This window comes from Ceratotherium simum, chromosome 1 (assembly GCF_057802395.1).
Source record: "Ceratotherium simum simum isolate JZ-2026a chromosome 1, ASM5780239v1, whole genome shotgun sequence".
Lineage (NCBI taxonomy): Eukaryota > Metazoa > Chordata > Mammalia > Perissodactyla > Rhinocerotidae > Ceratotherium > Ceratotherium simum.
Genome location: NC_141900.1, coordinates 102,408,972 through 102,697,329, shown reverse-complemented (window position 1 = coordinate 102,697,329; position 288,358 = coordinate 102,408,972). Strand labels below are relative to the sequence as shown.

Sequence of the window (288,358 nt, the reverse complement as noted above, 5' to 3'; positions counted from 1 at the left end):
TCCTTCCTTTGTAAGGCTGAATATTATTCCATTATATGTGTATATCACCTTTTGTTTATCCATTCATCTGTTGATGGACATTTGAGGGTTTCCACTATTGGCTGTTGTGAATAATGTTATGAACATAGGTGTGCAAATATCTGTTAGTGTCCCTGCTTTTAATTCTTTTGGGTATGTACCCAGAAGTGGAATTGCTGGATCACATGGTAGTTCTATTTTTAATTTTTTAAGGAAACGCCACCCTGTTTTCCACAGCATCTGCACATTTTACCTTCCCACTAGCAGTGCACCGGGGTTCCAACTTCTCCACGTTGATCCATTATCTTTAATCATTTCTCCCTTTTTCCTCTTAGCCATACCCCTTTCCTTACCAGCCGTTTCAGTCCTCTCACTGCTTTTGCATAAATCAAACGTGGTGGGATAAACAGTCTACCTAAAAGACTTCCAAACAAGGGCAGTGGCAGCAATCAGTGGTGGACTGGCAGGGTGAGATGGAATGACCGCTTGACCTCTAGCGCCATCTGTTGGAAGTGGACAGAGTAACAAGCTTTGGCTCTAACACGGAAAGCCTGCAGGAGGCGAGTCAGCCCAGCCAAGATATGGGCTGGCCTGCCTGTGCAACACCTGCCTCTCTCAGAGACCCTGCGAAAGTCCTAGGAGAGGGTCCCGGGTCCCAGGAAGCTTTGGATGGAGAATTGAAGAAAGCCCCAGCTGACCGATGCCCACAAAAGTAGGGTCAGAGTCAAGTGGGGAGAGGTGGACAGAGGCAGAGGAATGTTCCTCTGGGGCATTTCCAAAGAAGTTGGGATGCAAGATGTTTATTAGGGATCAATACCTGTGAAAGAAAGGAGGAGAGCGGGACTGGGTGGAAGGAGAAGTTGAACTACGACGCAAATCCAGCAATCAGCAATCCAGTGCTGAGCTCTGGAGCAAATCGTGCCCATTAGAGTCGAACTAATTTTCAATATTTAAAAGTAAAGTGATACCCGGACAGACATTTGTACACCATGTTCGTAGCAGCATTGTTCACAACAGCCAAAGGGTGGAAAATCCCATGTGTCCATCAACGGACGAATGGATAAACAAAGTGTGGTATACATACACTGGAATATCATTCAGCTTTAAAAAGGAAGGAAATTCTGACATATATTACATACATGAACTTGAAGACATCATGCTAAGAATAAGCCAATCACAAAAGGACAGATACATACGAGTATTTGATTCCACTTATACAAGGTCCCTAGAGTGGTCGAATTCAGAGATAGAGAAAATAGAATGGTGGGTGCCAGGGTCTGGGGGAGCGGGGAGTGGGGAGTTGTTGTTTGATGGGTATGGAGTTTTAGTTTTGCAACATGAAGAGTTCAGGAGATGGGTAGCACAACAATGTGAATACACTTAACAGTATTCAACTGTACACTTAAAAATGGTTAAGACGGTAAATTTTGAGTTATGTATATTTTACCGCAATTTAAAAAAAAACAACAAAAAAGTAAAGAAATGTATCGTGCACGTGGCAGGTCGTCTAGAGTACAATGGGCCCCAGGTATGGTCCAGGCAGGGCCCTGGCTCGGTTTCTCTGGAACTCCTGGTCCTGCTTCACCTGCTCATCTCGTCCTCTGGCGGGCTTCCCTCTTCAGCAACTGGGATGACAGGCTTACTTGTTCACATCCAGCCGGAGATAGGTGCCTCCTCCTGCTGTGGAACAAAAATCTTTCCCATCAATAGGATGGGACCATGTGCCAGCTCACAATCAATACCAGACCCAGGTCAAGGCCATGCACTGATGGGCTGAGAGCCTGAAACGATTCCTGGCAAGGGAGTTGGAATTCCATATTGGAGTGCTAAATAAGATCATCCCTAAAGCTGGGAAAGGGCTTCTGTTAGGGAGAAGAGGGGGGTAACCCGTAGGAACCAGCGGCATCCACTACACCTTCATCACAATCCTAACAACAACAACTCCTCTTCCCTACACCCCACCCTTATGCCAGCCTTTTGTTTATTCATATATTTTGAAATCAGTGTAAATAATTCATCCTTGACCCACAGCAGGAGCCCAATATAGACTCCTGGATTATTTGACTCAAATTTCATGGCCTTCAGGGGATAAAATTTAGGAGAATTATCCAATTTGTTTGTTCACATGAATTCAATAGATAACTGCCAAATCTCCACTTTAGAAAAATCCACAGTTTTAGTCTTTTACAAATTTTGTTTAATAAATCAGCACAGTCAACGCTGACAAAGTGCAAACCTAAATCTCCAGTCTTACTGCCAGGCGCATTCTCTGTGAGTTCAGGTCGGTCAAATGGCACATCAAGATAGCCACTCTGGGTGACAAGTTGAATCGATTGCGGGGAGTGTGCGTAGGGTAGAGCTTTATTAAAGTCCACTCATTCTAAAGGCCTCAGAATAGTTGCCTGATAGCTTTGTCACAGTACATTGCACTTCTGAACAGGCAGTCATCGTGCATGCCTGAGCAGGACCGTACTGAGTGTGCGCAGCTCCCCTGCAACTCCGTTCCTCTCTTCCCTCATCTCTCCATTGGGTCTTAAGGAGCTTCGAAATTTTACCTAACCCACAGCAAATTTTCTTAAATAGAGTGTTGGTCTGCTCTTTCCTTCCACTATTAAGATTCTGGATGAAAGGAATTTTAGAACTGGGAAGGTCTTGGAGAATGTTACCTCCAAGGTTAACAAAGTCAGTGCCATTTACTCTGGAAGAGAATTCTCTCGATAAATCCCAATTTCCCATGTTAATTTCCCTGGTACTCCAGCTCAGCGTCCTGTGCTCCCAGCAGCAAGAGTAGAGAAATCACCAACGGCGTAGCTCCTGGCCCTGGGTCTGGAGATGGGGATTGGTCAAGGCGGCCTTGGGCTAGACCGCCGAGGGTCGTGAGGGGAGCAGAGGACCACTGTGGGGGGTTCTAAGCTATCGTTTCTTCAACACCAGCAGAAGCAGGGAGGCAATTTTGAGTGGAGGAGACCCTATTCTTTCTCCCCATCTTGGTGCTCTCTCTTGTCTCCTCATTTCCCTTCTTCAATCTCTCCTTTCTTCTGTAACTTTGTCTTTACTGGCCTAGAAATGGGATTAAAGTATCCTTTAAAATGTTAATTGTATTGATTAATTTAATATAGTTCTGTGTTTCTGTTGGTTTATTCTTTTTCAAGTGCATGAGCTGAAGGTATTACATTTATCTCTAACCAGGGAGATGGCACAGTTACCGTGGAGAGAATACCATGATGTTTTCAAGGTTCTGCCATGTTGTAGCAGTTATGGCAGGATAATATTCCACTGTACCGCATTTTATTTACGCATTCAGCAGTTGATAGACATTTGGGTTTGACTGTTATGACTCATGCTGCTATAAACATCCATGTACAAGTTTCTAGTATGAATTTAGGTCGTTCTCTATTTAGACAGGTCTTGATACGATTTTTATCACTGTAGGTCAGTGGATTACAGGAGATAAAAGATTCTCTACGCCTGCTCTTCAAAATAAGAGAAGGATAGCCCACAGGGAGGCATAGACAAAAATACTGATACTTATTTGTTGAGTGATTGAAAACAAAGATATAGTGCAAAAGAATCAAATGACGGTAAATGGTCAGACTGCCCTCCCCACGTGTTGATGGTAGATCCAAATAGATTAAATACAAGATGTGCAAATCATTTAATATTAATATCCTATGAGCATTATGGATCAAAAAAAAGGAAGAAAGAAATGAGGAAAGTGTTCAGAAAACCTCCCTGTGACGTACGTAATTCATGGGTGATCCAGAGCCACATAGTACAGCTCCAGGAGCATCTCAGTACAGCCACACAATAGACTCTGCATGAATGGTGCCCTGGGAGTTGTGCAGTGCACAGCCTGCCCAGCCAAACACAGTGGCACTGGGGAGGTCATCGTCTGATAGTGCCCAGAGCATCACGTTTGTAACAGGCTCTGCCTGTGTCGGGACCCGTGCTTCCCACGTCCACGCAGCAGGAGCCTAAAAAAGCATAAGGCCAATACTACGGGTTAACTTTTCTATTTAAATTGAAACACGACCCCTTGTAGCCCAATTTCTTTCACATCCTCTGCACCTTTGCTACTTCGCAGAGTGTGATCTAACCTCGCTCTGAAAGGGCATCTTGCCATTCACCACTTTTGAAATTTCAACCAAGAGGAAATTTGATACACACATGCATATACAGATCTTCTAATAAGAATATATAATAGAATATAGAATGTAATGATAGATTATATATAATATAGAATATTTATAATAGAATATAGACTATATATCTGTAACAGAGTATTACATTCTATATATTATATTTATCTATAAATAAATAAAGGTATTTATAACATATAAACATATTATATGTTATAAATATATAAATATATTATGTATAAATATATTATGTTATATATTATATAATAATTAGAATCAAATATATTCTAATAAGAAGCAAGATGTAATTGCTTTAGTTAATCACACACATAAGTCCACCTGAGTGCTACAAGGACAGAATGATCCTTTACTTCGAGTACGTTGTGCATCTTCCTGTCCAATAGGAGGAAATCGCTAATTACAGCATGAAACTAATCTTTCTATGAGTTCATTTTAAAAATTCAAATATTGTAATTAGAACATTGCCCAGGGATCCAATTTAAACTTAATGATACTTGCTAGCAGGCTCTGCTGTTTTAACTGGGACGATAATTATGCTACACATGATTGATGTGGTGATTAACTGCTACACGTGTCACAGCTGATAGCATTAGACAAAACAAACAAACCTTCCTCCGGAACTCACAGCCTCGTCATCCGAGGTCACAGAAACTGTCTCCTGCGCTCTAGTGACACCCACTTGCGGAGTTCTTGCTTCATGAGGATATTTGTTCAAAGTACAAACTCACTGGCAAGACTCAAGAGCGAGCCATGCACAAGGAAGGGGAAAGACAATACGGAAAAGGTGTTTGCGGCAGCTAATGTAGGAAGGGTGTGTGTGTGCACAGACGTGGGTGTCGCTGGGACGAGGGAAGTCAGGCCGCCAGAGGAACGCAGAGTACAATGTAAATAGCATTAAAAAACTGGCCCACTCAACTTTCCACCCAAGAGGACAGTATGGAAAGAGAGAGAAAAAAGTAACTTTCCAGTGGAGAAACCTGACAAACCTGCCTCAATCAAGTGATGCAGCTTAGGTCACAGTGAAACGTCACAGTGACAGTATGTGACTTTGATTCAATATGGTGAGAATGGTACTTCACGTCGGAGGTCTTCCTCTCAAAAACCCATAACCCCGGTCTAATCATGAGAAAAACATCAGAGGAATCCCAATTAGGAGACATTCTACAAAATACCTGATCAGCGAGGTCATCAAAAACACAGAAACTCAGAGAATCTGTTATAGCCAAGAGGAGCCTAAGGAGACCTAACTACTAACTGTGATGTGGTGTCCCACGTGAGATCCTGGATCAAAAAAAGGACCTTAAGGGGAAACAGGAGATCTGACTAAAGTGTGGGCTTTAGTCAATAATAACGTGTCAATATTGGCTTGTCGATTGTGGCAGATGTACTGTACTAATGTGAGATGTTAACAGTAGGGGAAACTGGGTGTGGGGTATATGAAACTCCCTGTACTATCTTCAAAATAGTTCTCTAAATCTAAAACTGTTCTAAAAAATTTATCTTTTTATTAAAACAAAAAACAGGCCTGCTCGAAGTTAACCAACGTCTAGCTACTTCCTTGGGAAGTGATCTATATGAGTGTCCACAAGCCGTCCTCTTGCAGTTGGGAAACCAGGGCACTCAGAGCAAGGGGTTTTCTCAGAGTTTTAACAGGAGGCCAAGACTGTAAGGCACGCTCTCTGTGGGGTCCTGGCTGGGAAGCAGTTTTCCCTCATAAAGCCAGCTGTTCACCGTGCTGGTGACATTGATGCTAGATCGTCCACCTTTCAACTGTATTCTTGAATTATGGATGTCAGTGGTACATAGGGGTAAACATGTGGTGTCTTCTAAATTCTTGGAAGGAGGGAAATAAGAATAAAGGTACCCAATTAGAAGTTAACCCATCAATTAGAGTAAACTAAGGAACTGTCTAATGATATGATGGAAGAATTGTAGTGTCAACTTAGGGAAGAAGAGCCAGGCTGTGGTTACATGAACTGAGTGGAACCTTATGCCTCTGTCCTGTTCCTTGTTTGGGGAAAGACTGTGATCAGACTGAAGATGGGTAAAGCAGCCTAAGGAACCCAGAGAGGGCCATGAGTGTCCAAGAGCTGGCCAGCAGAGGATACCCAGCCACCAGACCTGGGCTCTCTATATTCTGCACTCCAGTGTGTGTCATTCAGCAACTTCGCGTTGCTTAGGACTCGCTAACTGGCTCCCCATTATGGGTTGAAATGTGTCCCCCAAAAGATACGTTGAAGTCCTAACCTGGTACCTGTGAGTGTGACCTTATTTGCAAACAGGGCCATTGCAGATGTAATTAGCCAAGTTCAGATGAGGTCATACTGGAGTAGGATGGGCCCTTAATCCGCTATGGCTGGTGTCCTCATAAGAAGAGGAGAAGAGACACGTGGGGATAACGCCACGTGAAGATGTAGACACACAGGGGAGAGGGCCATGTGATGTCAGAGGCAGGCATCAGAGGGATGCAGCTGCAAGCCAAGGAAAGCCAAGGATTGCTGACAAACACTAGAAGCCGGGGAGGGGCAAGGAAGGATTCTCCTCTGCAGGTTCCAGAGGGAGCACGGCCCTGCTGACGTCTTCATTTTGGACTTCCAAGCTCCAGAACTTGGAGACAGTAAATTTCTGCTGTTTTAAGCCCCCCAGTTTGTGTTACTTTGTTTGGCAGCCCTCAGAGACTAATGTATTCACCCTCTTTTATTTTGGTATTAATTTGATAGTGCCAGCATTCTGGTCTGACCGGCTACTGTATGCCCATCTCAGTGAACTATTGCTTTACTCTCCGTGGACTGACACAACTGTTTCTGAACCTACAAGGATGAAGATCAGCCCCTGGACTGTGGCGCACTCAAGAGGAAAACATGGCCCTCTCCATCAACACGGGAGTCTCACCAAGTGCTTTTTATTCCACCCCCCACCCCCCGACTAAGAGAAAAGTGCAAAGAAAAGAGACCGGGAAGAAAGATGCCAAAGACTTTGAGTGGGATTGTGCAAGACTTTTTTTCTGCTTAAAACTAGAAAGTTTTTTTTCTATAATGTGCATGTATTGTCTTTATGGTTAGATAAAAACCAAATCTCTTATTTCTTGGTGGGAGGTAGGAGTCTCAAGTTCATTTTCATTGCATTCTGCGAGGTGGTCCCTGACTCCAGCGGGCCCTCACACTTAACTCCCACCTCGAGTGTATCCTCAGCCTCCCCCTTCCCCCACCAGAAAACATGCATGGTCTTCACCACCTTGAAAAACTGTGGTTGCCTATCGTCGTCCCAACACCACGGGCTCATTCCTTTCCTTCCACTCGCTGCCTAACCTATGACGTTTATTCTGGATCACAAGGGCTTGGTCAGGGAAACAGAGGCTACTCTACGAATTTCAAGCAGAAGGACATTTAACGAGGGTATTTGTTGCTTACATCACAGGAAGGGCTGGAGCAGCACAAGAGGGTAGTGGGGCCACTGCTACCTGCCCGAGGTGGCATATGCCACCATATTTCCACCATCACAGAAGGAAAAAGAGCTTCTACCCCCTGAATGACTTCCAGATTCCATTCAAGTCCATCTCAGGCAAAAGCCAAACTATATCTGGAAGCTTACTGGCACAGGAGTCTGTGAAGTGCGCTTCTCGGGTGTCCAGCCCCCACAGTACTGGAGTGAGATGGAAGAGGGAGGGAAATGTGTACTGTCACTAGATAATATCCATATTTCCTCTTTAATTTTCTCCAAATCCCCCTCCTCTCTCCAGGGTCACCAGTTCTTTCTATCTTGACAAATCCAAAGGCTGTCTCAATTCTTGTTCTCTTTAACCCAACTCTGATTATGTGGCCACTTTAAGTGGGTCTCCTCCCTCATCCTCCCTGACTCTGGTCTGGCCTGCCTTATCTCACTCTCCACCCTCTCCTGTTCCCTCCTCCAACGCTTTGAGTAGTCAAATTTGTCTGTCCCTTGACACATCTCTTCATGCCTATCTCTTCACACTCATGGCTTCAGCTATCACCAGTGTGCAAGAGCTGGATATTTCCACAGGAATGTCTCATTCTAACCTCAAACAACATTTCCAATACCAATTTTGTTGTCTTGTTCTGTCCTTCTGAACTGTCTCTCTCACCCAACTTCCCTGTTTTCATCCCTTTCCCTGGTATGAAACTCTGGAGTCTTCATTGATTTCCCCACACCTTGTCAATCACTTGCAATGTCTGAGTCCTTCACAATGTTTCTTCTGTGTGTTCTTTACTCTCCATTTCTAATCTTGTTCTGCTGCTTCTCTCTCATTAAACTATAGCAACAGATCCTTTCTGATCTGTGTGACGCTTGCTTATTACTCCCCTGCGGTGCCCTCACCGCAGTCTGTCCTGACATTCTCCTGCCTTTTCCAATCTTCCTTCAACACCATTTTCACCAAATAATACCTCAGTCAGAAATTAACAATGTTCCCCAACTGCCACAATTTACGTCCTTTTGCCAGATTTTAAGGTCCTCCAGAATCTGGACCCATTCTACCTTTCCCACGTTTACAATGGGTTTTGTAATGCATGGTTTATAATGATACTATCAAAAAAAAAAAAAAAAAGCCCTCACTGATCAGTTTTGGAGAACGCTTGGGAACCAACTCATTATTTTCATAACTGTAAATAGAGAAAAAGACGCAAACATTTATCCTGGCTTTATTCAACACACTGTACCTCAGAGTAACCTAATAGTTGCTGAAGGAAAGGTTCTCTTTGTAGCGGTACGCCAACTAATAAATGGGAAGGGATGCTAGAATTAAAACATCATCATTGTGTGACTGCTGATGAATGAATGGATCTAGACTGTCGACACCACGAAAAGAAATAATCTGACATCAAGTGTGTCTTTATAGACGTTTACAATACCGCTTATAACATAATGAGAAAAAAGCCAACTTGAGTCTGATCAGGACTCCAGATTTAACTACCCATTTACAGGACATATGGAGCAAAAGGAACCCTACAAACCACACCCAGGGAGTCAATCGTGAAATCCAACCTGTGAAAACTTTGCACGTCAAATGACCCAGTTTCCTCATCCAGTAAATTTCATAAGAGAAAGAGGAAAAGCCTATAGATGAAAAGAGAATTAAGAGACAGAACGTAGATTAGGGGTTGCCAGGGACTAGGGTGGCAGGAGAGAAATGGAAGTGTTTGCTAATGGATTTGGGGGTTACTTTTTGGCGTGAAGAAAATGTTCTGGAATTTGATAGTGGTGATGGTTGCATAACCTTGTGACTATGCTGAAAATAACTGTCTGCTTTAAAAAGTATACAGTTACTTTATATGGATATACACACACACACACGCATATATACAGAACTGTAGACTTTAAAAAGGTGAATTTTATGATATGTGAATTATATCACAGTTAAAAAAAATTTTTACAAGGGCCGGCCCGGTGGCATAGTGGTTGAGTTCAGGCACTCCCCTTTGGCAGCCTCGGGTTCGAGGATTCGGATCCCAGGCGTGGACCTACACACCGCTCATCAGGCCGTGCTGTGGCAGCATCCCACATACAAAAAATAGAGGAGGATTGGCACAGATGTTAGCTCAGGGCCAATCTTCCTCACAAAAAAAAAATTTTTTTTACAGAGAATTAAGAAACATGCTAACCAATTACAGTGTATGTGTCTTATTTGGATCCAAATTCAAGATACAAGCTGGAAAAAAATTTTATGAGACAATCAGAGAAATATAAAGGCTGCATATTTGATGACATTAAGGAATTAGTGTTAAATTTTTAGGTAGGTGATAGTATTGCAGTTATGTTTTTTTTTTTTTTTTAAAGATTTTATTTATTCATTTTTTTCCCCCCAAAGCCCCAGTAGATAGTTGCATGTCATAGGTTCACATCCTTCTAGTTGCTGTACGTGGGACTCAGCCTCGCGTTGGACAGAGAAGTGGTGCCTCGGGGCGCGCCCGGGATCCGAACCCGGGCCGCCAGCATCAGAGTGCGCGCACTTAACCGCTAAGCCACGGAGCCGGCCCATGCAGTTATGTTTTTAAAAAGTTTTCAAAAGGGTTATTTTCCTCTGTAATTATATGTTGAAATATTTTCAGTTGAAGAAAATGTAATGTCTGGGATTTGCTTCAAAATAATCTGGGTAGGGAATGGATGAGAAAGGATTGGATGAAATCCTGGGATGGATGAGTGGATGAGACAGGACTGGATGAAATCCTGGGATGGATGAATGGATGAGAAAAGATTGGATGAAATCCTGGGATGGATGAATGGATAAGACAGGACTGGATGAAATCCTGGAATGGATGAATGGATGAAACAGGGTTGAATGAAATCCTGGGATGGATGAATGGATGAAACAGGGTTGGCCTGCTGTGGGGCTGGTAGCTGCTACAGAAAATCAATCAAATATTCTTCAAGCTACTGTCTCAGGGTACTTTTTACAAGGGACGGTATTGACCATGACTGGGCCTACCCGCAGCTGCTGGGGGTACCCTCTGTCCCCTGGGGTCTGGGGCTCGCTGAGAAATGATAAGTGTGCCACACAAGGCAGCAATGCTCAGAAACCACCCAGACTTTCTTCAGAAGCATCCCTCACCAACAGCAAGGAGATATTGCCACTAAGGCAGTGGCAATCTGGCTCTCTTTATCCCTTTCCCAGTGCAGCCTCTGTTGTTAACTCCTTGGTGCATTAGGAAGTTAACAGTTCCATTCTGTAGAGATGGAAGCAAAGAAGGAGAGGAAAAAGAACTGACTCTGAAACAGTGCTCATGAGAGCTTAATTGGTAAGCTTATTGGAAAGTCTCCATGGCTCAGCAGAGCTGAAAATTGGAACACACACCAACACTTTCTATTTTTGAGTGGTTTTTAATCTGGAGATAAAGTACAGCGAGTTATTGGGAATAAATATGAGAACAGGGGGACATAGGGCTGTTCAATTAGCCCTTCTGTGGAAAGGCGCAGCTTGCAAAGACGATAACCGGGACCCACTTGATTTCTGGAGCGACCCCTGGCTGAGGCTCCGGGCTGAGAGAAAACAGTTTCAGGCCCTGCGTGCCACGTCCAGATGTTGGGAAGAAGTGAAGGCGCTTCTGAGCTGCTTCTGATCAGAGTGGGGTCAGGAGGAGAGCCTCATCAACATACATCTGACCGCCACAGCCCTGAGCCCAGGGAGAGGCATAATCAAAGTGTTCTGAGAGAGCTGTTCAGCACTGTTAGTTTCCATTCAGTCCTTCTTTCCTCCCCATTCCCTTAATCCCGCCATCTACCAGCACCTTCTACCACCTGCTCCAGCTCCCAGAAGGGCCCTCCGGCTTAACCTATTCATTAGGAATAAACTGACTTCAGGACCAAGGCCTTGAAAATGTTGTATATCACAGTCAGTGAATTTTATTAAATGCTTATTCACTCAATTGTTCATTCACTCCAAAAGCCCTCACTGAGTACCTATGAAGTGAGAGTTTGGGTGCTTGGCACGAGGAAGGCATGGATGAAAGAACTCAGGAACCACTTATTCTCTAGTTGGGAAGCCAGAAAAGTGGGTGGATAATGAGAACGGGAGGCTCTAGCCGCAGGATAAAGGCAGCACAAGGGACTCTGCCTGGATGGGGTAGGGGGTCAGGAGGAATATACAGTGTTTTCTGCCAAAGGGAGTGGCTGGGAGCTCAGAGATGTGGTGAGAGAATCAGAGAGGTGGGCCCTGGAAGCAGTCCAAGGGATTAATTTCCATTCTGGCCCCTGGAGAACAAGACATTTGATATCCAGGTCAACACAGTTATTCATCCTCAAGGGTCCATCAGAGGAGAAGCAGCATGGCTGCTACGACCACACCTGGGTGCAGGGCCCTGAGGTATGCACACTGCTTTTGCTGGGCTGGGCTCTGGAACACTCGTCTCACACACACACACACACACACACACACACACACAGACGGGAGCAGAGGCCACGGTCCAGGCAATTGAGCAAACACTACTCAGATATAAGAGGCAAAGGGGTACGGGGAGCAATGGGAAGGCTGCCTCAATTATACAGATATTTACTTTAATTCTCCATTTTCTGTAACCATGTCTATCAGTTGAAATTATGATGAGATTTGGACTAGAGATCATCTAAAGAGGTATTTCTGGGGACTCAGACTATTTCTATTTCAGTAACTCAGCTACCAACTACCACTGTAGGAAAAAGAAAAAGAAAAGGAATATACGTATATATGATTTCCTCCATAATCAGGAGCTTCTGGGAGTGATATTACCTTGTTATTTTCTTCGCTTTGCTTGGACGGCCAGTCTCATTCTCTAAGAAAGAAAGATTATGCTGGCTTTATTATTATTTGTATTATCATTACTGTTTTAAACTAAAGCAAATATGATAGAACAGGGTGGAGGAAAGACTTGTGGACTTGCTCCTTTTTGCCCCGCACCTCATTCCTAAACTCCTCTAAGCAAAGTGGTTAGGCCTGAGCTCCTGAGAGATGCTTACAGAGACAGACGATTGACAATTATTTGCAGCTCAATAATAGATAACCAAGACGGCAAGGAGAGCTTTGATACTCAGAAGAGACAAACTGCGAGATTGTACCTGGTGCCCTGAAAACTCCCCTCCCTTCTGAGCAAGCAGGTACCCTGGCAGCCTCCCCTTCCCAGGCTGCAGCCTCCAGGCTCAACCATTGAGAGTGACACTGTACTGGCCCCATTTCAGAGGGCTGCTACCGGGCAGGTGTGCTTCAATCCCAAAAGCCAGAGGAAACCGGACTTCAGTCCTAAAAGTCTGGCATTTAGGCTAAGTACTAATGAAAGGATCAAACCTGCAAAAGACCATTTCTGGTGAAAAAAAGATTATGCAGTTGTTCTTAAACTTAGCAAAAGAACGATGTTGTTCCTAGTTGTTGTAAGTGCATGTATTTAAGAATATCCCAGCCCCCCTTGAGCTTGCTTTGGCAGCACATATACTAAAATTGTAACGATACAGAGATTAGCACGGCCCCTGCGCAAGGATGTCACGCAAAATCGTGGTGTTCCATTTAAAAAAAAAAAAATCTTCCCCCCAAGTGAATATTTTGCAAAGTTATCTTTTTAATTGGATACCCCCAAGTGAATATTTTGCAAAGTTATCTATTTAATCAGATACAAAATCAAATGGTAAAAAGCCAGTCAAATTTAGCAGTGGGGGGTTGTATACCAACTTTAGTGACACTAATGTTAATAAGTTCTGATAACCCACTACCATCGGACCAGCCAAAAAACCTGCTTTCACTTTCATTATATAAATCTCTACAGTAGCTACTCCAAATAACTTAGGATGAGCTGTTTTAATAATTTTCACAAAGGATTTAATGTTATAGGAACCATATGATACAATGCTACAAAAAGCAATACATTTCCTGATTGTTTTCCTTGGATTTTAAATGGCTTAACACAAGCTGATATTCAAAATGAATGTAGTTGCATGATGGGAAATAGAAACAAATTACCAGATGGAAGCCTCTCCTCCTTCACAAATATTTTAAGATGTGCAGGGATCACAGGAAAAAATAATGAACACACTTGTGCCAAATGTTTAGCAATAAAAATATAAAACATTTAATGTCAACAAAATAAGCTTTGATTTTTGTATCACCTTCTTCTCTGTGATTCGCAAAATGCCTTCCTGATTCAAGGCAGCAGCAGATGGCAGTAATACACAGATGATTCACTTTCTACATAAAGCTTTGGTTGGAGAACTTCTCAACCAAGAATACACTCAGGGTTCACACTTGTTATTTTCCAGACTTTTTCCTCTTTTCCTAATAACCCCTAATAGTTATAATAAGTCAAATAGTTATGCCAAGCTTAATATGACCATATCCTTTACCTTTAAGAAAGACTGCTGCTGCTATGTAGAAGTTGCCTTAAAATGCTGAAAATATTCTTTTACCAATGGTTTTGTTGTTGGAGGTGAAATCCCACTCAATGATAAGATACAAGCACCCTCACCAAATTCCAGGTAAGAAATCCCACATTAACCAGAAGAAAAGCAATGAGAAGGATTAGAAAATGATCAATAAATAGTTATTATCTTTGCCTGTAAATCTTAATTTTCCTGTTTTAAGTCATTCATATTTTAAAACACTAAACGTTAAAGTGAATTGAAGGTTTCAAGGACAGAAGAAAATGTGTGTTCAAGATTATGACTAACTTGAATACTTAGGAAATACCACTTTCTAAGGCATAACGTTTGTAGACTTTGTATGCATCGAGCTTGGCCAGTAACAGGAAGTTTTTTTAAGTAATTAGGAGAAGAATCATGATAGTTTCCTGGGATCTGAGGCTTAGAGAAGTGAAGGGCTCAGCCTTTTGGAAAATGAAGAATAGAGAGACGATAGAGTCTCTACCCTCATCTTTGTAATCTCTCAGGTGGTGATTAGGACCACTCGTCAAAGTAGACTAGCTGGGATTTCCCAGAAGCCTGACCAGTCCAAAATTACTTCACATCTCCCACATTTGAGAGGTTCTTCCATTCATTTGGAAGGAAAGCCATTCTGGTCTCAGACAACTCTTATCAAAATGTAAGTAATCAATTTCTGTTTAACATGATAACATGAACACATGCATTTGTCTGAATTTCTTCTCTAGCCCCACTAACTCTAGAGTGAAATAATAAAAAAGGGGCAAAAAGAAGAGAAAGAAGACACACTTGCAGCCCTTCCTCCTGCCTGGAATGGGGATTGGTGCCTAGAGCTGGAAAAGCCGTCCTGAGACCTTGACAACAGAAGTCCTCACTTGGTGTAAAGATAAAGAGAAAAGATCTTGGAGTATTGATGACACAGTGGGACATTGCTCCAGCCCTGGACACTGCCTAGCTCCACACTTCTTGTGACATGAGGACAATAAGTCTGCATGGGTTCAAGCGCCTGTTACAGGGGCTTCCTGTTACATGCAGCTCGACACATTCCTAACCAGTAGAAAGAGTGTAACCAAAGCACGGGATACGTATCACCAGATCACGGGTAGGGTATGAGAAATTTTAGGTAGCACTGTACATGGACTTAAATAACACTGATTCCTATTATGAGAAAGTTATTTCTTTCTGACTTTATTTCAGATTTTCTGATTACATCAAGCAGTGAAAATCTTAGTCTGATGATACTATATCATTAATACCTCCCATTTGCTAAACTGACCTTTTTAAGAAAAGAGAAAGTACCTTTTGCTGCAACAGTATCTTGCTAGAAGTTAATAACATTATTTTGTTTTCACAGTATCCATATTTATTTACTTATGGTAATTGATATTGATTTTCTAATTTTGGTAGAGATAGAAAGTTTTCTGGAAAAATAAATATATTTTTGGAAAATTACTTGGGAATAAAAAGAACAAACAGTACAGTGATAGATGTAACAATGTGAATGAATCTCAAGAACAAGAAATGAACAAAAGAAGCCAGACACAACAATGTACATAGAGTATGATTTCATTCATATGCGATTCTAGAAAAGGGAAAACTAATCTATGATAACAGAAGCAGATCTGTGGTTGCCTAGGATGCGGGTTGAGGTTGGGGACTGTGCAAAGGGCCATGAAGGAACCTTTTTCTGGTGATGGAAACGTTCTACATCTTGATTGTGGTTTCATGTACGAATACATTTTTCAAAACTTGTCTAACTACACAGTTAAAGTGGGTGCAACTTACTGTAAACAAATTATACCTCAAAAAGATAAAAAAATCAAAAAGAAGTATCTAAGTAAAACAAACTAATTTGTTTAAGGAAACTATTGTGTAAATAACCATTCAAGTGAGACTTGGATTTCACAAAGCCCATGAGGTGAGTTTCAAATGGCTGAGACTGGGACTATATATCACTTCAGTAGGAGTTTAACAGATGCTGAGATCAACGTCCTAAAACTGTATCCAGGAGACACTGCTGGGGCTGGAGATGAGCACCGCTGAGAACTAGAGGTCAGCCCGAGGAAGGAGGTCTGAAGAGGAGGCAGAAGGATAGATGTCGTAATTAGCCTGCTTTACAGTGGGCTTTGGCCTACCAGGAAAAATAGCAGTTCCTTAGGAAGTCAGGCCATTTGGTCACAGGGCTGAATACTTTTATCTGCTAACCTGTGCTTTTCTTCACAATCTGCTGGAAACCCTTCCATGGCCTCTTGCTGCCTTCAGATGAGGTTTAAATGCTGTAATTTCTCTGGGTCCTGTCTTCCACTGGCTCATCTCTGCAGGCTGTGCCCACCCTGCCCATGACCTCTGCTCTCCAGCCAGACCCAAGAACTGCTCATAGCTCCATGCTGTTCCCTCTCCCATCCACCCTGATTGTAACAATCGCTGCCTACTGGCAGGGCAGGGAAGGAAATGACTATTAAGGGGAATCAGCAGACAAGAGCATCTTCAGCCAGCTCTGTCTAGGAAGTTCTCCGATAAGATTTCTCCCTTTAAAAATCTCTGTGCATGGGCTATAACAGATGCCTCTTCTAGAACGCACCAGGAGAATGTAACTACGTGAACAACAACAACATGTTGCCTTTGGGCAAAGATTGCAAAGGAATATGAAAAAGAAATGGCAATGGTTGTGCTATGGTGATAGAATGCCAGGTAGTTTTCTTTCTTTTAAAAATTTACTTGTAGGGGCCAGCCAGGTGGCCTAGTGCTTAAGTTCACACGCTCTGCTTCTGTGGCCCAGGGTTTGCAGCTTCGGATCCCGAGTGCAGACCTACACACTGCTCGTCAAGCCACACTGTGGTGGTGTTCCACATACAACATAGAGGAAGATAGGCACAGATGTCAGCTTAGGGCTACTCTTCCTCAAAAAAAAAAAAAAATTACTTGTATGAGGCATTTTGGGGGTGATACAAATGTCCTAAAACTGGATTGTGGTGATGGCTGTGCAACTCTATGAATTTACTAAAAATCATTAAATTTTATGGTGCACAAATTCTACCTCAATAAAGTTCTTTATAGGGGCTGGTCCTATGGCTTAGCAGTTAAGTGTGCGCACTCTGATACTGGCGGCACCGGTTTGGATCCCGGGTGCGCACCAGCCCACCGCTTGTCCGGCCATGCTGAGGCGGCATCCCACATACAGCAACTAGACGGATGTGCAGCTATGACATACAACTATCTACTGGGGCTTTGGGGGAAAAAAGGAGGAGGATTGGCAATAGATGTTAGCTCAGAGCCGGTCTTCCTCAGCAAAAAGAGGAGGATTAGCATGGATGTTAGCTCAGGGCTGATCTTCCTCACAAAAAAAAAAAGTTCTTTACAAACTTTTACTTGGCTCTTGTATGGTTTTAGCAACGAGCGAAAAATTAGAAATTCAAAAACAAACCTCTAATGGGATTTCAGTGCTTCATCATTTTAGCCATCATACAAACATTTCTTGAGGCCCAGCCAGGTGCTGGGCCCCACGTGGTATGTGCTTGGAAGATGTTGAGATGATTGAGGAAGCGCGCCTTGAGGAGTTTAATTGAATTCACAGACTGGGGTGCTCGACTGTATTTAGGGCCAGACTGTTCAAGTTTCATCACTCGGATCCTGTATTTTGCTTACCAGGCTCTTCCAGGTGAGTAATCACTAAGTTCTGTGTCAGCAAGAGAGGAAGACCCCAGGGCGGGGCCAGCCTTGGGGAGTAGGGAGGAGGGGCCACCTGCCCAGCAGCTGGAGAGGTGGCAAAGCTGCATGGGGGCTGGGGACATGGGCAGGCCATCCGAGGCCCTCAGAGCTTTGACTGAAACTAGGGAAATGGGAGAAGAGTCATCTTGTGTTCTGCCACATGAGTCACTCAGGAGGTGACGATACATGGGGGTTTGTTTCTAAGTGATCCATCTTAGAACCCCCGGCCCCGGCCCCCCTCTCCCTCCTGATTCCACACTCCACCATTCACGCAGCCTACATTCCAGCCTTGCCACGTCAAACTACCCCTCCCACTCCTCCCTGAAAGCGTCTTTGAGATTCGTCTGTTCCGGCAAGCCTGCCTCCCCTGTTTCTCTTTTCCCCTCAACCGGAAGGACTCCTTTCTCCTCTGAACTCCACTATAATTGATGGCCCTGTAACTGCACTTGGCAGTTCCTTAGACGTGTCATAACTATGGAAGAATCTTCTTGCAAGTTGCTTGTGACGGCCATTGTGTCCAGCTCCATGGCAACACCAGTGTGTGACCCCCAGACGCTCTCCTTCAGGGGCATCTTTGGGGGTGGCAGAGGCTTAGTGACCTTAAAGGCTCGGCCCTTTGAAGTTTTTCTCTCAAAATCAATAGTTCTTAAAATCTCTTAAAAATCATTACATTATTTGGGACTCTGATGAAAGTTATGCATCTATGTCCACAAAATTGCACACATCTGCAGACGTACAAACATTCTGTGTCCAACGTCAGGGTGTTCATGGACCCCCCAGCCTGACCATGAACCTAGGTTAAGAAAATCTGATCTAAACCTGAGGAACACAAAATAGGACAAGTATGTCACTTCTTCCATCCGTTTCTCTACCCTATTCTCTGTCCCTTTGTCCCATCCAGAACCACCCTTGGGAGGCAGTGCCCAGCTGCCCAAATTACCCCTCCCCCAGTCATAAAAACCCTTATTCCCCCAGAGCACATCCAACAATAGGAAACGTATTAAGCATATTTTATACTTCTATTCGAGAGACAGAAAGTTATGCAAATTTAAACCTGAGAATTGTTAAGACAGGGTGGTACAAAGGGACATCTTACCGGTAAAGTTCAATAGGAAAACAAAACAAAATCATACCGTGCTCCAAATACGGGAGAATTATACGGGAAGAAGAGCAAAGGAAACTGAAAATCTAAAGTTTGATATACTGGGAGAGTGTCTGCTTTTCTTTTGTATTATATGTATATCCCAATACTAGATAATATTATTGTGCTGTCTGAGTAACAATAAGAAATCTCCTTCCTTCATTGTAGCCAGCTCGGCCAGTTAGAACAACAGAAGTAGAGTAAACAAATCCCCACACGGTGTAAATAACCCCCCACAAACACCTCTATCTGATTGAAATGGGATTCCCAACTCAGAATCAACGTGAAACCGGAGTTTAAGCAACCAGTGTCATGCGCCTTTGCAAAGCTAAACTTTGGGCTTCTTACGATTACTTTCCACCCTAAAAAAGGAAAAAATCAGACTGAAACATTTTCCCAGTGGTCCTTCCAAGTTAATCAGCCCCCCTCTTGGGGACGCTTGGTTTTTGAAGACGAGCACTTGTTATTCACAGGAGAGGATCCTGAAGGATGTGGGCACGGGAACATCAGGCTGGGGAATCCTCCAGAGAGCCCGCGGGTGGGTGAGGCGGGCTGTGGGACAGGCAGTGCAGGCTCTGCAGCCCTGGGGAAGGGCCTTGCAGGGTGCGCCTGCGGTGCAGACACCACCCCTCCCCGGGGAGATCAGCGGTCTCAGCGTTTAGCGGGCTCTCTTTCCATAGGTTCCACCTGGAACTTCCTACGCCGCTGTGAGGGCAGGCGCCGGCCCCGACAGAGGGGGCGGCGGGCGAGCAGAGCCACAGGCCTCAGGGAACAGCAGCCTTTATGCTGGGCCCTCGGCTCATCCCGGCCCGGGGTGGGGTGAGGGCAGTCCTGCGGACTCCCCTGGGGTCAGGTGAGGCGGCAAACAGCGCTGCATGTGTTCTGGTTTGGGCAGGTTGACCCGGCAGAGCTTCCTTTCCATTTTTAAATCTTACCTCTTTCCCCTCTGTACTTGTCTCCTTTCTGCCCCAAACCTGTTGGAGACACGTCCCTTTTGGTAGGTTCCCACTTCAGGCACCCGCCGTGGGGTGGGAAGGGCCTGGCCCGGCCTCGGCATCTGGTTTGTCCCCACTCGGCCACTTCCTACTGTGCGCAAGCGTCTCCCGGGGTCCCACCTTCCTCCTCTGTAAATGGGAACGAGGGCGCCTCACAGGCCCGAGTGAGCGGCAGTGTGAGCGAGTGAGGGGCCTGCGGGGAGCGTGTGACCACCACTATGCTATGCTCGGTCCTGACTCGCCAGGCCACCATACTTACTCATCCTTCGCCTTTGCGCTTCAAAGCCAGCACGGAAATTGCCTTGTTCCAAGGCGGTCAGTGAGTACTGTATTATTAAGTCACCGCTGGAGGTTTTATTGCCTTTTTTTAAATTTTGCGTCTACGTGGAAACTGCGTTCCAAGGCCAATCCTCTACTGCAATCCTCTGGTGCTCTGGGGGCAGCTGTTGCTCACTGAGGGTGTTCACTAAGCTGAGGCCTCAGGCCGCATGGTGGAACCGGGAGCTTAGGGCCTAGTCCCAGGCCCAGAGCTGGGAGGGAGAAACAGAGTTGGTGGAGGAGACACCAAGATTGGACAGGGGTGGAGGAACTGACCTGAGAATGAACTTGAGAAATCAGGAGGGGGTCGCTGGAGTCAGGCAGAGGCATCAGGCCAGCCCACCTGTGCCTGGGGGCTCAGATTAGGTACAAGTTCCATCTCTGTCCCTAGAATCGTCAAAGCAGAGCCAAATAACATTGCTTAAAAGCATTTAGTTTATAGCAAAACAATGTTCACCTATGCAATATAGAAAATATGGTATCTGTGAATCAAAGAGCAGATAATAATCATCCTGATAGTAAACAGCGTGAACTTGAGCCCTGGCTGATGGAGACTGTGCTGAGTGCAGGCCTTTTCCCTCATCAGTCTGTGAGGTGGTGCTGTGGTTATACCATTTTTAAAAATTGAGATACAATTGACATATCACATTATATTGGTTTCAGGTGTACCACATGATTTGCTATTTGTATATATTGTGAAATGATCACCGCTATAAGTCTAGTTAACATCCACCACCACACATAATTTTTTTTTCCTTATGAGAACTTTTAAGATCTGCTCTCTTAGCAACTTTCAAATTTACAATACAGTGTTATTAACTATAGTCCCCGTGCTGTACATTACCTCTCCAGGACTTATTTATTTATTTTTTGGTGAGGAAGATTGGCCCTGAGCTAACATCCATTGCCAATCCTCCTCTTTTTCCTGAGGAAGATTGGCCCTGAACTAACATCTCTGCCCATCTTCCTCTATTTTGTATGTGGGATGCCACCTTGGCTTGATGAGTGGTGCGTGTGTCTGCGCCCTGGATCTGAACCCGCGACACCCCGGCCACCGAAGCTGAGCGTGTGAACTTAACCACTATGCCACCAGGCTGGCCCCAGGACTTATTTATTTTATAACTGGAAGTTTGTACCTTGACCCCCCCCCACTCACTTTGTACCCCCCTGCCCCCCCCTCTGGTTGCCTCTGGCAACCACCAACCTGTCCTCTGTCCTCTGTCTGTATCTGTGAGTTCATTTTTTTTTCTCCCCACATATAAGTGAGATCATACAGTATTTGTCTTTCTCTATCTGATTTATTTCACTTAGCATGATGCCTTCAGGGTCCATCCATGTTGTTACAAATGGCAAGATTTCCGTCTTTTTTAAGGCCGAATAATATTCCATTGTACATATATACCACATTTTCTTTATCCATTTATCCATCGATGGATACTTAGGTTGCTTCTGTGTCTTGGCTATTGTAAATAATGCTGCAGTGAACATGAGGGTGCATATATCTTTTTGAGTTAGTATTTTCATTTCCTTCGGATAAATACTCAGAGGTGGAATTGAGGGATCATATGGTAGATCTATTTTTAATTTTTTGAGGAACCTCCATACTGTTTTCCGTAGTGGCTGCACCAATTTACATTCCCACCAACAGTGTACAAGGACTCTCTTTTCTCCACATCCTCTCCAACATTTGTCATCTCTTGTCTTTTTGATGATAGCCATTCTGACAGGTGAGAGGTGATATCTCACTGTGGTTCTAATGTTGAGCACCTTTTCATGTACCTGTTGGCCATCTGTATGTCTTCTTTGGAAAATATCTATTCAGGTTCTCTGCCCATTTTTAAATTGGATTGTTTGTTTTTTTGCTATTGAGTTGCAAGAGTTCTTTATGTTTTGGATATTAACCTCTTATCAGATGTATGATTTACAAATATTTTCTCCCATTCCACAAGTTGCTCTTTCATTTTGTTGATGGTTTCCTTTGCTGTGCAGAAGCTTTTTAGTGTGATGTAGTCCCACTTGTTTATTTTTGCTTTTGTTACCTTTGCTTTTGGCGTCAAATCCAAAAAATCATCACCAAGACTGATGTCAAGTAGCTTACCCCTATGTTACCATCTGTGAGCCTCGAAAGATTAACTTGTGCGTGTAAGTGGCAGAAATGGAATCAGATGAGGTGTGTCTTAGCTCAGGCTGCAATAACAAATCACCATGGACTGGTGGCTGAGACAACAAACATTTATTTCTCACAGTTCTGGAGGCTGGAAGTCCAAGATCAGGGTACAGGCAGATTTGCTTCCTGGTGAGACCTCTCTTCCTGGTTTGCAGGTGCCCTTTCTCACTGTGTCCTCACATGGTGGAAAGAGAGATCATCTCTCCTGTCTCTTCTTAGAAGGGCACTAACCATCTGGTGCTCGCATGACTTCTGAAGCCAGCCTAGATCCTGTCTATAGCTGATAACATGGGTCCTTGGAAATGGAAACCGTTCATTCATTTCTTTAAAGAAGCAATATGTATTTTTAAAAATAAGCAATGCCTATGGACAAGGCGTTGTGAGGCTAATGAAACTAATGTAATTGTATAACCACCACTAAAGAGGTTTTAATCTACCTGGGGACATAAAATACACTTAGAATTATGATAAAACAACAAAGGATATGCTAAGTGGCAACATACAATAAGGTATAAATAAGGGTCTTTGGTGGTTCCCAGGAGGAAGGAGCAGAGTGAAGGGAGAGAATGGTCCCAGGACACCGAATCAGCAAGGACCTTTCTCTTGGTTAAGCCAGAGGGGATATACTCAGCTGGCAACCCTCACAGACAAAAGAAGGAAATGAAAGGAGAGGTTTATCAGTAAAGGAACCCTCTGAAGTAACTCAGTAGTTCTTCTCAGGTCTCTGACAGGGTGGCTGCCATAAAGCCCTCTTCCCAGGAGCCAGACTCCAAATCTGGCATGAGCTTCGCTAGCCTTGCAGTCGCACACATCAGACCTGGGTTAGCGGAATGAGTGGAAAGTTCTGCTCAAAGTCTGATAAGTTACTAATTAAAAAAAAGTCATCAGATTTTACATAAACACCGAAATCTTAATTTGCGCTTTTGAGCTTGTACCTTCCTAAATTTGACCAAAGACAGATGCTCTGACTTCTTTTCCCTTCTCTTATAGGAGAATGTATGAAGCAACATCAGTTTGAAATTTTGCATATTTTCTAAACCCATCAAATTGAAATATTATCTGAGTAGAGATGAAATTTTATTACAATGACTAAGAAACTAACTATGCTTTGTTACTCTCGTGCACCTGTTATTGTATGAGATACAACTAGAAAACCAAGCCAACAAACAGGAGCAAGATAGCGTTGTAGTAAAGAGCGAAGACTGGAAGGAGAATGGATTAGATTCCTGCTCTGCCACTTACTCTCTGTGTGCCCTGAGCCAGCCCTCTCTGCCTCAGTTTCCCCACCTATAAAACAGGGATAATAGCACCTACCACACACAGTAATCATCAGTAGGACGTGTCATATGTTTGTTAGATACTAAATAAATAAACACAGCACAAGTCATTCATTGAGTGACCTGTGCAGTAAATATCCAAAGTATCCCTTTTAAAGGAATCACCTTGGAAGAATCATTCCAATCATGCAGCCATTGGTCAAAACAGATCTGAAACCAAGTGCAACTGTCTTCAGAAGCCGTGGCGTATTATTTTTTAGTATTCCTTGTAGCAGTGAATCTTCCGCTTTGGAAGGCAGATTTGCTGTTTAAAACAGCTCAAAGTCCGTCAAAGTCACGGATGGTGAATATGATGAGAACAAGCTGGGAAGTATGTTCTCGGCATGAACGAGGTGTGATTAAAGTGACATAGTCCATTTTCTTGCCTGGCTCACACTTTGACTCTGAAGGAGACTTTCAGAACAGAAGGGTTCCGAATATGCTTAAGCAATGGCAGTACTTTTTGATAAAGAGCATCTATTAGTTATCTATTGCTGCATACCAAATTAACCCCAAATGTAGGAACTTAAGACAACAAACATTTATTTTCTCACAATATCCATGGGTCGGGGATCCTGGCAGGGTTAGCCGGGTGCTCGGGCTCAGGGTCTCTCACCAGGTGAAATGAAGGTGTTGTCCAGGGCTATGGGCGTCTCAAGGCTCCGCTGGGGAGAGATCTGCTTCCAGGCTGACTCCCAGGGCTCAGGCCTGACTGGAGGTTGGCTGCCTACACGGTTCTCTGCCTCTCCATGGTTTGTTCTCTCCATAGCAGCCGGCTTCCCTCAGAGCAAAGAGGGGAGGAATGGGAGGATCCCAGTAGAATCTACAGTCCTTTTTCAACCTAATCTTGGAGGCGACACCCCATTACTTTTGCCTTATTTTCCTTAGAAATAAGTCAATAAGTTCAGGCCTCACTTAAGGAAAGATGATTACAGAAGGACATGAACACCAGGAGGCAGGATCATTGCATAATTCCCTGGAGTGACAAGCTTGAATGATAACACTCATTTCAATAAGCTCTCTCTTTTTGTGTATTATGTGTATATATCCAATTGTTTTTAAAATTTTCATTATTTTGTAAGGATCATTTTTTCTATGATATAGATATTTTTGTGGAAAAATTATCTGACACTAAGAACATGATCTTAATCATTGTCATCTTGGGCCTGGATCATGGGTTGAAATTACATAAGCAAAAGCTTAGTTCTAGCCCATTTCCTTCACAGTGGACCTCATTTCTGATAGATTTTTTTTTAGTCATCTGAAACAGATATTGAAGTGCCTATCATGTTTAAAACCCTGAACAAGATTCTGGTATTCCAATGTTTCTAGAATACCACTCGCCTAGAATTTGGGGACTTTGTATCTTAATGCTTTTTAATTCAGTATTTAACTTAAGTATTAAGCTCAACAAGGCTGATTGACACAAAGCACCCGTTTTCAAAGAGCTCCAACCAGCCCGTGGAGGTGAGCTATATCTAGGAGCTCTCCACTCAAGAACAGTCTTTACTGACAAATGAAGGATGCCCTTTTTGTCTATCAAGATTTAGTAAACATAGAGCCTTCCCTCCAATGTTTTCAAGGGTTTTTTTCTTTCTTTCTTTCTTTTAGCACATTTACAATAGTGGGTGCATATTTCTCAACAAAGTGGTCAAGTTTGTTAGTGAAGAAAGCCAATGTGTTGGAACCTGTTGATTGAATCTTGGTATAAACTCTAACTAATTACAGCAGTTGACCCAAAGAGACAACAGCTGCTGGCTGACGACTGCAGACAGGAAGGATAGATGAATGTGGAGTCAGGAAGCCTTGCCACACAGCAGAAATTGGCTTACACCTTCTTTCCTACCTGGTTCTAAATTGGATATCGATTGGGATCTGTGAACCTATGTACTTTATATGTGAAACAAATAAGCTAATGCAAAAAATGTACATTATCTACTCATTCACAGACACCTACAAAATTATTAAATTTATAGCAACAAACTTTCTGTATCTTTTTTCTATTTTGAAAGTTTCTTTAAATGCCCTTGTCTGAAATCCCACTCCCTAGAGTTATGTAAACACTCTTAATAATTTGATGTATTTTTTCTATCCATCTATAAACACACATGTACACATGTATTTATAATACATACATAAGATACATGAGATCTTGGCTATGTCTATCTTGGAAAGAAAGCTTCTTCAATCGGTTTTTCCCTCCTTCCTTCTCATTTATAATGAGAAATGCATTGCTGTTTAACCACGAATTGACAGTCTTCATTATAAGATTTCTAAAAGCCGCATACACTCTTTAATAAGTTTAAAGCTAATTTAAAAATTGTTTTTTTCCATGTATTTTGAAGATGAATGCATAAATGCTGCTTGAAAGTTAACTTTACTATAAAAAAATTGTAACCAAGTATGCTATTTTGAAAATCCTCTATTCGAATCATACACTAAAATCACTTTCGTATGCATTTTGATTAATTTATATGAACACTACCAATTACCGTCGTTAAGGCAAAACACATAGCCAGTCAAGCTCGGTTGTGGAGGGAGACAATGTTCAATCAAATGAAACAATAACCCACAACCCTCGGACCGGCTATGAACACTGGCGAGTCTCTGATTATTTATAGTTCCTATCCAGCGTCTTTTCTAAGTAAGGAGACTTTTTATTGGCCTACCTCACAACTGTGAAAAATAAGATGCTTACAACTTCCAGATAAAATACAATGTCACAAAACTAAATCACTCTTTTTAGAGTAGAGTTTGTAAGAATTATGTTAATCATAACCTCTTTTGCATTTCATTTTTACAAATGCATTGTGGGTAGCGCCTAGCTCAATATGAAAGTAACCCGCGCGGGTGGTTGGCAGCCACGAGGGCGCAGAGAGGGCGGGTTGGGCAGGGTGAGGACAGCCGGGCTGGGAGCCCACGCCCTGCCCGGCCCGGCGCGGCCGCGCTGACAGACCGAGGGAACCGAGTCACGTGCTTGCCGCCGGCCGAACTGCTGGCCGGCCGCCCCGTGTCGTGTCGGTGTCAGGAGCGCGTGGCCGTGTGCACTGTGCGCACGCGGAGGCGCGGAAGCCGGGCGGGGGGCGCCCGCCCGCCGGTCCCTCTCCCGGGACTGGCAGGCCCCACCTTCCATCTCCGTTTCATCGTTCGGATCCCCTTCCCCAGAAATCCCGATCGTCTACACACAGGTCTCTACTGGTTGGGGATTAAGAGTGAGTCAGCAGGAGTCAAACAGGTGGCTCCGGCAAGACTCCCTCTTTCCCTGCAGTAATTGTAGACAACACCTAGGAACCCCCGTGGGTGCTAAAAACCCTATTCTGGGAGTTCTTCCGCAGTTTAAATCACGCATAAGTTACTCATCTTTTCTCAACCCACCGTGGGGGCTGGGGCATTTCTTTTCAAGAACTGACTGGGAAAAAGCAAATCATTGGTGACCTTTGGAAGTTTTAAATATTTATAGTGAAAGCTAAGGACAAACTGAGAGGTGATTGCCCACGAAGTATTTTGCACATAAAAAACATTGCCAAGGAAAACATGAAGTTATTTTCCTTAACGGAGAGGGTTTCGGCTGAGGACGCGGTGCTGAACCTCGGTTTTGTATGAATTACGCCCCAGAAACCAAAACATGAAATAGATTCAATAAATAAGCCCTTCAAAATATTGTCCCGATGTGAATTTTTTCTAAGGATAGTTTTGCTTTTTTTTTTAAATTAAAATATTCCTTTTGGGGAAATTTTGATAGATTTCCTGCACTTAGTCAAATAAAGCTCTTATTCAACATACTTCTTAGGGTTTTCCTAGTAACTTACTGTTCTTTCTTCCTGTAAAGACAAAACCAGGAAATTGTTCAGAAAAAGGCCTGAGCTGACTTCCTAATTACATATTGTGATGAATGAGAAAAACTTTGGAAATTGGGAATATTGGAGCTGGGTTGAGAATTTCGGAAAAATGGAGAAAACCTCAAATTTAAGATATTAAGATACTTTAAAATTGTCCCCAGGGAAAATAGTGGTACAAAAATCTTAGAGATTTCTGAAGGCTAAGCTAGCTGACTCAGTGATTTTTAAAAATACATATAATCTAGGAAAGGCAGCAGATTAAGAAAGATATTAGGAATGTTGTCAAATGCTGTATTTTAAAGGTGGATAATTGCTCTAGTGACATTCTTATAAATTTGGGGGTTTTGTCTTTTGACTAAGGTGGGAATTTATATAATAGTAAGCATTGTAGTTTGTATAATAATTTACACATTTCTTTATATTATCTCATTTATATTACTTTACTGGTATCTTTATCTTTAGAAATTGGTAGTACACATCAGCTTTTTCCCTCCTTTGTAATACTTATTGGACCTGAAGGGAATCAGGATATGCCATCCCCAAATATGCCACTTTGGCATAAAACTATTTTGAGCTAAAGGCAATTGAGAATCAACAGATGAAGAAAGAAGCCTTCTTGGAGTTTCCCTTATCTGACTAAAAGTAGCAACTTCTGGGAAATAAGGCTGCCATAAATTCCCTCTTTCAGGGGGGTCTACTCATAAATGCCCCCTCTGGGGGAGTTTTATGGCCCTTGAGGAAGACAGAAAGACTACTCAAACCTGTGTAGACAAATATTATCACAAACATTCTTACGTCTGGTTTGTTCTCCTGAAAACCTATTTTTGTCTTTCCTAAAGAAACTCTTTTGTTCCTCCCACAGTAGCCTGTTCCCTCCCCTCCTTTTTCCCTACTAAGTTAGGTGTATGAGCTCCCAATTTCAGCTACTCCTTTGAGTTTCTCATCATTGAACACGCCCACAGGTATGAGCACCACACACATAAATAACCTCTGCTCTGTTCTCTTCCTGGAGAGAGAAGGCTTAATTCACAGGCCCCAGACACTGAACATGAAAGGGTAGAAGAAAGATTTTTTTCCTCCCCTACTGACCTAAAGGAAATAATTTGAAAATATTGGAACAAATGCTGATCAAAGGGGTTAATGGAGTATGTGGGGGGAGAGGAGTTTAGCCCGTTTGATAGAAATGGTCTTGGTCCTAGATCTGCAGTACCCAAGTTAAGTTGGCTCACTTTAAGATTTTATTGAGTTTTACCTCCCTGCCAAGCACTGTGCTGAGAGCTGTACCAGCATTATCTCACTTCACCCTCAAAACAGCTTCATCAGATAGATAAATCTGAGAAAGTAAATAACTTCCCCCAGGGCCACGTCCTGTAACAGGTGGAACAGGTACCTTCTCTGAGCGTAAAACACTAAATGCTAACGCACGAAAATGCTGCTGCTTACCCCGTGCATCTTTCTCTCCTTCAGAGAGAGAGTCAAAGGCATGTGATCTGATGCCTGGCACATGTCATGCACGCTCAATAAAGGTTCGTTTGAACTCATTAATTAATGACCATTGAGTGTGATTCTCCAGAGTTTTAATTTTAATAACCAATCAACATTGCATCTATGTCCTCTTTTCCTTTCCTGTTATCCAAAGAATTTCTTTCTTTCTTTTTGTTGCTGAGGAAGATTCACCCTGAGCTAACATCTATTGCAAGTCTTCCTCTATTTCGTATGTGGGCCACTGAAGTGGAGTGCACCAAACTTAACCACTAGGCCACCGGGGCTTGCCCTGTCCAAAGCATTTCTATTTTCCTGGACTTATGCTAATGATGCCTTCTTTTCTTTGTCAGCTGTCTAGCTGAATATAGCCAGCTCTGTTTACGGGGCTAGAGAAGGAGGGACTATCTGGGCCAGGCTGGCCACACAGAGGAGTGAGATAACTCAGGCTGAGTTTTAGTTGTCACGTCTTTTCCCATCTGGTTTCTTCCATTGCTTTTGTGTTTAAAATTCTTCCTGGTGATAATTCAGTTAAATATTCACCTACATTTTCTTGTAGCGTTTGCTCTTACTTTTCTTTTAGCTCTTTAATAAATCAATTTTATTTCACGTGAATGATGAGAAACCAGCTTCTCATTTTCCTTGCTTGGCTCTTCCCTCTTATCTTAATTAGGATTTCTAATTTCTGTGGTGTTTCGTAGCTTTAAAACACCTCCAGGTAGTGTTAAAATTAGTTAAATTTTACTACACTGTACGTTATTTTCTGAGAACAAACTGCACTCTTTCAAGAACTAACGTGCTCAGTGACTTTGGGTCATTCTTTTCACCTCTCTGGGCCTCAGAATCTTCTGTGAAATGAGAGACCTGGGCTGGATCTGCTTTTCCCCTGAGGATTCTGAGGAGCACAAGCTTGATGGGCTAAATGAGAAAGGAATTCTGTGGACAATTTTGTTGAGGAAATTCTGAGTTATATAAAGTGTAAAAGCGTTTTTTATTTTATTTTAACTTTAATATTCTTATTTATTTAGAAGCGTTTATGGGGGGCCGGCCCCGTGGCTTAGCGGTTAAGTGCGTGCGCTCTGCTGCTGGCGGCCCACGTTTGGTCCCGGGCGCGCACTGACGCACCGCTTTTCCAGCCGTGCTGAGGCAGTGTCCCACAGGCAGCAACTAGAAGGATGTGCAACTGTGACATGCAACTATCTACTGGAGCTTTTAGGGGTGGGGGGAGAAGCGTTTATGGAATGCCCCCTAAGCCAGGCATCACAAGAGGTGGAGCCCCCAGGACATAGCCTCTGCCCAGTGGAGTCCATCCTGCGCAGAAGACAAACGCTGAGTGGGCTGTGGCCACTTCCAAGGGAGTTGCGGGGGAATCAGGAGCGCATGGCATGGGCAGCCCTCAAAGAGGTTGAGAGCTGAGGGGTGAGCATGGGCTGCCCAGGTGAGGGTGGGAGGGGCAGAGAGAAGAGGAAATGCCCCTGAGTGAGGGAGCATGGAAGTTCAGAGAAACTGGGGAAAGTCTAGCCTGACACCAGATCATTATGGAACTTAGAAGCAAGCCTTTTGGGGGATGTTGGACCTTATCCTAAGGGAGACAAAAAGCTATTGAAGATTTTAATCAGGGATGTGATGTGTACATTGTGCAGAGATCCTTCTGCTGCTTTGTAGAGAACAGGTTCATGGAGGCAGAACTGTTAGGAGAACTGTAGTGTTTTGGAAGAGAGATGCTGGTGATGGCAGTGAAAATGGGGCAAAAGTGGACAGATTTGAGAACAGATTTGGAGGTTTAATTTCTCCCAGGTCCTGGCTTGTCCCATTGGGTGGCTGATGGTACCAGTTCCTGGAATCTGGAACAAGTGATGTTGCCGTGGAGAATATTGATGAGGTGGTGGTGACAGGGATGTGTTGAGACCAATGAGCTCAGTTTTGAAGCTCCATTTGTGGATCCTTAAAATAAATAGTATGCAGCATTTGTCAAATTTATTTGACCCATAATCCATTTCTTCTTGGCAGAACATCTCTTGGGGCCAAGGTTCCACGGAACACACTTTGGTAAATGCTGGACTAGCTGCTCTCAGAGGTCCTTTCCGGCTCAAATATGATCTTTTCCCATAATGCTAATGATAACCAGAAAGCAAACTGCGTTGCCTGATGTTTTAAATAAACTTTTAAATTCAAGTGTAAGAAAGATATGGAAGGTGCACAATGGATGCATTTTTACATAGTAAGCACACCCCTGTAACCACTATCTAGAACAACAGAGAATACATTATCACAGAAGCCTCCCATGTGGTCTGACTTTTAAGTCTGTAAATCAAACCCTGGGCAGTCACAGGGAGACTGGAGGGTGGGCTGCTTGGCTGAACCATCCCTTCCATCTGTCCCCTGGGATAGCTTCCTCCCCAGAACTCAGCTGTATAGAGTGGCTTAGACGTCGGCTCGCCCATCACTCTGCACTCTGCGTGCACCAGGAGTCAGGAGCACTTGGCCTCTTTCCTTGGAGAGGATATTAGTGACCAGTAAATCAAGTGAAGGACCTTCATCCAGAGTTGACCTCACCTGCCAGGTGACCATCGTGTGAAGATCCCGGGAAGGAAGGGAAGAGTTCGCATCCACCTGCCAAACAACTGCTAGCAACTCTTGATTCCCTAGGTTAACCATGCACAGCATAGGGGTCAATTAATATTTATAGGGTTACGATTGGGGCCGGCCCGGTGACGCAAGTGGTTAAGTGCGCGCACTCCGCTGCGGTGGCTCGGGGTTCACTGGTTCGGATCCTGGGCATGCACCAATGCAGCACTTGTCAAGCCATGCTGTGGCAGCGTCCCATGTAAAAAAGTGGAGGAAGATGGGCATGGATGTTAGCTCAGGGCCAGTCTTTCTTAGCAAAAAGAGGAGGATTGGCAGATGTTAGCTCAGGGCCTATCTTCCTCACACACACAAAAAATATTTATAGGGTTATGATCAAAAAATGGGCAGAGGATATGAATACATATTTTTCCAAAGAAGATATACAGATGGCCAACAGGCACATGAAAAGATATTCAACATTGCTAATCATTAGGGAAATGCAAATCAAAACTACAATGAGATATCCCTTTACACCTGTTAGAATGGCTATAATCACCAAGACAAAAAACAACAAATGTTGGAGAGGACGTGGAGAAAAGGGAACCTCATATACTGCTGGCATGAATGCAAACTGGTGCAGCCACTATGGAAAACAATATGGAGATTTCTCAAAAACTTAAAAATAGAAATACCATATGACTCAGCTATTCCATTATGGGTATTTATCCAAAGAACTTGAAATCAACAATTCGAAGAGGCTTATGCACCCCTATGTTCACTACAGCATTATTCACAATAGCCAAGACGTGTAAGCAACAACTGATGAATGGATAAAGAAGATGTGGTGTATATATACAATGGAATACTACTCAGCTATAAAAAAAGACAAAATCGTCCCATTTGCAACAACATGGATGGACTTTGAGGATATGATGTTAAGCAAAATAAGCCAGACAGAGAAAGACAAACACCACATGATTTCACTCATATGTGGCAGATAAACTAACACATGGACAGAGAGAACAGATTAGTGGTTACCGGAGGGGAGGGGGGTAGGAGGGGTGGGCATAAGGGGTAAAGTCACATTTATATGGTGACTGACAAATAAAAATGTACAACTGAAATTTCACAATGTTATAAACTATTATGACCTCAATAAAAATATATATATATTTATAGGGTTAACGGGTGCATGAATAGTGATCTCTGCTTCCTGCCCAGGGAATAGGCTAAAGATGCCAACGCCTCTGAGAAAGCAGCATTCACTGGCAGTTGGGCATCACACCGTGAATGAATGAACGGATGAATGCATTTCCTGGGTTGAAATGTCCCTCCCTACTTCTTCTATGGCTGACTCTCCTATGTGCTGGCCTTAATTTCAATGTCTCGCCCTCTGAGAAGCTGTTCCCGACCCCCAGGCTAGGTCAGCCCTCTCCTTACAGCCCCTTCTCCCTCTTCCTGACACTTAGCACCACTGGCATCAGCAACAAGGAGACCCAGGCCTGTGAGGGGCTGAATGAGGCAGCCTAAGAGCATGGCTGCTGAAGCTGGACTTCCTGGGTTCAAGTCTCGGCTTTATCTATTCCTTACTAGCTGTGGGACAGTGGGCAAGTTACTTAACTTCTCTTTGCCTCAGTTCCTTTATCAGCTGAATGAGGACCGTCATAGTGCCCACACCAGAGTCACGCTGTGAAGATTAGAGGAGAGAATATCCTTGTAAAATGCCCAGTGCGGCGAGGTGCTCAAAAACACACACTGAATGAATGCACGTGGAAAGCATCTACCCTGCTGTTCTGACTGAGGGGTGGTGGAAGATTCTATGAGGTCTGGCTGTCCAAGGAGAGAGGTAGAAAAGCAAGCATAGGGGGTGGGAAGAGTGGTGGCAACAAAGGTGAGACTGGGACTTCTAACATACATTTCCCTTCAGGATAGGGCCTGACCTGCTTTCGCCCGATAAAAAAAGGCTTCTTAGCGTTTGCCCAAGTTGGAATCAGTCTGGCCTTGGTGATAAGAAGCCATTGTTTTAATATAAGTGCACAAAGTCTGTCTCTTCTTCCTGGTAGCTTCTGTCATGGGAACTTGGGTGGGGGTCAACTCAGTTGACTAGACTTGGCTCCGGGTGGCTAACACTGTCTGATAACCTAGCGACGAGAGGAGCAGAAAGGGTGGGGCTGGCTTCAGAGTATTTTCTCATGGTTCCTACAGATGTGCACAGTAAGGGAAAAAATCAGGGATCCCAGCACTGGAAAGTTCCTCCCTAATTCCCTTTTTAAATTTAAATGTTTATGGATTTGGTCTCATTCTACATGAAAATATTTTTATGACTTGGGGAGGTGGAGCAGGAAGTGATTTTGGAACAAATACGTTTGGTCCTTTATTTTCTGGCCTAGCTAAGATGTGGTTTTGAAGACAGTGGGGATCTGTCAGATCTATGATCTGTCACTTCTCTCGATCACTTCCAGCCCTGTAATTCTATGACCTAATAGAATTTATAACATTATGTATTCCAGTAGTGACTTGCAAAGATTGCTCTGAAGGGATTACAGATGATTCTGTACGGATATACTTTTAGAAGAACATAATGCAATTTGCTTTCTAGCCCAAAGCCCTAAAGCTAATTCGGTAGGAGTTCAGACACGTGTTAAAAGGCAGTTGTTTCTGGTGACTCCAAATGGCTCTAAAAAATCAATTTCATTTATCATCGGAGGAGAGCTTGCATTTTAGATTTCTTATGGTTTATTGAGCAGTAAAGCACAATGACCGTGCGGGCATTAAAAAGTGAACGATGAGAAAAATCAGTACAACGTTTCAAATTCAAATGAGTTCTACCAGAGTGTGGAGATGGAATTTCAGAAGGCCGGGGTGAGGAATGGGACTGAGGCCCTGTGTTGCCTTTGGGGATCCTTGCCTGGTCAGGTTTGCGACTCTTTTTTTTTTTAAAGATTTTATTTATTTATTTATTTTCCCCCCAAAGCCCCAGTAGATAGTTGTGTGTCATAGCTGCACACCCCCCTAATTGCTGTATGTGGGACGCAGCCTCAGCATGGCCGGAGAAGCAGCGCATCAATGCGCGCCCGGGATCCGAACCCAGGCCGCCAGCAGCAGAGCGCGCGCACTTAACCGCTAAACCACAGGGCCAGCCCAGGTTTGCAACTCTAACATATGTCCTCCATCTGGCTGCGTCTGTGGCCCCTCATGCCTCGGGACGGCATTGGCCCATCTGGTTTCCTTTCATGGGATCTGGGGGAGACTTGCTTGCTGAAGTTCAGGTCAGAGTTCAGCCTCATCTGTGCTTAGAGGAATGGAGATGGTTCAGAGGGGGAGAGAGGAATGGAGGACAACCACACTGTAGAGGGCCTCTGTGTAGGCAAGAGGGAACCATTTAGCAGTTTCATCTTCCATAACTTGTTATCATAAAAAGAGTATATCTTTAATGTAGAAAAATTAGAAAAAACAGAAAACTATAAAGAGGAAGATAAACATCACTCATGATCTCATCTTTCAGAGCCTTTGTGTTTTTTTTTCCTTTTTTTTTGGTTGGGGAGAGACATCATCAAAGTGATATTTTTAGGAACATTAGCATGACAATTTAGGATGTGGGGAGGGGAGGGCCAAGGAAGGGAGACTATTTAGGAAGCTAATTCATGGGTCACTGGGCAAAATGGTGGTGGTAGCTGTGACCAAAAGGAGGAAGGGATTGATCAGAAGCAATGGGAAATGAGGGATCAGTAAGTCTGAATGAATTTATGTGTGGGAGTGAGTCTTGAGGTGGAGGAGTTAAAGGTGATGTAGAGTTCCACTGGATGATGGGAGAATACATCATTCATTCATTCATCCATTCATTCATTCAAAGATATGTATTGAGTACTGACTACCCTCATGGAACTTACAACCTAATTGGCAGGTGGGTGGGTAGGGAGAGAGACAGACAAAAAAGTAAAATAAATGATTACAAGACATACTATGTTAGATGGTAGTAGGTTTTATGGGGAAAGATTAAACAAGGAGACAGCTAGGGAATGTGGCAGGTGTAGTATTAAACAGCGTGGTCAGGGGAGATCTCAGAGAGGGGGTTTCAATAAAGAACAGAAGGGGGTGAGGAAATGAACCCTGTGGTTACCTGGAGGTGGGAGCTCACCCTGCTAAGGAGGAGGGAGTGATGGGGAGGGTACCAGGAGAGGAGGGGAGCCACGGGGGCTTCCAGCAGAAGGATGACTTCTGACTCTGGCTGTTATGTTGACAAAAGAGCGAAGAGGGACAAAGCAGAAGCGAGGAGAGTAACGTCACATCCACATAAATAGAGAGATGTGTTCGTTTGCTGGGACTGCCGTGACAAATTACCCCAGACTGGGTGGCTTATGAGAACAGAAATGTATTCTCTCATAGCTCTGGAGGCTAGAAGTCTGAAATCAAGGCATTTGCAGGGTTGGTTCCTTCTGGAGGCTCTGAGGGAGAATCTGTTTCCTGTCTCTCTTCCAGCTCCTGGTGGCTTCTCCTGGCTTCTGGTGGCTGCCAGCAACTCTTGGCGTTCCTTGACTTGTAGTCACATCTCTCCAATCTATGCTTCCGTCCTCCCCTTGCCTCTCCTCTCTTAAAAGGATATTTGTCTTTTAGGGGCCACCATTTGACCACTCCAGGTCAGGAGGAGGAGCTGGTGTTTGGAGAAAGGTGTTATGTTGCCAACTGCCTGTGACCCAGGGAAACCCAGGGATTCTCCAACAGTCTCACAGGCAGGTGCTCTCTCATTCTCCCAAAAACCTGTATGAGTCACCTTTGCTTCTCGCAGCAATGTGGTCCTGGAGAAACCTGATGATGCAAAGCCACGGTTATAACCCTGAACCACAGTTCAACCAAGGCATTTCCTCAGGAAGCCTCGGCTGTGCGGGTGCATTCTCATCCTGTTATCTACCCTGATAAAGGATTGACCCTGGAGGACAGTTCATGGCCCTGTCACCCTTATTCAAATGAATGAATGAATGAATGAATGAATAGCCAATTTAAATCTCACCTCTGGCCAGTGTTGAAATTCAGAAGAGATTCTAATATTTAAAGCCAGTGGTTCTCATGCTTTTTTGTGGAGTCAAGGATGCCCTTAAGAATACAGTAGACAATCATGGCTCTGCCTCCCCATAAAACTATACTGGTTCTCATTATATGCAGTTCCCAGGGATTCGCTGGGGGAGAGTCAGCCAGCCCATGAGGAGGGGGCCCACAGAGCTCCTGGAGGCATGGCCACACTTTCCTTATGAGAGGATGGTACCTCAAATCTTCACCCCAGAAAAGTGCCTAGCCCACTTCATCTCATGTGGCATGACAAAAAAGATTTGGGCCTGGAAGTTTTCGAGGGCACCAGGCTGCCAGAGAGCTTACAGCAGGGACGGGTCCGTGCCAGAGGGCCTGGTCAGGCGATGCAGAGACAATCCAGGGAGAGGCCATGAAGGCTCCACCACTGGCTCTGGAGAAGGAGAAAAGGTGAAAGTGAGCACAAATCCAGGGAGTGCATCGGTGAGGGGCTGTGTGCAGAGAGCAAGGGAAAGAGGGCGTAAAAAGGACCCCAGGCTCATAAGCCTAGAGACAGGCAAGAGAGGCACGGTAACCTAAAGTGAAGAAGGGAGCGATTTTCATGACAAGTTCAGTTTGTAGCTTATAGAATCTTCATCAAGTCAATACTCAGTTTAGAAACTTTGAACTCTAATCGCTGAACTTGTAGACATGATAGATATGGTTTATATAAACAGCATTCGTGAGCATTTAGGACTTTCCTCTCATAGCAAATATGGACTTTAATTGCTATTAGCTTTAGAGGTACAGCTTACCTCTTTCTCTACGACATCCATTTTCATTTGTCATAGGACCTGTATTATATTATATATAATTGTGTAATGAAAGTGTCCTAAACTTGAATAAAAAAATTGCTTTTAAAAGGTAGTTACAAATAGTTTCTATGGAACCCCCAACTTAAATGCTAAAAGGGGAAAATTCCACAAGCATGATATGAGGATCTTATACTGTGAAAAAGTTCAGATTGTATATCTAGGACGTGTCTAAGAGGAGAAGGAAGGGATTATGGGGGTTTAAGGTTAGAAAGGGAATGACATTTATCTGAAAAAAATACTCTCTGTGCACTTATGTACATGTAACTGTACGTGTGTGGAAATGCGTAGGAAAACCGATCACCAGGGCAGGAATGCTATTAACATGGTTACCTCTGAGGAGGACGGGGGAACGGGGTGAAGGGAGGGAACTTGCACCTTTTTTTTTTACTGTATTCTCTAGTATCATTTGAATCTTTTAAGTGGAGAATATATTCACAAATTACATGTGGAATTTAAAAGAATTAATAGAAGATGGAGGCAAAACGTCTCTTAGGACTGCTGTAACAAAGTACCACAACATGAGGGGCTTAAAACAAGAGACATTGATGCTCTCACATTTCTGGAGGCTGGAAGTCCAAAAACAAGATGTCAGCAAGGCCACGTTCTCTCTGAGAGTCTGGGTGGAATCCTTCCTTGCCTCTTCCAGCTTCTGGTGTTGCCAGTGTGGGGGGAGAGAGAGAATCCCCCTCGGCCCTTTCCCTTAAGGTTCTTATGGCTGGCCAAATAATTAACAAGACAGGTTAGCAGGAGAAAATAATACCAAGTTTAATAACATGTATACATGGGAGAAACCAGGAACACTTGAGTTTCTCAACACAATAGCAGAGATTCTCGTCTTAAATACCATCTTCACCTAATGACAAAGGAGGATGTTGGGAGTGGGGGCAGTCAGTTACAGGAGATTACCACTAAAGCACAGTAAACAAGAGTAAGGTTATTATGCAGATTTAAGGCCTCGCCTTCCACACTGATAAGAAATGAGGTCATCCCCCCTCTTCCCAATGCAGAGAGGGAGATACCTTTACAAATGGAGATTTCCCTTATAAATGTAAATGTTTGTCTGGCAACTCCTTGCAGGGCCATCTAGAGAATGTGGCCAGAGAGACAGAACTTCTGATAAGATGGGCTTGTTGGTGCCTTTCCTATTGTAACATCTATTTTACATTATATTATAGCCATCAGATGGTAACTCCTTCCTGGAACAGATCTTCTATGTCAAATTCTTTAGGCAGTTAGTGGGGGAGGTCAAATGTCCGTCAGAGGAAACAATCAAGGTAAAGAGATAGATTTCAGGGTGGCCAAATCTTCGTCTCCCACACCAGCAGCCCTGGCAGTCCTTGGCTGGCAGCTGCATCCTTCCATCTCTGCCTCCTCTGGTCTCTGCCTCCGTCATCACATGGCATTCCTGTGTGTCTGTCTTCACATGGCCATCTTCCCTCTTCTTGTAAGGACACCAGTCACACTGGATTAAGGGCCCACCCTACTTCCGTATGACCTCGTCTTAACTGATGACACCTGCAAAGACCCTGTTTCCAAATAAGGTCACATTCTGAGGTATTGGGGGTTAGGACTTTGACATATCTTTTGGGGGGACACAGTTCAACCCATAACAATATGCCAAAGCTGGTACTGGAGTTCTTATCTTTCCTTCCCACCAAACCAAATTTGTAATGCTTTACTATCCCTCCCCCTTTTAAAAAACATCATATGTAGATCTTGATAAGTGATAGTATTGAGTGCACCAGGAAAATTCTGGAGGGAGGACCTCGTATCTGCTGGGGACCAATCCTGGACACTTACAGAGGAAAGAGACAGCCCAGGGAATTTCCCAGTGGGGTGACATCCCGGCAGGAAATTGCAGTACTAACCTGCTGGCTACCGTTAAAACACTTTAGACTCTCCATCTTCGGATTTAGCCCATAAGGTTGTAGTAGCCATGGATGACGTCATCTGAAGTTCCAAAGGCTTGAAACCTCTTAAGTTGAGTGAATGTGTGTGTGAGTGTGTGTATATGTGTGAAAGTGTGAGTGTGTTTGTGTATATATGTATGTGAGCATGTATGTATGTGTCAGTGTGTTTGTGTGTGTGTGTGCTGAGTGTGTGAGGTTGGGATTTAGGTGTGATGATGGTGTCAGTTAACTGTCAGGATTTCTACAGATGTCCCTTGCTAAAGGAAGCCTTGTAACCTAAAGCCTGTAAATTTGGGTATTACAGCAAATTATATGGCAGTGGGTCAAGTGATTTTCTTCTTTTAGTGACTAGTGGGACTCAGGATTTTGTCTTCCCCACAGGCTTCTGATGTACCCACTGGACACAGGCTTATGGCTATAAAATTTGAGTGCAGAAAGCACAACAGAGAAAGCTGGAGAAATACTAGCCTATCAGTGCCATCTGGAGCTAGAAGCAGGAAGAAAAGGCTTCCTAAGTGGAGGGGAGGGAGGGAGAAGAGATGGAAAGAGAGGGAGACAGACAGACAGTCTGTTCACCAACCTGAGTCAGAAAGCACGTGGGCCAGTGTTGCCCAGGGGCCTGACATCAAAAGTAGAGTTTGGGTGACTTATGAAGATTATCTTTTCAATAAAGGTCTGGGATAAGAGTAGAGCTAGCGTAACAGCTGTTATGGGAAAATTAAGAACTAGTAGAGAGTTTCAGTTATGTATTATAGAATTAATATTAATTTCAAAATTTGCTCAAAAGATGCGTCATCTTAAATTCAGCACTTCCAGTAGTTCCAAATGTATCTGTACATATAAGGAAGCATCTCCAATCAGACTGTGTGCAATCATGGTGTCTCTAATCACCTGGTGGTGACATCAGCAGTGACATTGTCGGATCTTGGAGCTGCCTCCCCAGTGACAGCAGTGGTGGTGTTTGTGGGGTCAGGTTCACTGGATTAGTAAGCAGACGTGTGTTTTTAGAAATCAGACCACTGATATCAAGGCTTGCATATTAGATTCTGTCTCTTAGGAAACTAATCAACTATCTGTTACCGAACCAAGTGGGCTCACCTCCTGGTGAGTTAAATAAGACTCCACACCAGTGGAAGTTGTCTCACAAAGTAAAGTGTATTTGCAGCAAATAGGAGGCCATGAAGAATCATTTCCAAAGTCATGGCGTCCTGGAACAAAGGGAAGCAGGAACTTTGATTTCAGTTGGGGAATGAATATTCAAAGGGGAGAGGCAGGTATTAGCCTGCACAGGCTCAGTTGGAAAACATGCTTCTGCATAATGAGGACTAAGCTCCTCCTGGAGAGATCTTTGCATTTAAAATCAGGCAAAGGTCATGGGCATAGCTCTTGTGGTGAGGCTTGGTCAGTTTCAGGATGGCTGGTGGTTACATCTCCCTTGAGTTTCTCACTTGGTCAGTTTCAGGATGGCTTGTGGTTACATCTCCTTAACATACAAAAGGAAAAGAAAGAACTTGGAAAAACAGTTAATTGCTTCCAAACCCACCTTGGAGTTTCTTAAGGCACCTAGTCGGTGACATATCCACTTACCTCTTTACCTAAAAAATTGGTAAGATGTGGGGCTGGCCTGGTGGTGTAGTGGTTAAGTCCGTGTGCTCTGCTTCAGTGGCCTGTGGTACACAGGTCCTGATCTCGGGCGTGGAGGTAAGCACCGCTCATTAAGCCACGCCATGGCCGTATCCTACATACAAAATAGAGGAAGATGGGCACCGGTGTTAGCTCAGGGCTAATCTTCCTCAGCAAAAAGAAAAGGATTGGTAATGGATGTCAGCTCAGAGCTAGTCTTCCTCACACACACATAAAAAATTGGTAAGATGAAAGTGAATTCTAGAAGTGGAATTAAAACAAAACCTATAAAAAATTGCTTTAGAGATACAGCTAGATATGTACGGAGGTTTCAGGGTAAAGTAGAACTTAACCAAATCCTAAAGCTCCAGGAACTACAATATCTACGGGTGGATGAGGATGTGAAATAGTGAGACATAATTACTGTCAGGGTTTCTGGATAAATTTAGATATGTTTCCTTTTGCAGATATAGTCGTGTTGGCATTTTCTGAGTCAGATTTAGTAAGCAGATAAGCCTTTTATGGACAAAGGAGAATTTAAAAAATATGGCCAATATTAATATTATTAATACGTTAATTCAACAATGAAAATGTATAGAGTACTTGCTAAATGCTGTACACTGTTAAGCATGCATTTTCAGTAGATATGATTTTTAGATGCTTACATTTTTAATTATAGTTTTCTTACATTCACAGATAGTGCTTTTTTTTGGTTTTGTTTTGTTTTGCAGAAAGCCTGTCTGATTTTATAATGGAAGGATTCATTTAGCAGAAATTCACTTTAAGGAAACTTAAAACAATTCTCTTCTGTGTTAGGTAAGAGATGTCTACACTGAGAAGGGGATATTAATATGCACCTAAGCAGCAAAAATGCTTGCCTGTAAGCAAATAATTTTGCTTGATATCCAGTTCATGAGCTTAAATCACCAAATAGTAGAATGTTTTAAGGTATATTCTTTCTTAAAGAGAGAAAACGTCTCCTAAGAAATCTCTGGCAGGGCAGAGACTGTTTTAACTGTCTTTGTATCACGCACAGCACCCAACTCAAAGCTTGGAATATAAAACATGCTCAAAACATATTCTTTGAAGGAATGTTTGATTTGGGTATCCAAACCTGAAAGTGCCATTTCCTTACCTAAGATTGTCAATGGTGGTTTTTTTAAAATGACATTTTCCCTGCTCTCGGTGATAATTAATGCTCAGTTCAGACTGCAGGGTTTGGATGAAGAAATCTGAACAATAGCTAGACAAGACAAAGCCTGTTAAATCTTATGCAGGCTTCTCTGTCTACTAATGTGGTTTAGAATTATATGTTAGGAGCATTGTATACCAGAAGAATATTGATTGCATTTCAGATAATGCAATTTACAGTTAATAAGATGGTTAGGCTGGTCCAGGGAAATATTTGTTTTGTTCAATAATGTTAGACAGAAAACATACATTTTAATAAATACTGCATGAGAACAATCCTTTTGGGTGAACTTCAAGGAAATAAACATACTACCATATGGCTACACATCAGTGGATTTTCACATTTCTAAAATCTGGAGAGATGTATTCTCAGTAATTCTTTGCTTTACAAACACATTCTTTCGAATTGTTCTTGTTTAAATATCAGAAACCTCTGGCTGGCATTTTGTATGTAACCTTTAATATCTAAGGGTGATAGTTATAGGACAGAATATACAATATGATCCCATTTATTTAAATATGTATACATTTATGAATACCCACACACATATGTAAAACTCTGGAAGACTAAATCTCTAAGTTCACAGTGGTTATGGTGAGAATCAGGGCGGAGTGAGATTATAAGATATTTTTACATTTAGAGTTACATGTTTCTGTGATATTTGAATTTTTACAATAAGCATATATTGCTTTTGTAATCAGAAAAAGATATATTAATATACAGAGCTGAAGTTGATGACATTGACAATAAATTAGTATTGCAAAGAGCTTGAAAGTAATCTAGTTGCAGACTCATCTATCAACACTGCTCCCCGCTTCCGTGTACACGGATAAATGCTGCAGCACGGCCTGAAATGGCAAAACATCTGCCACTCCTCGAAAGTCCATCACCGGAGAGAGGGAAAGCGGACGTGTGAATGTGTCCATCTGCACACACTAGGAAAATCTTGTAGGGGACACACGACGAGAAGCTGGTAACCCTAAGGGAGACCATGGCGCTGGGAGTGGGCTTTTTCAATTTTGTACCATAAGCTGAGCCACATGTTAAAAAAATACATTAAAATGTTAAAAGGCTCTGTTAGGTCCACAAACCACAACTACCGGTCAAGAAAGGACAGGAATCTGACGATGGTTTCTCTCTCTTCCCAGCTGCCTTCTCACACTTGGGTGTCTGTCGTATTCCCCCCTAACAGGGCTTCTCAAACCATCGATGGTGAAAGACCAGCTTTGTTTTGCTTTTTATTTCCCCAATGCCTTGCAGACCAATACTTTAATAAAATCAATAAAAATGGATTACTGGAAAAATGAAATTAAAAAACAACAAAGACATACAAAATTCAAGGTCCAATATTTTTATTATTAGATCGAACAGATGTAAAATTCCTCTGTCAAATTGCTTTTAAGCAGTGATTCTCAGCTGGGGTGGGGAGGCCGTGACTTTGCCTCCCTAGGTGACATCTGGCAATGTCTGGAGACATTTTTGGTTGTCACAACGGGGGAGGGTGGTGTTTCCTGGCATCTGGTGGGTAGAGGCCAGGGATGCTGCTAAAATCCTACAATGCCTACGACAGCCCCCCACGCTAAGGAATTGTCGGGCTCAGAATATCAACAATGCGAGGTTGAAACACCCTACCTTAAAAGTTGTTAAGTGCTTCATCTCAGTATTTGTATTTGTCTCTTGGCAGAGTGGTAACATTTTTGGACCCCAGTCCACAGACTACACTTTGAGAAGTCTGCCCTAATATACTTGCTTTGAGCTCTGACCCAGTGAGGTTGTCAGACAAATCACAACCAGAATTCTCTAATCCTTGAACTTTGTGAGGCTTCTGCATAAACAATATACTAGAACCAGCACAGGAAAATGGAGCTTAGTGATGTAATCAAATGAAACGTCAACAAATTATTTTCTGCAGACAGGGGGACCGGGCGCTTAAAGTCCAGCTTGTTACTTCCTAGCTGTATGAGCCTGGGAAGGCTAGTTATTTTTTTTTTTTTTTTTCTTTTTTGAGGAGATCAGCCCTGTGCTAACATCTGCCAATCCTCCTCTTTTTTTGCTAAGGAAGACTGGCCCTGGGCTAACATCCATGCCCATCTTCCTCCACTCTATATGGGACACTGCCACAGCATGGCTTGACAAGCAGTGCGTTGGTGCATGCCCAGGATCCGAACCTGTGAACCCCGGGCTGCCGCAGTGGAGGATGTGCTCTTAATCGCTTGCGCCACCGAGCAGGCCCTGGGAAGGCTAGTTATTATCTCCGGGCCACCACTTTCCCACCTGTGAAATGGGAATACCGCCCTCTTCACAAGGCTCTTGTGAGGATTAAGTGTAAATAATTAGTTTTGAAAGTGCCTAACCCACAGTGGCACCCAATACATATCCTTAGGTTAGTTCTCTCTCGAATTCTTCTGTCAAAGGACCTGCCCCACGTCACTGAAAACACCAGAGCATTGCTCCTTCTTCTGAGTCTTTTATTTCTGTGGTGGGGCTTGAGACAACACTCCTCGTGTTTTCTCCTCCTCCTTGGAGAAGAGCGGGCCCACCAGAAGCTTTCAGATGCCAGACCTGTGCATGAGTGAGGGGAGGGGCCTAACTCTCCGGAGAAGATTAAGTGAAACTACTTTGTAAACTGGAAAGTGCTATGCAAATGAGCAATCGCTCGCTGGTTCAGCCAGTATTTATTGGGTCCTTCATTACGAGATGTCCTTAATATAAAGCCGTTGGAAAGGAAACTAAGGAAAAAAAGGAGCCCCCACACAGCTTGCCATCTGGTAGCAAGCCACGCATTTTGTGAGACCTAAACCTGTTTGAAGAGCAAAACCAGGCTCCCATGTGTTCGCTGGCAAAACGACCAGGGAGGAAGAGAAAAGACAATTTGTGAAGAAGCTTCTAGTATAACTTATGAGGCAGCCACAGTGCAGCCGGCTCAGTCTTTGGCAGGAAACAATTCCAGCTCCACCTTAAAAAGTGACTGGCCAGCTGGCTCTTGTCCTCCCGTCCAATTCTGGAGCGGCAGGGCCACACACCTGGCACCTGGCATCGCTGACCTGGCTCCAGGGAAGCAGAGCACAGACCCTCGCGTGTTCCTGTTCTAGGAACAGAGAGGGGGCGGAGGGTGGCTGTGGGCCCGATGTGGAAACACACTCCCGGGTTGGGCTGATCAGGAATTGCAGCTCTTAGAGGAGATGTGGTGGAGCAGGGGCAAAGCTGGGGCCCACCCGCCTGTCACAGCAAAAAGACCCTGGTCAGGTGACACCTGAGGTCTGCCCACCGGAGGCCCAATAAGACCTCTGCTTCCAAAACTCTTTTTCTTGAGAATCCTTCCCCCTCTTTCATAATTGCTGTATGAGTCATGCACTGGATGTCGCTGAGGTGACTGTGAGGGAGGACCTGTCAGAGGCTGCTCTCAGGTCGTGTTCTGAGTAAGCGGCAGGTGCCTGAGAGCCAGCTGCTCTTCAGGCTGCGGGTCAGCGGCGATGGGTAACAAGAGCCTCATTGAGCAGTCCAGAGGCTAGAAGTCACCACGCCGAAGACTGGATGGATGGGGAAAGGTATGACTGAATAACAAATGTGTTAACTACCCGCAGCTGCCTGGGAGGAAAAATCTGTTCTGTTCCAAATGCACATTATTTCAGCTACCTCATCACGTCTGCATCACCCACAGCATCTTTGCTGCTGTCAGTGGAGGGACTGGAGAAAGATGGTTCGTTGATCATCTTCTGTACCCGAGGCACAAGCAGACTCTGGGTACACCAAGAGAGCTGAGACGTAATTTCTCTCCCACAGACACTCACAGCCTAGCTGGGGACGTGAACTATAAACTAATAATGACCACACATGGGTCAAGTGCCATAAAAACGCGTTTGACAAGGATTTGGGAACAGACAGGTAGAAGCCGAGGAGGACCCAGGAACAAAGAAATGGTCCTTATGCTTCCCTGCAGGCTCCTCACACAGGCTCTTAACATTCGAAGCCGACAACAGCTGATATCATGTCCTGACTATGTACAAACACTTCCTCGTTTTACAACTTTTTCATTTTAATTCATATTATCAGGTTTCACTACTGTGGCAGAATATACAGTCTTAAACTATGTTAATCTTACTCACTCAGGTCTTCTCATGATACATTATAAAAATACCTTTTCACCCAGCACATGCTTTGTGTCATTATCTGACTTATATCTTATACAAGGTGTCTTTCATTTCCAAAAGCAATTCATTCATATAAATGTTCCTTCAGATCTTTAAGCCAATATACTCTGGTCCCAGGCATAATTGGAAGATGAATCCATGAACAATCCCTGCACAAATCCATACAACATTTGAGATTCCTTCCTATTTTCAAAGAAAATGATATGTGAGTTTACTTGGATATAAATATAATAAATATAAATACTCATATAGAGAACCAGCCCTGATGGCCTAGTGGTTAAAGTTCCACACTCTCACCGCTTCAGTGGAACCACACCACTCCTCTGTCAGTAGCCATGCTGTGGCGGTGGCTCACACAGAAGAACTAGAAGGACCTACAACTAGAATACACGACTACGTACTGGGCCTTTGGGGAGGAAAAAAAGAGAGGAAGATTAGCAACAGATGTTAACTCAGGGCGAATCTTTCCCAGCAAAAACAAAACCCTCATATATAAATGTATACATACATGAGTATATATGATATATATAAATAACATAAATGATATATGAGTATACTCATCTTTTTTTTTTTTGCATGTTAGCCTCATATTATTATTTTTTCTATTAAATCAGGCAATCAGTGCACTTTAAGGCTGAGCTCTTTGCAGACGAACCTGTGACTCAACTTTGCCAAGATGAGGTATTCTGGGGGCTTTTAAAAGTCTGGAGACATTATTAAGATTAGTAAAAACAGGATCGTTGAAGTCATGCAAACTGAAAGTACAAAAAAAATCATTTTCGCTTTTGATGGTTTGATGAAACTTTCTATTCTCTGGCTTCATAATTCATAAGCATCAAAGTCAAGGAAATTGTGGTGACATAATTTTGCAGTCACAATTTCTGAGGCTCAGAAGTGCTTTCAGCTGAATTGAATGTAGTATTTTTTTAAATTTAAAATGGGTAAAATATAGATTCATGGTTTTAGAGTCAGAATTAGTTTAATGACTGGAAAGAGCCTTTGAGAAAATTTGTTGCAAACCCATCATTTTACGGATGAATACTATCAGAATACAGCTAGTTTATGACTAGCAGATCCCTTAACCTCCCCGGGCTCAGCTTCCTGGTCTGTGAAATGAGAGGCTGGGTTGTATGAACTCTTGATCCCCTTCCACCACCAATACATTATAGGATCCTAATAAACGGTTGTTGAGTGAATGAAACTTAACGCCCAGAGGGGCTGGTTGATTTGCCTGAGATCATCAGTTAGACAGGGACAGACACAAGTCTTCTGACTCACAGCCATTGCTCTTTATATAGAATAGGCTTAGAAAAAAGACCTTGAATTTTGTAAAAGTATATAGAGATTAATGAAGAAAACACCATGAGAAGAGAAAAAAATAAAAACTTAACTCCATACTAAAACCAAATCAAACAAACTTCTAATCACATTTCAGTTATCTGCATGTCCACTTTTTAATCACAGGCTGGCTTCCCTTAGACATTCAGCTTATGTGCCTGATGTACCAGGATGCACTGAAAAAATGTCACCCAGTGTCCTGATTTCTATTGCTACATGACAAACTTCTCCAAAATGAAGAGGCTTACAACAATTTATTATTACCTCTTGTTATGGGTTAAATGGTGTCCCCCTCAAAAGACATGTTGAAGTCCTAACCCTTGGTACCTGTGCATGTGACCTTATTTGAAAATAGGATCTTTGCAGATGTCATCAGGTTAAGATGAGGCCATCTGGGTGGGCCCAAATCCAATATAACTGGAGTCCCCATAAGAAGAGGGAAATTTGGACACAGAGACACCCAGAGGGAAGAAGCCCAGTGCAGATGGAGGCAGAGACTGGAGTGATGCTGCTACAAGCCAAGAAACACCTGAGACTACCAGAAGCTGGAAGAGACAAGAAAGGACCCTCCTCTAGAGGTTTCAGAGGGAGTGTGACCCTGCTGACACCTTGATTTCAGACTTCTAGCCTCCAGAACTGAGAGAGAATGAATTTCTGTTGTTTTAAGCCTCTCAGTTTGTGGTACTTTCTTAAGGCAGCCCGAGGAAACGAACACTCCTCTCATGTTTCTGTGGGTTGACTGGGCTCTGTTGGGTTCTTCTCTCTCAGGATGTCTCAGATGGTGGCTGAGGCTGGAGTCATCCGAGGGCTCGACTGGGCTGGATGTCAAAGATGGCACACTCACATGGCCACAGTTGATGCTGCCATGGCCTGGAGGCTCAGCTGGGGCTGTGGATTGGAGCTCCTACATGTGGCTTCTCCATGTAGCTCCTGAGCAGCGTGGCAGGGTCTTAAGAATGATCATTCCGAAGAGGCAGGAAGTGGAAACTGCTGGGCCAGTAAGGCCCTGGTCAGACATTGGTGCAGCATCCCCTCTGCTGTATTCTAGTAGTCACATCGAGGGGGTGTAACTCACTTTAAAGCCAAACATTAGTGATTGAGGGACAGTTCTTTGAGATGTTCTGAGCCATTGCTTCCCACTGGTAATACTGATCAACAAGATAAGGTTGTAGAGAACATTATTCCTCCGGATGGTAAATGATACCTTGGGACCTAGAAGAGCTAATGAGGCCCCAAGGGTTCCAAATACAAGGAGAGCTTCATCAAACCAGTCCTCCCCCCCCCCCCTAGAATGTTTCTCACCCCTGGGTCACAGCTTAGGAGGCTGCAGGAGACATTTCCTCTGTCCCTGCTTTGGATCATTTATTGCCCTGTTCAGTGATTTCCCCAGCTGACAGGAAAGGTTCTCCCTGAAGGTCTCATCATTCTTTATTCAACGTGCCTTCCTTAAATGCCTCCTGGGGGTCTGCACTGTGTTGGTTGCTGAGACAAGGAAATAAGTAGGAATTTTAGAAGTTCAAAAGAAAAAAAATGCCTGCAGTCTAGTGAGATGGAGCCAAGAAGTCGTTCTTATCCTTCCTCTTCCGGTTGCCTTTCCGAACTATAGAAGGTGTAGGAGCTCCGGGTTCCGGAGCCATCCCGGCCATGTCTGTCTCCTTACACTCCTTCCTTTCCCACGAGGTGGCCAGTTGGAGATGCTGTCTGGGCCCCCCGGAGGCCGCAGCACTGGGGCAAGCACATTCTAGTAATGTGAGCTCTTTATGACCTGAGTGGTTTCAGGGCGGGTTAGTGCCTGGCAGGGTCACCCCCTGGGAGGTGGATTCCTGCTGTCCGTTCCTGCTATCCAGGAGTGGACCGCAGAGTGGTTAGAAGAGAGAGAGCTGCACCACCCTCTGGTGTGGACTGCAGAAGGCTGCTTCGAGGTTATTCACAGAACGGATTGTTTTCTTGTGGGGGCCTTTTATACTGCTCATGGGGGAGCCCTTGAAGGACCTGTGGTGACATCAGGGTCCATCAAAGAGAGGAGTGAGGTGGGGGTGGGGGAAGAGACTCGAGGCCCTTCATCTTTATTTTTTTAGAGCAGTTTTAGTTTTACAGCAAAATGGAGAGGAAGGTATAGAGGGTTCCCATATACCCCCTGCCCCGACACACGCACAGCCTCCCCCACCATCAACATCCCCCACAGAGTGGGACACTTGTTACAGTCAATGAACCTACATTGACATGTCATAATCACCCAAAGTCCACAGATGACATTAGGGTTCACTCTTGGTATTGTACATTCTACGGCTTGGACAAATGTTGAATGACATGTATCCACCATTATAGTATCATACAGAATAGTTTCACTGCCCTAAAAATCCTCTGTGCTCTGCCTGTTCATCCCCCCAACTCCCCACCACTGGCAACCACTGATCTTTTACTGTCACCATAGTTTTGCCTTTTCTCTCACCCCTTTCTAACCAGAGCTGATCTGTTTTTACATATTGGGCTTTTGTTTAAGATTTTATTTGAAGACGAGGCTATGCTGCTTAAAAAGAAACAAAAGGGGTTTTAGGTTAACTTGACCACATCACTTGTTAGCTGTGTGACCCTGGGCAAGTCATTGCACCTCTCTGAAACTTGATTTCTCATCAATACAATGGGGTAATGAGGGCTGCCTCACATCAATACTGCCATGTATGTGCAGTGCCTGGCACATAGTAGGGCCTCAACCAGGGTGAATTGCCTCCTTCTGCAATCCATGCTCACTTCTCACATTCAATCCTCAAGGTCTGCCTATTTTGCCTCTAGAGTTCTAGAATTTCTTTCTTCTCTCATCTCTACTATAACTCCTTTCTAGTTTAGGCTTGACCTGATTCTGTGTGTTGAAAACAGAGATTAGGCCACACACCTGTGCCAAATGCTCACCTTTAAAGCCATGGCACATGGAGACATTACTTAGCAATAGGAAGATGAACACAAGCAGATTCCCAGGAGTAGGCAGGCGGTTCTTCGGTTGTTTCCTAGAGCAGTTCTCTGGGGTCCTTACCACCCCCCGCCCCCTAACAAACCACCAGGGGCCCTGGTGGTCCCTCTGAGTCTGAGGACCTCTGACGGTGGTGGCAGGCTGTCCTCCTAGAGCCCCACGTCTAAGTTCCTTTCATCCCGAGCTGTCTGTAACTCTTGCTGGCACGAAGCTCACAAGACACGATGGAACAGAAACAACTATGTCCACAGAAACGTGCCAGGCTTCACCAGGCAGCTTTCTGGACTGTCTCTCCTTAAATATGGATCTTCGGGCGTTTTCTGATTAAGATTCTCCAAATACCAGGCCTTCATCACCTCTCTCACCTGGGCTCCTCCCTCCCCTTCCTGAGTGGTCTCGCAGCCTCCTAGATAAACAGAATATGGTGACTGATTAGAAGCTGGAGATGAAAAAAAATTTCATTGAGGAGGAATCTCAAGTCTCAGAATTGGTGATCGTGTCACCAAGTAGAACAGAGACCACAGGAAAACAAGCAGCATTAAGGACTTCGTGTTGGCCAGCTCAGTTTGTGGCCCTTGTGGGACCCACGGGTGTGGGTGAAGGGCAGGAGGCTAGAGACATGCCTCTGAGCTTCAGTGCGTCCTAGGTGGGAGGCTTGTTTTGACCCATCCTCAGCTGGTTTTCCCATCTCCCTCATAGGGGGCGTCTGTTTCCTCTTATTTTCGATGTCTTGGGTGGGGGTAATTAACTGTCACTCACGTCCTGTTTACAAGACAATTCCTGTGTGACTTGGCATCTAGTGTGATATTTTACTGTGGAAATGCCAAATATTTGCATCTGAGTTATTAGCTTATCATTTGGCTGAATTGATTAGTTATTAGTGTTTGGATACTGTGTATGAATACGTATTACAAATATTATAAAAGATTTTACTTTAGATACAAGTGATAAGATCGTAGATTCTTTAGAGAAGGAAAAGTAGAGATCATTTAATCCAATGCTCTCAACATGCATTAATTCAACATGCATTAATTGAGCACCCTCTGTGTGTACATGTATATATACTGCACGAGAGAGAGAGAGAACGTTGTAAAATGTTAACATTTGGGAAATCTCAGTGAAGGATATATGGGAAATCTTTGGACTGTTTTTTCCACTTTTATCTGACTAAAATTTTTTTAAAATTAAAAAGGAAAACAAAAAGGTTAGTTTAATATATGCTATATAATGCCTAAAGACTGGGGTGATGGCAGTGGTGGTGTGTTGGAGGCGGGTAGGAAAGACTACAAACTCAATAGTGTTACCAAGAAGTTGGTAATCATGCAACCTGTCTCTGTGTAATTGCCTCAACTTCTCAAATGTTTTGAGAAACAAATTTTTTGCTTTTTCTAGATGCAAAGAGATATAACTGAATAAATCAGAACACAAAATGAAAAGATTCTCTGCTTGCTGTTATAGTGATTGTGAAATACTATAACTCTCAGCCCAGAAGGAATTAATTTGACTAACGTAGATGTAAAATCAAAATTAATAGGACTATAATCCCTTGGGGGATCTACATTTGTTCTGAAGGCTTTTATCGTATGTTCCTGGGGACACAGAAGACAATATTATTGTTAAGACACCTGGAAGCGGAGGGCAGTAAGTTGAGTGAAGGAAAGATGCTAGAGGTCATGTGCTTGCCTTGCTTGGAGAAACCTCATGAAGAAAGCTCGAGATACCACCTCTAGGGCTTGGACTGCAGAACTGGGAACCTGACACCAGGAGCCTCTTATAGACATGAGTCCCCGGGTGAGACACAGATGCGGCCGGGGCATGTGGTCCTGATTTATATCAGAGAACTGGAGGCTTATGGCTGATCTCCTGCCCCAAAGGAAACAGAGAACACCCTTAATTAGTTAAGGTCTTGTCCGAGTCTAGCAAGATCTGCTCTCAGGGGCGGCCTCACCAGGAAGACAGTCAGGGGAAGGCTGTTGATTCAGCAAGTGTTGAATAAGTGCCTCCTATATATGAGGCACAACGCAAAACAATGGGAAAACACAGAATAAGATTAACAGGATCTATGCCATCAGGTGGCTTATGGAACAAAGACTGCTAGCCAAGGAGTTCCCATAGAACTCAAGTTCCCCTGGATAAGGGGAAACCTCCCTCCCTCATATACAAAACGTGAAGATTAAATGACGCGTGTAAAGCAAGTCATGAACGCTTGGTGGGTATTAGGCACTCAGTCGTAGCTGGTTCCCGCCGCCTCTCTTCTCTGATGCAAGAGCCTGCCTTGTCCCCGGTTACTCTGAATCTTGCCCACTCGGGTCTGACACGAAGATACCATGGACCCGACTCTAGACCTCCTGCTGTTGTCCTAACCCAGACGCCCTACGGATATCTGAACTTGCCCTCACAGCGCACCCCACCCCCACACCAAGACTGCTCCCTGCAGGGCAGACATTTAGGAAAGCCACCTCCTTTTAAAATGTGAATATATTTGGGCTGCAACAGTGATTTCAATTTGTAGATTACACCACGGTTGTGCTATCAAGCAGTGTTCAGGTTTATTAATTTTATATGCATTGGAGTCTTTGAAATTATTTGTTCGTATGTATGGAAATAAATTTTCATGAAATGAACTACAAGCTCTTTTATACAGGACATCTTTAATACTAGAGTAAAACTGCTTTTAAATTACTAGAATGGCAGGTTTCTACTATAAATTTGTGTAGAAAAAGGGGAAAAAGAAATCATAGATGGAACAAAAAAAAGAAGAAAGGAAAGCAGATGTGAAGTCATTGTACCTTTCGTTATGTTCAGAGAGAAATTTTATCCCATTTTCCCTGGAACCCAGACCTTTTTCCACCTTTATGAAGCCCTGTAAAGGTTGGGGTTATTATCTCAGCCCCACTAGTGCTCAGGAGCAGCTTGGGACAGCTGGGGTGGAGCTGTGGCTGAGCCAGAAGGAAATGATACAGGGCCGAAGTAAGGTTGCAAACGCAGGCAGCCTCCGACGAGCATCTGCTTCAGATAACGGGGCTCAGACAGGGAGGAAACAGGATCTCAAGGCCACTGGGCTGAAACTGGAGCCCAGACCCTCCCACGATGGGACCGAGGCTCTGCTGGCTGGCTGATCTGTGGACTAGGGGGAGGAACTGATGTCTCAGCTCACAGGTTCTCCCTGGGATCACATCCACGGCTGTCTGCCTGAGAATAAGGCTGCTCAGAGTGCTCTCCTCTCCTTCGAGTTAATTCGTCCATCTGGCCTGGGCCACAACTCTACGGGAGATACTTCATAACTGCTAACAGAATGATTCAGGTCTTCACAAAATCAAAACTAGTGCAGAGTACAGAATCCCGAGGAGACCAAGAGAAGGAGCCTTGGAGAATGTCTGTTGTTAGAGAGGAAGCGGGATAAGTTGAACCAGAAGCTTAGATTTTTTTTTTTTCAAAAGCTTAAAGTTGCACATGATAGCGCTTTACTGGACTGACAAAGAAGGAAATAAAATTGAAAAGGAAATTCTTCTAATCTAGTCAGAAAAAAAATTTTATTTACATTTCCCCCACAATTTTCTGTTCTAGTCCCTTTGTATGCTCTTTCTCTGCCTAAGAAGGCATTTTGCATCATCATTCTATTATTACCAGAAATTTGTCTCACATTATTACTAGGTGTGACTACGAAGTAAGGATACTAATTCCACCAGCTATGCATGGAAATCAGTGTCCTTATTTCGTATCAAAGCACACACAGTATTCTGTTTTCCTGGAGTAGCAGATGTGATTTGGGATATCATGGGCAATCTCTGATTCTACGTGTTGGAACATGGAGTCAAGACTTAACAACTGATTCCAGAACCTTGCATTTTCAAAATAGTTTACACTTGTAAAAGTAATCACATATTCCTTAATAATTTAACATCATTCTCCTCCCCCTTGATGACTCAGATAGATTATCACCAGATTGTCTGAGATTATAGATTCTTGGCAGCAGAAGCTGGGCCCATGCAGTTCCCTATGTGTAATATTTTGCAATCAGATGCTTGATCATGATAACGCTTTGAAGGAGGAACTCATTTTTTAACTTTTGGTCTTTTTATTTTCAACACAATGGACCACGAAAATACTGAAAACTTAATTTTTGTTGTTACACCGTTTTAGACGTTGTCAAGGTTCCTTCACTGCAAGCCCAGTTACAGAGGGCGAGATCTGCCACATTCAGAATCAGCCAACACACCTGCCTCACAACTGTGCTTGAAGCAGCAGAGTGGACCCCGAGGCTGTGTACCATGGGGACCAGGTTGAAAGACTCAGTTGACTCTGGGTGGATTTCTTAATTTAGTCACCTGTGGATGGATTTCAGGGGCTCTGAGCATTCCCTAAAATGCCTTGTTTGGAAATTTTGGGGGTAGGGCAGTATCTGTTACTTACTCAGATGCTCAAAGAAGTTCACTTTGCCCTGCCAAAAAAAAAAAAAAAAAAGGTAAAGCCACCATCCCACGTCTTCTTTTCCTGCTTCCATCAGGTTGAAACCTTGAGAAGACAAGGTATGTAAAATCAGCTAAGGCAACATGCAGACACTGTTTGCCCAGATTCATTTCCTCTGTTCCTTCTGCTAACAGAACCCTGATTTTGCTGAGGGTGACAGTATGCTCAGCCTGAGAGAATGACTCAATGATATTTCAAAACCAATCATGACAATCTCATCCTCTTTCACTAGACAGTCAATTTCCCAGCCTCTCTTTCAGCAAGGAGTGTCCTGGGCATATGTTCCATTTCTTACCAATGAGTTGCACGAGGAAGTCTGCAGAAAAGCTTCTAGAGAGCTTTTGCTTTCTTGACATATCAGAAAGTAGTGGCTGGAGCTGGCCCTGTGGCCTAATGGTTAACTTCAGTGCATTCCACTTTGGTGGCCCGGGTTTGGCTCCCGGGGGTGGACCTACACCACTTGTCGGCAGCCATGCCATTGCGGTGACCCACATACAAAATAGAGGAAGATTGGCACAGATGTTAGCTTGGGGCAAATCTTCCTCAAGCAAAAAGAGGAAGATTGGCAATGGATGTTAGCTCAGGGCACATCTTCCTCAGGAAAAAAAAAATATATAGTGGCTGACTCAGTCCCTTCCCCCTTCTTTCTGCCCTGAACTTGCATGTGATAGATGGAACTGCAGCAGCCATCTTGCAACCATGAGGTGACATGCATGGGGATGATAGGCCAATATGCAAAATGGAAAGACAGAAAGAGTCCTTAATAACATTGGTAAGCTGACAGACCAATCCTGATGACTGTCTCTGAGTTTCCTATTAAGTAAACAATAAACTTTCTTATGGCTTAGTGGACACTTTCTGCTACTTGCAGCCAAATGTACCCTAGTAGATAAAGTGAATAATCTTTTTCAGCTTAAAATATAGTCAATTGGTTCTGATTTTTCAAAATGTACCACTAGTAGCTAGATGATGTTTTTGTTGGGTGACACTGGCCCTATTATTATGCTCACCTTCTCAGTATACATGCAGGAAACGTATGGGAAAATCAGGAGTGAGAACAGTGATCCTCTGAACAGAAATAGTATTCTTCCTGATATAAAGGGTAGCATATTTTACCTTATTTTTGGTTAGTAATACTTAAATCAATGAACAGAAATAATTATCTAGGCAAAGAGACTGCATCTCTACGTCCAACTGAAGTGGAAATTAATTTTAAGTTTACATGCTTTTCTGCTCCAAACATTCCTATCTTGATAAATTTCTGTGCTATTTCATCGTATTGCTTACTTACTGCTGTAAAAAACTAACCCATTAATTACAGTTTAAGTTTTTTGTTTGTTTTGTTTTTTATACACTCTAATAAAGCCGGTCTGACATATAAGTCACTTGGAAAATTTGAAGAAGGAAAAAGCTATTGAATTAAGTTAGCACATTCTCCTGTAGTAAATTTAGTCATTTATATTTCCATGCAATTTATATAAATTTATATATTACTTCACATATATCTAAATCTATATGTATTTGTGGATTATTTTTTTAAAGCTTTATCTATAGTACACCAAAGGGGAAAGGGTTGGAAGTTTATCAGTTAGCTTTTGCTGTGTAACAAACCCCTCCAATACTCAGTTAACAGTAAGGATGTTATCACTCATGTGCCTGCAGGTTGGTTGGTCTAGCCTGCACTTGACTGGGTTTGGCTCCCAGCTGAAGGTTGGATCCAGGTCTGCTTTACATTTTTTGGGCCAGCAGGCTGGCTGGGACATGTTTTTCTCATGGCAATGACAAAAGTACTGAATGCAAGAGGACAAACCCAAATGCACACTTCAAGCCTTCGCTTGTATCACATCCACTCACATGCCACTGGCCTGACTGAATCATAGGGCCAAGCCCAATATCCACAGTGTAGGAAATGGACTTGGCTGCTGGCTGGGAGGGACTGCAAGTCACATGGCAAAGTTCACAGGAAGAGGGAGCAGAGAAGAATTGAAAACAATAATGCCACATGAGGGAAGAGAGTTGGTAACAAAGGACCAGCCTCTGACATTGTTCTGACACAGTTCTTAGAACCCGAGAGAACTAAGAATTAAAGAAATTATCTTAGGAAAGAGAAATGGCTGGTACTCCTACTGTGAAAGATAAAAGTCCTCATACTGTGCGTGATTATACTATGATGCTTAGAAGAGTGATCTCGACAATGCTTTTAAAAAGATCACCACCCACCATTGTCGTATTCATGTACCTTTCCAGACCTAGCCTAGTATTTCTGTGGAATAAAGACAATTTATTTTGTTATTGTTATTTTCATTGTCTCTCTGTATGCCAGAATTGTACAGAGATTGTATTTAGAAGATTCATAATGTGCTAATGACCAATATCTTTTAACAACAACAGCTAAAATAATAGCCATGTTCTTCACATGCTTTCTTTCATTTTAATGTTCACAGCAAACCCATGAAGTAGGAATTGTTTATTATTCCTATTTGACAGATGAGGAAATTGAGTCCAGGGTAAGTAACTTGCTAAAGGTCACAGCTAACAGAGCCAGGATTTGAACCTGGTTAGTCTCATTTAGCACTCCCACGCATAACAGGATACACGAGACTCCCTGCCTACCCCCACTGCCACCACGAAGACACTGCCATGCTATTGTTCCAGCCCAGTTTGGCATATGAAGCCGCTGTGCCAAATTGATGCCATGAAATACATGTGCTGTAAAATAAAACAAATTATGCATTTATACTACACTTTTGTGTGTGTTGTAATACAGAAAATCGCCTATCTACATTGCTTTGGAGCAATATATCCCGAAGATTCAGGTTGATCGTTAGCAGAAGAATGCATTTTACAAAACAAATGTGGATTTTTGAGCACTCTGAGCTCTCTTATTTACTGGGCCATCATTTTCACTGGCCTCATTGGCTTCTCAAACCAGTGTGGCCCGGGCCAGCCATGCCCACAGTGGACCAGCAGCCTGCAGTCTTGCTCCCGTGACCTTCTGCCATTCCTTTGTGGCAGCTCCCAGCCCCGGGGCCCCTTATTTCCCTGTGGATCGCTGAGGAGCATGCAGGTGGCCCTTCATGTCATTAAACTGCTATTTAAAAATGTTTCATTCTTTTTCTCCTTGATTCTCTGTCACGCTCTGCATACTTTTCTGAGACCCGGTGTTAACTCAGCACATGGAGCAACATTTGAAGAAACTCCCCAGAATTCAAATCCACAAGGAATCTCTTTCTGGATCTGAATTTAACTCTTCCACTTTCAATCTCATCCTTTGCTCATCGATCTGAACAAAAAGAATCTCTGGACTTTTAAATGCGTTCAACAGTCACTTGAGTGATTGACCTTTGCATTTGTTTTAAGCTGTACAAATCAATTTCTTTAAAAAGGGTATTCTTAAGAAAAGTACTTTTGGTGTGAACTGGAACAGTAAAGCACAGCCCTTAAACCCAAGAGTGCTTTTATGTGACACACAAGTCAACAGTTCAACTAGCAGTTGTTTTTTGCTTAATTTTGGCATAATTTTGGGGGTACTTTGGGGATGGCTAATGGAAATGTGAGGGTTATCAAGCCTCATAGGAGGGGTGAGAGTCAAATTATTTTTATAACTGAGATGGCACAAGCACTGACCAGTCAGAATGGACACCGGTCATAAACAGCCTGTGTGGGTGTCACCCCCACGCCTGACGCGCCCGGCTCCCGTTGGCACCAGCACCTGAACTCAGCTCCGTCACCCCAGCTCTGGCTCTAAACTTCTGTTAGGTGCTTTTGTAAACAGAATCTACTGTTGACAGGAAAAGATTTGTTACCATTCAAGAGATTCAGTTTCCAAAGGCAATTTCAAAAGAAGGTTTTCACAGAGATTCTGAGCGATGACTGGAATAAGTTATCCCTTCTTAAAGTGTGCTGCTGGTCAGGAACACATAACTTCTGGTGTGTTTATTCAAAGACGAGTATTGTTATTGTACCATACTTCCTGGTGATTGATATACTTAGCAGTGGCTTCCAAGAAGTGACTATCATTTTGATGAAATGTCAAGTCAGGTGACAGATGGCTGACTTATTTGGAGAACCTTAAACCTAGAGAGAAGAGATTATTGTTAGATTAGAGCCGTACGTGTAGAATTATCACATTACAAAGGAGAAAAGGTCGGATTTGGAAAGAGAAACCAGCTATCCCAGTTTGACAACCAGTGGTAAGCGGACAACCCGTGCTGCCTGCTTTCAATGTGTAGGCTGCAAGGTTGGTGGAGTACATGGGAGGGAAACAAGAGCCCCAAACAGACCTGGGAAGAGCTCAGCTGTAACTCCGTGCTTCTTCTGCTCTCCATGCTTGCAATATCCTTCTCACAGTGGATTTGCAAATAAGAAGTCCTCTGAAAACACAGCCAAGTGAAGAAGACATGGGAAATGTGGGGTTGGCTCTGAGGTCTGTGAGTATAATAGAGTAATTCCACCAAGGAGACTACACCTTTTTGTAGCAACTTATTTTGACTTGACATAAAAAGGAAATGTAAAAATGCTATTTGTTCTAAAATGCCCGAATGATAGGGGACAAGTTGAGTGATTATAGCATATCTATAATATAGAATATTAATCAGGCATTAAAAACTCTGTTTTCAGCAAAGCAATACTATATATTGTTACATACATACATATATTATATGTCAAAGGTCTAAAACCTACAAGGAAATGACAAACACCAAATTCAAACTGAGGTATTACTTCTGGAGAAAGAGGAGGGAAAATGGGGTTGAGGAGCGTCCAAACGGAGGTTATCAATCTGTAATGTTTATTTCTTCAGCTGAGTGGTGGGTCCATGGGTGTTCATATATGAGTTTCTGTACTTTTTGTATGCTTGAATTATTTCAGAATTTAAAAAATCATGTTTTCAAACACTGATTGCATGACCTACCTGGTCTCGATAAAATATTAAATGAAAAAATCAATCAGGATATAAAATATATACACAATATGATCGAAATTTTGTTTTAAAATAATATATATACATACACATATATATGTATATCCACACACACATACAGGTATATGAACAGAAGAAAGTAAAAGAGGTTATCTCTGGTGATTTTTATTTTCTTGATTATGCTTTTTTGCAATATCTGAATGTTTTACAATAATATATCTTTTATAATCTAAAAAGTGGTATGTTAAAACATTATGGTCTCTAACAGTTAATGAAGGAGTGCATTGTACAGTTTCGCTTTTTAAGACTATGTGAGTAAGACACGAAAGCATTCTTACTGTAAGGAGTCGGGGCCAGCCACAGTGCCACGGAGCTGAGCGGCACACTCCCGCCTCGCTGTCCTCCCATGCTCCGCCCCAGAGGTGACACAGTTTTGTGCGCATCCCTCCAGTCCCTTTCTATGCATTTTTGGGGTATATATGTGTATATGGCTCTCTTGTATTTACATAAATGTGATCATACTATACACACTGTCTTATAACTTAGCTTTTTCATTTTACATGGCACCTTCGGAGATTTGTGTGTGTGTGTGTGCGGAAGATCAGCCCTGAGCTCACATCGGATGCCAATCCTCCTCTTTTTTTTTTACTGAGGAAGGTTGGCCCTGAGCTAACATCCGTGCCCATCTTCCTCCACTTTATATGGGACACCGCCACAGCATGGCTTTGGCAAGCGGGGCCTAGGTGCGCGCCCAGGATCCAAACCTGCGAACCCTGGGCCACCGAAGCGGAGCAAATGCACTTCACCACTGGCGACACCAGGCCGGTCCCAGGAGATTTTCTTTTTTAAATATCAGTATATATAAGTTTACCTCATTTTTAATTCAAAAATTTAAGAAATGAATTTAATTTTATTGGGGCCGGCCCAGTGGCATAGTGGTTAAGTTCGAGTGCTCCGCTGCATCGGCCCAGGGTCCGCAGGTTCGGATCCTGGGCGGGGACGGTCGCACTGCTTGTCAAACCATGCTGTGGCAGCGTCGCATATAAAGTAGAGGAAGATGGGCACAGATGTTAGCTCAGGGCCAATCTTCCTCAGCAAAAAGAGGAGGATTGACAATGGATGTTAGCTCAGGGCTAATCTTCCTTACAAAAAAAAAATTTAGTTTTATTTACTTAATCTCATTCATTTTAATAGCTACATAGTATTTATAATATATAAATAAATATATATTTATAATATAGCTGTATCATAATTCATTTAACTATATCCCTAATGATGGATATTAAGCCATTTCCTAATTTTTTATATTATAAACAATGTTTCAGTGACTATCTTTATGTGTACAAACAAGAATTTTTGTGAGAAAGATTCTTAGAAACGGAGTCTCTAGGTTAGAGGGTACACACATATTCAATAAAGACAAATGCTGCCAAACTGCTTTCCCAAGAGATTTTGTCACTTAATACTCCCAGTACCTATGAGTCCTGTTTCCTCAGATCCTTGCATTTCACTAACATCATATCTTGAAAAACACAGCAAGTTTATCAAGAACATTTGACAGATTTCTTGAATGAGCATGTATTCCTTTTATAATGAGAAAAAATGTTTTTAAATTAGATTGAAAAGGTGCTTTTCAAGACTGAAAGCAAACGCTCCCAAATGGTAAAAGTGGTTCTCTTTGGAAGACAGGCTGTGGGCAATTTTCTTTTCTTTTATAATCTGAAAAAAAACCCCAGTTAATTAAAATCTAGAATGTTCACATTCAAACATAAATGGTATAGAAAAAAATACCAAAAAACAAAAGAAAGAAAAGGAGAAAGAAAAAGACATCATAAGTCCTTGTCTAGTTAGCCACTGGGAAGAAAAGAATTGGTTTGTTAATATTGCAAAGCAATCCAGTTTGGGCATTTGACACACGAAAACAGTTATCTGGAATAGACATTAGAGTAAATTCTTTAAAATGTTATTAAAACACATAATTATTAGGTATAAATGACTTAACATCTTAGAAAAAATTTAATAATCTCATCATTTTTTGCTAGAACCCAGCCTACTTTAACAGGACATTGGCTTGTAAAATAACATAAGGTAAGAAAAATAATAAAATCATGGACAAAATGAATGTCTTTTTACAGACAAGTTTCTGCCAGTGTGCAGTGACTATTATACACTATTTTCTTTTGTGTTTATAAGATATAAACTATTGAGCAATTTATCGTTCTTTTAAGATTATCCTAGAATAATCTTTGTATGAAAGTATTCAAAAAGTAACTTACGAGGTCAAATTCCTCGTGCAATGTTCTAAGTTCAGTGATTTGTTTGAAAAAAATTTTCACAGGTGAGATGGGAGTGACAACATTGCAAAATGAATCAGCTCTATCATTGATATATTGCCCTTAGTTTAAAATGGCTGCTTTTTTAAACATATGGTTCCCAGCTGAAGTTTTATCACTGCTACTGTTTTTCTTCCCAAAAGATTTTACACCAGTTTGATAAATTTCATCAGTGGGAAAATATTTTCTCCTCAAGTTACGAATAAATTTCTTCAGTTGGAAACGTTCTTATATTAAAAATATTGAATCGGAACATGCTCTTCTCTTAATGGTAGGAATAAGTCTTTAGGCAACACTCATCAGAACACTGAGAATTGCAAAGCCACATGTCAATAGATTGTCACGGAACTTGTACAAAACCTGAGTTGCAAAAGAAGAGAGGAATTGCCTTCCTTGTCCGTCCTGCCTGGTGTCCTGTGCCAGGAAGGGCACAAATGCCAGCACTGCATGTGAGCAACAGCATGCTGCCCCCTGGTCTGCAGGTGCAGGGGGACACAGCAGCTAGAGAACTTTGTGGCTCAGAACCACTAAGGACATAAAAGAATTTGAGGAGGACACCACCCTGGACTTGAAACAGCAGGAGAAATCAGGTTTTGGACCTTGTTCTCCGAAAGATCTATTATCCGGAGAGACCTTAAAGCTCGCCCAGTCCATCTAGTAACTCAGGAATTCCTCTGTCAGAAACCTCACTGAGCCTGGTCCTGATTTCAGGGTCCTGGTCACACACACCGCCTCCGAGATCCCAGACAATGATGACTCTAGAGGCCAAGGGAATTAACTTCCCGCCACCGCCCCCAACCGCCACCCCATCCCCACCAGTCCTGGGAATGATCTGCTGAAGGGACCCAGTTCACTCTGCTCTTGGGAGCAGGTCTAGATTGCCTCATCGCTGACCTGGCCATCCTCTCACCTTGGCAATGCTCGCTGCACTCTTCTGCTCCAAACCCCACATCCCTTCCATCCTTCCTTTCCTCCCTTCCGTGCTTTCCTCTTGCTTTAAACAAAGAAAAAGGAAGGGCTGATTACTAAGGGGAAGCGGAACAGGAGAGCTGGTTTAGCCGTCCCTCCCACCAAAAGGTCCTGCTTCCAGAGAAATGGTATTGAGGAATCCTGCTATATGTCCCTCTCCTCCCTCCCTATCTAAATTCCTGATCTGGTACAAGCAGGGCATGGACCAAAGCAAGCATTAAGTAAATGCCTTTCGAATGAATAAATGAATGGTTATGTATGGCTCAGACTTTTAAACATTTATGCAAACATTTTAAACTCTTATGTTTGTCTAATTATGTTGTATTTTTAGGTAATGAGTTCCTTAAGCTTGTTACCAAATGAAGTAATTCTTAATTGTTTTCAATATACATTACAAATAACGTGAGCAGTGTTTTTTAATTGAAACATCTTGGGATTCAGTGAAAAAACTTGGATTCACTTTATCCCGATCGCATGTGTTTTCAGAGAATTCGAACACTTGATTTACTTCTCAGCCTTGGCGTTTTCAGCCTAAAGAGTGCGGATCCATTGTCCGTCTTGACTCAGCAGCCTCTCTTCTCTTTTCCCTCCCCAACCCCGACCTCCCTCTCTTAACCCTTTTAGGTGCAGCGATCAAAAATGCTTGTAGTATTTCCTTTTGTGGACACCTGGAAGTTTTTTGTTTTTGTTTCAAGTTTGATGGTAAGACAAGTAAAGTATTGCTACATTTTGGGCCTTAAGACCTTATTTTCAGGCAACTGACTTCCTGGCTAAGGATTTGACCCGTGGCTCAGAGGTCTTCTTTTTTAATGCATAGAAGATGTATTTTATCCCTAAGTAAGTTGTCTTGAACTTTCCTTATGAGCAAATACCACTTCTCTGGAAGCAGGACCTTTTGTTGGGAGGGACGGCTTAACCAGCTCTCCTGTTCCGCTTCCCCTTAGTAATCAGCCCTTCCTTTTTCTTTGTTTAAAATAACTTTGAGATATAATTTACATACCATAAAGTTCACCCTTTTAAACTGTACAATTCAGTGGTTTTTAGTATATTTACAGAGTTGTACAACCATCACCATAATCTAATTTTAGAACATTTCATCGTCCCCCAGAAAACCTTGTGCAATTAGCGGTCACTCTTCCTCCCTCCCCTCTCTCTTCCCCCTCCAGCCTGTCTCTATGGATTTGCACATTCTACACATTTCATCTAAATGGGACTATACTGTTTGTGGCTTTTGTGTCTTGCTTCTTTCCCTTCCCATAATGTTTTTGAGGTTCATCCATGTTGTAGCATGTATTAGTACTTCATTCCTTTTTATTGCTGAATAATATTCTACTGTATGGATATACCACATTTTGTTTATCCATTCATTAGCTGAAGGACATTTGGGTTATTTTTACTTTTTGGCTATTATGAATAATGCTGCTGCTATGAGTATTCATGTACAAGTTTTTGTGTGGATAGATGTTTTTATTTCTCATGGGTATATTCCTAGGAGTGCAATTGCTGGTTCATATGGTAACTCTTTCTGTTTAACAGTTTTTTTTTTTTTTTTGGCGAGGAAGATCAGCCCTGAGCTAATATCCATGCCAATCCTCCTGTTTTTTTTTGCTGAGGAAGACTGGCCCTGCGCTAACATCCGTGCCCACCTTCCTCCACTTATATGGGATGCTGCCACAGCATGGCTTGACAAGTGGTGCGTCAGTGCACGCCCAGGATCCAAACTGGGCCACCAGCAGCAGAGCGCGAGCACTTAACTGCTATGCCACGGGGCTGGCCCCCTGTTTAACATTTTGCAGAACTGCCAGACTGTTTTCCAAAGTGGCTGCACCATTTTACACTTCACCAGTGATGAATGAGGGTTCCAATTTCTCTACATCCTTGCTAACACTTGTTGTCAGTCTTTTGATTACATCCCTTCTAGAGGGCAAGAAGTGGTATCTCATTGTGGTTTTGATTTGCATTTCCTTAATGACTAATGTGTTAAGCATCTTTTCATGTGCCTATTAGCTGTTCACATATCTTCTTTGGAGAAATGTCTATTCAAATCCTTTACCCATTTTTAATGGGATATTTGTCTTTTTATTGTTGAGTTGTTAGAGTTCTTTATACATTCTGGCGATATCTATTCCAATAAACTATTTTCATGTGGCTTTCAGGACATTACACTCTGGTTTTCCTCTTTCTTTATTATTTGCCCTGCTTCAGACTTCTTTGCTGGTTCTTCCTCTTCTCCTTGATCCTTATTTTTTTTTTTTTTAACTTACTGTTGAAGAATAACATACAAATAGAAAGGGCTAGGGGCTGGCCCAGTGGCATAGCGGTTAAGTTCATGAGTTCTGCTTTGGTGGCCCAGGGTTCACCAGTTCAGATCCCAGGCACGGACCTACTCACCGCTCATCAAACCATGCTGAGGCAGTGTCCCACATAGAACTCTACAACTACGATACACAACTATGTACTGGGGCTGTGGGGAGAAAAAAAAAAAAGACAAAGATTGGCAACAGATGTTAGCGCAGGGCCAATCTTCCTCAAAAACAAACAAACAAACAAACAAAATAGAAAGGGCTTAAATAAGTTTTCACAAAGGGAATGCACTAGTTTATCCAGCACACAGATCAACAAATAGAACATTGTCAGCACCCCAGAAATGGGCACCCCAGGCCCTCCTGCTCTCTCTAGTCACAACCCTCACCAAAGATAACCAACTATTCTGACTTCTAACATCATAGATGAGTTTTGCTTGGTAAGGAACTTTAAATAAACAATCCTATGATATATATTCTTTTCTTCTGACTTCTTTCACTCAATGCTGTGTTTATCAGATTCATTCATATTGTTGTATGTGGCTGTAGGTTGTTCATTTGCATTGTTGTAGGATATTCTATTATGTAAATTTACCACAATTTATTCATTTTACCATTGATGGGCATTTGGATAGTTTCCTCGTGGCTGTTAGGAATAGTGCTCTTATGAACATTCTTGTACGTGTGTTTTGGTAAATACACATACACGCACGCATACATTCTTGCTAGATCTATACCTAGGAGTAGAATTGCTAGGTTATAGAGTTTTAAGTTTAATAAGTATTCAAGTTTAGTAGGCACTATCTCTTCTCAATTTTGTATAAGAATTTTGTATAAGTGTATAAGAATTTTGGTTGCTCCACATCCTTGTCAACATTGGTATCTTCTGTATTTTTTTGTTTTAGCCATCTGGTCGGTATGTAGTGGTATTACATTATCATTTTATTTGCATTTCTCTGATAACTAGTGAACTTGAGCACCTCTCTATATGTTTTTTGGACATTTGTATATTTAGTCTTGTGGAGTGCCACTTTAAGGTGGGATTTTTGGGGGGCCATTTCTTAATATTTTGGCTTCTTTTTCAAATTGTTTTGTGGGAGGTCTTTATATAATCCACTGACAAGTCTTTTGTCAGATATGAATATTGTGGATTTCTTTTATTCTTTGGCCTGTCTTTTCCGTATCTTAATGATGTCTTTTGAAGAACAGAAATTCTTAATTTTAATATAGTTCAATTTATCATTTTTTTATTTATGGCGAACACTTTTTGTGCCCTGTTTAAGCACGTTTTGCCTACTCCAAGATCATAAGGATTTTTCTCTGTTTTCTTTCACATTTAGATCAGTAACCCATCTCGTTGAGGTAGAGGCCAAGATTTTTTTCCCCATAAGGATATCTAGTACCAGTTATTGAAAAGACCGTCCTTTCTCACTGCACTGCTGGCTCACCTCTGTTATAAATCAGGTGACTATATAGATATGGGTCTGTTTCTGGATTCTCTATATTTTTTCCCATAGGTCCATTTGTCCATCTTTTTGTCAATATCACTGTCTTAATTACAACAGCTTTTAAAAGTTAGGTTTTGATATCTGGTAGTGGTCTCCCAGCTTCATTCTTCTTCAAGATTGTCTTGGCTCTTTTTGGCCTTTCGTATTTCACACATAGTTTAGAATCAACTTGTCAGTTTACACACACACACACCCACACCCATAAACCTTGCGGGGAGTTTGATTGGCATTGTGTTGAATCGAGGCATCTTCTAAATCATAAAAATGACATTCCCTCTGTTTACCTAGGTCTTTTCACTTTTTCTCGACATCATTTAGTAATATTCAGCATATAGGTCTTGCACATTTTTCATTAGATTTATTATTGGGTATTTGAAGTTTTTCAAAAGGCAAATGGTTTCACTTTAAAAGTTTAATTTCCTCTTTGTTTATTGCTAGTGTATAGAAATTTATTGCTGTAAACCCGCCTTGTATCCAGTGACCTTGCTAACTTCACTCAATTCTAATACTTTGATTGAAGATTGTTTTGGAGTGTCTATGTATATAGTCATGTAATCAGTTTTATTTTTTCCTCTCCAACTCTTATCCCTTGCTAAAACCATGTTTTCTTTCATATATTTCAGTCTTTATTGATCTTCTCTCCTTTTATAGCCCAGGACAATGGTAGAATTCATCAGTGCTCAGCTTCCTCAAATCCTCAGTGGTCCTTTATAAGACAAGCGTCACATTTGTAAAATGATCTGCCCAGGGGTCATTTGTAACCATATTTTGGCCAAGCATTCCTCAATTTCATACTTGGATTCTTTTAAAAATCCCAGATAATTTCTAGATTGCCTAAACGTTTACATCTATTCTAATGTATTCATTTGACTTGATCAAATTTCTTTTTAAAAGTCAAAGTAAAATGGTAACATCTTGATCAATTTAGCTGAATTTGTGTTTGGGAAAGTGAGTAGTGGTACAATATGGCTGGAATTGGGGTGGTGGAGGTGTAAGACAGAAAACTGATGTGATGGCTTGTTTGATCCAGAGCAAGAGGTAAGAGAGAAAAAGACAGAAAGAGGTGGGGGATAGGTTCTAATTTCAGAAGTGACATCTCATTACTCTTGTGGCCATATTCTATTAGAAGCCAATCTCTAGGTCTCGCTCACACTCAAGGGATGAGGATTACATAAGGGTGTGAATACCAGGAGGCAGTAACAATTGGGAGCATTTTAGAGGCTGCCTACCTTACCTCCCTCTGGCTTTCCAGAGGTGACTATTTCAACCTTATTCTTAAAAGGGTCAGGCTCGTTTAAATCACGACCAAATTATGTTACAATTTTTTATTTCCCTACATGGCACCTATTTCCTGGCTCCATCCAGGGGTTTTCCGGCCTGCACTATAATGCTACTCTTGTTCTTTATGAGAGATCATCTCTTCTCAGGCCTTCAACTGATACTCCTCTGTTGACAAGTTCAAATCTCTTACCCAAATTTCATATCCTATGACTTTTCATTTATCCTCCAAAAACTTAGATTTGTCACTTTTGCTCTGTACTCCATATTCCTAAAACCCAAATCATCAGTTTTCTATCTCTATTAGGACTGAGAAATTATTTTAGGACTAAGAAGGGAGAGTTGATATAAAAGCAATGTCAGACCATAATGGGCTAAACATTTTTTCACCCTAACAAACTGCATCCTCATTCAGACACTACCCATTCTCAGTCAGCTAATTCCCAGTGGGTGTTGCAATCAGATGTAAACATCTACCAAATCTATCCATGTACCTGCATTTGTGTCCATATACACTACCTTCTCTCCTGTTCATGCTCCTAGCAGAGGCCACACCCTCCACTCGGGCTGTAGGACCCATCTCCTTTCACCTGTGCAAGGTCTGGAGCACATCCCTTCTAACATACTCAAGGATGTTGCTCCAGTAATATTCCTTGTTTCCTGAACCATCAATTCCCATCTCCGCTGGATCTTTCATCAGAATACCAACATGGTATGTTGTTTCTATTTAAGATCTTAAAATCTTCTCTTGATCCCACTTACTTTTCCTGCTATATTTTTTCTCCTTTCCTTTTTAGCAAAATCCTTGAGAGAGCAGTCTATAATTGGTCTCCAACCTTCTCCTTTAATTTACTGTGGAATCCACTCTAACCAGTCTATTAAACTGTCTTATCAAGCTCACTGGTGACCTTCATGTTGCTAAATCCAAAGGTCAAGTCGCAGACATCTTACTGGACCTGTTAGCAGCATGTTATGCAATGATGACTCTCCTCTTTGAAACACTTTCTTCCCCTGGCTTCCAGGACGCCTCACATTCTTACTTTCACGGGTTGCTCCCTCTGTCTTCATCAGTTTCTCCTCATCTCCACAAACTTCATGTTGGGGTACTTTGAACTTCTTTTCAATCTACACTCATTCTCTTAGTTTTAAATACAATTTATATGCCAATGATTCCCAAACCGATATTCCTAGTCACAACCTCTCCCCTAACTCCAGACTTGTATAAATGAGAGGATTTCTTTATACCAGAAGTGGTATAAAGATTACTTCAAAGTGAAAAGATCTGAGCTACACAGACGCTGGACGAACTTATCTGAACTTCCCTTATCCGACTAAAGCACAGCTTTATGTCGGTCAGCTACCACCCCCCACCCCCAGCACACACACCCCGAAAGTCTCCAGTCAGGGAGGTGACTCACCTTGGGCGCTGGGACATTAAAAAAAAAAACCTTTTAAAAAAGCCTCATCAGGGCCGGCTCCGTGGCTTAGCGGTTAAGTGAGCGCGCTCTGATGCTGGCGGCCCGGGTTCGGATCCCGGGCACGCCCCAAGGCACCACTTCTCCGTCCAACCCGAGGCCGAGTCCCACGTATAGCAACTAGAAGGAGGCGAACCTATGACATACAACTATCTACTGGGGCTTTGGGGGGAAAAAAATGAATAAATAAAATCAAAAAAAAAAAAAAAAAAAAAAAAAGCCTCATCAGAACCTTCCATCATTTGAAGCCTTAACCCTCCCTCTCCCCCTGCCCTTTATTAAGCTGGTATATAAGCCTTTACCTCTAGCTGTTTGGGGAGTAGAGGACTCCTGCATGCATAATCAACTTTTCTCCTGTCAATCTGTTGTCAATTAATTGCAGGCCCTGATAAGTAGGACTTAAACTGGTAGAGGAAAAGTTTTCCTCCCAACAATAACTTACCACCTACTTGACGTCTCCACTTGGTTGAAAAGAGGCATCTCAAACGCACTATGCCCCAAACTAAACCGTGATCTCCAAACCTCCACCCCGGGAGCCTCTCCTGCCTCGACTGCCCCTGCAGCCTCCAACTCAATTATGACTCACTTGCTTATCCACCACCTCTCTTTCGCTTCCTATATCCAATCTGTCGGCAAATCCTATCGCCTATACGTTCAAAATATATCCAGAGCCGGACAACTTCCCACCAGCTCCGTTGGCACCACTTTGGTTCCCAGCCACAGGCCTTTCTTGCCTGGATTATTACAACACACAGATTTAGAACTGTCCTCTCTGATGTGGCCCCTGCTCCACTTCAGGCTACTCTCGTCTCAAACGGCGGCTGGAATGATCTCGTTTAAACCATCAAATCACCTTTCTGCTCGAAATCCTCTCACTTAAGTAAAAAGTGAAGTCCTAACAGTGGCCCACAAGGCCCTAGAAGGCCTGCCTGTGCCCCCTACCCTCCCCTGCCTGTTGCTAGAACACACCAGGCAGCCTCCCCCCGCAGGGCCCAGGCACTTGCTGTGCCCTCCGCCTAGAACACCTCTCTCAGTAAGCGTTCCTCCACCTCCTTCAAGTCTTTCTTCAAATGTCACCTTCTCAGTGAGGCCTGCCCTGACCAAGCTATTTTAAATTATAGCGTTTGCACTCAACACTTCCCTCCTTCCATGCTATGTCTTTCTCCTTTTTATTTACCACCACCTCACATACTGTATAATTTATTTTGTTTGTTGCTTCTCTCCACTCGAATGTCAGCTCCAACAAGGCACGGAGTTTTGTTTCACTCACATCGAATTCCTAGCCCCCAGGACAGTGTCTTGCACTGAGTAAGCTCTCCATAAAAACTTGTTGAATGCTGAGTGAATAAACGAACATGTGAGAAGTAAACCCCATTCATGGGGTTGAAAGGGAAGTTCTGTGAGGCTAACAGCCTCAACTTTGCACTTGACCTTCTCCTGTTCCCCCAGGAAAACCTGAGGATATACTGCGTGCAAGCATTGGTAGGCCTGGGGTACAACAGCAAATAAGGTAGAGAGCTACGTCCTGCCTTCAGAGTTTAACTCTCCATTTTTGGTTTTATCCCATAACTGTAATAGTGAATCTCTGTCTTTCACAGAGGACAGAATGACCTACCAGTAGCAGCATTAATGTAATCTGAGCATCGTTATAGAAATGAAAAATCTTGGTGACTCCCACCCTTCACAACCACTTTTGTGTCCAGCCTTTCAGCTTCATCTAGGCCCCTTTAGTAACTAGCATTCTCAAACATACACTCACACGTATTTTCTTGCTTTCCCTGGTTGGAAATCTTCAGGTAATTTTTCTTAGTATCAAAATGAAATACTTCTTCTCCCTCCCAGCTTTCCTGTATTTGTCAATACACAAAATAGAGTTGCAAGATAAGGTATGCCCTCCATATATAATGCAGTCCTTTTGCAATGCTTTCAAATTTTCCCTTTTTCCTGCCATCACTGTGACCTAAAATATCTTGTTTAACTGAATAATGACATCACTGAATTAAGACAATATTGTGATCCACTGACATCCCTACGTCCTGCAGTCAGCCTTCACATTATACTTAAAAATGTATATTATAAATATTTTATTTAATACAGCCTCACTTAGCTCTCTAGACTCTACTCTCCCATTCTTTCCCAACTGGCGCTCTCAGCTCTAGTTATACTCCACACAATCACTCAGAACAGATGTTCATTTCCATCTCAAGTGCCCTCACTGCCCCATCAATCTAGGTCTTATGCTTTCTTCAGGGTCTAGTTAAAATTTTCTTTTCTGACATTTTTTTTTTGAACATCTTGATCCAATATCATTCCTGATCCTAAATGTCTTAGCAATTCATATGACGTTTCACACTATGCTGGATGTTTATTGCTTTGATTTGCTTTCTGTTCTCTCTGCTAATGTAATTTCCTTGATTTTTCTTCAAAAGATGCCCACATTGTTTTAATATTTAATATAAAGGACAGGTAAAATTAGTAATTTGATAAGGAACTTATGGATAAGTACTTTTAAGGTTTAAATTGCTGGTTAAAAAAGCAATTGTAAATTACTGGTCTAGTTGGAAGCCTTTTACCATGGAATCTGAATGTATTGGTGACTGTTAGGTGTGTGATAGAATTGTTACATTAAGAAATGAGTCACATCTCAGATGCATAACCTACTTACTTTTGCACTCATCATTTATTCATAATTGTGCTTTCATTTGGGCACGATTGTTTTTTCTGTATCTTTTGGCTTCCCTCCACATGTATGTCCAACATTGAGTGGGTTAAGGTGGGAAAATTATGCGTTAAATCATCAAATGAAAAATTAGTCATTAAAAATCTCATCTAAAAATGTAATTAAAAATATAAAGCACGTTTCTTTAGTCTTTTTAACCCTACAGTTCATAGTTGACCCTTTTTTTCCCCCAGTCTGAACTCTCAATATGGAATCCCGGTTTACATGGGTGAGTGGGTATTTTGCCCTATAGCCGTATCCTATTAAAAATACATTTGGAATAATCTTAACTTCATTGCCAGATAAAGCAGAAGGGGAGATTATATCCTCAACGGAACATTCCTAATCCTCTGGGTTGGGACAGGTTTACCCCAAGATCGTTTTTTAATAATGGAAAAATGTTGCAGTCATCCTAACACTTTCCGGAGGCGTTAGCATGAGGCAAGTGAACCGCACTCATCCTTGATCAATGAATTTAACGTTGACACGTGCTTGGAACTACAAACACTGGAAGGGTCTGACAAGGCGCTCTGAGTGAGGAATGTGCAACAACCGTGACGTCGCTCTTCCCCAGGTTTCTAAGGCGATGGGCACTGCGGGCTCGCCCAGCCAAAGTCCAGCGGGCCGGGGCATCGGAGACGGGCCGCCTCGGCCGAGGGCAGCCGCAGACAAAAGTCGCCCGTAGGGCGCTCGGCTCGGCGCGGGCAGCGGCGCGCCGGCCCCACCGAGCGCGGGAAGGTCGCGGCTCCTCGGCGAGGCGAGCCGGGGGCCCCAGAGGGCGTCTCGCCGGCAAACGGGGCACCTCCGGCGCGCCCGCCAGCCGGCTCGGGCCCGGGCTGCGCGCGCGGGGAAAGAGCGCGGCGGTTGAAACCGTTACTACCCCCGAGTTTTGAACTGGTTCAAACTTGGCTCTCGGCCCCGCCCCGCCCCTCCGGCCCGGGAACTCCGAGGCGGCGGTTCCCGCCAAGCGCCGCGAGCGCGCCGTCCCGCCCTCCGGCCGGTTCCCGCCACCCCGCCTTGCCCGCCTCCCGCCCGCGGCCCGGGCTTCGGGCTCCGGAGGCCCCTCGTCCCCACCCGCCGTCCCACCGCCTTCCCGAGAAGCGCCGTGCGTTCACCAAAAGAACAAAGACACGGCGCGGCGCTTCCAGTCCGCGGCAGCGTCCCTCAGCGCCGCCGCGCGCACGCGCCGCCCGCCCGGCCCGGCCGAGTCCCGCGGGCGCCTCTGCGTGGGGCTGGCTCGGCGCCTCCGAGCCCGGCGGGCCCTGTGATTGGACGGGAGCCCGCCTCGCGTCCCGCCAATCGGGGCGGCGCTTGGTTAGACTGGGGGGGCCAAATAAAAGCGATGGCGATTGGGCTGCCGGGTTTGGCGCTCGGTCCGGGAGCGTCCGACACCCACTGGGACGCAGAAGGCGGTGGAGCCCCGGCGGCGTCGGCGGCGGCGGCGGCGTCGGCGGCGGCGGCGGCGCGCGGGAGCGGCGCGGGCTGGGGCGCGGGGCGCAGGTAATGCGGCGCTGTCGGGCCGGCCGGGCGGCGGGGCTCTGGAGCCCGGCGAGGGGCGGCGGCGGGACAGCCCCGCTGCCGCTTTGCCCGTCCGGTGTCGCCCAGAGTGGGCTCTCCCGGGGCGCCGGTTTTGCAGGCGGGCTGAGAGGAGACCCCTCGGAAGGGGGCCGGGGGTCCGGGCTGGCCCCGCGAGCCCGCGGGCGGGCAGTGCCGGACCCCAGAGACTCGAGGCGGGAGCAGTGGCGGGTGCCGGTGGGGGGCGTGCGGAGGGGTCCTCCGGCGCGCCCGCCCCTTCCGAGGCGCCGGGGCTGGGCCGGGGGGGCTCCGGGGTCCGGGGCGGGCTGGCCGCCCGAGCCCAAGTCTCCTTTGTGTGGAGCGCCGTGGCGGGAGCGCCCGGGTGGGACGGGACGCACACAAGTTGGTGGGACCTCGCCGCCGAGTGTTCACTCAGACAAAGGACGGACTGTGTCTCGGGGGAGCTCGGCGTGAGGAAGGGGCAGTGACACTGGGGCCTGACAGCGGGCGGGAGAGGGGCGTGGGGAGCGCGGGCCGCGGGCGCGGGTGGGCGGGCTCGGCCCCACGCCCCCTCCTCGCGAGCGCGCAGGCTCGGCCGGGGCCGTGGTGCCGGGACGGCGTGCGGAGAGCGGACTCCGGGGAGCCGCGCGGCTGACGTTTCCCCCCGAGCAGCCTAAAACCCCTGGTCTCCAGCCGCTCGGACGAGGCAGTCCCGGGCTGCTTTCGCCTTCCCGTCTAGCTTCCGTTAAGTTCGAGAGAAGGGTCGAGCCGTTCTCCCCCTTCTTGGTTTTATTCGTTTTGGAGGGCTTTCCGTCGAGTTCCCGCGAAATCGTGTACCCCCCTCCACCCACCACAAAGTCTGTGCCACAGGGTCACTTTTTGAAAATGGGAGGAATTGGGAAGCACGGGATTTTGGAAAACTTGGTGAACTCACTCCTAGTGAGTTCCCGCTTTCCAGAGAATCATAATCTTAAAAAAAAAAAAAAAGAAATTGCAAGCTGTTTTGGCCAACTTGTCTGATACATCTGAGAATGGCGACAGGTGCTAACGAAATCAACTGTAATTTAGTAAGCGATTATTCCCCAAATCCCTAGAGGTTGAATGAGGATGAGCTGGAAGCAAGAGTTGATCAAAATAAAATGCTTATGACAAATATGTGTTTAGATGATGTGGTTAGCAATGTCTTATTAATTGGTCTTGTTTTCCATGAACAATAGCTTTAGTGAGTCGGAAAAGACTGCAGAAATGTTTGTCGCCTAAGAAATTGAAGGTGTGCTGTCCACAGTTAAGCTAAACTTCCTTTGTTGATCACACAGGATCTGTAAAATTTGAGTTCATTTGAAAATAAAGATCTGTCTTTGGTATTTAAAAATTTTCCTACAAGGTTTACTTTCTAATTTTAAAGTTCATTATCAGTTTAATTTTAAGGCGTTTCTAAAGTCACATAAAACAACATTTAAATAATCTTTAAAGGACACTAATGCTGGCACAGTTGAATGTAATGTGTACTTCCAGAGGGTTTTGGAGTTGATTTTCCATTTCTCCTCGTTCATAAGCATTGGCAACTGTTTCATGTTTAGGAATAATATGTAAGACAAGTGTGTAATCCAAACTAGTTTATTGGTAGTTTTATTTGCAAGAAAATGAAAAGATATATTTTGATTTCCTTTTTGTAGTCTCTAAAGTTAGGAATAGATAGCATTCTCGTCCCAGATATAAAGAATCCTGTTCTTTGTTTATGGAGATGTATTAGGGAATGTAATGTTTAAAGTCCCAGAAACACATAGGAAAATGGCATCTTAAATTCTGATTCTTGTGGAAAGTGAATGTATTGAAAGAAAAGGAATGTAGAAACACACAGGCACTCTTCTGATTTGCATTGTTCTATGATGAAGATCTAATGTGCACCTACTCTTATGGTTTCATAAAGATGGAGACAGAAATGCAATGTAAAGTCTTTATTATATTTTGCACAGTTTTGGACACCAATGAACACATTCCAGGTGCTGCCCTAAGTGTTGCGATTGTTAGTATTCATATTTATCTTAGTTGCCGATATTAAAAAGTCTTACTGATAATCTTGTCAGTTGTTATGAGATGAGCTAGTTATGCAGATTTTGGCAGAAATTTGGATCTTTTAAGATAAGAAATTCTAATTTTTCCCTTCTTTTGTATTCTTTACTTGATAATTACTGTCTTTGTTCTTGCCATAAGATATATTTTTAAGTCTTCTGGGGAATTGGTTTAAAAAGTTTGTTTTAAATTTTTTCTATTTGAATTAAGAATGGAGTCAGTTTAAGTAGCAGTGATTAACAAAAACCAAACACTTGTTGATTTAGTGCAGTTAGGCAAAAGAAAAGTTCTAATACTTTTATAACAGCTTTGCTTTGGATGCATACATATAGGTGATTATTTTTTTGTTGGCCATTTAAAAATTTTGGGCAAATTTCCCCAGGTCACACTGAGGTTTTTCCAGAATATCTTCCATCCTTTGAGCTGGCATGCTCAAGGAGTGTGAATTAATTTCTGTACTGTCCTAAATAAATGGTGATTAAGAAAGTTGATCTGCTTTTTGAAAACCAACAAGGAAAAATCCGCCAACAATCGAATGCATTCTGGGATCAATTACAAATGATTTATGGATTTACCTTGAAGTCTTTATGTTGGTACAAATGATGAAAATGTTTTCTGTGAGTTATGAAGGATTCTATCTGGGCAGGTGAAATCTTTAGTTTGGGGGAGAGCGTGAATGGAGAGGAATGGCTTGTGAAATTCAAAGAAAAGTTCCCAATCAGATGGTCCCTTTACCTTCTAGAGGCCTTCCCTGGCCTGGCAGGCACTCTTGAGTCCCACAGGGCTCTGTTCGCACTTTTATTATAGCATGTATCACATTGTATGTAATCACTTGTTTATGCATCTGTCTCCTTCACCACACTCTAAGTGCCTTGAGGCAGAGGCTCTTATTTTTCTTTGTATACCTGCTAGTTCCTAGAGGATAGGGCTTTAGCAGTTGAATGAATGAAGGAAATATGAAAAATGTAGGGAAATAATTTGACAAAGGAACTTGCAAAGCAAACAGAATATATTAATATTTATGTTGTGAGGAACTTGGGAAGGTATTTTTCTCCCTTTTTGAGAAGCATTGATTACAAAGAAAAATAATCATCTAGGTGAACAAGTCTGGGGTTTCTCCTAGTTACAATAGTCTAAGATATTGAAAAGTGGATATCCCTTAGGTGTGACTCTGGTATTCATGTTGGGTATTTCAGGCAGCTAGAGAGAAGCTTGATAAATCTTCTGGATACCTGCATATAGTATCTGCTTAATTTGGTTTGATGTCAGTATTGATGATCCTTGTACAAAAATGTAAGGAAGCAAAAGTGTTCCAGAGAGTGGTAAATCTTTTAATTGAAACGTTTTTAGTTACAATTAATGAGTTCTTTATTGGAATAATTTGAGGTGGGTTTTGAAGCTAAAACTGAAGGAAGTAGTGCCAGTGTGATTAGGGATCATTTATTGGGATGCTCTTCATCATCCTTTTAAATTCGTTTATTGTGTGTGTGTGTGTGAGTATGTGAGGAAGATCAGCCCTGAGCTAACATCCCTGCCAATCCTCCTCGTTTTGCTGAGGAAGACTGGCCCTGAGCTAACATCCGTACCCATCTTCCTCCACTTTATATGGGACGCTGCCACAGCATGGCCTGACAAGCAGTGTGTCAGTGCACGCCCGGGATCCGAACCCGGGCCGCCAGCAGCGGAGTGTGCGCACTTAACCCCTGCGCCACGGGGCCAGCCCCCAAATCCTTTTAAAATGATATGATAAATGTAGATGAGCAAATCCAGTTCACGTCTCAAAAGGTATAGCTGATAAGTTTCTAAGATGGTTGCACTGCTTCATATCTTGCCACTGCGTCACTACCTGGTGCAAAAATATGACAAAAATGAATTGAAAAAAAGACATTAATATTAAATGTCTATTAATATTATTTGCCAGATGCTTTATTCCTTTATTTGTTTTTTATTGTGGTAACACTCATATTGGATGCTTTATTTTTAATTCTTGTGAAAACCACCCTGCATCCATCAACAGATGAATGGATAAACAAAATGTGGTATACACATACAATGGAGGAATATTTAGCCTTTAAAGGAATGACATTCTGACACATGCTACGACATGGATGAACCTTGAAAACATTATGCTAAGTGAAATAAGCCAGATACAAAAGGAAAAAAATTGTATGATTCCGTTTATAGGAGGTATAAATAGAATGGGCAGATTCAGAGGGACAGAAAGTAGAATAGAGGTTACCAGGGGCTGAGGGAATGGGAGAATGGAGAGTTAGTGTTGAATGGGTACAGAGTTTCTGTTTGGGATAATGACAGAGTTCTGGACATGGATGGTGGTGATGGTTGAACAGCATTTTGAATGTGCTTAATGCCACTGAATGGTACACTTAAAAATGGTAAATTTTATGTTTTGTATATTTTACAATAAAAAAAACTTGAACAACAACACACTCTTCAACTTGGATCTAGAGGGGTTAAGAACTTGCCCAGGATTATCTAGCTGGGAATTTGCAGTTAGGATCCAAACTTAAATTCTTTTTGACTCCATACCATCTCCTCCATGTTATCTAGTGATCTTCTGCATCATTGAAGATGTATCAGTTCCAAGAAGAGTCATTTTATTTGACTCAATCAGAAAGTTATATTTAAAAGTAGATAATTGTAGTCTTATGGGAGGTACAATCTGATGCCCTAGACTAAGAGATTTCTTGGCGGATTTCTTTCTCTGCCAGAGCTGTGCTTGTGTGCGCTCTAGGGGGGCATACAGTAGAATTATAAGTGTGGTCTTTGGAGTCACGTTGCTGGGGTTTCAGTTCCTGAGCTGCCAGTTTGTGCCCTGGGCAAGTTGTCCTTGATGTTCAAGTTCCCTGTCTGTAAATTGGTGATTGTAATGACATTCATTCCATAAGGTTGTTGAGAGGATTAAATGAATTAATACATAATAGTTCTAATGTGAAACTCTTAGAACTACACCTGGCACAAAGTCTTTGATAAATGATTTTTAGTTATTGCGCCAGTATTGTTTTTAAGAGTTGATGTACTTGGTCATTAATGGAAATAAATACTTCTCAAGTTTAAATATGTGCTTAGGACCTGTAAGAAAATGGTGCTACATATGCTTTATTTATTTCTGTCTATTTAGAAATCTCTGTTGATTAAATACAAGTGATAAGTATTCAGTTTAAAATACAGAAACAATTTAGATGGTTATAAAGTAAAATCTTTCTTGATCTCTGTAATTGCATTCCCTACCCTTAACAGTTTGGTGTATATTCTTCCCAAACTTTCCAATATATTCATATGAATATTTATACATATGTTTTACAAAAATGGGATCAAGTTACTTAGTTCTAAATCAGTTTTTTTTAGGTCAGTACAGAGAGATCTATTTCGTTAAAAAATAGCTGATATTTCTTTAGAGCTTGCTTATGTGTGGCACTATTCTAAGTGCTTTCATTTATTTTATATAGATACTGTAATAACAAGAGATGGAGAGATTAGGTAATAACTAGTTAATGGTAGAGTAAGGATTTGATTTTGGGTACTTTGGTTTCAAAGGTCTGATCTCTCAGCCTGGGGTCTTTTTTTTTTTTTATTTTAGTAAGGCCAACAAACTACCAATGATTTTGGCATTTCTTAAAGAGTTGTAAAACAATGACGAAAACCCCAAAAAAGAATATGCAAGGAGACTGGATGTGGCCTGCCAAACTTAAAATACTTACCATGTGGCCCTTTAAAGCAAAAGTTTGCCACTCCTTGCTCTAAGCTATCGGGCTGTTTTGAAAGTAGAATATGTAGTATTCCAGTTTATGGATGTGTCATTATTCAGTCAACCCTCTGTGATGGACGTTATGTTTTCTCCTCAGAAGTGAGCATCCTTATATATCTTTGAACATTTGTGTGACAGCTTTCTGTAAGGAGAATTGCTGTTTCAAGATTATGCACATTTCAAGTTTTAATAGATGTTGTCTGATAGAAAGGTATCAGTTTTTTAGTTTAAAAAATCAACTTTGTTGAAGTATAATTTATATACAATAAAATATACACACATTTGAAGGGTGCAGTTCAAAGAGTTTTGACAGATGTATATATCTGTGTAACCACTGCCTCAGTCAACATATAACATTGCTATCATATCAGACTTCTTTTAGGCTCCTTTATAATCATTCCTTCTCAACTACTGGTCGGATTTTTCCTGTTCAAGAAAATAAATGGAATTATACAGTATACACACACAGACACACACACACACCCTTTTGTGACTGGCTTCTTGCATTTGACATGTTTTTGAGATTTATCTATGTTGTTGCTTTATTTTTGAGTAGTATTCCATTGTATGAATGTACTATTTTTAATTCATTTACCTGTTGAAGGACACATGGGTTGTTGCCAGTTTTGGATTATTATTAATAAAGCTGCTATGACCATTTGTGTAAGTCTTTTGCAGATATATCTTTTAATTTCTCTTGGGTAAATGCCTTGTAGTTGGATAGCTGGGTCATGTGGTAAATATTGATTTCACTTTATGAGAAACTACCAAACTGTTTTCCCAAGAGGTTGTGCCATTTGCGTGACGAGTCACTGTCTCAGCTGTAGCCGTACAGGAGTTAGTTTCTCCCCAACTTCATTGACACTTGATATTGCCAGTCTTTTAAGTTTTGGCCATCTACTGAGTGTTATGTATCTCAATGTGATTTTAATTCATATTTCCCAGATGATCAGTAATGTTAAACCTCTTTTCACATGCTTGTTGGCCATTTGTGTACATTTTTTGGTCAAGCCTTCTGCCCATTTTAAAAATTGTGTTTGTCTCATTGAGTTGTAAGAGATCTTTATATATTCTGGGTACACATTTTCTGTCAGATACATGTATTGCAAATGTTTTCTCCTTAATTTTCTTTTTTTTTTTTTTGTAAGGAAGATCAGCCCTGAGCTAACATCCATGCCAATCCTCCTCTTTTTGCTGAGGAAGACTGGCCCTGGGCTAACATATGTGCCTATCTTCCTCTACTTCATATGGGACGCCGCCATAGCATGGCCTGACAAGGGGTGCATTAGGGCGTGCTCGGGATCCAAACCCGGGCTGCCAGCTGCCGAGTGTGTGCACTTAACCGCTACGCCACGGGGCCGGCCCCTCTCCTTAATTTTCTACTTTGATTTTGTATATTTTTGACAATATACAAATCAAATTAAGTAATGTTAATACTGGAAGCCTGATTGTTTAAATTCACTTAAATTATGTGAAAGCGAATTTGTTAACACACAAGTCGTTTAGTTCTTACTATAACAATATGTGTTTGCAGAAACATGTAAACAAAAAAGATATTATTTATATAGATAGCATTAGGTGTGTGGCATGGGGAATTTTTAAATAAGCTAACTAGCTTTGAAAGTGATAATATTTAGTACTTCTTTAAATTTTCAGTTTTGGGTAATTCAGACCTGTTGATTTATTAGTGAGTTAAACTTTTTCTTAAGTTTTTTTCTTTAAAGGATAAATGAGAATATTAAAACTAAATTAAAAGTAACTTTGATCTTAGAATCTGGTATGTAGAAGTGATGATAAGATTGCCAACCTTGGTTTACCTATTTTGGTAGTTAAGTAAATTTTTTGTTATATGAACAGATGGCTTTTCAGAATATATATACTTGATTTCTGCATACTATTTTATTTCTGCAATGTCAATTCTTTACTCAACACCTAATTTACCCCCACAATAATTTTTAGTTTTTCTTTGTTATACAAGTAATACATGACCTCTCCTCCCTGTTTAATAAAGGAAAAAAAAAAAGCAAGTCTTTGGGCTTCTATGGGTGTCATACACCACTCCAAATGACCCTGTCATTGCCCAGTTCAGTCTTCTCGTGACTTGATTTGAGTAAGAAACCCTTGAAGCTGGCATTCCAGGCAGTCTGCAGAACAGCCCAAGCTCTCTTAACTAGTCTTATCTCCAGTAGCTTTCTTATACCTTTCCCCTACTGAGCTCCGCTGGTTTTTTTTACTAGTCTCCAGGAAGTTTCACATGGAAAGTGTGTGCTCTGTCTTCTCTCTGGAATGTATTCCTTACCATTTTAGCATCTCAAGATGCTGTTTAGCCTGTTTGGCTCGATACACCCTTTCCACACCCCTTCTCCCAACCAAACCAGACAGCTTATCTCCTGCTTAACGAGAAATACCACAACACATCTCTTGTGTGTTTTTCACTCTCCCTCTCCCCTTCATTTTAAGCTGTTTTACTCATCTACATGGTAGAGGTTAGAAAAGAGTTTCGTACATAGTAGATGGAAATAAAATTTTGTGAGATTGATTTAAGACTAGAGCCCTGAAAACTTGGGAGGTCTCCTCTTTAGCAGCAGCTCAACAAATAATTATTTAAATAGCACCCCCATCCCTTAAAGCAGAGCCTTCAAGATTCTGTCAAGTGAGTTTTGCATAGCTATACTGTATCACCCAGTGAACTTTGCTACCTGATGTCAAGTACTAGTATAAAATTTTAATGTGTATCCTTAATATACTGTTGATTAAAGTCAGAAAGGTTGAGAAGCTGTGATGATGGAAAAAAAGGAGCATAAAATAATGATTCTGCAAATTTATCTCAGGATGATCTTTATCCCTTGGTTGCATTCATGTGAGCTAAATTCATACATAGCATATCAAGATATTTCTAGTAAATTTTAAAAAAGTGTCAAGAAGACAAAACATCATGAATTTTATCATTTTTAGTGCCTTGGTTTTTGATACTAAAGACCATTTGAGAAGTAAATGCTTTGTAAACAAAACACAAAAATTTAAGAAAATTAGTTGATGTCTAATTTTAAACAGTGGAAGAATTGTAATCAGCATTAAAGCAGCTTTTGTGTGTTTATGATGCCATAGCCTATGGTGAAGTTTCTCTGTATTGTGTTTGTAGGTACTTGAGTACCTAGCATATACCTACAAATAGAACTAACTACCGTTTATTGAGAACCTGTCCTGTGCTTAATATACAGCAGTCTCTAAACCAAACATTTTACCTTTGAAGTTTGTTGAAAATCATGCATTTTAATTACTTAAAAATAGACACCATATATATTATTTGCTAAATAGGAAAAGTATAATGTGTCCTTTGACTATTATAAAAGATTCTATTAAGATGAACTTGATAATTTTTTGTGTGTGTGTGAGGAAGACTGGCTCTGAGCTAACATCCATTGCCAATCCTCTTTTTGCTGAGGAAGATTGGCTCTGAGCTAACATCTGTGCCCATCTTCCTCTATTTTGTATGTGGGACATCGCCACATCATGGCTTGATAGGCGGTGCGTAGGTCAGCACCTGTGGTCCGAACCTGCAAACCCCAGGCCCCCAAAGCGGAGTGTGAGGACTTAACCACTACGCCACTGGGCCTGCCCCCTATAATTTTTTAACAGTATAATGATCTGTCATATTAGATGGAAAAAAAACTGCAGTTTTATTCTTTTTTATAAAATTCTGATCTCAAATGTTTCTGTATTCAAATTATTTAACAGCACAAGCAAAATTTGCAAAATTATTTTAAAAATCCCTAATGGGTACTATAGATGTGTTACCATGCAAAGTATTTATGGATCAGAAAAGATTGGAGAAATGTCCTTCTAGAGTAATCAGTAGAACACTTTTTTTTTTTTTTTTTGGTGAGGAAGATTAGCCCTGAGTTAAGATCTGTTGTCAATCCTTCTCTTTTTGCTGAGGAAGGTTGGCCGTGGGCTAATATCCGTGCCCATCTTCCTCTATTTTGTATGTGGGATGCCACCACAGTGTGCCCTGATGAGCGGTGAGTAGGTTGGTGCCCGGGATCTGAACCTGCAAACCTTGGGCTGCCAAAGCAGAGCGTGCGAACTTAACCACTACACCACCCAGCCGGCCCCTGAAGAAGATATTTTTAAAGGACGACTTCCCACCAGCAGCTAGATATTGTGCAAAGAACATAGGCACTAGCCTGGCCTCTGCCATTAAACTAGTTGTATTTCCTTGGCAAGTAGCTTTTTGGATCTCATCCTCATTGCAAAATGAACGAGATGAACAACTAACTTAACAACTTGTGGTTACTGAGGATCGACCCTGTGCCTTCAAGAGGATATCTCCATTTTGCAGATAGAGAAATAGGGGCTTGGTGAAGGTAGGTAACTTCCCTAGGTGCACACAGCCAGTAGGACCAAGGTCCTTTAGAGAATTGGCTTTTGCTGCCTCTGGGGTCCTTTTTAGCTCCAATACTGGGATGCTAGGTGCTTGGTTTCTGTTACCCACTTAGAACTATTCCTCGGAAGAGTTTCAGAAATATTGGCCTTCACATTAATCACAGGTAATTGTGATTCTCCCTGGCTGGCATTTAATTGAGTCAGTGTATTATATGCATTTCTGCCAAGTTCTTTTTTATCAATTAAAAAACTCGTAAAACATCTAATGCTGATTATGAGCCTATTTTTTTTCTCTTTGTCTCTGCATTATAGGCATAAAAAGCACCTAAAAGCTTTTTATGATGTATCTGACTAAACTAGCTTTGTAAACAATCAAATTGAGATATTGTGATTTATAATAAGAAGTTTATGGGGCCGGCCTGGTGGCGTGGTGGTTATGGTCGTGTGCTTTGGCGGCTGGGGGTTTTGCAGGTTTGGATCCCAGGCACAGACCTACACACTGCTCGTCAAGCCATGCTGTGGCAGCGTCCCACATACAAAGTAGAGGAGGATTGGCACAGATGTTAGCTCAGGGCCAATCTTCCTCACCAAAAAAAAAAAAAAAAGTTTATATTTGGTCTTTGTCTTGTTTCTGGCACAGAGCTCCTAAAACCCTTGGAATTTCCTAAGTGATAAGAGCGATAAAGGTGTCTTTTGATATTCATAGCAAACCCCTTTCAGCCACACCTGAGTTTATGTTAATGACATAACTTCTGGAATGCATCTAAGGATGGGGGCTGGTTCCCCGGGGAACCAACCTTAAGATCAGAGGGTTGGAACTTTAAGACATGTGCCCCCGCCATTGGAGAGAGGGGCTGGAGATTGAGTTCAGTCACCAGTGGCCAATGATTTAATCAATCATGCCTACCTAACGAAGCCTCCATAAAAACCCAAAAGCACAAGGGTGGGGAGTGCTCCTGGGTTTGTGGACATATGGGGCGAGGGGCGTGCCAGAGAGCACAGAACCCCTGCACCCTTTCCCACGTACCTTGCCCTATGCATCTCTTCCATCTGGCTGTTCCTGAGTTATATACTACTGGTAATCCAGTAAGGAAACTGTTTTCCTGAGTTCTGTGAGCTGTCCTAGCAAATCATTTAATCGAACCCAAGGAGGGGGTCGTGGGAACCTCCAGTCTGTAGCTGGTTGGTCAGAAGCACAGGTGACTAACAGGTGGACTTTCACTTGGTGTCTGAAGTGGAGGTGGCTCAGTCTTTTGGGACTGAGCCCTTAGCCTGTGGGATCCAACACTATCTTCAGGTAGATAGTGTCAGAATTGAGTTGAATTGTAGGACACCCAGCTGGCGTTGCAGAGAATTGCTTGGTGTGGGAAAAGCTACCACTCGTTTGGTGACCAGAAGTGTCAGAAGTGAAGTACTATTCAAAGAGTATTGTGTGTATTGTAGATGAAGACAATAGGGTTTCTCTTTACACCAGTCTACATTGGCAAGTTCAAACTTCTTCTTTCCCAGTTTTTCCTATAGAATTTACTCTTTTAGTTAAAGAAATAAAAGTTTTCCTTTACTGTTTCTCTGGTGTCACTTGTTATTGGCTAACAGCCTGTAACTAAACAGCTAGCTGCACCTTACACATCTTCTAGAAAAGAGCATTTCTTTAGCTGCTTATTGGGTGCCTCAGTCTTCACCCGTTAGGGCTCTTCAGATGAAGGGTGAGATCCTCTCTCCCTTACCCTCTAGAAAGAGACTTTCTATTCTAGGGAAAATACCAACTTTTAAATCTAGACTACCAGCCGATACGTCATGTCTTTTCTAGCCCCAGAGTCTAAAAATCCTCAATGTTAGGCACTCATCCTAGCCCTCTCCTTTTCTTTTCCCACATGGAAGTGCTGGGATAGAAATCTTTTTTTCCTGTCTAAAAACCTTAGTATTAGTCTGGAAATTACAGGGGGATCACTGTAGGGATTATACAACTGGTTTTCCTATAGTTGGTAAATTCTTGATAGCATTTCCATAGGTATTTGGAGCCTGATAAATGTCATTTCATGGGGCTTAAGGATTTGTGATAAGTAATGTTATAGTAATAAAATAATTCAACAGACAATATATTTTGTAAAACAAATACTGAAAAATATCATTCATTGTTGTTAAAAACAAGACAACAGTCCCAAAGTGGAGTCACTTAGGCTAAGCCCCATGTCACCAAACTGAGACTTACTACTAAATTACAGTTTCGGCTCTCCCAGAAATGGAATTTTAAACCAGTCAATCAGGAATCACCTGGTCAAAACTAGTGAGGTGGTCTGCCTGATAGACCCCTGCCCTCCCCTAAAGGAAAGTGACCTTGCTACAGCCAGTCCACTTTTTGCTAGTGTAACTTCCTTGTCCTCACTCCCTTCTACCTATAAAGGTCTTTCATTTTGGACAGCTCCTTGGAGCTTCTTTCTGCCTGCTGGATGGGATGCCACCTGATTCATGAATTGTTGAATAAAGCCAATAATAAGATCTTTAAAATTTACTCAGTTGAATTTTGTTTTTTAACATGGTAAATAATACTTGAAGGGTTTGAAGTTTTCTAGTACCTCAGCAGTATATTTTATTTGTGATAAACGTTATGTTCAGGAAAATCACGAAAAGGCTTATATATTATAGCTCATAACTGCCCCTACCTTTTTTACTTCCATCTTGTCCCCAAACTACTGTTCTTAGTGAGAGAATGAACTTTGGGGCTGTGATGAGCCAAAGGAGTTCTGAAGGGTCTCTGAGGAGTTCTGTCGGTGTCCGTGGACTAAAGAAGGGGCTCTTGCGAGCATCTTTCCCTCCCTGTGGTGTACACCAAACTCAGGTACTGAAACTGCCAGGTAACGCTTACTTGGTTGTAGGATGCTTGGGAATTGTGAGAGTTCTGTAAATGCTTTGGAATTAGTAGTTCGAACCACTCAGTTCATCAGTATGATTTTGTCTTCATATTGTAGAGGGGATTACATATTATTTGAGGGTTAGGACATAAGGTCAGTGTACAAGGCAACAATAGTATGTCAGCAGAATTACCCATGAAAAGTTCCTGGGAAGATGCCATATGATAAATACCTTCTCTTTAGGTCCAAAACCAGCCCATCTTTCCTCTAGTGTGAGAACAGGTCACTGTTCTGTTGAGCAGAGAGTTGTTGGTTTACACTTAGGGGCCAATGCTATGTGAAAAATATGTATCCTTGAGCACCAGAATCACACTGAGTGGCTAAATACAGTGTCGGAGACAAGCAGAGCAGGTTGTGGGAAGAGCAGATTCCTGTCCTTTACCTCATGCTCACTTAGATATACACTTATTTGCTGGAATGATGGGTAGATCCCTTGTATTTACCTAAATTGAGTTTCTCTTAAAATTTTGCTCAGTATATGTTGTTAAATTTGTGTTAGACGTAGGCTTATTTGAGGTTTAAGATTTAAAGTCAACTTCCTAGAAGGAAGAACATTTGTCATCAGACTTACCTACCTTTTCTTTCTGTTTGCTTGTATCAAATGGAGTGTTGAAGAAATAATATGTATCTCATGTCTCCTTTGAATTATAATGAGTTGTATATCATAGTTTTAGTTTCTGGTACATAATTTTTTGTTCCATTTCCCCTTCAGCAGTGTCTCAGTAAACTGAGTACATACCCAACAAAATGAGAGGATTTAGCTTATAAAATAGATTTAGTATAGTTTTTAAAGAAAACTTTACCTTCTAGATGTCAGTTTAGTTAATCTGTTTTATCTGTGGAAGCAAATTCTTTAAAACCTTTGTGATAGTTCTCCAATTGGTTTAAATATGAATGGCTATTTCTTTTTTAAGACATGTCTGTGTAAACTGATAGAACTTTCAGATAAACACAGGAATGCTGGTCTGTAGGATCCATGTTGAATTTATGAGTTTCGTTTATTCTCCTGGAAGTTGGGAAATGATCTTATTTTTGTGGAAAATACATTATTGCCAAGTCTACTCACTTTTGCTGTAACAATCAAATTAATGTTTTCTATCATTGAGCTAAAATTGCCACATTATTGTAATTTTCCTGTGCCTGTTAGCACTACTGTGCCTTTTTAGCACTACTTAAACCAGGGCTACAAATATAATCTGTATTTTTTTTCCTTATTTTTCCCTATCACTAGTCATGGGCACATCTGTTTCCTAAATACATCTTGAATACAAATGCTGTTCGTAATGCTTTCTCATCTGTAGTCACGTGTACAAACGATCCACTCAAGTTTAGGCAGTAAGATTGCCTGTTGTATCTTACATACTTGTGTCTCTCACAGGACTTAGCACTTTCAGAATGTTCTATAAATTCTTATTGACTAGTTGATAATAACCTCTATTCCTGGCTTTCCCAAGTCCTTCAAACTGAAGTTTGAGAAATTTCTTCTACTAGCATTTTGCAGGTCATTTGGGTGGAATGTTTGGGTCCAGCAGTAGTGAGCTTGTATACTTTTGTCATTTTTCTTCTTTTTAAATAAAATTAGAGGCATTCTAGAATTGAAAAGGATCCTGGAACAAGATTTTTATTTTATCTTTCTTTTATGGGTAGGGTGAAGTGTTGGTTGGTAGGACGAAGTTGTTTTAGGTAAATAAGCAGGAGGGTCAGAAGACTGACCGTGACCATTGATATCTCCTCATGGTGGTGATGAGGAGGACAGATGGGTGAAAACAAGCAATTTGTTTAAAACAAATTTTGTTAGACATTAGTCTCTTAATTTGGCACAGATGTATGGCAAACTATCTTTTGGATTCTATAGTTTGACGGAGCAAAGTATCCCTCCTTAAATATTCTTCATATAGATTTTTGTTTGCTTTTTTTTTTCCAGTTGCAAGAACGGTAATTTCTAGGCTTTCATTCTTATAAATATGTCTTTTAGAAATATGTAATTTGATAGACAACGTAACAATTGGGAGAAGATATTTGCAAACCATATATCTGATAAGGGGTTAATATCCAAAATATATAAAGAACTCATACATCTCAACAACAAGAAAAACAACCCAATTAAAAAGTGAGCAAAAGGTCTGAACAGACGTTTTTCCAAAGAAGATATACAGATGGCCAACAGGCACATGAAAAGGTGTTCAACATCACTAATTATTAGGGAAATGCAAATCATAACTACAATGAGATATCACCTTACACCCATCAGAATAGCTACAGTAAACAAGACAAGAAATAACAAGTGTTGGAGAGAGTGTGGAGAAAAGAGAACTCTAATACATTGCTGGTGGGAATGCAAACTGGTGTAGCCACTATAGAAAACAGTATGGAGATTCCTCAAAAAATTAAGAGTAGAACTACCGTACGATCCAGCTATTCCACTGCTGGGTATCTGTCCAAAGAACATGAAGACACTAATGTATAAAGATACACGCACCCCTGTGTTCATTGCAGCGTTATTCACAATAGCTAAGACTTGGAAGCAACCTAAGTGCCCGTCAAGGGACGAATGGATAAAGATGTGGTATATATACACAATGGAATACTATTCAGCTATAAAAAAAGATGAAATCTTGCCATTTGTGACAACATGGATGGAACTTGAGGATATTATGCTAAGTGAAATAAGTCAGATGGAGAAAGTCAAATACCATATGATCTCACTCAAATAGAAGATAAAAACAACAACAAACAAACACATAGATACAGATTAGATTGGTGGTTACCAGAGGAAAGGGGGGAGGGAGGAGGGTGAAAGGGGTGACTGGCACATGTGTATGGTGATGGATAGTAATTAGTCTTTGGGTGGTGAACATGATGTAGTCTACACAGAAATCGAAATATAGTGATGTACACCTGAAATTTATATAATGTTATCAACCAATGTTACCTCAATTAAAAAAAAATATGTAATTTGAATATACTGCCTGTTCTAGGCTCTCTGTTAGGCAAATGAAATGGCAGGGTATTGTTATGATTCCTGATTCATATGGTGTCTGGATATACTTAGGGCAGGTGTTCTCAAAGCGTGGTCTGTGGACCTTGGGTTTGTGAGGTTAAAACTATTTTTTTGTAATAATATTAAGATGTTATTTGCCCTTTTTTCCTGTGTTGACATGTGCCCCAATGGTGGAAAAACAATGGTAGGTAAAAACTACCAGTTAAAAGTATTTGTAGTTAAAAAAAGCGCCAATTTTATTTGAGAATGTTCTTGATGAAGTAATAAAAGTTATTAGTTTTATTAACTCTTGATTTTGAGTGCACACAGTTATATTCTGTGCAACAAGATGGCAGTGTGCATCAGGTGCTTCTCCTGCATACCAGAGGATGATGGGGATCTCGGAAAAGCACTTATGTGATTGAGTTGCCAGCTGCATTAGCTGCTTTTTTCATGGAGAACACCATTTTTACTTGAAAGAGGGGCTGACGGATAAACTATGATTATTCACACTTGGGTATTTGGCAAACGTTTTTCAACGAAGTGAGCCTGTCGCTTGAAGGAAAACCGCTGACCGTATTTGTTGCAGATGATAACATTTGAGCTTTCAGGCAAAAATCAGAATTTTTGGAAAACTTTTATCTGTCACTGTGAGCGTGACAGCTTCCCAGTGACTACTTGAAGACTTCTCTGATGAGATCAGTGGGTTTATTTATTTATTTATTTTTTCTTTTTAGTTTTTTTGTGAGGAAGATCAGCCCTGAGCTAACATCCATGCCAATCCTCCTCTTTTTTTTTTTCCCTTTTTTTCCCTAAAGCCCCAGTAGATAGTTGTATGTCATAGTTGCACATCCTCCTAGTTGCTGTATGTGGGACACGGCCTCAGCATGACCAGACAAGCGGTGCGTCGGTGCGCGCCCGGGATCTGAACCCCGGGCCGCCAGCAGCGGAGCATGTGCACTTACCTGCTAAGCCACGGGGCCAGCCCCAGTGGGTTTAACAAATAAGATTTTTTTGAAATATGTCAACTTCTGGAAAATATGCGTAACTCAGTGGACCAGTATTTTTCAAATGAGGAATGATGTTATAAAATCATGCATGAGTTAAGGATTCAGTCCAAGTAAACAGACCGGGCTGGCCCCGTGGCTTAGTGGTTAAGTGCGCGTGCTCCGCTACTGGCGGCCTAGGTTCGGATCCCGGGTGCGCACCGACGCGCCGCTTCTCCGGCCATGCTGAGGCCGCGTCCCACATACAGCAACTAGAAGAACGTGCAGCTATGACATATAACTGTGTACTGGGGCTTTGGGGGGAAAAATGGTAAATAGACCAATGGATTTTAACATAGCATAGTAGGAAAAGTTTATTGATATAATTTCAGATTCCACATTGCAAGTAATCTTTTTAGAAACTACCACTGCTTGCTGATGAGTGGTGGTTGTCTTGAGGAAAAGCACCTATGAGGTTGAATGGCAAGCTGAACCGGCCACTTTTTTCATAAAACAGTTTTGCAGTAATATCAGAGCATGAGATTCACAGTTACCCTCAAAAGGCTATTCAAATATTCTTCCCTTTTCTAGCTAAATGTCTGTTTGGAATGGATTTTCTTCATATTCTTCAACCAAAACAACATAGTTGAACAGATTGAATGCAGAAGCAGATATGAGAATCCAGCTGTCTTCTATTGATAGATATTAAAGAAATTGGCAAAAATGTAAAACAATGCTACAAACTGAGTTTTTAAAAAGGAAAATAGTTTTTTTTAAATAAAATATGTTATTTATATTAACATGTAATAGGCTTGCTATTATTATTTTTAAATTAATGTTTTAACAGTTTCTCAGTTTTTATTTTCTAATATGCTAAATATCAATCGATATAGCCTACGTAAACTAAAGGGGTCCTGAGATCAAAATGCTCAAGAATGGGGCCGGCCCCGTGGCTTAGTGGTTAAGTGCGCGTGCTCCGCTGCTGGCGACCCGGGTTCGGATCCCGGGCTCACACCGACGCGCTGCTTCTCCGGCCATGCTGAGGCCGCGTCCCACATACAGCAACTAGAAGGATGTGCAGCTATGACACACAACTATCTGCTGGGGCTTTGGGGGGAAAATAAATAAATAAAATCTTTAAAAAAAAAAAAAAATGCTCAAGAAGGGTGTATGGTGTTTTCTTTGAACTTTTTTTTTTTTGAAGATTGACCCTGAGCTAACATCTGCTGTCAGTCTTCCTCCTTTTTTTCCCTTTTTTCTGCCCAAAGCCCCAGTAGATAGTTGTATGTCATAGTTGTACATCCAGTTGTATGTCATAGTTGTACATGCTTCTAGTTACTTTATGTGGGACACTGCCTCAGCATGGCTTGATGAGCAGTGCGTAGGTTTGTGCCCAGGATCCAAACTGGTGAACCCTGGGCTGCTGAAGCTGAACGCATGAACTCAACCGCTATGCCACTGGGCTGGCCCCCTTCTTTGAACTTTCTACCCATTCTGTTTGTCTATGCCAGTAACTACTGTGTAAGTAATTAATATATCAATCTGTATGATAAGTTCTAAATTCTTTGTCATCGCAGTGGCTCACTTACCTTCTTTTGATCTATTCTGATTCCTTCTCATATGATTGCATCTGGCTTTTTAGTTTTAGAGTGTCTCTTGCCATCTTTTTTCTCCATTCTCACTGCCATCAACCCAGTCAGAACCCTTATCACTTTATTCTCGAATTACTTCAGTACTCCAGTTTTTTCTAATATGATGTTTTCCAAACTTGCATGGTAAGTGGAACCCCAGGGTTGACCTGACTTTAGTTTTATTAATATGTTCCCTAAAAATGTGCAGATATAAACTTCTTATGATAAAACCAAAGCAAAGTTACAAATTAAATAAATCAAATCAACATGTATTTAATGATGCTGTTTGTTAAAACTGAATAGCCAACATTAGAGCTTATAATAGAATGACATAGCCTCAGGGCCAGTTTTATAATAAATCTATTTAATTTGGCTTGATAATACTAACACAGAGAATGGCTATTTGCATAAATATGTTTTATAAAATTGTGTTAACTTTTAATCTTTGTTTATTTGTTCAGGATAATCAGACCTACTGGTTAACCTGAACAGTGACACCTAGCCATCCTTGAATGCCAGTTTCAATGCCAATTGAAAACTCTGTAGAGCTGTGTTGATCGCTGGAGCATTGTTGAGTTACTAAAATATGCATTGGATAGATATTTAATCCTATTATTTTTGTAATCTTTACCAGAAAATGTTTCACTGCATTTTTTGCTACTGGATTTGCTGGTTGGTGGGAACAGAGTGCAGTTTTTGGTGAGTCTCTGTGTCTCGCTGGCTCTGCAGCACACAGAGGTGCTTCGGTTTCTGCATGGGCCCCTGTGTTTGCCAGCCTCACCACACCGCCTTTTCCTTACTTACCTGTTTGGTTTTTCCTGGGGCACTCAGCACTGTCTTACGCACTAAACCTTTTACTTTATTTTTGATCATTTCCATCCAAGTAGATTTTAAGTTCTATGAGGTCACAGATTTTTCTGTTTTATTTTATTGCTAAGTCTTCAGTCTCTGTAATAGTACCTAGCATGTATTAGATGTTTAATAAATATTTATTGAATAAATGCAGTGTATTAGCCCTTCTCTCTATTCAAACTCCCAACTCAAATGCTCTTTCTATGTTATGTGCTTAATGCGAGATATCTCCAGTGGGAGTAAGATATATTTCTCTGTCCATTTTGAACACAGCTAGACTGGACCTGAATCATATAGAATCCTTTTGATTTGTCTGATCAGTACATGTATAATCAGTGGCACAATTGTTTTCCGTGGTTCCTATTCTGTATTTCTATTAATATAGCCTAAAAGTGCATTATTTTTTTAAAGTAGACATCATCTTACAAGCCCTTATAAGATCTTATGGAGATCTTTATTTTTTCCCCTTTTAAATTGTTGAAGTAATGTTGTCTCAATTTTAAAATAGTAGAATTATACGTGGGAATTTCCCCCTCAAATTCCTTTGAAGTTAAGTTTTATAAAAGTACCAGCTGTCTTAGTTACTACCTCTTCTCTTTAATGTCATGTTTTTAAATAGTTCTAATCATCTGTGCATATTTTTTGTTTTTTCCTATTTAACATTTTACATAGCATTTTAACTTTTTAAATATTTTTATATATATTACTACCTGTTTTGTTTATCATTTTAAAAAGTGGATGTCATTTTTTAAAATGAATGTCTTTACAGATTAGGTTGTTCTATAAGTTAATTCTCTTTTAAAAAAAAACACTTTACATTGGAATAATTTTAGATTTCTGTAACCATGGTACACTTGTGAAATCAACATTAGTGTATTACTATTAACTAAACTAGAGACTTTATTTGGATTTTATGAGTTTTTCCACAAATGTCCTTTTCTTTTCCAGGTTTCAGTCCAGGACACCACATCACATTTAGTTGTCCCCTTAGTCTCTTCTGATCTGTGACAGTCTTCCTTTGTTTTCATGATCTTGATAGTTTTGAGCAGTATTGGTCAGGTGTTTTGTAGAAATGCCCTTCAGTTTGGGTTGATCTGATGTTTTTGTGCGATTAGACTGAGATTGTGGGTTATGAGGTTTCGGGGAAGAATACCACAGAAGTGGAATGCCCTTCTCATCACATCACATCAGGGGTGCACGACAGCAATGGCTTATCACTGATGTTTTAACCATGATCACTTGGCGAAGGTAGTGTCTTCCAGATTTCTCTACTGTGACGTCACTGGTTCCCTTTCCGGACTCTCTTCTGTTGAAGCGACTCACTGAGTGTAGCCCACGGTCATGGGGAAGGGCATTGAACTCTACCTCTCAAGGTTAGACAAGGATACACATATATTATTTGGAATTCCTTGTAAGGAAGATTTGTCCCCTCTTCCCCCATTTACTTATTTATGTAATCACTTATTTATATCATGGACTCATGGGTGCTTCCTGTATTAATTTGGTTATAATAAGCATTCCCTTACTTTCTGCTACAGATTTTCTTATATTTTCCCTGTCCCAGCCCTAGAACCAGCCATTTCTCCAGAGCTGTGTTTCCTTGTACTGGAGAAGGGTATTTAGAAAAAGAAGATCTGGGTGCTGGGTGTTATACTTCTGGAATGTCACTGCTTCTAGGCCTTCTGTGGACGGAGCTGCGAAATAAGTATATGTCTGCTAACCCATGTGTGCATGCATATCTCTATTTCTGTATTTGTCTTGCATGTATAGTAAAATAAATATGAGTTCACACTGACATCTCTGACTCTAGTCCATCACCCCCTCTTGCATATTTGTAACTGGTACCCTGGGAGAAGATTTACCAGTTAGAATACAGGGTTTATGTACAGTTCTTGTTGTCTTCAGCCTTCCTCTATCCAGTCAAAACATTTCCACAGTTGTGTAGGTCAGCTCCATTTCCCCTCCCCCTTTCCATGGGGTTATTCCATAAAAATTTTTTTTATTTGATTGATTGATTGGTGAGGAAATCAGCCCTGAGCTAACATCCGATGCCAATCCTCCTCTTTTTGCTGAGGAAGATTGGCCCTGAGCTAACATCCGTGCCCATCTTCTACTTTATATGGGACGCCACCACAGCATGGCTTGACAAGCAGTGCGTCGGTGCGCGCCTGGGATCCGAACCTGTGAACCCTGGACCGCCGAAGTGGAGGGCACACACTTAACTGCTGCGCCACCAGGCTGTCCCCCGTAAAGTTTTAATCCAGTTAGATTCATTGTATAATCTGTGTTCCTTCCTGAGATCCCCTGACATCCTATTTTGTTTTTATTTGCATACAGTCTACCATTTTAAAAAATAACTGTTTTCACATTGGGTTGTTGTCTAACTTAACTTTTTTATATGAATGTTGTAATTCCTGATTTCACTCGCCTGCTCTTGTGTGGTTGCTAGCCGATACTCTGGTAGTGCCTGCTATCTGTCGGGCACTGTCCTATGCACCTCACATAAATGTACTTCTCATAACAACTGTGCAAGGTAGAGACTCATGAGTTAACCTCTTTTTCATAAGGAGAGTGAGGCACAAAGATGTTTAGTAACTTGTCCAGGTTCACATACAGCTGGTCCATGGGACACCTGGTTTCTGAACCCAGGTAGGCTGGCTTTGGAGTCTGTGGTCTTGCTTTTGTTTAAGCCTCTGGAAAGGCTTAGAAATGCCATCTTGTTGGTTTATTGTTCAGACTTAGTTTGGAATGGAGAGTGCTGCTGCCCACGTTCGTTGCCCCATTCCCATAACAGGCATTATTAATCACGATGGCACTCTTTCCTGCTGAGCCGGAATGTGGCCTGGCCTCGGAATCCTTAGAACACTCAGAGTGGTTATGTGAGATGAAGTCTCCTGTCTTTCTTGGATCCTGAGTGTAGCGTACAGTGCAATAGCACTGTGCATCTGCCTCTCTGATGCCTTGCTCCTGGTCTTCCTGTTCCTAGGACACTAGTTTGCTCTATTTCCCTCAGGCATAAGACCTACTTTAATTTTTATCTCTTACCAAGAGTTACATCTCTGTGTCTCTCTAAGTTCTCTTTATATTGTTCTCCTTATCCTTACGTACAAAATCTTATTTACCATTAATTTACTTTTGAGTTCATTAAAGCCATGGATTCTAACTTAAAAAATAAATTGTTAAATGAGACTAACAGCTGCCCTCAAAACATTTTAAACATAAAAGCACTGTTGAAGACTGGTGATTTTTCAGAATAGGCAATTTTATGGCAGTCATGCTGTGAAGTAAAAAGACATTTTTTCTTTAGGGAAGGACATCGAGAATATTGCAATCGTATTACTTAAGTTTTGTTGGGTTTGGATTTGACCTTATTCTGGTATTCAGTTAAGAGTCCAAGTTAATGCTATTGATTTAGGTAGGAAGGATAAGTGGTACATGTAGTTGATTACTTAGTTTTCTTCAGACAGGTAGAAATAGACCTGAGCAAGACCAAATAGATAGCTGGTGCCTTATTTGGTAAGTCCTTTAGGAATGAAGAACCTTTAAAGAAGGGCGTCAAGGGCACTGAAAATGCCTAGGGAACTTTTTTTAAATGCCTCAGTCATTGGCACCTGAGTAAGGAAGGGCAGGAGCATCGTCTTGGGTAAAGGCCCCTCACAATTGGAGAGTTGGCCCTGACAGAGAAGAATGCTGACTCTTTGGGCTGCGTGGCTCAGTCACCTGAGTGGTAGAGAGGGGTGTCTTGGCCACATCGCTAGGGCCGTATAAACCTGAGAGGTTGGAGGAAGCTCCTTTCCTGGTGGGGAGCAGAGCCACACCATGTAACTATTCCTTCTGGTGATGCCGATGATGATGAGGAAATAGGTCGTGAGAACCTGTCTTCTGTTCATTCAGGCATTGTACATGTAATATCAACACTAAGAATGTATCTCAGACCCCTTCTGTATTTCATGTGGCAGAAAATCTAATCCAAACTGGTTTAAACCAAAAAAGGGAATTTCTTGGCTCACATAACTGAACAGGTCTAGACTTGGGTTGGCAAAGCATGCCTGGTTCAGGGCTCAGTGATGGGACTAGAGTCCATTTCTTGGCTTTGGGTGTTTTTTCTTTTTCCGTTGTTGACTCTATTCTATGCAGGCTCTTCTCTCGTGGTTGCAAGTTGGCTTCCAGCAATTCTTTGGGCGACATGTTTCTAGGTTCAAATCTAAGTGGAAAAGAGTGAGCCTTCTTGTCCTCACATTGCAGGCAACCTCCTCAGATTTTCCCTGTGATTGGATGGATTCTGGTCATGTATCCAACCCTGTTCTGGTGGCTGTCCGCAGGGAGCGGTGGGCCTCAGCCAGGCCAGGGCCCCAGGCTTCCTCCTTCATAGGGTAGCTCTCAGAGAGGGTTGGTGGGAAGTTCCCAGAGCAGGTGAATTGATGCAGGGTGGCAGAAACAAGACCCTGTCTGTTCTAGTGGGATGCAGCTAGATTATAAGGGCATGGTGTTCAGGACGTTTGAGTTTGGTTTGATTCATAGAATAGACTCTAGACTATGTAATTTCTTTAATTTTATTTAACCTATATATGTATGTAATTCTATAAAGCTTTACTATATTGTATTAAGGTTTTGATGGTCCCCTGCCATAATCCGGTTTGTCTTTTGAATTAAAGCGTAACTGTTATTTTGGTTTCACTGTATATAGGTAGAATCTTGTTTTAATAACTTGAGCTATAATCTGTTTTGAATAAGAGAAACTTTTAATATCCTGGATAAAAATCTTACTGGTGCCATTTCACCTGTGAAACTAAACAAATCTTTTGAATGAGAAATTTAAAAATTGGATGTATTCGCAAATCACCATTTAGTGGTAAGTCATTTTAATAACGGTTTCTTTCTGCTAATATATGAATATTTGGAGCTGTATCTTAATACTTGGCTGTGGGTTAGTGGAAAATGGAGTCAGAAGATCTGATTTGAGCCTGCCGTTTGCGGTGGGAAGGAGCGGGAGGGGAGCTGACATTGGAAGGCTCACTCCAGGGGGAGAGCTGGGTGGTCTGTGTGTGTTTGGTGTTTGTAACCAGCTTTGAGGTCGGTGATGTTACCCTCTTGTTTGGATAAGGTCTTTAAGGCAATATCAACTTCCTTAATAAAAAGAAATTCCAGAAGCTCCAGGTTTTATGCTCAGGATCTCTTGATTAGTAGGGCAGCTGGACCATAGGGTCCTAAGTGTCCCTGAGACTCATCTCATCTCCTCTTGGTTTCTGGGTGAGGGGGTACATCACCCTCATTTTCCGTGCTCAGGCATGGTAGGAATGCCTTCCTTTTCATACCTTGTGGCACAACTAGACTTTATAGATCTGTTTTTTTTTGTTTTTGTTTGTTTTTAAATCTACTGTTTGCCAGGCACAAAGCCAGGCTTTGGTATTTTACAAATGAATAAAAATGGTTCTTGCTTCTTAAGAACTTACCATGGGGTGAAGTGGAGTGAAAACTTGAAAATGTGATTTTAATATGTTGTAAATGCTATGCAAAGGGGAGAGAGTTTGTTTTATGTAACACATCCTTCTAAATGATACCTTAAGTTTTATTATTTTTCCATGGATCTGCCTGTTTATCCCTGTACTTTCAAAGAACAGTCTGGAGACTTTTAGATTTGCTTCTTAAATCATAATTCAAAGGTCATGATCCTTATATTTTGATAATTTCACCTAAATGAATTACTCTAATTTTTCTCATTTCCTCTCTATTGTGTGTGTTTACCAGATCATCCTATAGCTTAAAATCTTCACTTATGTGCTTCTTTATTTGGAAAAACTTTGTGAGATTTATAAACGTGAAAATTTATCCATACGTGTCCTCTTACAGAGAGGTTGATTCCAGAACCAATTTTGAAATGTTCTGTTGTTGATCTTGCAGCTTGTTTAGTTCAGTAACACTTTGGCCAGAGAGACTCTTTTGTTGTAAAGACACATTTACGTTGTTACTGATGGTGGAAACAACATGGAAGGTATTCCAAAGTGTGAGACCAGGAGGGTTCTAGTACAAACATGAAATGCTAACTAATGTCATGATACGTCTTCACCAAGACATAAACTGTGCATTTAAAAAAAAATGCGTTGTCATAATACCCACATTGCACATCAGTGAGAACTAAATGCCAGGTTCCTACTGTCAGTTTATCAGGACAGTGTGCTGCCTCCAAGGACCAAGAATGTGTCAAGGCAGCAGATGGGACTAGTTGGGATTAGTTTAGAAGCTAAGAAGCAATGGATAGGGTGGGCCCCCTGGCTTAGTGGTTAAGTGCGCACGCTCTGCTACTGGCGGCCCGGGTTCGGATCCTGGGCGCGCACCGACGCACCGCTTCTCCGGCCATGCTGAGGTTGCGTCCCACATACAGCAACTGGAAAGATGTGCAACTATGACATACAACTATCTACTGGGGCTTTGGGGAAAAAAAGGAGGAGGATTGGCAATAGATGTTAGCTCAGAGCCAGTCTTCCTCAGCAAAAAGAGGAGGATTAGCATGGATGTTAGCTCAGGGCTGATCTTCCTCACAAAAAAAAAAAAAAAGCAACGGATAATCCCTTTTTGTCTGATTCCTTTTCTTTCTAGTTCTAGGCCTTTGAAATGCTAAATGTCTGAAAATAATTTGCATAGAATTACTTGAGCTCATCTGTTAACTGGTAGATATGAAAGCAAACAGTTGCCACAAAGTTATTTTTTAAATAAAGTTCCAATTTCTTCCTAACTTGGATGTCTTTTTGCCCTACCTCACCTTCTTCCTAACTTCTTTCTTCTTCCTCACTTTCTGCTTTACCTCAGGGGTGGGATGATCTTTTTGAGTTTAATCTTCTCGGTTCTAAAGACTGTTGTATTTGCTCCTCTTCAACCCGCAGGCAGGTCCCACTTTTACGCTTTCCACGAGGAGAAGTAGTCCTATCTCTGTGATCTCATTCAGCTGTCTTTATCACAAGTTCTGAAATCTCCTCATTTTCCTCATTCCCTCAGTCCTTGTAATTTGGGGTCTTCACCTGATTTGGTCCTCACCTTTGTTAGCAGGGTCTACTGGCCAGACTTCTGCCTTTACAGCCCATATCCAGCTGTCTCTTGCTTATACCTTAGAGTCCCTTCCATTCTTTTTTGGCCTTTGGAAATCCAACTCAACTTTTAAGGTTGAGTTGTCACCTTTCCTGCCATCCTTCTGCAGTTCCTTACGTCCCCCCTCCCCAGTACTTTTGCACATACATCTCATATTGTAATGTATTTTCTTCTTTTTGGCCTTCTTAGGTAAGACATAAGTTCCATAAGGGCAGGTTCTGTGTTTCGTTCATCTTTGTGTATTCATTACCTAGTTCATAATAGTCATTTATTTTATGCTTTCTTTGCCTCTCTTTCAGCTCTGAATAATCCACCCTCTGCTTTCTTTATCGTTGTTGAGTGGTTGAATATTCTTACAGAAAGTTACCCACTAACCTCTGGGCTCTTTTTCTTCCTCTAAATCTTGCCTCCTTAGGCAATTTTCTCAATGCTTGAGGGTTTTATGTAAACAGGTAAATGAAGCCCTGCTCAGTTGTTCAAGCCAGAAAGTCATTTTCCCCCATGTTTAAATCATCACCAAGTTTTTTCCTGAGTAGCTCTTGAATTCATTTACTTTTCTCTCTCATCACCAGTGTGGTCGTAGAAGCCCCCTTATCTCTTGCCTAGAGTCTGTACTGCAGTCCGGTCTCGCCTGTCCTCACCTGTGCACCTTCACCCCCCCCCCCCCCCCCACCGCTGCAGTCAGCTGGTCTTTCCAAAACGTGTCTCCCCCCTCCCCTTCTATTGAAAACACTCAGTACTGCATTGCTCTTAGATAAATCAAAGCAAAAATCCTTAACGTGGCACCCTTGCACCATCTGACAGAGAAATGTCCTAATCTTTTGAAGATACAGTGTGATTTTAATACTTTAAGAAGAAAATCCCTCTGTAGTATGAATTAGACTTCTGCTGAACTCTAGGCTGTCCCCACGTTTAAGCATAATTGGTTCCTAGAGCCTTCAGCCAAAGATAAGGCCCAGGGGTTTTCTTTGCATGTGCTGTGTTCCTTTTTCCTCTGCTACCAGAGAAACCCTCATGTGAATCAAGTGGCACAAGAGGCAAAAATACAGACTTTATCACAGTGTTTAAAGTGAGAAGTACGGTTAAAAGTGTGTGTAGGGGGAATACTTTAATTTGTACATTTATTATATATTGTACTATATATTTTCTACTCTTAGTGCTGTATGTAAATTTTACTTCTTTGGATTTATCTTTTTCAATTATATTATTCATTTATGCCTGTAACAGCTAATTTAATGATAAAAAACTTGAGTATGTTTCTATGTGTTTTTCACTTCACAAGTATGGATCTCATAGACCAAAAACTAACTTGTTATATATACTTAATTCCTGAAGTGGGATCACATTTCTGTAAGACAGCTGCTATTTAGGAGTGGAGAATCTTTGTAAATAAAAATATCTTTTAAAAGTTGTATTAAATAAAAATGTATGCTTTGAATGAAATGTTTTAAGGATTTAACCATACAGAACAAAGAGCACCCTTCTGCAAATGTCAACAGTGTAATGATGTATTATTTTCTTTTGTTGATTGTTGGTTTCCTGGGGATTAAAACACAAGTGATCATATTCAGGCTGGTTAGATTAGTGATTTTAATACGAAACCATTGCTTTTAGAATAATCATGGGCCAGACTGGGAAGAAATCTGAGAAGGGACCAGTTTGTTGGCGGAAGCGTGTAAAATCAGAGTACATGCGACTGCGGCAGCTCAAGAGGTTCAGGCGAGCTGATGAAGTAAAGGTATAACTTTGTTTTTTGTGAAAATTCATATACAATTAAGGATAGTTTTGTTTCCCCCCCTGAAGATAAGTTTTAATTCGAAAGGGTATATTTTCAGCCGAGGTCATATTTACGGTAAGATAAATGAAGACTTGGAAGCCAAGGTCCTTGATCTGTCTTAATTAACATAAAAATTTTACCAAATGATAATGGAAAGATTTTAATGTAATGAATTTCTAGATTTCTACTTGGAAATCACTATCTTTTTAGTATGTCTTTGTGTTGCATGTGTAGACTCAGGACCCAAATATAAAGAAATGTGTTTCATGGTTTTATGTTTCGAAAGTCATTGTAATTTTTTTTTATACAAAGTTAACAAAGAAAGGATGGAAATAATTTCCTGTTCCCCTCCCACTCTCAGTAAAATAATAGGTGTGGTGTTTTTGTATTATTTGAATGTGGAAAACTACAGCTTAGTGTAAAATCTATATGTATTTGAGGGAATGTTCCTAATACTTTTGAGAAGTCAGTAGATTTTAATCTGTATTAGAGATATTACAAATTTTCTAACAATGAACAATTTCTTTTCTCCTCTCCTTCATTTTTTTAAAGAGTATGTTTAGTTCCAATCGTCAGAAGATTTTGGAAAGAACGGAAATCTTAAACCAAGAATGGAAACAGCGAAGGATACAGCCTGTGCACATCCTGACTTCTGTGAGCTCATTGCGCGGGACCAGGGAGGTTGGTTAACTCACGCGCTGTAGTAATTATCCGTGCATTCTGGTTTTTGCTGTTTGGAACGTTGATTGGCTATTGAGAGGACGTCACTGACCTCAGGATGTCCATCTTGATTGTTCTTCCCTGTGTGACTGCTCGCGGCTGCCGTAGGTAACACTGCCTGCTGTCCCTGTGACAGAGCTCTAGTGTTCAGAATACGCTTTCACTACTGCCAGGTAGATTCCTAGACTGTGTAAGACTACTGATTGAAAAAAGCTTTTAAATTAAATACTCTTTAGTGTCCTCATCAGATCACTATTTAGAGCAAGGCTTCTGACTCACAGTTATCTTTTTTCTCCCCCTTAATATGTATCAGCCATGCTGTAAGAAATGTTTCCTTTTCATTCCTATTCATGGACTAAGAAGGTGTTTTATTATACATTTTGTTCAAATTCTGAGGCTTTCTCTATAAGAATTTTTAAATTTGGTGTTGAGAGATTGCAATTTCCTTTTCTATAGCATTTTCTGAATAAATGAAGTACATCTTAATCGCTCGAAGAAATCCTACTTTCAAAAGAAGGCTGTAAATCTATGGTAGATTTTATAATTAAATAACACAGTGGCAGCAAGATGAAAATGGCAGAAGCTTAAATAGTATAGAACCAATCAGTAGAGTTTTGGTTAAAGCATTTCTTGTCTACCTGTTTTAATATAGGAAGACGTGGCATAGGATATGGAATGCTATTTGAATGGATCTTGAAGCAAAAAGAGGCAAGAAAGTGTTTTGGGGTTTAGATTACACCATGTAGTAGATGATTGTTATCTGAGTGTCTAAACATGGGAAGCATCTAAACAATGGAATTTGTTCTGAAATAATGTTTTCAGTGAGTAGCCATTTTTTATATAATGTAATAATCAAGCAATAATTTGCTATTGTATGAGACCTTGCTGTTGTTGAGATTGTGTGACACACTAGCTTCAAAGACTTGTCAGAACAATCACAGGAGCCCAGTCTGCTACAGACACGATCCTAGTGGTGATTTCAGTGATGGTACCAGTGGTCTTGATGGTGACACATGACTTGATGGTGACACATGACTTGATGGTGACAAATGACTTAGTCATTTATGCATTTTGTCAGGTGACAACTCTTTCTTGCTTTCAATTGTATAAATATATATTATATGCTACGAAGACCTTCTGCATCATCTGGGAGAGGTCAGGGCCTCCATATTAGAGGTAAATGAGTTTTTATTAATATACTAAGGGTGAAAGGGATTATTTTCTATGCCAGTCAGAATGTTCTCAAAAGTGATAAGGATGGGGTTTCTAAGTAATTCTTTTGAAAGTTTTGTCTGGTGACCTTTTGGAAATTTTGAGGTGAAGACAAACCTTGTTTTTTCTTCCTGGAGGAATAAATTTTAGAAATTTGGAAAGAGAAGGTAGAAACACGTGGTATACTTATTTTTGCTACCCATTACAAATTTCAAAATGCTACCAAAATCCAAACTTAAATTTACAGTAAAAGTTAACAGCGATAATGATTCTGGCACTGTGCTAGATACTCTGCACACATTACTTTATTTAATCTTCGTGATGGTTGTATTTCACCATTTCTTCCGCCAGACAAGGAAACTGAGCCTTAGAAGAGTTAAGTCAGTTTGCTTGCTCTAATGATCTGATGTGGACCCAGAAGAGTACACTTTGCTCGGACACTTAAGAAATTAGTAAAGTTCATTATTTATGTACAGCTTGAATTGCTCATAATATAATTTTTGGCGTTAAACTAAAGAGTACAGTTTATTCAAATGAATATTTACTAATTGAATTTTGCTTTTAATTTTGTCAAATGGAGATAAAAGTCATTGAATGTAAAGATATCTAACTTTCTATTGTGAGTTTATGTGAGAAATCGTTAGAACAAATTAGCATTGTAATCAAACAAAATTGTTTTCTAAACTTAGTGTCGTGTCCCCCCCCCCCCCCCCCGCCCCAGTTGAGAAAAAATCTTTTTCACAAAGTAGAAGAGCAAAGGAGGAAAGTAATCCCAGCCTCAGGAATTCAGTTTTGTTGTGTGGAACTCTGACCCTGTCAAGCACCTTCCTTTCTGAGCTACTCTTGATAGCAGATTCTGCTTCAAGTGATTCATCTTTACTCCCCACCCCCTTTAAAACCATCATCTCTGACTTTTGGAAGCTGAAGGTTTATACAGTTTGTGATAAGCTTTTTGGTGTTATCACAATAAATAATAAAATTTTAGGGCTAGAAAGGACTTCAGTGATCTCCGTCTAATCTCCTTACTTTTCAGATGAGACTATGTCCCCATTTATTTTTTCTTCAGTTTGAGCATTTCCAACTCTATATCAATTTCTTTTATATGCTTTAAAAGTTGGAGTCGGAAGTAGGTCAGAAGCAGGAGGATAAATAAAAGTTAGCCTGTTTTACCAAGACTTTCCTAGTAGTAGGCTTGGCAGAATTTTGGACTGCAGTGTTGATCCAAACACCTAAAGTCTATGGCTTTCAACATTTGGAAGTGCTGTTATAATATTGGTTTAATTAACTGCTTAGTTTTGTAAGCCTATCCTTTTATAAGTGCTGTCTTCAGTTTAAATCCTTTGCTGCATAATGATTCAATGATAGTTTTCAGTTTTCACTCAAGTTTTAATAATTCATTCCCTTCTGTACTTATAGAAGTAGATATACTCAGTTTTAAAATGACTGATTTTTATATGTTATTTTAGATATTTATTATAAAGAATGTCTGACAAGTTTACTTTCTGATCTAATGAAGCGACGGCTATACTGACTTCAGATTAGGGAGCCCTGCAGTGGAACCTGGAGACACATCTTTAATGTATTGTTTTCGTAGTGTGTGTTTTTAAGATACTTTTGGGTACCTGTTTTTTGGTGTTGAGGTTACAGAACCTAAGCAGTGTTGCCCATAGAATTTTAATACAGAATATATGTCTATTTTTTCTTAAAAATACTTACGACTTTATTTCCTTTATTCTTCTGTTAACCTTTTTAAAGAGCATTCCGCTTAAAAATGTCATTAAATGATACATACAGGCTAAGGCATGTACACCTTATTGTCATAGTATGTGGCTGTTTGTCAAAAAATTGTTTCTAGGTGACTTTCATTACTTTGTCTTATCAATCAGTAAAAAACTTATCTTCTGTAAGTGTGCACATTGGTAGTCATATTCTTCAATGTGTCTGTTTTTCCAGTTTTAATAAAGAAATTGGTTTAGGAGTTACTCTTGTAGTTCTTAGTACTGCATTTCTTTTTGTACATTTGTCCATTTCTTGCTAAAAAACACAAGGTACTTTCTCCTTCATTGATTCTTCATATCAAGATTTTTATAACCTTGGTGTATTATGACTGAAAGAGAAGCTTCTCAAATGATGTCTGTCTTCTGGGCATGATTGGTTTAGTAATTTAAAAATATCCTGCCAATATGCATTTTTAGATTCCCAGGAGAATATAATGTTCTTGTAAGAATTCTGTGTCTTGTTTATTAATGAAAAGAGTGAGAATTTTTTATGTATATTTAAATGTGGGGCTTCTTCAGAATGTTTTAACGTACAAGCAGCATCAGAAAGACCTCCTAGTGCTCATGTTCATGAAGAATTAAAAATCTTTTGGACTTTTCAATACATATGGGTTTGCTCTTCCTAGTGATTATCTGAAATGATTTTAAGTTCATTATCACCTATCATTTGATATTTGCAAATGAATTTTTTTTGGAGAGGCTTCTATCAAAATAACATAGAATGTCTAAGTTCTTTCATGTTCAAAATTTGGATTTGGTATTTTTGTTGGAGAGGAAAAACATTGTCTTGTTTACATGTAAACACTTGATTGCATTATTTATTGACTTGGTAATGCGCTGTCCTCAGTTAATTGTAAATAGAAATTTAGTTACTATTTACAAAGAAAAAATAATATGCCAGTGTACCTAATATGTAGTTTAGTGCCCTTTACTTAAATACATCTTAACTTTCAACACAGTAACTGCTTTCTTTCTTTTGTAAATTTCAGGATTATAGGATCAATAGGTCTGGAGTTTCATGAGCTATTTGAGCAGACACGGCAGGGAGCTAGGTCATTTTTCTCAGGTCTGAGAAATAAATGGATGGCTCTCCCAGGTGTCTGTTTTGTCTCTCGGTCTGAACATTTCCATCCTTTCTTGGTTCCTCAAGGGACTGGTTTCTAAGTTGTTTTCTGCTCTTTCCATCTCTTAACCATTTGTTGGTATTTACTTGGAGAGTTGAGTCTCATGTTAACTTTGCCAGTCCTTCCATTCATATAACTTTTGAAATCACTGCAGCTTCGTTTCCTTTCTGGCTTTGTTTTGACTGAAATAGATGGAACATTTCTTAAATGAGCATAAAGGAGGTGTTCCTTTTCTTTTGAAAGGAAACTAATAGAAGCATGTTATGCTTTTCCAGAAGGTCATTTAAGAAAAAGAAAAGTTACTTATGATGTTTGAGTTATTTTAAATTTAAGATTATTTATCTTGAGTTTATATTTTAAATTTAAGATTATGTATCTTAAGTTTAAGAAGTGAACTTTTCAAAAATGTCAAATGTTTATTTTGTGCAACTAATAAACCAGCAGAAGTCGTGTTTAGTTTGTTGTTTTTCTCCTAGAACGCTGTCTATAGTTTGTGTTTTAAAAATTGCTGTTCAACTGACTATTACAAATATCAAGTGTCTTCCCAAAATGCAAACCAAAATTTGACAGCTGTTTTAAAAACAAAGCGAATGAACCAAAACCAGGAGAAATGCTTGGTCTGCAGTGTTAAAAATTGTTTATTACTCTGAAGAAATAAGAAAATTTTATTAGAAATTATGTCACAATTTAGCTTGATTATGTGGATTGACTTAAATTCACTGCTTAGGATTCTGTCTCATCTTTCCCCCAGATTTTATAGAAGAACATTACTTGAGTACCATTTTGGGAGGGTTGGACTGATTTCATCAGCTACCTTGGCAACTGATGAGGCAGTTTTATACCAGCTAATGTGAATATCTGTTGAGTTAATGAAACTCTTTTATTTTTTATTGTTCTCTCCAATTAAAAGGTCCATTGTAAAATGATAATTGTGAAAATTCAAATAACACAGAAATATATAAAACAGAAGGCAAAAGTTCCTGTAGTCCAACCCCTGTGACTTTTATTCTTTCAGATTTTTTTTCTATATATGATAGCATGTTAATAATAATGATAATATATATTTTATTTTAAAAAGTTACTCCCAGATAAAATATGCCTGCCATTTTGAGCCATCACTTTACAGCCTCTCTCTAGGTCTTCAGTCTCCTTAATAATGCATAGTGTTTGATACTTTGGATATACCATAATTAATGGCCCTATTCTTAATTGATGAACATTTAGGCTTTTATTTTCATTTTTTACTTTTGCAATCAGTGTTTCAGTGAATAGCCTTCATACACATCTTTTCATTTTTTGAGTAATTTTGTAGGGAAAGTTCCTAGAAATAGAATTACTAGTTCAAGAGGATATGCATATTTAAAATTTTAGTAGATGTTACCAAATTGCCCCCCAAAGGTTTTACATTTATACTGTCACCAGCTGTTTATGGAAGTGTCTGTCTATTTATATTCCCAATGTAAAGTATTATCAATCTTTTTAATCTTGGTCAGTGTGAGAGGTAAAAAATTATTACAATTTGTTTGCCTTTCTTGACTTATTCAGGGAGGTTAAGTATCTATTGTTTATATTTTTTTATGAATTGGCTATTATAGTCTTGGATCTTTTAAAATTAGGTTGGTCTTTTTCTTGTGATTTTTAAGGACTTTTTGTACATTATAAATATTTTTTTATCATCTGTTTTGCAGATTTTTTTCCCCAGTTTGATGTTAGTTCTGGTATATTTTGGTTATACAAAAGTTTTAAGTGTTTATGTAGTCAATTTAGAACTTCTTTTGATTTCTGTGTTTCTAAGGGCTTAGAAAAGTCTTTCTCCACTTCAAGATTATAAATGATCCATCTTTCCTTTTCTCTGTTTTCTTTATGTTTTAATATCTTTTAATCCATCAGGAAATTCCTTTAGTATAAAGAGTGAGTGGGAGATTTGGTTTTTAATTTTTTTATATTTAGCTTTCTAGTTGTTTCAACTCTGTTTACTAAATAATCAGTCTGTGAACAATTGAGAGCAGTTACAAATCTGTTTTGCAAAGATCAGTAGAATCGGTCTACCTGATTGGTGGTCCCCTGAAGGGGTTTACCACTTGAGCAAGGACTTGGTGCTTCTCCTCAGAGACTGGGGCCTGGTGAGGTCTTGGCTCTTCACTTTGACTGGTGCCTCTCCTGCTCTATAGCATTCACCCCCACAGCCACTCATGGAAGCAAGGCTTCAAATGATATGGAAACCATGGGCTTATGTAACACTCTTTGTTCTGTTTCTTAGTTTTTGTTTTCTATTGTTTTTTTTCAGTGACAGAGATGGGCTTATTTTCCACTCACAGGACTCTTCTTGAATGAGATACTTGATTTTGCATGCAGTAGATGAACATGGCTCTGGTTACCTGCTTCATGTGCTCTGTTGAGTGTTTTTATAGTTTTGCCAATTTATGTCCTGTGACTATTGTTCTGTTTCTGATCTCCAGTATTTAAGCAAACTGTAGATTATGAGGAGATGATTTACCCTAATAGCTCCCTTCAGACCCAGACTGCATTGGGTTTTCTCTGTGCATTGGGTTTTAATATTTAATATATTAACTAGGTTTATATATTTATGACCTCTTTCATTCAGAATCAGCCTTCTGAAGCTGGGATGCAGCTTTAAGGATCTAAACTTCCTGAAATTATATTCCACATGTTACATGTTCTATGTTAAATGCTATATATGGCTTTTTTTCTTTTTCCTGAGAGAAATGTAAGACCGGATGCCTACAGGATGTCATCTTTCTGTGATGCTTAGGTGAACTCAGAAGCAAGAGCCTTGTGTTGCCAGGTAGAGGTTCTTCCCCCAATTCGGATGGTTCTGCAACATAAATATTTTAACAACAAAAACTGAAATAATTTATAGTCTGGTATGAACCACGCTTTTTCATTCCTTGATTAGCTGCTTTTATTAAAGACGTCTGTGTCAAGATCTGATCAGGATGTTTTCTTCCCATTTTCATTTCTGACCCTCTCCTGCCTAGAGGCCCTTGTCTCCTTCAAGTGCCCTTCTCCTAATCATCCTTCTAAACCTGGTATGAACTCACTCCTACTATTGAGCTTCTCTTAAGTTGACTCAAACTTGATATTTACCTTATTCTAGTTTTTTCTTTACTACTTCCTTCACATAAAAGCAGTCTGAAATTAAGTTATATGCACTATCATTTTCACCAGAAGGGCTAGCTAATTTAAAACTCGGGTGTGTTATCTTTTCTCTACTCAAATCTTGAAGAATATGGGTAGTTTCAGAAATCATCCTCAGCTTTTCTCTGGAGTTGTGGGGCAGCTGATGCTTTCTCCTAACCTTTTCTTGCCTACACCTTAGATGTGAGACGGTTCCTTATTGTTTTTACTTGGAAAAGCTAAAGGGTATTAGACAATATCAGCAGTTCATTGTGTCTCTGGCATGAATTAAATGGACCAACCAGTATCCAAAAATATTTTTAACTTGGCTAACTGACTGTATTTTTTCCCCCTACTATACGGAAGTCGTACTTAACCCTTCTTATGTTAAAGATTGTTCAGAGACCGGATGGCTATGGCTATGGTCCTTTGGGATGTCCCACTGGAAGATGGGGAGTCATACCTGCCTCCTAGGGTAGTGGTGAATTTTAAAGAAGTTAACTTTGGTAAAGTCTCTAGCACAGTGCTTGGCACATAGTAGGGTGTGTTAATTTCTTTCCCTTCCCTGCAGGCCATTCACCTGCTCTTCCCTCTACGATTTTCCATAACACAGTTTTTACTTGGAACCAGCCTTCTGCCAAGAGTCTCAGTTTGGTTGTGTACTCCTACAACTACTATTTTTGGCTTGACTTCCCTCTCCAGCTCCCAGTGGTCCAGCCACACAGTCGCCTATTGTACCAGCTGGTTGATGTAAGTCTATCCATCCTCAGAGGAACCTGGTTACTTACCAGTAAGCTGTGTTTCTCTGAAAATGTAGCATCCTTGATAACTAATGTAGTTCTTTTCTTTCTTTACCATCGATGATGAATCATCTATAATAATTTCCTTGTGTAATCCTCAAGTTGGAACTAGTATTAGAGAATTAAATTTGTTGTTATAGGTCTCCTAGTGAGTTCCTGAGTCCAGGACAAATGACTCTGATCAGGTAAAATGCTGTGGAGACCCAGGAGGTCAAAATCCTTTTCAGTACTCTGAGTGATGTGAGACTTAATTATATAAACTGTCAAGGATGATACATTTTCAAAGAAAAAAAGTTACTGGTAAGTAACTGGGATTTTTGAGTAATTTTCCTGTAAGTCAATAAATAAGAATTCCCAAACTTGTTTTATCAACAAATGCTTTTGCATTTGAATATTATTTCATAAAGGAATATGGTTATTAGTTAAGGTTAATAGGTAAAGAATGGGCTAGGTTTCTAGAGATACTGCATAGATAATGAGGTGGGTGTAGGCCTTCAGTTCTCTAAATAGCTGCTCTCTTAACTTAGCTTTAAAGAGAAATTGAAGTTGGAATCTCCATTAGGGAAAATCAGCAAATGCAGTCTGTTCATTCCAGAAACATTTTTTGAGTGCCTACTCTTTTTTGAGACACTGTGCTGAGTATCGTTGTGAGACAGAGTAAAACCACACTCTGCCTCAGCTGCTTTTGCCCTCAGAGAGCTTATTTCCGTCCCCTTGGTGACTCTTGTATGACTCAGTTGAGATGCTGGGTCAGAGGAATATGCCAGAGGGGTGGGGTTGGAGGTGGGACTTAGTGCCTTTGCCATCTTGTTTTCTGTGCTTCTGTAAGTTCTTTCTGTTCACGGGAAAAATCAGCTGACCTCATTCAGTAGACTCTCCATTTTCTACATCGCTAGAGCAAACAGAGAAAGTAAAGGCAGTGTCCCTCCTGTCTAGTAGTTGAATAGAATATTCAGCTGTCTAGCCTTAAGTCTGCCCTTGATTTAGATGTTAAAGCAGGTGAACAAGTCAGAGTTGGAGAGGCAACCCACCCCTCTCACCCCCCAAGGTTTAAAGGGGGCTAATCTTCAGAATTAAAGTCATAGAACTAATTTACCCCTACCAAGTGTAAAACAAAAATCAGAAACTCTGATTTAATGGTTTTGCAAGAAATGAAAATTATTTTGTACTTAAAATCACTGGACAGTGTATAATACTTTATTCAGTAATTATAACCACTCCTTGCCCCAAAGTTACCCAGTTAAGGAGGAAGAAGGAAAGAAGACTTGGTAGTAATAGGAATATGAAGGGGATGCTGGGGAGGAGATGATCCTATAACATTGTCATATGTCTCTCATATGTAGCACCCATTGCATGGCGATAATTGTTCTTTTGCCCTATGAGCATCACCAGGGCAAGAACTATATACAGCACAGTGATGAAGCCCTTGGGTGTTGGAGTCAGACTATCCTGGCCTGGTAATTTACTACCTTTTTGATAGGCAAGTTATTTAACTTCTCTGAACCTCAGTCTCCTCACTGTGAAGTTGTGATGCTAAAGGCCGAGTTGAGGAGTAGTTAGGATAATGTATCTAAAGCACTTAGCACAGTGCCTGCAACATAGTACGTGCTCAATAAATGTTAACTGCTCTTATTATGGGTTGTTGGACGGATAGATGAGAGAGTGTATCAGAGGCCAGAGAGCGGAACAGGGCGAGTGTGGGCTCTGGGGCACGAGTAAACGTCACACCTTCTTATTTACTTGGGCTATGAGCTTTCTAGTATTATTATCTTTATCTTTGCCCTTTTGGAAAGCAAATTAATAGATTAATCCCTGTCACAGTTCTTCTAACTGCTCTGTCTTTAAACCTCCGCTCCTGCTGAGGAAGGAGCTATTTTTGTGCTGCAGTGACTGTGACTCCTGCAAGGTTACTCCCTGGCCTGATGAAGTGCTGAGGGCCAGATGGCACTCTGATTTCACCACATCTAGTCCTGCTGCTTTTAAGACCTCTTAAATAAAAATTAAACGTTTAATAACGTGTGTCTATATATGATGTTTTTTTTCATTTTACTACTTCAATTCTACTTCTTTTTGCTCGATTTTCATTGATTATATATAAAATATATGTCCAGGGTATTTTTGAGAAGGCTCTGGAGACTTGATAATTGGGTAATGGTGCTCTTTAAGAAAAGCTGGATTCCTAGACAGGATGCAAGTGCTATGGGGTACAGATTTTTACCGTATTTCATAGAATTAAAGATGCAAACTTTTTTTAACATTTTAACATCTGAAACTGGCATGCATCTTAGAATTGCTGTGATAAGAAAGCATTAAGTTATGGCTTAACTGACAACGTTATTTTCTTAGTGATATGGAAGATAATGGTATGCATTGAAATTGATGTCATCATAGATTGGATGAAATACGGTATTTCAAGGGAATATATGCACTTAAACATTGTAGAGATACGGTATGGTGGTAGTACCTGTAGTGGGTAAGAGTAGGGGCTCCAGAGTCAGAGTGTCAGGGTTTTAGATCCAGCCCTGTCTATCGTGTGACTTTGGACCACTGCTAAGCCTTTCTTCACCTTAGTTTTCTCACCTGTAAAATGGGGGCTAAGAATAGTCCCCATCTTATAGTGTTGTAATGAGGACTAAATATAATAAGATATGTAATGTGTTTAAAATAGTGCCTAGCACATAGAAAGTGCTTAATAACATTAGCTATTATTATTAATAACTTAGAGATTACACTTTTGCAGAATTGATTTGAATTCATTTTGTGGTGATTGGAACTCAGATCTGTTACCCTTAATATTTGTGTATCATCTGATAATATCAGCAACTGACACTTGGGTTTTTTAAAAGGGAAGATAAAGATAAGAAAGATTAACCTAACAAGTTGCCATATACTTATTAAGTAAGATTTAAGTGGCTAATTTGGCATATATATATTATTATTCCATGTGGTTGAGATGTAAAAGAAATTAAACATTAAGCTAGGAAATTTATAGTGAAAGCAAAGAGCAGTTAATCTGAGGCTAACATAAATACAATTTTTGATTCTTGTTGATATTGGTAAGTATGGGAAGGGTTGGAGGGTTTTGAAAATTTGCAAAATGTGAAGCATTTTTTTTCACCCAAAGTAAAAGAGAAGGAGAGAATCCTTTTTGGTTTTTGTGAACTTGACTGTCTTAGGTAAAGAAACTTTCTTTTCACAATTATGTAAGTAGGCAGCATGCCTTTATAATATGATGGCTGCCGCTTCAGTGTTGTCCTTTTATTCTTATGAGTCAGTTCTATTTGTTCTGTTCTAGTGTTCGGTGACCAGTGACTTGGATTTTCCAACACAAGTCATCCCATTAAAGACTCTGAATGCGGTTGCATCAGTGCCCATCATGTATTCTTGGTCTCCTCTACAGCAGAATTTTATGGTATGTAAATAATGTATCTTCTGCTTATTTGATAATCACTTTAAATCAAAAAACATAATTTTCTTGTCAAGATAGTATAAGTAAAAAAATTATCAAAGCGATAGTGCTTGGAGTGATTTTTTTTAATCGATTAATATATACATATTTTAAGCCTTTGCAGTGTTGCTTTTTTCCTAGTCCTTTCTAGTTAAAACATTCTCCAAAGGAAAAGTGTTAGGCAAAAAACCATACCTGGGATTAAAAATATATTTAAAAGGTGAGATTTATAGTTCTTATCCTTGAAGAGGTCAGTTAGTGTCCTATCATCTCAGTCTGACTTGGAGGCTTTGTTAATTGAGAACTTATTATTTAAAACAGTGTTAGGCAGCATGTTATTAAATGATAATGTACACTCTGAAATATTCTCAGAGTTTATAAAACACAAGTTTAAGCATATTTCCACAGAACACTGGCCCAATAGCTTCTGGAATGAAATACTAGTATTTAATTCTTCATGGAAGTAAGATGAAGGAGGATGGAACAAAAGAAAAATTTGAGTGTGCATTCTTGACTTGTGTTGTTAAATAAAAAATACATAGTTTTATTACTTACTTGATATATAAAATAGCCTAATAAAATGTTGATGGAAGTCCTTGGTGAACCTAGAGAATTGCTTACTAGATTGTTTTAAGAAATAGCTGTTTCTAGCCAAGAATACTCTACCTGGCAAGGTTATCATTCAGAATGGAAGGAGAGATAAAGAGTTTCCAGGACAAGCAAAAATTAAAGGAGTTTATCACCAAGAAACAAGTCCTACAGGAAATGCCAAGGGGACTTACTTAAGAGGGAAAGAGCAGACCACAAATAGCAAAAATTATCTGTTTCCATGATAAGAGTTGGTAACAGATACAAATGCACAAAAAAGAGGTTAGATACGATATCAAAAACATAAAATGTGGGAAGAGGGGAGTAAAAGAGTAGAGCTTTCAGATAGAGGTCAAACTAAAGAGACCATCAACTTAATATAGATTGCTATATACGTAGGTTATTGTATATGAACCTCATGGTAATCTCAAACCAGAAACCTATAATAAATACACAAAAAACTAAGAGAAAGTGACTCAAACATAATACTAAAGAAAGCCATCAAACCACAAGGGAAGAGGCCGGCCCTGTGGCTTAGTGGTTAAGTGCACGCGCTCTGCTACTGGCGGCCTGGGTTTGGATCCTGGGCGCGCACTGACGCACCACTTCTCCGGCCATGCTGAGGCCACGTCCCACATACAGCAACTAGAAGGATGTGCAACTATGATGTACAACTATCTACCGGGGCTTTGGGGGATAAAAAGAGGAGGATTGGCAATAGATGTTAGCTCAGAGCCGGTCTTCCTCAGCAAAAAGAGGAGGATTAGCATGGACGTTAGCTCAGGGCTGATCTTCCTCACAAAACAACAACAACAACAACAACAACAACCCACAAGGGAAGAGAGCAAGAGAAGAAGAAAGGAACAGAGAAGAACTACTAAAACACCCAGAAAAAAAGTAAAAAAATGGCAGTAAGTACATACTTATCAATAGCTACTTGAAATGTCAATGGACTAAATGCTCCAATTAAAAGGAGCATTTAGTCCATTGACATTTCAAGTAGCTATTGATAAAAAGGCTTAGAGTGGCTGATTGGATAAAAAAAGACCCATATATATGCTGCGTACAAGAGACACGCTTCAGACCTAAAGACACTCACAAACTGAAAGTGAAGGGATGGAAAAAGATACTCCATGCAAATGGCAATGAAAAGAAAGCTGGGATAGCAATACTCATATCAGACAAAATAGACTTTAAAACAAAAACTGTAACAAGAGACAAAGAAGGGCACTGCATAATGATCAAGGAACAATCCAACAAGAGGATATAACACTCGTAAATATCTATGCACCCAACGTAGGAGCACCTAAATGTATAATGCAGTTATTAACAGACATAAAAGGAGAAATAGACAGTAACACAATAATAGTAGGGGACTTTAACACTCCACTTACACCAACGGATAGATCATCCAAACAGAAGATCAATAAGGAAACATTGGCCTTAAATGACACACTAGAACAGATGGACTTAGTAGATATATACCAAACATTCCATCCAAAAACCGAAGAATACACGTTCTTTTCAAATGCACATGGAATGTTCTCCAGGATCGATCACATATTAGGCCACAAAACAAGTCTCCATAAATTTAAGATCGAAATAATGCCAAGCGTCTTTTCTCAGCACAATAGTATGAAACTAGAAATCAACTATAGGAAGAAGATCAGAAAAGCCACAAATATGTGGAGATCAAACAAAATGCTACTGAACAACGATTGGGTCAACGAAGAAGTCAAAGGAGAAATAAAAAAAATACCTGGAGACAGATGAAAATGAAAATATGACATGCCAGAATTTATGGGATACAGCAAAAGCAGTTCTAAGAGGGAAGTTTATAGCAATGCAGGCCTATCTCAGCTAACAAGAAAAGTCTCAAATAATCTAACAGTGCACCTAAAGGAACTGGAAAAAGAGGAACAAACAAAGCCCAAAATCAGTAGAAGGGGGGAAATAATAAAAATCAGAGCAGAAATAAATGAAATAGAGACTAAAAAAACAATAGAAAAAATTAATGAAACCAAGAGCTGGTTCTTTGAAAAGATAAACAAAATTGAAAAACCTTTAGCTAGACTCACCGAGAAAAAAAGAGAGAAGGCTCAAATAAGTAAAATCGGAAATGAAAGAGGAGAAATTACAATGGACACTTCAGAAATGCAAAAGATTATAAGAGAATATTAAAAAAGCCATATGCCAACAAATTGGATAATCTAGAAAAAATGGATAAATTCTTAGAATCATACAACCTTCCAAAACTGAATCAAGAAGAAATAGAGAATTTGAATAAACCAGTCACCAGTAAGGAGATTGAAACGGTAATCAAAAACCTCCCCCAAAACAAAAGTCCAGGACCAGACTGCTTCCCTGGTGAATTCTACCAAACATTCAAAGAAGACTTAATACCTATCCTTCTCAAATTCTTCCAGAAAATTGAAGAGGAGGGGAAGTTTCCTGACTCATTCTGTGAAGCCAACATTACCCTGATACCAAAACCAGACAAGGACAACACACAAAAAAGAAAATTACAGGCCAGTATCACTAATGAACATCAATGCAGAAATCCTCAACAAAATACTAGCAAATTGCATACAACAATACATTAAAAAGATAATACACCATGATCAGGTGGGATTTATTTCAGGGATGCAGGGATGGTTCAACACCCGCAAATCAATCAACATGATACACCATGCTGATGAAATGAAAAATGGGGCTGGCCCCCTGGCGTAGTGGTTAAGTGCTTGCGCTCTGCTGCTGGCGGCCTGGGTTCGGATCCGGGGCGTACACTGACGCACCACTTGTCAGGCCATGCTGTGGCGGCGTCCCATATAAAGTGGAGGAAGATAGGCAGAGATGTTAGCCCAGGGCCAGTCTTCCTCAGCAGAAAGAGGAGGATTGGCATACATGTTAGCTCAAGGCTGATCTTCCTCACAAAAATAAATAAATTAATTAAAAAAAAAGAAAAAAATCACATGATCATCTCAATAGATGCAGAGAAAGCATTTGACAAGATACAGCATCTGTTTATGATAAAAACTCTGAATAAAATGGGTATAGAAGGAAAGGACCTCAACTTAATAAAGGCCATATATGACAGACCCACAGCTAATATCATACTCAATGGTGAAAAACTGAAAGCTATCCCTTTTAAGGACAGGAGCCAGACAAGGATGCCCACTCTCACCATTCCAATTTAACATAGTATTGGAAGTTCTAGCCAGAGCAGTCAGGCAAGAAAAAGAAATAAAAGGGATCCAAATTGGAAAGGAAGAAGTGAAACTGTCACTATTTGCAGATGACATGATTTTATATATAGAAAACCCTAAAGAATCCATCAAAAAATTTTTAGAAATTATAAATGAATATGGTCAAGTTGCAGGATACAAAACATACAAAAATCAGTTGCGTTTCCATATACTAACAATGATGCAGCAGAAAGAGAAATTAAGAATACAGTCCCATTTACAATTGCAACAAAAGGAATAAAATACCTAGGAATAAACTTAACCAAAGAGGTGAAAGACCTGTACACTGAAAACTATAAAACGTTGCTGAAAGAAGTTGAAGAAGACACAAAGATAGGCAAAGATATTCCATGCTCTTGGATTGGAAGAATTAACATAGTTAAGATGTCCATACTTCATAGAGCAGTCTATAGATTCAATGCAATCCATATCAAAGTTCCAACAACATTTTTCACAGAAATAGAACAAAGAATCCTAAAATTTATGTGGAACAACAAAAGACCCCGAATAGCCAAAGGAATCCTGAGAGAAAAGAACAAAGCTGGAGGTATCACACTCCCCGATTTCAAAATATACTGCAAAGCTATAGTAACCAAAACAGCATGGTACTGGCACCAAAACAGACACACAGATCAATGAAATAGAATAAAGACCCCAGAAGTAAACCTGTACATCTATAGCCAGCTAATTTTTGACAAAGGAGCGAAGAACATACAATGGAGAAAGGAAAGTCTCTTCAATAAATGGTGTTGGGAAAACTGGACAGCCACCTGCAAAAAAATGAAAGTAGACTATTATCTTACACCATACACAAAAATTAACTCAAAATGGATTAAAGACTTGAATGTCAGACCTGAAACCATGAAAATTCTAGAAGAAGACATAGGAAGTATGCTCTTTGACATCAGTCTTAGTGACATATTTTTAAGCACCTTGTCTGACAAGGTGCTGACAGGCAAGAGAAACAATAGAAAAAATAAATGGGACTACATCAACTAAAAACCTTCCGAACAGTAAAGGAAACCATCAACAAAACGAAAAGACAACCTAAAAACTGGGAGAAGATATTTGCAAACCACATATCTGATAAGGGGTTTATCTCCAAAATATATGAAGAACTCATACATCTCAACAACAAAAAAACTAACAATTAAAAAATGGGCAAATGACCTGAACAGACATTTCTCCACAGGAGACATACAGATGGCTGACAGGCACATGAAACCATGTTCAACATCATTAACTATCAGGGAAATGCAAATCAAAACTAGAATGAGATATCACCTCACTCCCGTCAGAATGGCTATAATTAACAAGACAGGAAACAACAAGTGTTGGAGAAGATGTGGAGAGAAGGGAACTTTCATACACTGCTGGTGGGAGTGCAAACTGGTGCAGCCACTATGGAAAACAGTATGGAGATTCCTCAAAAAATTAAGAATAGAACTACCATACGATCCAGCTATTCCACTGCTGGGTATTTATCCCAAGAACATTAAAACACCAATGCATCAACATACATGCACCCCTGTGTTCATTGCAGCATTATTCACAATAGCCAAGACTTGGAAGCATCCTAAGTGCCCATCAAGGAACGAATGGGTAAAGAAGATGTGATATATATACACGATGGAATACTACTCAGCCATAAGAAATGATGAAATCCAGCCGTTTGTGGCAACATGGGTGGATGTTGAGGGTATTTTTTTTTTTTTTTGGTGAGGAAGATCTGCCCTGAGCTAACGTCCATGCTAATCCTCCTCTTTTTGCTGAGGAAGACTGGCTCTGAGCTAACATCTATTGCCAATCCTCCTCCTTTTTTCCCCCAAAGCCCCCAGTAGATAGTTGTATGTCGTAGTTGCACATCCTTCTAGTTGCTGTATGTGGGACGTGGCCACAGCATGGCTGGAGAAGCGGTGCGTCGGTGCGCGCCTGGGATCCGAACCCGGGCCGCCAGTATTGGAGCGCGCGCACTTAACTGCTAAGCCACAGGGCCGGCCCTGAGGGTATTATGTTAAGCGAAATAAGTCAGAGGGAGAAGGTCAAATATTGTGTGATCTCACCAATAAGTAGAAGATAAAAACAACAACAAACACACACATAGAGAGGTTGGATTGGTGGTTACCAGAGGGGAAGGTGGGAGGGAGGAGGGCAAAAGGGATGATTAGGTACATGTGTGTGGTGATAGACTGTAATGAGTATTTGGGTGGTGAACAAGATGTAATCTATGCAGAAATAGAAGTATAATGATGTACACTTGAAATTGATACATTATAAACCAATGTGACCACAGTAAAAAAAATTATAAAAAACCCCAGCTGTTTCTAATGTCTTTAATAACTTGTCTCTTAAAGATTTTACAGTGGAGGGGTAAAGGCAAACTGCAGATACTCTTCTGCAGTTGCATAAATGTGTGCGTTTAAGGCTTTATTCAAAAACATTTAGTTTGAGAATCGTATGGCAAGAGCTTAATTAAGGGAGGTTTCATATTTTCACAGACTGAAATTCTGTAAGAATATAGTGTTTCAAGTTGTCAAATATTATTTATGAATCATCCCTGGGTTTTGCTGGTCACTGACCAAAGCAATTTAGGCAGACTATCTTTATTATGGCTAGGATATGTTCTAGGGAGCAAAGGTTATATGGATACAGTTGGGAAGACAAAACAGCCAAATGGCACTTAATTTTGCCTTGCATCCGAACAACTAACTCTTCTAGTTTAAATGGGATTAGTGCAAGTGAGATGCCATGATAACTGGACTCTTTAGTTGTATTAAGCTTGAATCTGAATAAATCAATACATTAAAATCTAAATTTTCATTTTATACCCCATATGCACTTTTTCTTCCAATTTTCCTTTTCCCTGTTTGTCTAAGGTACTATTATCTCTATGAACCCTGAAGTTGTTATCTAGGGATTATTTGAAAATAATCCCTTTTCTTCGTATTTCCTGGGTGTGTCTCGTGGCCTTCCCTGGTGTGATCTTCCCTGTGCATCCTGGTCCCAGCCTAAGGCACCTCACACTTGACCCAGCTGCCCTGTCCTCTGTCAGTCTTAGCCAGTCCATTCTGTTTATCAGAATTATCTTTCTAAAATTCTATTTTTAACCAGTACTCGCTTGAAGGCCTTTTAAGACTTAGATCTGTCCTCACTTTAAATTAGTCTCCTTAAAAGTGGACTTCAGAACCCACCAGTCTTTATCTGTAATTACTGTCTTTTTTATTCTTTATTGAAAATTCTCTTCCTCCCATGAATGTCAGTTACCTGTTCCGTGTATGCTTAAGTACTCCATTCTCTCTGAGCTTTTCTTGGTTTGGCTCTTCCCTCCTAAGCTGGCACTTTTTCTTCCCTGTTGTCTTCTAAACCTTGATATAAAGTCATCTGTTATCTTTATTAGCATTAACAATTTTGATATGCATCTTGTTCATCTCAATATTGAAATATTTTATGTTATTGTAGAATATTCTTATTTTATGTATAAGTAAATCCTTTTGGCATAAACTTTAACGGGCCATTGATATACTCTATTTTACATTCCTAGAATGTTATTATGTTCAGTGTCTCTTTTAATGACTACAGATCATCAAGTGAGGTTTAGAAATCCTTACTTAACGTTAATTTTCTTTTCTTTGGTATGGCTATTTATGGTTGATTTTGATAAAACATTTCATTGATCCTAAGACACTTTTTAACATGTGAAATTGGAATGTTTCAAAATTGATGATGGGTCATATCATAAACTGCAACATTTTTTCCTTTCTTAGAGGTACGTAAAACAATGGTAAGTTTTAATGATTGATGATATGTTAGGTTTGGTAAAGAGTATTTTTTCTTAAACTTTTTTTTTCCCCTGTAAACAGTTTTTTTTCTCAGATATGCCTATTGGTGAGAGGGGTCTTTTATTTCTTTATAGCTTTTAGAGTTTGCTGTCTATTATTTTAGATTTGGAGAACTGGGTAAAGACATCTACTTTTGAAAAAAATTATATTTTAATTATATTACATTGATTAAAAAAATATTTTAATGCTTAGGCTAAGCCTGCTTTTTAAATGTGTTTTTTTTACTTTTAGGTAGAAGATGAAACTGTTTTACATAACATTCCTTATATGGGGGATGAAGTTTTAGACCAGGATGGGACTTTCATTGAGGAACTAATAAAAAATTATGATGGAAAAGTCCATGGGGATAGAGGTGAGCCATGTGTTTATTCTCTTGGAAAAGAGGGCCAAAGCATTGAGATATATTTTGATTTTTTTAAAGCATAGGTATGAAAAAGATTTTTTGAATATTAAAATTAAGTTTTATGCTGGACTGGGTTAGGCTCACAGCCCTAAAATTTTCAGTGTTTTTTCTATTTTTAAATTGAAAGATCATGTTTGCCCCTTGAAAATTATGCATAGTTAGTTATAAATTATAATGTCAATAACATGTAAATTAAATAGAATTGTTTGAGTGTGTGTAGATGTTAAGATTCTTTAGCAGTAAAATTAGTTAGGATTAGGGCTCTGTGTATGTGACAGATGGGCTCCAAAAGGCCTTATGCTCAAAAATACCTTCCCCACGAGGCAACTGCAGTACCTGAAATTCTGTTTAGAATTACAGCTTCAGTGTTCTGTGTCCAGGAGACCCTGTTAGAATGTCTGGCCGGAGGGTAATACGTAACATAACTGTCATCCTTTCTCATCCTGAGTGGAAAGCAGGGTCTGTCAGATATCTTGTTTGGGAGGAGGCTAAGACCACAGTTTCTACAGAATTAGGGTATAGTAGCAGGCACTGGAAACTTCTGGGGAGGGATGACTAAAGAGAAAATGACAGGTGTTGAAGATAAATTCTGTTTCCTAACTTTGCCTCAGGCCAGTCTGAAAATGATCTTTTTTCTCTCCTTTTAATAATAATGTTACAGTGCTGATTGATAGGCTCTGGCTGTTTCTTCACAGTTAGAAAAGGAATACATAAACTTTTGTCATTACCACTCTGCTCTGTATAGTTCTGATATTTGACTTAATGAATTTCAGAATGTGGGTTTATAAATGATGAAATTTTTGTGGAGTTGGTGAATGCTCTTGGTCAATACAATGATGATGATGATGATGATGATGGAGATGATCCTGATGAAAGAGAAGAAAAGCAGAAAGATCTAGAGGAGAACCAAGATGGTATGTCTGTTTATTAGGTTTGTGTGTAGCTATTACAACATTTTTCAAGAACAGTAGAATACAAGTAGATCTTAATTTTTTTTCTTTTTTTGTTAAATATCAAATCAATAGTAATATAATTAAAATTAGAATATTTTTTGTAACATTCTATCCTGCGCTTGAGTGTCTTTATTTCCTTTGGCTAGCAAAAGAATATACTTTTTTTGGGTTTTTCTGAGCAATCATTATAATCATCATTATAGTCTATAACATATTGATCATTGAGTCCGTATAAGTAGTGTGCTAATCACTTTTTATGTGCCAGCTCACTTCATCCTCATAATGCTCTGCAAGGTGGACATTATCATAGATCCATTCTGTAGTTGAGAAGATGGGTTTAGTGAGTTTAAGTAACTTATGTAAGATTCCACTATTGGGAAGAAACAGAACCCAGAATGCTGTGCTGGTAGGCACCTCTCACGGACTCTAGAGCCCATGCTTTTAATCCCTGCGCTAGTTTAGCTTTACCACAAAAATAGAGGGTCCCAAGTCAGAGCCGATAGTTGGAGGCTTGGCAAAGCTCATTATTAAGACAGCATAGAAGAATTTGGGGAAAATTGCAGTTTTAAAGAAGCATAATATTTTTGTAACAGGCACCTTAGTGATCATCTAGTTCAGCTCCTTCATTTTACAGATGAGGAAACAGACCCAAGTGGAGAAGTGACCAGCCAAGGTCACAAACTAGTTGGTAGCAGAGCTGGGATTAGAACCGAGGTTTTCTCCCTCCAGTGTGCTTAAAAGTTTCCCTCTTTGTGAACTTTTTGTTCCTCTGACCTACCAGCATTCCCCAGATACTTGTAAAATACGTTAGAAGTAAGTGAAACACAAAGTTGATAATTTCTTAGAAAATCAGCTATGTTAGATATAGTTGTGTGGAGAAAATGAGAGATTGGAAACTTGTTTACTTTCATTCTTCCTTTCATATTTCCCTGTTTAGATAAAGAAAGCTGCCCTCCTCGGAAATTTCCTTCTGATAAAATTTTTGAAGCCATTTCCTCAATGTTTCCAGATAAGGGCACAGCAGAAGAACTAAAGGAAAAGTAAGATTTGTTCTTTTGAGGCGATCTTGCCCTGTATGGTATGTAACTCAGCATTCCAGTTTATTAGAAATGGGACTCCCGTAGCTGATGAGCACTTTGCTCCGTTAGTTCACGATGTGCGCAAGATACTCGCAGCAATTTATGTATCTGTGGTCCTCTGTATGGCAAAACATTTACTGTAAATAGAATAAATACACATGAGTTACAGTAGTACATGTGGAGAAAATTTCTCCGGACACTTGTAGATGTTTAATTAATATAGTAACATTTTGCATGATATATCTGAATCATATCAGTGAAGTTGGTTCTTTTTTTTTTTTTTTTTGTGAGGAAGATCAGCCCTGAGCTAACATCCATGCTAATCCTCCTCTTTTTTTGCTGAGGAAGACTGGCTCTGAGCTAACATCTATTGCCAATCCTCCTTTTTTTCCCCCAAAGCCCCACTAGATATGTCACAGATGCACATCCTTCTAGTTGCTGTATGTGGGACGCAGCCGCAGCATGGCCGGAGAAGCCATGCCAGAGAAGCCGTGCCGGAGAAGCCGTGGGTCGGTGCGCGCCCGGGATCCGAACCCGGGCCACCAGTAGCGGAGCTCGCGCTCTTAACCACTAAGCCACGGGGCTGGCCCTGAAGTTGATTCTTGATATACCGTGCATATTTATTGGCTCTTCATCTAAAGATTGTTTTAGGCTAGACCTTTTCTTTTGTGTTTTAGGCAAGATAAGCATCAAAAATAACACATGGAAACTTTTAGAAACTTTATTTTCAAAAAAGTAATTTTTGTTTCACCTTTACTTACATTTTTCTTGGTTAATGTTAGGTATAAAGAACTCACCGAGCAGCAGCTCCCAGGTGCACTTCCTCCTGAATGTACCCCAAACATAGATGGACCAAATGCTAAATCTGTTCAGAGGGAGCAAAGCTTGCATTCATTTCATACGCTTTTCTGTAGGCGATGTTTTAAATATGACTGCTTCCTACATCGTAAGTGCAATTATTGTACGTTTTCATTTTCTATCTTTGTTGTAGAATTATGTCTTGAAGCAACTTGGAAAGTGTTGTCATTTATTACAACTAGAATTGATCATTTAATCTTGCAGTTAAGATTGAAAAATGTTAGGATCAGAGTACTGTTGTGTTTTACCTTACTGCTTAAGGGTTGCTCTGAGTCTTGTGCGTGTGGTTAATTTGGACTGCAGTCTCCCGCTAACGTGGAATACAGGTCAGTGATCTTTTCATAAATGCTAACCATGCAGTTATTTATAATAAAACTGTTACTGTGAACTAGCTGATAGCCCAGAGCAACGTTGCTGATATTGATGAACAAATTTTGTTGAATAAGAAATTGGCTAAAAAGATGTTTATATATATTTTTCTCTATTTAATGTTAAATTTTCTTTTCTTTTTTTTGGTCCTCTGAGTAAGTTACTTTAAAAAATACCTACATTTGAATTATAGGTAAAGCATAAAATGTTCTTAATGAAATTTAAATATGGCACATACAGTATTACTTTATTTTTCTGACATTGCTGAGGAATGAGGTTTCTTAGTAAATTCTCCATGCAACTGGAACTTATTTCTTTAAGCACAGTTTAAAAAGTACCAGCTACTTCTGAGGCACATGTTTTGAAAATGTTTTTCATATCTCCTAGTTTCCTAAGCAGAGTTTACTTAATATAGGTTAGCTTTTTCCATATTACATTTTAGTGCCATCATCTATGGCGTGGTAACACCTTAGAGCTTTTGGCTTGTGTAAAGCCATTTTCCCCTATAGTAAATGGCCCCACATTGCTTTGCCTTTTTGAGTTCCTATGCCCACCTTTTACAGAATTTATTCCTTCATTATCCAGTGCTACTCCTTAATGTTAATTAGCCTGCCCAAGCAGCTATATCTTGCTTCATTTTGAGTTTCTGCTCTATCTACTTATATTTGCTGTAGCTCATAATTTATTTAGTGATGTGTATCTTGGTCTGGAAATGGTAATTTTTGTGTGTATAAAGTATTAGTGGTTTGGTATTTGGGTGTGTGTAAAGTATTAGTGGTTTAGTTATCTTAAATTAGAAAAACTTCAGGTAGATTTTTAAATTGTCATTATATCTTCCATCTCTTTGCTGCTGTTATCCACAGTCCTAATCTAGTTTAAATTGATGATTTGGTAGTTTTAATAATCTGGAGTAAGTCAGCCGTTTGTTACTTCAGCCATTGGATGATGATCACATATCTTATATGGGCCTGGCAGTGTTGTCTTCACACATTCCTTGAAATAGCTGTCTTGAATTGCATTTAATTACCCTTTACAAATGATCATTTTATAAAATATGTCCAGTTCTTATTAAGAATATTGTAAATTGCATTCAGATATCACTATAGCAAAGAAATTGGGTGGAAGCTCTATTTTGGAGTGAATAAAATGGTCTCTCCGATTTGTTGTTTATAGATGTAGCATTTAATGTACCTTTTTTTGCTGTACAGGTGAACCAAGGAAGTAGGCTACTGCTTTTAAGCATTATTACAAGAGTTATTTTATTGTGCTGTTCAGATTTGAGTACCTTTGATGGACCCTGAACCTGTTAATTGTCCCAGTATTCAGGCTGGGGAGAAGGGAGGGAACTCGCACTGTGATGCAGCTGCTTCTCTGGAGCTGATGGGCTCCTGCCTGTAGTGCTGGGGAGTGGGGGTCCGGCAGCCGCTGTGCCTGCCTTTCCTTCTTTTACACCAGAGCCAATCTCTTCATAATTTAGCCTTAACAATGTCTGTAGGTATTTCATTGCTTTGCACTAACTTTGACAAAATATCACACACTATATATTTTTCTTAGGTAAAATGAGTCATTAAATAAATTATTAAACATATGTTAAATATAGCATTTTGTGCTTTAATTTTGCTTTTTGTCTATATAATGGGAATAATATAGTACTTCATAAGCTGTTGTGAGGGTTAAATTTATTACTATGTGTAAAATACTTAAAATAGTACCTGGCTTATGTTTAGCTATTGTTATTTTTTAAATAGATCATTATTCACATGACTTACATTTCAAAAAAGTATTAAAAGGTGTCCAGTGGGGTCTCCCTACCAGTTCTGTCCCCCATCCATGGAGTTCGTACTTCACTCTCCTGTAGCTAAACCACTTCTGTGAGTTCTTCTGTATCTTTCTATAGTTTCTTCTGGCAGATACAGATATATTCTTCTTTTCCTGACCATCCCATTCAAATGGTGCCATACTATTCAGGCTTTTCCCTTTTTTGACTGACCATTGTAGGTATTATTCCTGTTTGGACAGCTGCGTAGTCTTCTACTGTAGGAGGCACTATAGTTTACAGAACTGGTCCCCTGAAGGTCAACATTTGGATTGTTTCGAGCCTGTTGCTGTGACAGCACTACAGTGAATAACCTTGAGTGTACCTGTACATCATTTCCCACAAGTGCAGGGTAACCTCATCTACTCCACTTAGATACTGCCAAATGACCTGCCATATGGGGATATGACAATTTAAAGACCTACCAGCAAAGTAAGAGTGTCTGTTTCCCCAGGGCCCTGCCAGGAGAGTGTGTGTAATTTTGATTTTTATTGACTGAAGGAGTGAAAAATGGTTTTTAGCATAGTTTAATTTGCATTTTTTTTCCTATATGTTTTAGAGATTGGTATTTTTTTTTTCTTTGAACTATTTTTATCCTTTGTCTTGTTGGTCTTTTTGATATCTTGAAGCTTTCTCTCTCTTTTTTTAATATATATATATATTTTTGTGTGTGTGTGAGGAAGATCAGCCCTGAGCTACCATCCGTGCTAGTCCTCCTCTTTTTGCTGAGGAAGACCAGCTCTGAGCTAACACCTATTGCCAATCCTCCTCCTTTTTTTCCCCCAAAGCCCCAGTAGATAGTTGTATGTCATAGTTGCACATCCTTCTAGTTGCTGTATGTGGGACGCGGCTTCAGCATGGCCAGAGAAGCGGTGGGTTGGTGTGCGCCCGGGATCCGAACCTGGGCCGCTAGTAGCGGAGTGTGCGCACTTAACCGCTAAGCCACAGGGCCTGCCCCTTGACGTTCTTTATATAGTCAGGAAATTAGTTTTTTTGAGATGAATTGCAATTTTTTTTTCCTAGTTTGTTGTTTGGTAAAAATCTCATAAGCAAAGTTTCAAAAAATTTTAAAGGTAGTTGAATTTATCAGTCGGCTCTCCCTACTCCAAGATTATAAAGGGTTTCTCACTTCTTTCTAGTATGTTTTAGGCTTCATTTTTTCACATCTAACTCTGATCAATTTGGAATTCATTCTCATAGAATTTTGGATCCAACTCCTCTTCTCTACCTCCAGGGCTACCTAGTTGGTTTCATACCATGTATCAAAAAGTTCCGCTTTCTCTGCTGTGGCAGCCCGGGGTTCGCTGGTTCAGATCCTGGGCGCGCACTGACGCACTGTTTGGCAAGCCATGCTGTGGCGGCGTCCCATATAAAGTGGAGGAAGATGGGCACAGATGTTAGCCCAGGGCCAGTCTTCCTCAGCAAAAAAAGAGGAGAATTGGCAGATGTTAGCACAGGGCTGATCTCCTCACAAAAAAAAAAAAAAAGTTCTGCTTTCACTGCCATGAGAGGCTTTCTTGCCTATCACCACATACACTTGGGTCTGTTTCTGGTCTTTCTGTTCTCTTCCTTTAGTCTGCCTGTCCAGGAGGCTTTATTCAGAGATTTCCTGGCTATTCTTGTTTGTTTTTCTATATAAATTTTATTTTTATTTTTATTTATTTATTTTTTTAATTTACTTTTATTTGTGTGTGTGGAGGACTAGCCCTGAGCTAACATCCGATACCAACCCTCCTTTTTTTTGCCGAGGAAGATTGCCCCTGGGCTAACATCCGTGCCCATCTTCCTATACTTTATATGGGACGCTGCCACAGCATGGCTTAACAAGCGGTGCATCGGTGCGCACCCGGGATCCAAACCTTCGAACCCTGGGCTGCTGAAGCAGAGCGCACCTGCACTTAACTGCTGCGCCACCAGGTCAGCCCCTCTATATAAATTTTAAAATCAGTTTGTCTAATTAAAAAAAAAGTCTAGGTGATATGTTTATTGGAATCCCATTAAATTTATAAATTACCTAAGGGGAAATAGACATTTTAAAATAAGGATTAAGTCTAACCATATGATCAAGACTCCTTTTGTGTCCTTTAATAACCTCTCAAATATTTCTACATAGCTCTTGTACATTCTTTGGTAAAATGATTTCTAGGTATTGTGTTGTTGCTGCTGTTTGGCTTTTTTCCTTTATATCTTATTTTATACCCTGCTATCTTACTGAATTGTCTTTGTTTATAATAGTTTCTCAGTAGCTTCTTTTGAGTTTTTCAGCTCTGTAATTAAACTGTCTGTAGTTATTGATGGTTTTGCCTTCTTTCCAAGCTTTATAACTTTAATTTTTTTCTCTTATCTAACTACATTGGCTTGTATCTTTAGTACAGTGTTAAATAATAGTGGTAATAGTAGCTAAATTTTCTGTCACTTCTGGATCAGTTTTGGAAAATTATCGGTCATCCAGGTTTTGAAATTTATTTGTATAAAGTTGATCTACATATACTGAAGATTCTTTTAATTTCTGTTATTTCTGTGATTATTCTTTTTTTTTTTAAATATATTTAATTCTCCCCTTTTTCTTGATGAGATTAAGAAGTGGTTTATATATTTTATTTTAAAAAGCCTGTTTTGTATATTTTCCCTCAGAGAATTAGCTACTGTATTAGTTTTACTATTTTTCTGGTTTTTTTTTTTTGATGAGGAAGATTGGCCCCGAGCTAACATCTGTGCCAGTCTTCCTCTACTTTGTATGTGGGACGCCGCCACAGCATGGCTTGATGAGTGGTGTAGGTCCATGCCTGGGATCTGAACCCGTGAACCTGGGCCACTGAAGTGGAGCACACTAAAGTTAACCACAGCGCTACTGGGCTGGCCCCTATTTTTCTGTTTATGAGTCTGATGTTTATGTTGTTTTTATTCTTTCCTCTTTTTTTGGATGTATGTGTTTAACACAATGAATTGTCTCTAGAGCATTGTTGCAACTTCTTTCTTAGGTTCTGATAGTTGGGTATTATTACTATTATTTTTTAAGGAATGTTTTATATTTTCTCTTGAACTCATTGTTAAAGGGAGAATTTTTTTTAACTTCCATGTGAAAGGGCCTTTTTGCATGTTAACTATTTTTATTATGTCTGTGCTAGTAACCTTAATGATGTTAGGCCTTTCCTGTTATTTCAATGTTAGAGGTGTCTACCATTTTTATCTGTAAGGAGGATGTTTTGGTGGTAGGAGGTTGGCAGTTCACCTGGCCCAGAAGCTCAGTGTCTGATCCTGGATCTTTTCTATTAGAGGGACTCGAATGTTCTAATGAACCTTGAAGGATAAATGGTTTTGGTCAGGGAACTAATCCCACTTCATATTCCAAATAACTTTTAGACCACAGTGCATTTTGTAAATTGGAAACTGGTTATTCTGAAAACTTGGAATCATGGTAATTTCTTTATAGCTTCAGCCTAAAATTGGCTGTCTGGTCTCTTTTTGACCCTTGTGTTAGAGAGCTAGAGTCAGCTCCTGAATTACTGTGATGGGTATAAAGGGGTAACACATTTCTGATCGGGAAGGAAAAAAGCATGAAGAGAATTAGCATGAGAAAGTAAGCTTGGGAAATTTAAATGGGTTGTCTGTATGTGCTTAAATAGGACCCAAAGTAGAACTTTTAATGGAATAAATGTTTTGATATGCTTTCTATTATCTGAACGGCCTACAAAAGAGTCCATTTTAAGCATAAAACCCAATTGTATCAGTCTGTCCTTTTTGATGTTATGTGCAAGTCTGTTTGAATGTTCTTTCTGGAATGTCTCTTACATTGTTGATTGTAGAGGTTTAAACATTTTAAATGGTTAGAATTTCAAAGAAGGTATTCCAAAGTTTGTAGTTGATGGTTGACTTTAGTATTTCAGAAGTATAATGGTTAAAAGTTCGGATATACTTGAGTTCATATTTGCCACTTAATTAACATGGTTTTCCTCATCTGTAAGATGGGGATGAGGATCCAGTACCTGGGAGATTTTGTGAGGACTGAATGAGATCATGCCTAAAGCCTCTTAGTGTGTGCATCCAGCAGAGGAGGAGGAGCTGTCAGCTGCTGTCACTGCTGTCTTGTGCTCTGAGTATTGACATTGTTCTTTTGTGAGGTACTTTTTAATACAAGTCTGGTATCTGTCATATACACAGGATTTATATGATTCCAACTGTAAGTACATTCAGTAAGAATCTATTCTTAATACCAAGTTCTAAGCAGAGCAGACAAGATCAGTACTTTGAGTAGAAGTTTATGTATAAAACTGACACTTTGTACTGATCTAGGATCATTTATTATGTTATCACAAGACAACAAGCTGCTGAAGAAGTATTTAAGAGAAGTGGTGTATGCTAAGGATAGTGATTACAGAGACTGATGAGAGAGATGTGAAGTTACTCTCTTCCTCCGTGTTGTGAAGAGTGCTGAATGAGGGTCTGGTCTCTGCTGTGGGTACCTCAGCCAACTAGGTACACAAACGATTCTCCTTATTTCTGTTTCCTCATTTGTAAAATCACCACGGGAAACAGGTGATTGCTAAGGTTTGCTCCAACTCTAATTCTCTGGTTCCCTAGTCCTATATTTGAAGCATCACTTATTTGGTGAAACATTACAAGATTCGAAGGGGGCTAGTCAGCACATTTTAGCCATTTTTTAGAGTTGCCAGTTTAATCGCAAATACAGGTATAGAAATGGCTGGAATTGTATGTGATAATGTATAAGTCTTTTACCTTTGCTTGAAAACCTTTAGATAAGATTTTTCATAAGATTCTATAGGTTGCTTTTGAAAATTAAAAAAAAAAAAAAGTCTTCAATATCCATGTTCACTCCTTTTTGTAAAATTTAAAAGTTTCTTGCTTTAAATTTCCTTCTAATAATTTTCCTGATCCAGGGAATTTTATATAATCTTTTTTTACTATATTATATTTTGTTTGAAATGTGTTTTAATATCTTATTTCAAATATTAGTATTTTAAGATGTCTATTTGAAAAGATTAGGTTCAGTATTCTGGAAATCTAAAATAGTCAAGACATTTCTAGAAGAGGGAATTTTTTATATACTTAGTTTTCCTAAAGAATTGAAGTTTAAAATTCTGCTGAGGGAAATGTAGTCATAAGAATAGTTCTCCTCGTTTAGCTGAATGCAGTGTGAAACTAAGAATGGTACTTTTTAATTTTTTAAAGTACTTTTGATTATTAGTATGTTACATGCGTGCCTTTGTATTTTCACTGAATTGGGGCAAGAATATCAATCTATAAATGGTACGTGCTAAAGGAGACATCCAAAGTAAAAACAAATTTTACCAAAAAATGCGCTGCTCACTCTGGCTGTTGATGACCTTATGTTTGGACTGATGTAACTCCTTGCTGCTGATGTGACCTCAGCCTTCTGTATGCTCCGTCTTTGTGTTTAGGGGTCCTGCCCTGTTCAGGATGCGATCCAGTGCTCAAGTAGTGATACGGTCTTATGAGTCGTTCTGGGAAACACTCACTCACACCCTGGAAACAGAATTTGAGCCTTGAATTTCCACTTGAAGAACATCACTTTGTCCTTTTTTTCCCCTTTCTTCCCTCATCAGTCTCTCTTTGTTTCTCATTTAAGTTCTATGGATACAAGTATGGCTTTTTACAAATATTTTTTTAAATGATTAGTTTCATGAGTATGTCACTTGTTTTTATCCAAATTAAAATAATTTTCATCATGTATAAATCTGAATAGAGCAGTTCTCGTATTTGCCTTTGTACACTGGAAGCAAGCTTTCAGGAGAGATTCTCCAGAGTTCTCAGTGCTGTGCATTCCCTCCGTTAGTAGACCAGGGTACATAATTTGAATCTTTCTGTTATCACATTATTTGGGAATTTTAAGTTTCAAACACTTTATCTTTCTAAAACCTGCTGTATCTGACCACTGTATGTTCCTGTAGAAAGGTGCTGACTCTGTAAGTTCTTACTAGATTCTTGAATGGTGTAGGATTCAAAGAAACTGAATTTTAGTATTCTGAGGCTGTCCTTCTTATCTTTTTTTTTTTTTTTTTTAATTTTTTGTTTATTGCAGTAACATTGGTTTATAACATTGTAAAAATTTCAGGTGTACATCATTGTACTTCTATTTCTGCATAGAGTCCTTCTTATCTTTAAAAACTAGTTTTTAACAAGTGGATCCCTTTCTTCCCCATTTGACAAACTGATTCCTGACCTTTCTTTAGAAATCAAGAAGTTGTAGATGTCAGAATTCTTTTGTAAAAGTAGGAAATCTGATTTCATTGTAGGGGATATGAGTTGTTTCAATGGAGATATTAAAGATTCAGATGTTTATAATCAGAGCTTAGAGTTTATATGCATCAATTATACTTGCAGGGAGAAAAATAAGAAATCACTAGTCATTACAGAATTTTTTGTTTCTTCCCTGGTTAGGAGTTGTGGGGGAGCAGTGGAGGTTCTCCGGGGGGAGAATCGAAGAGAATACATTGTGATAATTCAGTACGAGCTTGGAGGAAAGTTCTGTAATGTAAACCACATTAGCAAGAGTGTAATGTATTAATTGACTTTTTCCATTGAAGCTGGGAAATGAAAGAGTAAATACTTCATAGTTATATATGGATATTTTATGTTTATTTTGCAGCTTTTCATGCAACACCCAATACTTACAAGCGGAAGAACACAGAAACAGCTCTAGACAACAAACCTTGTGGACCACAGTGTTACCAGCACTTGGTAAGCTTGAGTGCTGTATATTCCAGAGGGCATTGGAGAAGTCTAATTTTGAACTTTGGTGAGGTCTATGAAGGCAGCGTTAACAGTACTGTTCCCATACTTTTACTGGCCATATAGTAGCAGAGATTTCTCACCCATGTTGTTTTTTCATAGCTCTTATGTACTGCGCATTCTAGTCTTCCATTAATCTTGTGTTATTCTTTATCTGTGTTAATCTCTTCGGCAACATTTTAAGGTCTTTAGGATCAAGGACTCTCATAGCTTCCACAGAGTTGATGAGAGTGTGAAGCCCCGATAGCCCACTCTGACACCCAAGAAACCGGGAGTCAGGTGCAGTAGCTCCTCAGCCTTTCTCAGAGCCAGAGCCCTTCTTTGAGTTTTAGACCCACTGTAGTTAGAGCTATATTAGAGGTCCCACAGATTTTTTTTTTTTTTTTTTTAAATGATGGAGAAAAGGTAAGGGTTTAGGAAAATATGAGGTAGAAAAGTTGTTTTTTACGGGTACTATCTTATTTTTACCATTTCCCCTCTTTGAACCAAGCCACTCCTACCTAGGAACTAAATGGGTATATATTGCCTGTTGGATTTTGGACAGAAGATTCATTGAATGGCACCTGCAGAAGGTATCCTATTTTTAAGCAATTTGGTTTTTGTAGAATGAAGTATAAAACTGTTGGCTGCTCTCAAACTTCTCCCTTCTATTGCCACTAAAAATGGAATTCTTGAGCACTATTTTATAATATTCTTTACAAGGTAGAATTTTATTTGGCTCATCTAAAATGTGTCTGTGGTCTCTCTATAATCCATGCTCTCACCATTGTTTTATGCTTTCTGAGACTGGATTATTGCCCTTCGTAATGCTGAATGGACTCTCACAGCCTCATTCCTCAGTTCCTTTTGTGTCTTCCTGGGGCTGTGCATGCTCACAGGAAAAAAAGAATCAGATGTTTTCACAGTAAGGCAGGAAGTGACAGTCAAGCATGTGTATGTGTTTTTATTCTTCTTGTATACTTTTAAATATTACCAGGGAGAGGTGTGTGTTATCTTAAGAAACTCTGAAATAGGAAAGTGTGACTCTGGATGCACATTAGGTATACGATTCTTATAAAGATTCACTTTTAAAAAGACTGTATATAACATAAAGTATATTTTATTATATTTTGACTGATTAATTGTAATCAGTTAATATATTTCACAAATTCACAAGAATGGAACTGTCTTACCTGATTTCGTACCACTCTAGCAATATATAGAACCCATATTTATCTTCCTGAAATTTTCAAACTATCAAAAGCAGATAGGAAACAAGTCTATTTAGATATGTAAATAATTTGTGAAAAATGGATATCGTGATAAATTTCTTGACTAATTTGCCTTATGCAGTCGTTTTTTTTCTCCTCCACCAAAATGAGCTGTAGAACTTTACCTTGATGTCTGCATTTTTCACTTCGTAGGAGGGAGCAAAGGAGTTTGCTGCTGCCCTCACTGCTGAGCGGATAAAGACCCCACCGAAACGCCCAGGAGGCCGCAGAAGAGGAAGGCTTCCCAATAACAGCAGCAGACCCAGCACCCCCACCATTAATGTGCTGGAATCAAAGGATACAGACAGTGACAGGGAGGCCGGCACTGAAACAGGAGGAGAGAACAATGATAAGGAAGAAGAAGAGAAAAAAGATGAAACTTCCAGTTCTTCTGGTAAGACCTCTCTAACAACTGGGTTTTACTGTTGCTTTGAAAGTTTCATATTGTGAAAATTAAGAGTGTAATGTATTGAATGATTTTCTTAGTTGGTTAGTTTTCAATATAATGAGAAATCTGGGACCAGAGAACTCTCAAGGATGTGTAGCTGAATTCTTATTGCTGTCTTGGCCCTGCATCCTGACCCCAGCTGGTGGCGTTTGCCTGTCTGGGTTATTTGAAGGTTGATGATTTAGTTTATTTTCGCTCTTGGTGTCATTTTCTTTCTTTCTTTTTTTTTTTTTTTTGTGAGGAAGATCAGCCCTGAGCTATCATCCATGCTAATCCTCCTCTTTTTGCTGAGGAAGACCGGCTCTGAGCTAACATCTATTGCCAATCTTCCTCCTTTTTTTTTCCCCAAAGCCCCAGTAGATAGTTGTATGTCATAGTTGCACATCCTTCTAGTTGCTGTATGTGGGGCGCAGCCTCAGCATGGCCGGAGAAGCGGTGCATCGGTGCACGCCCAGGATCCAAACCCGGGGCGCCAGTAGTGGAGTGTGCGCACTTGACCGCTAAGCCATGGGGCCGGCCCTTGGTGTCCTTTTCTTTTCCATCTTTTTCAGACAGGGCGTAATGAAATTCAGACCATTCAGTTTAATATTCTTGATGCTCTGTGGGTAGTTTTGGTTAGGAGAGAAAATTAGAACTACCCACTAGTACTTCACTGGTTGGGTTTTAGTTGTCCTTTTAGCCCTGTGAATTATACCACGAATAATAAAAGTATAACCCCAGTTGCTTTCATTTTAGAAGGCTGTGTTCAGGGAGCCTAACCTAATGGTTTCCGTAGGAGAAAAGCTACCAATACTGTTTCTGGCCTTAGTTTATTCTCAACTGTGATTCACTTCCTGCTTCTTTTAAGGGCACCCTGAGTTTTACTTTCTAATACTGTTCTCCAGTTGTCATTTCTTGACCAATGCTTCACTTTGGTTTTGTAGAAGCGAATTCTCGGTGTCAAACACCGATAAAGATGAAGCCAAATATCGAGCCTCCCGAGAATGTAGAGTGGAGTGGTGCTGAGGCCTCCATGTTCAGGGTCCTGATCGGCACGTACTATGACAATTTCTGTGCCATCGCCAGGTTAATTGGGACCAAAACATGTAGACAGGTAAGCATCTCTGATAAAGATATTGTTAAAGAGCTTCAGGTAGAGGGAAAATCTGTAGTCATTGTCCAAACATCAAAACATTCTTGGTTATTGCTAAGCTCCTCTTCATCTTCTGAAAAGAAGTAAATTTCTTTTTTTTTCACTGAGAGGGAACTGAAAGAAAATTATTCTTCCGACTTGAGATATTTCAGGCTAGGTGGCAATGGATTTAAAAAGCCAGTAAGAATTTAGATTTAGCCTCGCAACTCTTGATCAGAATGTAATCGCAGCTGCTTTCACTGCGTGAGGGTCAGGGCAGCGTCTGTTTTGCTTCCCCAGCACCTAGCAGCGTCACAGAAGAGACAGAGATGTTTCTGGTATGAATGAGTATCACAAGACTGGTTTGCTTAAATAGACGGTCCTCATGACTCTGTGACTGTGCCTCTTGTCAGGTGTATGAGTTTCGAGTCAAAGAATCCAGTATCATAGCTCCAGCTCCTGCTGAGGATGTCGATACTCCTCCAAGAAAGAAGAAAAGGAAACACCGGTAAGTCTGCCGTGAGGCTGATCAAAGAAGTCACCGAGACGCTGTGGGCTTGGTGCTTCCAAGGGCAGCGGTCAGTCTCCACTCCGCCTATTAAAGAAGACACTTAAAATTGCCTCAAAAATAGACTTGCAGAGTCTTGTTTCCATGGGCAGTTGCTGGTATTTTTCTGTAAGAATACAGCAGCCTTCAGTAGAGTTGGTGTGTTATGAGTCATAAAAATTATGGTTACTATGCTGCATTTTGGTTAAGAAAAACATTTAATAGCTTCTGTAGTAAAGGCTACGTAAACCATTACTTTAGCCTTTGTTCTCAGATGTGTTCCTACAGTGAATCTTGGGAGTGCTCATATGAGCTCTGAGCCGGTTCTTATTCTAGGAGCCTGAATTTTCTACTTGTGTGGCCTTGCATTCTGATATTCTTAATAGTTACCCTACTTGAAGCCGGTGTGAATGTTACCTTTCACAAAGGCTCGTGGTGAGTGAGTGATGAAGTGTGGTGAATGTTTTCAGGCTGACTGGATTTCTAAGTGTAGAGCCAGAAAATCGTAGATGGACCATCTGCTTTAATCCCTCCTTCACTTTTTTTAGAGAGAAGCACAGTTGCATGTTGGGTAAGGGAACATTTAGATGACACTTCAAAAATTGTGTACATGCTCATGTTAGATTTCTTTAAAAAATGTAGGGTCAGGGTCAACTTAATTTGAAACTGAAAGAACTTAGAAGTATTTCCCACAGAAATTTAGGCTTTAGTAGATACTTCTGAATTTGTTGGTTGAATTATTTCTGACCATATAGCTCAACTGAATGATTAAAATGCCTGAAATTAGAGAAAGTATACTGTATCAGTATCATCTGCATCAGAATATAGGAAATACTGGTTAATAGGTAGACACACCCTGCTACATGAAGGCACAGCGGCCCTAAGTCCTGCCAGGTGAGGCTGGAAAGGGCCTGCCACGGGGGCACATGGCAGGGCCAGCTGCCAAGAGGCCCGCAGCCATCAGAACTGGTGGCACATGTAAGCTGGGTGGTGTGCCACTCTTCTTGCACGGTGACCGGGGTTTAAAGCACTGCTGTCTCCCCGGCACAGCCTGACCCAGTGTAGTAGCTTCTGTAGGATCTGTGCTATGACTGCACTCCTAGCTCCTCAAAGAAGACTGTGTTATTTTCTTTGTGTTTTGCAGGTTGTGGGCTGCACACTGCAGAAAGATACAGCTGAAAAAGGGTTAGCATCTTTCCGTTCAACTTCATTATTAACTTAAAAACGTCTACTCATTTGTTTCAGAATAGTAACTGGATTAGAGTTTGGGATATTCTGATATAATTGACTTCTGTACATTAAGCCAATTTAAATGGAGGACGTCTGTTGATTAACAATGAAAGCTGACTGGATGGAGTGAGTCAGCCAGTCGGTTAAAGGAGAAGTACTTTGGGAATCTGGCTGTGGTGTGGGTGACAGTGCTCTGGAGTTCCCAAGCACTTGGGGGTGGGAAGTGATGTCTGCCCTCACTTTGTAAACAAGAGTATGTGGAGAGTTGTAAATAGAGTAAGGAAAACCCGCCAGGCCCCACAGGTAATGGGGAAGATTGTGTGCCTGTGCATTGGGTACGATCATCGCACACCTCTCTGGACTGACCTGCATGCTCTTATCTTTGTGCAGACGGCTCCTCTAACCACGTTTACAACTATCAACCCTGTGACCACCCACGGCAGCCTTGTGACAGTTCGTGCCCTTGTGTGATAGCACAAAATTTTTGTGAAAAGTTTTGTCAGTGTAGTTCAGAGTGTAAGTATCTGTTGCTTTGATGTAATTGCATGAGAACTAAATATGCTTTTGGTCAGCAATTGAAAATAGTAATTTATATCAAACCAGGAACACGGCAGCTCTTGCTTATTGTTTCCTGTAGGAAATCCATTTATTTACGAGGGTTTATGGAGCCCTGTAACTGGCACTGTGCTAGTGTCCAGCCAGTCTCCCGGCTAATGCGTGTAGGCTAGGCAGAATTGGATTAAAGCAGCTTTTTCTTTGATCGTTTAAATCATAATAAAGTTGGCACAGAATGTAAGGGGAATCTAGAAATAGCTACCTAAATACTTTTTGGGCACCAGAAGTTGTCAGAGTTAGGTGGGTTTAGTCTTCAGAGTGAAGGAATATAGCATAAGGGTAAGGACTGTAGTTATTTAACGAGACTGACATGAAGCTGGAATGATACCAAGGATGTACCTAGAACTCTGGACTATAGGAATGGTCGAGAACCATGGATATTATTTAGTCCAAACCCTCCCATCACGCCTATTTTATAAGTCAAAGAACTTGAAGTATACGTACGGTTTAACAAATGAAAATGGGAAGACAAGAACTTAGTGCTGAACTTTTTCAGTGGTGACAGCTGTAACTGTCCTGTTACTTCAGCATCCTAGGCCACACAAGGGGCTAGTAAGGTGGGTGTGAGGTTACAGGCAGTCAGGCCTCGCACGATACTTGCCGTGCACCACCGTGCAGCGTTTTCACAAGACGATGACAACGACCATCTCTCTGAAGGTCAGAACCGCTTTCCTGGCTGCCGCTGCAAAGCACAGTGCAACACCAAGCAGTGCCCGTGCTACCTGGCTGTCCGGGAGTGCGACCCCGACCTCTGTCTCACTTGTGGAGCTGCTGACCACTGGGACAGTAAGAATGTGTCCTGCAAGAACTGTAGCATTCAGCGGGGCTCCAAAAAGGTACGCGCCGGCCCTCCTGGATGACGGGTTTTGGATGGCTCTTGCAGAATGTCAGTGCCGGGGCAGCCTGAGACCACTCAGCAGGGCAAAAAGTAAACATGATTGTTGAATGGTACAGCTGATAGAGGGAAAACGGTTGATTTTTCTTTGGGTAATACATCCTTGGGCAATCTCATACATTTTCTGTAGAACACCTTGCTCTGTTGTAAGATGAACTAATAAGTTCTGAGAAACAGCTGTTAATGGTATCAGATTTGGAATAAGGTATTTTTATAATTGGTTTACTAGATGATTTGAATTTCTTTTTTAGTTAACAGAACTAGTAGTTTATCTAGTCTCCTTAATACAAATAAATGGTGTTCCTATCAGAATATAGAGACCCATTCTTATCCAGGGTTCCTTTTTGTGCAGAGTAAAAGATGAAATTTCCCATGGTATTTTTTGCAGACTTAGTTCCTGTTTCTTTAGTAACCTTGAAAACAACGCAGTCAGGAATCATAACTGAAGCTTGGGAATTGCATGCAGGTGGTTTTAATTGTAGCAACTAGGAAGTCATTACTGAGCAAAAGAAACTAACAGCATATACTGGGGAAGTTCAGTATTCCTTTTTTTAAGGGTAGATGATGGGTTTCTTCTTCAATTAATCATTTTCATAATAATAGCTGACATTTATTACACAGCAGGCACTGGTCTAAGTTCTGTGTGTTAATTCATTCCTCCACGAGTTTGGAACAGTCATGAACCCCAGTTTATAGGTAAGGAAACCCCAAGTTATCAGACTTGTTAAGGACAAGAGCAGGATCTCCCGTCCGGGCATCCTGGCCCCAGACCCCTTCCGTGGGTGCGGCATGTATTCCTGTCTTAGGTTACTGAACTGCTGTATAACGTAGTTGAGATCACACTCCTATAGTAGTCCTCTTCTACCAGAAATTCTGTGTATGGCAATGGCTTCTTTTTTTTGGGCTGTGATGTTTCCAGGTGTTTAGTTGTTTCGCTCTAGGTACTTCCTGTCCACTGAGGTCATCCCATCATAGTGAGGTTGTACAGTCTCCCATGGCACACTCAACCAGCCCTAACAATCTCCTTTCTTCCCCATCCCATACCTGCCATTGTATGATTAGTTTGTCCTTCAATTCATTCAGAAAGTAGGTAATACTATTCATGTCGACATGTCTTCTTTGTAGACATCTTTTAACTCCTAAAATAGAAAATTATGTAGATACTTTTTACCAACTGGGTTTCATTTGCTTAACAATATTCAGCTAATTTAGTTTCTGATCAGGGAGGTATTTGGGAAATTCCCTTGACAGGTGAGTGTAGGCTGGAATAGATTGGGAGCCTCTTTAAAGGTCACAAGGAAATTTGGAATGAAAGCATAATAATGAACCACGATGAAAAGTTAGAGTATGTTTGGGAAGGAATCCCTAACTATAAAATTGACAGCGATGGCATCTTGGCATCTACTAAGAAGAGAATGCTGGACTGATAAGATCACGGTAGTTTCTAATGCTGTCTCAAGGAAGTGCTGTGGAGGAACCACCTCCAAGAGAAACTGCCATGGAAAAATGAGAGGGCCTTGGGAGGCAGAGAAGCCACTGAAGAACCAGGACAATGTCCTGCAGGTGTCTGCTAGTGATAGTGGTCCCTCTGGGGAAGTGGAGGGAGGGATGGAGAGAGACGGTGATTTGATGTTCTTGTATTAAATTCACCTTGAAGGTGGATTAATTCAAGGAAGTCAAAGACTGAGGAAATGATGGGGAAGGGAAAGTGCGGCAGTTCTAGGATACCTCGCTGAAGGATGGCAACTGGAGGGGACCGCTGCCACCAGAGGCGACTTTATTTTTTCTGTAAGATAGAGAATACTTAGCCCAAAACATGGTTTTTTCAGTGTCAGCCCCTTTGGCAATACTTGCGTAGTCGACCCCTCAGTGAGTTCGGGGTCCTTGGCAGCTCTCCTCCTGTCTCTGGGTGATGACTGCTTTAGAACAGGTCTGCGGACTGACAGGGACCATCCCACAGTCTCCTGTGTCAGCAGCCCATCTTCCTTCTTTGATTATACGATTGTGCTTTTCTTTCTCTAGCACTTATTGCTGGCACCATCTGACGTGGCAGGCTGGGGGATTTTCATCAAAGATCCTGTACAGAAAAATGAATTCATCTCTGAATACTGTGGAGAGGTAAGGCAAGAGGAATATCACAGATTCCTGTGGTATTGTAGAGAATAACTTCTTTGTTGAGGATTGATTTCATTGGGCGAGTCCATGGGGTTTGATTAGAAATAAATGAACAAAGAGTGCCTTTTCAGCTTGGACTTACTCACACTGGTGGGTTTGGTTTGCTGGTAACTACACTGCTTCTGTCCGTGTCACATTTAGCATTTATCATCTGGGGACAAGTGGGGGAACAAGAACTTTGTGATGCAGGGTCTGTCCTACTCAGTCCACAGCCTAAAAAGGACCTAGAAACGGCAGTGTCATTAATCATACGCCTTTTTAGTTGTGGTGTTAGGGGAGACCATAGGGTGAACTTTGCTTCAATTTGGAAGTAACCCACCAAGCTTGTATTTGTTCAGTAAGATTTCTGTTAATCACTTTCTCCAAGCATAATTACTATGGATGTGGAAATATTTCTGGGTTGAAGTCCTTAAAATATTGTTCTTTGACATATGAGCACGCAGACTGAATGGGAGAGAGAGAAACTGGCCATGGTGACTTGTTGAGGATCCTCCTCAAGAAGATCCAAAATCCTCTAGATAAGCTTTTGTGTGCTCTCCTGCCAGGCTTAACCACCTAGTCCAAAAACAATCTTACCCTCTTGTCTTTCTTTTTAGATTATTTCTCAAGATGAAGCAGACAGAAGAGGGAAAGTATATGATAAATACATGTGCAGCTTTCTCTTCAACTTGAATAATGGTAAGTTTATGGGCATTTAGTTCCTGAGTTGCATGTGGGAGCCCTTCCACTGGCTGATGTACTCAGAAATGCAGTTTGAGGATCCAAGTGTTGATGAGGGGGTGGAAGGAGCGCCACCTCCATGCCTGAGCGTTTGGTATTTCTTATTACCTGGTATGGGCTTAGGACTTGCGGGGAGGAATTCCTCAGTGGTAGAACGGGGTGTGTATGAAGGAATTCATCTCTGAAGTTCTGAGCCCGCTGTGGATGGGGCCACACCACTCTGGCTGTAGGACACTCTGTGGTTCGCCACTGCTGTTGCCCTCCTCTTGTGTTCTAACGACGTGGGGATTGAGTCAGCATGGCTTTTCCTCCAACAGCACCTGTGACCTGGGAGGGGTGTGGAGACTGAATTTTGAAGCATCTCCAGAACTTCTCTGGGTGTTTTCAAAGGACTGAGAACATAGGAAGCTGATTTTGCAGATGCTGTTCTTGGGTAGAGAACGTAAGGCTGTAGTCTGTCATGGGGGAGGGGGGGGCGGGGGCGGATACGATGCAAACGCAGGTGAGCTTAACACCTTGGATATTCAGAGTAAGTCAGTTGAAACAGTAGGGTCTTTCTGTGAACATGTTCCATAAATAGTATAATGAAAAAAAATCTGTAATTTTAAATGTGATAAATACTTATTCTTGATATTGAGAATTTAGTCAGATTCCATCTCTTGCAATGTTTTGCTCAGTAATATATATTTATAGTTGGTAAGTAACAACATTTGAGAGAGACAACTCTCTTGAATTACTGATTAATTTTAACCTAGAATAGCATTTTCCTCCAAATGTCATTTCATGCTGAAGTTGGCTGAGTGATTTATTTGCTTTTGAAGGCAAACCCTGAAGAACTATAACCAGTTGTATTTCCAGAATTGTCATAACTTTGTGTTTATTGATCTGTAACTGAAATGCTTCAGTGGATCGTGCTTATTTCTTCTCTTTAGATTTTGTGGTGGATGCAACCCGCAAGGGTAACAAAATTCGTTTTGCAAATCATTCGGTAAATCCCAACTGCTATGCAAAAGGCAAGTGCTCGTGGAGTCAGAACTCCCTTTTCGGTCCAGTGCCGGCAGACTGGACGGTCCTGGGACAGATGGGTGGGCAGCATGTGAACAAGTGGGCTCCCTCCCGTGGCCTGTCTTCACTGACGCACTGACGGCGGGATGTGTCTCTTTCCAGTTATGATGGTGAACGGCGATCACAGGATAGGGATTTTTGCTAAGAGAGCCATCCAGACTGGTGAAGAGCTATTTTTTGATTACAGGTGGGTAACAGTACATTTCTAGTGTGATCTAAGGGCTGCTTCTTCCTGGACTCGGAGCTGGGGACAGAGGCTGTCTTGGCTCTGCTGCATCTCCCGTGTTGGAGGACTGAGTTCTGGTCACCAGGTGCCGTGGGAGTTAGGTTCTACTTGCCTGGTTGTGTAGTTTCTGTTATACAAGTAATGTTTATTTTTAAAACATAGTCAAAAGAATGCAGAAGGCCCCATTTTTAACCCTGCTGGGAAGAGCTGCTGTGCCCCCAGACCTCCTGACACCATGCTTGCACAGTGCCGTGTGCACAGCCCTGCCACCTGCGTTACTGCAGGTGTGTCTTCTCAAGTCAGTGTGGTCACACTTGATTCCCATAGTACCTCCCGCAGGACACTGGTTAACTGCTGGAGTACCTCTACATACATCGTTAGTATTTTAACAGTTTAAGGCACAGTTGGCCAATATCCTACCCGGTCACCCTCTGGGTCCTTTGCCAGCTGTCAGGACGCTGAGGACGCACGGGCCCGTGGTGGTGTTGACGCGGTTAAGCATCAGGCTGGTGGTTTACATTGTCAGGTTCTGTAGGATAAATGGACAAGTTATTTAAATGAAATCAGACTGTCTTGTTCAGCAAATCCTGTGGCTAAATACACGGCCCATCCGGAAGCTGTTTCTGAGTATTGAGTTTCTTAAATGAAGGCCCCTGTGTAGCCATCTTCCGTGGCAAACTGCTGCCGGGAGCCCAGCTGCCATCCTTCTTTCGTGGGAGGCCACTGCAGCTACTTGACCAGAAGTGGTGCTCCCTCTTGCCCCAGAGTGAGCAGCGGCTAGGTGGACCTGGGGTTAGGGGGCAAAGCAGCCAGCACACTTCCTCTCAAAGGACCTGTAGGCTTTCCCCCTGTGGTGGTCTCATGCTCTTCTGACTTCTGCGTGCTGTGTCCTGGTTCTTTCTTCACCTGGAAGGGACCAGCTGTGGCCGCTCTTTGGCCCTGTTTACTAGGGGCCTGAGTCATGTCCTGGCCAGATCATTGTGACTTCTGTTTTTCTTTTGCTTTCCCAGTGCTAGGCCCTCAGTACCATGATGTGGATCTGCCTTCGTGGGCAGTGTGTTTCAGGGACATAGGGGGCGGCTGGGGAGAAAGCTGTGGGAAGGGTTGTACTAACAGGTTTGTCCAGTTCAGAAATACTACCAGTGACACAGCTGTGTGCATTGCCTTCTGTCTGCAGCTGTGTAACTGGATGTGTGTGGGCACACACTGAATTAAGCAGGTTTGGTGGTTAGTCTCCGTGCTGGATGGTGGTCATTCCTCTTTCGTGCTGTTTCAGATACAGCCAGGCTGATGCCCTGAAGTATGTGGGCATTGAAAGAGAAATGGAAATCCCTTGACGTCTGCTACCTCCTCCTCCCCCTCCTCCTTCTGGAACAGCTGCCTTAGCTTCAGGAACCTCGAGTACTGTGGGCAAAATTTAGAAAAAGAAAATGCAGTCTGAAATTCTGAATTTGCAAAGTACTGTAAGAATAATTTATAGTAATGAGTTTAAAAATCAACTTTTTATTGCCTTCTCACCAGCTGCAAAGTGTTTTGTACCAGTGAATTTTTGCAATAATGCAGTATGGTACATTTTTCAACTTTGAATAAAGAATACTTGAACTTCTCCTTGTTGTTGAGTCATCTGTCACACGGCTGCATCAGCTGGTTTGAGAAAAGGACCATGTCTCTAACGGGAGAGCAGACTCTCAACTGGAAAACCAAAGGAGTTAGATGATTGGTCAATCCGTGAATCTTGACTTAACTGACGTTGCCTATTAATTTGCCTAATTATAACAAATATATAAACGTAAATATGTAATATGTGAATATATAATATACACATATAATTGATATTGTATAATTTGCCTGATTATAGTAATATTGCCTATTAATGAGTAGATGTCCATAAGTGAATGACACTGCTTGCATCCTCAGAGCAGGGTGGGGCATGTCCATTCAGCTGAGTGGCGGAAGAGCTACTTCACCTCTCGGCCTTGTTCTCCAGGTACACAATCACTGAGTCAGACCAGGTGACTTCTAAGACCCTATCTATCTATCTATCTGGCTATTAATTCCATTAGTCTAGATACAGTCCTTCAGAACTACAGCAGTGTAAGAGATTCCCTACACACCTACGAAAGGTGCTGGTGTAACCAAACTGTAGTTTGTATCTTCCTGAAGCAGTAGGAAATCTCTCCTAAAGTATCAGGGAGCAGGCGCTTGCTCCTGACCCTGCACGGTAGCGGGGTTTCCTCTCAGAGCAGCAGCGAGGGCTTCCAGCACTCTCCCAGCATCCACTGACCAAGGTGACTGGGCAACTCTCAAAACAGTGACTTTTCTTTTCTTTTTTTTTAAAAATACACGTTTTACTAATTTATTTTATTTTATTTTTTTCCCTCAATGCCCCAGTAGATAGTTGTACATCATAGCTGCACATCCTTCTAGTTGCTGCATGTGGGACGCGGCCTCAGCATGGCTGGAGAAGCGGTGCGTCGGTGCGCGCCCAGGATCTGAACCCGGGCCGCCAGCAGTGGAGCGCGCGCACTTAACCGCTAAGCCACGGGGCCGCAAAACAGTGACTTTTCTAGAGTTCGATAACATTTTTATTGATTTATAATGTGACAATACTTAATGTGAAGCTTAATTAAACTACCTTCCTTTCCAATTATGCAGACATTGACAAGACCCTCTGGCTTCTATGGCATCGATGCACAAGCCATGGCAACGGGAGTCCTAAAATAAAGTTAATTTGCTACTTAGTTTTGGCAACAGAAAGACCTGGCCTTGGATACTCATCTCATGTGTACTCTGCCCGCTTGGTTTTGATTGACGCAGCTGCTGTGTCTTGTCTCTAATGACCCCTCTCTCCACCCAGGAAACGGTACCATGCACTTGGTGGGCTGCTGCTGACCGATTCACACAGGTTCACTCCCGTGCTTGCCCAGCGGCTGAGATCCAGCCTTGGCCTTCAACACGAGTGGAGCCCATGTGTTCATTTTCACACGTGGGCTGGTTAGGACACCCCAGTGACTGCTTGCCCCAATAGTATCTTCTGACACGGAGCTCATTCCAGCCACAGCCTTTCTGCTGTTAACAGCTCCCAACCTCGCCCCAGGCGTGAACTGGAAGGTGGGTCCTTGAAGCCAGGGAGGTTCTGCTCACTTAATATACCAGAGACCCAATGCCGCATAAAGACAAAATAAAAATTGCATTGATGGAGAGCAGTAAATTTGAGGACCATCTGGTGTACTTTTTAGTACAGAAATCTTTTTGGACCCTGACCTCTCCAGTGCCCTATTTGCTGACTTCATGAACGAGGATTCTCTGACCAGAAACACTTGACTTGCACCCCTTTGCTAGATTCCATGTGATACAGGGCATCTTTCATCAGATCCGGTCAGATTTACTTTCCTTTAGTTATAATCAGGGGGAGGGGAGCACACAGCTTGATACGTAAGGCATTCAAATACCCAATTAATAAAGACAAAATCTGGGCAAAAGCTAAGTTTAAAGTATGCTTTTTTCTCCTTCCCTCCACCCCCCCCCCCAACGCAATAACTTAGTGTGTGTGTGCCTCTAAGCTTGGCGTTTATTCCCTACCAGAGAAGGTACAGAACTGAGTAGTGTGAGTATCATATCAGGATACGGCTACGTTTCTTACACATAGTTCACTGAGGACGAAGACACCCTGCCAACAGGTTGCCCAGCTGGTCCATTTTTGCGGCCCCTCAGCCTTTTCTCCTGACGGTCATAAAGAACTGCATGAAGACAAGCCACGGCCGAAGCCGAGTCCTGACGTCCAAGCACAGGCAGCACCACGCCCACAGGCCAACTCTGCAGGTGGATTTGAAGGCACCAGGAAATACACTGTTCTGCTTGTCAAAATTCAATCAGTATTTTTCCTTCATAAATTAAAATAACCATCTACCTAGAAACTGCTTATTTTTCATTACTGTCTGGTTCATTTGATCTCTGTATCCATTCACTGACTCCAAGTCCTGATTTCTACCTCTGCCCAAGGTGTTCCAACCACTGCACCATCCCCGCCCAAATCAGTCCTAGTGAACTAACAGCGTATAATTTAAACTGGTAGATAAGGTCATCAAGAAAGGTTCCTAATGTGAACATTTTGAAAGAACCTATTCTGTTGAAAGTCAATGAGCTTTGGGCTTACTAGACTTAGCTGAAATAAATGTTTGCTCCTTGAGCCCTTCCTTATAAACTGCTCACTCCCCGGACGGGTATAGATAGTACCAGGTATTTGAAGTGGTCCAATACATCAACTGTAGACAGCTTTTTCTATGTGAACCACACCTCCACAAAGCGTTTTTTTTTAAAAAAAGGCCACTCACCTGTTATGACGACGTCATTATCTGGTCTGCCACTGGATAGATGTGTGAACTGGAAAGACGAGATCCGGGTATATAAAACCAGATCACCCAGACAGCCAAGCTATTGTGATTAAAAAAAAAGTCTTGATCAGCAGGGGCATTCAATTCAAACAGGTCAGCATGTTTGCTTTTTCATCTGGGTGTGGTCATACCTAAGTTTCTCTCAAAGGAAAATCAGATGCCAGTGTTCAGCGAGGAGGTAGGCCATCTTAAAATGTTCACTCAATACCAGTAAATTCCAGTGCCTCTTGGTCCTGTATTTACTGTCCTCTCCTTACTCATTACTGAGGCCTGTATTTTAGTGTCCCTGGCTGCGTCCTCACAAAGGCACTGACAGGTGACTGGTCAGCAGTCCATGTCTATGCAGGCATGATGTTTGACAACAGAGTCCAACCCAGGAGAACCTGTTATCTTCCGGGCTGTTGAGTGAGGTCCTCCCTTGCCTGGTCTCCTCCCTAGGTGAGAGGAAGTGGTTCCCTCAGGCTGTGGTTCCCACGGTGACATACACTTAGCCCAGAACATGGTTTGCCTTCAACCGACCAACTCCTGTGGGTTGTACCAGTGTCGCAGTCAACAATCCCTCAGGGCACCAAGAGTTTTTAGAACACCCGGGCCTTTGCCTCTAAGCAGCTTCAAAAGACTACTCAAGTTACCCAGAAAAATACACTCCTCAGAGTGCCATTCTCCACTTCTTAGAAGAAAGATGCAGCTGATGGGCACGTAAGGGAACTTGATTCTTCTGGCTTGCCTGTGGAGGCTCCTGACCGTCCTTGGTAGGCTAGGATATGGTCTGGGAATAAAGGCAAAACATCCACTAAACAGGATGTGCACCTAATGTGAAGGGCGCAGGTACAAGGTATGCGGGGTAGCCATCCCTCAGCTCACCTCTGCTGACTCTTCTGAATGTGCTCGGACTTACCCAAGGTACGGATCCAAGGGCACTCTCCATCCTGGAGGAGTTCAGGAGACACCAGCAAAATCTCATTAAAATATTTCCCACCCTTGACGGACTCAAGCACAAGTTGTCCAAGTGGCTCCACGGTGTTGCTCTGCAGCGTGTTTGTCCTGGAGGCAGACGCTGTTGCGAGGAAAAGCAAGCTGTGAGCCCAACTCCAGAGGGTTCGTGGGGGGCCCCAGGGCCCTGCGGGATGGGAGGGGAGGGAGGGTCCCTGAGTGGGACTCCTGCTTTTAGCCTGCTTTATACACTGGGAAGTTTTATAAGATCTTTTGAAAAAGATCATATATTAAAAGGAGTGGAAACCATGACCTAAGTGCTTAGTCTATTACTTTTTATAACCTATTTAACCTTTAACTTTTAAACTAACCTGTTAAGTGCCAGATTGTTCCAAGAAAGCATAAGCACTTCTGCTTATCCCCTTGGCCATGCTGTCTTTTATAACTTGGACTCAGTGGAAGTCTAGTTTGCTAAGTATGTTCTAGTACTCGTATCACTTAAGAAACCTGTGAGGTTGATGAGGAAAAGGGAGCTCGTGAGAAGCAAGCTGCAGAGTGGAGCCTGCCTGGCAAGTCTCTGCTACCACGTCTCCGTTTCTTCTGTCTTTGGGCAGGAAATGACTGCTCCCAGTGCTGGGAGCGGGCGCGGAGCACCAGCACCCCCGGCCTCGGGTCTCTCCCCGGGGGACATGCTGGGGCAGACACTCCATCCTCGCTAGAGGAGCAACTTTCCCAACAGCCAGACCACTGTCCAACCCACCAGTAGGTGCCTGAAAAGCAAAAGCGTCCGGGCTCTCGTCCTGCCTGCCTGCTTCTCACCTCCCAGCATCAGTCAGGGAGGGAGGAGGGAGGTCTTGCCTCCTTCCTCTAATCCAGGGGGTTTTACCAGTAAAAGCTGATGTGATCATCTGAAACTATTGCTTCTTTTATGTTAACTGGTTAGAACCAGACGAAGGAGTGACTAGCCCCATCGCCCCTCCACGTCTGAACACTTGCTCTGTGGACTTACCACACAAGACCGCAGAGCGGGAGAGAGCGTGGTCCCGGAGCCGGCTGCCCACCTCCACTACTTACTAGTGACAGGGTCCTTCCTCTCGCCTCAGTTTCCCCACCTGTGAAAAGGGCACACTGTTGCCTGCACGAGGGCAGAGGATTAACCCATTCAGTTGTTACAAGTGTCAACAGAATCGACACGTAGTCACTGAATCTCACATGACGCATTCAAGTCACTGGAGGAAGTCACAGTAACGAGCATGAACGTTTGAAAAAAAATATTACAAGGGGGCTTAAAATTTTAAGATCTTACAAAAAATGTTCAATCTAAAGAATGCAGCCTTTTAGACTACAGGAAGACAGTGGGAATATAAATTTGCACAATCATTATATCTTTTATTTACAAATAGAAATTAGTAAAACTTAAAACAAAACCAAATGCGACTTGTACAGAAATCCTTTAATTTTCTTTATTTTCACACATTAAAAAATGAAACACACTATACAAATGGTTTCTCATAGCAGATTACACATGGGTCCATTCAGACTTGCTCTCAAAGTGCTGCCAACATTTTAAGTGCTGCCTAAGACGACAGCGGTTAACCATGTAGCCAATGTATTGATTTAAATGCAGTAGCATGCAGCCCTCAGCATGGAAGGTTCGAGTCCCCTCTGTTCTTAAATTAGGTTAAATGGCGTTGGTGTCCATATTTACAGACTTGAAATGTGTCAATCCTGAGCAGTTCTGATGTACATCTGAGACCAGCTGATGGGAGTCTTGGTCTCAGTTTTAAAAAGGGAGGTCCAAATGTCGGCAGGCTGGCTGCTATGAACTTGAGTTTTCATTTTTTCCACCAGGAACTACTGGCTGCAGTTCGCACAGTCAGACCCTTCTAGAAGGGTTAAGCCAAGTAACTGTAGGTGTCCTTTTCACCATCAACTCGCTCCAAATATTCTTTCTCGATCAGAATGTCAATGCATTTCTGAGCATTATTTTTTAAAAAGGAAGAGGTAGTGAAAGGGGAAGAAAAACACATTTATTACCAGAACAGAGACAGGCCACTCCCACCACGATCTCCCCACCCCTGGGAGCTCAGTTGGGAGCAAATCACTCCATATATCCCTCCAGTGTGTGGTTTTGCCTCCCAGGCAGCCAAGACATTGCCTTCCTAAATGGAGTCCCCCCAGTGCCCTTTTCTTTAAGGTCCTCACTAAGGGCACCCGAGTCCTCTTCAGAGCCAGCAGGGAGCGGGGCCTCCCAGCACCCCAGGAACTGGCCAGATGCTGGAGCAGCCATGCGGCCCCGAGTCTCTCTCCACTCTCAGTCTTACCTGAGGACGTCCTTAGCAGGGAAGGGGGCAGTGGGGGACTCCCTGAGCAAACTGGCCCCTGGGCTCCAGGCAACCCCAGGAACTACAGGGACCTCCTGGCTGCCGGGGAGCCCGTCAACTGCCGCCCTCTGGGGCTCCGCACTGGCTGCCATTTACCAAGTGGTTTCCGGAAGGCAAAGAGCTGCTTAGCTTCCACCTTAACCCCACGGGGACCGAGCAGACGCGTCACCAGGAGCCGCGTGTGCTGACACAGGAGTGCCCGCACAGCACTGAAGATGAGCATGGGCCACGGCCACGACAGAGCTGCATCTCCCAAACATGCTGTTAGCAGACACGGGAGAGCGTGGACTCCAGAAGCCACGTACACAGAGTTCAGAGGTAGGTCGAACTGCTTTACGGTGTCAGACATGTGACAGAGGCAATTCTACGGCAAGCACAGGTACTGGCTGGGAGGGAGCAAAAGGGGAGGCTTCTGGAAATGCTGGTCACCTTCTAACTCTTGATCTGGTATTGGCCGTACAGCGTCTTTACTTTGAGAAAATCAGCAAGCTGAATACCTATGACCTGTGCACTTCTCTGTATACATATTTCAACTAAAAGTTTAAAAATTAAGCCTCTTTTCTTTTGCAGAAATCTGTTACATATGAATAAACCATACTGTTCAGGAAACTAATCAACCTACTTTGTGTTACATCTTTTCTCTTCTAAAACAACAAACGGAGTGTTTCTGCTCTGAAAACGCCTGTACCTTAATGACGGGGACCCGAGGCTTGAACCGGGAGGACAGCTGGGTCAGCACCTCTCCCAGCAGCTGCTGGTGCTTCAGGACCTTCCTCATCTTCATGATCCTCACGATGGCCGCCTGAGGGAGCGCGGGAGGAAGACGCGCGTGTCTCAGAGGGTTACAACAACTGCTCCTTGACAACTAAGCCAACTAGCAAACATGCTGAAGTTCTCCACCCACGCCCTGGCTTATGGTTCACTGCAGGGGGGAAGGGACTGGGGCCAGTTCTATCTGCCTATGTTTCAGCTCTAAGACAACAAACGTTAAAATGTTTTGGTCTTATGAGCAATTTTAATAAGTTAACCCAACTACAAAACATTTAAAAAATGAGAAAATAGTCAGTCTTCAAAGCCACAGCAGCTGCCTACCCCCCTTCAGTAGCTCTCCTTCCCCCCATTGTAGTTTAACTCTCACATGTACTTGCCCTAATCTATTTCATCTATTATTTCATCCATTCCATCCAGAACCATCCTTCAGCCTGGCAACCACTTGCAAGTCACAGCCAACACAAGACCCAAACGAAGCACCAGACGGGCTTCCATCACCATCTCCAGCGTGAGGGAACCCACAAGACACCAACAGGGACCCAAAGTCACCTGAATCAGTAGTTTGCGGTCTTCCTCAATATTTTTGTGTGTGGTTTCTTGTTCCTGCTTCTGTTCGGTTTTCATTGGCACATTGATGTTAACCCTTAATTTCTTACTGTCAAGAAAATGGAGGAAACTTATTACTATTGCTTTAAAAGACAACAGAGAAGGCTTCTGTTTTCAGTCTCTCAGCAGCGCTCTGCTCCCTTGTACGGAGGGCGAGTGGGGCCGTCTCTGCCTCTCTGGTGCGGTTTCGGCCATTGGCTGTGTAAATGCCCTCAGACCAAACACTGGCTGGTTCTGTCACCCACAGGGTGGGTGCCTACTTTGCCTGTAACAGGACATCTGTATTACAGGAATTCACTTCCTTAATTGGCTCCCCCAAATTCTGTCAAGTGAAATAAAATCAAAACACTTGGACACAGAGGTCCAAACTTTCTAGGCAAGCCATTTAAGAAGACTTATTTGCCAAATTAAGAAAAAAACCAAAAACTGAAACGGAGTCAAATGGAGAAACACCCAGGAGCGTCAAGCAGAGTCAAGGCCTCCACCGCCCTCCGACCCCCATGCCGGCCCACCCCACAGAGTTCCCAACCTCCCCGTGTGCAGCCACGCTGGGAAGTGCACAGGGGTCAGGGGCGAGTCTGTGCTCTAGGACTTAGAGTTTTCTTACTTTTTATAACCAAGGTATAATTTTATTAAGGTATCTGGCTTCAATTCCACCTCATCAACATTTGCATTTTCGTCTTCCAAGACCTATAAGAAAACAACTGTTACTACATAATCTCAGGAAAAGGCTTCCTTCTAGCTTAACATAAAAACTATACAGGGCCGGCCCCGTGGCTTAGCGGTTAAGTGCGTGCGCTTCGCTGCCGGCGGCCCGGGTTTGGATCCCGGGTGCGCACCGAGGCACCACTCCTCCAGCCATGCTGAGGCCGCATCCCACATACAGCAACTAGAAGGATGTGCAGCTATGACAGACAACTATGTACTGGGGCTTTGGGGGAAAAATAAATAAATAAAATCTTTAAAAAAAAAACAAAAAAAAAAACTATACAAACATACCAATAACTTCGACTTCAATAAAATCTGAAGGACTTGTGCCAAAATGTCCTGCAATTAAAGAGAAAAAGATAAGTTAAAGAGAAACTGCATTTTTCTTTGCAATAAAAACCACAGGCAACCCCATCGTCCATTTTTCCATAGTAAAACAACAGTCACCCAAGTAGAAGAATCTTTCCAGAGGAAAAGAGAGATGGTGCTGCTTAGAGGTTCCTGAAATTCACTACTTCCTCCAGTACTTACTTCTAAAAGTGAAATCAACCCTTTTCTGGCCTTGATCACCCAATAATAAAAACTGACAATTCTGTTACAAATGTCAGAAACCGTGCATAACTGATTTCTTTAACTAAACCTACAGGAACCTCTTCACTTCCTAGATGCCTGACAACTCATCCTGGACGCTGATCACTGCAGAAGAAACACTAGAGAGCTTTACTCAGCAGAACTAGAAAGAACATTCTGTTCACGAACATGACGGGGCTTGGTGGCAGGCGACCCTGTTGTCGACTTGCCTTTGATGAACTTGAAGCACATCATGTGGCCTCTGGGCCATTTCCTCACCCGTAAACAGTGGGTGGTTGACCATTTCTCAGCTCTCCTTTAGTTTCACAGCTTCATGATCCCATGAAATCGGACAGCACCATCAGCCCAACTTGCAGTTACCTGGACTCCTACGTACCTAGGACCCGCCCCCCCATGGATGGACAGAAAGGGCCTGCCCTCATCTGAAATGGATACGCATTCTGACCAGAGGGTGAAAGGTTAAAGCTATAAAAGTGAGAGGCGTCTAGTGGGGTAACTAGCCCAGAACCCCCAAGCAGGATCAGAACACTGCTGGCTAGTCCAGAGCAGGGATGACAGGTTTCACCACAAGCCAAATCTGACTGAGCGACAAATGTCTATCGCTGGGAGGGGACAGCAGCTGCATCCCCACGGGGGAGTCCTGCTACTCAACACTAGCTGAGTGGCTGGCGTAGAGTTCTCATTAGAAAGCCAAGCAGAGGAAACCACTGGACCCGCCAGCTCTGTAGAACAGGTGCCCAGGTGCAGAACCCTCCCCACAGTCTGGGCAACCTCAGCCTCCACCTCCATTTTAGTCTTCTCCTTCTGATGTGAAGAAGGAGGAAGGAGAAAAGACTCTTACATACAAAGGACCGAATTAATTTTATTAGAACTTGAAGATGTATTTTGGACTAACTTGAAGCATGATTAAAAGATAAACGACTTTTCCAGTTCACATTCTATGAGGCTAGTAATTACCCTGACACGAAAACCAGACAAAAACATCACAAGAAAACAACAGATCAATATCCCTTATGCATACAGATGTAAAAGTACTCAAGAAAATTCCAGCAAACAAAACCCAGCAGCACATAAAAAGTACTATATAACATGACCCAGTGGGATTTATCTCAACAATGCAAGGGTGGTTCAACATAAGAAAACCAAACAACGTCACACACCACAACAGACAAAAAGCACAGTCACCTCAATAGAGCAGGAAAGCACTTTAACAACATCCAACACTCTTTCAGGATAAAACACTAAAAAACTAGGAATAGAAGGGAACTTCTTTAATCTAATAAAAGGCACCTAAGAAAAACCCACAGCTAACATGCTTAATAGTGAAAAACGGAAAGCTTTCCCTCAAGATGAGGCACAAGAAAAGGAGGCCACCTCAGCTCCACAGTGTACTGGAAATTCCATCCAGAGCAATCAGGCAAGACACAGAAATGAAAGGCATCCAAATAGGAGAAAGAAGAAGTAAAACTATCTGTATTTGCAGATGACATGATTGTACATAAAAAAACTCTAAAGAATTCACAAAAAAAGTATTAGAACTAATGAGTTTAGCAAGGTTGCAGGATACAAAACATGCAGTAATCAATTTTATTTCTATACATTAATGACAAACAAATAATTCCATTAGAAATAGCATCAAATATAATAAACTACTTAGGAATAAATTTAACCAAAGTGTAAGACTTGTACACTGACAACTATGGAACACAGCTGGAAGAAATCAAAGAACCCAAGTAAATGGAAAGACATCCATATTCCTGGATTAGAAGACTTCATATTGTCAAGATGGTAATATTCCCCAAAGCAATCTATAGATTAAATGTAATCTCAGGGGCTGGCATGGTGGTGTAGTGGTTAAGTTCAGTGCACTCTTCTTTGGCAGTCTGGGACTAGCGGGTTCGGATCCCAGGCGCGGGCCTACACCATTCATCAACCCATGATGTGGCGGTAACCCACATACAAAATAGAGGAGGATGGCACACAGATGTTAGCTCAGGGCCACTCTTCCTCAGCAAAATAAATAAATAAATAAAAATAAATGCAATCTGTATCACAATTCCAACTGCCTTTTTTTTTAAAGAAATGGACAAGCTAATTCTGAAATTTATATGGAAATGCAAGGGAACCAGAATAGCCAACACAATCTTAAAAAAGAACAAAGTTGGAGGTGTCAATTTCAAAACTTACTACAAAACAACAGTAACCAAGACAATGTGGTAATGGCTACGGACAGACATACAGATCAGTGGAAAACAACTGAATTTATCCAGAAATAAACCATACATCTATGGCCAACTGATTTTTGACAAGGTTGCCAGGACCAATCAATTGGGGAAGAATAGTCTTTGACCTTGGACTAGGCAACTGCTCCTTAGATATGACACCAAAAGTACAAGCAACAAAAGAAAAAAATAAAGTGGACTTCAAAATTAAAACTGTGAGATAAAGAAAATGCAAGGACAACCCACAGAACAGGAGAAAATCTTTGTAAATCATGTATCTGATAGCGGTCTACTATGCAGAATACATAATGAATTCTTTCTCCTCAGCAAAAAGAAGGACAAATAACCCAATTAAAAATGGGCAAAGGATATGAATAGACATTTCTCCAAAGAAGATATACAAATGGCCAATAGGTGTATGATAAGATACTCAACATCATTACTCATTAGGGAAATGCAAATCAAAACCACTATGAGATACCACTTCATACCCATTAGAATGGCTATAATCAAAAAAATGGATAATAACAAATGTTGGTGAGGATGTGGAGAAACAAACCCTCATACGCTGCTGGTGAGAATATGATCTGGTGCAGCCACTGTGGAACAGTTTGACAGTTCCTCAAAAAGTTAAATATAGAGTTATCATGACTCAGGAATTCCACACCTAGGTCTATACCAAGAGAACTGAAAATAGGTTCATACAAAAATTTGTACGTCAACATTCACAGCAGTATTATTCATAATAACCAAAAGGTAGAAAAAACCTAAATGTCCATCAGCTGATGAACAGATAATGTGGTCCATCTTTAACTGGAATATATTTCAGCCATAAAAGACAATGAAATACAGATACTTGCTACAACATGGATAAACCTTGAGAACATTACGCTAAGTGAAAGAAGGCAGACACAAAAAGCTACATATTATTCTGTTTACATGAAATGTCCCCCAAGTAGGCAAATCCATGGAGGGACCAGGGAGAAAGGGATAAAGGGTAGTTACTGCTAAAAGGTATTAGGTTTCTTTTTGGGGTGACAGAAAGGTTCTAGAATTGGATAGTGGTGGTGGTTGTACAATCTTGTGAAATACCACTGAATTGTATACTTTAAAATGGTGAATTTTATGTTATGTGAAATATATCTCAATAAAAAATAAGACTGAAAGCAAGAACATTAAAATTAAGTGAAAATTTAAGCTTAATAAAAGCTTAGCTGGACAGAGGGTTAAGAATGGGTTAAATGAGAGAAAAGCATGTCACGTGTATGTGTGTGCACATGGTGTATTGTTACACTGAGTTTAAAAATTAAGTTTTTTTTTAACATGTATTAAAATCCTGGAATAAGAGCACATTCATATTCATAAGGCAAATATCTATTTCAGATCGGAGACCCCCTATCCTCTCCCACACCTTCCCTACACTGTCCACAGAACAGCAGCGTGAGATACCATTTTGATCTGCGTGCTGTCGGTGAGCTGCTGCACGGCGTAGGCGTCCTCCGTGTTGTACTGCAGCAAGATCGCCATCTGGAAGGTCGAGGCCTTCGAGGTCCCCCATATAAAAGAAAGAGAAGCGAAATTTAAATGCATGGAAAACAACTCCAAAAATACATAGCCTGGGTTTGAAGAACTTATTTATGAAATGAATTCTTTGAACAGATGCAAAAAATAAAGCAGATCTACTTAAAAGGGAATACAAAGTGTCGAAATTCCACCACAATGCAACATTTTCCTGAAAGACGTCATTTCCCACCTTCTCAAACATTAAAATGATTTTGAATTTTTTTCTAAATGCTTTGTCTATGTAAATACAAATTATATATGCATCCACACTCACTTTTATATAGATAAATATATACCCATCTGGTATATACAGAAACCTTAAGCATCAATCTTCAAATTTGTTTTCTGCACAAATGCTAAAGAAAATTGTCTCGTGGTACATTACTGACATAAAGTGACCTGCGTATTGAATTATATTTGATTTTTTTTTTATCCTAAGTACTTTACTATGTAAAGTATGAAATGGCTTAAAGCAAATCACAGCTGCTCTAAGGCAGCCTTTAGTAAACAGCGTGCCAGGTAGTGCCCACTGGTTCTTAAGTGTGGGCAGGGAATGGACGCCCACTGAGGGCTCGCTCCTCTTGTGGGGGAGCCTGGCTCCTTTCCCACATTTCCCATGGGAATCCCTTCTCCCTTCTCTTCCATAATCCACAGCAACAAGAACCACGAGCAGCAGACCTTGGTCAATGAAAGAAACAAGCAATGACCTGTAGGCCTGGGTTAGTGCTTCTGAGTGCCAACAGTGCTTCTGGAGACTTAGGATGCCAATCAGAAAAATGACCATGGGAGGGAGAAGGGGTAGAATCTAAGAGGCTGAGAGACCTCTCCCAAGAGGGTGGGGAGGACGCCTCCAATCTCTAAGGGCAGAGACCAACACCAAACTGATCTCAAAGAAACACTCCACAGCTTGGTGTGGTTCCACAGGGGTACACATCTGCCATAACTCACACTGTATACTTAAAACGGTGTCTTTTATTGTATATAAATTATCTCAATAAAGTTGATATAAAAATTATTTAAAGAATCAAAGAAAAAACACAGAAAAGCACCTATTTGTTTGTACCTTAAATAAAAACACAAGGGCTGGGAAAGGGCAGGTCACTGACATATGACATTGTGCCTGCCCTGGGCCACCTTAACTCAGTAAACATACCCCTTGCTAAGCGCCCACCTGGTCAAAAAAGGGGTGCTGACAGTTTAGGGACTAAAGGATAAACTCATGGATTCTTCTATGTATATGTGGGGATAAAGAAAACAAAACTTCAATTGTATAGTAATCTACATTCAAGTTGATAAAGACCTCTGGACCTGGTCTAACAGAATACTATACATTTTGACTATTTTATCAGAGTAGAATTATTGCAAGTTTAAATTAATGAGCAGATCCGAGTCTGAAGAATCCAGTAAGAAGTTTCTTAACACTTAAAAATAGAGTTACAATTATTTTTATAAGCTCACCAGTGAAACCTTCTTGGAAATTAAAACAAAGCAATTACTTGTGAAGCCCATCCTGCACAAAAGTTCAAGTAGAAAGAACCTGGACTCTTTAAGGGAAAAGACCTTAGCCGAAATTCTGGCTCTGCCACGTATAAGCTAGAATCCAGAGAAAGTCACTTAAATTAACCTGAGCCTCAGTTTCTCATCTATAAAATGGAAACATTAGTCACACAGTTATTATTATTTAGTATTCAGTACTATTGTAAGCAGTGAAGGTTATTATTAATATGAAACTTTGTCAAAGGAAAAGAGCTATTATCATAATTAAATATATGAAACCAGCTTTTCAAGCTACCACCTGAACACTTAATGTGTGTCAGGCGGGAGCTGAGCCACACAGTTATTAAATGCAGTATTTCATTGAATTCTCACACCACTTCCAGTGTATAAGCAGTAACATCCCCATGTTATGGAAAAGAAAACTGAGGCTTAGCATCATTAAGTAACTTGTCCCTTCGCCAGAAAGAATGAGAATTCAGCTCATGTGACTCTTTGGATTCTGCGGCATGAATCACTGGATTCTGATTTCTACATTGCCTTAACTTCATTTAGACTTAAAAAAATTCCAAAATAAAAAGGTGATCTTACCTGCAAAGTATATCTGTTTTTGAAGCAGTTTGTTACCAATTCTCCTTTAGACAGTTGATATAACCATGTCAATTTCCTGCCACTGTGACGGCTGGCATAAAAAGCTGTGAACCGCTGATAACTACGTTCCAGCTGGATAAAAGGAGAACATTATGTGAAATATATATCTCACTATATTCTATATTCAGCATTTCTAAATAAAGTACACTGCTCCAAATTTACAGTACAAAATGCTTAATAAAATACTTCTACTTTTAGATGTTTGACTCTCTTGCAAAGCACATTAAACATTTGAAGGTACCATCAAAAAAGGTTAAGTAGGTATCCTCATATGTTCATCACAGAACTAATTAGGTTCTATCTTCTAAGGGGAAATAAACATGAAATGGACATGCTCTGTTGAGCTGCGACAGAAGTAGCCAACCTTTAGATGTCCTATCGTGCCCCACTGCACATGACCCTGCCACAGCACTGCCAGTTGAATGTCACATGGCCAACCAGCAGGAAGGCCGTCTGCAGACACCATCTGGGTTAGTGGTGAAGGCTGTCCCTTCTCATCTCTACTCAACACTCACGGAGCAGAAGACAAACTGCCCTTACCTCTGACGGCAAAGCAAACGTGCAGGACTGCTGGAACGGCCACGATCCGGAGCTCAGGACTTGAATACTAAAATCCACTGCGGGAGCGGAGGAATGAGAATCCAGGAATACATTTAATTAGTCTTATAAACTGAAAAATGCCACCATTTCAGATAAATGTGGATTGCTTTTTATTAAGAGAAAACATATTAAATGAAAAATCTTGCTTCAATATAAAACTAAGGATTGAACATATTTAATTTCAATTAAATTATTTTATTCAATTAAAATTAGTAAAGGGTAAAAGAGCCAGAAACTGTTTTCCTCCAAAGAATGCCAGTTTTTCACTCCACTTCTAACTCAGAATTATGACATCAGATGCCTGTTCTGCTTCCTTTACTTTAGTTTTCTGCCATGAATAACTTGTCCCCCGAGGCACCTAAGCTCACCAGGCACAACAGCATTAGAGCCCCAAGCCAAGAAGACGAACATGCCCAGAGTAAACGACTTCAGGATGCTTTGTGTAGCAGTTACTACTATGAGCAGACACACACACTATACACATACACGTGGTATACATATAACCTACACATTCTAACAACAACTTCGTCATCATAGATAGATGATTGTAAGTCCACTGGCACAAGTGTCAAGTTTGACTACAGAACAGTTCTTTCAATTTGGGAAAAATGCAATTTCCATCTTTCATATAAAAAGACCATATTACCATATGATGCTATCAGCAGAATCTGCCATCCCACTACTGCAGCAAGACCTTACAACAGGAGCCCAGCTGCCCTCCTGCAAATGAGTCCCAGCCCCCAGCCTGTCCCAATCCCCAACACCAATCTGAAGCCAGGAGGCCTTTAGTTAGTTTCACTCTGTTATCTACACAGCCAAGTCAGTTTCTTATCATTACAAAAACTGCTAGAATGGCTCCAAACTAAGGTTAAAAAAATTAAAAACTACACTGTGTGTGGAGCCCCGAGTTGGCAGATGCCCAGGGTGGGGCGGCCACTCAGCAAGCAGAAAAAGTCAGGGTTCAGAACCTGGATGCAAGCCACCGGCTCGGCCCCTCCAACTCCCACCCGGCTGTGCTCAGCAGCGGGTCCCCCGGCAAAGGCTGACATGCTTCTGCGGCTGCCACCTCCAACCGGGGTTCAGGAGGAGCTTCTGTTTGTCCGTCCTTGAACTCCTGATAGAGCATGCACCACCCTTAATATTCTGTTACCTTTCTCACTTGCTACCCAGCGCTGACTTCTCCAAGAATGTGCCTGTAAAAATGACTTGTCAACACGTGGGTACTCACGGTCCAGCGGCTCTGAATTTGTCAGGTGCTTTTTGAACTGTTCATTCAAATCTTTGCTCACACCAATGTCTTGAAACATCCGCTGAAGTTTAGAGGTATACTCAAAACCACAAGCTTGCTGAAATGAACCCAGAAAACTGTCTTAGGAATTTCTACGGAAATATAAATGTATATAAGAGAATCTGATAGAAATCACAGTACATGACACATGCTTAATTAATTGTATGAAACACCTACTAAAGGTAGTAACATTTAACTGGATCGCATGGTTTAACTGTGCAAGGATTAAAATTATCAAAAATAATACAGCTATAAACTAAACAGTTAAGTCTTTATACCCACAATAACTATCATTCAAACATCTAAGAACAAGGATTTCTGACACCATGGTAGAATACAAAAGTGACATAATTTTTTTGTCTCTTATCCGCTACTATAGACTGAACTACGTCCCCCAAACTCATATGTTGATGCTCTAACCCCCAACGTGATGTTGCGTGGAGGTGGGGCCTCCGGGAGATGAAGTCATGAGGGTGGCCCTCCTGGGATTAGTGCTGTCGTAAGAAGAGACCAGAGAGTTTGTTCTCTTTCCCCACCACGTGAGGACACAGCAAAAAGGCAGCCATGGGTGAGTGGAGAAGAGAGCGCACCAGAGACTGAACTGGCTGGCACCTTGGACTTGGCCTGCCCGCCTCCAGAACTGTGAGAATAAAGTTCTGCTGTTTAAGCTGCCCAGTCTATGGTGTCTTGTTATGGCAGCCTGAGCAGAATAAAACACCCACATAACTATAGTTTCAGGTCAAACTGAAATGCTCTAAGACATATAACAGCACTCGAAGGGCCAGCAAGCACTGAAACGAATGCAGGCTAAGTGCAGAGGTGGCTGAATAGAGAAAGAACAACTCAGCAGCAAAGCAACCCGGATGCTTCCTGCCCTCCTGTAGATACAGGGCTATAGACAGCTAACCAAACCCAGAGCAAAACAACACACCCAACCAACTCTAGGCCAACAAAATGTGAGTACGGGCCGAGCCACTCTGAGCAATTCTGATGGGTGAAGACAGAGCTGAGGCCAAAGGTGTGGGAGCCAGGAGAGGATGCTCGGATGGTGAGCACAGCACAGCCAGGCCTAGATGGAACAGGAGGGCCCCACAGAGTGGTGCGGACGGGTGGGGAAAGCACTTGAGGCCGGAGGAGGGAAGACCTGGACTGTCACAACACCTGTGGCAGGTTCTCAGTGGCGGAGCAGCAGAGCCCACGCCATACAAACTCCTTGTTATCTACTGACGAACAGCTTTGTCCAACTGATGACCTGGAGAAGCTAAGAACTTGAATCACGACTTAAAAATTGAATTTTCCAGGAAAAGATTAAATTTACCTTTAATTTAGAGATCATGCTTGCTTCGGCATCGTCACTGGCACTGTTCTGATGTACGAGTCTTTTGGCCAGCATCTTGGCGTAGAACTTCTGAAACACGTCTTTATCCTCTATGTACTTGAAGACAACCATCTAGCAAAGGCACCAAGGGAGCACGCATAAAGCACTTACAAGCCGATTGTCACTGAACACACACCAGAAACCAACATGTGTGCTTTGTTTCACTGGCCCTGTATGCCAACATATATAATGGCAAGAAACACCACCCCATAGTCTTTAAAGTAAATATTTTCATTAATCCTTTAAATCACATTAAGTTAGTGCAGACTTAGAACTAATGAGGCAGGTACAAATGCTAAAATTAGTGACTCAATTTAGGGAGTAAAATCATAGATTCGAAATAAAATAAATGATCCTACTACTTCTCATTTTTCGGATGCCTTATATAAATAACCTTAAAACAACTTGTCAGATACAAGGCTACGGAAAACTGATGTGATTACTAAGCACCTTACCACTTGATTGAGCGTATCTTCTAGTTCTGCTTCTTCTGGGTTCTTGGAACTGAAATTTTTAAAAAAGAAATAGTGTTTTAAAACAAATCAGCAAAAATTTAACCAACAAGCACCGTTTAGCCAAACTATCATATCAGAACGTGGTTCTGAACATTCAAATGATCAGTTCTCTTTAGATTAGTAAGTATGTGGGAAGAGGGAAGGTTAACTTTTCTTACTACGGCAGTTTGGCAATCTTATACTACGACTACCACGGAAGAAGAGACCATGAAATAATCACGTAGACTATCCAAGATGAAACGCAACAGCAGATATTTATTAAAAGTTCCCCAAAACATTCCAAATCAAGTTTTCCTTTAAGAGAATCTATTTAAATATATGTAAATGAGCTTCACTTTTCTAATAGCTTTCTACAATATGCTTTAACTTTGAAAAAATAAAAAGGCATATAGTTTCCTTTTAATGGCTTAATAATTAAGGATAATAAGAGGGTTTACACTACTACTACAGTGTTGCCTTCTGTGTAGCTTATGTCTACAATCAGATGGCTGTCGTTCAACAACGGATTCATTCATTCTGTTCTGTGAACAAACATTAATTGAAAGGTGATTTCAGGGTAAACGAATTTCTTAAGGAATATTTACTGCAAGAGTCCTTCACAAGTAAGACCCCTATAAAGTCCTATCAAATGACCCAGCCACCAAACAAGCTCTGAAGAGGTGCTTCTACTCAAGAATAGTTGGCTCGCGAAACCCAATCCTGCTCTCCACACCGCTAGGTCAGGGTAGTTTCTCCTTCCTGACCCAGTTTAACTTGGTGCCTGCTCGACTCCAGCCACTAACACGTGCTCGTGAAGCAACGCTTTAGAGCTGTCTGCCATTCAGTCTGCTTCAGCAGCCTTACTTGAGCAATGATATATCAAGAGACTTGATGAGGGCCATTTATGAAAAGCCAATGGATAAAAAAGACACTACGTGTTCTGCCAAACAAACTGAAGCCCTACTAGAGTACCTCCATATTTAAAATACTGAAAATTTTCATATTACAGAGCGTAAAAAACTGAAAACAGGCCAGAAGAGGTATTCCAATTGAAAGTCCATTTTCATTCCTGGAATGAATACATTAGAGGATCTGAGTGGCATCGCTAAATTACACGTTAGACCAGCATTGCAATAAATAGAAAAAAACACTCAACTCCCACTGGCCTTGGGCAAATGGCTTTCTGGCAAAGTTAAGAGAGATGGCTATCGACCTTTGATCAAATGTTTTCCCATGTCCATCAAGAAGACCACATCGTGTTCATATAGTTCTCTGTTAATACAATAAATTACAAGCCATCCTTACATTCCTAGAAAGGTAAACTCTGTTCTGGAGAATTATTCTTTAGTTCACTGATAAATTTAGTTTCCTAACATTCTACTTAAGATTTCCACAACTCTATTCTAACTCAAGGATTTCTTTTTTTTTTTTTTTTCTGTGAGGAAGATTAGCCTTGAGCTAACATCTGTTGCCAATCCTCCTCTTTTTGCTGAGGAAGATTGACCCTGGGCTAACATCCATGCCCATCTTCCTCTATTTTATATGTGGGATGCCTGCCACAGCGTGGCTTGATAAATGGTGAGTAGGTCCGTGCCTGGGATCCGAACCCGTGAACCCCAGGCTGCCAAAGCAGAGCATGTGAACTTAACCATTATACCACCGGGCCAGCCCCCACAGCTCTATTCTAAGTGAGACTTGTCTGTAGTCTTTTTCTTGGTATGTGTAGGTCTTCTTGGTCGTTTTCATAATGGGGTTATGCAAGCCTTAGAGAACTGTGTAAAATATAATTTATTATTATTAAAGCCAGTGTAATTTGGGGGCGTGGAAACCACTGCAACAACGTTTGCTGATGTGACATCTGGAATAGTACAGTAAGCCCTGAGCATTTCTCAACTGAGAGAAGCTGTTCAAGGAGAGAAGGCGAGGAAAACCACAACAAACACACAAACAAAAAACTACAACTTCAAAAAACACGACCCAGAGGAGAGACCCATATCAGATGATGCTGCCTCTAGCTCTTAACACACACATGTTTATTAGGAAAAATTTGTTGAGAAATAAGATGTTTAAAGATATAAAGAACAGGGGCCGGCCCCGTGGCTTAGCGGTTAAGTGCGCGCGCTCTGCTGCTGGCGGCCCGGGTTTGGATCCCGGGCGCGCACCGACGCACTGCTTGTCCGGCCATGCTGAGGCCGCATCCCACTTACAGCAACTAGAAGGATGTGCAGCTATGACATACAACTATCTACTGGGGCTTTGGGGCAAAAAAAGAGGAGGAGGATTGGCAATAGATGTTAGCTCAGAGCCGGTCTTCCTCAGCAAAAAGAGGAGGATCAGCACGGATGTTAGCTCAGGGCTGATCTTCCTCACAAAAAAAAAAAAAAAAGATATAAAGAGTATGAAATAGCAATAAAACAAACTCATCAAATGAAGATAAAGGTCAAAAGTACACAGAATAATGAAAGTACTGTAGTACATGGAGAGTCAGTGAAAGACACAGCCAGTGGGAGCTACTGCAGCAGATTTTCAGCTGGAAAAAAAATTAGGGTAGGCCAGTAGACAAGGGCAACCAGAGCAGAAGAGAAAAGATCACTTTCTGCTGGCGTCTCCACCTCGTGACAAGCAGTCTGACCCATCCAACGGAACTTTTTTTAGCTAACTAAAAGAGTCACGCTGCCTGCAGTTCTTAAAGACATTAGTAACGTAAGAAAACAATGAACTGGGCATATAACATGAAGTATCTTTTAGGAAGAAAAAGAAGGTATATTATATTTAAAGCATTTTCTCAAAAGGCACAAAAATTACAATTTAATGTATGTAACATGCAATTAATTTCTCATATAAGAACTGAGATTTTAAACAGGTTTACTATAAAAAAACACGAAGTCACTAATACCTCTTCTTCAACAAGGAGTCACAGTATCGAGCCAGCAACTCAGGGGATTTACTGGACGACTGAGCCATTTTGGTAACTGCATTGTTGTTTATGAAGCGACCACAAGCCTGTGGATCACATAAAATACAGTCAGAGGACAACGAGCTCTCCAAGGATCCCACAGGAAAGCCACGGTGCTAACACACCCACCTTGTCAAGCGCAGCCACGAAGCCAGCATCATTGTTGAACGCTGACATTACCAGCGCATTGTATTTCTTATGAACATCCAACACTGTCTGTACATACATTTTGGGGTCCTTAAGTAGGGGAAGAACAGAAACAAAAGATGGTTACTGTGGATTAAATTGTATATTAATGTTACTATAAAATATTCCAGAAGGTTTAGATACTTCTTCAAAGAAGTTAATGAATGAGATCAAGAAATAGTTTTGGTTTCATCATCAAAACACAAAGGACATTTTGTTTATAGATATAATAAAATACATTCTCCGCACTCAAAATTAAATAATGATTTCAAGGTTGTATGAAAAAAAGTGATTTTTCAAATTATTTGAAAACTCAAAGGGCTCATAGAAAACAATTTTCAAAGTGACAGCTTTGCTTAGCCAACTTTTGTTACTGTTAAAAATTCAAATTCTAGATTTTGTTTTGTCTGGGAAAACCAATCAGCTGGTAAGATCAGTAATCAGTCAGTTATCTAGAACTTAACTGGGCAGGCAATGCAAGAAAAACCTAGGGTTTAGGCCCGAGGAGACTCGGGCAAGGGGCAGGGGTGGGTCACACACGGCTGTGAGGGTCTGATCAGCCCACCTGAGCAAGTCAGAAGACTCGTGTGGACAACAAAGGGAGCTAACACGGGAAAGGCCAGGGTCTGGGGCACAGCAGAGCACTGGGGCAGGCAACTGGGAGCTGCTGGATAAAGGAACAACATAACGGAGTGAGACATAAACATCAGCCACAGGAGAGGCTTCCAGAGCGATGCAGAGGAAGACAGTAAGGACGGCGGACAAAGGAGACAGACCTGAGGACTAATAAGAAAAGAATGGCTGCTGCAGAGGACTCACTGCACCCCAGACGGCGCTGAGCCCTGCACGAGGGCTGTCACCATCACACTGTGAGGTCGGTGCTGCTGCCATTCCCATTGTACAGGTGAAGAAACTAAGTTAGAGGCCAAGGGCTGAAGTGGTGGCAGAGTCAGGCCTGAACCCAGGCAGCCCGAGTCCCAGTTCAGCATCTCCTCTACAGCTTTGAAAAGGGAAAAGCCTCAGGTGACAGGTCAGGAAGACACACGTGAGGCAAGCTGACCCACTGAGCCCGTGAGCGCTGGCTCTATGACAGACACAGCACCAGCGGGAGGGTGTCACTTCACAAATGGCAGCCTGAGTGCAGGGAGCTGAAATGGTTTGCCCAATGTTTCCAAATTCTTGATGGATATTAAGCCCCAGGATTCCGGAATGAGAAACCAGAATTCTCCAAATTCTAATTATTCTGCATTTTGGTAACACTTTATTTACTTGTTTTTAAATAATAACGAGTAACCATTAAGAGTGAACCATTTTTCTATGATAGAGTTATACTAAGAGTTTCAGAGGTTTTCTGTAAAAAACAAATATATATATATAAAAAAAATGCAAAATTTATTATTATTAAGAACAAATATATTGTGACAAGGTTACAATTTAGTAACATGTGAAGTGGCCTCTACCTGACACAGACACTTGATAACAGCAACATTAACAGGAAACCTAACACAAAATAAATGCCAAATAAAAATCACTTAAAACATTGAAAGCTAATACCACATATATTTAATATTTAAAAATTATCTATCTTAAAATGTTACACACAGCATGAACTGCCCCATCAGATAATTTTGCTCTGTTTCACGACAACTATTCCAGATGAAGAAAAATGCCTTCCATCTTGCATTGAAATGGTCTCGTTCCTCAGAGCACATCCAAAAGCATCTTCCAGTCGGCATACATCTACTTCATAGAAACTCGTTTTTTTTTAAATAATGAAAACATTGTCTGCTTGGCTTAATTTTGATTTTGCCATTGAAATCAACAGTGCTTTTGCCAACTGAGATTTCAGATCGCTTTCTGATATCATGTCAAATTATTTCACAATATATTTTTCTCTTTGCATTTCTTTTGTTAAAGTATTTACAAACAACTTTAGCCTACAGCGAGAATCCAAACACTGGAAAATGACAGCAAACATTATTGGGTAGTATTTGAATAAGGTAACTTTCAACATTAACTGCATTACAAAGAATCACATGTCAAAATTGCCAATTTAAGGACTGGCTTTGCTTCCAAAACTTGCTATTTTTTGGAACACCACTATTCACAGGATTTATATAAAGTATATTATCTATATAAACATATCAGTATTTATTTTATCTGCAAGAATGACTCACCCCGAGCAGCAGAGAGTTAACTTGGCATCACCTACAAAGGGACTGATAAGATTGCACTTTCTCTACCACCTGCTCTGGTCCTGGTTCCAGAGACAACGACCTTAACCTTGGACTCCCAGCGTCAGCACCTCCTGCCCTTGCTTTGGACTGTCATCAGTGGATTCCTTTGAACCAAGAATGTCGGTGTTGACTATTAGGCTTGCTTATAATGCTTTTCCCTGTTTTTTTTTGATTTCTTGACCGATTTTTCTCAGATTCAGAATTTGGAAAAACATAAAAGTCCCAAGAAATGCCAGGAAGGAATTCCCCACAGAAAGACAAATCTTCCCTAAGGCCACAGAAGTCTTCAGATTCCAATTCCAAAATTCTTTCTACTACAGGAAAAGACCCAACCAGGAGTCCGGCTGGTAAGAAGTGAGGGTCTGAATGAAACCCACTAAAGGAAGAGTGTGCTAAAGCACTAAGCCTTGGAAATCTGAATTTAGCATTTCACATCCAGAGAGAAACCACTTAGGAACCTGGCAAGGGCAGACGGAGACAGGCACACACCGGAATAATACAGAGGAGAGAATTTTAAGGAAGGAGTAGCCAGCAGTGCCAAATAGAAAAAAGATGTTCAAAAGATGAGAAGCAATCAGAAGGTAAATGATGATCTTGAGGAGGTATTTCAGAGGGCACCAGACTGCAGGGTTATAAACGCAAAAGACGTAAGGAGACAGAAAAGATCAGCTGGATAAAATGCATGTTTTTTAAGAAAACGAAGATCTGTGAATCTTTGACATTTAAAAAAAACGAAGAGTAGTAATTGGTTTGATTCATGACCATCTGTTTTATTCAACAGTACAGGAGAACTCTTTGCATGTAAGAAACCCGACACCTCTCAGGGCTTGTCCCTGAGGGATCTCATCCAACTCCTACATGACTTCGGTCATCGTTATGATGTCAATGACTGTCACATTTATCTCTGGACCAGACCAGACTTCTCCTAACTTAGCTCACACAACCTGCCCTTGGATGCTCATGGGATCCCTAAACTCTGTATGTCAGGGCTGACCTGTTCTCCTCCAGGACCCTGCTTCTCTTCTGATCACTCTTTCTCCTTTTCTTTCCATGTTTTATTGTAAAAAAAAGAAATTCAAATATTACAAAGAACAGTAAAATCCAGCCCATGAAGTCATCATCCAGCTTCAACAATTATCAAATACAAAACCTGTCCGTTACCGAGTCTAACTCTCTAATGCTTTTTTTTCCTCCATCCCAGCCACAATCAAGCCCACGACATTTCCCATCTGAACCACTATAACAAACCCAACTGGAATACTCACAACAACTCTTCTTCTTTTCAATACAATTTCCACACCGTAGCAATTTCTTAAAAAATAAAAACCTGATCTTGTCAGTTTCATGCTCATTGTAACCTTGCCTGGTTTCCTCTTGCCCTCAGGACTAAGGCAATATCATTAACATGGCTCCCAAGGTCTCCCATGGTCTGGCCAGCCCAGTCCTACCCTTTCAGTTTGACCTTGTGCCACTTCCCCTCTTCTCAAGTCACACCAGACTTCTTGTTTCTTAGAATGGGTCGTGTTGACACCCCAAGGGTCTTTGCTCTGTCTAGGATCCCCCTTTGCCTAGTTAGCTCTAACTCTTCTATCGGTCTCAAATATCTTCTCAGGGAACGTCCCTGAACTTCCAGGACAGGCTAGGCCTCCCTGCCTCTACAACGCCCAAACCCCACTGGAGTGCTAATCACACTGGCAGTTAGCCTTTCTTCTGGACCTAAGCTCAAAGAAGCCTGCTGGGGCTGTGTCTACCTTGCTCACTACTGCTGTACTTCTTAGCACCCAGTGTAGCAGCATTCATCAACTATTTCTTAAATCGCTAAATCAGAAACGTAATCATAATCATAACTGAATTATTCCCTTTTATTCCATACATTTCCACTAAAAGGATAATTCTAAAGACCAATTTCACAAAGAGAAACTACCCGTTAGGAGCCTCACCTAACTCCCACTTTATGTCATCCTAACTTAAAACAGTAAAGCACATACAGCAGATGAAAGGTCTGAGGATACTAACTCATGGAGAGCTAGTATATACTAGATACAATTTCTCAGGATCACTTGTGGCCTGAAGTGGTATTGTAACATTGTCAAAAGAGGCTCGAGGGAGCACCTTCACTATTTCATGAATATAAGTTAGTGACTCTCCAAGCCAGTAACAGATCCGACCAGTCCTTGGAACCCTGCTCTCATCTAGAAAAACCTCTGAGGCACATTCAGCACCCATATCTTTCGTCCAGCCAGGACGAAAGAAAGCAGCTCCATTACAGGAGCTTTAACAGAGTTCTTTGAAGACAGCCAGTCACCATCACAGGGCACACAGGCCCTTGCTTGATACTGTCGATGTCCTTACCCTGAGATAATTTTTCTTTGAGAAGAAGGAAAGGGAAAGATACGAAGTCTCATTAATTAACAAAAACACACCATGCAATTATTTGGGGGCAGTATATAATTCTTCTTCCCCATAAACATTAGCACTTGGTCTTTGGTGTAACATTATCTATAACCACAGAAGACACGGAGAAGCAAAAGTTTCAGAAAAAGAACAATCACAAACCACTAACTACAGAGAGAATCACGTAACACTTGGTCAGCATACAGACTACCCCCTTGACAATTACCTGGGGAAATCTGGACCCTAGACTGGCTCCCCAGCACTCAGCTCGTTTCTGAAGGCCTCCCTCCACTGCCTGAATGTGTGTGCTCAGGGAGTAAAATTAATCTTGATAATAACTAATGGGCAAAAAAAAAAAAAAGGAGAGCACCCAAAAGCTGAGGGACGAATGGGAGGCCTCAAAAATCTTTTAGTAAAATAGTCTCGCATTTTCTTAATGGGCTTTTTCTACTCCATCATCTAACCTCTTTAGAGGTTCTCAGTTCTTCTGAGAGTGGTTTCAAGCTTAAAATACCAAGACAAAAAAGCCTAGCGGTTTAACCAGTGCTCTCTACTCTCATCACTGTAACCTCTGTCCACCTGCCACTTTTTGCTTCATTTATATTTATCTGTGATCCTGACTCTGAGTCCAGATCGTAATCAATAAATCTCTCATCTCACCATTACCTTTGGATTCTAAAAACTCTACAAATTCCTGGTCTCGGTTATGTAACTGTGGGCTTTCACCTTTGACCCTGGCCCTCATCACCCTTGGCTTTCCCCTTGTTCTGGCTCACACCTACATTTTCCTTCAGTCCAAGGTGGGGCTGGAGTCCCTGTATCAGCCCCTTGGTATTACTCTGTCACTGCTGAGGCTCTAAGTTGACTAGATTCAGGCACAGAGTGATCAGAGGTGAAAATATTAAATTTTGGAAGTGGAACTAAGACTTGTCAGGAAAAAATGTGTCTCTAAGAGGAAGAATGATGTTTCAGAAAGTAACAATTACCTGAGTTCAGAAACAGGAGCAGTGTAGAGAGAAGATAAGAGCTGGGTGGGACTGCGTATCAAGAAGGCATGGGGGGCGAGAGGGAAGTTCAGGGGCAGTCTCTAACTGGTCTGGAACCAAGCAGGGGCCACCTCAGGACTTATAAATATATGGCAAACATTAACCCAAAATTTAGTTTGATGTGGGGTATCAAGTCAGATTTGGGTAGAGAGAGGCTTCTATAACTGGTCTGCTTGTGAAAAGACAAGTCTTCCCCACAGCTGAAAGAAAGAAGGCAATATCCGGGATATAGAAATGAAACAAGGAGTCTTTTCACAGCCTGGTTACCCTAGACTAAAAACGGACAACTGGGTATTTCTTCTTTTAGAGAAAATGTTTATTCTCTTCATCCTATGGCAAGACAAAAAATAAATTCACGAATTTAGCTATATGCTTTTAGATATAAATTTAAAATGTAAAACCAATTTACATTGTATATATCAGTTCTTTATGTAGTTAAATTTGTTAGTTAGATTTACTGTATAAAACTGCTTCCTTTTGTCCTAAAAGACCTTCTGGATCCCTCCTCTTTCCTTCCCACATCAACTGCATCAAAACAGGTATATTTTTTTCCTTTTGTTTTTTAAAAACATGTTTTATTATGAAAAATTTTTGAACATATTCTCAATAAGAATAGTAAAATCAACCCCCATAATCAACCACCCAGTTTCAAGGGCTAGCCTATAGCCATAATAGTCTACGATTTTCTTATCCTACCCTCCTGGTATTTAAGATTTTATGGATGTGTGTTCTATCTCCTTTGACCAAACAAAGCCAGGTTAGACTCCAAATGAAAGGTCCCTAGCTGATTTTATCACTGCGTGGATAATTTTCCTCTATCACCATCAACCACAGAATGGTGGAGTCAGGAGTAAGTTATCTAAGCATTTCACTCCAGAAGAAAAAGGGAATCTGAGATGTATATAAACTAAACCTAAATCTGCCAGAAGCACCCAGCACTGCGTTACACTGTTCATTCTGGTGTAAGTTCATATAAAATTGAGTTCTTATAATTATTACTAACTCCACTTCTCAATTCAAACCATAGAACTTTTTCATAATTCTGAGAAGGTCCTAGATTCAACCTTTAGTCTTATACCAAATAATATGTTTGTCAGTTACTTGATTTTATTTCTGCCTATAAAATCCTCCATTTTAAGTGCTCCCTTTTATAAGCACTATCATGCCCAATCCTGAGCCAGTAGCCCCTGAAAATGCCTCCTCCTGTTTGAGTCCACGATTTCTCTCAAAGCCGCAATGCACTTGCACAACTTTGTTCCCCAGTCCATCTCCGCAGCCCAACACCCCCGTTAGACCAACAGCACTGCTGGACATCAAAGTACCCAGAAGCCCACTCCTGTTGGATTACATTTCAGCTCCAGTCAGACTGCGGTTACTAAATCCAGATATGGTTTCAAAGAGGACTCTGTGTTTATCTGTTGCCATGTCTGCCCTGAAGACAGAGAGTAATAGGACATTCTCTTATAACCTGATTTATGTTCATTTATGAAGCCCTCTCTGTAGAGAAGCACAATAGCACCCAGATTGTTGTGGAATCACGTGTTAATTAGAAATTCAACATGGAACGAACTGTATCGTCAAGCATTCATTAGCAAGTACTTACAAGTCTGCAGTGACTCTTTTCCTCAACTTTATTTTGACATTTTGCTATAAGCTGGTGTCAAGGGAAACGATAAAACCACCCAATGACTTGATATTGTATTTACTTGTAAGTGGAGCATTGATGACTATCCACATTACCGATGTTCTCTTTAGAATGGGTCACCAGGGAAAGTAGTTCCAGTTCCGAATGCCAATAAAGGTATTCTTCTGAGTTACAGGCTTACTCTTTGTGATCACTATGAATCAAGGAGCTGACTGTCTTTATTGGCAAGCTCTCTGCGCTGACTGGGAAAAATTGGAGGCAAATTTGTGACTCACTTCTAACAAGAGCACTAAGCTTCACTGCCGGCACTTGGAGCACTATCTTACACTTGGCTTCGTTTGTGTCTCCTGCCCTTATTTTGCTACTCTCTGTTTTATTTCATTCATCCTATTGTCTTTTACATATTGTGTAAGCAGCTCCAAATCCTGCTGGGAACAATGAGGAGTATATTAAAACATAGGCGTACTGAGACCCTATTCTGTACAGGGCATTGTGCTAAGCTCTGAGGGAACAAAGATGGATCAAGCCATCCTTGCAGAAGACATTTATTTCAAAGGGGTGATTAGAAAGGCTTCATGGAAGAAATGGCATTTGAACTGGGTTTTGAAAGATAAACAGGTGTTTATTATGTAGAAAAAAGAAGGAACGTATCTGAGCAGAGAGAAGAACTAGGAAGGTACAGCAAGACATATTTAAGGAACAGTGAGCATCCCAGTTTAGATGATGGATAAAATGAGGACAAAGAGGAATGGAAGACACAACTGGAAAGGAGATGGCGGCCACTGAGCAGATGGCTCTTCCTCTTCACCATCATAATTACCGTCACCATCATCAATGAATAACTGTAGTTGCCTAAGATGCTAGCACTAAAACTATAAAGAATATAAAACTATAATGAGGTGTTAGCTTTACTCTCAAGGGATTTACAATCGACAGTGGAGTGACAGGACACACAGAAGTTATACACAAATATAAAGTGGCATATGAAAGATTTTTATAAATGCCATAGGGTTTAGGACGGGAGTACAATCACTGAGGGCTGGAATAGTTAGTGGAGAGCTCTCTTGAGGAAAGAGGATTTGAGCTGGCCTTAAACACAGGTCAAAGCAGCAGAAAGCAGGGAGGACTGCATCACAGGCAGAGATGAGGCATGAATATAAGCAAGGACATGTATTTGGGACGAAGGAGGATAGCACAATTTCACTAGAAGACGAGGCTCATGAAAATGGGGACAAATCAGAAGAGGATTTTGATACAATATTGGAGATTTATTATCGTAGGGAAGAGGTTTTATTTTGCTTTCTTTAAAACAGAGAATAAAGAATGTGGAGTAAAATTGTTAATGCATTAAGTAGTATTTTTGAAAGACTAAACTGCTAAGCATTATGAAGGATGAACAGGAATGGGAGAGTCAGAAGACCGTTTGGGAAACAAAGTGATGGGGCGCGGATTAAGATGGCAGCACTGGGACTGGACAGAAAAGGCTTGGAGAATGAAGGAAAGTGGCATGTCCACAGTCTACTCATCAGAGGGGACACAGTGGAGACAACACGCTGCTGAGGCGGGGCTCACAGGCGGGCTGCCTGCTGGTCCGAGAGGACTCGGGCTGCATCCAGACTCAGCAGGTTACACCACACTAGATTACTAATGTTGCCATGGGCAAGGGATGAAGGCAGGGTCACATACTAGACAGCTGCCAACTCTGTGCTAAGGAACGGAGGAGGGAAGATGTGAGTTTTAAAATGGACCTGCAATACAGTCACTAAACTAGGCAGACGAGGTCATGGAGATGTGATGAGAAGACAAAGGTGAGGCATTCCAATTCGGAATGCTTGACATCAAGTCCATCACAGGAATGCCATAAACGCTTGCTGACTGAATGAAAACGATGATTCCAATTTCATCTGCACATTTGTTGGCCCTTTGAGTTATAACACCAGCCAGCATCCTGCGGCTAGTTGCTTTGGTAGGTTAAAACATACTGAGAACCTAGCACAAGGCCAGCCACACCATGGGCTTCAATCTTTTTAAACGAACACCTGAAGGTAAGGGCTCTGCTTTCAAGATGCTGCTCCCTAAGACCTAAGTGGATGGGGCCCATCCTCCTCCTATATTTTAATACAGATTATTTTTCTACAAAACAGTTACTATATTGCCAATGACTGAACACATTTATAGTGCTTTGGCCCATCTATGTAAGCACAAAAGATCTTTCAAATTTTTGACTTCCAAAAGAATTTTAATGCCATGTAGAACGTGACAATTTACCACGCTGCCCCCACTCTCTCTTTTCAGTCCAGAAGCCGTGTATGAGGTAACTTGCCTATGAAACAAACTTGCCTATTAAAAACTATTTATCTGATCCTTCCCTCAGCTCTAAACCAGTTTTAAATCCATCCTTGAGTATTTCTTTGTGTACAAGGTTCCTGAAGTCCTTCTGGTGCCCCAGCGCAATCCTGCAGCACATTAGTTAAGCATGAATGTCCTAAAGGCTGGGGAGATCTCTTCCGAACACGCTGGAATCCTGCACCACGGTGGGGAGGATGGACCCACACTGAGCCACTTCAGCGCATTCAGCCTGACACCTTCCAGGATTCTGAGAGGAGTCCTGATCCCGACTCCATCCCTGGGGTGTTCACTGGCCTGCGTGTCGGGGCAGGTACAAGAAACAGCACACCTGAAAACAGCACGTGTGTGAAGGGCTCTCTTTCAGTTACACCTCACGGAGGAGGACTGCCAATTCTTATTCAGGGAAACAGAAGGAGACACCACGAGGGGGATTCCCCTTGCTCCAGCTATAGAAGCCTTTAATTCCTCCAGGAATAGCCTTTAATTTTAAAATCTGTTTTAATTACAAAAAAAAGTCTTAAGAAAATTCTTAAATAGATTTTGAAGTTTCTAACACAAAAAATATTACTAGAATCACATTATAGGCCTGGCCCTGCGGCTTAGCGGTTAAGCGCATGTGCTCCGCTACTGGAGGCCCAGGTTCGGACCCTGGCACGCACCGACGCACCACTTCTCCGGCTATGCTGAGGCCGCGTCCCACGTACAGCAACTAGAAGGAGGTGCAGTTACGATGTACTATCTACCGGGGCTTTGGGGAAAAAAAAAAGGAGGAAGATTGGCAATAGATCTTAGCTTAGGGCCAGTCTTCCTCAGCAAAAAGAGGAGGATTGGCATGGATGTTAGCTCAGGGCTGATCTTCCTCACACACACACACAAAAAAATCACATTATAAATTTGAAACGTAATAATTTCAGTCTAGGCCAGAGTAATTAGCAATAAAACTGGTTTTCTAACCAAACTGATGGTATAAAATGGAATCATAGGACTAGATAACTTAAGAAATTTTCAGTCCTTAAAAAATCAGTTAAGCAGTGCCTTCCGTGGCATTTAATATGCTAATTATAAATGATTCTAATACACTATGATTCAACTCAATTAGGCAAAAATTTTCAAACTTTAAAAATTGTGTTCTCTTGGGCTGGCCCCGTGGCTTAGCGGTTAAGTGAGCGCTCTCCACTGCTGGCGACCCGGGTTCGGATTCCGGGCCTGCACCGACGCACCGCTTCTCCGGCCATGCTGAGGCCGCGTCCCACATACAGCAACTAGAAGGATGTGCAGCTATGACATACAACTATCTACTGGGGCTTTGGGGGGAAAAAAAATAAATAAATAAAATCTTTAAAAAAAAAAAAAAAAATTGTGTTCTCAAAATCATTCCACTTACAATTATGTGTAATAATTGTAATTTTTTTACTAATTCAAGCAATCTCTTTTCTCTGCTTTTTTCCCAATATTAGTGGGTTATGGAAAACCATCATGGTTTGGGTTACAATTTATCTTTTACATTTACCACATATGTGATAAAAGTTAATACCTGTTTAAAATTATTTATGTTTTAGCAGCTGTATTTATTCTTTCTTACAACAGGTATTTAAGCACCTACTGTGTGCCAGACTAAGAACTGGGGACACATGCTCGCTCTTGAGCTTCTTCAAGTTTCGTGTGCTTTCCCATCACTGGCGAATAGAGGTAGCAGGTAAAACCAGATCGGGAAAGGTTGTGCAAGACACCCACGAGTCAGATGGCACTGCAAACTTGTGAGTCAATTGAAACTTCAGAAATAAGAGAATAAACTGGAAATTCAGGAAAAAACTCCTTTTGCAGAAAATAGAAAAAGTATTTGCTTTCCTAAATAAACACTTTCCTCACAAGAACAATGATTTAAAAAACCACAGTTTCCCGAGTTCAATATAAAAAGTTTTTATCGAAAAAGTAATTATAAACAATAATGTATTAAAAAAGAAACTTCTGACTTTTGAAAGTTAAGGCAGATACAACACAAGTTTACTAAGCTATATATAATATTCTTCATGGGGGAAAAACCTTGTTTTGATTTTTAAATTCATGTTTATCAGTTACATTTAAGTAATAAAAGTACTCTTTAACAGCTTAATTTCCAGTAAAATATAACTGCTGGTAAATACAGTTTATTTGTGCTATTACTGACAGATGAAGTTCCCACAAACAGAGAAACGATTTCACTTAGAAGGTAGACTTTTGCTTTAACTGGCTGTGGAAAGGTAAACGTCACATTTGAGACTCACTGACAAGTCAATCAGGCAGCTGATTGTATCCAAAAGAAAGAGAAAACAAGGTAACTGAAAATGCAATTTATAGTATTTATTTTTAATCTAACTATATTTACCTAGAACACAAGTCCCTTAAGGCCAATCTCATATCTAATATATAACGGTTTACATGAAAAAGCAAAACCTGTTCCAAAAATCTACTACTCTAATCCACGTCTGATGAAATAACAGACTCACCCACTTAACTCATTTCAAGGAAAGTGAAGTCATTTACTTGGCTCTGCTGCCCATACGGCTAAAGAGAGTTCTGAACTAACAACTGTTAAAACACCCAACCTTACTGAAAAGATATCTTCATCAAGTTGGCCCCTTCTGAACAACATGTGCACATGCGTGTACATGTGTGTGCGTATCAGGCCCTTTAAAACGGAACATTTAGTTTGGAAATAAGAAAAGTCCTCAAGATGTAAGGACAATTTTTAAATCAGTTTTAAAAATTAAAATCGTGCACACTCGGACAAGCTGCAGTCATCAATGACGAGCACTTACATAACCAGACTTAATAAGCACTTTACAAGTATTATTTATTCACAAAACCCCTATGAGGCGTCACTATCGTTATTCCATTTTTTAACAACTGACATAGTTAGGAAAAGCAAGTCAGCAGCAGCATCATGCAGTGATCTGAGCCCAGACTGATGTCCGGGGTCTGCTCTCAGCCACTCCACTGTCACGGCACCGAGTGTCAGTGCTTAAGCTGACAGTGACTCCCCAGAATCCACTACTCAGCCAGCTCCCTTCCATCTGTAAGTGCAAGATTAATTATTTTATAAACCTTAAGGAGGGGGCGCACACTCCCTCTAAAAACTCATGGATGTGGCAACGAGTGAGGCAGCAACCCCTACAACTAAAAGTGGAAAAGGCATCTTCCAGAGATAACTGGGAAATAAAAAATTTTAAAAACATATTAAAGATACTATTGTCAAAAATAATTAATATTAAACAATCAAATCAGAGAGATAAACAGTTTTCTGATTCAGACATAAGAACAAACTTGTGTTTAGAAACTTTTCTTCTCCATTAGTTCTCCAGACACTATCAAAATTAAAGTTCGCAATAGGGACAAACTGAGAGAACTTACCTGTCTCTTAGAAACACATGATACTTTCTATGTAAAATTGTTACCTGAATTATAGATAACCTAGCAGGAATATTCTACGCGCCAGAGCCACATTTCTAGGAGGCTTTACCCTGTTCTCTCTATGGAAGAATCTTCTCTCTCCTAGTGCAAGGAATGTAATTGTGAGAAGAAATAAAAATAAAGAAATGACATCCTTAATGCCTAAAAAGTGCCAGAGAAAAGTTTGTGGATGTATTTACTTAACAAAAGTTTGTGAACCTTCTACCTTAAAAAGCCAAAACAAGGTTCTCTGAAAGTTCTAGTAAAAATCTTACCACTTGGATTGGTAAATGAAATGCACAACACATGTCTATAGTTCATGAGTGGTGATGGTTAGGCCCAACCAATTTTCAATTAAACAGTACTTACATTTAAAGCAGCTTCTCCACACTTTTCAATTGCTGCAAGACCCTGATTATGAATATGTGTCTCCAGAAGTTTTTTCAATTCTCCTAGGCCATCCTGGATTCTAGATACAAGATTATACATGCGACCCAAATCTGAAAGAAGAAGGTGCCACCTTTACGCACTGAAACAAACTCTGCATATCCATTCCACTAAGTATGTATCTATATTGAGATGAAAGATACCCTGAAATAAAATAACAGTGTTTTCAGACCTTAATAATCAAAAGAACTTAATTATAACCAAATATTTTGTATTTAGTATATTTAGCTGAAAGTAAAAATGAAGTTACGCTATTGTAAACATTTATTTTTCCCCTTACTATGAGAAACCATTAACAGAATAGAGAAAAAACATCTTTGTATCAGGAACTACATCTGATGCTTCCTAAAATTCTCAAGATTGAGATATTATTTATGCCTGACACATAACAGGCAAATATCTATTAAAAAAATGAATAAATTTAAGGAGTATTTATGAATCTCCATCTCAACTATACAAATGAGTCACAAAAAGCCCCAAATTCTTCATTTAATATATGTATGGCATATGGTTAATTTACAAGGACCAAAGAAGAAAAATCCTGAATCCAAACATCAATCCTGTATTGAGCTCCTAACACATCTCAGTAAAACATGAGAGGGTGGTAAGGGAAATACTTTTACCAAATACTAGCCTTCTCATCTTAAAGAATTTTCAAAAGGAAAATACTCAAGAAAAAAATCAGGCATAGAATCATTTAATGCTAAAAGTGTATGGAAGAAGTTATATTCCAAATTAAACTGAAAAGATGCTCTTCCCCCAAAGTCATACCCAAAACACTCTACAGAGGCCTTAAATCAATATACAGCGACGTACATACATGCTAAAGCAATTTTGAGAAGAAAATGAAAGAAAGAAAGAATTAAAGAAATGAAAGAAAATTAATGAAAGAAAGAACAACAAAGCTGGCGGTATCACACTCCCTGATTTCAAACTATACTATAAGTAATTAAAACTGTACAAAAACAGACACACAGATCAATGGAACAGAAGACAGAGCCCAGAAATAAACCCACACTTATAAGGTCAATTAATCTACGACAAAGGAGGCAAGAACATACCATGGGGAAAAGACAGTCTCTTCAATAAACGGTGTTGGGAAAACTGGACAGCCACATGCAAAAGAATGGAACTGCACCACTTTCTTATACCATACACAAAAATAAACTCAAAATGGATTAATGACTTAAATGTAAGACCTGAAACCATAAAACTCCTAGAAGAAAACACAGGCAGTAAGCTCTTTGACGTTGGTCTTAGCAATATTTTTTTTGATCTGTCTCTTTAGACAGAGGCAACAAAAGCAAAAATAAATAAATGGAACTACATCCAACTAGAAAGCTTTTGCACAGCGAAGGAAATCATCAACAGAACGAAAAGGCAACCTACCGAATGGAAGAAGATATTTGCAAATCATATATCTGATAAGGGGTTAATATCCAAGATATATAAAGAACTCATACAACTCAACATCAAAAAAATAAGCAATCCAATTAAAAAATGGGCAGAGGATTTGAACAGACATTTTTCCAAAGGAGACATACAGATGGCAAACAGACTCATGAAAAGACGCTCAACATCACTAATCCTCAGGGAAATGCAAATGAAAACTACAATGAGACATCACCTCATGCCTGTCAGAATGGCTGTTATTAAAAAGACAACAAATAACAAGTGTTGGTGAGGATGTGGAGAAAAGGGAACCCTTGTATACTGTTGGTGGGAATGTAAATTGGTGCAGCCACTATGGAAAACAGTATGGAGGTTCCATCAAAAAATTAAAAACAGAACTACCATATGATCCAGCAATTCTACTTCTGGGTATTTATCGGAAGAAAACAAAAACTTTAATTCAAAAAGATATATGCACCCCCAGGTTCACTGCAGCACTATTTACAGTAGCTAAGATATGGAAGCAACCTAAGTGCCCATCCATAGATGAATGGATAAAGAACATGTGGTATTATACATACACATAAACACACAGTTAGCCACCAAAAAGAGTGAAATCTTGCCATTTGTGACAACATGGATGGACCTAGAGGGTATTACATGAAGTGAAATACGTCAGAGAAAGACAAATATCATATTTTGCTCTTACATGGAATCTAAAAAAAACAAAACAAATGAACAAAACAAAATAGAAACAAACTCATAGGTACAAAGAACAAACTGGTGGTTCCCGGAGGGGAGGGGAGTGGTAGAACAGGCGAAAGAGGTGAAGGGGATTAAGAGGTACAAACTTCCAGTTATAAAGTAAATAAGTCATGAGGATGTAATGTACAGCATGGGGAATACAGTCAATAATACTGCGATAACTGTGTGTGGTGACAGTTACTAGACTTGTCATGGTGATCATTTTGTAATGTATATAAATGTCGAATCACTATGTTGTACACCTGAAACTAATATAATATTGAATATTAACTACACTTCAATTTAAAAAAAAGGAAACACACATGCACACTCATACATTAATCTTTTTACAAATGACTGATGTTGGTAATGCTGTCAACTCTGAGTCTAGAATTTCATGCAATTTTAAAACCGCAGATTGTAATAAATATCTACATGTTTTGAGTCTTAGTGGCTCACCTTCATTTTTGTCAGCATCCAATAAATTCTGAAATTCTGTGTGGAAAATCTCCAAGTGTTTCTCAATGAGCACTTGTTCACATTTCCTTGCTAATTCGTCTTGTGTGCTCTCATGAAGATAGACCTGAACTCTTCGTTGTTCCTCGAGCAGACGAGCCTCTGCCTATAGGAATTAATAGAAGTGAATGATTTGCATTTGTCTTTAAAGAATTGTTACATGAATAAGGGCAAATTAAACTCACAAACCTGCTCTAATAAAATATGATTAAGAAAAAAGGGAAGGGGTTCTTTGATTTTAGGGTGAATGCCAACCATATTTTAAGCAGTCACTGATGTGCTCCATTTTCTTTGCAATATATATTTCCATTTCCAAGTCCTCTTTAAGTGACTTAGCAAGGTCATCATTATTAACAGTTCAAATGTCGCAACATTTTCTTCCTTTGGATATGTGGTATTTCCCCTTTTGGAAGTAATATCCCTCTTTGACACTCTGAGAAACGTATGGATCTTCTCCTACACATGGATACCAAGAACCACTATTTTTGACTGAAAGCTACTTGAAGTCAAGAGTCACATAAATATAGTCCCTGAGATGATCACATGAAAATAATTGGGGTAATTAGACTTTTCTTTAAAAAATTTTAAAGAAAAACATCATGGCTTTCTCTTGCCAATCACTGAATATGCACCTCTGAAACCTACTGGATTATTTATGCCTCTCAGTTTCTTACATTTCCCTTCAAGGAAGAGAGGAAAACAAAGATGCAATTTAACAGAGCAGCAAAATTAATAAAAGTCAGTATATTTTACAATATATCACCTGAAATACGTGTGGTATAAAGCATCACCAAGGAACCAAAGAAATTTCAACGGTAATTCCAAATTATTCAGGTGATCTGAATAAAGAGATAAAAACTGCATTTTGTATTGTAAAAATGTCAATACTCTCCAAAATGATTTTAAAATTTGATATAATTTTGGAGAAATCTAGAAGAATTCAACTGGAAGAATAAACATCCAAGAGCCAAGCAAACATAAAATGAAAAAATGACCAGGCAGGACCTGTGCTGTCATGAATTACTATCAATGGGACAACAGTTTAAACAACAGAAGTTAGAACCTTATTATACATTCTAAATAGAGTTAAATGTGGACGACAAAATAAACTTGGAAAATATCTGCAGAATGTATCAAAAGGCCAATATCCTTAATATATAATGATCTCTGAAAAACCAGAAGTAATTAAATTATAGCATATTTTGTTAATGGAATACTATTATCCAATAAAATAAATAAGTGTAAAATATGTTAATATAGCAAATTAGTGAAAAAAACAGGTTACAAAAAAAGCTATAGTGGGGCTGGCCCCGTGGCCCAGTGGTTAAGTTCAGCGCTTGGGTTCGGTTCCTAGGCATGGACCTACACAACTTGTCAGCGGCCATGCTGTGGCGGCGACCCACATACAAAATAGAAGACGACTGGCAGAGATGTTAGCTCAGGGCGAATCTTCCTCAAGCAAAAAAAGAGGAATATTGCCAACGGATGTTAGCTCAGGGCGAATCTTCTCAGCAAAAAAAACCCCCCAAAAAACAAAAAAAACCCAACAGCTTTATTCTAATTTGGTTTTACATACATCAACAGTGTCCCAAGCTTATAGGTTTATGGTATTTGTATTTTCCAAAAAGTCGACAATTAATGTGAATTTTTTTCCAGATTACAAAGTTACTTCAAAAAACAATAAGAGACCTTTACATGCTTTAACTCAGCAGTTCTAAGTTAAGAAACCGCTGCTTCATATTTAATGTTTCATTAAGCCTGACGACACCTCAAGAACAAAAGCTGATGAAATACAGGACATGCAAACCAAAAAGCACCACTTTTTCTGTTTTGTTTAAGTGACCTCTGTTTCCTGGAAGAACATAATCACCTTGGGCCACATAAGCTCATCCCTTAGAAACTCTGCTTTCTCCTACAACAAACTTTTACCCCTTCCCAGATGAAAGATAAGGCTTTGGTGTCACTGCTGAGTCATTCTCTGGGGGGCACTGTTTCCAGCTCTTGTCCTACAAAAAGGAGTAGCATTCTACAGACCAGGCCTGCAGGGCCAAGAGGGGAAGGAAGAGCAAACTGGTACCTAAGTGATTACAAAACATTCAAGGTCAGAGGGGCTTTAGTGATAGCTTATTTCATACACAGGAAAAGATACCAAGGTCCTAGGTGTTGTGGCATTCGGTTTAGGAAGGACAGCCATTTACACTGTGTTGAAGTCAAATGAGCTCTTGATCGTCGCTATACGTGGCTCATAAACTGTATCAGAACACCAATATCAAATTTAAAATGACTAAATAAAATTAATCAATTAAAGATTATCTCTATTAATTCTATTAGGATCAGTTCGCAGTAAAAACAAAATGAAAAGACAGACAAAAGAAGCAAATTACTGAAGTAAGGCATATTTTCAAAAGTTTTTTTTTATGACATTAGAAACCTCAAACAGTCATACATATTTTTTGTAGCTCAGATTAGTCTCAATCACACGAGACAGATACGTTAAAAACACTAATGTGGCTAGGGCTGTTCACTCATGGAAGCCATCCGTAGAAAGAGAAGCCAACGATTCTCGAGTGTTTCCACTAAAACATTCCTAACAACACAGAAAAGGGAACATAGACAACCAGAGAATTCGCAAATCTAGCCCAAACTGGCTTCTAAAAGCAGAATATTTCTTGAAGGCTAATGTTTTATCTCAATATTGTTCATGAGTTTTGTATTCTATTTCCTGATAGAATATTTTAATATAAACATAATTTCTCCTTAAGTTATTGAATAAAATGTGCCACTTTTTATCCTGTGGTTTTACATATTCTCAGGCATATACTGAAGGTTCTTAACCATGTATGTGTGTAATACCAAACACATCATGCTTGCTCTCTGCCAAGTACCAAATATAATATATTTCACATCTAATAATAAAAAAATTATCCCCAAGTTACAGATGAGAAAACTGAGGAACAGAAAAGTTAAGGTCAATACCCTAGCAAATGGTAGAGTGGGGATTTAAAACTAGACTCATAGTCCCGTTTGAGATGTAAGGCAATAGTTAAGAGTAGAACTGTTTACACGGTTAAATCCCAACTTTACGTTTATAGATTCTCTGCATTATGGACTTCCAGAATGTGACTGAAGTCATGTTTCTAAGATTAAACTGGATTTGGGCCAAACTTCTAACTCCTCTAGAAAGCAATCCCCTCTAAGAGAACCAAGATGAAGGAAGCAGGCTGCTCCCTTGAAGACAGGCTCATGCTGGGTGGAAAACATCCAGGCCGTTGGAAATCTTTGCTTCTCAAGTTGCCTTTAGTTCCAGGCCTGATTTTAAAGACAGATTTCCCTGCTTTGGGAGTGCTCATGTAGCTCTGGCCTAAAAAGTTGATTTCGTTGCACGAGAGTACCACCGCCCTCCTCAGCGCAGATAACCGAGATGACCGCAATTCATTAAGAAGTCCGTAAAAAGAAGAGGCTTGCACCACTCTTGTCAATGTGTACCCTGACAAAAGGCCCCACTTTTAAAACAAAGAATCACCAAATATAATAGAGTTCAATAAAAGATGTGTTTATGAAAACTACACTGCCAAACTAAAAAAATGAAATAACAGGCAATGCTAAGACTCAAAACAGATTATGTTTCAAAAGTTCATTTGTGAGGCAGCTGTTTGAAACTCTGAATGAGCTGGTTAGGTTCTAGGTTGGCAATCAAAAGCTAATTTAACCGATAAATATACACGAAGAAGTATTACTATTCCAAGTGTAATACTTCTGTTTTCATTAGGTTTTGAGATATCTGAAATTGATTTGTCAAGGACTTTCAACTTCAAGCTTCTGAGGCCCACCTATAATCACCAGCTCCTCTGGGAAAATGCCCCCGGAACACCACAAACGAATCGTGCAGAACTTGCTCTACGTGGCTAGAGAGGGGAGCTGTTGCTCTTATTGAGTGAGCTGACTCACTGACTTTCCATTTCAGCATATGGAGAAGTGACTCTGCAGTCCACTCGCTCTCCAAGCAAATAGAGAACAAAGGGCAAAGCAGGCAACAACACAGTCAGCGCCAGATCCCCTGGAATCTCTCTGCACACCTTGGTCAGGGGTCAGCAAACGACAGCCGTGGGCCAAATCCTGACTGCAGGTAAAACTGTACTGGAACACGGCCACCCTCAGGTGTTCAGATGTTGCCACGGCTGCTTCTGCACGACAACGGCCAGGTGAACAGTTGTGGTAGAGACCACAGGGCGCACAAAGTCTAACATATTTACTACCTGGCCCCTCAGAGAAAAAGTTTGCTGACTTCTGACCTAGGCCATTGCTCAGAGCATAAGTTCAGGATATCTATATTCCCAAGAAAGAGAACAAAAAACAATGACACTAGAACTTCACTATAACATCACTTAGTACAGAAAAAGACTTACGATACAGAGACCACTCTTGGATCTTCCCCTATACTAGGATTTAGACTCGGTAGTTTCAGAAGGACCTCTCCTCTGATACAAACTTGAAGGCTGTGTTCTAGATTGTATGGGGATATTTCAGAAGCAAAAAAAACAAAAGCTTGAAGTCTACAAATCTGATAACATTTGTTTCTTAAAAACTTATTTCCTCACTGACATCAAGACTGTGGTTCCCGTTAGATACAGATATACACTCTAGGACAGACAGTTCACAAAACATGCAAGTCATAGAGCTGTTACAGGTACATCCTTAGAACAGGTAAGGACACTGAGCCATGGTTATCAAATTAATTCACAAAAGCTTCTTGGTGAATTGGGAGAAGCATTTGCACCTGCTACCGACACTACAGGATGCCACTGCCCAAGAACTGACTTGTGAAGAAAGTTACATATACTAAAAAGAATAATTCATTTGAGTAGCAGTAACTATTTTAACTTGTGTACTTATAAGCACTATATTTAAGCTTACCTTTTTCATATATTCAGTAACTGGGTTCTGCTGTAAGAATTCAGTACTCTCTCTGGTATAAAATCTCTCTGTGTCAGCCAAAAACTGAGATTCAAAGGATTCTTTATACACTGTTAACGTGGGGCCCTTTGCAAATGCATCATCTTCATTCAGCCCCAATTCCACTAGAAATAAATATGAGCTATATGTTAATTATCCTATTTTCTGTTATATTTTACAGAATATACTTGGATGTAGTATTCAGTTTAAGTTATGCTTAAAAGGTAAATGTGAAATGGCAGGGCATAAGGTAAATCTGTTATTCACTAGTATTAAAGTACACTGTTTCAATAAAAGAAAAAAGAAAACAAATCTAAGACATATAAAAGCACGTAATTCTGACCCATGGCCAGGCATACTTCAAAGTTATCGTGAAGTTCATTTAAAGAATCTTCATATTTCTAAAAACTTAAAAGTAATAAAAATGGCTAATTTTAAACTTTCAAAGAAATACAACACTACCTAAGTTTTTAAAACATTATATTACTTTATTCGTTTCTCAATCTCAAATTTTTAAGCTGATAATAGATTTCTGGTTATCATTCAGCTCCATTAATGACATGCTATCATATTATATATCCAGTAATTCAGTATGAGAGCAAAAAATAAAATAATTCAGGGGCCGGCCTGGTGGTGCAAGTGGTTAAGTGCGCACGCTCTGCTGCGAAGGCCCGGGGTTCGCCGGTTCAGATCCCAGGCACGCACCAACGCACTGCTTGTCAGGCCATGCTGTGGCGGCATCCCATATAAAGTGGAGGAAGATGGGCACGGATGTTAGCCCAGGGCCAGTCTTCCTCAGCAAGGAAAAAAAAAAAAAAAGAGGAGGATTGGCAGATGTTAGCTCAGGGCTGATCTTCCTCATACAAAAAAATAAATAAAATAAACTAATTCAAATGTCTAGTCCATCAAAATCTCCTTAAGGCACAAAGATCAAACAATTCAAAGACAAACAAACTGACTTAAAGAGAATTATGTGGACCTTTGTAAATGCTACCAATATTCTCGAAAATATTAAAATATCTGAAATTGAATCTGCTAGAGCATTGTTATAATTGCCATTTGATATGAAAACTCTGACTAAATTAAAGGGAAATGTATTTACCGTAAGACTGTACAACTCCACTTATCAGTCTTGTATTGATGGTTTCACCGTTTCTTTCCTTTTCAATCAGTTTTAAAACAGCATTTGTTACCTTTAGAAAAGATACAGGAAAAAGATATGTACATTCCAGACCACAGCATGTATTACATTACTACATATCTCTTAAACATTTAAATCCATTAAATAATGCAAGATGAGAGATACTCTTAGGACAGTCCAAAGAAGTGAGGGAGACAATGGCTAAGAAATGAATTCTGGAAGGGGTTTTAGAAGGAAAACATATACACATTCACACAGGTAGGTACCTGTTTATTCAACGGCCTGAACAGACAATCTCTCCACGTCACCAACGCAAGCTGGATGAAAAGAAAAAGGAAAAACATAAAATGTCTATACTTTTACCATCTTTTTCTAAGACTGAAGTCATAGGAAATAGCCTGAATTCCAGATTATATTTATCAATATTACTAGATTATAACTTGGTCAAAATCTATCATTATGATGAAATCAAAAAGCCACTCTCTTGAGTTATCAACTTCAAGAGGCATCAAAGTACAATGTTTATAAGCTCACATTTTAATAGTTAAGATAAAGAGAAAATTTGGATTTTAGGAGAACATACATAGCTTAAAGGGTAACAGGGGATTCAATCTATAAAGTTGTTCCCTGGCCCAGTTTTTGATCTAACACACTTAATGAAGATAATTCCACTTATCATCATGGTTTCCTAATACTCAGTAAAATAAATAATAGACTATAAAAATCTAACAAGTTCTGTATCTTGATTATGGTGATTTATGTTTCATACACATATTCAAATGTAAATGCATTAAACTGATGTAAATGCATTAAACTGTACACTTTAAATGATGCAGTTTATTATACACTTTAAATGATGCAGTTTATTATACATAAATTATTCAAATTTCCCATTTTACTTGTACTCATGTGTTGGTGTGTGCATATGATGCATTTTTTAAAGTTTTTTAAAATTCCCACAGAGGTTACATCAGAAACTTACTACAGAAATGCTCCCCAAAAGAGACATGTTATAATTCATACACGTTTTTTACACTGTTTGTGGACAGAGGTATTATTCAGTTAATGTAAAGTTCAAATTTATAACAATTTAACACTCAAATACAACTGTTGAGAAACTCATTTAAACACAAATGCTATCACTTATTATTTCCAAATTTACCATAGATAAATCTAGGTTTATGTAAGATATATATTTCTGAAAAGATTATATGTAAACTTAATTTACATAATGAACTTTCACTGAGTGGTATTTCTACCAAAAAAAAAAAAAAAGACAGCATCAAAGCAATATCTAGGAGAAAAATATTTTTAGTAAAGCATGAACAAAATATACTCAAGTCTAATATCAGAATAAAAATAAGATTTCAGAATAAGAAACCATGATATCCAAAAAGATGCTGGAAGGGAAAGGCTTCATTTTTCAGGAGAAATGTAACCCCGGGGGGACTGTTTTGAAAATAACTTCTCCCTGTGCAAATTCTCTGTTGCTATTCTTCTCTGACTCTTCAGACCTCTTTAATGCAGGAGTGAGGCAGTGGGAAAAACGCAACGTCATGGCCATGAACTTATAGTCAACACACACTACACCTTTAAAAATAACTTTTTTCCAAATATTTTTCTAAATTAAGACAGCCACAGACAGCTATAATTTGAGTCTGGATAATTTGTCACTTTGAAGGAAGAAGAGCTGGGCAAGATAAGACAGAAGGACGAAAGGTAAACCAGAAAGTTCAGAGGAACCGAGTCAGGGAAAAAATCTTGCTGAATCACTTCAGTACATCAATAATGAAATTAATTTATGTCCTCTGGTTGACTTGAAAGGAAATCAACAATTTTCTATAATTAAAAAGGTTTCTATAATTAAAAAGGAAGAAAGAATTATTAGGAAAAAAGTAAAACTTTATATTTTGTAACAAAGCAACCCCATCTTCTGGAGATTCTGGAAAATATAGTGAGAGATCATTGTGCGAGAACTATTCCATCGTGTCGACTGATATTTGAACTTTAAACAAATTCAACAGGCTCACTGGAAGAGCACATAGAAGACATACTGTTTCTAGATAGGAGTACTAATTGGCCTTTGCTAAATTTACACTGCATGTTTTATTTCCAAATAGTAACTACAGCATTTAAGGATGTAGAAAGTATGAATGTTGAAAGTAAATAAAAAAATAAAAGCAGTTGAATCTTGAAAAACATACTCTGTAAAGTATACTTGCACTTCTTTATATTTTCTTTATTATTGAATGTAGTACACAAAATGTTAAAAAATTCTAACGATTTTTAGGAGTCTGTGATGTTATTATTGGGTATATGCGGTGCTTTAGGTTGAGCGGGCTTCCAAAAGGAAATCAACCAAAATTATGCTGATTCCTAAACTGACAACTTTCAGTCTCAATAAAGCATTTATAAGTGGAAAAGGGGAAGTACAAAAGGCTCAGGTCAAAACACTAAATCTAGAAAGTTTTGTTAAAACTATATAACAAAGTACCATTATGAAGCAATAACAGTTTGGTACAGAAATTGAGCTATATAAATTTGTCATGCATCTATGATACATTATGTTTTTCTTTTAATTAAATTTTTCAAAAGTAAAGCAACAAAGTATTGCTATTAGAGCAACATTCTTGGACATGGAGATAATCTCATTATGTAGAACTTGACATTTTAATATCACTGGTTCAAAAAAGGTCTGTGTATCTGATAGCCCATTACGGACAGACAGACAGTTCCACTGTTTGAAGTCCTCCCTTAATTGCTTTACAACACTGGTTCTCAAACTTGACCCGTGCATCAGAATCACCTGGAGGGCTAAACCACAGACTGCTGGGCCCCGTCTCCAGAATTTCTAACCAAGTAAGCCTAGGCTGAGGCCCAATAACTTGCATTTCTAACAAGTTCCCAGGTGACAACAATGCTGCAGGTTTGGGGACCACACTTTGAAAACCAAGGGGTGAGAAAAAGCTTCCTCGCCTGAAGAAACATATTAATGAAGATGATTTAACACTTCAAATTTTGCCTTTTCAAAATCTATTTTCAAACAGTCTAAAAAAACCCCTCAAAATTTTAAACCCTGTAAATATCATTGCTCATAATGTAACTTTGTAAAGTGAGAGGGCAGAATGGAATTTCACAACACAGTCCTCTGCCTGAAGCAGTCTCCCAGACCACAAAAGACCACAAGGGCTGATCACTGCGGCCTGAGTCTCAGGTAAGGGACCCGGTTTGCCTGACACCCCCAGGACACAGGACTTTCGGTGCTAAAATTGGGACAGTTCCAGGAGAAACCCCATAGCTGGTCAAATAATTTAAGAAGAAACCTAACAGTAAATGCAGAAGTGTGCAAGTTGCATTTTAGAACTCAAGTCTACTGATTCTTCTCCTTTATTGCCACAAAGTATTTAAGGTCATTTGTTGATAAATTAAATCAAAGGAAATTAGCCTACTATTCTGAAAATAGCTTTATATTTGCCTAGATCCCCTTACTGAAAGGATGATGTATCACTAAGAAAATACACATTTGAAAAGTGTTTAAAAAAAATCTTACAGAATAGATTTCATATATTCCTTTTCGTCCTTCATCACATTCACGGCGCACCCAATGTCTATTGAGGTAGGCACAAATTCCATTCAGCACTTTGCTTGAAAATCGATAGTCTTCCCACTGTTGAGTGTAGAACTTCAGTACACTCTCATCCATCAAATCTTCTCCATCCTAAAAACAAGTTAACTAAAGCTGTAAGATGACTAATTTGTCACATGATAAATTAAACATAAACGTTAACAAAAACAAATCTATTGCATTAAAATATATTGATGTGTATGGTTTTAGATGAATTCTTTAAATTACTTTGTATACAAAAACATGCTCATTAATACAAATTCTCACAAGAATATAGCTTGTGAGGACTAAAGAAAGAATTTTTATTAAAATTCTCTTATCTCAAACTGGAACTTTTTTCATGGTATTAAATATGCATATACGCTCATAAAAAGAATCTGAACTTTTAGAATTTGAGGGTAATTCCTTTTTATCAACAAATAAGAAATTTAGCTAAAAATCATCCTTATTTTTGATATTTTCTCTCTGTTAAAAAATTAATTGAAATGTCCTATTAACAATTTAGACCGTGGGGCCAATACTATTAGTTTTTTTAATGCATCTTTGTCCTTCATTAAATTTACTTAACATTATAAAACTTTATAGTTTTTTGTGGTAATCTGTTGCATTTTTGTAAACATAAAATAAGCATAACGGTACAATATTTCTTAACAAGACCTCATGAGGAAAAAGTACATTTACCAACATTATTTTTACTGAGATTTCCACAACTTAAACCACAAATTTTCATTTGAAGGAAACTAATTTGAAATTTTTTCTTACATAGTAATGACATTTACAAAGTAAGCACCCTTCAAACACTGAGCATTAAACTGCAGGATCATTGGAATGTGCTGTAGCAGAAAAGCACTCAAGGCGGAGCCAGGAGGGCGGCAGCTCCTCCACGAACACAGCGCCTGGGCAAGCCCGGCAACGCCGCTCAGCCTCAGTGTCTTCAACTGCAGACCAAGAAGGCTTAACAGAACTGAAGCTCCACCAATATATGGCACACAAGTGATCCAACAAGCCATATGAAAACCTGATCATATCTTGATACAACCAAATTTTTGTTCATTTAAATTTAAATAATAATAAGTGAACTACGAAACGTAAAGCTAAGCTATTCCTTTTTTAAAATGCAAAAATATCATTGATAGCACGGCTATCAATACTTTTACACAACACAATGTACTGTTCTTCACTATAATACTAAAGAATAATTACAGTGTTCACTTTACAAAGTATTGTGAATAAAAATATGAAGGACACAGTGGCTTCAGTAAGACATTAATGCAAGACATACTGTTTAGGGGATGTGAAAATACTATCTTAGTCACAATTTGTGGTTAATTGACTGTGGTCTGTTAGAATGATGTTAAGCTTCCAATTATCCTGTAAAATATATTAAGAAAAACAATTTTGCAGCATGCTGAAATTTTTGCCTGTTATCTGTGTAAATCAAAAATCTCTGAAATATGTACACAGAGAGCACAAATTTCCCAGGGTAGAGAGTATAGATGTCTTCACTCACTCTATATAATATGTGTTGCACCAGGTGAAGGAGCCCTTGCCCATCCTGTGGCTGAATGGAAGGCATCACACTGCCTTTGCTACAGAGGATGGAGACTGAGGAAGAAAAAGGCAGAAGATGAAGGGGAAAAACTCCATCGCTGCCCAAGAGAAAGGCTCGGAGCAGGAGGAACCCACATTCGAAGGCAATGGATGTTCGTAGTGAAACCCATCCTAGCCAAGGGCACAATTTCATCATAGTTCTGAAATACACTATATGACCATGTGTAAAAGGCAAGATTATATTAGAAAAATGTGATTACCAAAGGCTGGATAACCTTACGATCATTTACACATTTTGATACTGAACAGCACACTAGGTTCAAAATACAATATAGGTAATTTGAGTTCATAATACGCTTTAAACTAAAAGGTTCATCAATTTCTAACAACCAAATACAAAATGGTTAGTAATTTAAGGAAAGTACCATTATGATGTAAGGCTATCAAAAACTTCTAATTTAACAAATTGAAAACCAGAAAATGGCTTATGGAGGTTTCATCTTCAAAACAGGTAAAAGACTAAGCAAGAGCAAAACCTCTTCATGCACATGGCAATGCCAAAATGAACAAATGACAGTGAAAGATTGAGCATTTCAGCTAGAATTCATTTCACTACTACTTTTTTACCTTCTATCACAAATGCTCAGGCTATGTGTAAAACATCTTACCTTAAGAAGATTTGTCAAGTAATTCTTCAAAAATTCTTTAAGTCGTTTGTATAATTCCAAGCCAACAAACTGAGCTCCCCCAGGTGTCTGTCCCTTCTTTGATTTAGAAGGAGGGATGCCAGCCCCTCGCGCTTGGTTTGACTGGTGAACACTTGTGCAGTAGTTATAAACGTGACTTGGAGAAAAGTTAAGGAAATCAGTGTGCATTATCATCAATGTCAACAATGATTAATACAAATATACTTTTTCTCATAAAATATTTCAGTATCACTGTTTCCAACGTATTAGCAAAAACCTGTTAAAACTGTAGCGGAAAAAAGATCCCATTCACATACCAATAAAGCTAAACATCAACCAGCCTCATTCACAAGCTCGTCCGCAAGCCTAGAAAGCAGCCAGCCCACGAGGAGGATGGAACATTCTGCAAGAAGGTCGTCAAGAAAACACTAGACCTTCTAGATCATCTAATGCGTTTACCTTGTGGAAAATTATCCTGAGTGTATTAGAAGGCATGAAAAGAACTGGCAATTGGTACAAAGGAAAGGTTGCAAATGAAAAGAAAAAAGCAATTATCTATTTCAGGAAAAACAAAAAGCTATAACCACAGTCTATTACAATGCTTAGCTATGCATATTTCCAGAAGCACACATTATAAATATCAAAATAACCAAATTTTATTTTAAAATTATTTATAAATGGATTTAAACAAAGCTGTACTTTGAGGATGAAGGAAGAAAAGCAGAAGAAATGGCAGTGCAAGAGACCAAGTCCTCCTGCTACAAGAGAAAGTCACAGATGTCTAAAACTGATCAATCCCAAAGGGCAGAACACACGCACTACTGAGGACAGACAGGTGTAATGAACAAAGAAACAGCTGAAGTCTAAGACAGCTGCCTCTGGGGAGAGGACAGCATAGAGAAAGGGGCATCTGGTGATAAGGCGGAGAACCACTCTATTTTGTTATAACCTTTAATACTATTTCAGTTTATTTGTATTTTATTTTGATAAAATTAATAGAAAGACACTGATTCAGACAGAAAGAAAAATCAACAAAACAGGATATTCTGGTGTATTTAAGAACTTACTATATAAAGATATTTCAAGTTAGTGGGCAAAGATAGATTATTCAATAAATGGCATTATGGCAAGAGGTGATTTCAAAAAATATTCTATATTCTAAAATACATTACAGGGCCGGCCCTGTGGCTTGGTGGTTAAGTGTGCGCGCTGCGATGCTGGTGGCCCGGGTTCGGATCCCGGGTGCGCATCGAGGCACCACTTCTCCGTTCATCCTGAGGCCGAGTCCCGCATACAGCAACTAGAAGGATGTGCAGCTACGACATACAACTATCCACTGGGGCTTTGGGGGGAAAAAAATAAAATAAATAAAATCTTAAAAAAAAAAAAAAATACATTACAAATGGATTGAGAATTAAATATACAAACTGAAACTATAAAACAAAGAAAATACACATGAACATTTTCCTGATCTCAGGTTAGAGAAGGCCTTTCTAAGTGAAGTCATATAAATACTTAATCTGAAATTCTGAAAATATTTTAGTAAAAAGTATCTTTAACAAAGTTACTATCTTTAATAAACTAAGGTAATTTAAAACAATATGAAAAGATTAATCTCTACAGAAACATGGGCAAAGTATTCCAACAGAAAATCCAAAAGCTAAAGGAAACATGTATGAATAGCCAAGAACCTAAAAAAACCTCAACCTCAGTAGTAACAAAAGAACTATGCCTTAAAACAATGAATCATTTTATTAAACGTTTCAAACAAATGTAGAGAGAATCACAGATTACAATACACAACAAACTCGTAAACTCAGGATCCAGTTTGGACAAATCTTACTGTATTTCCATGCTTGTCTCATTCCATCCAAATCCTCCCCTCAACTTTTTACGAAACGAAACAGTACATTTTATAATTGACACACTGTGTACTTCTCCTTAATACCACTCCTCTTTCCTTTTTCCCTAGAGGCTAAAATCCCAATGATTTGGTGTATATCATTCCTGTGAACGTTTTTACATTTTACTATGTAACTACACATGAAATTATTTTGCATGTTATCAGATTTTAGAGTACACAAATTGTAATTACAATTGTTAACTATAACTGTAGTATGTTGTACATTTGCTTTTGCCATTTGTTTCTAACATTTGAGATAGCTACAGCTGTATGTAAGATACTGTACAATGTAGATTTACAATAATTTATCTATTCTCTTGTTGATAGGCCCTGCTAATGATCCTTTTGGCAGGTCCCAATTTTTGACATGATTCTACTGTATTTTCTTTTAAATCTGATCTTCACATTGAGGTTTCTAATCCACCTTGAGTAAAACTGAATATAGTATGAAGAAGAAAAGTAATTTCATATTCCTCTGCATAGATAAGCAATGGTTCAAAAACTACATAGTAAATGGTCTATCCTTTCCCCACTATATGTATTGCTACTTCTAGAAAACCGTCCACTTCAGTGAACTTTTCAAGTCTACTGTCCAGTTGTTGTCTCTTCAAAAAAACAAAAACAAAATAAAACCAGCTTATTTTATTGTCCCCTTCTTTATTTTAAATACTTTTTATGATTAATTTTGCCAGAGGCTTGTCTATTAGTCTTTTTAAAGAACCAGTTTGGGCCTTACTAATTTTCCTCACTGTATCTTTATTTCTGTTCTTTTTAATTTACTTCTTTCTTTACATTTGCTCTCTTTCTATAAATCCCTGTTTTGGTGGATTAGTTTGTAATTTCCTCTCTTTGTTCTTTTTTTTTTTTAAAGATTTTATTTATTTTTATTTTTTGCCCCCAAAGCCCCAGTAGATAGTTGTATGTCACAGCTGCACATCCTTCCAGTTGCTGTATGTGGGACTCGGCCTCAGGATGGACAGAGAAGTGGTGCCTCAATGCGCACCCGGGATCCGAACCCGGGCCGCCAGCATCGCAGCACGCGCACTTAACCACCAAGCCACAGGGCCGGCCCACTCTCTTTGTTCTTTTTACGTAAGTATTTAAAACTACAGATTTTCTACTCCACACCACTTTGGCTGCATCACCTAAGCCTGGTACGTATTTTCCTTATTCAGTTATATTTTCTTTTTTCCATTATTAGTTCTCTTAAGACTTATTTAGAATTTTTTTACATTTCCAAACTTTATTTTCTTACCTTTAAAAAAACCCTTTAATTTCATTTTAAAATTAATGAGAATGTTATCTTTTTGATAAAGTTTCTTTAAAATGTGATGAGGATTTGTAGCTGAATATGTGATTTTCTTTATAAGTGCTTGAAAAGAATGTTCACACTCTAATTGTTAGATACAGGGACCTGTCAGAGCAAGCTGGTCAATTCCGTTTTTTGAATCTTCTATATTGTTAGTGATCTATTAATTACTGAGAAATTTTTATTGAAATCGCCCTTATTATAGCTTTGTCAATTTGTCTTAAATTCTCTAAAATATCTGTCATATATTTTGAGGCCCTGTTAACAATTATACCAATTTGGAACTATATTCCTGGTGAATTGTTCTTTTTATCATTAGGAAGTAACCATGTTTATTCCTAACAATAGCGCCTTAGAAATCTACCATATATGATGTTAATATGGTTATTCCTATCTTTTGGTTAGAATTTACCTCAAATACCTACATTCTTCCTCTTTATAAACTTCCAACTTTTATGTCTCTATATTTTGGTGCATCTCTTGTAAATCACCACAGCAAAATTCACTTTTAAAAAATGGAGTCTGATAAGTCTCTTACAGGCAAGTTTGGTTTTAAGATTATACTGCTTTATATTGCTATTTGAATTAACTTTTACCATCTTATTTAGCATTTTCTATTTTAATTCTTTTTCTCCATGCTTCTTGTTTTCTCCCCTTTTCCCTTCTTTTAGATCGATAACTTCCTTATTCCACTGTAGTTCTTTATGTTGGAGTTATAAATTTTATTTCTATTCTTGCAATAATTACCTTAAAATTTGACATGAATATTTTGCCTTTCACCAATTATGGTAAATTCCCGAGTTATCTCCTCTTCGAATATTTCTGATTTCCTATTTTCTTCCAGCTTTTCTACTACACGTATATTGAACATTTTCATGTCACTTTCCATATCTCACTTGAGAGCTTCAGTTATTTTCCATCCCTTTATCTCTGTTAAACTTTCTCATTTTTCTTGATCTACCATCTAGTTAGGTGATTCTCTTTGAGCTGTGTCAAATTTGCTGTTTAATGCTTTTATTTTACATTTGTAGAATTTCCCTATTTCTTTTTAAAATGTGTCTTATCTTCCATAGTGTTTTGTTCTTTTATATCACTGATTGTTTTTAACATACTTAAGAGACATTCTCTAAAGAATCTTTTTCTTTTTAAACCTTTGTGACAATGTGGATGGACATTGAGGGTATAATGCAAAGTGAAGTAAGTCAGAGGGAGAGGGTCAAATACCATATGATTTCCTTCATTAAGTAGTAGATAATAACAACAATAAACAAACACATAGGGACAGAGATTGGATTGGTGGTTACCATAGGGGAAGGGGGGAGGGAGGAGGGTGAAAGGGATAATTCGGTACATGTGTGTGGTGATGGGTTGTAATTGGTATTTTGGTGGTGAACATGATGTAATCTATGCAGAAATAGAAGTACAATGATGTACACTTGAAATTTTTACAATGTTATAAACCAATGTTACTGCAATAAACAAAAAATTTTAAAAAAAAATTAAAAAAAAAAAAATAAACCTTTGAGGCTGAATATTTTTTTTTTTTGCAGGGAAAGAGTTGCCCTGAGCTAACATCTGTTGCCAATCTTCCTCCTTTTTTTCTCCCCTCCCCAAAGCCCCAGCTCACAGTTGTATATCCTAGCTGTAAGTTGTTCTGCTTCTTCTATGTGAGCCACCGCCACAGCACAGCAACCGACAGATTGGTGGTGTGGTTCCGTGACCGGGAGGCAAACCCGGCCTCCTAAGTGGTGAGCGCCAAACTTTAACCACTAGGCCATCAGGGCTGGCTCTCTAAAGAACCTTTTGTTTGAAGTTCTTGAGGCTCTAATTCTGCTGTCTGTTCTATGTGCTGACTTGTTCTAGTGGACACTCCTCTGCTTTGTAACTTTATTTTTATAACTCATTTTCAGTGGGGCTTTCACACTAATTTCCCAGCTTGGGGAAATCTCCCAACAAGCTGGTAATACAAACTAAAACCCCAAACACACCCAAGGTGACAAATTCTCAAGAGAGTCTTTCCCCACTCCCCTCACATCCAGAACTCAGCTCAAACCACTGTCCTAGTTGGCCCCTGGGAGACTGCGTGGATTGTTTCCCAGTTCGCCTTTTCACTAAAGATTTCTGTGCACACGGCAGCTCCACCCTCTCCTTGCCCAAGCACACAGCTGTCTCCTTTTCTGTGTGGCCTCTGTCTTCCAGCCCACCCCTGTACCCAAATCCACAAGCTGCCATACGGAGGTTCATAATTTCTACCTAGCACCCAGTTCTAGCTGTTTGGTTCCAGAGAATTTTTTAGGTTATCTAGTTCAGCCTGACCTGTTTCTGGGCAATATATTAATCTCCAGCTATTAAATTAACAAAGATCTTAAAAAAAAAAAAAAATTAAACCCAATAATAGCCAAAATGCAGGAAAATGGGAGCTTCTATCCATTGGGGGCCAGAGTGTACACTGTTACAATTTTTCTGGAATAAAATATGGAAATATTCAAAAGCCTTAAAGTGCATTCTTTTTGATACAGCAATTATACTCATAAGCATTTATCATAGAGAAATTATCATGGAAATATACAAATACTGAGCAAACTCAGCACTGCTCACAATGGCAAAGAAGTTATAACAATCTATTTGTCAAACATAGGGAATTATTAAACACATTGCTTGATCCATCTGAGGATACAGTATGCAGCTTTTAACAATGTCATCGAATACAGAGTGGTTATAAAAGCTGAAATTTACCAAATTTCATCTTAGACACCAATTATAATATGCATCATTATATTAAGTACCACTAAGAAAAGAAAATGCTGCCAATGATAATATGACACAACATATTCTTAGACGGCATTTTTATATTTACTTACTAAATGACTAGCAGTTTAGACTTAAAAAGATTTATCATAACATTCTTGTAAGTAGATAAAAGTTAAATAAATTGGTTAAGACATTCCTAAAAGGTTTTACATAAGCTTCACTTCTCTGAATCTTTACGACCCGTGTTCTGTCCTCTAGACCACTAAGTGTGTGAGCACTGCCTAAGAGCAGTCCACAGCGGATCACAGGACTTCCTTCCAATCTCCTCCCAACCATTTTGTAAGTTTTGATGATGAGCTTGCTTGATATCCAAAGGTTTTTTCTTTCAGGGCAGATTCTTCAAATGGTCCTTAAATAAAGGTTTGCTGACAGAAAGAATAAGGGGACAGTCAAGTTTGCACAGGTGCAGTAATGACAACCGTGCCCTGATGGACACCTGACCAAGTACTGTCCTACGCCACCCACCTGAGGATGCACTTAGCCCTAGAATCAACGAACGGGGGTACATTCATAGATTGATACGGAGAGATGCTAAAAAGACACCAGTAAAAAGAGCAACTTAAAAAACAGCATTTTAGTGTGCTTCCTTTGCACATGTAGGTGAAAGTTTATGTATCTGTCCAGACATTAATAGCCATCACTTCTAGAGAGCAGGGCTGGGGGGCAGTTTAAAAACTTTTTACCCACAGAATTCTTTCTTCTTCTCCAAGTATTCTTTGTAGAGGAAAGGCCAGTGCACAGAACATGCTCTCTTCCCGCCATTACTCCCTCCCTCCCAGCCTCACCTCCTCAAACAGGACCCCGACAGAATGCAAGCAACCCGGGCCTCACAGAACAGACCACAAGGTACAATTTCAATGGAAAAGAAACCTCTTAAAATCTGTTTCAGGCATGGAAAGCACTAGACAGCAGTGGCTCGAGATAGTAGAGGTAAGATTTCCTGCTTTCTTCTATTAACTTATATCTAAGTTAGATGAAATAATGCAGAAGAACTTATAATAAGAAGTAAGAATGCTATGCTCCACCCCTCCCCACCCACAGCAACAACCACTTTTAACTGTTTCCTGACTTAGTTCTTCATTTTTCAGGTGGATATGCATGTATCTTCAAATCATATGCCTGCATTCTTCTTTGACTGGTCAACCTTTGCATAAGTTATTGAATTCCTGCTAACAGAAAATATACCTCATTTCCACCCTCTACCTCCACTCTGTCCTCATCCCAATCTTCATGTCACTGTGGAGCCTGTATTAATTGCTGCTGAAACTTCAAGTTATACTTAAACTTTGCTTCTGCTGCTAGTACCAAAGTAACCACACTTCTCGCAGATAATAACTATAAACTGGAAAAAATATTAAAAAACTGTCTGAAGGCACCAAAGAAAGCTTATACTGAAGGGTATCTTCATCTTGGAAGAAAGGAACAGCACAATCCAATATTGTTGATGTAAAAAAAAAAAAACAGGAAAATGAGACCCAGTCTCAAGAGATGAGAGAATCAACAGAGACCAACCTGGAGATAACCCAAACGTCAGAATTAGGAGACAAAGAGTTCAAAGCAATTACTATAGCTGTACTCAAAGATATAAGGGAAAATATGCTAATAAATGAAAATTGCAGTAAAAAAAGACACTATGAAGAAACTCAAATGAAAAGTCTGGAACAAAAATACGTATTATCTTGAATAAATTATTTATTGGATGGGCTTGACAGCAAAATGGAGATAAGAGTCATGAAGACAGACCAACAAAAATGATCAATTCTGAACAAAAGGGAGAGAAAAAAAGAAAACACCTGCTGAAAACCAAAAGGGAGAAAAAAATCTTGCAAGAAGACAGGGAAAAGTTACTACTAACATACAGGGAAAGAATTCAAATAACTACTAACTTTTCACTTTTCACTTTTCACCTTTTCACAAAGGCCAGAAGATAGTGGAATAACATCTTCAGGTGCTGAAAAAGAAAAACAACTTATCAATCCAAAATTCCTTTTTTTTTTTGGTGAGGAAGATTAGCCCTGAGCTAACATCTGTTGCCAATCCTCCTCTTTTTGTTGAGGAAGACTGGCCCTGGGCTAACATCTGTCCCCATCTTCCTCTACTTTACACATGGGACGCTTGCCACAGCATAGCCTGATAAGCAGTGTGTAGGTCTGCACCTGGGATCCAAACCTGTGAACCCTAGACCACCAAAGCAGAAAGCACGAACTTAACCACTACGCCGCCGGGCCAGCCCCCCAAAATTCTTTATCCAGTGAAAATATTCTTCAGAAATGAAGGTGAAGTAAAGGTATTTTCAGATAAACTAAAACTAAGGGACTTTACATAGTACAGACTTGCATTTTAGGCAGAAGGGAACTGACACTAGGTGGAATCTTAGATCTTCAGAAAGGAATGAAGAGTATTAGAAATAGTAAATATCTGGGTAAACAGAAAATAATATTTTTCTTAATTCTTTAAAAGACAAAGGATGGTTCAAAATCAAAACTTATAATATTGTCTTGTGGATTTCAAAACACATGTAGATGTAACATAAAAGAGGGGATGGGATAGTAAATGGAGCGCACAGCTACAAGGTCTCTACATTTTCTGTGACATCATACAATATTTAAGTAGCATGTTAAAATAGAAAAAAAGATGTATATTGTAATCCCTAGAGCAATAAACACACACACAGAGCAGAAATATAGCTTAAAAAGCCAACACATATATTAAAGATTTTATTTATTCATTTTTTCCCCCCAAAGCCCCAGTAGATAGCTGTATGTCATAGGTTCACATCCTTCTAGTTGCTGTACGTGGGACTCGGCCTCGTGTTGGACGGAGAAGTGGTGCCTTGGGGCGTGCCCGGGATCCGAACCCGGGCCGCCAGCATCAGAGCGCGCGCACTTAACCGCTAAGCCACGGAGCCGGCCCTAATGTTTGTTAATTATGTATCTCATAAAGTATTTGTATCTAGAATATACGAAAAACTCTTACAACTCAATAATAAAAAGACAACCCAATTAAAAAACGGGCAAAGGATCTGAATAGACCTTTCTCTAAGGAAGGTATAAAAATCACCAATAGATGTATCATTAGTCAAAAGGGAAATACAAACCAAAGCCACAATGAGATACCACTTCATACTCAACAGGATGGCTAGAATAAAAAATCAGATAATAACAAGTACTGGTCAGGGTGTGGAGAAGTTAGAACCCTCATACACTGCTGGTGGGAAAGCGAAATGGTACAGCCACTTTGGAAAACAGTCTGGCAGTTCTGCAAATGGTTAAACATAGAGCTATCATCTTACCCAGAAATTCCACTCCTAGGTATCTACCCAAGAGAAAAGAAAATATATATTCATACAAAAACAAAAACTTACAACACACAGATGTTTATAGCAGCACTATTCACAATAGCCAAAAGGTGGAAACACCACAAATGTCCATCAGTTGACAAATGGATAAACAAAATACAGTGTATCCATACAGTGGAATATTATTTGGCCATAAAAATGAATGAAACAGTGATATACGCTACAAGATGGATGAAGCCTGAAAACATTTAAGTGGAAGATGCCACTTACAAAAGACCACATGTATTAGTCTACTCAAGCTGCTATAACAAAATACCACAGACTGAGTGGCTTAAACAACAGAAATTTATTTTCCCACAGTTCTGGAGGTTAGAAGTCCAAGATCAAAGTGCCACCAGGGTTGCTTTCTGATGAGAACTCTCTTCCTAGTATCTCTTCCTCTTCTTATAAGGACACCAATCCTATAGGATTAGGGACCCATCTTATGACTTCATTTCATCTTAATTATTCCCCCAAAGGCCCCATCTCCAAATACTCTAAAATTGGGGTTAGGGCTTCAACATATGAATTTTGGGTGCACACAGTTCAGTCCATAACACCACATATTTATACAAAATGTTCAGAATAGACAAATCTATGGAGATAGAAAGCAGATTAGCAGGGGATGGGGGAATAAAGGGGTGACAGCTAAAGGGTACAGGGTTTCTTTTTGAGATGATGAAAATGTTCTAAAATTGAATGTAGTGAAAGTTGAACATATCTGTGAATATACTAAAAACCACTGAAATGTACAATTTAAATGGATGAATTGTATAGCATGTGAGTTATATCCCAATAAAACTGTTATTAAAAAAAAATTCAACGCAATCTCAATTGTCATCCCAGCAGTTTTTAGGGTAGAAACTGACAAGATGAAAATAAAATTGAGAGAGAAAGGCAGAGGACCTAGAATAGTCAAAATAATCTTAGGGAAGAGGGGAGAGGAGAACAAAGTTGGAAGACTTACACTACCTGACTTCAAGAGTTTTCATAATGCTACAGTAATTAAGAAATCACAAAAAATGAAAACACCAACCAAAATACCACAGGAACATAGATACAAAAATACTTCACAAAACATAAACAAATCAAATTAGTAATAAATCATTCCTTTAGGATGGATATAGATCAATGCTACAATTCTAGAAATAGAACCATACTTATATCGTCATTTCATTTTAACAAAGGCACCAAAGCAACACATTGGGGAAGTCTTTTCAACAAAGGACGCTGGAATAATTGGATAGCCACATGGGGGAAAAATTAACCTTAAGCCCTACCTCACACCATACACAAAAGTTAATTCCAGATGGATCATAGACCTCAACGTGAAAGCCCAAACCATAAAGCTTCAAGAGGCAAACACAATTATTTTTGTGATCTATGCAAAGGTTTCTTAAAAGCCACAGAAGACAACTATAGAAGAAAAATATAACAAATAAACTAGGTTTCCTCAAAATGAAAAATATCTGCTCACCCAAAGACACCATTAAAAAAAGAATATCAAGAAGCTGGCCCAGTGGCATAGTGGTTAACTTCACGTGCTCTGCTTCGGCGGCCCGGGGTTAATAGGTTCGGGTCCTGGGCGCGGACCTACGCACCAGTCACCAAGCCATGCTGTGGCAGCATCCACATACAAAACAGAGGAAGATGGGCAGAGATGTTAGCTCAGGGCCAATCTTCCTCAGCAAAAAGAGGAAGATTGGCAACAGATGTGAGCTCAGGGCCAATCTTCCTCACCAAAAAAAAAAGAAAGAAAGAAAGAAAGAAAAGAATAGCAAGCCTCAGACTGGCAGAAAATATTAGGAAAACATATTTGACAGAACACTGGTATCCTAAATGCATAAAGAACTCCTACAACACAATAATAAAAAGCACATTAATCCAAAAATGGAAAAAAAAAAAAAAAAAAAAAAAAGCAAAAGACTCAGATATTTTAAAAAGAAGGCATACAAATGGTCAACTAGCATGTGAAAAGGGACTCAGCATCATTGATCATTAGGGAAATGCAAATAAAACCATGAGATATCACCACACACCCACAAGAATGGCTAAAATTAGAAAGACTGACATACTTCAAAGTGTTGGCAAAATTGTGGAACAACTAGAACTTTTCCCAAACATTGCTCATATGAGTTCAAAAAGGTACAGCCACTTTGGAAAAAGAGTTTGTCAATTTCTTATAAAGTTAAACATACTATTACTATACAATCCAGCAATCCCATTGCTATGTACTTACCCAAGAGATATGGAAATATTATGCCCACAAGAAGATCTGCACTTGGATATTCACAGTAGCTCTACTCTTTATAGCCCCAAACTGGAAACAGTCTAGGTATCTATCATTAGAAGAAGGAATAAAGAAACTGTGGTATTCATACAATGGAACACTACTCAGCAATAAAAAGGGACAAACTATTGATACTTGCAATAAGATGGATAAATCTCAAAAACACCCTGAGTTAAAGCAGCCTTACAAGAAGGGGTACATAACTCTGTACTTTCCTTTAGATGAAGTTCTAGGACAGGCCAAACTAACCTATGGTGGTTGCCTTGGGGGAGGCAAAGTTTAATGGGGAAGCATAAAGGAACTTTCTGTGGGGATGATGTTCCACATCTTGGTAGGGCTTTGGGTTACAGGCAAATGTGTTAGTCAAAATTTATCTAATGGAAACTATAAACAAATATCAAACTCTAATGATGTACATGCCTAAGTATTTAGGGAGAAGTGCATTGATATCTACAACTTACTCTGAAATGTATCAAATAAGATGGATGGATGGATAGAGGGATTCAGGACAGACAGATATGTGATTAAGCAAGTACAGTAAAATGTTAATTGTAGAATATGGGTCTTTACTATAAAATTTTTTAAACTTTTCTGTATGTTTGAGATTTTTCATAATAAAAAATAAATATTTTTCATAATAAAAGGTTGAAAACTCTAAGATGACAAATAAAATACAACCTTCAGAACAAAACATAAAAACATTTGAACCTCTGGTATCATCAGCCAAAGACAATTATAAATGCTTTATTACCTAAAATCAAAAGCAAAGATACAAAACTAGTCATTTATGAAACCACCGAACAAATGCCTAACTTTAGTCCTTTCATTAAGACTTACTATAATGATGCTCTTGGCTAATGATGTATGATAGGCTAACCGTGTATGATCAGACTCTAGCTATTTTAATATTTGAAGCTGCTAAATTATATTGATCTTCCTGAACTGTGCCTCTTCATAAAGACAGCTTAGGGCTGTTGAAATGCCCTATATGCCACTGTTGATAATTTAAGGCTAGGTTTCACTCTTCACACCCATGGTCTTAATTTTGGCAGCAATCACAATAGCTCTCCAGTCTTCTAGGTCCTAGACCTGCTCTCTTGACCTACTGGGCAATACCAATCCAGGAAATTTATCCTGCTCTCTTAAGTTCAATCCACAAATTCTTGGATATCTCTTAGTTCTTTGTGCACAGAAATTTCATGATTTTTTTCCTGGTATTGGTCTTTCTTTTCATTATTTTGGGCAGTAGAGAGTTAGCATATTCAGTTCTGGGAAATTATTTTATATTCTCTCTCTGTATTATAAATTTTAAAAATCTCTTCCCCCCTCTTTCTCTAGGATTCCTAACAATCAGATATTAGGCCTCCTGGGTTACTTCTCAGTCTCCAAAGCTTCTCGCCCTTTTATTTTACTTTCAACTGTTCTTCTAGCTCTTCTATTACTTTTGTTTTTAAAATCTGAGTTACCATTTCAAATGTGAGTTCTTTTCTCATAGCATCCTGTTCCTAATTTACTGTTGTAATAAGAAGCTTCTCATATCTGACAATGTTAATTTTTAAAACACTTTCTTCTGTTCCGTGTATTATCAGTTTCTTCCTGTTCCCTTTTATTCTCTTTTATTCTGTTCTTTCATACAACTGTTAATCCTTAGTACTCATAATGATAAGGTACTAAAACAACTGGAAAAACCATTGGCCTGAGTGGGACTGGTGGGCCACAGTTTTGGGTGACTCACTGGGGAGCTGGCCATTTCACTGCCATATCCTCTCATGTCAATAAATGAATTTATTTTTCAGGGCTGTTCAGTTTTTCCAGAGAAGAACTGTTCTGTCTCCAGCATCACCACCAGTATTTTGATAGGGAATTGGGGACCCATCACTCTAAATGCTAACTTTCTATCATAGCCACTGTTGATAGTTCCTATTTATGCCAACCTCTGCTAGGCCTCCCATTCTTGAACTTCTGAGATGGTCCCATGCAATGTGTTCTAAATACAATCAACAAATCTCCTGCCTGGGACGTAGACTCTTGGCAGCCAAGTGTTCTGTACTTGGGAGTAGAAGGAGATGATGGACTTTTGATTTTACAGGTTTTGAGTCTAGCCGTCATCTCCCAAGTGCTACACGGTCTTCCACCTCCACCTTCTGCCAAACTGGAGTCTTCAGATCCCAAGCTTCTGCGGTCCTGCGGGGCCAGGGGCTCTCCTGCCAGCATCCTCTTCTGGGTACCCTCTAAATTGAGGCTTCCTATACCCTGGCAATCAGAACCCTGCCTCCATCTGCTTTTCATCTCTTCCAAAAAAAAAATTGCTGAATTCTCATCTATGATGTCTGTTCTCTTCCATTCTTTATCTTCATTGATTTAAAAATTATTTTACTATCATTTTAGTGATGTCACAACAGGAAAGTCAAAACATAAAATTTCATCTTTTAACCAGAAGCCCAGTTATTTGGTCCTTTTGTTTTCTATTTCTATCAGCACCACCCTAGTTTAGAACTTACACAACAACACACTTGGATTACTACTACTAAGACCAAGTTGGTCTCTCCATGCCTTTCATCTCTTTCTTGTTTTAATCCCATTTGGTTTCCAGATTAATCCTCCTAAAACTCATTTACATCAAGTCATTAATTCTCAAGTCATATATCCATCTCTGTGGACCTACAACACCTTTTTTATTTAAACAAACTCACCTGGTTTAAACTAACCAGCTTGTCTAGTCATTCTTACATTATTTACTCAAGCTAGCCAATGCCACATCCTCCAGAAGTGCTACTTCCCACCTTCACTTTCATCTTTCTCCCTCCAGCAAAACTCTGCAAGATCTTCCTCCCTTTTTCCTCCTTATCTGTACTCATCCTTTGAGGTCCACATTAACTCTACCACCTCATGAAAATTTCCCACCTTATAAGTGTAAAATCTTTCTCCCTCTGCTGAGCATCTCCTCTGTAATATTAGCTGTCTGCCTACCCATCATATACTTCCTAGTTAATGAAATGAGACAAGCAGAATCTCCCATCATAAATATCCCATCACACACACACACACACACACACACACACACACACACCCTCCACTTCATTTATTAGGCATTTGAGATAGCTTATAAGAATACCTAAAACATAATATAAAAATAAAAAATATAAGCTAGAATAAATATCTACAGAACAGGAAAATAAAATAAGATACAGAATTACAACATCCAAGGCAGAATCCTAAAATTTACCTAAGCAAGTTGATCTAACCATGAATTATTAGAAATAAACATATTACACATTTGGAGGGCTATGTGCCAAAAGTAATTTTGGTTTCAGAGTATTTATCTTCAGCATTTCTAACAGCATTTAGGTAACAGAACCAACTATTAAGGCAGTTCCTATTTCTGACTAAAGTACAAATATTATCAAAGTAATCAAAGAAAAACGAATTTTCCCATTGTCTCTAACAAAGACGCTTATTTCCAGATCACACAAGAACAATTACAAGTGGTTAGACAGAAGCTAAAAATGATATGATGCCAGGAGACCATTTCTGTCACAGGGATGTCTCAGAGCAAGTTCTCTATAAGGATCAATTACCAGGGAACCACGTGCATAGAAGACAGAAGCCCTACAGACACATGTTTACTTACAATCAGGAAACAGTGAGTGTTAAAGGTTATTTTTAAGTTACATACAAACATTCATTTCCTGTCTGTATGTGTAGATAAACACACAGACAGACGTTCCCAAGGCAGCAGCTACAGGGGCTGCCCGGTGGCTGGGAGACACGAACGACACGTGGATGGAAGGACGTGTACTGCGCTGTGTGTCTCTCTGGACTTCTAAAATTTTACAACAGGATTACTTATCTAAAAAGCAAAAATTACATTTTAAAAAGCCCTCAGATGGATCTACTCTTGAGTTCATGTAGTTTTTCCTACAAACAGACTCAATCCACAAAATGAGTAGCCGTGGCCAACTGTGGGAAAGCCCAGCCTGAAGCCCGACTATTCTGCACGTGAAGTGTTGGCCTGGGGAACCCATGCTTGCTGTTTTCTTAAGAGGAAGCAGACAGAGTTTATACGGAAGATACTACCAGGCGTACACTTCTGAGGGAGTAGTGAGCCAGCTTTTACAAGAGAATGGCACCCACTGTGCTCTGAACACAGGCGAGTCAGCAGAAAGGCAAGAACCACAGCTACGTGGCCTATCCAGACAGACCTCACCGGGCTTTGACCACACACGATCTTCACTTCGTACTTCTTAAGCTTAGCTTTAAATCAACTATACCACATGGGGAAACATCATCAGAAAAGGAAAAAGCAGACTCTTACTGTGTATCAGAAGCTGCCGAAGGGAAGTCATCTAAGCAGGGGACCCAGGCCTTGCTCACACCTCGAGGGTGCACGACCTGAGGAAAAGGCACCACTGGAGTGTTTCCAGGGCCTCATCGGGAAGGGAAGAGCAGGCCACATCTACGAAGGACTCTGAAGGAGCTGCTCGCCCTGTGCGATGTGGGGCTCCTCCTGTGGCTCCCCAGCCCCGACCACACTGACCACCCGCCATTCCAACACAACTGTGTGTTCAGAAATCACTTACTTTAGATGATAAGCATAAAAACTGAATAAATATGACTAATATTTAGAAGAAAAATGATCACATCTAAAATTATTTTTAAAGCAAAAACAATTAGAATATGAGGAAAAGTTAAATATAGGAATTAAGAGGAAATAAGGAAAAGAAAAAATCATCAAAAGGTAAAAATAAACTAAAAATCTAAAAGGAAATAAAATAGAAGCTTCATTCAGCAGTCAATGGGTTAGTTTTATACTAAGGCAGCCAGAATCTAACAAATCCACATATTTGACTTTTAAAACTTTGAGGTTCTTTTCAAAAGGATCCCTGTAAGAGTTCTTCTGGCAACACAGGCAAAGCCAGAGGGCAGATGAGAATCTAGGCAGACATCTGGGGTCTCTGAGGTCCCTCCAGGCTGTGTCAAAAAGCCAAGCCTGGGTCTGCCCCAAGAGAGGCCATACAACTCTGTGTCACCCCAGAACTGTTTAATCACTTGCCGGGGCTTACTGTTGGCATGAGTGGTAGGGATGAGTCACCGTTAAAGGGGTCAAAGCAGATGCAAAGAGGTAGAAGGCAAAGCCACACAAGAGCATCTTTCCCCGGACACCTTTCCCCGCCTCAGGTGCTGTGAAAAGAGGGTTCATCACCTCCTGCGGGCGTGGCCCGCACACCTACCTGCAATGTAGAGGGATTACTGTAAATACTTTAGGAAAAGGCAGACGTTTACGTCTCTATTACCCCACAGCCCTGTGCCTTATATCTAAAGTAAACACATCCGGGAAATCAACTTGCAACTGTTAGTTACTACCAAACTCAAACCATTTTCATTTTCTAAAAGAAAAATAAATTCAATTTAGGAAGCAGAAGTAAACAGAAACAGAACCATTTGCCACTACTACTTCTTACACAACTGGAACTTAACAGTGAAAATTTAAACAACTTGTATTAAAATCATTTGGAAAGACTCTGCCCTAAAAGTTGCATTAAAAATACTTCCTATCTTCACATGTCAAGAAATGTACCACCTATACGAACTGGCAAGAGCAGCAGGCCCAACCTACTATTCTCTATAGTTGGTCCGTAAAGTTATAAAAGAATCAAGTTCTCTCTATACTGTGGTTAGATACAATGCTGAAAAGGAATATTCCACATAAAGTAAATAAATTCATATCTAACAGCATATTTCAAAACCAAAGGTTGCTTGCAACTGATTGTAATTAACTATAAAATTTGTTTAAAATGCTCAAAGTGCTCTGAGTGTATACAAATGAATCAAATTTAGAAGAAAAAATCTGAATATACCATATTTATACCAATAAAAACAAAATAATCACTTCTAGAGGTAACTATGCAATATAATTATAATTTCTATGGGTTCTCTCTCAAAGATACATACAATTTTTCAATCTTAAAAACTATTTTAATAGTACCAGGATAGTAGTGAAAGGCAGAGAGAATTTTGCAAGTGAATATAACTAGGATTTATATTTGCATAAGGAAAACTAATAAAAAGCTAATAAACTATTTTAAAACATAGGCTATACTGAAAATCTAGAAAGTATAGAAGATCATTTTTTAAAAATCATCTATAAGTCCAATACTTACAGACAGCCACGTTCAACACAGTGGTATACAAATTTTTTCAAAAGTAGAGAGAGTGCACTGAGGGCTTACAGTTACAGACCAGTTTATATCCAGCTTTTTTCCCTTATCATGAACATTATTACATGTCAATGAATATTCTTCAATGTATTCTGAATGGTTGTTTATGGCCATTAAATACCAAATCCTTGGTGCTGAAGATTAAGGTTGTTGTCCGTTGTTTCCTATTAATAAAATATTCTGCATAGCCTTGCATTTGAATACAACTATTTCCTTAGAATAGAATTAAAAGTTAAAAAAAAAAAAAAAAATCACTGGACCAAAATACATTTTTATGTCTTTATATTTCTGAATTTCTCTCCAGAAAGATCATAGCAAACTAATATTTCTACCTGACTGCAGGAGCCCTGTCACCCTCTACTCTTGCCAATACTGGCTATAATCATTTCTTTAAAATTGTTTCAACCTGTTAGGTTAAAAAAAATGTTTAATTCTCCATTTCTTCAATAATTATGAGGTTGAACATTTTCCCATATGCCCACTGACCATTTACATTGCTCTTTTCTGTGAACTAGTTATGTCCTTCAGAGCCTAATTCTAAAAGTATGGATAAATATACATATGAGAACGGTAGTTTACATTTGGAAAAAACATAAAATACTTTTACATCTTTAGGTTTATTTGATGTAAACCATGCCCATCAGATACTCTTAATGTATCTTCTCAGGCAAAACTGGAAGCAAAATCAGATTAATGTAAGACTCCTAAATAAAAAGTATAAGATGAAAAATGTCCAATTGGGCTAGATGATTATTTCAAAATGGACATGGATCATCACTAATCTATTGTAAAAAACAATTTGTTACTCTTTCTGTTTGATCTGCTTTTCTATGCGATTTTGAGTTTCCATAAAGGAAAGAGAATTCTGCAGCAGGCAGGCCACGCGGAAAGGCTGCCTCCTGGAGTACTCCACTCACACCCACAGCTCCTACGGAAGAGCCAGGGAGGGGCAAAGCATGTCGACCTGAAGAGTGACAGCAGCAGCCGCAACATGACCGCACAGCTGGCCGGTGCTGAGCAGCAGCAGGACCAGCATGTCCCAGCATGTTATCTCCGCAAAGCATATGCTGCAGGCTGCCGAGGGCTCAGCAGATTCACCCTGGGTGAAGAAGGGCCTCCACCCCTGTGCTGTGAATCTCGTCACAGAACATCAGGGCAGAGATTAAATACGAATTCTGAATGTACTTATGTTATAGTTTACTGAGAGGTAAGCAGCCAAGAGTGGGAATGTGATCCTTAGTATACTGACTGGGGAAAAGAAGAATTTGCAAAAACAAGCTAAGAAAACAGAATAAACTAATTCAGCTCACAGCACTACAGGGAGAAACAGCAACTTCCAAGTTTATGAGAACTTACGCAGGCAGATAGAAAAAAAGAGAAAGTCATCAACATGAAAGTTTAAACTGATTCCCAGGGAAGCTAAAATTATAATTTGAGGTGTATAATGACCACAAAAAAAAAGAATTTTGACCCGGAAGTGAGGGGCAGGTAGATCTGGGGCCAGGCAAAACCAGACAGACACTTCAACCAGATGGCCTGAGGTCCAGACTAGATCGGATGGTCACTCTCAGTGAAGCCACAGAGATCCTCACATTACACTACCTTCCCTTCATCAAGTCTGCTCCCTTCGGCAGGACCACTCCTGTTCTCTGAGCCAGGCAAGACACCTGAAATATAATGGTGTCAATACACTGAATAAGAAATTTCATTACTTATTTGAGGTTCAAAAGAAAGAAAATCTACTATTATTTACCCACCTGCATAAAAAGTGTTGTTGCATTGCAACTATACGTATACAGGACATCATAGAAATTCAATACCGAACAGAAGTGCTAAAGAGACAGACCGACAGTGGGGAGCAAGGGCTTAAGGCTAAAACTTCAGAAGAAAAATGAAGCCTTTGTAAAGTGGCTGGAAACAAAGTTAATTGAACTAGATCTTTCCGATTGAAGATGCTCTGGGACTTTTTTCTTCTTCCCCCAAATTCCCTTCTCTTTCTTTTGCCTTTTTGAGTTGAAAATCAAGAAAAATGTCTATGCTGTATAATAATCTACCTTTTTGTTATAGCAACCATAAATGCCTGAGGTTTCTAAAGGGTCTAAGAGTATTTGGTCCACATCTAGAAGTCGGTTACTTTCTCTAGAAAACATGTCACATTTCTCCAGAATGAACCAAGGGTAAAAATCTAGCTGTGAGCTACGAGCTAGAATCATGGGAAGAAACAGGACCCCTCCTCTGCCTCTCAACCAGTTTCCCCTCTCCCTTTCTAACCCATTTTCCTTCCCTGCCTACTGAGAAGATGTATCTCCCTGTGAAGAGCGATGGCAGAACAGTGAGATGCACAGGCTGCTCCTTTTTCTAAGATCAAGAGCACCTCCTAACCTGAAATCACCTCACAACTGCAAGTGTAGATGTCACTGTAAACCAGCCTATAGGAGATTATTTTAAAGGGCAATACACTTAATTGGTTACCTGTAAGACTGAATATACATACACCCATTAGAGAAAACTTTTTAAAAAATTGTTATGCAAACTAAGGCTAGGATAAAACTGCAGTAATGGCAACATACAGTTTCAAAAAGTAATATATCCTAAATGAATTAAATAAAAGTAAAGATGTGCTCTAGAAAAATGTCAGATGACTCAAAGTTCTCCTACTTTTGACAATAACACTGATATTGAAAATGCAGGTGAAGGGGGGAATATAACTTTGATTTTCAATAATTAAATTAATAAATACAAGTAGACATTCTACTGTTTCATCTGTATTCTAAAAGTTAATGTATTAAGAGTTGATCAAAACACTTTTCTTTGGAATTTCATGAGGAAAATACAGAAAATGTTTGAAAAATGTGATTCACTCAAATACAAAATCTGAAGGCAAAATAGTCGATAATGGCAGTTTCTAGATTGAGACTACTATACCAAGAATTTTAGTACCAGCATCATTATTTATCAATGGTTGCTATAACAATTAGGCCAATTAATTGAGCTTTTGGAGATCAGGCTTCTAACACCAACAGAGGAGGGAGGGTTACTACCACCAACTCTCGGGTGATGCAAGCCTTAAATAAGACAGAGGTGGTTCCCAGCACAACGCTGACACACAGACTCAAACCGTAGCTATGATTTCATAAATAATATCTAAAGGATTAAAGTCAGATATTTTAGTTCAGATTCTCCACTCTTCATGTATCTTCTCAGGCAAAACTGGAAGGAAAAGAATAATACTCAATTTAAGAGTGGCATCCCTAAAAAAAATTAACATTGCAGGTATCAGAATAACTACAAATTATAATTATTTGTAGCAAAAGAATTCAGTAATTACTGCAAGCAGACAAAGTCTCTACTTTCTCAGAGTTCTAAGAGCAAAACATTCTATTGGGCAAAGGACAAATCTGATTTAGTCAAAAATTACATATTAAGAAACTGTAATTTTCAATTTTTGCTGAGACAGATCAACTCGATTTCCTTGGCGTCCACACCAGCTCCCCTGTTTTTCTGCACACCAGAAATCCAACCAAGTGCCTTGCCTGACCAATGGAATCATCATTTTCAGCTCTACTACTTACAAGAGTTAAAAAAAAAAAAAATTGTCACACCTAGCAAGCCACAACCCTCTTGAATGGAATATCATCTCATTTGCAAAGATTCTATGCTCCTTAAAAGTGTTCTAAGTATCATATGACCCAGCAATTCCTCATCTACATATCTACCCAAGAGAACTGAAAACACAGGTCCATGCAAAAACTTGTACACAATATTCATAAAAGCATTGTTCATAATAGCCAAAAAGTGGAAACAACCCAGATATCCATCACTGATGAATGGATAAACAAAATGTGGTATATCCATACAATTCAGTCATAAAAAGGAATGATGTACTGACACATATCAAAACAAGGATGAAGCCTCGAAACATTATGCTAAGTGAAAGAAGCCAGTCACAGAAGGCCACATACTGTACGATTCCATTTATATAATATGTCCAGAATATGCAAATTCATCAAGACAGAAAGTAGATGAGTGGTTGCCAGGGACTAGGGTAGGAGAGAATGGAGAGTGACTGCTAACGGACACAGGGTTTCTTTTGGGGGGTGATGAAAATATTCTAAAATTAGAATAGTGGTTATGGTTGCACAACTTTGAATATACTAAAAACTGCTGCATTGTACACTTTAAAAAAGGATAAATTTTATGGTATGTGAATTATATCTCAATGAAGCTGTTATTTTTTTTAACTATTCTACAGTGTAAACGTATATACATATATGAATATGAGTACACACCTACAACAAATTTTAAATTAATTTAGAAATAGTTTCATATCTATTTAGATCCATGTTAATTTTTTTAAGATTGTAAAATATTAGAATAGTTGAAGGCATACTGGAATATCACATAACCAAGTTTGACATCACTGATACATATTAAAGGTTTAAAATTAAAACTCCATTGAACTAGCAACTTTAAACTCCTAGAACCAGCAAATCAGTGGCAATCTGCTCTCTAGTGAGTTAGCTTAAATTTCAATTTCTTATATTTCAATGAAAACAAGAAATTCCACAAGTTAAATTCTATCTCTGCAAGTATATAATAGAGAACAGGAGCAACATCTTTTACACCCTCGTAACCTTCACGGCATACAGCACAGGCCCTTGCACACATCACGGACCACATAATGAATGCATGAAATACTTTTTTAATACCATATTTGTAAAACAGGGTCATTATAGTAGAACTTTTGCTCTATGTGGTAACCCTTTAGATGGGGGTCAGCAAACTTTTCCCATAAAGGGCCAGATAGCAAATATTTCGGCTTTGTGGACCAGACCATTTCCAATGCAACAACTCCACTCTGCCCGGAAGCATGAAGGGAGCCACAGACAATACAGAAACCAATGCTCCCCTGCTTTAACCAGCGCTGCCCAACAGAACTTTCTGCAATGGCAGAAGCAGCCTATTATCTACTGACCACTTGAAATACAGCTGCCCCAACTTAGGAACTGAATTTTTAATTACTTAATTTTAATGACTGCAAATGTAAACAGCCACGTGGTTAGTGGCTACTGTGTTGAACAGTAGTTGCTTCAGACTACCAACCAGCCAGTTTTACCTCTATTCAAAAAACTTAAAAAAAAGTAAATGAGTTAATTTTTAAAGCTAAAAATGAAACCTGTCTGTGATTATAGTACAGGATGAACTGGAAGGTGAAAACATAATGTAAATTTTCTAACAATTCACAGACCATACTAGTAAAAAATCAAAATTCTAAGCAAATCAATCTCAGCTCGAGCAGTAGGATACGTGTAGAGTTCCATGTATCTGGATTTCGCCATACTTTGTCTGGTATACACTTGCTGGATTCCAGCTCTGAGGTCGTCCCAGATCTGGTCAAGGCCGATCTGCTTCAGTCCATGGGGGTTCTGACTCCTGTTTGATGACATCGTGAGTAATATTATGAAGTCGTCCAGTGCAGCAATCCTTATTCAAGGTACAGCTAATTCTCCATTAGATGAAAATACACAGTATCATCCCAAATTTATTCACAGCAGCTCAGAAAGGATGTCCTTTAAATGTAGAGAATGAAATCTCATTGCAGGCAACCTGAAGAAGAAATAAAGGGAATTAATTCTTTCTCAACATCCTGGCGTGGGTCACAGGGTGCCTGCCACATTAACAGAAATACTCAGGCTGCAGGCAGTAGCAGGCACCACTCTATTCCAAAGATTATTTCTCTTTCTATGGGGAAACACACTCATATTATATGGTATGTGTATAGAAATAAGCTTATACTTAGACATTACGTTCAAATCATGACTATCAGTGTTCACAAGAAAAGCTGGGTAAAACTCGCAGAAGCACAGCTAGCAATGCTGCCTTTCTTTGCCTTCTAAAGGCATCAAAACTTCAGCTGATTACTTGACCTATGTAACAATTAGACAAACTCAAAGGAAAAAAGGCAAACAGAATTCTCAGAAACAGAAACACAAATAGCTAATAAATAGGAAAAACCATTCAATCTCACTATTTATCTGTGAATTTTACTAATTTTTCACTTCGCACTTACCAAAATGCAATGTCAGCGAGGCTAAAGGTGAAGGGAAATGGTCACTCCCTTTTTAGAAGCAAATTTGGCAAGAACTGTCAAAATTTAAAATGTGCCCTGAATTTCAGGAGACCCGGGTTTGAAGCTCAGCTCCACACCTACTAGGTACGTGGTTTTGGGTAAGTTACTTAACTTCTCCCTTCCCGAACCCTCAATTTTCTAGTCTGCAAAATGGGGGCAAATCATTTTCCTCAAATAGTTGTGTGAAGTTTAATTAAGATAATGTATGTAAAATATTTAATACATAGTAAATGCTTAAAAAATGGTAATGGCTATTATTTCTAAGTGTTTGAAGTTACTGCAAAATACAATTTATTATACTTCAGGATTGAGGGTCCACAGATCAAGGACCTCAGCTATTCAATATTGTATTAAGTCAGTACTTCTCAATATGCAATATTACAGACATACTTTAAGGATCGTCTATGTACATCACATCAAAACGTGGAGGTTTTTAAACAAGTATTTCTAGTGCAAAATTAAGAAACAGTGAGTTATTTTAATGGCTTCATAAAATAAATGTTGTTGGGAGGTAAACGGTATCTGGAACAATAAGAATGGGTTGTGAAGACCTGCCAACTCAAGTCTGAGTCACCTCAGCAAGTAATCCAGTGTGTCTCACATCCTCAATGGCAAAGGCACATTTAAGGACAATGTAGGGCGCGCTTGAGGATTAAGTCTGAACTACTGAAACCTAAATCCCCTCTAATACTTATAATCTGAGCTATGGGACTGAATATTTTATGAAACCACACCATTTCTGATCCTGAAAGTATTTTATGTCATATAGTTACATAGGTATGTTCAAATGTAGAATACAAAAATATCTAACAGAAGAATTCCCTCGTGTTTTAAGGAAACTAACAATTCAGTAACCACTCTGCCAATGTTTCCGACATATAATTTCACCCCGCCTTTCCTTTCATCAGCCCGGGGAGGATCATACCAACAGCTCACCTGATGGTAATCAGGGGGTCTCGGATTGGCAGCACCACCTGATGGCATCACCTGTTTAAACCTACACGCCCCTCACCCCCACACTTACTTCATTTTCCCCTAAGGAGAAGTTATCACTTAAATTCCCCAGACTTACAGCTAATTCCATCTTAGATAAGCTTTCTCATACCCATCTAGATGCTCTTTTACTCCTTTTTCTTTTTCTTCTAATTTCTACCGGCAACTGAGAAAAATGTTCCACTTTTCCCATTTCTATCTTTTCCTCACCATAGCATTTCAACTGGGCACCATAAAAGCCACTTCAATTAGGATGGATAAGCATAGTAGGGGGACGCAGCAAACCTCCATGTGCCAGTGACTCACAAACATTTCTCTCTAGCCCAGATTTCTTCTCTCAACTCCAGGCCTGTCTCTGTATCCAAGTGTTAGTTCACCTCTTCTGATGTCTCAAACCCAACAGGTCTACAACTGAACTCCAGATCTGCCCCCAAACTCCATTCTCCACCAGTGCTGCCCATCTTAGGAAGTGGCAATTCTATGTATCCAAAAATCAGGAAGCCGGGAATCATTCTAAACCACTCACTCGTCTCCATTTCCTCTCCCAGTAATCAATCATCACCATCGTCGTCTCTTACCTGGACCACTATTTTAGTAGTCTAAACTAGATTCCCATACTTCTCAGTATTTACATCACCCCCCATCTATTCTTCACATGGCAGTTGAGTATAAAATTGTAAATCTGATTAGCTTGTCATCCTGAGAGCAGTGGGGAGCAGCCAAGACAGTGTGAAGCACAGAAATCCTACCATGGCATAATCAGATCTTTTCTGTCTCTTCATTTGCCTCTTACAAAACTCTCCCTTCATCCCTTGGGCACAGAGCCACAGACTTCCCCTCCTTCCTTGGACATGCCTATCTCCTTTCTGCTCCTGAGGATCTTTGCATCTGCTGCTGCTTCTGCCTGGAAAGCTCCTCTCCTTCTTCATCAGGTTGTTTTCCAGCCATACTGCCAGCCAGGTAAGACTTACTAGGGAACTCCCAGACGAGGTTCAGGTCACCCATTTCCCGGGACTTTCCCTTCTTGGCTCTTACTCAAGGTCTTAACTCCATGCCTGTCCTTACCATAACTCTCCCACTTCACTGGGGAGAAGGATCCCCACAATCCCCAGGCACGGAGATCATCTCTTCTGCTCACCACAATATCTTCAGAACCTAGTTCAGAGCCTGGTACACAGCTCAATCGATATTTTGCATGAATAAATAAAAGAAGAAATTAAGGAACTAAAAAGCTATACGTTTTTAAAGGATTTGGAAATAAGGAAATAAGAGTATCATCGAGCATCTGAACTTGCCCCAAATCCCCCTGTAGAATCTCCACAAAATTCTATCCTGTTTCTTCTCAACACTAGATTTTAGGCTATAATTTATTTCTTGCTGTTTCCTTTAGTAATGTTTTATATCATCCTGGTCACTGCAAATGTATATGTATTTTAATATAGTGTTTAAGCAAGACTTGAGAGTTACAGAAATTTAGTGACCATTAATATTTATTTAACAAATATTTAGTATGAAACTACAATGTGCTAGGCACTGTCCTCTGCCCTGGTTATGTACTATCAATTGTAAATCAAAACAGACATCATCTATTTTCATAACACTTCTACCACGGAATAAAGCATTTTTCTAAGAAGCTAACCCATAAATTTCTGGTATATAACCTGTTTGTAAACTAGAAACTTTATGTACTGTGCATTTGAGTACCAAAAGTATTTGCTTATAAGAGCCGATTACAGTCACAGACAATTAGAGGTTAACCTTAAAGATCGTTCTGGCTCTTTCTTTTACAGATGAAGAAACTGATTCAAAGAAGCAATCAAACCTGATCAGGATCACAATGCTAAAAAGCGGCAGGACCACAGGCCAGAGCTCCGGATTCTCAAGTCAGTATTCCCCAATACTATAGCCTGCATTTTAGGTTCTTTCATTTTTAAGGCGACAATACACAAGGACACCAATAAAGAGCCATGAGAAAAAAAATAGATTCACCAATTATCTATTTATTAATCTTAGAAACCGAAAAAGCTCCAAATAAGAGCTGACAGTTTGAAAGAACAAATCAGTCCTAATTGTATCAATATTAAATCTATTCAAATATTTTGAAATTTAAGAAAGCTGAATTTTTTAAAAGTCCGACATTTTTTAAACGAAGAAAAACACTGCAAATATCAGAAGAGCATGAAAGATAAAGTCAAGATACCAATTATCATACCAACACAACCCCCCACAAAGTTAAAATACACCAAATAAAACTGTTACTGTGGATCTTCCTCTACCTCCACTATCCTAGTTCAACATCAAGACCCACGCATTCTTTACATGTTCTTACTCCCTCGTATTACACTTCCGATTCCAGTTATCAGTCTTACTCTATCAAGACTCACTGATACTCTAAGAGATCAAATACAACCATTTTATGTCAAGTTTACTTTATCACACGTACTTGTGTCTAGTTCGATGCATCGAAATTTGGTGCCATAGCAAATCTCAACTTATATACAGAATATGCTGAAAAAATCAGCAAAACATTCTACCCTTGCTTTTATGTGCTTTGTTTTCTCTTTAGGGCTGGCCCAGTGGCTTAGCGATTAAGTGCGTGCGCTCCACTACTGGTGGCCCAGGTTCGGATCCCGGGCGCGCACCAATGCACCGCTTTTCCAGCCATGCTGAGGTCGCGTCCCACATACAGCAACTAGAAGGATGTGCAACTATGACATGCAACTATCTACTGGGGCTTTGGGGAAGAAAAAAAGGAGGAGGACTGGCAATAGATGTTAGCTCAGAGCCGGTCTTCCTCAGCAAAAAGAGGAGGATTAGCACGGATGTTAGCTCAGGGCTGATCTTCCTCACAAAAAAAACACAAAAAAACAGAGCACTTAAAACAGTCATCAACTTAACACTAACTGGAACATCAACTGAATGGAAGACCACGGGAATCTGGGAAATGCTAGCTTTAGTGAAGCTAAATACTTTGTTTTGTTTGCTACAAGACTTCAGAGGCCTTAATAAGTGAACATATCTTAGGAATTTCCATCAGAAAAACACTATAAAGCATCCCGTACTCACACTGTCTTGGCCATAGAGCATTTTTTCCTGAATATATTTCAGGACTGGTTTTTCAAGAAACTGTTTCAAGGAACAATATAGCTTTAAAAAAAAAAAAAAAAGATAAATCTGTTGATCCCTACTGATTCTTAACTCTCTTGGGATCAACCACACACTGTTCTGCAACTTTTTTCACTTAATGAGATATACCTCACTTTACTTAATGAAATACACCTCACTGTTTTTGTGAGCTATATAATATTCTATTGTTTATCAAACTAGTACCCTGCTAAAGACCTTCTAGGTGTTTACTTTTTATCAGTTATAAGTATTACTGCAACGAGCAGCCTTCTGCAGATTTCTCTTTCGCTGACTTGAGTGTGTATGATAAATACCTCCATGTACCTATATAATAAATGGCCTATGGGATCATCTACTAGGACAGAACATACCAGAGGAGGAGCAGATTGGTGGCAGGTACTTTCCTCTTGGACATGGTGAACCTGAGGTGCTTGTGAATCATCCCAGGAAGCTGGACTGAGGAGAGAGAATCTCTGACAGGCACCACCTGAGTCTGAGAGCCAGAGTCAATCAGAGAAATGACAGAAAGAGATGGGCCAAACTCAGTCCTGAGGAACATTTGGAAACTAACGAGACGATGGGGAACCCATCGAGTTTGTATTCACAAAGTTACATACAGCCAAAAACAATGAGGACCCCTCTCCTGGAGGCCAAGGGAAGAAAAAGCTGTGGTCAGCTGGGCCTCATTATGGTCACTGCCATTTATTTCTTGTATGATCTTGGCTACATCACTTAATATCTGTGGGGGTCAGGATTAAATAAGGCAACATAGTGTAACAAATGTTAGCCATTATTTTCATCATCATGATGATATCTGAAATGCAGCTTCTGGCTTTAGTTTTATGTAAGTCACTGGTGACCTTAGCAAGGAAAGTTTCACTGTGGTTTTGAGGGTAGAAATCAAACTGAAACAGGCTGAGAAGAACAGAAATGCAAACAATCTTTAAAATTTTGGCCATGAAGAAGTGAAGAAAGCTGGAAGGGGATATGGTGCCCAAGCAAGGCTCACATGCCCTCATTCTCTCTCTAGGGAAAGTGAGGGACAGAAGGCTGCATCTGGAAGTGGGATGTCAGCTCAGTGACTCTGGAAGTGGTGCAGGCTGGGTGGTAAAGCCGACGGTGGGCCAGGCCTAAGGGCAACTGGGACAGAATGGAGCTCAAGGAAGCGATAGGTCAAGGCACTGGGAGGACTGTCCACGCAGAAGTTGAATCTCCTAAGATAGCGAGCGTTGGGGGGTGGAGAGGAAGACTTTGAGCTGGGTGCCAGAGCGTCCAATTAATTTCTGAAATCTAGTGGTGAGCAGATGACCACTACAGGGAAGAGAATTAGCAGAGCCTCCAACAAGTCTGTCTGTTGCTGTAAACATCAGAAGGTACTGACCCATCTTCAACCCGGAGGCTTGTGCAATGTGGGGGAATATAAACAGCCACACCTTGGCTTTAAGGAGCCTTAGTCTTTGAGGAAGGGCAAGGAGGTTGAAGGAATGTGTATAGAGGTTACAGAGCAGTTTCCTATTCATGGAACAGGACTCCAGAAAGCTCTGTGAAGAAGTGAGGTGAGGAAAGAATGGGGACGGGGGGAGGGGTTTTGAGCAGAGAGGACGTACAATGCAGCTATGGGGGTGCTAGTTCAGAAGGTGGAAAGATGCCCTGAGGGCCTGCAACAGTGACCACGGGGAGAGACTGGGGATTCAAGCCTCTGGTTTCAGGAAGGCGGACAGCCTCCACTTTATGAGACTCGGCTCTGGCCCTCGGATTGGACTACAGGGTCAAGCATTTTCTCACCATGTGTCTAACCAATTAAGCTTTGTGCATTCTCTTAATGTATTATTTCCCTGACAATTCCTAAATATAGGACAGACAGGAACGTAAATTCGTAAGACTTTAATGAACATAGGCACTTTTCTACTGGAGGAGAGGAACCCATAACTTTTAAAGTAATAAGAGAATTTTGTCCCTTCCTCAATTTTACCTCAAATACTCAAAAAATCTAGATATCACTTTTGCCTATTAATGCAGTCCTGATATTTGCCTCCATTTCTATAAATTAAGACCAAGCACATCCAGCAGAAGCTGTTGCAGAAGCCAATGCTGAGGAGTGTGAGGCTGTCAAAGCAAGATAATTCAAATCAGAGTTGTAACAGGAATGCAAGAAACAAGGTTTTTCAAAAAAAAGACTACAGCTGCTTCAGTTAGGTTGATTGCTTTTGAAAAATGTAAAAAGATAAAAACAAAGCACCAACTTAAAATGTTATGGTATCTTCTAAAAATAAAATCTATATTAGTGTTAATGAAAATACAGTTAAAATTCACTGTTAAAAAATAAGACGAAATTCAGTTTTCCTAGTTCAGTAGCATTTTAAATCTGATCAATTTAAATGATTCTGGGTATTATTCAATAAAGTAATTACTCATTTTCTAACATTTGATTAAAAGTATGCATAACATTCTGGCTTTTACTTGCAGTGTGGCCCATAAGATACGAAATGTAGAGTAAGACAAACGATTGGGACCTAGAGAAACTCCTGCGTAGATACACCAAGAAATATGCAAACACACGCATTTGCAGCACTGTTTATAAGAACCACAACAAGAACCCCAAACCTGGAAACAACCCACATGTCCACCAATAGCAGAATTCACAAATAAACCATAGGATAGTCACACAACAGACCACAAAAAAATTGAGTCGACTTGAGCTACATACTTCAACATGCATGAATTTTAGAAAGAGTTGTGAGTGAAAAAAGTGAGCGAGGAATACATATAGAATGAGACCACTTTTAAGACTTAAAAAAAAAAAAAAGAAAAGAAAAGAAAGAGTGCTCCTATGAAAGGAGATGCTAACACACCCCCAGGCAAGAATGGGCAGACACTGTAACGACCCACAACACATATCTGGTTAAAGCACTGGTCACCGTACTCGTTAAATATATACTCCTGTGAGTGAAATGATAAGACAGCTGGAATTTATTTTAAAATACTGGAGGAAAAAAGGCTGAGCTGGGGCCGGCCCAGCAGTGTAGTGGTTAAGTTGGGTGCACTCCACTTCTGTGGCCCAGGGTTTGCAGGTTCAGGTCCCGGGCACAGACCTACACCACTCATCAAGCCATGCCGTGGTGGCATCCCATATACAAAATAGAGGAAGACTGGCACAGATACTAGCTCAGGGCCAATCTTCCTCAAGCAAAAAAAAGAGGAAGATTGGTGGGGTCAGCCCAGTGGCATATTGGATAAGTTCACATGCTCTGCTTTGGCGGCCCGGGGTTCACAGGTTCTGATCCCAGTCATGGACCTACACATCCTTATCAAGCCATGCTGTGGCAGGTGTCCCACACATAAAAAATAGAGGAAGATGGGTACTGATGTTAGCTCAGGGCTAATCCTCCTCAGGAAAAAGAGGATAATTGGCAACAGAAGTTAGCTCAGGGCTAAGTGGGGGAATGGCAACAGATGTTAGCTCAGGGCCAATATTCCTCACCAAAAAAAAAAAAGCGGAGTGAGATGTACATTGTAGTTTCTATTTTCCATAATAAAAAGTTAACAACAAACTCAGCAAACCTACACAATATATGAAGTAAAAATAGAAAGAAAAGCAAGAGGGATACGGATGTGGAGTAGGGATGGGATTGGAAAGAAGCACACAGCCACAGGGAGCTGCACAGTACTGGAGATAGTCTATTCCAGAAGGTCAGGAAGTGAGGTCACTGCAGTAGCATGGTCTCATCTTGCATACCTGGAACATACTGTTAGGTTTTATTATGATCTAGTTGATGTAGACGAAGGAAAACAACTCAGCAGGTTAAAGGATACTCAATGCCATTTAGAACTGAGACTGGAAAGCTCCCAAGCTGAGAAATTCTTAGATTCTATTAGAATTTCCTAAATTCCGTTAAAGTTTTAAATGAATGCAACACCTGAAAAAGTGGTTGATCCAGCCAACTTGGGTTTGAAGTGTACAGCTGAGATTAGGTAACACTGCCCAGCAAGAAAACTAAAGCTTCAGGCTGTACAATCTGCACAAAGTTCTGATCGGGATTTCAGTAACAGATGTCTACCACTTCACTGTAACAACTTTAGGAGTAGGAATCGCCACCAGCAGCAGGGTGGGTGTGGTACTCTCCTCCTTTGCCTGGACGATGGTGGCCACAAGACCCTCTCTCTGTACACTTGCCACTCCAAGCTGCTCCAGAATCCAGCTCTTCCTCCTGCTTTCCCTTCCCCAGACCTTACAGAGGCCACAAACTCAAGTGTCCAAAACTGAATGCCTCCCTCTCTGCCTTTCTTTCCACCTTAGTTAACAGAAGCCTCAGGGCCCAACTCAAAACCCCTGAGGTAATGAAAGCACCGGGATATATATATATTATATAATATATATATATTATATAGTCTATATATTATATAATATATATAGACTTCCTCTCATTGAATCCAATAACCATATTCTCTGATGGTACTATCTATTTCTTACAAATGAGGAAACTCAGGCTCAGGCATGTTAAATAATTTGCCCAAAGCCACTCTGCTAATAAGTGGCAAGGATTCAGACCCAAGTACTTGGATTCCAAAGCCATGTTCTTTCCATCACTCTTCCCCACCCCCACCATGCTGTTTCCTTATGAAAGTGAAGTTTCTTATTCGACTTCCTTAAAAAGTGTGCTACCAAGACTTACCCTTCAATTTGAGATTACAACAAGGCTTCCAAAGGAACCATGCAAAAAGACAAGTGAAACATTCATGATGTGAATGTGTAATAACAAGTCCAAATGACTCCAACCAACGGGTCAAGGAAGAGGTAGCAAATTCATGAACTGGACATTTATTTATACTTATATCCCCAAAACTAAAGTTTTATATTTCATCTGAATATTCATTAATTAGTATTTAAATATTATAATTATTTAAAGTTTTCACTTTTAAAATCAAAGGAATCTTAACTTAAAGATGCCAGAACAGGGGCTAACATCTTGTAAATGTAGACAAACAATTTATGTATTCAATAATCAGAATTATACTCGTACATCTACCAGGAAGGGCATTTACTACCTTTGATATGCCTACATGACTTCATTACTGAAATTCAAGGCTTGCAAAATTTACACTTACTTATAAAATTTATTATTCCATTTCTATATAGAACTAAGGGAATAATTATGATTATGTTCAAACAATTATAGTTGATAAGAAGCATAAAAAATTGCAATTAATATCCTAATAGATGGCTTTCTAGGGACATTAGCTGAGTTTTGTCTTTACTTAGAGTCTTTCGAAACCTTTAAATCTATGGCTATAAAATAAGAGAAGCAACATAAACACATGCCCAAATAGGAAATGAGTTCTGCCATTTCTCAAATAACCAATTTGAAGCCAAATTCCCAAGACCTGAATGTATCATAAGTGCTCAAATTGCCTTGTTTATGTCTTTATTCAAAGCTAGTAATTAAACATTTTGGGCATTAAAAGATGAGGTTTAGTTAACATAAATTTACCACATGACCAGTCAATTCCACTATTAGGTATCTGCCCAAAAAACAAGAAAACATATGTCATCCAAAGACCTGTATGCAAATGTTCCATAGCACATTATTTATAATAGCCAAAAAGTGGAACAACCCAAACGCCTATCAACAGGTGAACGGATAACCAAATGTCATACAGTCACAAAAGAATACTATTCAGCTATAAAACATGAAGTACTGATAGATCCTACAGCATGGAGGAACCTCTAAAACACTATGGTAAGCGAAAGCCAGATGCAAAAGACCACAAATTATCTGATTCCATTTACTATATGAAAGACGAAATGTAGAGAACAGGCAAATTATAGAGACAGGAAGCAGATTAGTGCTTGGCTGGGGTGGGAATGGACAGTGACTGCAAGTAGGCACAAGGAATCTTTTTTGGGGTGATGGAAATGTTCTAAAACTGGATTATGGTGATGGCTGCACAACTCTAACTTTACTAAAAATCACTGAATTATACATTTAAAATGAATGAATTTTATGGTATGTGAATTATACCTCAATAAAGCTGTTAAGAAAAAAAAAGACAGCTTTAAAGCATGCTGGCTATAAATCTTCATGGATCAAATTCAGTTCCTTCATAGAACTCTACAAGGTGACCAGGTTCTGTATACGTAGGGGCCTTTAGCACGAAAAGCAGTATTACTGAGTGTGCTACTGGAAAGAAACCTTTAAGAACTGCTATTTACCAATAGAGGGGCTTATATTCTCCTGCAACATATATAAACAAGTGAAAATGTAATTTAAAAGACAGCTGAAGCTACCAGAAGAGCTGTCCTATGGCATACATGATTTACTGCCATATTAAAGATACAGACAAAACTGCAATACAAGTCCAGAGGGTCTGGAAGAAATCATTCCAGGCTACAATGATCAAGAAGGCGTACAAAATGTGCGCTCTGAACCGTTTCTCAGGAAATTAACAGGATTTGAACAAGTGGTAGAGGAATAGGAGGGTGTTTCACAAGGGAAGAAGAGCATGAGGCAGAAAAACAAAGCACAAGAGGCTGAGTCAAGTGTTTGTGCACGAGGTTGTGGAGGCAGGAAGGGTGAGTTTGTAGTAACAGGACACGAGGCCTTCATTCCGAGTGGGTAACAGAGTTATGGGAGTTTCCAGAGCCGGGAAGCGACCGGCCTGACGTGATTTTAGAAAACGTTAGTCTGACAGCTCTGTGGAGTGAGGATGAAAGAGGGCCTGACGCAGCGACATGAATCCAGAGGCTGTTGAGTTGAGACAACCGCTCACCTTAGACTCAGAGCAACAGAAAAAGAAAGGCCAGATGTTTAAAACCACACAAAGCAGGAATTATGCTAACTGAGCTGACTGCATATAGGTGCACTGGTAAGGAACAAATTAGGGATGACAACAGCTGTCTCTCAAATTTGTACATTCAAACCTCCAAAAATTTATCTCTGGATCCCAGAATTTGACAGACACTACGTTAAAAATCCAAAACAACTTAACTACCGCTGGTGGGAATGCTCAATGATACGAACAGTAATTTTGCTGTATCTAATAAGATTACAGACACATTTACCCTTTGACTCAGTAATCTCACTTCTAGGAATCCATCCCCAAAATAAACTGGCAAAAACCCACAAAAAGGCATAAACTCAAGTTTAGTCACTGCAAAAGACCAGAAACCAACCCAAAATCCATCAAGAGGGGATAAGAGGACTAAATTACAGCATATCCACACAATGGAGTATTGTGCAGTTATAAAAAGGAATGAGAACAATCCCCACTTACTGATAATATAGTGATTTCTTAGTGGATACATTAACTGAAAAAAGCAATGTTCCTTCTGCGTGTGAGGGGAGGAGGGGAGTAAATAGCAACACATAAGTATAGATATATTTGCATTTCTTTTCAAAAGAGAAAAATGGGAAGATAAGCCAAAAACTAATAAAAATGGTTACCTATGGAGGAAAGAAATAGGGTGAAGGAGATGGGTACCAGCAGACTTCAGTGAGGGTCTATGGATAGAATTCAGGCAGATTGTGAATGTAGGTGGGAGGAAAAAATTACATTTTTTTTCACTAACTTCTGATTGAAACTCAACAATCCCTCCGATTGTAAACATAGGTAACATAACACAGTAGTTTTAGCAGTACGTCTGACTTTGTTACCAAGAAATCATCGGTATTTTCATTATTCCATGACATTATTGCCAGTATCCCGTATGCTCATCAATACTTTGGAATCACAGTAGGTATAAAGCCCACTCACAGTAGATCTTAAATAGGAAATATGTTAACTATGTTAACGTGTTAATTCTAGGGGCAGACATGTTTGCTGTACTTTATTGTGGACATCTTTCATAATTGAAAAAAGTAAGAAGTTACACTGTAAAAGCCATAAAAATAAAAACATCTGTGAGCCATATGTGGTCCACAGGATCTCAACTGTGCCCTGTGTCTTAGGTAACACGGCAACAGTATAACTGTAAATAAATAGGAACTCACAAGCACAAAGTCTCATGGCAGATCCTGGTTAAGTGATGATCATCTAGACATTTATAAATCTGTTTATACGAAATTCCTTATATCACTAAATTGAACACTCACTTAAAAAATTCTCATGCTGGCAAAACCCCAGGGGTAGAGGGAGTTAAAGAGAAACAACCCAGCCGCCAGCCCCGTGGCTTAGCGGTTAAGTGCACGTGCTCCACTACTGGTGGTCCGGGTTCGGATCCGGGCGCGCACTGACGCACCGCTTCTCCGGCCATGCTGAGGCCGCGTCCCACATACAGCAACCAGAAGGATGTGCAGCTATGACATACAACTATCTACTGGGACTTTGGGGAAGAAAAAAAAAAAAGGAGGAGGATTGGCAATAGATGTTAGCTCACAGCCGGTCTTCCTCAGCAAAAAGAGGAGAATTGGCACGGATGTTAGCTCAGGGCTGATCTTCCTCACAAAAAAAAAAAAGAAACAACCCAAAAGACAAAGGTGATATTATTATTATTATTATTATTATTTTTGTGAGGAGGACCAGCCCTGAGCTAACATCCATGCCAATCCTCTTTTTGCTGAGGAAGACTGGCCCTGGGCTAACATCCGTGCCCGTCTTACTCTACTTTATATGGGACACCGCCACAACATGGCTTAACAAGCAATGCATCGATGTGCACCCAGGATCCGAACCGGTGAACCCCAGGCCGCCGCAGCAGAGGGCGTGTACTTAACCGTCTGCACCACTGGGCCGGCCCCCAACAAAGGTGATATTATTAAAGGAACTAGGTAAGTTATGTGAAGAAGCCTGAATCTGAGGAAAGATGAAGACCTTAATTTTAAATATGTTGAATGTGAAGTGATTTAAAAAAATAACACCAAAATGAAAATGCCAAATCAGACAGTTTAAAAATACAGAACTGTACCCCCAAGGAAATCACACCTGAAGAAATAAATTTAGCAATCAGCAAATGGCTGAAAATGTTGGCATCAATGTGGATAAAATCTTCAAAGCGTAAGGAAAGAACTTACTAGAGGCCAGAAAACAGAAGCCAGAGGAGGAGAGCTTTACGAAACATCTAGTCCTCGACAGGGTCAAAGGTCTGAGATAAATCAAGGAAAAGGTCTATGAAGAAAAAGTCGTTGCTTGTACCTAGTGCCAGGAGACAGTGGCCTTCAAGAATGTAGCTCTGAAAGAGCGGAAGCTAGGCTACAGCCAAGTGGAAATGCCCCTCTCATAATCCTGGGAGAAGACGCTGGACTCAGCGTCGCTGGTAGAAACCAACAGAAACCTGCCCCCGCTGGTATCTGGTGTCAGAAGTGGATTCCCTGATAAGCTCAATGAAAGTGAGTGAGACATGAATTTCCCTTTTAAATTCTAAAGCCAGTATACAAGCACAACTATTATAAACTTATAGTTGAATACAACATGACAACTATCATGCTTCAACTTCCAAAGCAAACCACATACCTTATTCAAAAATAATGTACAGCAAATGATAATATTTACAACCACACTCCCATAATAAAACTTTTGTGCATGTCTCACAGTTGAGTATGTAACCCTGAATTCAAAGTCTGATATAAAGTTAACCGTATTCTACCTGTGTCCATGCTTCCCACTGCCCTCTAACAGGGGTCCCTTGGCAGTCTCATCAAGATGATCTCCAACCCAGATCACCCCTAGACAGGACTGAGAAAATACTACCACATCACTACAGAGAAGAGACAAATACAGACACTCCAAAACCAGTGAGCACTGCTGGTCAGATTCACTCAGAAGAGACATGTGGTTCCTTCTACAATGCCAGTTCTAATTCTGTTAACTCATTTTAAAGACCCAAACACCCACTTCTCAGAGTTGTAAAGATTTAAATGAGACATCCTATGCAAAAATGCCTAGTTCTACGCCTGGTACATAGTAGGAATTCCCCAAATGAGAACTCTCTTTCTTCCTTCTAAAAAAATAACACAGTAGAGGCCAGCCTGGTGGCGTAGTGGTTAAGTTTGCGTGCTCTGCTTCAGTAGCCCAGGGTTCGCGGGTTCGGATCCTACACACTGCTTAACAAGCCATGCTATGGCAGTGTCCCACACATAAAGTAGAGGAAGATGGGCATGGATGTTAGCCCAGGGCCAATCTTCCTCAGCAAAAAGAGGAGGATTGGCAACAGATGTTAGCTCAGGTTTAATTTTCCTCACCAAAAAAAAAAAACAGCAGCAGCAGTAGAAGCTGATCATTAAAAACCCCTCTAATTCATCTGATTTTAGTCAAAAAATTATTAAACTCCATTGAATGCAAGGATATTTTTAGTATGCTGAACATTATTCACAGAACATTTGCAAAACTTTCCTTACTTCTGCTCTGTAAAAGACAAGGTCAAGAAAATGAGAAGACAAGCCATAGAATGGGAGAAATTATTTGCAAAAGATACATCTGACAAAGGACTGTTAACCAAAATATATAAAGAAGTTTTAAAACTCAATAAGAAAACCACTTGATTAAAAAAATTGGCCAAAGATCTCACCAAAGAAAATATACAGATGGCAAACAAGCATAAAAGATGCTCCACATCATATGTCATCAGGGAAATGCAAAATAAAACAGGATACCACTATACACTGATTAGAATGGCCAAAATCTCCAACACCGACACCACCAAATGCTGGTGAGACTGTGGAGCAACAGGAACTCTCATACATTCCTGGTGGGAATGCAAAATGGTACAGCAACTTTGGAAGACAGTTTGGTGGTTTCCTATATACTCTTACCATATGATCCAGCACTCTTACCATATGATCCAGCAATCACACTGCTTAAGTTGAAAACTTAAGTCCACACAAAAACCCGCACATGGATGTTTACAGCACCTTTATTTATAATTGTCAAACCTTGGAAGTAACCAAGATATCCTTCAGTAGGTGAATGGATAAATTATGGTATACCCAAACAATGGACTATCACTCAGTACTAAAAAGAAATGAACCATCAAGCCATGAAAAGACATGGAGGAAACTTCAAGGCATAATATGAAGCAAAAGACGCCAATCTGACAAGGCTACATACTGTATGATTCCAACTATATGACATTCTGGGAAAGGCAAAACCATGGAGCAGTAAAAAGATCAGTGGTTGCCAAGTGTTGGGGGTGGTAGAGGAGGGATAAACAGGCAGAGTACAGAGGACTTTAGGGCAGTAAAACTATTCCATATACTACTACAATAATGGAATCATGTCATTACATATTAAAACAAAACAAAAAAAGCAGAAACTCACTTTTGATTTTTATATTTCACTCATGAAATACACTTGTATTTTATAATCTAGAAAACAAGAGTAAACAAAAAGCTAGTATCGAATATCAAATACTATATTTGCTTATTTTCCTTACTTAATTCAAAATTAGGCTATTTTGCCAGTTATTGCTATTTGAATAATGGATGTTTTAATGACTGGATTTTACAATTACACCTATTACTATAAAAATGGAAAATATATCGATAATTAAAGGTTCTTCTTTGTAAACAAAACCTGGCTCCAGGACCATGAGATTTAACGGAAGCAATACTTCTGATTTGTGGGCTCCCTTCTGTGGCTGGAGGGCAGGGGCCCAATTCATGGATTAACCCTCAGCACCAAACACAGTGCCTTGGCACACTGCAGGTACTCCAAAAATATTGGTGAATTTACTACTCCAAGTATTTTGGGGACATACCTGAATCTCGGATGATGCTTAAAAAAAAAACCCCAAACAAAAACCCACTCAGCCCATCACCATACAGAAACACTTCACAGTAAGGAACATATTGGAACATGGTTAATTACATGTCATTTTATTTTCTACCTGCATAGTAACAGTACCAAAAAGATGGAGGGGGGTACACGACATTTACATTATGTATAAAATTTAAGAAAAATATAATTATTCAAACAAGCCATAAAAACTGTAAAACTGATGGCTTTAAAAAATTAAGCAACAAGGCCAGGACCCACCATTCTGAGGTAAGATAACAGCAAATGCATGTAAAGCTTCGTGATTCAGTTCTGTCTTCTCTCACTTTCTAAAAACTAGCAGAGTTTTGAAATTAGAAGGCTCAAACTTACACTAAATGAATTAATACAGCTGCCTTCTCCTTGTGATCAATCTTTGTCCTTCTAATTAAACATAAGCACCTGCTAATTCAATTCATTCCCCCAAACACACACACACATACAATTTCATAATAATGAGAAATTTCAGATATCATTAAGTATGGAATTTTCTCCTAAGAACATCTTAGGAATTAGGAAACAATTTTTATTCTCTTCAACTTGGTACTTGAACAATTAATTAATATAGAAGAGGTCCTTTTAAAGCCTAAAAATCCACATACAAGCACTCAAAGCCTTAAATATTGTTCAATTCGTAACTGAATCTTAATTCAGTCAGCATACAGATCCTTCTTCCTTTAATTACTATGTGACTTCCAAGTAGGGTGTCACAAGCATTACCGGTATAAACGCTTCAGAGAACTGAAAACCCTCAGATGACCATAACCACGTAAGTTAATAGGTGCTACAAAGACTGACCGGTTTCTCCACATAAACTAGTTTTAACTGTTAAGGACTGAATTTCAGTTCTCAGTTTTGGCACAATGCTTTTATGAGCACATCTATTCAACGATCTAGCTTGGTGTTTACATGTATTTTATTTCCAAGCATTTTCATTTACTTCGAAATGAGAAAAAAATGGTATTACATTTGATCACGATTATCTACACCATATGTTTTTCAGATTGATGACTGCAATCCACTAATGTGTGGGCCATGAAGTCAACTTAGTACATGGCAACTGGAACTTTTCAAAAAAGTGAAATAGAGAAAAAAGAGCTCACAGAACATAAGGTAGGCATTCTTCAGTGCATCTTTTATTTCAGTTATGTGTGTATACACAGGGTAATCCCACAAAATGTATTTCTTCCTGCAGAAACAATTCAAGAAGCACGGATCGACATTACACAGTGACATGACTATTTCAAATAGTTAACACATAAATGTATGTGGATGCTTGTGAGGCTTCCAAATTCTGGCTCCACAACTCACTAGCTGTGTGAGCTTGGGCAGATTCCTTAACTTCTGTGCCTATAATTATCCGTAATGGGGATAATAACAATACCTGTCTTATAAGGCTGTTGTGAGGAATAGACGAGTTATGTCAATAAAACATTTAGAACAGTACCCAACACCCAGTAAGCATTTGCTACTATTCATATTAATACTTCTTCAAAGGTTATCAGATGTCCTTGAAATTCCTAACACGGTACTTAAATTAAAAAACAACAAAAAACTTCTCAGGGGGGAAATGCCAAAGATAGCATGCTTATTTTCGAAGTCAAAATGAAGCAAATTAATGTTGCCTGAAAATTTCACAGTACCCTTGACAACTGATTACCCCAGGTGCAGTACCTCCCACAAACTGCCACCAAAGAGCATCTATCATCAGAAGCAGAGAGCTTTGTATTCTGATGGACCTGGGGATCCAGCCAGAAGCAGCTGCTAAAAGTTCAAGTTTTCTTTGAAATCTCATTCTTTCTTAAAATTAACCTGAATCTTTCATTCTACCACAAAATACGTTTGTTTTAATAGAATGTTTTAAATGTTGAAAAATGTTTCTTACCCATGTTACTAGGTCATGAGTAAGGTGCTGTTGTACTGAATCCACTAAGTCTGGAAAAGCCACTGAAGAGCTTTCACTGCACATCAGCATCCAAGAAATCTGTCTTCTGTCTCGGTGCCACAGCATCTTAAGGACCAGACTAACACCGACAGACACGCAGATAGAAACAATAAGTCGTTTCTCACTCCTGAGACGACCAGGATGCTGGTGGTACAGGAAACACCTTCAGGCCACTGAGGGTGGAAATCTAGATGTGGACCTTCCACTGGGGAGGCTCGATCACATGTCATACGCAGGTGGCAAGTCTCTCTCTCTTCTAGTAAGGTGCATACACAAGGGCTGCTTCCAGAAAGGATGCCTTATTCTACCACAAATGTTGTAACTTTCGTTTAAATGAAATGTTTCAACTCAGTTCCCACAATTCTGTTCAAATAATTTCCAAAATTTCCCACATGTGTGATGAACAGTTTGCCCTATAGCTGGTGAGTGCTAAGCCTTGAAATAACATCTGCTAAATAAGCAGGTTTTGAAAGCTACCACATCACTAAGTGAACAAGAATTCGTTCACCCCATCTGGGTTTTCAAGCCTTTTCATTACTTTTCTTTCCACTAATATAAATAAATTAACCCTAAGTTCAAAAAATCTGATCAGCAACTTTCCCCAGCTAAGTGAATTTTCAAAGACATTTCCCATTTCACTACAAACTGGTTCAAAAAGGATAAAGAGTCCTCCTACAACTCTCTTTACCTGATTTGGAGCTTTTACTTTTTGATTTGTTTTGAATACGATTTACCAATTTATTCACCCTGAAGGTACCTAGAGAAATCAAGAAGTGCCCTCTTTTAGGTGAAATATTCAGTGCATGGACAATGGTCCTGAATACTCAGGGTCACAATGAGCCTGATGCCACCTACTGTACTGCTCCCATAGGCCCACCTGTCAGACAGCTGCCTCCCACTTCTGTGCACATGTGCAGTGCTGCCCTCGATAAAAAGCATCATGTTGAAACGTCCTTACTAGCTACAACATCAAGTACTCAGAAACTTAATATTTTCAGACATTACAAATGTTGGGGAAAGGATGTGGAGAGATACATAATACACAAAAGTGAGTTTAAATTTGGGCTTTGCATCAATCAAGGCTAGATAATTACATTAAACTCAAGTCTTTCAATCAATTATTTGAGTTCGGCTTCTGAGCTCAGGAAATATGCCATTTGATGATAACCTTTAATAAGGGAGGTTTGTGGGGGTTTTTTTGGAGCCAGGAGGAGGGCTTTTTAAAAAGAATCTTGCCCCCCCAACTCAAAACAATCTCGCCACATCTATAACAAAGGAAAAAATTTGGTAAAACGTATAACATCAGCTTCCCCTAAGAAGATGATTCTGAAACAGATTTAGGCTTCTAGCATGTTTTTTTAATTGAACTGCTCCTAGTCAAGATGTTTCTTTCTTTTCAGTTGCAAAAATTTGCAGTGAATTTCCCTCTGTCTGCACAACTTATTTTCTCAGTCACTATAAAACTGGTAGTTGTTTAGGTTATTGTTTAGGGGCAGAAGACACACAGAAGCAGCTCACTGCACCTCTACAATAACTAAAACCCATACACAAATAAGAATAAAGATCATTCTACATATTAGGACTGTTACTATTTCTATCAATACACTAGTTGTGACTGGGGAAGTACCATCGTCTTTACCGTCAGGCTCCAGTTTAGTGTGGGAAGCCTCAAAGAAATGCCTGTCAACATTCTTGATTTCACATAATTTACTTCATTAACTTGGTGTTTTTTCTCAAGCAAGGATTTCAAGATTATGCTTCAAATAGCTTATTTTGAAAACCATCAAACATGTTCCCAGTTGAAAATATAGTTAATATTTTTTAAAAGAACACCCAAATCAAAAAATCCAAATTTTCCCCATAGTTTTGTATCAAGAACTCACAAGGACATTTTAGAGGGCTTGAGCTTCACAAACACGATTCACTTTCTGAAATAAAATTCACACCAAAACTTTGCAAATAAATCTTGAAAATCTTCACAAATATCCTTCTGCAAAGTATAAATGCAATGAACTAGAAAGAAGCACATTTTAGGACTAATCTTGTTCAGATTACAAAGATTATGCACTTATACTCAGTCTATACGAGACTGTTAATGAAACAAATCCTCCTCTGCATTGTGGGAAAAAATCTTTTAAATGTAAAACTGCAGTTCAACTCACTGCTGCCAAGGGAGTCATGTCAATGTGTTTTAAAATCACTTTTCACTATAACTATTAAGAGAATCTACCGTCCTAGTTACACACATACCCTCACCTATTTATCTACCATAAATATCACTAGAAAGAGACAGCTTACACCACATCCACACTTTCAAAAGGAAACTTTAGTCTAACATGGTTTGTTGGTTATAATCTCTGAATTCTTTAATCATACACGTTTTCCATAAATCAGCCTTATCAACAAAATTTCTACATTTATAATTTATTTTAAGTAAAATCTCAAAGTTTACAGAACTTTCCCAAATTGGTTTGCTCTACTGAAATTTCGTTAAATTTTATTACTAGAAATCATACTCCCAGTTTGAAGAACCAGGACAAGACAAACAGCCAGAACCAACACCCAGCCACTTTAAAGTGAGAAGCGCAGCATGCCGGTATTGCACACATAGCTAGACTTGCAGGATTTTCTTGAGCTTAAAAGGAGGAGACGGGATTGTGTGGTAGAGGACTGGCAAGGACCGAGAGCTGAGCCCGTCTACGAAATCATGGAGACTCACACACCCACTCTGGACAGACTTTTTAGTCAAGGAGCCATGACAAATCCTGAACACAAGTGATGCCTGTGTCACTAGGCACGAGGATACAAGGGCAACGTGAAGCTGGTGACAGAACCAAAAAGGAAAGTATGAATACAGAGCATTTTGAAGAAAGAACTAACAAGATTTGATAGCTCACGGAACACGGACAAGAGAGAAAAACTGAAGTTTCAGATATGCTAGAAATAGACAAGTTGAATATGGTTTAGGGAGTAAAAGAAATCAGTTTGGGGCAAACTGAGATGGAAGCAAGCGCAGGTTAGCCAAACAGGAAAGCCCTGAGGGCAGTGAGAAGGACTAAAGGGAGCTCAGCTGGAAGTCAAGGAGCTAAATGATAAATCCATCAGAACTGCCTCAGGGGCCGGCCCGTGGCTTAGCAGTTAAGTGCGCGTGCTCCGCTGCTGGCGGCCCGGGTCCGGATCCCGGCGCGCACCGCCGCACCGCTTCTCCGGCCATGCTGAGGCCGAGTCCCACATACAGCAACTAGAAGGGTGTGCAACTATGACATGCAACTATCTACTGGGGCTTTGGGGGGAAAAAGGGGAGGATTGGCAATAGATGTTAGCTCATGGCCGGTCTTCCTCAGCAAAAAGAGGAGGATTGGCATGGATGGTAGCTCAGGGCTGATCCTCCTCACAAAAAAAAAGAAAAAAGAACTGCTTCACCCAAAGTAAAAGTGAAGAACACCACAGCAAAATAAACTAGAACAGAGAATCAAGTCAGAGATATCTCCTCAATGTCCACTAAGAGAAGATATAACTAGCAGAGCAGAATATTCCCCACAGAAGCTAATGCCAAGAGACTGTTCAAGGAAAAAATGGGTAACCTGGCCCAGAAGTTTGGAAATTGCTGCATGTTACATCTCTCCCTTAAAAGGGCCAAAATGCTCTAGAAAACAGACCTGCTTATGTTTCCCGAACTAATTTAACCCAACATCTCATGTGAACAGTGTCAAAGTCTGGAAACCACTGAGCTAGAAATGCAGGAGAACCAATTTAACATATCAGGAAAGACTATAAAAGAATATTAAAGAGAAGTAAAGTCTGATTTTCAATCTACTGAAATGCTTTTAAAACCGAGGCAGTTTAGACTTTTAAAGAAAAAAAGAGAAGAGTTCGAATTATCTTTGTAGCTAATGTTATAAACCAGTATTTTCCAAGTTTAACAATTACTTTTAACATATGACTCCAAGAAAATGTGAATGACGCATGCTCTGATCTTGTTGTTCCTCAGTACCGATTATGGATTACTGCTGATCCAGGTGCTTTAAAAAATTTTTTTAGATACTTTCTGTAACAGCATTTAGGATTTAGATTTAGACAAGACATAAAGTGAAACAAAAATCGTTTCTAGGGCCTGGCCCCATGGTCTAGTGGTTAAGTTCAGCGTGCTCCGCTTTGGTGGCCCAGGTTCACGGGTTTGGATCCCAGGCGTGGACCTACATCAACTCATCAGCCATGCTGTGACAGTGACCTACATACAAAATAGAGGAAGAGGGGCCAGCCCGGTGGCATAGTGGTTTAAGTTGACGTGGGGTTTGCAGGTTCAGATCCTGGGCGCAGACCTATGCACCACTTATCAAGCCATTCTGTGGCGGCCTCCCACATAAAAAATAGAGGAGGATGGGCACAGATGTTAGCTCAGGGCCAATCTTCCTCATAAAAAAAAATAAATAAACAAACCCAAAACAGAGGAAGATTGGCACAGATGTTAACTCAGGGCTAATCTTCCTCAAGTAAAAAAAAGAGGAAGACTGGCAACAAATGTTAGCTCAGGGTGAATCTTCCTCAACAACAAAAAAACCCATTTCTGGACAACTACATCTGTAACCCTGTACTCATTAGGATCCTGGTCTCTACGGCACTTCCCACACTGCCCCAAAGAACATCAGTGTTCAAGATGCAATCAATGCCTCAGCAAAGACAGAACAAAAACGAACACAGCAATTTACTACATACCACATCTTTACTGCAAGGCACATAATTTTTCACATTCTATGATTCTAAAATCAGTGTGGGTTCCACAAAACAAAACATGTTCTTTAATATGGTAGTAGGGTTTTCTTCCTCAAAGGCTATTATTAAATTAAGGGTATACCATATATATACACATACAAATACACACCTTCTAAGATATATATCCCTTGTAAGATACACATCTCCTTGTAAGAACAACAATGTACATTAACATATTAAAGTCCCCTCAATATGCAACCTAGCATTTCCTAAATTTATCTTCCTCCCGCACTCATACCTTTCATGTCACAGAACATAGATGGGCAAATACTGCTATAAACAAATAAATAAAAATGCTGAAAATGCAGTAACATGTGGAGTGGTAAAGCTGAGCTGCTTTATTATAAAAATAATTGTGACCAAAACAAATGCTTCATAATGTTAAAAGTGATTACATGCATGATATGCATCACTAGAAATGCTCCAACTAAACAGTAGATATTAAAAAAGAAACAAACCAAAAAATCCTGCACAGGGCCAGGTCATCTACACACACAACATTTACAAAGGTACCAGTGAGGAGCTAAGTCCCACAAAACTGCTCCACAGGTTGTGTCCTCAGCATCCCTAAGCCTTCCCTTCCATGTCTGTTAGGTCTCTGTCATTAGACTTTCGTCACCCTATCAAACAGAAGACTCTCTGACCTCGGGAGTCTCTATGCGATGACTGACTAGTAAAACATTTCTGCACCCTGTGTCCAAGTCTACCTTCATCCAGGAAAGCGGAGGAGAGACTTCTGTGCAAAGTGAGGCATCTGCAAGAAGCAGAAAGCTGAGGGGAGCAGCTCAGAAGTCACCAACCTGGGTTCAGCTCAGTCTCGGCACACGTCAAGTGCTGAATAAATAATGGTACCATTACATGTAAGATGAACTTGCAAGTTAATCTTTCACGGATTTTAAATCTTTAACATGGGAGAAGTCAGAAGAAACCACTCTTGGACTTTTTTCTTTTCCACCCTCCCCCAAACCAAACGTCTTCTAGTTCCCAAAGATAAGCTTGGGGCTCGGGGCGGGGGAGCTGAGCCTGGAGCTCTATTCCTGGGACTCCACTTGAGACTGACAAGTCTGTGGTCCAAGGTTTCTCATCCTCATCCAGATATCAACCCTTCACTAGAGTCTGACCAGAGCAGGCCTCCTTCCACCCTGCAGGAAGGGAGGTCTGAGCTCTCTGGCCTTTCTCCCATGCCCTGACTTGTGGATGCTTATCAGGCACACTTAACTATTTTAGTTAGTATATAACTAATTTCTACACAGTAAAGGCATTTTTTTCCTGACATTTGGTGACACATTGCTGTGCACCTATTTTCTCATAATTCCAACAGTATTCCTAATTTGTGTTATTTAGAATATATTTCTTAAATCAACAGTAACCTTTTACAACAATAAAGAAACACATAGGGACAGAGATTGGATTGGTGGTTACCAGAGGGGAAGGGGGGAGGGAGGAGGGTGAAAGGGATAATTGGGTACATGTGTGTGGTGATGGGTTGTAATTAGTATTTTGGTGGTGAACATGATGTAATCTATGCAGAAATAGAAGTACAATGATGTACACCTGAAATTTTTACAATGTTATAAACCAATGTTACTGCAATAAACAAAAAATTTAAATTTCAAAAAAAAAAAAAAAAAAAAAAAAAACAGTAACCTTTCAATTTTCCAAGCTATAGCAGAAGGTGTGCCAAAGAATTTTTTTCTAATTTTAGAAAAAATTTATATTTTTATGCCATAATGACAATAGGTTTAAACATTCAACTGAAAAACGCATCTACTGTCACTAGGAGTTATGAAGTAAGCAAAAAAGGACAGGAAGTTCACAATATCACTAAGAAAAGGAAACTTCCACACTGAAGACAACTCATCAGTACAGAATGCAGTGTTATGATTTAATAAGATATAAAACACAAATGAGTTTCATGAGATTAAGATAGTTTCATGGGGGGCATGAAACTTGAGGGGACCTGAAGTGGCTCAAGGATTAAGATACAGGGGAAAGAACGGGAAGATCAGAGCGTGTGAACCCTGACCCCAGGAAAGAGCCCACCAGAAGGCAGAGGTAACCACCCCCCCCCCACAACACACCTGGCGAGGCTCCTGTGAGCAAAGCAAGCTCCAAATTGCAGCATTAAACTCAGCAGAAACATCTGCTTGCAAGTAGTCCCACTGCTTCTATTGTCCTTTTTCTGTTTTTGCAAATTAATCTACTGTATTATAAATACATGTGCACTGCAGAAAAGTGGAGGAAAAAATAAAAACCAGAAAGACTAATCTAAAAATGATCCATAATTCCACTGCTCAGAGATAATCACTACTAACATTTTGGTTCATTATCATTTTATGTATATACTACACCCCAAAAAACCCCAAATTTTAGATATTACATGTATTATTTATAGCATGTTTTTGCCATCTAATATTCAATGAATTTTTAAATACAGAATTACAGAAATGCAAAGATTTATCTAAAAATGCTGAAATAATCATCTTTAATAGCAAAAGACTGAAAATAAATGCACAAAAAGAGGGCATTAAATAAAAGTGTACTCGTGACAAAATATTACTGTAGTAATCATTTTTCATATTTTCTAAACTAAATTTTTTATATTTTCTGGACTAAATTCTTAGAAGTGGATTGGCTATTTCAAAGTGCATACATGTTTTGCAAGCTTTTGTTACATATTTCTCTCAGAAAAATCATACTAATTACATTCTTCCTGGCAACATATGAGTGGGCTCATGTCTCCACACCCTCAACCAGAGTGGTTTATTTTTTCATCTATGCCAAAATGTTTAACAACAGTATCTCGCTGATTCGCATTTCTAGGAGTACTGCTGGAGAAGCTGAAACTTTCATGTTTCCTGCTCCTTTTATAAATGACCAGTTTGCCCATTTTTCCGTGGGGGGGAGGGTGTGCTCTTTATCTTACTGGTTTATTTACAATCCCTCTTTTTACAGTAAGGGAAGTTAATCTGCTTTTAAGTTATGATAATTTTCTCAGTTTGCCATTTGCCTTTTAATTATCTATGACAGTTTAACATACTTAGGTTTATTCTAAAGTAACCAAATGAACCTTTTCCTTTACAGTTCCTACTTTTGGTGTTACGCTGAGAGAGGCTTTTTCCCTCCTGAGATCATTTGTATTATCTTTTGGTTCTTAAAAAATCTTCTTTTGAAAAATATTTAAAAAGCACACAAGTTCACCACTCTAAAATTACAACCATTTTCACCAGTGCATACACACTTTATGCACACAGATTTTACATGGCTGCACACATCTCATACAATCTGTCTTTCAAAGTACTTTCTGACACAGGTCTTTTAAAAAATTGCAGTTTGTTAGATCTGAACAGTCTTAAAATAGTTTTATAAATTTTTGCAAGGCCCATGAGTCACAACATCACAGCCAGTTAAACAAAAGTCCCAAAGTTCCAGAACTGTTCATTTCTACCCCATCAGCGCCCAAGTACTCTCCTTCAATGTCCACCAGTTACTAAAAGACCAGAAGAATACACTCATTCTTAATATTGAGTCATGCATAATGAATTGTCATAATTTTCAATTATCAGATATCAATCCTTGAAGCATTTTCATTTTGATCTCTTCTCTTCCACCTTCATACAAAGCAAACACTTAGAGAGCATCTGGTTAAAATGGAGCTTTGGAGGCCCTCTGTCTTGTTTTAGGCTTCACCACCCACTAGGCCCGGCCTTAACCACTCAAAGCCTCAGTGTCTTCACCCATATGCTGTAAGATGGATCAAACAACAGGACCTCCACTTCATGGGGCTTGGTAAAGATTTCAGGCAGGAGGATGTTCATGAACAAAACAGGATTTAAATGAATGTTGACGTGGGCGGGGTGCTAGGCCCAGGGGACGGATGCACATCACATGGTCTGGGCCCTAAAGGAGGTCTGTCTAGTGGGAGAAAAGACCAAGTCCAGTCAAAAGATTAAGTGCTAGGACAGTGACCCAGGCAGGGCCTCGTGGGAGCCCAGGGAAGGCGAGCCCGGGATGGATGGGATGGGAGGTCAAGGGCCTGAGCTGAGCCCTTTTAAAGGAGCAGGAGTCTGCGGGTGACAGGAAGGGGACATGGTCCTCTACGCAGAGGGGAAAGCATGAGCAAAAAGCAGAGAAAAGGGCGGCATGGCAATTCCAGGAACTGGAGCTACAATGATGTGGAGCGTGGAGTAGAAGCCAGCGAGGAGACTCTCATTACTTGACCCAAGTTTCCCCAGGGAAAAAATTCAAATGACTGTCAAACTTAAGCTTCACAACTCTCCTTTTCAAACATGAATAAGAGTATGCTTTATGGAACAGTTTGTCAAATGCTGTTAATGTTAAAAGCTATGACAGTCCCATGGAATCTACACACTTTGAGAGCCTAAAGAAATCTTAAACAGTGTCAATCAAAAACCATCTCATTTTACAAATGAGGAAATACAGGCCCAGCAAAGTTAAGCTCAAACTAGATCCCAGGTTTTCTCTCCCCAGCAAAATGTTCTGTGACTAAGCAAAAATAAAAGAATAAATAAATAACACACATATGGCTTTTTTTAGAAGCCGGAAAATATCTGTGTGAATAAAAAATTTTAAAGTCATTAAGTGTCATAATAATTCTGTTTATAATGTGCATTAGTAAACGTACATATTATAAACAGGGATCTTAAAGTCCTCAGTAATAAACTTAAGTCTTATCCATATTCGATTTATTCATTTAATGCTCATTTCTCAGTTTCGAAAAGCAAACAAAAAAACACACCTTACTGAGAAACTACCAGATATCCAAAAAAAAAAAGAGCAAGGTGAACCTAGATTGGTACCTTGAAAATGGTAATGTTTTCTCCAGTCATATCAAAAAGACAAGTTCAAAATTAAGCCAATGGTGCCCAAAAGACATTATATTTCAGACTGACTCAATTGCTAAAGGTAGCCATGGCTTTGGGACCTGCGGAGGGCTGAAACTGCCAAGAATAAAAACAGTAACATTTTCCTAAGTTTTTCAGGCCTAATTTTTAATTTGAAGAATGGCAAGGAACTCAATTTAAAGCACATTCATTTTAATTTTCCATGCTGGAAGAAAGGCCCACTATGCCTGCTAAGTATACTGGGAGCGAACTTCTGATAAATGGCCCTCAAGGACCCAAGGGTGGTCTCTCCCCTAAGAGAAATTACAGGAGACTCTAGTACCTCCACTGGGTTTGCCGTATGTCTCCAAAAGGGAAGAGCCTCCACCACCAAAGGATTTCATTGTAAGGCTGCAGTATTTGACCTGGGGGAAAAGGCCTCAATCTTGTTTCAAAACAAAACAAAAAAATTTGAAAAATCTGTACCTTAAAACTAGTTTTGAGGGAAAAAAGCTAATTAAAGTGTCACAACTTGTTTTCTTTGCACTTTCCTGGATTTACATAGCTAAAGAAAACCTGGCCCTTTTTCTGTTGGGGCACTGTATTAGATCCTGGGGTGCCATAGTAACAATTATAACAAAGTTTGCGTTCTTAACCCGTGTAAGTGCAGTGACTGTTTTCCATAGGCAAAATCAGAGGTGGTCAAACGCTAGGAGTAAGTTAGAATTATTCCAGATTTATTCATTCAAAACACAACTAAGGTACCCATGACCAAGTTCGATGCTACTTTGGGGATGCAAAAATAAATAAGGAATATCTCTTACCTTCAAGGAATTCATAGCCTGTAAAGTATGGGACATAAGGCTGTACTGACAATCAAAACCAAATTAATTATCTCTAGAAGATAATATTCAGTAAGAGACAAAGGAGTTCTAGGGGCTGTAACATCTAAGGAAACTGCCGAATCAGCTCAGGACTTCATTCGTCTCTCAGGCCTCTGATGTGGTGTACATTAGGAATGGGGGGCATTGCAAGGACCTGAGCATGTGGCTCTAAGAAAAGGAGGACATCATAAATTGGTGAAAAATCCTAAAGTATGTAAAGTTTTTTTGGCAAAAATCGTTTTGAAAAGATGACACCAATGAGAAAAAAATTTAGTATTTTTAGAGAGTAATTCAGCCACCCCTCTCCAACTTAATGAACTCTCTCCTGAAACCTCCAAAAATGGGCATAATAGAGTTAAAGCAAGCCAGTCTTGTGTTTGCATGCTTCTGAATTTGAAATGCAATGTAACTCTTTCGACTGACCGTGGAAAGCAACAAATAGAACTTTCAAGTAAAAATTTTTCTAATAGCCAAGAACCTTTTCCAACAAAGATAATCTCATATCTAAATATTTTTTTAAGCAAAATGACTGGTTTTGCTCTTTAAACAACATTCCCTATTTTGCTACACCGTCCATAAACTCTTCAGGATTTCAGAAAATTAGGTAGAGAGCAGAATGGCCACAAATTGAAGTGTCAAACTTAAAACTGCAGACACACTTCTGCGGAGTGTCAAGGAATGTTTCGGTCCTAGAAGCTCAGGGCTTAAGGTACAATGAATTTAGTTCTTCTGTCACTCCGAAAAGTGCATTTCAGAAACAGCGTGATCGTTTACTCCACTCCTAACTTGGACTGTTTTAATGCCACTACGAGGAAGGGCAATTACACAGAGCAAATAAATACTTGAGTAAATTAACTGCAATCCCCTATTTGCACACTTACCCCTAACCCCAACTCGGAACTAAAAGCAACAACAGTGATCCAATCGGAAAAGAGAATCCTATTTCTGGCAGAGAGCTCGCTAAAGAGAGAAAACCTTTAACTTTGGGGATTAGTCTCAAGGAATGTTCACAAAGCATCTCTCTCTCTCTCTCAATCGTCATTAGGTCTACGTTACACAACATCACACAGGTGGGAGCGAGGGCTCCCGGCGACCCCGCCCCACGCGCCCGGTTACCTGGGGGTCAGCGCGCGCTCCCGCGGGGCGCAGGGCCGGGGGCGCGCCGAGGCCGCGGCGCAGGCCCGGCCCGACTGACCGGCGCTCGGCAGGCGCCGGGGGCTCGGTCCCGTTCGGTCGCCGCACTCGCATCCCTGCGCGCCTGCACCCGAGAGAGCGGAGCCGAAGGGCGACTGTTACCCAATAATAGCGCCCCGCACAGTCGCAACAATGCAGGCGCGGAGGCGGGAGCCGCGGGCAGGGAACCGGAAAGCGGAGAGCCCGGCTCCGCGGCTCCTCCTGCGCGCGAGCCCAGTACTTACTGGAGAGCACGAGTCGCGGGCGAGAACGGAGCCCGAGGCGGCCGGGGAGGAAGGGCACGAGCCCGGGCGCCCACGGAGGTCGCCGCACGAGGGGAGGCCGGGCTGCCCGGGCCCTCGCCCGCCCGGCTCCACGGCCCGAGCCCGGTCACGGCTGGGAAAGAGGCCGGCGCCACAAGGCCGCCGCCGCGGGCGCGATGAATCGGGCTTTTTCCCAGTGCGTAGTCCGGGCCTGGCCGCCCCGAGCCCGCGTCCGGCGCCGCTGCCCGGCCAGGCCCGAGCCGGCCGGGGTGACTCAGGGCCGGGCCGCGCTCGCTCCCCTCGCGCCGCCAGCGTCCTCCGCCCACGAGTCCCCCGGCCCGGCCGCCATTCCGCCCGGCCGAGGCCGGGCGGCTCGGGCCTCGCCGGGCGCCTGGGCTCGGCCGCCGCGGCCCCAGTCACTGCGACACCGCGGCTCCGGGCCGGGCCTGCGCCGCCGCCTGCCCCGGCCCCGGCGCCGCCGACACTCACCCGCATTTCCCTGGGGCCTAAATGGCTCCGGCGACTTCGCCTGGCCGCTGGGCCTGGGCCCCGGTTAAATCCCCGTCCCGCCAAGGTCTGGCCGCGTCCCTCAGCCGCCGGGGCCGCCCCGCCTGGAGCTGCGTGCGACACGGCTCCCGCCTCCTCCTCCTCGGCCCGCCCGCCCGCCGGCCCTCCTCCTCCCGCCGCCGCCGCCGCCGCCTGCACCACGCAACCTCCGCCCTTTCGCCTTTCCTCCTCGCTCCCCGCCCTCCCGGCCTCACCGGCTCCGGCGACCGCGGGCGAGAGGCTGGTGGGGGAGGGCCGGAACGCAGCGCCATCGGCGTCCGGGGCGGGGGAGCCGGGAAACCGTCGCCGCCATCGCCCCACCGGCCCGCGGCGCGGGAGGGGCCCGGAAACGTCCCGCCCGCCGCGGCCGCTGCCTGGGGCCACCCCCCGCGCCGGCCGGGGCCCCGCTCGCCGAGTGATTTCTACCTGCGAGCCCGTGGTCCCTGCCCCGGCACCCCGCGCCCTCCCCGGCCCGGCGCACGGATCCGCCTCCAGGTTTTACGGCCTCCCGCGCCTGGGGCCGCCTCTCCAGACCCGGCTTCCCGCCACTTCGCACTGACGAGGAGGGGTCACCTTTTTAGGTTGGGGGCACCGGCCTCTGGAGAAACTGCCCCAAAACACCCTGAAGGAGAGGGCCCTCCGCCTCCTGCCCTTCTCCTGTGCGCACACACCCTGAACCGACGTGGAACACAACAACTACGCCCAATTATTATGCCTCCGAAAGCAGTGTCCCCGGCTGGCTGATAAGAAAGTCAGACGGGCAAGTGGCCCTGAACATCAGGCGCCGACTTGAGAGGAGCGTGTAGTCCTTTCTCGAGCCCTTTACACCTGCAGGCCTTAGCAGTCAGCTCCTGAGAGCCTGAGCTTATCTGCGCCTCTCTCTCTTTTTAAAATCGTTTCTAAAATAAAACCAAACTAGGCTTCCCTTTTCAAACTCTTTCGCCAACTCATTTTTGGCAAATGTTGAGAAAGATCCACTTTACCATTAATCTTTGTAAAGAAAAATCAAGAATAAAATTTAAGAATTTACATATATGGGTGGCATGAAGTGTGACTATAAAATAGTATTGTTTTCATGGTCGCAGTCGTTTGAAATTAACTGTCACAATTGGGTACTTGAAATACTCTAAATACAAATTTTAGCACAAATAGCTACCTGGCTTCCTATGGTGGCAGAGGCTGGAGGAAGCACGGACTTGAAGGGGCTCCTGCTTTAACCATGGTTCACAACATACCAGAGGACTGGCTAATTCCGTGAGCAAGCAAGGAACGATTTCAAATTATCCTCTCTGGGCAAAAGACATGATGAATGTAACTTCCTGTTTTGCTCCAAACTAAAACGGTACAGAGATTCTAGTACCACCTTGGGGTAGAAATCCTAGGCCCAAAGCAGAGGGCCAGTCCCAGAGTCCATACTGTTTCCTGAGTAACATGGGTTTCTCTTAGAAGAACGATCCCACCTGTACATGTGGTTCCTCCTGTTGAAATGTAGTCTTTTGTCAACATCTATAAAGTATCTGTAGAAGTATTGCATTTGTCTATACTTGTCACCAAATCATGTAATCTCAGTCTATGCAAGGGTTAAAAATTCTTGGTTCATATCCTATACTTCTAAATAACCTAGCCAAAAGAAAATTTAGATGTATTTAACAACTTTTTTATGGGCACGTGGTAAGCTTGAAGGTAAAAATGGTAGGCTTGTCCACACTGTACCCATGTGGCTTTTTTCATATCCTCATTTCTTCCCTTTACTGGAACCCGTGCTTTCTTCAGACAACAACTTACTTTATCTCCATGTTCCCTAACCAGTCTTCTCCAATCTCATCATCCAATACCGTCTTCTTGTCTGTGACTTCCCACAGGTTATACAGGAGCTGAGTGGGTCAGCCCGCCCTTTACTGTTTGTTTCTTCCACCCTCCATTTTTCCTTAATGGAAGTATTTAGTCCACATATACCACCCTCTCCACTTCTCACTGCCTCAATTCCTGGTTCTTAACTTCCTTTATCCTTTTCTCTCCACCTGTCTGCATTATCATTTTTAGCAGTTAGACTATTCCATTGACGTTTATGTATACTTCACAACCACGTTGCATCTACGCCTCTTCTATTCTGAGCAGGTAACTTTGCCTCCTACCTAACAGATCAAAGCCATCTACTCTCTTTCCACTCCAAAACATCCTTCCTCCATCTCAGCAAAATTGATGTCCCTCTTTTAGATAACCCCAAATTTTTTTCCCCCAAAGCCGCAGTAGATAGTTGTATGTCATAGCTAACACATCCTTCTAGTTGCTGTATGTGGGACGCAGCCTCAGCTGCGGAGAAGCAGTGCGGCGGTGCGCACCCAGGATCTGAACCTGGGCTGCCAGCAGCAGAGTGTGTGCACTTAACCGCTAAGCTACGGGGCTGGCCCATAGATAACCCAAAATTTGGAGGGATAATTAACTGATAGATGTCAGAATCAAAATTGAAAATAGTCTCAGACTAGAATATTAGGCCAAAACCAATGAAATAAATAATAACTTTACAAGTCTAAAACAATGTGATGAAGTTCAAAAAGCCCAGGTTTTAGATTTAGGCAGACCTTGCTTTATATCCAGACTAAACTACTATCTTTTGCTCTAGTTAAGTCAACTGTTAAATGGGTCTAAAAATGCCTAACTCATAAGGTTGTTTTGAACGGTAATTCCTTTATAATTCCAGCATAATTCCTGAAACACTAAGTTTTGGTTGCCTTTCTTTCCTCATCTTCCATAAAGTGGGGCTCCACTGAGTCCCCTATTGCTGTTGATAACACTAACATTTTCCAAGTATACGGCCCTGAAAACTCAAATTACTGACCCATTTACCTTGCATCCCAGAGCTAGTCACCAATCTAGTCTTGGCTTAGCCTGTAGGGGCAGGCATTATCATCATCACACTGATTTTCCAGTGAAAAAAGCCAAGGTTCAGAGATATTAGACAATTTGCTCCAAATCACTCAGCTCCATGAGTGGCATAATCTGATCCAGTGACTCCCCAGTCCGCATATACCCGCCACTTTCCTATGATATTTTCCCACGCCTGTATTGTTTCTTTAACCTTCTAAATGGTTTTCCTCGTTCTGATCTCTGTCCTTTCAGCCTGCACAGTGACTGACTGCACACGGTTCCTTCCAAACTGATGCCCTCATCATTGTATCTTTGTCCTTTCAAACTTTTCAGTGGCTCTCCATAGTTTATAGAGTTCAGTTCCAACTCTGACCTGGCACTTAAGGTTTACCTTAATCTTGTCCTAACTCACTATTTCCAGCCACTTCCCAACCTCATCTAATCCTGTTGGGCCTGCTGCTGGCCCACAAAGACCAGCCTTGAGTCACTATGCATGAATGCTTGCTTCCATTTGTTCCCTTAATAGAAAGTTCCCTCCTCCCTTGCTACATCTGCAAATCATGCTCCCTTTTCAAGATCCAGCTCACGCCCCCTCCCAGGGAGCCGATTTTGCTCCTTCTACCCAGGCTTTAGTGATCTCTCCTTGACTGCCGACTTCTCACATGTGCCTTTAATCTAGATGGTCTGTGCCTCGGGGTCAGGCGCTAGTTCCTCAGGTTCACCAGCCCCCTCAGCATTGTGCCTGAAGAACATTGAAGGATGTTCAAGACATGTTTGTTTACTAATCAAATGAAGGGTGCTGTGTCAGTTGACTAGCTGTAGGAGCTATTATTTCTAAGACATGAGTGGGGAACTAGCCATCCAGTGCAAAGTAAATTCATTTAATGGGATAGTTCCCAAACCCCAGAATCACCTGGGGACGAAATTCCAGGGCCCATTCCAGGTCTACTGAGTCAAAATTGGGTGGAAAGGGACAGGGAGGGAATTTGAAACTGCCAGGGTTTATATCCTGGCTTCACTACTTATTATCTGAGTAATTTTGAACAAGTTACTTAACCTCTCTGTGCCTCAGTTTCCTCATCTATGAAATGGGGGTGATAATAGTATCTCATATGAGGTAGTTGTAAATTAAATATTTAATAAACATGACCGACATGAGGAGGATGATGATATAATTACCCAGGTCCAGTCCGGTGACCTGAGTCTGGGAACCACTGACTTAATGAACCACTCCTTCCTCCATTCAAGGTTCAAACGTTATGACCTTCTGGTACTAAGCATTATGACATAGTATTACAATAAACCTTATTTGTTTTGAAATAGTGTATTTTAAGGAAGAGGAGCCAAGTAAATCAGATTTTTCAATTAAATTTATTTATTTAATCCAAGTCATGAAATGTATATTATTTGTGATTTTTTTGAAAAACTAGTTCCTCTTAGAAAAATAACTACACGTATGCTATAATGATACAGAGTAATTCAACCAGTTTAGTATTCAAATAAAGCAGGAAAGAGATGAAATAATATCGTGATTTCTTCCACTTAGGGCAATGAATCATAAATTCTTTTCGAAGAAGCAAGTTTTTAAATCCTCTACATTAATTCATTAGAAAAAAATTCATAGCTCATTTTGTGCCATCAAATGCCAAATAAACAATATTTTAATGATATTAAATGTAACTAGATATAAAATAGGAAGCATAAATTTACTTACCAAAGTCACATACTAAATATGTCTGAATGGGGAACACAGGACGGGTAGCCCCCACCTTCTCAACTCTTGACTTATAAATGGCCTATACAAACAAATACACAAAGGCCTTGTTTCTATTGCCTGGAATTCCACCAAAGATTCCTAGTTTCCTCTCTCAATGACTCACATATCTCTGGGAGGGTAACAGGGCTTGATAGCCATTCACACATTAGCATTAACTAGTTCAATCAGATTGCCTTCTTTCTAACACAGATCAGTAGCACCTCAGAATGGAAAGTTTTGGACAAATCGAGTTTGGGAGAAAAATTTAAGTGCCTCAGGGCAGGCTGAAGGCTTTGGGGCCAGAGATTCTGGTGAGAGGAGACTTAAGCACCGAAAGGGAATGAGGGAAGGAGATGCAAGTATTTTAAAACCTAACCTGTCCAATTTCAGATTTTGCATATTGAGATGTCCTAGGCCTCTTGTTTGGGGACCCCTAATTCAGAAATAATACTGTAAGATAGTCATGAATTAAGTAGGCTTTTGAGGTCTGACCTGGGGCACCTGAACACCAGCATAACATTCTATTAGGTTGGACCATATGAAATTGCAACTCATTTTCAAATGATTCAACTTAGTTTCTATGAGAAAATTATTCAGAGTTCTAGAAAACTTCCCTAAAATCACTTTTTCGAGGAAGCTTTCCATGACCCTCCACAACCTCAGTCCAGCCCCATGCCCACATGTGGATTAGGTCCTCTTCTTTTACACCATGTACTTAGTTTTATTAAAGAGTTTATCAATATTGCATTAAAATTTTTTCCCTTCTCTATCTCCCACTCCCTCAGAGGTTGTGAGCTCCTTGAATTCAGAGACTGTGTCTTTCATTGCTATATCTACAGAATTTATCATAATGCCTGGCACACGGTATATTGAAGGAATGGTTGGAACCCAACTCATGGATGAGTTGGGATTGTTTGTACTAGGAAACCCAGTCATGCTACTTTCCTGCTCAAAGATCTTTAATAATTCCCTGTTTCCTACCAGAAGAATGGCAAACACTTCATTCCTAATATTGAAACACCATCTACATTTTGGCTTCCATGGATCCATCCATACTTGTCTCCTTCTGGTTTTTTACACATATCAAGCTAGATCCAAACTGGACTCCTGTGAATGCCTGAATGGGCTCGGTGCATTTCCTTATCCAACCAGACCTTCCATATCAATTACTCTTCCCCAACCACTACTTACCCAAATACAACCCATCCCTCTGGGCCCACTTTAAACACAACCTCTTTAATGAAACTTTTCCTGTTCCTCGGCCTGATGTGAATTCCACCCCTCCCCTCACACTGGGTAAGCCTCTTGAGGACATTCTTAGACAAGTTTGTATCCCTACAGGACTGTATTAGTCAAGGTTCTCCAGAGCGACAAAACCAACAGGATGTGTGTGTGTGTGTGTATACACACACACACACACATATATATGAGAGAGAGAGAGATTTATTTTAAGGAATTGGCTTGCGTGATTATGGAGGCTGGCAAGTCCAAAATCTGCAGGGTGAGCCAGCAGGTTGGAGAGGCAGGGAAGAGCTGATGCTGCAGATCAAATCTGAAGGCCATCTGCTGGATGAATTGCCACCGGTTTGGGAAGGTCAGTCATGGTTCTAATGAGGCCTTCAACTTGAATGGATGAGGCCTGCCCACATTATGGAGGGCAATCTGTTTTACTCCAAGTCCACTGATTTAAGTGTTAATTTCATCCAAAAATCACCCTCACAGAAACATCTAGAATAATGTTTGACCAAATATCTGGGCACCATGGCCCAGCTACATGGACACATAAAATTAACATTCGAAAGCACTGAGCAGGATACCTGGACATAGCAGATGGTACCTTACTTCTTTAAAAGACGGTTTACGCTCATTGCCTCAAGTTTCTTACCTCCTATTACGTTTGCCAGTTTCTCTTCTGCATTTGGTTCTCCTACTGCCCACCCTTCCATTGTGAAACTAGTCATTCTTTGGCTTCCAAACTCCTACACTCTCATGGCTCTTCTAATTTATCTGATAACATTTTCTTATCTGGCTCTCTTTCACCCACCACTTAAATGTGGGTTCCTGAAGGTTCTACTCTAGGCGATCTTGCTACATTCTCTTTTTGCGCAATCTTGTTGTTTCCATGGCTTCAGTTGTCAACTCTGTCAAATTATCACCTCCAACTCAATCCAGGGACACATCTAGGTTTCATGGTACCTAATGTTTATCCAGTTTGGGGGGAGGGTGTTCTTTAAGAAAGTTTCTGTACTAGTATGGTTAGCAATAACTTAACTACACATGGAAACCGCATAGATGTATCCCATTAATCCCAAACTGTATTGTACTCCTAACACAGCTTCCCCTAAACAGGTTCCCCCCAAATGCCTAGAGCACTCCAATGCCACTGGATCTGAGAGGGAGGTGAGCAAGAGGAAGTTGGGGTAGATATGTAACAGTCATAGTCTCAATCAATGCAGCTATAACAACCTACTTTTGAAATTTTTACAAACACAGATAACTACATGAATATATAGCTAAGACCCCCATCAGGGGCTTGGCAGGGCTCATGCATGGGAGGAGCCATGAAGGGAAAGCTTCAGAACCTTCAAGAGTATCCACCCCCATCTCTGTCTCCAGCCTCGACCTCTCCCACACTTCAGGTCTGATTTTCTACCTGCTTGCACATGCTTGAACATCCCTCATATTCCAAATCATTTGTGTTCAAACAAAGCCCACTATTCTTTCTTCTCCCCCGACCCATCCTATATCTTCTCCTTTGTTTTATGTCTCTGGTTTTGGCAGTACCATCCACCCATTATTCAAGTTAGATGCTTGAGGTATTTTTTATTCTGACCTCTTTTTCACCTCCATATCCATTTCTTGATTAAATCATATCAAATTTAGACCAGTCTAGATGAAATTTAGACCAGCCCAAAGACCAGCTCATTTGGGCTGCCACAATGGCCTCCTAGCTAGTCTCCCTCCCTCCGGTCTCTCCTCTAATTCATCCTCCATGCAGCCATGGAGTTATCTTTCTAAAACATGGTAATCCTCCTCAAGAAGCAGGATTAGCATGGGCTCTGGAGCTAGACGATCTAGGTTTAAATCTTGGCTCCATCACTGACTAACTGTTTGATCTGGCAAAAGTTATTTCATAGGTCTATGCCTCAATTTCTTCACCTGCAAAATGGGAATAGTACATACTTTACAGAATAGTTTTAAGAAGTTATAGCGTTTCATGATGTTGGATATCTGACACATGGTAAGTGTTTGGTATGTTACTGACATTGTATATCTCTCCTACCAAAAACCTTCAATGGTTTCACATTCCACAAGAAGACATTCAATAATAATCTTCACGGCACAACCTCAGTCTCTCTTCCCAGTTTCTTCCCGTTCCAGCCACGTCTCCTCCTGGCTCTTGTGCTGCAGCCACACTTGACAACCACGCGGATCTCCCCAGGAAGTTTGGGGACTCCTGATAGTGTTCTTTGTTGGGAATGTCCTATTTCCTTTTTCTTTCCCTGAAGAAATCTGAGTCATTCTCCAGGTGCCTGATCCCTGGTCATCATCTTCTCTATGAAGTTTCTTCAGCCTCTTCTCTACCCTCATTGCGTGTCCTGATGTTTTTGCATAAACAACGGCCAGAAGTCTCTGAGAAATTCCCTCTCACCTCAAACTTTCTTTTTTGATTGCCAAAAATGGGGTTCACGTTTTTGAGCCACTATTCTTGTATTCTTGTATGTTATGTAATACATGTAAAGTATATCTTGGATTATTCCAAGTTTTTATTGGCATAAATTGGAGAGAACATTCTAGTCATGAATGATGAAGTGTGTTTTCCAGGTCACACTACACTGTGCCAGGAAAAACTTTATGGCCCATCAATACCATTTGTTTATATGATAGATTTTAAAGAACAGCTATAGTATTTAGAAAATACTAAATATTTAAGATAAATAAATTTAAGAAATTCCAATGACCATAGAACTTGGCTTTCTTGGTCTGTCAGGTCAGTTGCTTTTTGACTCAATATTCACTTGGGGGATAAAAAATGGATGCTAAGGGAACCTGCAGGTGGGAGTTCTCAATGAACAGGTAATAACCAAAAACGATATTATACTGCCATTTTATGGGGGAAATTACTCCTCTCCATTAATGTTTTCTGTGGAGTGGCAAGTGAAGAGACTTCTTTAGAGTTTGCATAACTTCTCTGACTATTTTTTTTAAGAATGTGTGTTTAATTCAGATTTGGAATCTAAATAAATAGCTGCTGGCTAGTTCTGCGGGCAGAGTAAGCTCAGAAACCAAACTCTTGTTGTACAATGAAAGCTACATTTTATTTTTGTTGATAATGTCCCAGAAACTTAGGTCAATGTCATCAGCCGCTGTTCCGTCTCAACAGTGACAAGGCCATCAGTAGGCTTTTGGCTTTTTTATTGACGCCATCAGTGTTTCTCTTAAGCAGTTAATCAAGAGGGAAGTACGATGATGAAAACAAGAATTAGAAACACCCTTAACCTCCAAATAACTTGGTAGGAGAGCAAGAGATACAAGATAGGTGGGAAATCTGCAACTACGAATCCAAAATAAATGCAATCCTTCCTCCCATTTGGGGAGCCCGTCCATCTTTCCCATTCTTTTGTCAATGATATTTTCTTTTATTTCTCCTTACTGCCTTGCTTCCAACTCTTAACCTTTTACTAAAAGATTAGAACTAGGTTGGGGCCGGCCCGTGGCTTAGCGGTTAAGTGCGCGCGCTCCGCTACTGGCGGCCCGGGTTCAGAGCCCAGGCGCGCACCGACACACCGCTTCTCCGGCCATGCTGAGGTGGTGTCCCACTGAGGCTGCGTCCCACATAGAGCAATTAGGAGGGTGTGCAACTATGACATACAACTATCTACTGGGGCTCTGGGGAGAAAAAGGGAAAAAAGAAAAAAGATTAGAACTAGGTAAATATCTAGCAGTCTAGTTTCCTAGTTGTTAAAAGATTGCTGCCTTCAGTGCCTTTAAACTAGAAAATGCTACTTGGACAGTGCAAAAAGATTTATATTCTGAACTACCAGCAAGACCACCTGGAAGAAACTGGCAATGGAATAAAATTTACTTTGAACCACAGACACTTCAGTTTTCCTGATAGAATTAGGTGAGTAGACGTAAAGAGTGGATGTAAAACTCCAATGGTCAAAATAAAGTGATTTTTTTTTTTTTATTCCAGGGTATCCATGGTTTTGAAAAATAGAGTACAGCATTTACTGTGATGTGTTTCTTGAGTAAGCGCTTCAGAAACCACTTGCTCACTAACCTACCTTTCCCCTGCAGCTAAAAATCTGCCAGGTAGCTTAGACAGGGGCGGTAGGGGAGGCTCTCAGGTCGCGCAGAGCGGGGTCAATCCCACTGTAGCTGCGCAGGTGAGCTTTTCCAGCTCCACCCTCAGTCTGAGAAAGACTGTGGGAAGAAGCCAGGAAGAGACTCCCATGGGAAAAAGACAGACTCGGGAATCCCAGCCTGTGCCTAAGACAGGGGACAGCAGAAGGAAAGCGCCCAGGATGGCGGCACGGCTCCTCCCTCCTGTTCCCCCTCCAGCAATGCCACCTGGAGCAGGTGGGCATCTTGCATGATGGCCCCTGGCCAAATAATCCCATTCTTCTGGATGCTCAGAGTTCACACCTGCCGGGGTTCTCTGCTCCTCCTACCGTATTGAACATTGTCTAGCTGTAAGCTATTTGGGAGCAGGGCTATGTCCCAACTGCACTCAGTTGCACAATTTATCCCCAACCCACCTTTCCAGGCTCACTTCCCACTCTGCTCCTGTTATACACTGTAAACTGCACGGGGCTGCTCACTGTATAAACATTCTTGTACTTTCCTTCCTTCTAGCTTTTGCTAATTCAGCTTTGGATGCTCTTCTTACTCCCGGGCCCATCTGTTGCCATCCTACTAGTCTTGCAAATCCTAGTTATCACCTCGTCAGACTTCCCAGATTCCCTTGGGAGGTTAATCTCATTCTCCTTTGCATTCTCCTAGTACTTTGCTTGGGCCTTTACCATAGATGTAGATTCCAGGTCCCCTGTCTTTTCATCCTCTTAATCTGGTCTTCTGCAGAGCAAAAGGTTTTGATTTTGATGATGTCCAATTTATCAAATTTTCTTCTTATGCGTTGTGCTTTGGGTAGCCCTAGATCCTGAAGATTTTCTGCTATGGTTTTTTCTAAATGTTTTATAGTTTTATGTTTTACATTTAACTCTAGGGATCCATGTTGAGTTAATTCTTGTATGAGGTGTGAGGTTTAGGTTGAGGTTCATTTTCTGGCCTATGCATATCCAATTTTTCCAGCACCATTTGGTGAAAAAGCCATCTTTCTGCCATTGGATTTTTTTGTAACTTTGTCAAAAATAAGTTGAGCTAGTTGTGTGTTTATATTTCTAGGTTCTCTATTCTCTTCCATTGAGCTATGTGTCTAGATTCTAGGCGCCTTGAGGGCCAGATATCTGTCATCGTTTTTACAGTGCCTTGGTCTATTGCCTTGCAAATAGTAGCATCTAACTCAGTACATGACACAGAGTAGATGTTCAATAAATTTTTGTTGAAAGAAAGGAAGAGTCAATATAAATGTAATAATTATTATAAATGTAAGAAATGTTATTTATTTATTATAAATAATAATTTAACTCACTTTATAAATGTGAGTTAAATTATTGCTGAATTAATTTTTAAAACTTTGAGAGTCAGACTTTTGTGTTCCTGCAGTCTCAGCCTGGCAATAACCTTTGCGCAGGCCCCTTGACCCAGAAACTGAAGTCCCCACATGTCCTGCACACTCTGAAGGCCTCTTGCCCATGCCAGCCCCTGGACTCCCTCTGCGTATCCCACCTCCCCTTCCCATGCTGCCTGCACACAGCTGCCTAGGACCTGGAGGGTCACACCCTCAGCAGCAGCTCCCTCTGCAAGCCCTCCACCCCCATACATACCTTGCACCCTGAAGGCCCTCTGCTCCTCCCTGCTGCTCCCAGACTCTCACTCCATGCCCACACCGCTGGTTGCTGATCGTCTGCTTCTTGTTCTCCACCTGTACTCCAGAGGGTGGTCTATTGCTTGCCCAGCAACTCCAGACCAGCTCCAGCCTGGCCAAACCAGTGCACTTGTCTGCTATCTGGTGGGCTGAACCACACCTTCTCCAACGAGATCTGAACCTCTTCCAAGTGTGTCTTTCCTTGGGAACTCTCCCTCACCCTGGGGTAGCAAATAGAGTTTCCTTCTATCCTACAGTCTCCCTTTCATCATAATTGATAATTCTTTATCTTCAGCTTCTTTGTTTAACCTACCATGTGGCTTCTATCTCCTGAGCAGACCCAGACTGCTACACTTGGTCAGCCACTACCCGTATCTCTCAGGGTCCCTGTGATACGCAGTCTCCCTTCTTCATCTGTGCAGCAGTGAGAGCTGTAATTTACATATTGGTGGGAATTAAGTCAGCCTGTTACAGTGGGAAGACCCAGGACTTTGGAATAAAAGGCCCAGAGTTTAAATTTGACCCCCACTATTTACTAGTTGAGTGATATTCAACATGACATGGGCCATCTTGGTCCAGTCCCTTTATCCATTGTACCTTAAAAGGAGAATGATTGTGATGATAATGCTTCACAGCTTTGATGTGCTGATCAAATAGGATAATGCATATGACATGTTTTGTTCATTGTTATGTTCCAAATAAATAGTCATCATTTTCATTTAACATTAAGACAAACTATGGAATGAAAGACTGTGACTCCTGCTAAGTAAATTTCAAACACAGAAACAGTGGAGGGTTTCTTCTGAAATCATACAACAGAGGCGATTACCCTGGCATAACATTGGGCCCAGGCACATCTATCTACAATGGCTGCCTCCCCACAAAATATCTTAACAGATACATTCCCAATAACAGGTGAAATAATGATTCTCGACTTCATTTTATTTTATTTATTTTTATTTTTCTTGTGAGGAAGATTAGCCCTGAGCTAACACCCCCTGCCAATCCTCCTTTTTTTGCTGAGGAAGACTGGTGCTGGGCTAACATCCGTGCCCATCTTCCTCTACTTTATATGGGACGCTGCGACAGCATGGCTTGATAAGCAGTGTGTAGGTCCACACCCGGGATCCAAACCCACAAACCCTGGGCCGCCAAAGTGGAGTGTGTGGACTTAACCCCTGTACTACCAGGCTGGCACTTTGACTTTATTTTAAACACAAGGAAAAGGAAGTTAAATATAATGGAAATATTGTAGAAGGAAAACTGCTATGTTCTCACATTATTTAATTGGGATTTCTTGCTGTTGAGAAAGATGAAATAGTTAAGAATACATGCTGGACTGGCCCCGTGGCTTAGCGGTTGGGTGCGCACGCTCCGCTGCTGGCGGCCGGGGTTCGATCCCGGGCGCGCACCGTCGCACTGCTTCTCCGGCCATGCTGAGGCCGCGTCCTGCATGCAGCGGCTGGAAGGATGTGCAGCTATGACGTACAACTATCTGCTGGGGCTTTGGGGGGGCGGGGGGGAAGAATACATGCATGTGAAGGAACAGGGACAAATTAAATGTGTTTTTAACCAAAACATTTGAGTAGGGTATAATTATTGTAAGAAAACCATGATGTCAAATAAGTTCTTTTTTTGTGTGTGAGGAAGATCAGCCCTGAGCTAACATCCATGCTAATCCCCCTCTTTTTTTTTTTTTTTTTGCTGAGGAAGACTGGCTCTGAGCTAATATCTATTGCCAATCCTCCTCCTTTTTTTTCCCCAAAGCCCCAGTAGATAGTTGTATGTCACAGTTGCACATCCTTCTAGTTGCTGTATGTGGGACGCGGCCTCAGCATGGCCGGAGAAGTGGTGCGTCGGTGCACGCCCGGATCTGAACCCCAGCTGCCAGTAGCGGAGCTCGCGCCCTTAACCGCTAAGCCACGGAGCCAGCCCTCAAATCAGTTCTCAACAAGTAATTTTTAGAAACTGGTGATTGAAATAGATGTCAAAGAAGAATGGCGAAAAAAAAAAGGTTACAAAAATGATTTCTTAAGAATTTCTGAGTTCCTGAGGCAACTTTAGTCTGGATTTAAAGTTCTCAATACTTATATTTTACATACACATGTAATAGGCAGAGGGTTTAATATGCTAACGAATAATGTAAAAAGAAAACTCCAAATTGCAACAGTAATATGATATTCAGTATGTCAGGATGCTTTTGTAAATCATTACGTAAAGTGTATTAAAATTATTTTCAATAGGATTATCTGAAAATAGCACTTCGTTGAGAGATGAATTTTCTGAATATGTCAATTTTTCATCCTAACTAGTATTCTCAAAGAAAATAATAAGAATGCAAAGAGTTTTGCTTATTTGTCTAATTTTCAAGTCAGCAATGATATGGATTCTGCCAAAATCAGCTGTCATCCTTTAAAACACATTATTCACATGGGTAAAATCGCATAACATTTTATCTGCTGCACATCACTTCTCTCCATCCAAAGAAATCTCGACCTTTGAATGGTGGCAGTCCTTGGAGTTAATGTTCTTTAAAGTGACTTTAATATGTGTCCACAAAGTTTTTATACTCCAGGAATTTGGTGGAGCCCAATTCCTCTCCCCTTGACTGTGTGCTGAACTTAGTGACTCACTTCTAACAAGCCAATAAAGCGGAAGTGACGATGGGAGCCTTAGAGACTTGGTCATAAAAGGCACTGTGGTTTCTTCCTTGCTCACTCTCTTAGATTGCTTGCTCTGGGGGAAGTTAGCTGCCATGTTGTGAGGAGGTCTCCTTGTGTAAGAAACTGAGGCCTCCTGTCAATAGCCACGTGAGTGCATCTTCTCCAAAGTGCATCCTCTGGCTCCATTCAAGCCTTCAGATGACTGCAGCCCCAGCTGACCTCCTGACTAAAACCCATGAGAGACCCTGAGCCAGAACCACTCAGCTAAGCCATTCCCAAATTCCTGACCCACAGAAAATTTGAGATACTGTTTATTATGGTGTAAGGTTAGGGTCAAGGTTTATTTTGATTCCACATGCATATCCAACTTTGTGAACACCATTTGTTGAACAATTACCCTTTCCTCATTCAATTACCTTGGATCTTTGTCAAAAATCAGTTGGTCATTGGGACCGGCCAGGTGGCGCAAGTGGTTAACTGCACGTGCTCCTCTTTGGTGGCCCGAGGTTTGCAGGTTCGGATCCCGGGCGCACACCGATGCACCGCTTGGTAAGCCATGCTGTGGTGGCGTCCCATATAAAGTAGAGGAAGATGGGCACGGACGTTAGCTCAGGGCCACTCTTCCTCAAGAAAAAAGGAGAGGATTGGCATGGGATGTTAGCTCAGGGCTAGTCCTCCTCACAAAAAAATAAATAAATAAAATCAGTTGGTCATTTATCCAGGAATGCCAGAGTCATTCAACCTACAAAAATCAATCAATGTAATACACCATATTAATAGAATGAAGGAAAAAAACACAAGATCATCTCACATACATCATCACATTGTCTACATATGATGTAGAAAAAGCATTTGACAGAATCTAACACCCTTTCATGATAAGAACATCTGATAAACTAGAAATAGATGAGAACCTCCTCAACATGATGAAGGCCATATTTACAAAACCCATAGCAAACATACTCAATGGTGAAAGAGTGAAAGCTTTTCTCCCAAGAGCAGCAACAGGACAAGAAAGCCCACTCTTACCACTTTTATTCAACATAGTACCAGATATTCTAGCCAGAGCAATGCAGCAAGAAAAAGAAGTAAAAAACATCCTCATTGGAAATAAAAAAGTAAAGCTATCTCCATACAAAGATGACATGATCTTTTTTTTTTTTCCTGAGGAAGATCAGCCCTGAGCTAACATCCGTGCTAATCCTCCCTTAACTGCTAAGCCACGGGGCTGGCCCTAAAGATGACATGATCTTATTTGTAGAAACCCTAAGGAATCCACAAAAAAACTTTTAGCTAATAAATTAATTCAACAAAGTTGAAAGATATAAAATCAACACACAAAATCAGTTGTATTTCTATATACTAGTAATGAACAATCCAAAAAGGAGAGTAAGAAAACAATTCCATTTACAATAGCATGTTTATCCTCGTGCCAGGACAACACTGAATTAATTGCTGTACCTTTGTAGTAAGACTTGCATTCGGGTAGTGTAAGTCCCTCAACTTTGTTCTTCTTCTTAAAAATCACTTTGGCTATTCTAGACCTTCTCTATTTCCTTAGGAATTTTAGAATCAGCTTATTGATTTCTATAAGAAAGCCTGTTGAGATTTTGATTGGGATTTCTTCTCTAACTATCTCTTGAATTTGTTTGTTTCTCTCAATCTCTACCACAATCACCACCCTAATAGAAGGCAGGATGAACAACAGTCTACTACCTGGTCTATCTGCCTTCACGTTGGCCCCTGCCCAATCTGTTATTCACCCTGCAATTGCAGTGGTATTTTCAAAACATGTATCTGATCATGTCATCTTCTTCAAAGTTATCTCATTATTCTTGGAATAAATGCTAAACTCCTCACATGGCCTGTAAGTAGGGAACATATTCAAAATATTAAAAATATTTAACAACCAATATTACACAGGTACTGGCCATCAGAACAGGTGCCAGCATCTTGGAGCAGCATTTAAAAAATCTGCGCTCCCTGCCCCATTATCCAGATATTTCTCTTTTGGCTGCCAGATCATGGGGAAGTCCAGAAGAGGGGCTGGGCAGCTGGATTGGTGGAAGGAGGTGGGGAGAACACTAGGGCAGCTCAGTGCGGCAGCTGTTTATCAACTGGTGCAGATCTATGTTACTGTCAGAATGGCAGCATGGCCCTATTGGTGCAGGTTGGCTGACCATCAGGCCTGCTTCCAAGGCCTTCTGTGGTCTGGCATCCATCCACTTTTCTGGCTTTATCTCCTGCTCTCCCTGCTTTAGCTACACTGGTCTTCTTTGAGTTCCTTGAAAATACCACACTCGCACTACAGAGACCCTGGACATTCTGTTTCCTCCATGAACGCCTGTCTTCCCTTCTTCACTTTGCTAACCCCTACTCATCTTCCCTATCTCTACTCTAAAACAGATTCCTCAGGAAGCTGCCCTGACCTCCCTAAGAGGTAAACCCCTCAGTGATAATCCCTCATAGCACAATGTCCTTCTCCTTTCTTGCCATCATTATAGTTGAAGTTTACAAATATATTCACGTGGTTACTCAGTTAATCCTCTCTTGTAAGCTCCAAGAGGGCAGAGATCATGTCTTCTTTTGCTTGCCATTGTATCCACAGTGCCAACCCAGTGACTGGCACCTACTAGGTGGCCAATAAATATTTGTTGAATAAGTGAATGAAAAACCAAACTCAGTACCTTTCCTCTCAAGCCCACTCTGTCTGAATTTCCCATTTTGGTTAACTGCATCATCTACCTAGCTGCCATAATAAGAGACTCAGAAATCATCCTGGGTTCCTCCTTCTTCTTTATTCCACCATTAGGATAGACACCAGATCCTGTTGGTTTTACCTCCTAAATCTGTTACTGCCTTAGCTCAGGTTGGCATAATTTCTTGTTTGGACTAGAGCAGACTTCTCAAAACTCCTCTCATTGTCTCCAGTTTTGCATCTACTTTGTCCATTTTTCACCTTAGGGTAACCCTTTGAATCTGATAGGTTAGTCCCCTATGTAAAATGCTTCAGGGTCCGGTTCAAGCTCCCTCATGATCTGGTTCCTGCTCACCTCCAAGGCTAGTTGTCTCTGACCATTCATTGTACATCTCCTGTGCTTTCATTGTCCTTTAGTGAAAATGAGCAACCCTGGATACAGGACCCAGGTTTCATTCATCTCTATTCTTAGAACTCAGCATCATATCTGGCACAGAGTGGGCAAACATACAAATGTTTGTGGTATTGAATGGAAATGAATAAGACTTATTTTTGTCCTGGTGTGCTATCTGTCACAACAGTGCAGTAGAGTGAACAATGTTCATAAGGATGACTGCAAGTCATTAAGAAGTGGATTAAATTATATTTATAAACTTAATATAATACATCTTGCAAAGTATTCAAATGACAATGATTATGATTTTAAAGTTTTGGTTCTTAAAGACATAGTTGTTCAACTGTTTTGGAAAGTCAACTATGCAAAATACCATTCTGTAAGTCTCCGGGATATCGGGGGAATTTGACTATGCTCAGGGTGTGTGTGTGTGTAGCTTTAGCAGCATTTGTGAATTTGACATATTCTTCGTTAAATTCCATGTTTACACCATTGTTCTGTTCCTTCAAACTATTGTCATATCACAAACTTGCAAACTTCTAATTACTTGTTTTATTTGCTGCTCTGAGAGGTTGTGTTTGGAATTAAAATTAAATTTAGGTATATTTAAAGTGTGGCTAGAGCAGCCCATAGGCAAAAACGTGTGGGATTCAACATGAAACGGGAAGAAATGATGCCAGCAGGTACCATAATAGATGCAGCCTTAAAAAGGGACCAAATTTCCATCTGTTGAAGGCAGCTGGCCCAACAAGAGTGAGAAATAAAAATCAAAAGGAGAGGGCTTCAGATATATGGTATAAATCTTCTTTAAACTAGGAAACTCCAACCAGAAGCTGAACAGCATAATTTTAAGAAGCAATTTTAGTGAGGGGAGAGGGAGCGGCTGGGTAACAGCTGTAGTAGGAAGGCTGAATAAGACACTATAATTATAGCATTTGAGACTCTACGACTTTTTCTAATATGTAGTAGGAACAATTAAGATGATTAAGTGATAATTGTCTCAATCTTCTTACCAAAAAAATGACTTCGCCTCTAAAGGTAAGTAAACTGGTGTCAACTGTTCAGTACTGATTCCCACACTCAACGTGGAAATTCCAGTTGGAATTAATGTCCCACCTTAGGCTCTGTCCTGAGAAATGTATGATCACTCTTCCCAAAAACCAGCATAAGGTGTTGGCTCATTGGGGCCATCTAATTTGAAGTTACTTTTGCATAATTCTGTGAATTTACCGAGTTTGGCCAGCTTTCACATTATGGACAGTGAGCCTAAGGGACTGGCTAAGAGAGAACTATTACTGTGAATTTTTATATGTAGTGAAATCTCATATGTTGGACCTGATTAATACAAAATTTGAGTTAACTTGGACAGGGCCTAACTTACGTTTTACCATTACACCATCTTTGTAGAAAGCATTTGAAAACCAAGTTAGTATTATTGATAAGATTTCAAAGTGAAGAAATAATTTTCATGTACCCCCAAAGGTTTAGAAGCACCATTTACACATAACTTACTATCCTGGTTACCAAATCACCATTGTCTTTTCATAAAACAAGTTCTTTCAGTAGATAATTTGTTACCCTATGTGCAATTTTTATATCAATACACTTTTATTAAACACATTGTATGTACTTAATACTATGCTCAGCATTGTTGGGGATAAAAAATAAATATTAAGGAGGCAATGATATGCTTGGCAGGATGAAGCTTTCTCCCACCAATATTTTTATAACACAATGAGAGAGTATATAATCCTAGTGTAAATTGTGTCATGATTAAGTATCACGGAAGTTCCAAGAGGCAGAGGTCAGCGCGCTCCAGGTTAGGGAGGATAGGCTCCACAGAGGGTGCTTGTCATATGGATGGAAATGCAACTTTGGTTCTTTCAAAAAAAATCACAATTCAGACTTCCATCAGTTTACAAAGGATTTTCTTGCATTTAATTTCAGTTATTAATAGTGACTTTTCTGTGAAGGACATAGGTGGGAGCAGTACACTGAGAAGCTCTTTTCCCAGCTGCCCCCTCAACCCCCATCTCTGCAGCTCCTCAGGGTCTTAAGTATTTTCCCCTGGAGCTGTCCTGTACCAAACCACCAACGCTTAGGACAGAGGCTGCAGAAGTACTCAAGAGCTATTACCTCCTGATATCATGAAGGGTAAACGCACACAAGATCTTCATGTCTCCCTAATTCTCCAAGACTTCCTCTTGACATATGTTTCTAGCAAGAATAAAAATTTTATTTTGCATATCCTCAAGCTACAAGAGAGCCAGTTTTCAACTTTCAACTTTCACACAAGAGCCATCTATTATTTTTGCCTACGCAGCATCCATTCTCCCTTATTCTGATAACAAAAACCTTCTCCTTTTAGAGCATTTGCCATTGGTGTGTAGAGCTGGCTCATACCAGCTCATAAGAGCCAACTGTTAAAATTTCAGGAATTTGGCTAGCCCATTGTCATACATGGTCATTATTTAATGTTAAATTCTATAAAATTATGATTAAATAAATTCTACTTAAAGTTAATGCATACTCAAAACTCATTACTTCATAATTATTTTTACTACATTTTATTATTATGGATGATCTTGAGGTTATTTACATTTATTTTATCTGTATGGTAGAAGTATTATAAAATGGGTGCTCCTGCACGTCTCTTCCCAACTCTGTGCTCAGGGACCACGTTGGTAGCTTGAAATCTGCCATGGTGAGAGTATGTACACCTTGGAAATTGGCAGACATTACAAATGAGAACTCCACTCGCCACCCCCAGAGCTGGTTGTTAAACATTTACCGGCACACCACTGGTATTCCCCACTGTACCCATCTCAGCTCACATGGCTAAAGTAGTCTGACCACATGCTCCAACTCTAGGAGTGGGAACATGCCCAGAACAGCGAGTGAGAGTAAATTCTCCAGGATCGCTAAGGTAGGAGGATGTAAGTTAGTAGCTGGTGATAGCCTCTTTGTCATCACAGAGAGACTGCCCGAGAAAGAAGCCAACACAGAAGATAGCAAAGTGGAAAAATGGAAACAGATTCTTAATGACGTCATTTAGCATCTAAATCTAGCCTTATCTGAAGCTATTATATCCTAGACTTTTCAGTTACGAGAATCAATCATTTCCCCCCTATTTTTGGCCTGGGTGAGTTTGAACTGACTTTCTCTCACTTTAAACTAAAGAGTAATTTTCCACAGTAAAAATAATTTTTAAAAATCACTTTAGGGTTGTTACTGAGCACTCATGTATGACAGGAGAATAACAAAGCCATGTGTGATGATGGGCTGATGGAGTCATTGTAGGTTCACCCTAGAGATTTTCCTGGCAGAGCACATGATTCAAATTCCTGTGTTAGCAAAATCACTAAGTTTATAGACCTTTTTGATTACCCCTGATGGCTGAATCTTTTAACAGTAAATTTGTGAATCCCAAAGTCCACTTTGTTGACAGCCACACTTTGACTGTGGCTATCCCAACTCTGTGCATGTGCTATAAGAGGAGGAGGTCCATCTTCTCTGGGAAACATTCTCTGTGGTGTGAAGACCATTACCCAGTCAAGCTCAGTGCCGTATTTCCTCAAAAAGTTATACCACTTGACCCTAAAAGACCGTGCCCGATTTGTGGAAAGAGCTCTGGATTAAAAGTCAAGGCTTTGCTAATTCCGCTATTTTGGACAAAATGTGTCACTTCTCTAGGCCTCAGTTTCCTTTTCCAGAGAGTGAGGAGCTAAGGCTAAGTGATTTCAATAGTATCTTCCACTGTCCCAAATCCTATGATTCTACTTTGTGTGTCTGTGTGAGGAAGATCAGCCCTGAGCTAATATCCGATGACAATCCTCCTCTTTTTGCTGAGGAAGACTGGCCCTGGGCTAACATCTGTGCCCATCTTCCTCCACTTTATATGGGATGCCGCCACAGCATGGCTTGACAAGCGGTGTGTCGGTGCGTGCCTGGGGTCTGAACCCACAAACTCTGGACCGACGAAACGGAGCACGCACTTAACCACTGCGCCACCAGGCCAGCCCCCTATGATTCTACTTTAAACATTTGTATTACTGAGTATTTGTTCTCTAATTCTCAAACATTTTTTCATCAAATAAAAACAAAATATTTGGATAAATTGCCACATTTCTAGAAAGGCTCATACTGTCACCTTTTTAATCCAATAGAAAGAGTGGGAAGGCCAAGAGGTGACAACAGGTATAAACGGCCAGTGACTTTACACCGGAAGCAGGTAGAGGCCGGTGAGAGCCAGAGAGATGTTTACTGCGGGGGAAGGAAGATTTTGCAGAGTTCATGCTTCAGCTTCCAGTTCTTGCGTCACCAGCCTGTGATCCCAGGTGCTAATTAAGCTAATAAAAAGGCATTTTGTTAAAACATGTGCTCCACACATGCTGTGTCACCAGGCACAGGTTTCTGGCCTGTTGTGATGGAACGGTTTTACCACTTAACAATGAAGGCAAAAAAAAAAAATAACAGCAAGAGGGGAAAGTCAAATTGTAGCCAATATGTCCCCGATTTCCCACTCACAAATGTCTATTAATTTGCGATGACACAATAGGAAAGCACACATTTTGAATCTGGCATTCTCAGTGACTTAGGGTGTGACAACTTTGTTTAATAGTTGTTCTAATTACAAGAAATAACATCCTGTCTTCATCCAATTAAGGACGAGGGTGATAAATTGAGAAATTATAGCTTATAAAAATAAAGCATTAGATACACACAAAGACCACATCCATCTCTCCATAATGGTGCTTTTACCGGATGGTCTGGAAGTCACTTATTTGGAATTATTTTAAGAAGCTCTAGTAACGTCCCTTCTTTGACTTGAACACAGATGCATGTGTTTTTGTTCGAGGAAGATAAATTGTTAAAATCGTTTCAGCTTTAGCTACATTTTATGTTAAAAATGGACCTATCCCAACATATTAGGATTAGATTTAGTTGAGAGAGACAAACATCAGCGAATTTATTTTCCTCTCATCTAGAAATCCGGGCAGAATGTCCAAGTTCAGAATGATGCTCCACGGTGTCAGGACAGGCCCTTCCCACCCTGTGGCTCTCCTCTGCTCAAGCTTTTCTCATGCTTCAAGATGAAGTTGTACCCAACTTCCACTTACATCTTACGGACAACCCTTAGACGCGTGACATCACTGCAGGGAGGTGGAGAAGCGAAGTCTCTGTTCTAGGCAACCACGTGCCTTGTGTGTTCTGTGATTATTGAACAAGGGTTGGCAGACTGTTTCTGTAAAGGGCTGGATAGTAAATATTTTAGACTTTCTGAGCCACGTGGCCCACTGCTCAACTGCAACTTAGCTCTGCTGTTGCAGTGCGAAAGCAACCGTAGATAATATATATGTGAACGTTCATGGCTGTGTTCCAATAAAAACTTTTTCACAAGAAAAGGTGGCTCGTTGGATTACTCCCATATGCTGAGCCCTTTTTTTTTTTTTTTGTGAGGAAGATCAGCCCTGAGCTAACATCTGATGCCAATCCTCCCTTTTTTGCTGAGGAAGACTGGCCCTGGGCTAACATCCGTGCCCATGTTCCTCTACTTTATGTGGGACGCTGCCACAGCATGGCTTGACAAGCCGTGCGTCGGTGCACGCGGGCGATCTAAACCTGTTAACCCTGGGCCGCCAAAGTGGAGCACGCACACTTAACCACTGCACCACGGGGCCAGCCCCTCGGCTGAGCCCTTTTATAGAAGAGTAAAACAGATACTGAGGATAACTAGTTCTTCTCTAACACTAGGTAATAGAGATATTAGCAATATTAACTTTGGTAAGTTCCTCACCTGCCCCCCTCCCTTTTTAGTATGGTTAGTGGCAAGCAAAATTGCCAATAATTTGTTAAAATCAGCAAAAATGGGGCTGGCCTAGTGGCGTGGTGGTTAGGTTTACGGGCTCTGCTTTGGTGGCCCGGGGTTTGCGGTTTGGATCCCGGACACGGACCTACATACCACTCATCCAGCCATGCTGTGGTGGCATCCCCTATACAAAATAGAGGAAGATCGGCACAGATGGTAGCTTAGGGCCAGTCTTCCTCACCAAAAAAAAAAAAAAAAAAAAAATCAGCAAAAGTGATGTAGTGGAGGGCAAATTTGTTTAAGGCTCTCTTTGAAAGACTAGTTAGTGAATTTCAATTATGCTTCCATTTGTCATGCTAATTGTTCTTTTACTTAGGAAAAAACTCTTGTCTTGTTTCTCACCTTGGTAAGAGAATGGTTGTATTCTCAGCCCAGTGCTTGGGAGATGCAAGTGATTCCACGAAACGAGCACTCTGAAGAAAATACAGAGGAGACACTGAGAAACTTCCCTGAGAAAAGAATTATGGCTTTCCACCTCAGCTTGGCAGAGTGGGGCAACCTGTGTCCTTCATTTAACTATATCTTGCTTTAAGATCTTTTCTTTTTTCCTGGTGGACGGGGAGAAGAGACGTAGGATTACACTAGATAGCTCTTACTCCAGCAAAATAAACCCCGAAGGAACTTGATCAAAATTCATTGTGGTAACTAATTGTATTTACCACTAATTTTTACTTATTATTTCATTAGTTTTATTTATCTCTTTTCCTGAATTCAAAGACGGCCCATGGTTTAATCAGTCAAATATGAATACAGATATTTATATATTTATTTACAGAGATGAGTGTAAGTACAGAATTGAGAGTCTTCCATAATCCACCCCTCCCAGTCTCACCCCGACTTTTTTATACGCCTGTCCTGACAATCAACAGTGTGCCAGGGATGTCAAGTTACAGTAATTTCTGTTGCTTCCAGAACTCTCAAAGTGAGATAAGCTATTCTGCAAACTGCCCTCCTAGTTCTTTTTTCTCCACTTACAATCTTGTTAGTAGAGGGATATTAAACTCCAAGATCTTCCCTTTTCATAGTATTTACTACTGTTAAATCTACTTTTAGCATCTCTCAAACTGCCAATTTTGTATTCGGTACAAAAGATACTTAGCTTTAATTAAACCGGTCAAACATTTTTACTACATGGCTTAGAGACTAGAACGACAGTACACATTTATGAATGGCAACTTAGAAAGTTAGAATAGAACAGTAGAGCTAAAAAGAACCTTAGAGGTAAGTTAGTCCAAACCCTTTTGTTGACAGAGGGGAACTGAGGTTCAGAGAAGGAAGGTTATGCACCCTGGGCTGCACAGCTACCTAGTAATAAAATTCGGGAGCAACTCAGGTCTTCTGGTTCACAAGGATGCTTGAAAGTTGCGCCCTCCCTCCTGGTGAGCTGGACTCGCAGTGGGAGTCTAGCCCTTCCAGCAGATGGGGAGCCGACGGGCACTGCTGCCTGCTGCCTGTCGGGCATTAGGAAGTGGGAGGATAGGATGTCAGTCTGGCTTCCCCATCTCTTCTTGCAACAGCGGTATGTAAGGAGGGCCTTAGCTTCTTCTGGAAAGGCTGGCTATTCTCTGGGACAAGGATGAGGCTGCAGGGAGCCCTGTCTGAGACAAGTGGAGAGTAGATAATGCACGAAGAACAAGAAGACCCCTTATAGGATGTCTGGGCCTGTCTTTATAACATTCTTGGATGTTTCTAGGTTTTTCAGGTGGTCTCAAGGAATCATCCCCAAATCTCGAGTGCATTTAATTTACTTTGGCTTCATATGATAGTTTTTGGAAGAAAGAAAATGTGTCAATTTTAGACCAAACAAAAAGGTTGCCAACAATTACCAAAAGATTGGCGATTACTAAGCATTAAAAATTCAAATTAATATGTATGGTGGTGTAGTTTTGTAAGGGACATAAATACTTAGTACTTCCTTACATGTTTATTAATTTCCAGGGTCATCTTTATAATTGGGTAAAATTTCCATAGATTCATGTCAATGCAATGCATGGATATATATTCATATTATGTATATATAACACACATAATGTATATACATCATATACATGTATATATATAAATTTATTATATATGTGTATTATGTGCGTGTATATATATGCATTCACACAGACAGGACATATATATTAATATGTATGTTATTTGTATATACACATACTGCATGTATACATTATGTATACATAGTATGCATATATGTGTGTATACATACATATAAACACATTCATATATTCATATGAAATCTATGGAAATTTTACCCATTTCTGAAGATGATATTGGAAATTAATAAACATGTTGGGACATACTAAGTATTTATGTATATACATACGCATGTATACATACAAACACATACATATACATATAGATTACATATGCATATATGCAAACCCTTCTTTCTCCATAATGAATATGTTGTGAGATCCCTCTCTCTCCACATGTGTATATATGTATGTCTGTATATCTTGTATACTTTTTCTTTCTTATTTTTCCCTTTTCTTTTCTCTCAAGAAGAGAGAAAGAAGGGAAATGAAAGAGATAATAGCAGAGAACAGGATTGGGTGACCAAAAAAATGCCCAAATGTTAATATGAAAAGACTAAATGCTTAGTCATAATAAATAGTGACACATGCCCTTTTTGAATCTCATCTGCTTTAGGCTAGAGGAAGAAATTTAAAAAGAACATTTTAAAATGAAAGAAACTCTCTTTTTCTACTTTCTAACACCAACAAAGTCCACCTCATAGTGCAAGTTATTATAGCAACAGCATTAGGAAGGAAGGACCATTTAAAGTTAAATCTGTCATTAATTTACTAACTACTCACTTAAATCTTATAAATAATTTTAAGTAGAAAGGGTTGACAATGTGATTAAAGTCATTATTTCATGTTAAAGTAGCCCACAGGCTTTTCTAATGTAAAAATCTTTCCATAAAAAGAAGAACGAAGGTTTCTTCAAGGTTAAGGGTCTCTGGAGCCTACTCCATGAAGATGTATTACAGTAGAGATGACGGAGTGTGTAGAAGTCATTTGAGAAGATTATACAAGGTTTTTCAAGGTGAGAGGTCTCTGAATAAGAACAGATTATATTATTTTAAGAAGATTTGCTGGGCATTCAATTTCCAAAATGAATTGTAATGTTTTCTGCTACCTAAAAAACTGACTTCTGTGTTGAGAAAATGATAGCCTAGGCATCATTTGGTTCATTCAACAAATACTTACTGAGCACGTCCTGTATGCCAGACACTCTTTTAGGTTCTTGGGATCCAGCAGTGAACCAAATCAAGTCCCTGCTCCCAAAGACCTCACACTCTTGTGTGAAGGCAATAAAAAAATAAAGCAATAAATGTAAAAGATAGCAGAACTCATAATCTGAAGCAAGAAACAGACAAACATGCAATGACAAGCCCAGTGGCGAATTTTATGGACAAAGAGAGGTTGGAGAGTTCTCAGACTTGGGGAGATAAAACCTGCCATCCTAGAGCAAGTGGTGTTAGGCTAAGACCTGAAGGATAAAGAGGAGCTGGCATAACCAATGTAGGTGAGGATTTGAGGTAGAGGTAGGGAAGGAGTGTTCCTGGCCAGATCATGCAGGACCTTGTAAGGCATGTTCAGAAATTTGAAATGTATTTTAAGAGCAATGCGAAGCCACTGTGAAGTTTTTAGTAGGGAAGTAACCTACTAAATGATCACAAAATGATCAAATTTCATAAGATCCTTTTGACAGTATGTGGAGGAGGGACAGGATCCTAGACAGGAAGAGCATCAGAGTAAGCCAAGGAAGAAACAATGAGGGCATGGCTGGCTCTGGAGAGTAGTGGTGAGGACGATGTTGAGAGCCAATACCTGTTGTGTGCCAAATACTCTTCTAGTGTTACATGCATGATCTCATTTAACCCTCTTTGCATCCCAGTGAGGAAGGTCTATTATTACCACCCACATTTTATAAATGAAGACACTATAGAGAGGCTAAGTTACTTGCATGACCAAGTGGTAGATCTAGGATTTGAACCTACTTCATCTGGCTGCAAGTTTAACCACTTCCCTACAGTTTTCTCCCAAGAGGCAGGCTGATTTGGGGAATACTGAAATAGTGGACTAAAGAGCATTCAGTGACTGAATCTGGGAGTCGTGAGGGAGTGGCCAGAGTTCAGGATGATGACTGGGTGGATGGTATTGCCTTTCATCAGGAGAAGAAGGGAGGGTTTTCTGGGGGGGAGGGAGTGGAGAAGGGGAGTCTAGATTTAAACAGGCTGAACTGGAGACGTCCAGTTGAAATATGGATCTAGTGCTCAGAAACCAGGTCTGGCCTGGCAAATACAGATTTGGGAATCTTCAGCCTAGATTGTAATTGAGATCAAGAAAATAGATAAAATTGCTGAGGTACAATATTGAAGGTGACCAGAGAAGATAGCCTAGCACCCCCAAGGGACTCCAACATTTAAGGAATGGACATAGAAAACATTGCATGAACAAGAGACTGACAGGATGTGGCTAGAGAAGTCTGAGAAAATCAGAGGAATGGATTGTCACAGAAATCAAGAAGATGTTTCCAGAAGAGGAGGCCTGCTGAGCAGGATCAAGTGCTGTCTAGCAGGGGGGGACTGAGACACTCCATTGGACTTAACAGTGATGAGGTCCCCAGCGAGAACAATCATAGTTGATCAGAGGTAAAGGCCAGACTGAGGTGGGAAATGGAGACAATGAGTGCAGATAACTCGAGAAGAGAGAAGTGAGGTGGTTGTGGGAAAAGAATATGGGGAACAGTGGCTGAGGAAGTTTGATTTTGTTTGTTTTTTAAATATAGGAACCACCTGTGTGCGACTACTCAGGTGCTGATGATAAGGAAGTAGTTCAGAAGAAGCGGAAGACGGAGCAGAGAGGGGACAAAGCAAAGAACAAATTCTTTGAGAGGAGATGGAATTTGAAGCACAGGTGGAAGGATTGACTTCAGACTGCAGAGAGAATGGGAGGGTGTGGATGCAGATGTATATGTAGGTTTGGTGGTGGGAAACCAAGGGCTTTCCCATCAGAGGAATTCATTTTAGTAGGACTGAGTGTAAAGGGGAGATGTAGATGGGTCAGAAGTTCGAGGGGAGTAGAAAAATTGTGAAATAACTCTAGTGGAGACTGCGAGAGTGGAGCAGGGGAGGATCCATGGAGTGCTGGCAGCATCGAGGGACCAATTGAGTCTGGCAGTCATGAATTTATAGTGGCACCAATCTGTGAGGTTGTTGGATATTCTCAAGCAGGGCTCAGCAGCCCAGGTGTACAGAGAGCTCAGAAACCTTGGCTTGATCCAAGCTGAGGTTTTTCTAGGTAGTTGGGGGAGAGTGGACAATGGAGACAACGGAGCAAGAGAGTTGAGGGTCTGCAAGAGACTGGTTGAAGGAGCGCATCATGGGATCTCAGCTGAATGTGGAAAGTGGGGAAAGAGGGGGCAGATTCTCCCTCCGGCTCTCACATTGACTCTGTTACTTTGGGTAAATTGCCACATATCTCTGGGTTTCAGTTTTTTTCCCACTTATAAGTGAGGGTGTTGGCTCACTCGGCTAACGTCCCTTCCAGTTCTAAAATTCTGTGGTTCAATTTTGCAAAAATGCAGGCACTCTCTGACCATGAGTGAGAGACACTGCCAACTCCTTTAATTGCTGGGGTCAAACAACCTTCACTATGCTTGAGAAGCAAATTCCATTGATGTTTTCAGACCACTGATGCAACTCTTTCATTTTCTCATGAAAATACACAAAATGTTGAGGGCCCTTCCCATAAATCAAGAATAAGTGCTTCATTGCCATTGGTAATCCAATCCTGATGTTCACTTCCCAATCTGTACTTGATTCAATTAAATTAAACTTAAAAACGTATTTATTGACTTTACATAAGTCATTGAGACAGCAGTTGCAGGGGTTACAAAGATAAGAAAACTACAGTCCTTGTTCTGTTATAATCTAACAGGAAGGATAAGACTAGTACAGAAATAAGTGTATTGGAGGTATACATCTTAGTATTCAACTCAGGAAAGAAAGAAAAATTTCTTTCCATATTTCTCTTTAACAACTTAATTTCTATTTCCAGTATACTTTTTACCAGATTGGAATAAACTCGGTGGGGGTCCCCACCATCTTTTGGGTCATGACTAGTGTTTGGGACTGACATAATCCTAAGGCATCAGGAGGGGGTGCCTTTATGGTCCTCAGTATCATCTGTCACCACTATCTGCTGAGACATCCACTGCTCCCATGGTTCTGCGCTATCAGTTTATGCAGGCAGCCCCAGGGACATACTCATTTGCTCTACATGGTCCCTTTAGGCCTTTTTGATTCTCTTTGCTACTTCTAGGCCTTTCTGGGTTGCATGGTAATCAGTGTGCCTCTTCCCAGCATGCTTAAACACACTGCCACGGTCTGAATGTTTGTGTCCCCCCAAAATTCATATGTTGAAATCCTAATCCCCAAGGTGATGGCATTAGGAGGTGGGGGCTTTGGGAGGTGATTAGGTCATGAGAGAAGAGCACACATCAATGGCATTAGTGTCCTTATAAAAGAGACCCCAGAGAGATCCCTTGTCCCTTCCACCCTGTGAGGACACAGTATAAAGATGCTGTCTATGAAGCCGGAAGTTGGGCCCTCACCAGACACTGAATCTGCTGCTGCTTTGATCTTTGCCTTCCAGCCTCCAGAACTGTGAGCAACAAATGTGTATTTTTTATAAGCCACCCAGTCTACGGTATTTTGTTATAGCAGCCCAAATGGATGAAGACACACGCCATCATTAATCTCCTTTATAGGGTCTTACTGCCTCCCCAAGGCTCTACGTGGGACACAGGATGAAAATGCCTCTACCCTCCAGGACCAATGGACATTTTGGCTTTCCTCATTTGTCCTGCATCTTTCTTTCTTCTAGCCCTGAGAACCCTCTGATCTGGGAAGATTGGGCAGGTGGGGTGAGGAATCCTACTATCACAAATGTTTGCTTCCAAATCTCTTGTCTATGTTGTCAGCCATTTCTGTTACCCTAGGAAACTTCTTTTTCTCTTTTCTGCTCCCTCACATCCCTCTAAGGCAATGAACACAGAAGGGACTAGCCACTTGAATGTGGAGAGGAGCAAGGGAGAAAAAAGAAATGTGGGGGAAACCATGGATGCTGTTTCATACAAGGCAGAAATAGGGTGTGTTATGAGATGTGCAAGCACTGTGCTCTGGGGGCTCAAAGTAGACCAATAGGGATATCTGGTTGCACACGAAAGAAATGAACATTGGCTAATAAAGAAAAATAATGGGTTTATTAGAAGGATTCTGGGTAGCTCACTGAGTAGAAAAAAAGAGCTTAGTAGATGCTTTGAGAATGACAGGAACAAGGGCAGCAGTGGTGGTCGCAACAGGAGGAACTCCGGAACCATCAAGCGGGCTGTGATCAAATGACTCAGCTCCAATCACCTTCTGTCACATGTGTTTCCACTCAGGAGAAAATCTCCCAGGAGATAGGATCTGATTGGCTGAGTTTGGGCCACATGACCACACTTGTGGCCGGGGTTCTCCACCCAACCTAATGGAATGGGAGAGAAGCCATATTCCTAAGACAAGGGGAGGTAAAGGAATGTAGGAATGGGGGTGGACCAAACAACCAATGCCTGCTCAAGAGGAGTGAGACAGCACTCCCATTAAGAAAACAGGAAAGCTTAGAGGAGACGGCATTTGTTCGGGACTTGGAAGGATGGGAAGGGTTCTGATGGACAGAGATAAGAGATGGGGATAGGAATGGCTCAGAGATAGGAAATAGGAAACTCTTTCAGAGACTATCCGAGAACAGTTTTGCTAGAGCTTAGTATATGAATAGGGGTAATACGGTTGAAAATGCTGATTTGGAGCCACACAAAGACATCCGAATGAGGAATTGTTATGGGTGGAATTGTGTCCCTCCCAAAATTCATGTTGAAAACCTAACTTCCAATAGCTCAGAATGTGACTATGTTTCGAGATAGGATTTTTAAAGAGGGAATTACGTTAAAATGAGGTCATTAGGGTAGACTCTAATCCAATATGACTGGTGTCCTCATGAGAAGAGGAGATTAGGACACAGACACGCACAGAGAGAGGACCATGTGAAGATACAGGGAGAAGATGGCCATATACCAAGCCAAGGAGAGAGGCCTCAGAAGAAACCAAACCAGCCAGCACTTTGATGTCAGATTTCCAGGCTCCAGAAATGTGAAAAAATAAATTTCTGTTGTTTGAGCCACCCAATCTGTGGCACTTTGTTACGGCAGCCCTAGCAAACTAATACAGGGCTTTTTTTGTGTGTTATTTTGGAAGCAATGGGTATCCATGGAAACTTTTTAAAGAGGGGAATTACATAATTAGACTTATGCGTCAGGAAAATAGGTCTAGCAGTGGTATATAAGTGGAGGAAATAGGTAGCGTCTGGAGGCTGGGAGACTAGTCAGAAGGCTATTGCAATAGCCTTTAGAGAGGTAAATGAGGATATTAGTGTGGATAGTAGCAACGAGAGTGGAGAGAGACTAGGGATATGCCAACTATAATGGGAACGGGATTCACAAGGTTTGGTCACAAATTGAAGGTTGGAGGAGAGGAAAACGGAGAGTTAAAGATGTCTTAGACTTTTCTAACCTGCTTGCTGGAAGAATAGGGTAATAAAAGAGGAATTGATGATGAGTGACAAAAATCCAACTCAAATCAGCTTAAGGAAAAATGGAATTTATTAGCTGATATAATTGTGAAATCGAAGAAGCGCAGCTGGCTTTCTACACACCTCATTTAAAGCACTCAGATGCTATTATCAGCATCTACCTCTCTCTCTGTCTTGGCTTTGCCTCACTTTGTATGCCTTGCCTTCCCTCTGCATCTTCTGTGAGGCCAGGGAAGATGGTTACACCATCCTTACGGTTCATGATCCAAGAAGAGAGACCTTGTTGCTGCCTCCCCACATCCACATGCCAAATCATACTCAGTTCAGGTGCTTACTCCTTGGCCCCATCACTGTGAACAGGAAGATGAGCCACTGCTAACTGGTGAAGCCTTGGTCATATTCCCCTGTATTTGGGCTAGGTAGGACTCTTTGACTGACAGTCCCAGGAGAGGAAGAAGTGGTAGTGCTCCAGTGAAAACAGAGATGCAGAGCAGACAGAAACAGATATGCACTCCAATGAGTTTGGATTTGGATATTTTATTTTTGGATAGGCCAATATTGAGCCAGATGGGGTGCAGCGAAGGCATGGTGAAAGCTCATTGATGATGTGGATTTGGCGCTGAGGAGAGAGAGGTCACCCTCACAGAGGTTGTGGCGAAAGCCACGGCAGTGGATATGTTTTCTGAAAGAGAGAGTAGGTGTAGGGAAAGAGGTCTGAGGGCATGGCTGAAACATCAGGGAATTTCTATATTTGGTAAAAGAAAATACACGAGCAGTTGGAGAAGGACAGGTGGTGTGGAGCATATAAATTTACAGAAGCAAAGCAAGGAGAATGTTTGAAGAAGGAGGGAGTGTTAGCAATCTTCAGAGGTAAAGGAGGGCGAGGACTGAGAAAGGACAGGGGATTTTTAGGTACTTGGGGGATGACCGGTGGCCTCCTAAGGCCTGTGGGGATAATGAGCAGTGTCATTAAAGAATGGTTACATTTTAAAAAAACTTAACATTTTTAGGAGCAATCATCAGTGATAAAGATCATGGGCAAGGTGAGGTATTTGGACATAGACTCAGAACTTTCAACTTTATTGGCATTTTAGTAATAAATTATGTGAACTCTTCTGTGTATCCCCAGTTGGTTTATGAGGGAATTGAGGCCCAGAGCGGGCCATGACTTGTATGAGTTCCCCATGGGGTCTGGTAGAAGAATAAGGATGACCAACCAAAGCCTTGTATCTCCATCGGGATACAACCCTAGGTTTGCCACACTGGTGTCTGTCTGTGGTTTCCTCTACACCAGGAGTCACATGCTCAGATGCTTCTGGAAGGTAAAGCAAATGAGTGCAGTAGGCTACAGTGGCCCTGGAGAGGCCATGCCCCATTAGTGGGGACCCCAGTTACTTAGCTCAGCTGATCACTGCCACACGGCACCGAGGGGCCTAGTATCATCCAGATATGATTTCCCAAGAGAAGATGGTAATCTGAATTTTCATGTGAAACCGCCCACTCTTCACATATTGGCAGCTAGCTTAAAAACAGAAAGATACTGTGTGAGCAAAACAGGTTTGTGGCTGGGCTGCCAGTTTATGACCTCAGCTCTAAACTTGGAGGATAGGAAAAAAAGATGCCAAGATGTGGAGAAGAGATCATATAAACAGGCTTCACCTCCAGCTCACTTTTGGTAAAAATGGTGGGAAAACTGTTTCTGTGGCCCTGAAAATCTGGACACCTCTGGTATGACAGGATAGAGTGTGGGACTTTTAAAGCCATCACTGGTCTGGATATTAGTCTCCTCTTCTCTTTTATGTAAATCTGGAAAATTCTTTAGTGATTGCCATTCTTTACTTTTTGGAGTGAAAAATACTATATAGTCTGGATTAAAATATTATAGAAGTTGAAAAAAGGTTTTGCCAATTTTGCACTTATGGTTAATGCTATGACATCTCATTCATTCAACTATTTTTGCCTATGAGTTGTAACCTCGTGGGGTGTATGAAATGAGTAAGAACAACCTGTGCCCATGCTATTGAAGTTTATAATTGAGGAATCAGAGTATTATTGATTCATGCAGGCTCCCAACCATTACGTCTTCTACGCACCAGGTATTGGGACAAAATGATAAATAGCACACATTTGTGGACTCACAATTTAGTGTACAGAAAGACATATAAACAAGTAATTACAGTGTTGTGTATGTGTTATAATAGCACTATGGTCCAGAAACTATAGAGGAACAGAGGAGAATGAACCTAATTCTGCTTGCATGAACCAGGGGAGGCTCCATCGAGGAGGTAATATTCATGATAAATCTTCAAAGATGACTAGGGATTTGCAAAACAGATTAAGGGTGGACAGCCTTTCTAGGCAGAGGGCACAGCACGTGCAAAACTCAGAGGCACAAAGAACACCCCATGTTTAGGGTGTGATGGATGAGAAATCAAATACGGCGAGTTCCTTAGGAGAACTACATGCCAAGTGCTATGTGAGTCTCTTTTACATTAAGATTCTACTGTTCCATGTGAAATGAGTTAGGGCAGGGGAACGTTTTGGGCACATTGCCTTACATCCTCTACATATAAGGATTTCATTGGACTTCTACTAGAAAGAAACTGTTTGTGTCATCCAGTCTTGGGGAGACAGTAGCCTCTACAAATTACTTCCAAGTATTTATTTCACTTCTGGTATTTAGAGTCAGGAGACCAGATATTTAAAAATGAGCATTACTTGTTATCATAATCCATAGAAAAACTGCCTTATATTATTGTAGAATTAGTGATTCTTTTTCATTAGATGGTAGGGTCAAGCTTTAAGTGGGAATTTAATGATGAGATCCATTATCTACCTACCTTGAATTTTGTCATCCAGGTGACTATTGAATATTTACAATCACATAAATAGCTAAATGAGTTTGTAAAGAAAAGAGAATGCTTTTTACGTTTGGTTTGTAGAAATCAGTATCACTCCCTTAATTCACAGTGGAAAAGAAAAATACCGGTCAAAGGAAAGGCATAGTTCCTTTCTTAGCAGAGCCATGCAGAAGGACACTGTGACAGTCCAAGAGAAGAGTCTTGGCTCACACCCTGAGGCATCCCAGGTGAGGGCCTGTGGTCTTGCACCAGTGAAGGCTGGAGGCCAGACGACATGTTTTTTGCTTCATTTACCCATGTGTAGTCCCCATGAACTGTATAATAAATATTTGTGAGTTTTCAGCCAATTTTTGGTAAGAGACATTATGTTTCAGAGCATTTTATCTGTGGAATTTGATTTAAATGTTACCAGATATTTACAAATAAAAACAATTATGTACTAAGTAAAATGTAAAATCTGTTAAATTAATTCACTATCATAGTTTGAAAATAAACTCGAACTCTCATGAATGTGAGTTGTCAACTGCCAATGCCAGGGTGACCATTGCATCCCGCTTTTAGCCTTGAAAGTCCCTCAGCCCAGGCTCCAAAGCAGGAGATAATTCTGCCCATCAGAACTCAGTGCCGTCCAGCTCAGGTTCAGATCTGCATGCTGAGCCGTACTCTTACACAGTCTCAGGACTCAGTATCTGGCTGGAATGAGCTTCATGTGGCATGTAGATCACTTGAAAAAGTGAACGACCCAGGATTGTGACAAGTGATAACGTACTAAGGTGTGTCAATCACAAAACTGCCTACGAGTGGTAGAGAATATGAGAAAGGCAGAAGACACAGGTAGGCAGGAAAGAAGGAGTACAAAAGACAGGAGGAGGAACTCCAAAAGTTTGGCTCACTAGCTGAGAGCCTCCTCCAGAAATACTTATCAAATGACGTTTCTCTCTTCACTGTCCCTCCACAAACCTATGTTAAGGGAAAATTCCAGTTAAAAATCCTCATGCACAGCATTTTAATCTTTCTTGTGTTTTAAAAAAAATTTACTATGTCCTTTAGAGGGTTTTCCTCACCTTTTTTTGTGTGTGTGTGTGAGGAAGACTAGCCCTGAGCTAACATCCGTTGCCAATCCTCCTCTTTTCTTGTGGAGGAAGATTGGCCCCGGGCTAACACCTGTGCCCATCTTCCTCTAGTCTATATGGGACGCCGCCACAGCATGGCTTGACAAGCAGTGCGTTGGTCTGCGCCAGGGATCCAAACCTGCGAACCCCGGGCCGCTGAAGCGGAGCACAGGAACTTAACTGCTATGCCACCTGGCCGGCCCCCCCACCATTTTTTAATGAAAATTTTCAAACATGCAGAAAAGTTGCAAGAATTTTATGGTAAACACCCATACACCTGCCACCTGGATTGTACAATTAACATTTTACTATACTTGCTTTACCACATATCTTTCATTTCTCCATCCATCAATCCATCTTATTTTTTTGATGCATTTCAAAGTAAATTTGCTGAATCTCTTATCCCTAAACACTTAAGCATGCATATTATTAACCAGAGTTTAGTATTTTTTTATTATTATTTTCACTTGAGATAAAATTTACACCCAATGAAATGCACAGATCTTTAGTATATTTTCCCATGAGTTTTGACAAATGCACACACCTGTGTAGCCCAAACTCTTATCAAGATATAGAATATTACCACCACACCAGAACGTTCCCCTCATGCCTCTTCCTCTTTAACCCCCATCACTGTTATCCTTCCTCTCTTTCATCCTGGGCAATTACTGTTCTGGTTTTTTCCACTATGGATTAGTTGTGCCTGTTCTAGAGCTTTGTATAAATGGAAACATAGAGCATGTACTCTTTTGTGTCTGGTTTCCTTTGCTCAGCCTGATGTCTGTGAGATTCATCCATGTTTGTGTGAATATCAGTAGTATTTCTAACCAGTATTCCATTGTATGGATATATCGTAGCTTGTTTATTCATTCTGATAATGCACATCTGGTCTGTTTCCAGTTTTTTGAATATTATATATAAAGCTGCTATGGATGTTCTTGTACAAGTCTTTTTGTGGACATGTTTTCATTTCTCTTGGGTAAATACCCAGGAGTGGAATCTACAGCATTGTTTCAAATGGTTTAGTTAAGCACCAGATGGTGATGTCACTATAGCTCAGAATACCTGATGCCTCTACTCCTCCGTCCATCTTATTTTCTCTTCTTTTCTCTATATTCTTCTTCCTCTTCTCATGATTACCTTCTTCTACCTCCTTCTTTCTTTTTTTTTTTTAATAATTTTATTTATTTATTTTTTCCCCCAAAGCCCCAGTAGATAGTTGTACGTCATAGTTGCACGTCCTTCCAGTTGCTGTATGTGGGACGCGGCCTCAGCATGGCCAGAGAAGCGGCGCGTCTGTGTGCGCCCGGGATCCGAACCCGCGCCACCAGCAGCAGAGCGCGCGCACTTAACCACCAAGCCACGGGGCCGGCCCTCCTTCTTTCTCTATAAGCCACTCATCCTCTCTCCTCTTGTCTCTCCTGACAGGGTATAATGTCTTATTGCCATTTTTTCAACACCCTAAAAATCCTTCCGGAGAGAGGCAGCAGAGTGTTGATGAAAAAGCCCTGATTCTTCTGCTACATTCATGATGTGCCTCTGTTGCTTTCATAGCAGGGCAAGTCACTGTACCTCTCTAGGCCCCAGGCTCATCAATTGTTTATTCAAGGGGTTGGAAGAGCTGACTCTGCAGTCCTTTTCCAGATCTATGATTCTGTGAGCCTATGCCTTCTTTTTCTAAGACACAAAGCTGGCAGAGAGCCAAGAGAAAAGGAGGACAGAAGATAAGGATGTTAGGGTGGAGATGGAGAGGGAAATAAAGAAAACCAAATAAACTTCTTTCCTGCTTCTTGGCCAGAAAAACAGTGACATGTCCTCTGGGACCAGGTCAGTCCCATCCCACGGCTAAGTTTCTTTCCTC

At 40.7% G+C, this 288,358-nt stretch overlaps 2 protein-coding genes and 1 non-coding gene across 20 annotated transcripts; 2 read left to right on the top strand and 1 right to left on the bottom strand.

Moving 5' to 3' along the window:
* Positions 1 to 13,068: 13,068 nt before the first annotated feature.
* On the top strand, positions 13,069 to 13,170 carry LOC147918314 (U6 spliceosomal RNA). The gene has a single exon (XR_015553532.1). It is a non-coding gene; the product is annotated as a U6 spliceosomal RNA (small nuclear RNA).
* A 60,766-nt stretch (positions 13,171 to 73,936) lies between these two features.
* Positions 73,937 to 148,907, top strand: EZH2 (enhancer of zeste 2 polycomb repressive complex 2 subunit). Of its 16 annotated transcripts, none has more exons than XM_087432197.1 (21): positions 73,937 to 74,095; positions 102,394 to 102,517; positions 103,109 to 103,210; positions 111,231 to 111,278; positions 114,624 to 114,740; positions 122,680 to 122,800; positions 123,625 to 123,765; positions 124,742 to 124,844; positions 125,666 to 125,844; positions 134,555 to 134,646; positions 136,101 to 136,341; positions 137,319 to 137,488; positions 137,920 to 138,014; positions 139,198 to 139,238; positions 139,674 to 139,799; positions 140,556 to 140,734; positions 142,816 to 142,911; positions 143,565 to 143,646; positions 144,621 to 144,701; positions 144,856 to 144,940; positions 147,837 to 148,477. In XM_087432197.1, the coding sequence occupies exons 1-21, from the start codon at positions 73,938 to 73,940 to the stop codon at positions 147,976 to 147,978; spliced, it is 2,523 nt and encodes an 840-aa protein (XP_087288323.1). In that variant the 5' UTR covers position 73,937; the 3' UTR covers positions 147,979 to 148,477. The 16 variants fall into 16 exon arrangements, with proteins under 16 accessions (XP_087288323.1, XP_087288328.1, XP_087288370.1 ...); XM_087432202.1 differs by having other exon boundaries at positions 73,938 to 74,095; positions 125,666 to 125,829; positions 147,837 to 148,476; XM_087432244.1 differs by lacking the exon at positions 147,837 to 148,477 and adding an exon at positions 146,256 to 146,586 and having other exon boundaries at positions 73,938 to 74,095; positions 125,666 to 125,829.
* A 2,831-nt stretch (positions 148,908 to 151,738) lies between these two features.
* CUL1 (cullin 1) lies at positions 151,739 to 251,274 on the bottom strand. 3 transcript variants are annotated; one of them, XM_087432310.1, is made up of 22 exons: positions 251,217 to 251,274; positions 219,529 to 219,828; positions 196,336 to 196,510; positions 194,042 to 194,209; positions 190,758 to 190,808; positions 190,453 to 190,543; positions 189,312 to 189,475; positions 184,341 to 184,503; positions 181,668 to 181,798; positions 168,142 to 168,249; positions 167,953 to 168,059; positions 165,018 to 165,066; positions 164,503 to 164,634; positions 163,125 to 163,242; positions 161,837 to 161,913; positions 161,237 to 161,368; positions 159,038 to 159,130; positions 155,067 to 155,114; positions 154,675 to 154,757; positions 154,011 to 154,116; positions 153,379 to 153,492; positions 151,739 to 152,282 (listed from the first exon to the last, which is right to left on the bottom strand). In XM_087432310.1, the coding sequence occupies exons 2-22, from the start codon at positions 219,666 to 219,668 to the stop codon at positions 152,202 to 152,204; spliced, it is 2,331 nt and encodes a 776-aa protein (XP_087288436.1). In that variant the 5' UTR covers positions 219,669 to 219,828; positions 251,217 to 251,274; the 3' UTR covers positions 151,739 to 152,201. The 3 variants fall into 3 exon arrangements, with proteins under 3 accessions (XP_087288436.1, XP_087288430.1, XP_087288422.1); XM_087432304.1 differs by lacking the exon at positions 251,217 to 251,274 and adding an exon at positions 250,859 to 250,996; XM_087432296.1 differs by lacking the exon at positions 251,217 to 251,274 and adding an exon at positions 250,587 to 250,729.
* Positions 251,275 to 288,358: the final 37,084 nt, after the last annotated feature.

Excerpts from the sequence above, each read along its gene's own strand:
- CUL1 (XM_087432310.1), bottom strand. The coding sequence starts at position 219,668 with ATGTCATCAAACAGGAGTCAGAACCCCCATGGACTGAAGCAGATCGGC. Across the intron at positions 196,511-219,528 it reads AGATACATGGAACTCTACAC|TCACGTTTATAACTACTGCA; the intron begins GTATCCTACTGC and ends CTTTTCTCCAAG. Across the intron at positions 189,476-190,452 it reads TGGAGTTGTACAGTCTTACG|TGGAATTGGGGCTGAATGAA; the intron begins GTAAATACATTT and ends ATTTATTTCTAG.
- EZH2 (XM_087432197.1), top strand. The coding sequence starts at position 73,938 with ATGGCGATTGGGCTGCCGGGTTTGGCGCTCGGTCCGGGAGCGTCCGAC. Across the intron at positions 134,647-136,100 it reads CACAGTGTTACCAGCACTTG|GAGGGAGCAAAGGAGTTTGC; the intron begins GTAAGCTTGAGT and ends TTCACTTCGTAG. Across the intron at positions 140,735-142,815 it reads TTCAGCGGGGCTCCAAAAAG|CACTTATTGCTGGCACCATC; the intron begins GTACGCGCCGGC and ends TTCTTTCTCTAG.